Here is a 205,958-nt window from a genome sequence, read left to right as displayed (position 1 = left end):
CCACTACATAAATCACGACAAGGACGTTACCAAGCAAGTTCTGTGCAGTTTCTTGAAGAACAAATTAAAGCTATTTATTACACAAACATTCCTGGTACCTGATGTGAAGTTCATACAGTTGATCTACGTTCACACGATCCTTTTTGAAATACCTCCCGCATTCCATTCAGATAAACCATGGTATGTTTTAACAGATCTGTGTGTTCTGTGTTGGAATTCGGTGGACAAAAAGCAACGTGATAATTGGAACTGCCAGGTAGCAACTGTGTTGGAACAAATGGGTTAAAAGCAGATGACGATCTGTAGAGGAGGATTGTAAACACGAAGCTGGAAATAATCCTTACTAAACAGAGGTGAACACTCCAATGGTCCTCTGGCATGACCCCAGTTTAATGGTGCCTATGTCTTCCCTTGTATGCCTCTGCTAAGGGTTTGCTGTGGGAATTCCCCAGTTAGCAAAGGAAGGGAAATAAATTACTCTTTGGGGTTTAGCCATGGGTTTGTGGCTCTCCTGACTGCTGGCTGCCTGTGCTGACACTCACTAGAGCAGTTTAATAATAGCAAGGTAAGTATGTTTGGCAAAGATAGAGTGCTTAGAAAAATGTGTTTCAAGGCCCACTGGGTTAGATGACCCTTAAATATCTCGGGTTATTTCATGAACTGGTTGAAATAGTGACAAAACCATGAAGAGTGGCTCTGATCCCACCTGGAAGAGGCAAAAACTCACCTGTGTGGAAAGAGACAAGAGGATAGGCTAAGGAATATTAATTCATTAATTTGCCTGTAATTAAAAAATAATCTGGTGCATGTAAGTTGTTTGTGGCAATCTGTGAGACTACTACTTGTTTCCAACAGTTTGTCAAGAATTAATTCAGAGTCTGTGCTATATGTGGCTACTAAAAAAAAACTGGGTCGTGTTATCCATTTGGCTTGCATGCCAAACCTCAGAGGCAAGCCTTCTAACACATTACTGAAGCAGCCCTAGTTTCCTGGAGCACAATTGCCTATGGCCCAGAGAGTTTCCCTTTACATTTTTGCTGGCTGACCTTCATGTCTGTATAAAAAACCTCAGTTAAAATCTCCCTGAGTGCATTCAGGTATCCTCCTCAGCTGTCAACACTCTTGCTGATAGCTCTTCAGGCAAGTACTTTGTTGGATGCTTTAAAAAAACAGAAGGAATAGGAAGCAAGAGAGGATTTTCCTGAGGACAGATGAAGAAATTGGAAGTCCTAGAAACCCTGTTGCCAGGGGCAAAATTAGTGAAGAAAGCCTCATCTATCTGGGTACAGCTACTCTGTGCAGTGGTCCAAAGTCCTGTATGTATCAGAATCATAGAATAATAGCATTTGCTTAGTTGGAAGAGACCCATCACAATCATCAAGTCCAACTCCTGGCCCTGCACAGGACATGCCAAGGATCCCGTGATGTGCCTGCAAACTGTTCAAACACTTCTTGAACTCAGGTGCTTGGCGCTGTGACCACTGTCCTGGGGAGCCTGTACCAGTGCTCAACTGCTCTTTGGGTGAAAAAATTTTCCCTGATACCCAACCTAAACCTCCATGACTCAGCTCCACGCCTTTTCTTCAAATCCTGTCACTGGTCACGAGAGTGAAGTGATTGGCAGCTGCCCCTCTACTTCCACTCATAAGAACGTTGAAGACTGCAATGAGGTCTCCCCTCAGTCTCCTCCTGGTCACAAACCAAGTGACCTGAGCTGTACCTCATAAGCTTCCCCTCTGGTCTCTTCTCTACCCTCGTGGCCTCCTTTGGATAGTCTCTAGTAGCTTAATGTCTTCTTAATATTGTGGTGCCCAAAACTGCACACAATACTCAAGGTGGGGTTGCACCAGTGCACAGTAAAGCAGGACAATCACCTCCCTTGACTGGCTGGCAATGTTTTGCTTGATGCACCCCAGGACATGGCTGGCCCTCCTGGCTGCCTGGGCATATGTTGACTCAGTAGGAGCAGCTTGTACCTCAGTCTTTCCTGGTAGTCTCTAAAGCACATAATGCTGCCAATAAGATGTAAAGTAAACAGCCCCTGTGCTGCTGCCCTGCCATGTGCCCATCTCTCTCACAAGCAAAGAGGAGAAAATTTACAGGAGTGATTAAAATAAGAACCTACAAGAGTGATTAAAATAAGAACCTACTGGTTCATGTTCTGTGTTCCACAGCACTGAAAGGCAGTGAAGGTGTCAGCAGAGTGGCATCACTGATCTTTGTGGCCTAATGAAGCTATGAGTCTCCTGTCTCATGGCTTGAATGAATAGAAGTCCAGTCCATTTCACTGTGGAAAGCAGCTGCAGGACTGCTGCTGAAATGAGAAGAAATAATCTAATCCATGTTCTTTAACTTGATTGCTTTAATACCTGTTTAAGTGTCTTCCAAGCCTACAGGAAATAAAATCTTTGATTTGGTTCCTGTTCTGGTTTTGGCATAGATCAGTGAGAGTGGGCATGGCCAATACCCTAATATATTTGATACAGCCTCAAATCATTGCTGGGGGCAGAGAAAGGAACTCTCACTTCTGAGGAGAAGGGGTTCCTTCTGGTGGGGGAAAGCATGGTTGGGAAGAGCCAATGAGTATTGTTGGACTTTCTGTGCAAATAATTTCTTTGTCTTATATCTTTTGTTATTAATATTGTTGCTGTTACTATTCCTTATCTCATTCCTGTTTCTTATCTCCACCCATGATCTTTGCATTTTGTTCTTCCAATTGAAGGAAGGCAGGGGAGCAATCAGCAAAGTTTTAGTGGGAGAACTAAATTGAGAAATACCCTTCCCAAACCATGACATTATTTTTCTCACTACATTGAACAGCTATGACCCCTAAGTCCTGAGTCTGTCTTGCCTCTGCCAGATCCACTGTCCTACAAGCTAATTAAGCTTCACTTGAGACAAGGAGAGATGCATCATGGATATCATGGATCAGAAAAATGGGCTCACAGTGCATCACTAAATGTCTTTGGATCAAAATACAGCGTAATGGACTATTAAAACTACTTATTTTGTCTACGTTCTTGCCTCTGAAAAAATTTAGACTTAAGGTAGTAGAGCAGCGCTGTTACAAGGTACTCCTCCTTTCTTCTCTTAAAAAAGTATTTTTGCTTTCCTTTTATACAAATAATTTTTCTTCTGAGCTGCTCACGCCTTAAATTGCTTCTGTCATCCAAGCATGTGCACACTAACCATTGCCTTAACTAGTTGGTGAAAAGGGACTTAGAGAGTTTCTGATCCAACATCTTTGTACTAGTCAGTACAGAGTCTTTTAGATAACCTGTTCTAGCACTGCACCAACATCTTAGTGAAAAAGTTTTTCATATCACTCAACCTGAACAACCCAAGATGAAATTTATGGCCATCATAATTTCTTGTATCACCTGCCATTTGGGTTTATCACCTTTGCAGCTCACCTTTAAGTAGCTGTAGGGTGGTAGTAGATGGTCTCTCAAAGAAGCCCAGGTCTGATAATCAATTTGTAGGTCATGTGCTACCACCTTGGTAGCCCTCCACTGGACCCTCTCTTGTTCCTCCTCATATCCCTTGAACTTCAGGGGCAGGAAACAGCACACAGCAATCCAGGTGTGGCCACTCCACTGCTAAGCAGACATTAAAAACTTCTTTCAGTCTCTGGCCATGTTCTTCCTAATACAGTGTGGTGTGTGGGTTGTTTTATTCACAATCACATCTTACTGGTATCCATGGCAACTTCCAGGTCCTTCCAGCAGGACTGCTTCTCATCCACTCAGTCCTCAGTGAGGAAAGATGCATGGGGTTGCTGTGCCCTGTTTCAGAATGCTGAAAGGAAGCATTCTGAAAGATGGTCCTTCCTAAACATCATAAGGCATCTGTTAACTCAGTTCTTTCGTTTCTCAAAGTCCCTCTGGACTGAAGCTATGTTGTTCAGCATGTCTGTTGCTCATTCTGAATTTTTATCATCATAAATTTCTTAGTTCCCTTTTCCTGTAGAATGACTTACAGTTATTCTCACGAAAGATATAGTCTACCCATTGAGCTGTATGACTGTACTTAATCAGACAGACACCCAAACATCTCTGACCTTCCTGCTGAGACCCACACTGAGGGTAAAATACAAGGGCAGTTTAGAATTCTTTACTCATAGGAACAAAAAGTAAAACTGTCTGAGCCAGAAGTGGCCAAGTGTCCCAGGGACTGAAACACAAAACTAGGGGTAGCTGTTATAGATGTCAAAGCCCTGAACCTTCTTTGGCAATGAGCAGCCAGAGCTGTTTAGGGCACTAGCACTCATGCTAGGAAATGGAGGAGGTTTTTATTTGGTTTTCCATAAATATAGACATCAACTTCTGCTGGGTTGTTTGCATTAGGTTAATATTACTGTAGTGCACAGGTGTTACTATTAGCTGTGAATGTCTGCTGTCTGTCTCTAGCCCTGTAAAGAGCAGAGTGTGGTGCTGTAAATATTAGCCCAGGCATAGAAGTGTTTGCTCAGCCCTCCTCTGTGCTACCTCCCCCAGTAGTTCTCTGATAGTACTCCCAACAAATGGTCAAGACTCAGCATCCTTTGCACTTCCCAGTAACATGCTCTGGTTTTGACCGAAGAACGGTTGTAGTGGTCAAATCCTGAAAAAAAGCAACAGGAGCACCAGCATGCTGTAATCTTCGTAAGATTAACGCTATTAAAAATAAGGTACAACTAAGTAATTCAATACCTACAGCAAACAAAATACATCCTCGGTAAAACCCACTTTTCACTGGCTGTGGTAGTCATGGATGTCAGGATGAAATGTCTAGTGTATCACGGGAACTGCTACTTGCTTTAATATGGTGATATACAGTAAATTCCACGCAGAAGAATTCTCACACCAGTTCCTTGCAGTAAGCAGGAGGACTAATCTTTCCTAAAAACTCAAGAAGAGGAGGGCACCAGTGAATTAGATATTCATGTACATTGAATACTTAATGTATCTGGACAGTTATTACCCTTTCTGCTGGGGTTTTCAGGCAGATGGGGTAGGTCTCTCTATTTATGCAAACAACAGACTTACTAAAACATTTGCCCCATTTTCATATACTAATGTTTGATGTGCATGTGTTGGACTGTAACTTTTCCGCACTGGTTAATTTGATTTTAGGATGCTGCCTAAATGCCATATGGGCTCTCAGAAATGCCATCTTTAGTGTGGCTGCAGACACACAGCTCAATCAAGGCAGAGCCAGCACCAGGTAAGAAACTGAAATAAGAGCCTTCACAACAAAGCCAAAAAGAAGCCACAAGCTCAGTCATCCCATCCACAGACCAAAGAATCATTTGGGGAATCTATTCAAAAGCCAGTCTGCCTCTGTATCCTCCAAGAACAATCCCTCCAGAGTGAAGGAGACTCTCCTAAGTTGGAGACTTACTGTCCTTTACCCAAATAGGCCCCCGAGGGTGTGCAATCACAGCTCTGGTCTCAGTACTGAAGTATGCTATCAATCAATGTGAAAAACGCCAATCACTTGTTTTTTAAAATTTTAAAAGTTTAATAGTAATAAAATGGTTATAAAAATAGTAACACAATTAGAGTAATAACAATTTGGACAAATTGAATTAGGACAATATGAGTCAATAAAAACAAAGAGTTACAGACGTCCAGGTACCTTTTTCTGGGCATCACGAGCCCGAAAAAGGACCCCTGCTAACAAAGGATTAACTCTTAAGAACAATAGCCCGTTGCATATTCATACACTTCATACATGATGCATAAATTCTATTCAAACACAGGATTTTGTCTGGCCATTGTCAACTTCTTCTTTGTAATCCTAATAAACAAACCCCTTGCGCAGCCCCTTCCAAAACGCCCCTTTTGAAGCATCCCCACACCGCCCGGCCGAGGGCGCAGCGGCTTCCCGATCGCCCCGGGTACAGCGGCCGCTGGATGACTCCCGTCACTCGCCCCAACTCGCTCCAGCCCGCCGACCGCCCGGCCCCTCCGCCCGCTGCGGCCGCCACGGGCGGGCCGCGGGCCCGCGGTGGGTCGGGCCGGGGGCGGTGCTCGCTGCCCGCACCTCGACGGGGCGGGCCGGGCTCAGCAGCGCCGAGGCGGGGCCGCGCAGCATGCGAGCTGCAGCCCCGGCGCTCGGAGCCACTGACCGCCAGCATGGGGCCGGCGCTGCTCCTGGGGCTGCTTCTCTCCCGAGCCGGTAACAGCGCCCGGGGCGCGGGGCGGGCTGGGCAGGGCAGCACGACCCCGTCCCTCTCCCGGCGGGCAGACAGCGGCATCGCTCGCACGCCGGTCCCGCCGCGGGTTGCAGGGGCGACGCCGGGGTCGCGGTCGCCGGGCTGACCGCTGCTCCCCCGATGCCGGGCGGGCGCGGAGCGCGTCCAGAACGCGGCGCTCCCAAAAGCTGCGCGGCTCTCCCGGCCACCGGCTCCAGCTGCCCCGCGCGCCGGCGGCGGGGAAGAATTCGCGATTCAGAGGAAAGGCGGCTGTTGCTTTGGCCCGAAACGGGGGACCTCTGGTGTGGTTGCGGTCAAACTGGAGGGACGCTCTGGGGAGGGGACCGTCTGCCCTGGAGGCAAGGCGTCAGAAGGCGAGAGGAGATGCCGGGAGCCGATCCCTGAACGCGGCCGGATAGGCACAATGCGGAGACTCATTCGCCTGAGCTGGTCCCGGCTGCGCCGCGCTCTCGCTGGGTTCGCCCAGAGCAGTTTTTGATACCTATCCCCCATTCATTCGCCCTCTGAAATGCTTAAGGCCCCTGGTTTTCCGAGACTAGGCTCGGTTTGCGAAGACCAATCCAAGGAACTCCTGCAGAGATGCAGTTGATTGTTCTACTCTGCCTCCAAATGACAAGAGCTGAGGATTGAAATTATTCCTTTACCCAGTTCAACTCTTGTTCAGTCGTCAGGGTTGATGCGACTAGGAATAAGGAAATTAGAAACTGCTCTGATGCATTCCTAGTTTCTGTCTAGGGGTGCTTTGCACTCAGAAAAAGCTGCAACTTTTTGACTGCTAAAAGATGGGCTGCTGCGCTTATGCTGCAGTAGCCACTGGCGGCCAAAGATTGCAAAAGATTTCCCACAATTTGCCATGTCCAAATGCCAACGCTTCTTTGGTAACTAATAAAGGAAAGGTTCCCTTCTGTAATTGTCATCTCTTTAAATGGCATGGTGCAACAGGGGAAACAAGATAGACATATTTATATGACAGGACATTGAAAAGGGAGAATAAAGGTGTATTGTATTACCTATCAATTTTTTTCTAAGGTATAAATAATCATCATGTGTTAATTGGTTATTACCTTTTAACTTCTTTTTTAAACTACAGATGGGATTCCAATACACATACATCTTCAGCATGTTCTGCAACCTAGACCACAGATCTAGGAAAGAATTAGCTTTCCCATTCTTTCACATTGTTACTGGACTACTAAGACAAAATAAAAAAAAAATTAAACAGCTTGCCAAACTTCAGGGCTTATAACAATGCACAGACAGTAAATGATGTGTTTAGAGGAGGAATGTTTTAAAGTTGAGGTTTAGAGCACCTTCACCAGAACCCACTGTGCTGGATACAAAGGATTCCTGATTAGAGATTTTTCAGGGAGTTTGAAAAAATCAAGTCTCTATGTAAGAACCAGATGAATTACAAAGTACAGTAAGTTGCTGGAAGAACAAAGAAACTTGTACAAGTGGGACAGAGGTACCTAGATAATACTACTGAGCTGTAGGGAAAGTAGAAACTTTGAGAAGCAGGCTGGCATTCTATTGCTTGCAGCAAATAAAATGATGCAGCTAGCAAAAATGAGTAAGTGGAGGAACAAATTACATGGGGAAGATGGTAGTCTGGGCAATGTGAGTTGTACCAAGATTTCCTCCTAATTTATAGTGATGGCAGACTGAAATAGTATTACTGCACCTGCTGAACAAGAGAATGATAGGTAACATGATGTACCCAAAGAACACTAAAGGTAGATGTAAGGCTCAGCACAGTCACTTCCAAAAGCCAGCCAAGGAATATTGACCTGAAGGGAAGAAACATACCAGCCTATAAATTTTATTAGGAAACTGTCTTGTTTCAAGACTTCATTGTAATTGTACTATAAACATAGATTCATATACTGCAGAAATGAAGAAAGATTGCAGACTGAATTCATCTACCCACAACAACATAATCATAAAATTATAGAAAGACTTGAGCAGGAAGGAACCCTAAAGATCATCTTGGTCTACCCCCCCTGCCATGGACAGGGACGCCTTCCACTAGACCAGGTTGCCCCAAGTCTCCTCCTACCTGGCCTTGGACACTTCCAGGGATGGGGCAGCCACAGCTGCTCGGGGCAACCTGTCCCAGGCCCTTACCACCCTTTGACTAAAAAACTTCTTCTCCTAACATCTAATCTAAATCTTGTCTTTTTATTTTAAAACTGTTCCCCCTTGTCCTATCACTATCTGCCTGTATAAAAAGTTGCTATCCCTCCTCTTTTAAAAGTCCCCTTTAAGTACTGAAAGGGGATCCAGTGGAGGTCTCCCTGCAGCCTTCTTCAGGCTGAATAACACCCACTCTCTCAATCTGTCTCATAGCGGGAGGTGCTCCAGCCCTCAGAGCATCTTTGGGCCTCCTCTGGATCCATGCTAACAGGTTAATGTCCTTCCTGTGCTGAGGGCCCCAGGGCTGGATGCAGCACTGCAGGTGGGGTCCAGAATCTACTCTCTCGATCTGCTGGCCATGCTGATTTTGATGCAGCTCAGGACATATTTGCTTTTTGGGCTGCAAGTGCACATGACCAGCTCACCCCTGAGAATCCCCAAGTGCTCCTCTAGAAGGCTGCTCTCAATTCATCTCCCAGTCTGGACTTGGGTCTGGGATTGCCCTGACCCAGGTGCAGCATCTGCACTTGGACTGGTTGAACTTCATGAGGTTCTTATGGACCAAGCCTTCATCTGCATTTTTGGCAGGGATTTTAGGGACTGGGCTCTATGTACTTTAATTGACTGCATATCAGCCCTTCCATATGAAGCTACTTGCATCCTTTGTTAAGGATTCATTTTATTGTGCAAAGAATACGTATTCTTAAGTCTTCAGGCTCATTAAAATAGTTGTTTTCTATACCCTACAAATGGTTTTCTCGCTACATCTCTTAATGACCAGCATATACTTTAGTAATTGCAGCAGTACTCACAGTACATAGTGTGGTGTTACCATGTGGTTATTGCACTGTGGTTTTCGTGCCCAGATAGAAGAGCTCTTCAAAGCAGGCCTCAGCAACCCCAAGTTTTCACAGGCATTTACTAGTCCCCAAAATACAGAGCAATCCCTGATCCCTGCCAAGATGAACAAAATTATTATGGAGGCTTTTATTTAACCTTTTGTTCCCTCTTTCATTTATACTCATCCTTTTGTTTTTCTAAATAGAGACAGCTCTTGTCCCTTAAAGACTGCACATGAAAGATCCCAACAAGTTCTGTTTCTTGCAAGAAGTCCTTGTTGAAGACAGAATCCCTGCAGAACAATTACAAGATGCTTGTGTGGCATTCATTTTGACTGGGGCCCTAACACTCTTTTCTCTACTTGATCAGGAGACCTCATGGCTCTGCCCAGCAGTGACTGTGTCATGGCAGAGCAGCTATGTCTCTCTGACTCCACCTGCAATGCCACATACAGGACCCTGGAAAACTGCGCCCTGGCCAAGACTCGCCTCCTTTCACTGGATCATGATAGCAGGCTCAGATGTCTGAATGCAGAGCTTGACCTTGGGAACAGCTCTTTGCTGCACTGCAAGTGCCACCGGCGCATGAAGAGACAGGAGCACTGCTTACGCATTTTCTGGACCGTTCACTCCAGCATGACAGATGGTGAGATGAAGTAATATAAATTCACAAGGTACTAGTAAGGCTTACCCCCGCTCCCTAGGTGAAAACAACTGTCAATGTCCACTTCTCAGTGCTGTAGGTAATTGCTCTGGAACCATATCTCCTAGTAAAGGGAATTCATTACTACTCTGACGAGCAGAAAAAACTGATCTAGTATGGGACCAGCCCTTCAAATATACCAGCAAACCTGATAGCTACACTGAGATAGTTAGATTTAGTGCTGTGAAAAATACCTAAAAATGGTCCTGTCTATCCATCACTGAAAACACGTGTGATTATGACACATATTGCCATAGCATCCCTAAGTGTTCTGCTGCTTTCTTTTGTGGGATGCTTCTACTTGACCTCCCACTAGAGCCTGCCTGTGCTGCTCAGCTCCTGACACTTACTGAAGCTGAAAAATCCAAATCACTAGATAGACCCAATTCCAGCTGGACAAAATGTAATGAGGGTTTTATACAGTAATAGCTTTGCATTTCCAGAAGAACCATTCTTGGCATTTGGCTTTGAGTGAGACAGAGCATTTCTGAAATCCAGCCTGAGGAAAGAACCAGGCATAAATAAGAAGAATATCCATTTAAGAATAAGCAAACAAACAAACAAATCTGGTCATAAAGCATTTCTCCCATCTCCTACTGCATTAAATATCTTGTATCTTGCCTAGGTTATCTCAATTTGGAGACCTCTCCCTATGAGAATTCAGCAAATGAAGAACACTGGAAGACAGATTATAATAAACTGGCAGCTCTGGTATCAGGTAAGAATTGTAATGGTTACATGATATAATGCTTCCCTCTCTTATCTTTTCATGGGTTGAAGATTATTAAGAACAATTTGGGGTAATGGCCTCTTTAATCAGAGGAATGCCTGCTCTAGGTACTTGCCTAAATTTGTCACTCCTACCATGCATAAATAAAGCCACAGATGCAGGCCCATGAAATCGGTAATAACCCACAATGATCCATATTCCAAAACAAGCGCCCTACTATGAACCCTAGTATAAAAAATACTCTCTTGTAACTGGTATAATCATGGTGTCATATGGCAGGCACATAGAAGGACTGGTTTGCTTTGTTGTTTTTAATTTTTCAAATCTGACCATCAAGAGAGGAGTGCTCATGCTTCCATACCAAATCTCTTCTGGAGACTTGCTTCATTGTTTTTGTGTTTCTTGTGGCTCTATAGGCTCACAGTTAGCAGGAGATGCAACAAATCCATGTTTGAGAGCAACACACATCTGTAATCTGAGCAAGAAGTGTTTTCGTCTGCGCACAGACTATGCCTCCATCTGCACCAAGGGAGCAGCAAGTGAGGATGTGTGTGACCGGCGCAAGTGCCACAGAGGGCTAAGGAATTTCTTTGAGAAAGTTCCTGAGGATTTCACCAAAAGGATCCTGTTCTGTCCATGTCAAGATGAATTTTGTGGAGAAAGACGCCGTAAAACTATTGTTCCTGATTGTTCTTTCCAGTATAACACCAAACCGAATTGCCTCTGGCTTCTGGACTCCTGCTTAGAAGACCATATCTGCAAGTAGGTCAGGCAGCAGAGGATGTTATCCAAGAGAACAACATTGAAACTGATGGTCTCATTTTCCTTCCTACAGATCCCGACTGGCTGACTTCCAACAAAATTGTCAACCTGTAGACATATCTCCAGATGGCTGCTCTCTGCACAACCATGCTGCATGCCTGCAGGCTTACATGGGGATGATTGGTAAGTGATATCCACAGGAAGATACAGGGTAGATGCTTTCAGGCCACAAGCTTGCAGGCACTCTCTGATGCTGTGAAGGACCATTCTGGTCTCCTGCAGGAGGTAGCACTCAGTATACTGGTGAATGTGCCTTACTGATGATGGATGCTAGTGCTCTCCCTTGCCTCAGAGGTAAATGCAGTCCAAAGAGAGTTCTTCCATGGCATTTTTTTGCTGTACTTTGCCCCATCCTTGCCTGAGATTTCTGTAGGCATCTCTGCATCATCAGCTGGTTCGAAGCACTCCAAGTACCTCAGCAACAGCACACCGTGGGCTTGTTGAACTAAGTCATTGTCATTCCTAATGCTGGAGTTACATCCCATCACAGCAGTGATTAAATACAGCATTCCATCGCTGCCTGACTTTTAGATTCCTGATGGCTTGTTAGCGTTGCACTGTGTTCTCAGAGGCAGCCAGAACAAAGCACTACCAGCTGTTAGAAGGAAGGTCGTCTTTAGTTTTAACTATTTACTATCTACCAACCTACTAAAACATTTTCAGAGTAGCTCAAAAGAGGATGTAAAGAGCAGCAGTACCTCAGAAGCTGTAAATCTAGACTATACCTTCAATTTTTCCAGATGGCTCTGCTAGTTTTGAGCTACATGAACACTGCCTGAATGGCATACTACAGGTGTACAGTATTTGTTTGTCAAAAGACACCTGCCTACACAGTGTTGCCAGTTACCCAAGAAGCAAGAGTACCTTTTGCTGCCATATGTCAGCTGAGTCCACGCAAGTCCTTCACATCCTAAAACAAAAATCCTTCACAGTTTAATGCTTGCACCATTACATTGCTTTCCCCCCATCAATTTGCACTGAGCTCTGCAGGTACAGTTCTCACCAATACGTCTGCTGTGTACACATCACAGTTTAATGCTTGCACCAGCTTCAGTTCTCAATACATCTCAGAGTGCCTGTGTCAGGGGTAGCAATCTCAACACTTTCTCACAGCTCAGCAGACTTCAGGTAGGTTCATCAAGCCTGACATTGCCCGGGTAACACACTTATCACAGTGGAAGGCTTCTGCCTCCGGGGCAGCATTTCCTTCAGTATAACATGATTCATAATGCTTCTTTCATCTGGGGTTTTGGGACAGGCACACCCATGACACCCAACTATGTCAGTAACTCCAGCGTGGAGGTTTCCTTGTGGTGTACATGTGAGAACAGTGGCAACCAGAAGGAGAAGTGTGACCAGATACTCGGCATGTTTGAGAGCAACAAATGCCTTGGTAAGCATCAATCACATCACAGAGAAACAGCTCAGCAGAGAGCAATTTAAATCCTGTGGTTTCAAGATTCTGTGTTGCATTGCTCTTGTGTATAGTTCTATGTTCTGCAATGATCCATGATCTCCTCTGCAACCTGTGGGACCAGCCTGGATCTGCTCTAAGAACTGTTTCTGTATCTTCTGGCAACATTTCTGTTCACCTCGAACACCCTTGAAGCTATTTCCAAACATCATTCAAATGAAGGGCACTGCAAAAACATCACCAAGGGGAGATGAGACATGCTGTATCCATAGGTTGCTGAGTAACCACATTTGTGCACCAGGATTATGGGATCAGGATTCCCCTCCTTATCCTGTTTCTGTACTCACCCCTCATTTACTCAGTCAAGATAAGTAGCTTCTGATGCAGCCTGTTACTAGATTCAGCATAGCAGTTGCAAAAGTCCTGTTATATGCAACCCTAAATCTGTATTTCTTCTATTTCCCTAGTGTTTTAGCAACATACTTCAATGAGATTTAAATATTTTATGTTTGTAAAAGCTTTAAAAGGATATAAAAGAAAACAGCATCATTACATAAATGATTAATACTTAAACCTGCCTCCCACAGTATATAAAAGCCTTACACCCAGCACTACAGACACATCTACAATTTAATCATCTCATCTGAGATACTACAAACCTGCCCCTTACAAAATACAGAGTTGGGAAATTTGCAGAGGGGCCCCAAAAGTCTTCAAGTACAGTTCAAACTGTTTTTGCAGTCTGCTCAATGTCACAAGTAAACTCACAAACTGACAGGCCATTCAGAAAACAGAGAATATGTATTTTCTAAATCAAGACCACACAGCCTGTGAGTGCCTTTCCAAAAATAGCTTCTCTAGACTTCTGCTCACTAGACTCCAAGGTGTGCACAAGAAAAGCACAGTAAGACTCTTACTTTACTTCTGTTTGCAGAAAATACCATTTGGTCTCAAATGCACCTGAAGCAGGCAGCTCTAGAAAGACAGGAAGACTTATTTTATTCATCTTCCCTAAGCTTCCAAGGAGACAGTGCCAGCACATCTCTCTCTTCGGCAATGTCCCAGGTACGCAATGCTTTGTTGCCTTCACAAGGTAGTAAGTCAAGTAGCCTAGAGACAGTAGTTGAAAAACCTTGGATCTGGAAATATGTGACTTTGGACATCAAACCAAGGAATGCCATGTGCATGCAGAACACTGGACTACTCTGCCTTAAGTTAGTCCTTCCACAGACAAGCAAAAATAGGAGGCTGTATGTCTGGCCACAGGAGTTACAATAGTCTCACACTAGTGCTCAGAACCAGAGGTTCTGCAGCCAGAAGTTTGAGCATAAATGTGTCTAACTGGGATTCATCCCTCTTTTTTATTTCCTAGGTGGCTGAAGGGAAGACACAACGAGACAGCTCCAAACAGAGCAGTATGCCTATGGCCTCCTCTGTATTTTCTGGAGCTGTTACTTCCTGGCCTTCTCTGGCTCTGTTCCTGCCCCTGTTGCTTAGCCCACATTAATTGGGTATAAAAGGAATCTTTCCTTTCCATATTATTAATATTATTCTACATCCAGGCATGTCCCAATACAGATTTACCTTTGGGAAACAGAAGGCTTGCAGACAAGAGGAATGGCCCTAACGCAGAACGGCAGTCACTGGAAACCTCCCACATACTTGCACCCTGCTTTCCCCCTGTCAGTTTGCACTGAGCTCTGCAGGTACAGTTCTCACCATTGCTTCTGCTGTGTACACATTCCAAGTAACAGGTTAATCTTCCAGCTTAATAGGTTAAATCAAAGGTCTGATTTCTTTCAGAATTTGTGCAGAGTTTGGTTTCTGACGGTAGGGATGATCTGACAGTGTCTCCGACCGCCCCACCATCTGAAGCTCCTCCTCAGGCATACAATCATTGAATGGTTTGGGTTTGAAGGGACCTTAAAAAATCATTTGGCTTCAACCCCCATGCCACGGGCAGGGACTGCCTTCCACTAGACCAGGTTGCTGCAAACCCCATTCAACGTGGCCTTGAACACTTGAAGGGATGGGGCAAGCACAGCTTCTCTGGACAATCTATGCCAGTGCATCACCACCCTCACAGGGAATAATTTTTTCCTAATAGTCAATCTAAACATACCCTCTTTTGGTATAAAAATGTTGTTCCACATCCTGTCCCTAGAGATCCTGAAAAAAAAGTCTCAGTGCTTATCATCCCCCTGATGTATTGAAAAGGCACAACAAGATCTCCACAGGGCATTCTCTTCTCCAGGCCAAACCACATCAACTGTCTTGGCCTTTCTTCATAGGAGGGGAGTTCTAGCCCTCTTGTAATTTTCATGGCCTCATCTGAACCTGCTTGAAGAGGCCCATGTCTGTCACGTACTGGGCGCCCCAGAGTTGGAATGCTGAACTCCAGGTGGGGAGGTGGGCTGGGGTAGAGGGGAAGAATCGCCTCTCAGCCTGCTGGCCATGCTTCTTTTTATGTAGCCCAGGCTGCAGGATGGCTTTCTGGGCTGCAAGTGCATTTTACCGAATCACGTCTAGTTTTCCATCTAGCCATGTATCTAAGTCCTTTGCTGCAGGGCTACTCTCAATCCATTTCACTCCCCCACTCTGTACTGATATTGAGAGTTGCCCCAAACCAGATGTGGGACCTTGCACTTGGACTTGTTGCACTTAATGAGTTTTGTTGATATCTATTTCTCAAGCCTATGAAGGCATAGAGCATATAATCCTAAAGACTAGAAGCCTGTGCTTCAGGGTGGGTTGCAAGTAAAGCTTAATAAATATAGATGTGAAGTCCTCAGTAAACACCATCTCTGGATTACTTTCAGTTCCCTTTTCAAATCCATTCTTTTAAGTATATGAAAAATACCAGTCCAGATCAAGAACACTATACTGGAGTTTATGCTCCATTCTGTTGTTCTTTCAACATACACATAATCCATTATCGCAGCTAGCAACACACTTGGGTTTTGTTGTTTTTCAAGATGAATGCTGCTCAACTCCAGTAGATTTAGGCTTATCCAACAAAAGATGATGCCTGGCCTCAGGACAGATCATCTCTGTAACCCTTAGAGAATACATTTGGCTCTTTGAAGGCGCATTGATCACAAACTCTGGGACATATAGTTGCAAGAATCTCCTTGTATCTGTCCACATATTCAAGTTACCATTGTCACCTTCCAGCCACTCGCCCCATCTTCCTCTTCTGCCAAGTACCGTCTCATAACCTGTTTATTCTGAATATAAATGTGTGCACTGTGTAACTGCTGTTAGTTTGTACTGCGTTTGTCTGTTAAAATGTGGTGTTAAATGAATATTGATTTCTGAGCACAGGTTAACAGTCTACAATCAATTGTATGCAAGAGTTGCCTCACCAGCCAGCCAACATTTTCAAATAGCCAGAAACTCAGCTCAAAACAGCTCCTCCATGCATACATGTCAAGCCCATTGCTCATACTCAGAGAGAGGCAACAGATCTGAACAATGCTATACACATCCAAACAAGATTATAATCCTGAACAGAGGCAGGGTAGCTGAGTATTTCTTTTTATCCTGTGTTTTATCTGTTGCGAAGAAAGGACATCACTGTCAGACACCTTATTACAGAATCTTACACCGTCATGTGTATCAAAGTAATTATCCTACTGCAGTGGTAATATTTTCATTTCCAATTCCAGACTTCTGTTTATTTCCTAGGCAGGTAGAGAGAAGAAAACATGCATGCAGCAGCAGCATCATCTCCTCTGTCACACAGAGAAACAATGTATTATTTACACACAGTAGGAATGAATATGTTTTCTTAATACACAGGTGTACTAATGCTGATATTTCTCCTTACCTGCTGAAATATGGCTATTTGGAGCAAGAGACAGCACTGTTTCCACATGTTTGCCACCTTTAGTTAATAAATATAGAGTCCATGTAACCCTAATATAGTAAGTACATTAGGCGATCCTCCATATTGTGGGACTTAGAAATGTATCAAGATTCTTGACTGTAACGTAATAGCATCTGTCATCTCTAGAAGTTAATGGAGAGTGACAGGGAAGAAGAAAATCTTATTTGTTTCACTATTCCACACAACAGAGAGAATACTTGTGAGAATAACGGAGTAGATTTCTGAGTGATCTGTACCACACACACTGGTACACAATGTACTGCATTGGTCTCCCACTCATCTGTGCTGTGATCTTTCCTCTTTCCCAAATTTAGTGCTGTAAAACAGATTGATATGGAAAAAGGGATTAGCAATTTCTTGTTTATGTTTAGGGCACTAAGTTCCTACTAAGAGGATACAACTGCAGTCTTCTGTCATATCCTGGATTGTATAGGAAAATGCTTGACACTTGGACAAATCATACTCTAGACTGAAATTGAAACAAAACATGTCAGTTTGTTGGGGTTTTTTTTCCAAGTGTCATGTGTCCTTTTTTCATGCACCTTTATATACACAGCTGCCTCTTAGCTTGTTCATCAATAACTGCAAGAAAAATTCACTTCTAACTACACCTTCATTCACAGGTACTCACACTGTTGTGAGTACAAACCCATTTTCACTTAGACTTTTCTAACACCTGGTCTCCATATATCACAGGTTTTCAACTATACAGTATGTATCCATGCACAACTTAACTGCTGCTAGAATTGTCATGCCAGTATCACTATCAATTCAGTTCTGTCAGCACCATCAATGTTCCAAGACTGGCACATTTCCTAAACCCATTCAGAACAGCTTACTAATCATACTACAGGGCAATTAAGAACCCCACTTCAGCTTCTCTTGCCAAAAAGTGGAAAACAACATCCTGTGAGCACCTATGGTCTCACAAAAGATTATCCACAAAACACAAAATTAATCCAATAAAAATTCTCTATCCAGACAGTCTTAAAAATGAGCAAGCATACAGGAGGAGGGAACCTTCTAATTACTGTAATGCAGATTATTTTTTAAAGAGTAAAATAATGTGAGGTCTGACTAATAAAATTTATCTTGCAACTCTAGAAGCCTCCTGCCTTCTTTTCTATTTCATAGAAGCTACACTCCTTATCTCCACTGCTGGAGACATTATGGAACAGAAATGTTAAGAACGGAGTTAGAATCTCTTACAAAACAATCTTAACTTTTACAGATATCATTCACTGTCAGGTACTTCAGCTGTGGCTTCTAGAACTCTGACAGAGCCTTAGGTTCTTTGTAGCATTTACAAAGGGCATTCATATAGTCCTCCAGCAGTGAGCTCAGCTAACTGATAGATAAGTGATTTCTTGTGACAAGCGGGAGAACCAATTCACATTTCTTGCCCGAGGTCGTAAGCAAAATGATGCCACAGATAAACCTTGATTTTGCAAGTCCAAAAATAGTGTCCTTGCCTCATTCAAATAATTCCCATTGCCTCCAAGAAATGTCTATGTTCTAGTAAGCATCAAGTGGCTGCAGTTTTCCTTTTAGAAGGGGGAACAATATGTTATTGCAGATGACAAAAAGCTAAAGCACTTTTGGTTTCAAACAGTGATTCCTGGCTACAGGTCTCAGGCACACCTCTCAAAATCAGCTGACAATAAAAGGTAACTTTCAATTGATAGGAAAGGGCTACAGGTTCAGCATCTATAAGGAATGAAAATATCTTTTTCAGTACATCCTAAAAATCACTCCATTTGCCAAAATGATAGGCAACTTCACACAATAAACTACACAGAATAAAAAGGAGAATTGTCAAAGCAATCTTTGAGGCGTCCACATACCACGCAAAGCTTTTGGGGACAACCGTGGAGAAAGAGAAAGCCAATCAGCACTGCTGAGCTCCACAGGATAGTTCCCCACTGCTATGGAGTCACAACTCGCAGCTATTCCACAGCAGCCGCCCCCACTGAAACAGATCCTGGTAAATACAATCAGAGGCTAATCACTTCTACTCCAGGGACTTTGCGGCTGAACCTTTTTTCATTTGAGGCAGGGTCAGTTGAGCCTGAGCTTGGTTAGTCTCTAATGGAAGCTCTTCTGATAGGCGATTAGCTCTCCTCCAGGAAGCGACTTGGTGTTTGGGTTTCTTGCAAACCCCAGGGTCAGCAGAGGTCAGGGGATGCTGCACTTTCTCCAAGTGCCTCCATGAAAATGGCCACACATACTTTCCATTTACAGCTGATCACCTCCATTATCCCCAAGCTAGGAGGAGATGATCAGCAATTGTTAAGTGCTTGAATCAGACTAATAGCTCGTTGCTAATTCCGCCAGTAATGGGAATCTAAATTCCTGGTAAACAAACGGACTGCTTTTCACACACAGGGATGAATGCCAAAAGCCTAATATTAGAGCTCTGGAACTAAAGCTTTTAGAGCAATCCTGTCCACTAGAAGATGTTTAATGAGATTACATACTAAATAATTAGAAAATGAAGGCCCGCTTGGAATCAATGGGTTACTGTCTAATTAAAATGACAAAGGGGCTCTACCCTTTTTAAAACAAGTTTATACTAAAATGGTATACCTGATAAATGGCTCTGATAACTATGTCTTTACCTTTGGGCAGAACAAGCAGACATTAAGCTAGCACAAAATAATTGTGTGATTTTTGGCTCATCTTTCTTCCCATTGGTCCCACCTATTTTCTTGTAAGGTATGTGATTCAGCTGTTCCTCCCCCCATCAGATGACAAAATTTATTAAGCAACACTCCAATCACTTACCCTTATGTAGAGAAAATAATCTTTGCCTTTGCTCTACTGTATGGCCAGAATCACAGAGTTCGCATCATGAGATGCTTGAAGAGCTAAGCAGTATGGACTGGACCCTCTAGAAGCACTTTGCAAGAAGAATTGCTAGTGAGCCTGAGAGCACAAGAGAAGATTATTTATATACAGAGATAACTGTAAAAAGACTGAGAAATGTCCAACTGATAATATGGCTGAATCAGAATTGATTAGTAAATCACATGACATCCTTATCTCCAAATTAAAGAAAAAGAGGTTTGAAGGGTGGACAAATTGGTGGATAAGGAATTGGCTGGATGGATGGAACCAGAGAGTTGTGGTCAATGCCTCTATGTCCATACAAGCTGAGCAAAGTGCCATTGTACTCTCCTCCCTTGCACCTTTTCTCCCCCCACCAGTCTAGTACTTAAATGACTTTATCTTCAATATAAGTTTGCCCATTAGATACGGATATTATAGGTCACTGAGCTTCACCACAAGAAACTGGAATATCTTTAAACATCTGCACAGTTACTTGTTCTCCAGCTTTCCAAATCACCAGCTTCTTCCTCCCCCCCCACCCAAAAGAATCTTTTGATTAACTGAAGTCAATTTTGCTAAGTGCTAGTGGCTCTGAGCAGCTTGTTTTGACAACGATCCCCAGGGCTCCATTATGTTTTCAGGGCTACAAAACAGGAATTGCTCAGTCTTTCTGTAGAAATGTGAGATTAGCAGCTAATTCTTCCAGCCACAAGCTCTTTGGATCTCACACCCATCATTTCAAATCAGAGTATGTGATGTGTTATGATGGTTCTACCAGAAACCAGCTAAGATATTTCCCATCTTTTTTTCTCAATTTCAATCCATTATTGTGCAAAAATTTTAACACGCAAGGAATCCAGTTCCACCAATACACTACACAACCAATTGCTATGCTACTCCCAACTAGGAGCTGCAGAGGTATCACAACAGAAGTTCTGTTGTGCACGGAACACTTCATTTTTCATATACAAATACAAATCACAGTGTGAATGGAACTAATACAGAACTACAAATGACAGTGAAAATGTCAGTTTTCTATACATTTGGAACACAGAAAGGCTCTGAGAGAAAGACCATGACTTGGCATGAAGCAATTTACTAAAATATTTGGAGTAATATCTGAGCTGTTTTATTCATACTATGTAGGACATAGTAGTCCCTCTACAAGGGACTACTATGGCCTACATAGTATGAATAAAACTATGAAATGCTAACACTAAGAGCTCAAGGCTGGCCCGTCTTTCTTAAGCATCACTGAATTACATCTTCCACCCGGTAAATCAGACACAATGAAATGGTAACGAGACGGACAAGATGATGAGTTGATTGATTTACTAGTCTATTTTTCATTTGTTTTTGACTGATTTCGGTTAACAGATGTCACCAGGAGTCCTGCTATTACTCACAATAGCATAGTATTGCTCAGGTAGCTACCCGAGTCTGTATTTAATTCAGATTTTCAAGCATGAACTTTTCAATTCAGATTCCAGTTGCCTATGTTAAGATATTTCCAAGACTGAGTCTAACTCCCTGTTTTAATTTTTCTTTCTCAGATATCATAAGAGAGATGCTCCAGTCCCTACAACAAGAGAAAGCAAGAAAGCAGTTTCCTGCAGCACCTGCACTGGGTTTGAAGCTTCTACAAAGATAAAAATGTGAAAGAATCCTGACTTCACATAATTTTTCCTGAGACTCCCAATCTTCTCCTAAAGAAAAAATGGGCAAACACATATGTGGCAACAGCACACATAATGAACCCAAACAGCTGCTCGTGATGACCTTTCTCCAAAGTAGTGTCTTTAATTTATTAAGTGATCTAAAAAAACATGTGTTTTACTTTTTTCATATGTTGATATCAAAATTTCCCAAACTAAGAACTAATTTAATTTTGACAACAGAGATTCATAAGCAGATTGCCTATTCCAACCTAGCAATGCTTTTAGCTTGATTTAAATCCCTTACATCTCAGTTGTTTCTTAACCTAAACCATACAAAATGGCCCATTATCCTCAGGTCTTCATATCCCATCTTTATCTCAATTTACACCTTTCTTGGCAGCCTCAAATCAGCCAAAGGAGCTAGTAGTCCATGGGGAAGGAAGGTTTAGAAAAGCACCCAGTCAGTGAACCAGCTCTGGATAGGCTTCCCAGCAACACACGCCCTGGAAAAACAGGCAGAAATGGAGACAGCAGAAAGATAAACTTGTTTTACAAGGTATTTAAAAGGAAAGTCAATCCTTTAGATGGTCTATTTTGCACAGACTGACCTAATCTGGGTAAAATATAACAGAAGGACATATTTCATAAAACAAACAAGTGGACAGCTTCAAGCAGGGGGCTCTTATTCAGCCTAATGCAGATGTCAGTTAATTAGAGTAGAAGGTTATATCATTAGCAGGCAAATCAATATAAAAGGAATTAAGAGCTTGAAAAGCAAGCTTTCCTGCTTTCCAGCACAGCACCCGGGGCTGTATTTAGCTAAAATTCAATACACATTAGCAGACAATCAGTGTAGTCTTGTATGGGGATGTCTTCTTGAAATATTTTAATTGGACTCTCTAGCTTTATCAGTGCTAAACAAGATGTCAGGTTATTGTAGATGTCTTCCCAAATGGGACCGGCAGCCCACAGGCTGGAGAAGCATATTTACTTCTATTAAAACCTCACTGGTTTTCCAACATGTATTAATAGTACTATTTTCACAGCTACCTTAAGAGTGGCTGAAAAGCATCTTTACATACAGCTGCTCCATCCTGTAAAACTCAGCAGCCCCCATACTGGCAGCAGCAGATTCATCTCTTTTTGCCATTTCAGTGACAGAAATTACTCAAGAGCCCATCAGTCCTACCAGACTGACAATTTCTACTCTGTATTTAGCACCTCTGCAGAGAATACATATCTAAATTGAAATCAGCAAATGTAAAATACTCAACTGAGAACTCCTGTAGCTGGGATGAGATTTGACATGGCCATGTTACATGCTTCAGCATACACTTCTCATGACAAAAATTGAAACCACTTCTCATTCTGCAGCAACACTATCTTGGTCCCCTAACCAGGAAGTTATTTTTACTGCATTGAATTTTATCTTTAAAGGCAGCACACAGCAGCTACACTACAAATTTTCTGCACTGTAGCGTGGATGTTGCAAATTTGAAAGTCAAATCTTTCCTCTGATATGTTTTATCTAACAAGATCAGAAACAAGTACAGAAGGATAGTACTCAGCAAAAACTCTGAAGTTCATATCAATGCAATCTGTGTAGCTTTAAAATGTCACCTCACTTTCATTCTGTGTCTTGGAAAAAACATGAAGCCATGATTTCTCCCCAGTAATAAATCATCAAAGCAATCTAGTACTTTTTGTAATGGAAGAACTATACACTGTAGCTTCCATTACCTTCCAGTTTAATGAAATATTCCTTGAATAAATGTTGTGCTTACACTCTTGTGACATGCTACCAGTGCTTCTCCATTTAAATACCAGCTGGATTCAGTCCAATCTGGACACTGTCACTCACTGAAAACTCCAGACTCAGTTCTCCTTGGACCCTTCTTTGCTAGTTACTGATTTGATATGGGTGTAGAACTGAATTAATCATACAAGCTAGGTACCAACATACCTCTTGTAGCTCACTTCTTTGGAGTGGCCAAGAGGTTGAAGGAGGATAGGACACCAACATTTTTTGAAGTGAAACTACTAGAAGAATCTCAATTTATAAGCAGCAACACAGGCACCTGATTTAGGTTCCATTTTCAGCTAGGCAGAAAGCATTGATTCAGTGAGCATGAAAAGCCTCCTCTTTGCCTTTGAATACAGAATTTTCTTACCCATCTCCCTTAACAGTAAAACGGCAGTGTGAGATGATGACTTCTGACAAATATTGAGCAATTTTAAAAGGATTTGAGTATCCTTCAAATGGCTATACATTTCTAGCCCACTGAAAGGCCATGATGATGTAAGCTAACCTGCTTTCCCTTTAGTGATAACAGATGAGAATTTATGTTCAGCTGCTTTCCTTCAGCAGATAAAGGGATATCTTTCAGAGAGGATGCAGTTGTAGTAGTAGTATAAATCACTATTAACTTAATGATTTCAGTCATCTGACCAAATGACACTATGCAACCTTGGAAAAGGTGGTCTCAAGTGCCATAGAAGTCACTCCAGATCATGTCAACACAGAATGAGGATAAGCATAAATCATGTGCCACTGGGAGCAAACCTACATAAAGTGGTATTTTTCTTTCATGAACCAAAGCAGTTACCAGGAATTGCTGTAATGTTGCATTTTGATACACGATTATAGTTACGGGGATTCATCCTAACTTTTAATGGTGATAAAACCATAAAAAACTTTTATCAAAAACATCCCTACAAATTCCCTTATATTGCATCTCCATTATGGAGATGCAGTCTAGTGGGCTTTTTGGGGATTTTATATTTCCTGCTCTTAAAAGGGAGGGAAAGAGATATAATCCATACACTTGTTTACCTGGGCAGCAAGACAAAATTCACAACACACTCTCAGAAACAGTTTAAAAGCATGAATTACAGAAAATAAATACTTTAATGGCTAGAGGTAGCACTGAACATATCAGTGTGAGAGTTAAACTGGAAGTCTCTATTACCTCAATTTCTGTTGACCTGTGGAAAATTCATAGGAAAAAAGCTGTCACCAAAGCAGCTATTGGGTTTGTTGGACTTTCTAATCCATCATAACACAGCTAGCACCAGACAATTTAGATATACTAAATTATGTTTCAGAACACCATCACCCTCAAATAAATAAAATATAGTCAATTATATGCAGAACATACTTTAGAAATACTTAATGTAATTTTCCTCAGGAATGTCTAGTATGATACACTGATACACCAAGGAAATAAGTTTTGTACTTGTCTCAGATCCAGTGATGACAGAAAATATTTTTGCATCAACTTATCAACATGGTAGAGGGCTACATGCACATTACTTCATCTTCCATCCAAATCAGTACACTTATTTAACAAGCTAGGAACTTTAATCTAATTAGCACAGGTTAAAAAACCCTTGTAATCTAACTCACTATGTCCTCAAAAATTCTTCACTTGAGCCAGGCTTGCAAATCATTATGTTCCAAAAGAATTGGTAAAATTTCAGAAGTCATCACAACTATATTGAAAAGTCTATTACAATTCATTTTACCACCACAACAGTAGAAAATAACCTGCTAAAAACCATTTTAAACATCATTCTAACAACAGACCTATGAAGCAGAAAGAAAATTACTTACGTAATACATATATCAATTTATGCTGGAGGCCACCCAGCTAGGAAGCTGTGGCAGCAGCTCCCTGGCCACAGAGGGCACAGCTTTCCCAGGCCCAGTCCTGGGAAAGGAATGAGAAACAATTCTTATCTTCACTTGCTGCCCCCGTTGTTGTGAGCATGTGGAATGTGTTAGGGAGATTTGTTTACCAAAGGGTGATTCCTTGACTGGCCGCTGGTGATGGTGTTTGGATCCAAGGACCAATTGGGTCCACCTGTGTGGGACTGCCTGTAAGGGTGATGGGTTTCTCATTAAGTACAGTATAATAAAGTGATTGCTCGGCCTTGGAATCATGGAGTCAGTGCTAATTATTGCTCCTTTGGCCATGCCTGGTTACAACAGGAAGCTGCTTTGCAGGAAAGGACCGGGATGTCCTGGAGGCAGCAGGCTGCACACAAATGCAGATGGAGGAGGATGCATTAGGAAGAGCATTATCAGCAGGTTGAGGGAGGTGATCCTGACCCTCTACTCATCACTGCTGAAGCCACACCTGGGGTGCTTTGTCTAGTTTTGGTCTCCCCAGTACAGGAGAGACAGAGACCTACTGCAAAGAGTCCTACAAAGGGCCACAAAGATGATGAAACAAAAATATTTCACGAATGAAGAAAGTTTCTATAGTGGTCCAAAAAGCCTTCTAAAGTACCATGTTTTACACAAGTTTCTTCCTATCACATACTAGTTTTTTTCCCATAGGAGTAAAGGACAACACACAGCCCAAGAGTTCTTCTTCATAAACTCCTCAACTATCATTCATTTACTCACCTGCTGAACTTCTACTTACTCTGGCTATTAAAAAAACCCTCAAACATACAAAACCAAAAGCAACCAACCAAAGAAAAAAGCAAAATCAAATCAAAAGCAAACCTAGGTGACTCTCTTTACTTCATCGTCCTGCTCAGACATAAGTTAGGATTTCTGCTCTTGAGCAGTGATGATAGTCATCAACTTTCATAAGCTGTCCATAGCTGCCAAGACAAGCTATTCTTCAAGGTAAATTCTACAAAGCTATCCTGAGTACCAACGTCTTCAGAATATCCGTGAAGATGTCAGCCACACCCTTTTGACAACTATCCACCTTTGTTTTGCTTTTGTTCTCCAGTACATAGAGCTCTACTTTGCACTGGGCCTTCATTTGCCTCATAGGAACTTTTATGCAGAAAACAGAACATTCTTTTCTGGAGATTCAGTGATTTTATAGCAGGTATTTAAAGAATTACTTTTTCATTGATGCAGTATGCAGAAAATATTAAATGCTAAGGTTCAAAAGAACATCAAAGAAACACTGTGTTTTATTTCAAAAGATCAAGTTGATGAGGACATCCTTCCTATTAAATATATATCCTATCAGTAACACTCACGCTAAATGGAAACGCTACCTAGCATTCTGATTTTGTGTAGCATTGAGCAACTGTAAATCCCCTTCTACAATCAGGAGGAGCTGTGGGTACCAGGAATTTAGTTATTTTGCAAGGTCAAAACTGTATAAAACGGTACTGCCTTAAAACATAGCAACGGATTGCTGTTCACCATGAAATATCCTCCTCTTTTCTCAAATGGAGAGTAAGTATAATGAAAAGGGGGGGGGAAGTGTTTGCACATAAAGAAAGTAGCAGCTTTTTTACTTCCTTTTTTTTTTTTTTTTTTAGCAGCAGCACTATTTACTTCCCTCCTAGAGGGAGGGTAGGGAAAAAGAAATCATTGCATATCAATGACTTCTACTTACTCTAGCTTAAGCTTTCATCAATAACAAAAGGGGCAGTTTTGCCTTCCCAAATTCACTTGCCTCACTCTTGACTTCAGTGGCCACAAGAAAAAACAGCAATGGATTTGAAACCAAATTAGTTTTTCATTACTGCCTGGGTACATAGCCATTAGCACTGAAGGGAGGATGACAGGCGTGGGACCAACCTTCTCAGCACACACCGCACGCTTGTGTCAGACAGCAGTGCCAGCAGAGCCGCGGGCTGCAGGCTCTCAGCACTGCCCAGGCTGCCCAGCAATTGCAGACTCCAGCTGCACGCGTGGCAAAATGATCCCTAGTCCTTGTGTCGTATGCAGACTCCCTTCTCCTCCATGACTTCAAGGATGCACAGCGGCACACTAAATACAACCCAATCAAACAAATTCCTAGTTCCTAATGTTCAGCCTAACCATAATTTTGACAACTGGTTAAAACAAATTTCTTGGTCTCCTGAAAAGGGAGCAAGTCCATGCTCCATTAAATAGGGAACTGCAGTTTAGTAACAACATGAAGGTTCTTGAATAACAGTATCTGCATGATTCTTTAGAATCTCACTGTGATATCCAGAGGTCTTAGTGGGCAATATGCTCAGCAAATGGTGCGTGCAGGTTTTCTCAGAGTGTGTGGGCTAGATATGCACGCCCAACTGCTACTACTTCCAAGCTCATCAAAAGCTGCAATTAAACCAAATCTCCTAAAACTAGAAAATACATGGCATGAGTCAATGAATTTTTCAGATATGGAGAAGTGATTCAGACACAATAAACACTTTTGCTGCATTAGTCCACAGCTCTCAGAGGCATTTTATATCACTTCATCTCAATTAACCTCCCAAGAAAACAACTGAGATCTGAACAAGAGAGAGAGGGGGGGAAAATGACATCACTGACTTCACAATAGCCTACTCTGATGTCACAATGCTATATTAACTGAGTCATAGGCAGATTTCCTGGAATTCAGGCATCCTACCCTTTGAAACTATCCCCAGTTGGTGCAAATGTATTATTTCGTCTCAATTTAAATCGAGTATAAATGGTTTCCCTCATACTTTAGTCACAAGGTTTTCATGTTTTAACATTAATGATGTCCCAACAGACTACAAAAAGCAAAAGCGGGAGTTGTGTTAAGTATGCTAAATGGAGAATACAACCAGTAGTAGAAAATAAGTTCTAATAACATCAGGCTTCTCAGTGTAAAATTATACAGCAAACTGTAATCATGGTTGATCTTCTAAAAAGTTAAAAAACACAGTTTTACAGCATCGTAATAAAGAAGTTCAATTCTCTAACTGTCAACAGATGAAACGAACTGTATTGGCAAGCCACTTCACTTGGTAAAGACCACTTACACAGGATTTCATGGAGATTAACTGTACATTTGAAGATCTCCACTTTGAAAAAAAAAATTCCTTTTAAAGCACCTACACAACCCATTGGGATGATGGACACAATTCCCACCCTTCCATCACCGACCTTCCTTCTTTTTGTCAATATGTTTCTCTGAGGGACTAGAGCCAATCTCATCCAGGGAGCTGTGGAATAACAAGGGGCACAAGGTCCCCTCTTCCTAGAGCATCCAGTCAGTACTGCTCAGTTAATCTGTATTTCCCCAAGATGCTGTCTGTCTGTTTTCACGCACAGAGGATTTAACTAGTCTCCTGGCTCTAAATGCCAGCCTCGGGTGTCACTTCAGAGCCATCTATCAGAGGATGGAACGGCGGAGAGTCGCGAGTTCCCGTTACGGAGCCGCGGCACCGCCGGGCCCGGCCGAGCGCGCCCCGCCCCGCCCCGCCCCGCCAGCCCCGCCCCGCCCCGCCAGCCCCGCCCCGCCCCGCCAGCCCCGCCCCGCCAGCCCCGCCCCGCCCCGCCCGCCCCGCCCCGCCAGCCCCGCCCCGCCCCGCCAGCCCCGCCCCGCCCCGCCGCTCGCGAGCGCGCAGCGCCCCCTGCTGCCGCGCAGCGGAAGCGCCGGGCCCGGCTCCGGCCGCGGGAAGGCCCCGGGAGCCAAACCCGCCTCAGGGACCGAAACACGAATTGCCACGGGCAGCGCCGTGTGTCACCCGTGTCACCGCTGCCAGAAACGCTGTTCTTCCTGAGGAGCAGGCATGGGAAAAGCTTGGTCACAGCTGCCCAGGGCTCACACGCAGGAACGCGACTCAAAGGGTATTTTGCCTAGATTTCCGCAAGAAGAGAAGTAGCACTTCGTGCATTTTTTCAGCAGATTCAGTATTTTGTATTGAAATCTCACTTCAAACATATTGTCACAGTTTCCATTGGGAAAACAGCACATAATACCCAGTGAGCCCAAAACTGAAAATAAACAGACCTCAATAAAATTACTTCATAGACCTCACACACACATACAGATTTCTTTAAATATCACTCTTTGTATTCATGTGAAAACTGAACATCTTTATATTAAAACCAGCAGAGAATCACAAAATCATTTAGACTGGATAAGATCATTGAGTCCAACTAATGGACTCAAACAAGTACGAAATACAATGTTTAGGATCGTAGAGCACTAACACCTGATCCCTACATATGGAGAACATAAAAGAGATGGGAAGTACAACAAAAATGTATTATCGAAAAAAATTCTGTAGCTCTTTTCACATGTGTTCTGAGATGGGGCAAAGAGAGAGAGAATGAGGTATGAGTTAGGCTTTGTGTTGACTAGGCCCATCTGTGTAGTAACAACAAAGAAGTTTTTATTTGCATTTTGGATATATGGGCCGGCAGAGTAATAGAAGTATTTTCTGTCAAAGCTACAATTGAACTTGCAAAACATTTGACTAAAATTAAGAAAGGGAAAAACACATGTAACACTAAAATTATACTTCAAGTAATGGTCTAATTTGCTTTGTCTATTTGAAAAACCATTGAAGACTATAAATAACTCATCATTTTCCACTTTAAGGACAGGCTGGGCATTTCATATCTCTGTAAACCTTTGTAGAGGAATCTTAATTTCAACAGGTGGCTCCAGATGAAACGGTTCCAGATCAACGCAACGTTGAAATTTTCATATTAGTCATCACTACAGTGAAGGCCAGTATACTGTATAGTAGACTGTATACTGGAGTCAGTGTAAGAATTAGTGTCATTTACAAATGACACTCATCTAAAAACCAGAAATCTTTTACGGTGCGACACTCTTTTCTCCATCAGCGAACTTGCTGCCAGTTCAAACACAACCGGCCAATCAGGCGGCACGGCTCCTGCGCGCGGCCGCCACAACCGGCCAATCAGGCGGCACGGCTCCTGCGCGCGCCTGGCATTGGTCACGAGACCTCTCGCCCTCGGCCAAGCAGACGACTCCGTATAGGGGCGGGGGAGCGCAGTGCTCGAGGCTTTGATTGGCCGGGCCGGCAGGCGGGCACGCAGTGTGCGGGGCTGCGATTGGCCGAAACGGCGGACGGGCCTGTGATTGGTCAGGCTGGCTAGTGGGCACGCAGTGTGCGGGGCTGTGATTGGCCGGGCTGGCGCGATGGCGGCGGCGGCAATGGTGGCGGCGGCGGGCGGCAGCGACTTCTCGGATCTGCGGGAGATCAAGAAGCAGCTGCTGAGTGTGGCGGAGCGGAGCCGCGAGCGCGGGCTGCAGCACAGCGGGAAGTGGTGAGCGGGGCCGGGCACAGCTCGGCGTACCCCGGGCTAACGTTCTGTGCCGGGAGGGAGGATGGGACGGAGCTAGGTTTGTTTCGTCTCGACAAGAGGAGGCTCGTGGGTACCTCATAATTTTTTGCAACTCCCTGAAAGGAGTTCTCAGTGAGGTGGGAGCCAGTCTCTTCTGCTGTGCCTGCGGGGAGGGGACCAGAGGAAATGGCCCTGAGTTGAGATAGGGGAGATTCGATAAGATATTGGAAAATGTTTTTTGAATGTTCAGGTGGTCAGGCACTGAAATAGGTTTCTCAGGGAGGTGGTGGAGTCACTGGAGGTTCCTAAGAGGTGTCTGCATCTGGCGCTAGATGATGTGGTTTAGGGATTACACTGGTCGTGCTGGGCCGACGGTTGGACCTGATGATCTCACAGGTCTCCTCCAACCTCGATGATTCAATAATCCTACTGCTCTCTTTCCCTCAGGGCTGCTGAACTTGCATTCGCCCTGGATCCACTGCCACTGAGTGAGCTGCCACCTCCGCCCGTGCTCACCGAGGTATGGGCCCAGGCTGTGCTTGGGGGGAAGTGGCTGTGAGCCCTAGAAGGTCTTGCAGCTCGTGTGGGTGGGCTGTTTAATCTTAACTGTGGAGGAAAATACATGATTGCAATCTTCCAAATACCACGAGTGGGATCAGCGCTGAGCTCCGATCTTGCCATTATGCTGGGAACATCCTTTCCATAGTGTGTTCAACAGGGCCAGAGAGCTTAATGTGCTTTCCCAGATGAAGGCATTATCTGTTGCTGTGTCCTAAATGAAGCACTCTGTAAGCCAAACTTGAAATCATATGCCTGCTAGTTTATTTTTATTCCTCTTTACTGAGGTCAAAATTATTTTAATACAAATTATGTTTTGCCATTAAACTTGTGCTTGCTAAGACACAAGAGAAACAAGTTGTGTCTCAATCCCCACCTCTGTAGGAATACAGTAGAACTCAGGGGTGTGTGTCCTGGTGTGTTATAGAAGTGTAACAAGTCATAAATGCATTTCAAGGTATAATTACCAAGGAAGTGTTCTCTTGTATGTTAGCAGATTAATATTCTCTTATGTGGAATTCCTGAGTAGATTTCTTGTTTATGGTTTTTCATACCAATTGAACAGCTAAGCTTTGCCTTCTGGCAGCTTGCCACAGTTTGTTTCTGAAATCTCACCATTTATTTTAAATGTTCTTAAATAGTCTGTACTTGTTATTTGAGAACTCTAGAATCGGATCATGTGAGGGAGTGGAGGAACTTTTCTGATACTACTGGAACCATCTCTAAAGATGGACAAACTACATTTTTAGCTTTTGGAGCAATTTCACTGCTATGTTTGTAACCATGATTTTCCTAAAGTATGTCAGAGCTTCTTGGGTCTTAAAATTCTTTTGTGTCCCTGCAGGAGGATGCTCGTGATCTGGATGCCTACACGTTGGCCAAGTCTTACTTTGATCTCAAGGAATATGACAGGGCTGCCTACTTTTTACAGGGCTGCAAGAGCCAGAAAGCTTACTTCTTGTACATGTACTCCAGATACCTGGTAAGGTAGAAAAAGGGTTGCCTCCTAGCACTGAACTCCTCTGCTTTCGACCCCTCCCTGGCATATCTTATTTTTTTGCTTATTCTTTTACTTGGTTCCTAATGACCACCTTGAAGTTCAAGTTCTGTGTTGGGGTAAAGAAAGATAGAGCTGTTCTTTTCAGAGCTGTGCTGTCTGTGAAAACTCAGTTTAAACACTGCTGCAAGTGCTGCAGCAAACAAAAGAAAAACACTATTATAATATAATCTTGGATTTTCTTTCTTTTCCACAGTCAGGGGAAAAGAAAAAGGATGATGAGACAGTTGATAGTTTGGGTAAGTCTCTGGTGTCAAGAAATGCATGATGAGATAATGAAGCTTTTGCTGTTGATTCTTCTTGTAACTCATCCTGGGTCTATGGCTTTCCCCTCTATTTTTTGGATAATAGGTTCTGTAACATTATTTCTTTCTTTTTCTTTCGATTCATTGGCTTAATTACAGGTTGCAGATTTTCATCTCTTAGGGGTCCTCTTTTAAACTGGGTGACCAGACTAAGCAATTTTCTTTAAAATGGGGAACATAAACACAGGCTGGGAAGCTGTCATGTCAGTGATAATTCTGACTGTACTCTAGACTTGGCATTGCTGTGGTGAGACTCCTTATTGAAAGCTAGCTGTGTGACTTTCTCTTCATGTAGGACCTCTGGAAAAAGGACAGGTGAAAAATGAAGCTCTACGAGAATTGAGAGTTGAGCTCAGCAAGAAACACAAAGCACAGGAACTGGATGGATTTGGCCTTTATCTGTAAGTGTTGGCACGTATTTCTTAAATATTTGTGTGGATATGCAGAATTGCATGATGCTTGTCAACCTGATACTTTTTTTTGCAGGTATGGTGTTGTTCTGCGGAAACTGGACCTGGTGAAAGAAGCAATAGATGTGTTTGTTGAAGCTGCTCATGTTCTGCCTTTGCACTGGGGAGCTTGGCTGGAACTTTGCAACTTGATTACAGATAAAGAGATGGTAAAACTTTGGAGATACCAAGATGTGGTAACAAAGCTCAAGAGTTTAGCCTGATTCAGTGACCAGTGTTTCTGTTTCCACAAGATTGATGTTGCCCACTGCTTCATTCTGTGAGACACTGTCAGGCAAGGCAATCCATGACTGTAAATTATGTTGTAAAATTTTCTTTATCTTAAATAGCTTGTTGTGCTGTAGCTTGAAAATCTTATACAGGCACAGCTAATTTCTTATCATTCCCCCACAAAGTGGTTTAAGAAATTTCCAATTAATGTATTTTTGGAAGCAATTGTCACTGTCAGGAGTTATCATCTTGTCACATGAAGGAGATCCTCCCAAGAGGTGTGCCTTTTTTATTTTTTATTAATCTTATTCTAATTCCTCAGTTATTGAGCACTTCTCATAGCTTGAAAGGATATATAGAATTGCTACGTTCAAAGCTGAAAAGATAATGTACAAAGCCACATAGGAGGTGAATTGTATCAGGGAAGCTAACTTCAGATATAAAACCAAAAGAGATTATTTTTCTTTCTGTATGGATTTTGAGTCCACTTGTGGAATTCTTCAGTGAATTCTGAATGATGAAGTATTTAAAACAGTACTTAAAAAATATTTTAAAAAGTGATGGAGAAGAGTGTTACCAATTTGTGGAAAAAGGAAGTGCAGTTTTGTTACATAATTTTGAGTCTGCTTACATGGTTCATTGAAATTAGTGTTACGATATTGATGTTTAAACATAGGAAGAAAGTCTGAATTTAATAGCTTCAGCAAGAGCCAGGTAATGTCATATTTGAAGGCAGTTTCTTCCCTGATTGACCAAATGGGTTTAAGAAAGTGACTGCAGGAAGGCCTCCTACCTCAGGACCATCTACTAAGTCATTGGAGGGAAGATAATGGATTCTTTGCGACGTGTACCTTGTAGAATACTTCTGATTGTCATCTCTTTTCTTTGATTCTTGCTAGCTGAAGTTCCTGTCCTTGCCAGATACATGGATGAAAGAGTTCTTTCTTGCACACATTTATACAGAGCTGCAGCTGATAGAGGAAGCTCTACAGAAGTATCAGTCTCTCATCGATGCAGGATTTTCCAAAAGCACTTATATAATTTCTCAGATTGCAGTTGCCTACCACAATATAAGAGGTCAGTGACACTAAGTGGGAATGACCCCCTTAATGCAAACTGGGCGTTTATAGTTGTTGATGTCCCATATGCTGTTCTTTCATCAGATATTGACAAAGCTTTATCGATCTTTAATGAGCTAAGGAAACAAGATCCTTACAGGATAGAAAACATGGACACTTTCTCCAACTTACTCTATGTAAGGGTAAGCATTCTTCCTGTGGCCTGTCCATAGTGATGGTGTTTGTTGTAGGTATGTTAAACATTGGTGAAGCAACTGGTGGTGTCTGGCCTCTCTGAATACTTGCTCTCCTCTTCCCAACTCCATGGAAGAGAGGCACTGTATGCATTGCCAATTGTTTACTGCAATTTCTTTCAAAGCATAATGTGCTCTCTCATTACTTGATTCTTTTGTTCCACTAGGGCATGAAGCCTGAGTTGAGCTACCTGGCTCATAATCTCTGTGAGATAGACAAGTACCGTGTTGAGACCTGCTGTGTAATTGGTGAGAGCCAATTCTGTAACATGTTATTTTTACATCTTATTTTGCTGCATGTAGGCTGTGTGAGGGAATCTTGGAAACACTTGAGGAAGTGATAAGCTGGCAAGGCAATTAAAATCGACGCTTTTTGAATTTGGATTCAGGCAGCCTGAAAAGCAGACAAAATGACAGAGTACCCTTTTCCCTCATTTCTCTCTGAAGGCTGTTGTAATAGTACTAGGGTAGAAAGTAGACCCATGTACCTAAAAATCCCTTTATAGTCTTCAAACTCCAGTAGAAATAGTTGTGTGTCAGGAGCAGGAAATTGATTTCTTAGATCATGACGCTCCAAGGCGGTAGAATTATAAACTGATTGGTACAGCTGGAAAAGGATTGACCAGAAGACTGGTGAACAGAGTGCTGTTAGGTCTCTTGAGGTTTAAATTAGTTCTGTCTTTATTAGGACTCTTGTAAAATTTGTTAGGAGGTAGTAGATAATACACATTACATCATTTTTTCTACTTCTCTATTGGTGTTGGCTTTTTTTGTTGGTTGGTTGTGGGTTTTTAAAAATTATTTAAATATTATGCCTTTTACTTTAGGAAATTATTATAGCTTGCGTTCCCAGCATGAAAAAGCAGCACTCTATTTCCAGAGGGCCTTGAAACTGAATCCTCGTTATCTAGGAGCCTGGACACTTATGGGACATGAGTATATGGAGATGAAGAACACATCTGCAGCTATCCAAGCTTATAGGTACCGCTCATGTACTGCACAAAATTGTGTTTGCTTCTGAAGTAGTATCTTCTATTTTTTCTTAGTGTTTTTGCTGGTCTTGGTTTTGATCCTGAATTTCTGTCTAGTTCATCTCCTTTTCATTGACAGGCATGCAATAGAGGTGAACAAAAGGGACTACAGAGCGTGGTATGGCTTGGGGCAAACCTATGAAATCCTCAAAATGCCATTTTACTGTCTCTACTACTACCGACGGGCCCACCAGCTCAGGTAGAGTTGAGAATGGAGCCGTGTTTTTTGGTCTTCATTCTTACCTGGTTGATTCTGGCTAAGGAATTTACATGCAAGAACTAAGTTGGGGAAGGAATAAAACATCTATGCTTTGTGTGCAGTCCCACTGTTCTAAATCCTTTTAGTTGTGTTAGTTAACTTAACAAAAGCTTTGTCAGTTAAATGTTGAGGGTGACTGGTCAGGAGTAAGAGTGATGCTTTATGCAAAAGGATGACAGACTGCCAGGTGTAGATTATTTTTTTCCCTTGACCAACCCCCATCTTCCCCTCACCCTGAGATCAGCTGGCAGTCCATTAAACTACCTGAAGAATTGCTCTTTTACAGACCAAATGACTCTCGCATGCTGGTTGCTCTAGGAGAATGCTATGAGAAACTCAATCAGTTGGTGGAAGCTAAGAAGGTGAGAACTGATGTGTAAGACTAGGGTGTCTTGCAGAACACTGGGTGAAATTGCAGCAAAATTATATAGCTAGTGCTACCTAAACTCATTGGCAGTTACAGTTGGGGAAGTACTGCTGCAGTATAACTAGAGCAGCTGATAAATAAGAAGTGGTCTACAGATACATGCCCTTTTTGCTGACAATCCCTGTAATTTTTTGTTTCTGATTTGCATGCTGGAGTCATGAACTGGACTAATTTTTGTGGCATGCTTCACTGACTTTCCTTCCTTGACAGTGCTATTGGAGAGCTTATGCTGTGGGAGATGTGGAGAAAATGGCACTTGTGAAACTCGCCAAGTGAGTATGTACCCTCACTGAACTGTCACGGTTGTGTTGAATGCAAGTCACACTTTGATACCTAATGATAAAATACAGAATGTAAACAAGTGGAATTGCTGTTAGCTAATATTACTTTTGAAGCTGTGTAAGAATTGGTATCTTTAGGGCTGTAGTGACTGCAAATTTTGGTGTCCAGCTTTATCTTTGTTTCCATCAGGATAACTAGAGAGAATGATAGCATTATGTGGGTTGCAAATGACTTCTGAATCCTGAGGTGTTTTGAGCATGTAGTACTAGCAATTGTATTTGTTGTATTGCAACTTAAAAGCAGACCATGACGGTACATGATGTATAAAATTGTAGCTTGGTTTTATTTTTCCTTTCTAGTATATAGCTGTGACATTGAAAGAGGTCTAATGTGAATACTGTGACATCAGCACTAATTTTGTTTTGGTGGGGATAAAGCAGTATGAAGTGGGAAAAGCGAAGAGGGGGGAAAAAAGGGGGCAAATGAAAAGTGAAACTGCTGTACAAATTTGGATTGTAGCAGGGGAAGAAGGAGCACTGGAGGAAATACTGAGTAAGTAGAATGGCAAAGGTTTGTTAAAGGGTTTAAAATGCAACAGAATATACAAAGGCCACTGCTTCTAGCTGTCTAGTCACTATCTGACTGCCTGCCTCTCTGTCTGTCAGCATGAATGCAAACTGGATCATCTCCTTCCACAAGGGGTTGTACATGTTGCATGTCCTGCAAATTCTGAAGGAAAGGACCTGGCTTTAGTCCAGGTCAGGGTGAGCAGGTACATTCTTACAGACCAAGAAGGTCTTCAACAGGGCAGCCTTGTTCCAGTGACCCACTTTTTTCCTTTTGTAGGTTGCATGAACAGCTGAATGAATCTGAGCAGGCAGCTCAATGCTACATCAAATACATCCACGATATCTATTCCTGTGGGGTAAGAAGATAGCTTGGGAATAAAAGGAGAAGTAAACATGGTATACAGCTACTTAGGAAGGCACTTAAAAATGATGTTTTATACCCCACTCACTGTAGGAGGTAGTGGAGCACCTGGAGGTCAGTACTGCATTTCGTTACCTTGCCCAGTACTACTTCAAATGTAAGCTTTGGGATGAAGCCTCAGCCTGTGCTCAGAAATGCTGTGCCTTCAATGATGTGAGTACCTGCGCAGTCTTTGGTGCTTCTTTCTTAAGGGATCTATGACCTTGATATTGGCTCCCTTCAGAGTGGAAGGAGTCTTCTATGAATAAGGGCTGTCTGCCATACAAGTTGCATCCTGAATGGTGGTTGTTATCTATGCCTGAGCAGTTATGCCGAGTATGTTTGATAAAAGTCATGGAATGTGGTATAGATAGTGAAACTGAACCATACCTCATTGGAATTCACTAAGTAAAAGAATTTGAAGCTTCAAATGGCAGTCTTAAAGTTGCTAAAAATATTGGTGTTGAGGAGGTAGTGGAATGGTCACAAACTCCCACACACTGTGTAGTGGTGGTACTTTCAAAACTTTTTTCCTCATCTTCTTTGTGTAGACGGCGCAGAGAGTATAATAGTACTTGGGTTTTGTGTGCAGCTTCATATTCTGTGATGTTATGTATCTGTAAGTGGGCAGTTTGGGATTTTTAATTTCAGCCTAGCGGTAGACACTAGCCATGAGTGCAGGGTGTTTGGCTTATCCTTGACAAAGCTGCCTGGAGCTCTCTCCAACCTGAGTTCACCTTATTCAAAGTTTTCCCAATCTACTTGCTGGAATATTTAGACAGCTTCAGTGGTTGGTGGTTCTGTTCTCTGAAACACCCAAGAAACACACCAATCAAGAGTAAAAGGAGGAAAGACTAAAATGAAAAAAAGTGACTTACCTTAACATTTCTAAGGAGCAGAAGAAAAAAGAGTTGAGAATGGCTTTTATAGCTTGTAGCTTTACAGAATGACAAGCTGCTTTAAGTTACACTGCTTACATACTGAGTTTGACCCAGAAACCATCCATTCATAGTTGTACTGTTCTGTTTTCTACAAATTAATTTCAGACTAGAGAAGAAGGAAAAGCCCTGCTGCGCCAGATCTTACAGCTTCGCAACCAAGGAGAAACATCATCCACAGATGTTGCCGCTCCCTTTTTCCTTCCGGCATCATTGTCAGCCAACAACACTCCCACACGTCGTGTCTCCCCCCTCAATCTGTCTTCTGTAACTCCATGAACAATTCTGATACTTCTAACTTGTGCATTGGATGTGACATTGCAAGTGGCACATGCAACCACTTCTGTCTAGGGAAATTCCTCCTTTTGTTGTTGCCCTCCCATAAAGGGAAGGAGTTAGCGGAGTCCACAGCTGAAGAGAGATGGGCCCCAACAGGGAAAGGGGAGCCTGATGTCAAAGTGCCTGTGCTGCAATGTGAGAACCTGCTGTACTTCTCACCAAGTCATTCCAGTCAGAGGGCAGACATGTCCCACTACACAGGACTGCTAAGTGAGGCATTTGGAAGAGCTGTCTGCTTGAGTTAAAATACATTTTAAGTTTGATTCTGCCAAGTTACCTCTGGTCTTTACTGCACTTCTTTGGAGGACCTCTTAGTGGTATCACTGCTGTCTTCATCAGAAACTGTTACCTATCTGTCTATGTAATGACTTTTGCTTGTCTTGAACTACACAGCAGTAGAATAGGCACTTAGAGATAGGTCCCATGGGTATGTTAAAGGATTGGTAAATGTCAGAGGAATCCCAAGTAGCCTCAGGTGACTGCTGTCTGAGTTCTCACTGTAGATCTGATGGATAGTTTTGTCTTTCAGTAGAAAAGCAGTTGGGATAGCACAATTGAAAAATAATGAAGTTAACAGTTCTTGGGCTTTATGGTTCAGGTTCCATGTGTACTGTAGCAATGGAATCAAATGAACTATAATGGATCATTTTGTTAAGAAGGCAAAAAGATAATTATGCCTTTGTTTCAGAATTTACAGCCTATAAATTTTCAGAATTTACAGCCTATAAATTTACAGCCACACCCCTATGTCTGTGGCATGACTTTAATTGAAGGACAAAGCATTTATAAACCCTTCCCATTTAGCCATAGCTTCCTGTGTTTCATGAGACCAGTTGTACAGTTGGGCACACCAGGAAACCTGGGTCACAGCCCTGGGCTCTCTGTACAATGCATTTGCTACATTTCCATGGAACAGAGGGAACCCATGTTCTTAGTTCTGGGCATCTCTAGAAATTACTGTCCTATGTTCCATAGTATCCATTCAACAACCATTTCTATTGCAGATGGTTTTCAACAGTGAAACTGGATCTTGATGTATTTTTCCAAGAACTCTGCTAATTCCATGCAAACCTGATGATATCAGTGAGACCATTTATAAAATTGTTGTCACTAGGGTACTGGAACAAACAAGCAAATTGTGCTTGATAAACTTGGTACCGCCTCTCTGCGTGGGGATTAATGTGCTGGTGGATAAACGAAGAGTGACTCGTGTCATTTACTTGTGATTGTGCAAAGCGTTTGATACTGTGGCTTCCAGACAGTGTCCTTGTCTCTAAGCTGGAAAGACATGGATTGGATAGGTGGACCCCAGGGTGACGAAGGTCACACTCCCCACTATAGTGGCCATTGACGTGCTGTCCAAATGGAGACTAGTGATGAGGTGTGTCCCTCGGAAGTCGCAAGGCCTGGGGCGAGCTCCAGCTTGAGGCCACGGAGCCTCCGGACCCCTCGAGTCACTGTGGTCCGAGGGCGGCGGCCCTTCGCCCTCAGAGGCTGGCTTGTTGGGGCCCGGCCGCCCGGCAGTGCTGAGGGAGCCGGGCGCCGCTGGCACCCTCAGCCGGGCGGGCCGCGCTCCCCGCGGCGCTGCCTGCGCTGCCGGGGCGCAGCTGCGGCGGGGCGGGCGGGGCTGCCGCAGCCCCGGACCGGCAGCGCAGCCTCGGCCGCGGGGCGGCGGCGGCGGGGCGGGCGCGCGCCCTCAGCGCCGGCGCGCAGGAGGCGGCGGGGCCGGTGCGGGCGCTGGAGCCGCCGCGGCGGCAGGAAGATGGATGCGCCGTGCTCATGCCTCGCCGCTCGGCGTCTTTCCTTGGCGGCACGGTGAGCGGCGGCAGCGGCCGAGAGGGTCGCCCGAGGTGCCCGCGGCGGTAGAACAATGACCGGCCGGCTGCGGGCCCCGGGGCGGCGGCGCGGATGGAGGTGATGGACGGGAGGGGAGAGCGAGCGGGAGCCAGCGGTGATGGAGAGGAGATGGCGGGAGAGGTGTGGCAGGCGCAGCCCGCAGCCGCCTCAGCCTCCCGCCGGCCCTGCACCATTGTATGCCCGCCGGTCATTGTCCGCCCGAAGCGAGCGCGGCGCGCTGGGTGCGGCGGCTGGTGCAGGGTAGGGTAGGGTAGGGAAGGGAAGGGAAGGGAAGGGATGCTCCAGGGCTGGGGGCGTTCGGCGGAGCCCGGGCTGGGCCTCGGCGCCGCGGGGGAGCCCGAGAGGAGCGAGGCCAGCGCGGCCCTTCAGGCGCTCCCTGCGCTCGCTTCCACTCGCGATGCCTCTGTGCCCGCTCCAACGCTCCCACGGCGGTACGCAAGGCTTCCAGCCGAGCAGAATGTTCATAATTGCACCTGTACGTGTCCTGGGCTGTCAGGGCTGGCGTGTCTATGTGTGAGAAGGCATGCTGTCTTGCAAACACCGACCCTGCAGAGTGCATCTCTTTGTACATGCAACGCATGCCTTTTTCACAGCTACTGATGGAGGAAACCTGCCTCTTGGACTGGTGTGCAATTTATGCTTAACTTACTGGATTGCCATTCCTCAGTTTCATTTTGGCCACTTGCGACAGATCTAGAGCCTACATTTGAGTTGCCTTATGACACTGAATACTCATTTTATACTAGTTTCTGTTTTTTGCTGAGAATGCAAATAAAAAATGCTGCTCATACCTTATAGGTTGGGAACATCGAAACATATTTTTAAAAATTTTTTTGACCTCTTGCAAGAAAAAAACCCCAGAGCTGCATTTTTAAAAAACATTTGCATTCTGATGCTGTCCTGTGCCTAACCTGTAAAGTGACATGTTGGACTCCCATTCTCAACATCTCTGATTTGCTGGGTCAGATTCTTCCGTGGTGCAGGTATCATGCTTGACCTAAGCATCAAGGTAGCCTATCAGGAGAATGTTTTGTTCCTTTTCAGGCAGTAATGTGAGGTTTATTGCTTCTGCTCTGACTCAGGTTTTGTTTCTATTGATCTGGCCTACTGCTCTGCATAGAATTTCAAACTCAGGGCTGCTGTGCTGTAAATGGTACTCAACCTGGCTCAGACAGAACACTTGCTGATTTAAAAAGGTTTTCTAGGAATGGGTATGATTTTGGTGAAATCTGGGAGTGGTGAGACAGTCACTGTTGAACAGGGCACAAGACACAAGTACTCTGTAAGTACTTCTGTATCAATCAAAAGATGCCATGGGCACCTCAATGCAAGGACATCAAACTCTTGAGAGTGGATCCAGTGCAGGCATGGGGAAAAGGCTTCAGGACAAGGATTAGGAGGAGCAGCTGAGGTCACTTGTTTTGTTTAGCTTAGAGAAAAGAAGGCTGAGGGGTGACCCATCACAGTCTGTAGCTTCCTCAAGGGGGTCAGCAGATGGGGAGGTGCTGATCTCCTCTCTCTGATGACCAGCAGTAGGACACAAGGACATGGAATGAAGCTGCATCAGGGGAGGTTCAGACTGTACAGTAGGAACATCTGCTTCACTGGGAGGGTGGCTGGGTACTGGAACAGACTTTCCAGGGAAGCGGTCAGGGCACTAAACCTGTCAAAGACCATCTGAATGATGCTCTTAGTCATGTGGTTCAGTATTAAGTGGTCCTGTGAGAAGCAGGGAATTTGACTCAGTGGTTCTTATGGGTATCTTCCAATTTGAGATACTCTGTGATTCTACTCAAACTCTGTGGTTTGAGCCAGTTCCACCTTTGCTTCTACAGGAAGCAAAATCCCAAGGAGAAGCCTCAGGGAGGAAAGGCTGGAAAGTTTTTGCTGGGATTTCCATAGGAGTTACCCAGAAACTGTTGATGGATTGCTCCTTTGACTTTGTCTGTTTCCCAGAACTGTGGCAGTTTGGTGGTCTGCTGGGATTCCCTGCTTTGTCAGCAGAACTCCTAGCAGAAAGGAGTAGACTGTCAGTGTCATACTGCAACCTTTCTGACTTCCTGCTCTCTCACCGACTGTTTTGGTAGTGCCTAAGATAGAGAAATATGGCTCTCACCTTGGAGATGGTTTTGAGCCAGGTATTTCCAGTGTCCTCTCCAAGCCTAAGTTCAAGCTCTGTGATACTGCTAATGCATTGATTCTGCCTCCTTTCTGAGAACCTTGCCACTGTCACTTTTCAGTGGCTTTTGATAATCCTTCTGCTTTCAGAGGCCATTCCCAGCTAAATAATCTTCTGTGTAAGAGCTTTGGTATCCTGCACATTAAGAATTGAACATAATGTGGGTCTTCTGTATGTATGGTTGTGTATGGTTGTATTTTAAGGAGGTGATTGGCTATTTTAATTGGTAAATATATGCTGGGTTCTGGTAGACTTTTTACTTTCAAGACTTCAATGTAGCTGGAAAGATGCTGCATAAGTTCTCTGTCATTACAAAGCATAAGTGACCTCAGAGTATTCAAGTCAGGAAAATGCTGTGAAATGTAACTGTAGAATGATGCCCAGAATAATTTTCAATGTTGATCTCTAACAATTAATGTAATAGTTGATATTCTGGTTTAGAAAGTTACAAAAATAGTCCTCCAACTATAACAAAGGTGTGGGGATGGATTCCACTGCTGTAAGGCTGGTATAACTCAGATGTAGCTTGAGCAGTTGAAATCCAAGTAGTTTGTTAATTATAACCTCTGGAGTTTTCCTCTCTTCTTTTTAACCAAACTGTGAGAGCCTGAAGATGCTTTCACTACTCAGTCATGGTAATTTTTAATAGTGGTAAATATTTCGCTTTCTATTGGCTTTGTGAAGTTGTGAGGCAGCAAAATAACCTTTGCCAGATGCCTGAATTTTGAATTACTTTCCAGTGATGTTGTATCTTCTACATCCATCAGATTTCTCTTTAATCTTTGTGCATGGCAGTGCAATATTTGTACTACAAGACTGCAAACCAAATGTTCTTGGTTTAAAAGCCAAATTTTAAATATTATTTCTTAATAATCTATATTAATATATATTATTATATATTAATATTATTTGCTTGAATTTATAATTACATGCTTGCATTATGTGTTTTGAAATCAATAGCCTCCAAGCAGGTAACATCTTCAAAGCTCCTCTATGAATCTATATCCCTTCAAGGTCGGGTCTTTGTCAGATTATAGCAAATTTATCTTCCCATCTTCAGAGATGGATTCCTGCTTCCTTCTCTTTATAGATCTGTGCAAAGCATCTGTACAGTTCTCTGTCATCAGCTCTCAAAATCCAGAATCTATGAGGGTAGAAAAATGTAATTTTGGTAGTACTTCTAGTTTCTGTATCTTTAAAGTCTGTTTGAATTTCTCCTTTAAAATATGAGGGCTAGAAATCTTTGCTCCAGGAGGTAGGGCTCTAAATAGAAAATTCAACAGCATGCTAGAAGAACCATGAGAAAGCTCTGTGGTGTGGCCACACTGAACCCTGTCAGGTCAAATGAGTGTAAACACAGCTTCTTTGGAAATGACACAGCAGTGTGGATCATAGTCTGCAGTTTGGTCTCTGAAACATCCAATGAACTGGAAAGGAAAAATAAAACATGGAGTATTTTCAGGAACATGGGCTTTCAGTTCTTCTCGCTAGAAGTGGTGATGCTGTATGGTTTGCTTGCCATGCATTTGGATCTCTGTGGGTTGCTGAGAAACCATCACTCATCCTGTAAACTTTAGGATCCCTGCTTTCTCTGGAAGATCATACTTGGACATCACATTTTCCTGTGTTGACCAGTGTGCATCAGCCATGGTCACAAGAGAGGCAAAGTGAACTGATGTATGTCACCATCCACACAGTGGCATTTCACAAGAGGCACACAAGTGCAGCACACACTTTAGTACACAGCTATGCAGTGAAACCTTCTTAGTTAAATTTAACAAATACCAACAAATAAGGAATGTAAATGAAGATTAGATAGTCTACAGTTCTTTTTCTAACTTTGGATTAAATGTACTCAAATAATAAAGCAGACTGATTGCTTGAGAAAATTGACTTGACTCAGTGCTTGAGAAAATGGTTAGGCTAGAAGAGCTAGTCTAGTATGGCAGATCTTTTAGTTAAAAATGATAATACGAAGTATATCAGCATCTCAGATTATTTTATAAAAAATAGTGAATTATTTGAATTAATTGAGGGCAGCTGATGCTAAAATGCATGTTGGCTCACATTTTTATTTTGTGCATTTCTTCCATCTCTATCCAGAAGGTAATATCTTCATCCCATACTCCATTTTTCAAGCTATAAGTTTATTTTTTGAAATTGCATATTACAATACTCCTTAAAGTGCTTAAGGGAAAGACCTGTTAAACCTTACATTGCATGGATTGTAAACAAAGAGCCTAAATAACATGGAAATTAAAACTGAAAAAAAGAAAAAACAGTTGTTGAAAATCGCATTGAGGTACCAGGTGGTTTAGGTTAACAGTAATGAGTGAGCATATAAAGTTGTGAGAAATGGTAGAGTCAGGGCTTCTGGATTTTTTTTCCCCTGTATGTGCGCTGGTTTGCTAATATTCACTAAGCTGATTTTTTTAGTGGGTGCAGAAATACTTTTAATTTTTCATTTCTATAATGTAAGCAAAATACTAAGAACTCTAAATGTTACACGTGAGAGAAATGAATGAGAATCAATACTGTACTGTTTGGCAGGTATTTGGGGGTAGACTTGGTGTACAAAAATTATGAAAAGACTTATAATGATGTTAATACATAACATGCACTTAGATTTTCATGAACATGAATGTGATTTTTGTTTTATGTTCTGTAATTTGTAGGTAAGTCCTTGGTTTTTTTTTCCCCTGTATTTATTTGTACTTAATATTTAGGGTTCTGTAAGATGCTCTATTCCATCTCTGTGCATTGGTGAGGAACAAAATGAGATGCAGGCATTTTTTTGAGAATCTGCCTAATTTAATATAGCCCTTAATAATATCCCCTTTTCATGTCCCCTCTCTGACAGGAAATTGTGCTCAGTTACAATAAGTCTTAGGCAAACAAAGAGTATGTGGGGACTGTTGCACTGGAAAAAGATTGGATTATTTACATCTGAAAGAATAATTGTGCTGGTTACTGTTTGGTAGCTTATAACTTAAGGAAAGACTCCGTAATTAATTAGGAAGCGCTTTCAGGAATAAATCTGTAAGTTTTGTGTGTGTCCAGTACCTGTTTCAGAGGCACACTGGAGAGCTGACAAACATCTGTGCCCTTGCTGTGGTTCATCCCTGCCCCGGCTGTGTCCACCAAGGCTGCTTGCAGATCCATTCTGCATTATGTCACGGATTTTTGTGGGCTGCAGCGTGACCTACATGTTGCTGTTTCCTTGGAATATGCGGTGGGTGTCTGTGACCAGCATGGTAGCCTATGTTAGGTGAACGCAATGAGGATTTAAGCATTGTCCTTGAAAATTTATTTGAAATTATATACAATAGCTTAATGCTCATTCAGATCTCTCTGAAATTACTATAGAATATTTTTCTGGTTTCAGCCTTAATAAGAAACTGCACGTTCTCCTGAATGCCTTATAATTGAAATGTCTTAATTTTTTTTGTGCTTTGTCACATCATGCATCTCAGCTGGATCTAGTGACCAGCATCTCAGCTGGATCTAGTGGGTGGTGTTTCATGCTTACGCCTTTTCCAGCTGAGAAATCAGTTCATCACCTACTTATATGGGAGGAGAGTGCTGCTGCCCTGGTCATCATAATACAAATGGAAGCTGGTGCTTTCATTTATAAAGCAGCTAAATACCATCCTGTAAATTTTCAGGGGTACTTTTTAAATAGTAAAGTGTAAGGATAAATTCTACATTTAACATGAGTTTCACTTTATTCTAGTTGTTTATTTTTCAAGTTCTGTTTGTCCCATTATGAGCAGAGCTACCTAAGTCAGCATGTATGGTACTACATGGTATGTTTTAATTTGGATTGTTTTGTTGGGAAACAGGCAAAGCATGACGGGTACTTTTTTGTCAGCTGGGCTGTGACACTGGTGGAAAAGATTTCTGTTCTTTCAGACCATTCTTAAAGAGTTCACAGCCTGTAGGGATGACAAAGGAACATATCTTTCCTCATATGATAGAAGGGCAAGATTCACAACAATTTGCAAATGAGAAAAAACTATTTCTTGTAATGTTTTTATTTTTAGAGGTATTTTGAGTCTAAAAGATGTATAGAAATGACTAATTAGAAGATGTGTTTAGATTTCTGCTAGAAAGTTAATGTGAAGAGATAAACTGCTAGTTTTGATCTTGCTGAACTTCCCTGGTAATGGGAACATCCATACTCTTTTCACAGAAAATGGAAGAAAAAGGCAAGAGGGATACAGGACACATGAAATTAGAGCAATGTGTACATGAGGTTCTTTAAGACATTGAGAGCAATAGAGTGGGAGAAGAAAATACATTTTTTAAGCTATATTGAACTGCAAGTTGATAAGAAACTGCAAGAAGGTAGTAATCTAGTTGGAAGTAAGGTATTCAAACAAAGAAGACAGTTCATTTTAGAGATCATTGTATTGTTAAAAGTGAATATGGGAGGCCAGAGTACAGATTTTTTTTTAAAAATATGATGCAAAACCAATGTCTGTGTTTATCGGCTGTATCAAGACCTGAGGTAAAAATGGCAAAAACTTCCAAAATTAACCTTATTCCTTTAAGTAGAGAAATTACTTAAATATCTGACAATTTTTAGTAGTGAATGTAAGATACCTTCCTCTGGTGTCTGTAAGCCAAGACGTGATCATTCATATAGCCTTAGAAGGAAAAGGAAGGGATTTCAGGAGAAGGATCTGGGACATGGGCTTTCTCTCTGTTGTTTTCTTGTTTATATGCATTTCAATTAAATAAAACAGGGTTTTGTTGGGTTGTTAAAATCGAATCAAGGAGAGGCTGATACAATGAACTCCATGAATTGCAGTGTTTCTCTTCTAGGTGGTGCATGTTGTCTGTTGGTTGAATGTGATCCACTTGCATAAAATAATGCGCGAAGTACAAAACCACCAAAATGTTTTGTTAGGCCCCCATCTTGTAGTGAACGGAGTAGGTTGTTAGAGCTTGTCCTTGTTCTGACAATCCTGCCATTCTTAAGTAGAGCCTCCAGTCAGTATGCATTTGCATCTTATGCCGAAAAGTACTGATTCTGAAAAATGTCCACTTGCTTTTAGGATAGGGCAGGATTTTCTTCATCACTGTTAGTGTTCTCTGTGTGCATTGTGTTATGCCAACTTCTAGGAAAATAACTGTGTGAGGAAGAGACAGATGGTATTTTAGCTACAAAATACTAGAATATTGTTTTAACAAATCTGCTTAGCTTTGCTGCGGGTAACAATAATGCTTCTGTACCCTTTTTACTGTTTCCATGGAGTCATCAGCTTGGATAGGGCTTTTTTGGTTCATGTTTTAGAGCAAGGGCCAATGGTAATTTTAGCATGAGCAGCCTAGCAGCACCAGATTCATCTCGTATTCCTTGTGTAGAGCCTCATATCCAAGGGATATTGTGAGCTCAGTTCAGAAGGTATTTTAATATTCCTGAAAATTATTATGGTATTGATTAGAAATAATCTAACTAAAATACAGTGATTTTTGTGCAGTCAAAATCAGAGGGTGGTTAGGATTTGTCCTGAAGAGCTGTTTGTCAAGTCTGAGCTGAGTTTTTGGGTTGATGTTGACATGTTGAATTATGATAAAATACTAAAATAATGTAACTCATGCTTTTAATCACAGTTTTCATTTATTATGTATTTTGTTATGTGTCGTAACACACACAGAATAGTATGCAATAATTAGGGGTTGAATTTTATTCTGAAAAAATGCAAAACATAGATGAAACCTGGTAAATAAAATCCAAAGCAAAGACTTAATTTAGGATTCATTCAAATCCCACTAGGCAAATGAGACAGATTTTGGAGGCACAGGGAGTTGGGTATTCCCACTGTTGCAGTAATGGGATTTAGCTTATGTTGAAATACTATTTCCTTAGAGTATTGCCTAAGGCCAGATCAATCAACAAGCGTGAATCCAGTCTGGCTACTGGAATTTCCAGCAGGTAAGCATTTTAACTCCTCCTCTAGTTCCAAGGGATTTTCACCATTCTGAGGGAATAGAAAATGCCTCTCTCAGAATTGTTGCAGATTGTTGGCAGAGATGGTGAAGCTCAGAAGGGTCATGAGAATTTGCCAAGGATGAAAAAGCTTCTCATAATACTCTCATCATGCTTGCCACATTCTGAAGTTCTGGTTCTAGAGTGAGGATTGGGATCTAGAGCCACGGTGCTTTGATCAGCGGTTGTGATTTGGAGCATCCCCTCATGTTAGAGTTACCTAACCTGAATCACAGCTCCCTTTTACTGATGGAGAGTTGGATCAGTGGGTTTCCAGATTAGCATGTTAATTGTTGTCTTGGCAAGAGCTGAAATGCTGGCTCTGGGCTCAGAGAAAAACAAGTTTAGATTGGAGGTTTTGCTTGTTCACATAGGTAAATTCTCTTCACAGTGGAGCCACTCTTTGAGCAGAACCAAATGTCTGAGAGCAAGATGTTGGGAGGAGCACATATATGAGTTAGGGTTTCTATCTGCTCTTGCCCTCAGAAAGCAGAAAATTATAACTGATGTGTGGAAGTTTTTGTTGAGTTAAACATTCTTTCATATTTGGAGGTCTCTTCTGTTTTAACATGGGAAATGATAATTCTATTTATGTTTTGTACCCAAAGCAAATAAAATATAAAAAATTAATGTGCAACCTGACAATAAGGGAGGAAAGCTTGCCTGGAATCTAGCACTGGAGCAATAATTATTATTGCTGGGAAATTTCATCACTACCACTACTACACTGTGCTCTGTCCCATTCTTTGCAGTCTTAATGTTTCAGTGCTTTGCCCATCTCCAAACTGATATCCCACATCTCCAAACATTATTTCAGCTAGGGGCCACAAATGGGAATAATAATGCTATAAAATTAAAATGAATACAGGGATAATGATGATGTTTGTCCAGAATTTTATTTTTTACTGTTCATAACCAGATGTTAAAACCTCAATTGCTAGACTACAGTGTGATATTGTCATTTCTTGCTTCATTTGTAAATTAGGATCCTAATCTTCCAAAAGGCGTAGGCATTCATTTCTCACTCCATGGGGACAATTTCTAGTGTAAACAGGCCCTTGAATGTTACTAGATTTCTCTTTCCACAGAGACCTGGAATGCTGATTGAGGACTTCACTTGCCTATTCCTCTTGTGACAGGTAGTAGCAGTGTTGTGGAGAGTCTTTGAGTTTGGCACAGGATCTTGAACAGGATTAGGGGTTGGGAAGGGGAAGAGAATGATATTGTTGGTAGATTCTTGAGATTAAAGCATCTGGTTTGTGGTTACCTCAGACTGCAAGGATTGGAGTAAATAACCTGTCCCTTCCAATCTCGTGCTCTCAGTAGCACAATCTTTATGGTAAGTGAACACCTCTCTTCAATGCATGGCGCCCCTTTCTGAGAACAGAAAAGGGCAAGCATGGAATTCCCAAAAGTGTGGCAGGCTGGTGTTCAGAAGCATGACTGTGCTGGGATCTGCCTTGTAGGTTTTCAGGCAAAGATTGCAGTGTTTTGGATATGGGAGCTCTCTGTTGTGTTCTGTAAGCATGTGAGCTGTCCCAATGCAGCATCTGCTGACAGATAATAGTATGTCTTATTTCTTAACAGGGCTTCCAAAGCAGCTGAGTCAAGGACCTTAAGGAATGTCACGCAGTAGTTGCTGACCTAACTGACACTGAAAGGAACAGAAGAAGATGGCAATCCATATTTGAAATAAACGTGTGGACTCTCTGATAAAAAACCATGTCAAAAAAAGGACGGAGCAAGGGCGAAAAGCCTGAGGCACTGATTGTTGCCCTACAGGCTGCCAATGAGGACCTCAGGACCAAGCTAACAGACATTCAAATTGAGCTGCATCAGGAGAAATCTAAGGTGAGTGACAGTTCAGTTTTAAATAAAAGTGTTTGCTGAAGAAGGCAAACACGTGGAAAAAATAGTAGCACAGACTTCAGCAGAGGCCACACAACTCTTTCCTAAAAAAAGTGGTCTGATTGTTTACCAACTTAGAACATTTACTATGGATGTCCTATGACTTCTCTGGAAAAGACTCCATTTTACTGAGCTATGAGTTGGAGAAACCTCTGGCCCTCAAATGGAGCAGTATGTGAAAGTTGTAGGAATTTTGCTTTTTCTGAGCCCTCCAATTATCTGGTGAATTTGACTTCTGGGTTAAAAAGCTTTTACACAAATGCACACATATATATGGAGTCTTATTTCTGAAGGAAATATTAAAACTACATGTAGCATCATTGTGTGAGGCAGGACACCTGGAGAAGAGTGAGGTTTTTGTTTGAGTAAAGACAATATAATCTATGTGAATACCTCAGGAGCTGGCCTCTATTTTGTTTTAGGAGTATGGAGGATTGTCTAGGGTCTCAGTGGTGTTTTTTCTCAGTTTGACATGGATGTGTCTGAGGGGGCTTGTTTTGATAATGTTACATTGGCAGCAGATGACTTTCATTTTATCTTAATGTAGGTTGCTAAGCTCGAAAGAGAAAAGACTCAAGAAACGAAGCGCATCCGTGAAGTGGAGCAACGCAAGCAGACCGTGCAGATCACAGAGCTAAAAGCCAAACTCCATGAAGAGAAAATGAAGGAGCTGCAGGCGGTGAGGGAGAACCTCATCAAACAGCACGAGCAGGAGATGACGAGAATGGTGAAAGTCCGAGACAGTGAAATCCAGCGCCTGAAGTCGGCGCTGTGCGCGCTGCGGGATGGGAGCAGTGATAAAGTACGGACTGCGCTGACCATTGAGGCTCGTGAGGAGGCCAGGAAACAGTTTGACTCTGAGCGCCTTAAGCTTCTGCAGGAAATTACTGAACTGAAGTCCGCCAAAAAGCAGGTGGATGAGGCCCTTAACAATATGATCCAGGCTGACAAGATCAAGGCAGGCGATCTTCGGAGTGAGCATCAGTCCCACCAAGAGGCCATTTCCAAGATCAAATGGGAGAGTGAAAGGGATATTCGACGCCTGGTTAGTAATCAAAACAGTTCATGTGTTCTCTTAGGCCGCACTGACTTTGCATTTTTTGTCTCTTAGCTCTTTCTGCGTAACAGATCTCTTGCAATGCAACTCACTTTGAAAAAGTTTTACAGATTTTGCACTGTCATTTGTCAGGAATAAATAGATCACAGTGAGTCAGCAATAACACTGTTATGGCAGTTAACAGCTCAGATTAGGAGTGTGGTCTAATCCATGAGGATCTGGCTCTCTGATTTGTTAATACATGCAAGGTGCAAAGGGTTAGATAAAGAGCATTTGCATCTGCACTTGCAGCTTTTTGGTTTTTCCAGCCTGTGTTACAGTGTCCTAAACACAATAAAACATGGCAGGAGAGGAGAAATCTTGTTGGCCTTGGTGCAGCCTTCAGTAATTTCTGTGGAAAATTAACAAAAGGAAGCTCACACCAGCAAAGGTGACTTGTTTCCCTGTGTCATGGTTTAGAAACTTCCCAATTTGTGCTCCCACTTTGACTTTCCAAACCATACTGACACTTGCTCACTCCCCATTCCCTGCAGTGGGCTAGAAAGGGGAATTGGAGGCACAAAAGGTAAAGATGAGATCATGAATTGAAGTAAGAGCACTTGACTGGAAACAGCAATGAAATATGTACATGAGAGAGGAGAGTGACTTAGGTGCAAAATGGTCACCGTGGAGCCTGTGACCTGACCATAGCCATGCTACCCTCACCCAGAAGGGAGTCCTTCCCCCATCCCCAGAAAATTACATGAGATGATATAGAATAACCTCTGGCTATTGCAAAAATTAACCTTGTCCTGGCCAGAACCAGGACACACTCTCATGTGGAGAGCTGGTCCTACTTGTAATGGTAGAAAGTTGAGCTTGAAAGTTGGAATTAAAGAATTTAGAATTTAAGTAAAATAAATGGGAATTTAAACTCTCAAGAATGATACCACCACCTTCCCCCCCTCCCCAGATTCACGGTCTGCATCCTAGAGGTATATTCTTGTGTTGCCAAAATGCTCAATGAATGTGCTCCGGTGCCAAATTATGGGTATGGCTCAGACTGTGTTGTTTTACAGGCCTGGTGCAGTATGGTAGAGCAGATTTGAGGGGTGATCACTGCTCTTAAGTAAATCACACAATACAAATTGGAGAAATGTTGTTGCCTTCACATGGTAATATTGTTCTGGTGTTTCTTTCATTCAGATGGATGAGATCAAGGCTAAAGACAGGATCATATTTTCATTGGAGAAAGAACTGGAGACACAGACAGGCTATGTGCAGAAGCTGCAGCTGCAAAAGGAAGCTCTGGATGAACAGCTCTTTTTGGTGAAGGAGGCAGAGTGTAACATGAGCAGTCCCAAGAGAGAGATCCCAGGAAGGGCTGGAGATGGTTCGGAGCACTGCAGCAGCCCTGTATGCAGGTTTTACTGGTCTCTGCAAAACAGTAGTGTGGATGTGTGTTTCTTTCTGACATACCTTCTCAGGCCCTAGGAAAACATTCCCAGTCATTCATTACGGACAAGTTAATGTCCATAGAGTCTTCAGAGGGCATGCTAGTTGGACAAAACTTTGTACTGCTGGTTTTCATCAGTTGTTCTAGTCACAAATATAACACATCCTAAATAATCAGTGCCCTTTTGAAAGAATCATCGATGAACCTAACTACCTAGAACATGCATCCTCAAAACCAGATAGAATTACCAGGATGAGCAGGGAGGGGCAAACACTGGGCGTGGAGAATCTGTGAGACCCTTAGGAGATCCTCCTCTTTGTCTGTTTCCCACAGACAGCCCTTGGGTGTCATTCACAAAGCACACAAGTCACTCATTGTGTGACTAAACAGAAGATGTTTACACAACCAATGCATATTTAAAAGCATATTTTCATATATACAAATGAGAACTAAGAAAGTGAATGTAATTGATACAGAAAGGGTTGTCCTAGCTTTTTCACCTGAGGTAGTGGCTCAGCTAATAGAAGCAATCTATAGGAAAAGGGAAGGAAATTTAGAATCTTTTAGCTTTTTTATCTCTGTCATATAAATTTATCATCTGTTTGGTTGTTTTCTCTTAATTTTTTTAATGGCTTAAAATTTTCAATTAAAGTATCCCCAAACCAGACGCTTTCTCCTAAATATATATATATATATTTGCCAACATATTCAGGACTCTGAAAGTCCCTAAAGATAATTTGTTGATGATGACAGCTTAGGTTGACTGGTTTTTTTAAGGGTTCTTTTCCCAAGCATGTATTTTGAAGAGAATCAGTAGCTGTGTGACATTGTTGCCCATGCACAGGACTTGCGCAGAAACCAGAAGAGGATAGCAGAGCTGAATGCCACCATACGGAAGCTGGAAGACCGGAACACGTTGCTTGTTGATGAACGAAATGAGCTGGTATGCGAGCTTTTGCGCTGGCAGACAGAGGAGGTTGAGAGCCATGGGGAAGGGAAGGAGGGGGAGGATCCAAGGATAAAGCTGGTGATGAACATGCCTTGTCCATCCATCAGGCCCGTCACTCAGGAGGCTGAGGAGGACTTTTTATCCTAGAATAAAACAGTAATGTAACAATAAAACGTAATTGAAATTACGCGAGTAGAAAATCACATCAGAGGTTGAGGCAGCAAGGCTTGTAGGACTCTGTGTGAATGCTTCTGTTCCCTCTGAGCACACAGCATGTGCTTGGTAACTTACCTTGTACATGATGAGACTTACCTTGTAAATGAAATAATGTCTGTTAGGTCTGTAGTCCAGTATTTGACCAGGTTGAAAATAATGAAGTACTGAGTCTAGGAAGAACTGGCAACTTTGAATTGATCCCTTTATCTGATTGTCTACTCTGTGGTGATATCTGTGTGTTGAATCAGGACCCTGGCTATTTAACCTGTGTATATTCCTACTTCTCTGCTTAAGGATGAGGGTGATAAATTGAACTCCTATGGGTTTTTTTATTCCTGAGCTAGAAGTCTTAATGCACTCCTTTCATATCAGTTTAGCCAGCTTCAATGTTCTTTATGTCATAATTGCAAAATAGATGTCAAGATTGCAAATTAAATGTATATTTATGTGTCTCTCATGACAATTATTAATTGCTATTATCAATCCAGTTGAAGCGTGTCCGAGAAGCTGAGAAACAATGTAAACCTCTTCTGGAAAAGAACAAGTGCCTCACGAAGAGAAATGATGAACTTATGCAGTCTTTGCAGCGCATGGAAGATAAACTCAAAGCAGTCACTAAAGAAAATATAGAAATGGTTGGTACTGAAGAGCAAAATGAGTATTACTGGAGGATCTGTGTGTTGGTGGCCACATCTGCATAATGCATGATGTATATGAATAGAGAATATGCATTATATATAATGTGTAATACTATTGTTAAGATAGAGCCAGGTTTTGGTCTGTATTATTACAGATTTGCATACCATAACATTGTGTATTATGCATACATGGGCAGTATATTTACATGAATGTATAATCACAGTTAATTATATTTTTAAAGTTAGAATATTGAATGTCAATGATTTAAAAAAAACAAAAGAGGAAAATGTTATATCATTGAGGCATGTCCTACTGTGCTATTTTTTATCTGGAACTCAAAAAAGAAGCTGTTAAGAGTGATGTTTTCAGCCAGAATGACGTTCTTGCGTCATGTACATGTTCCTTTTAGAGCTGATGATGACAAAGTAAACTTAAGGTATGGCACTAAGCACATAGAATCTTTCCATGAAACATATGCGTGGTAGGTGGATATGGGAAAGGAAGAATGGTGGTGTTTAAATCTAGTTAGGGCTATACATTTCCTATGTCAGGGCCATATGAAGTGGGGTCAAAACAGTTGTGTTTGTATATCCTTCAGATGGGATTGCCTTGATTATCAGTCTGCTTCCAGGCCCTATATTCCAACACATGCACTGATGTGGCTTTGGCATTAATGAAAAAGGAGGTGGATGTTCTGGGTTGCCAGATGTAAGCTGGCAGACTGAGACGACTTCCCTTGCTAAAGGTGTTCATGGACCTTGCCCTGACCTGTAGTAGCCATTGTCCTGAGCAGGCTAAGTGCCCTGCAATGGGAGCAGCCTTCCTGCTGATTAGCTGGAGCTGATCAGATTCACTTTCCTGTCCCACGGAAAACAGACTCTAGTGTTACACAGTTAATCCACTTAAGGACTCTGCAATTTACCCGTGCCTGGAAGACAGATAAACTTATTGCAGGTGTCATGGATCAGAATTATTCTTCCACAGCTGTGGCAGTGCAGATCACAGTCGCTTGGAGTCTCCCACAGCAGAGAGAAAGGACTCGGGAATCTGCATGCATTAGGCATCAGTGGGCAGTACCACTGGTGCATATCTGTGGACACAGTGTATATGTGCTCAGTTAGCTCCCTGACATCTGCTCTTCACACTATGGATGCCCAAATCACAAAAGCTGTTGGTGACTAGAGCAATTCTCACAGGTTTTAGTCATCTCCTTTCCCACATATGCTCAGGAGCAGGCAGGATATTGAGCTGTGATTACAATAGATCTGTTATCACAGTTTTTGCCTTTCCTCCTGGTGTGACTGAATGCATGTCTTTAACATGAGTAAAGCAGGTCCATTGCCTCACTGTGTACGGTCCTACATTGAATGTCAGTAAGGTTGTGAGAGTAGATACTATCTGCCTACCCACTGGACAGGGCACAGGTTCAACTCTATTTGCCACACGTGGCCAAGGAAGAGCTAGGGTATGTAGAGGCTGTATTGCCACATGGTAACTAAACAGCTAAAGCTTTATTGTTCTGGTTGAAGAACTCAGCCGTGCTGTGTTATTTTATTGTTAAGAAGTGCTGATGGACATGAATTAAAAAAATTGGTGTAGCTGAAGCATATTTAAAGGTCTGTATAGCTTAAATTAAAGGTGATGTTTAGTTTTTAACTGAAAGGTGGTCTTTTAATTGCTGGATCTTATTTTATCTCTTTTATCTTTTCTTCTTACCACAGAGAGAAAAAATAACATCACATCCTCCTCTAAAGAAATTAAGATCTCTCAATGACCTGGATCAGGCTAATGAGGAACAAGAAACTGAATTTTTAAAGCTTCAGGTCATAGAACAGCAGAACATAATTGATGAGTTAACAAGGGTATGTCCAGAGCACAAGGAAATTAGGAATGATTGCTGTGTACAGTTTATTGCTGATAGTATTTTTTCTTATAACTAGAGGTCTGAGCATTAATACCTTACCTTACCTGCTTTTAACATCCTCAGATGTTTAGGTGTAGGTGTGCATGTGTGCAGTTTACTGAATTTGTAGTGGAGCATCAGCCCCTACAACTCAAACCACAACACTGTGAATTGAGCTCCAGAACGGAATGCAGACTAAGAGCTGTGGAGCTTGGGTAGGTACCTACATGTTCACAAGGCAGGACTGTGCTGAGGTGTTTTACCATTATAATAAGTCATGCTGAAAACGTTCCCTTAACAGGAGGCCGGCCCACAGTGCTGTATCATGTGCTGGAAAAGCTTGTACAGCTAGACAGTAGGTTTCCAATTCTTCTGTCATTTAATGCTGATAATTCCTTTGTCAGTGAACTTTGCATTATGATACTGAGGAGAAGGAGAAGGATTCCAAAACAGGCTGTTGTCTCTTCCGAGGTATCACTGCTAGGAATGGTGAGATCGACACTCCCATCATTTAATGCCTTTGAGACAGGGGCAGCATCTCCTCATCATGGAAGGCAGACGGCCCCTTATACAGTGCCCAAAACCATGCACCAGGCGTCCCAGTGATTTTAGAGGGCAATCCCTGAGCTCCTATTGTTTGACAGCTGCTCAAGGCAAATGCACAAAGGTGTTTTTCAGGTGGATTTTAGGTGACACACATACAGATTTGGATATGAATCCTCCCTTCTACCTGGAATCAGATTCCTGTTTGAACATATGGACAGAGTCACTGGAACTTTTATTATTTATTTCCTCCATGTATTTGGCCATCTGTCAGCTTTAAAGGAGAGAAGAGAGAGTAACTTTTTAATCTTACTTTCTAGGACAGGGAGAAACTCATTCGTCGGAGAAAGCATAAAAGGAGCTCAAAACCAATCAAGGTAAGATGAAAAATGGTTTCTTATTTACAGTATTCAAGTAGGCTGTGTAGGAAAACACACTTAAACAATCTGATTAAACAGAGCTTTGTGGATTATAACATCTGCTTTAGTGATCAGGTTTATAAATTCCTTAGTTACTTTGAGAGGGCTTTTAAAATCCACTTTGAAATTCTGTTAAGGATGTGCAGCTATTTTATTTTCAGCAAAATGGGGCTCCTGTCCCATCTGTTGTCCTTCCCATGCCTGCCCCCCCTACTCAGTAGTAATAATGGTCCTTCCATTTGGTATCTATAAGTATGGTCTCAGGCTCTGTTATACTGAGAGGTACTGGCATTATCAGAGACCTTCTCATTGTTTTTCTTGCAATCTGTTTTTCACAGCACATATGGGCTAAAGCCAAATCCTTGTGCATCTCTATTCTTCAGGTGGAAATTTCTGCCTGAGATACTGTGTCATTCTCTCCTGCTCAGTTCTACATGCCTTTGACTAACCTTTGTATCACTCTGAATTATGTTAAGTCCAAAGCTGGTATAATTTACAACAATTTTAGAGCTGAGTAGTCAGGAGTGGTTTGCATAGCTCCTTTATCAGCTAGATGTGAAGCATGACTTTGCAGCATTCATGTCCCACCTCCAAAAAGTGGAAATAGGGATTCCTTGGTTGCATTCAGTCCTCCAAGGACATCCCTTAGTATGTCACCCATGTTCTTTGAAAGTCACACAGCATTATCTACACTGGGAATTTCAGACCAGTAAATTCTAGCTGTGTCATCACATTGTTTCTGTGTGGGTTGCGAAATGGTGTACAGCAGACACAGTAATATTTTCATCAGTAAATTTTATTTCTAAACCAGAGATTATAACATTGGAGAATATGGCAACTGTTTTCACTTGATAACACAATGAGCAAAAATTATAATACATGTAAAAGCTAATTGACGTCTTCGCTACATGTTTTTTGTGTGATTCAAACTCCAGGTTTGGAAGGTTTTAACCTGTCAGCAGAGTGAAAGATGTTGCTAAGAAGTGCATCTTAATTGCTCATTGATCAGTTTGTCTTCAGAATTATCCATGAGCCGAGTATTTAAATGCTCAAATTGGTACCCTGAAACCAAGCCTTCAGGGTCAAGCATTTGTGTCTTCACAGGACAAATCTCACAGTTTTCATTTGATTTAATTCAGCTACGAAATTGGCAATAGGGAGGTGTCAGACATACAGCCAAACTGTGGAGCATGAGCAATTGTTTATAATGGGTGCCAGTTACGGTAGTCCTGGAAAGATGCAATAAAAGTTCCTTCATGTTAGTTTTGTATTAGCATAGCTTTCACTCATATGATCCAACAGCAATATCAGCAAGAGAAGCACCTGGACATTAAAAGTATCAGCAGTGTCTGTGAGAGAAGAAGGAGGGCTGCCTATTCTACCCGTGTCTCTAGCCCTTATGGTGTAACCTTTGCACACTACACGACGCTTTGCATGTTGATAGATGTCTTCTGAAGAACTTCTTGGTTTGCAAACAATTTTCCTGCCTTCCAGCAAGGGCAGAGACTTTTCCTCTGGCATGTTGCTGCTCACATTAGATTTTCGAAATAGACTGAGACAGACCCTTAGAAAAATTAGTCTGCAAACTTATTCTCCACCAGCACAAGACCTGATCTTCAATGGGTTTCCTTTGAGTTTGTGTGAAGATGGTAATTGCAGGGGTAGCCCACTGTTCACTTTTCACACCTCATCTTTTAATTAACTAGCAACTGCCCCCTCTGTTTACATGAAGGTTCAGAAATCACACTTTTCCTTCTATAGAGACATGTGGTGGATACGGTTTTTGGGTATGATGATGATTCTATGGACTCTGAAACATCCTCTGTGGCCTCATATAGAACAGACAGGACACCAGCAACCCCAGATGATGATCTGGATGAGGTAAGATCTGACTCTTTCCACAGACAAGTTACAGGTTTTCAAGAGATGACTTTGAAAACAAGCTCTCAGGCTCTCAAGAACACTTGGGATTTTATAGTGCATACTGAGTGATAAATACTTTTTGACTTTAATTTTGATTACTCATATACTAAAATGCTGAGAGTTTCTTCCACAGTATAGTCTGTAGAGTCTTTGATATGACTACCCTGCAATTTGAGGTGGTTTTTTTTCCTCTCATCTTTCAAGGAAACGTATCACATTTCTTGTAGCTTAAAGACATATCAACGAGTTATAGTGAATGGGATGACATCATACTGGCGACCTGTCACTAGTGGGGTTTTGCAGGGCTCCATCTTAAGCCCTGTGCTCTCCAATTTCATCATAAATTACTTGGACACAGGACTGGAAGGGATACTGAGCAAGTTCTGCGATGATACAAAATAGGGAGGAGCTGTTGACTCCATCGAAGGCCGGGAGGCCCTGCAGAGACACCTTGATGAATCAAGAGGGCTGGGCCATCACCAACCAGATGAAGTTCAGCAAGGGAAAGTGCCAAATTCTGCACCTGGGATGGGGTAACCCTGGATCTGCAGATGGACTGGAGAATGAGATGCTGGAAAGCAGTGCCTTGAAAGAGACCCAGGGGCTGACAGAAAGTTGAATATGAGTCAGCAGTGGCCTGGCAGCCAGGGGCCCACCCAAGTCCTGGGGGCATCAGGCCCAGCATTGCCAGTCAGTCAAGGGAGGGGATTGTCCTGTTGTTCTGCTCTGCTCTGTGGTGGTCTCACCTTGACTATTGTGTGCAGTTTTGGGTGCCGTAATATAAGAAAAATATTAAATTGCTAGAGAGTGTTCAAAGGAGAGCAACAAGGATGGTGAAGGGCTTTGGGAGGAAGCTGTATGAGGAGCAACTGAGGTCACCTGGTCTCTTCAGCCTGGAGAAGAGACTATGGGGAGACCTCATTGCAGTCTCCAGCTTCCTCATGAGGGGAGGAGGAGGGACAGACACTGATGTCTTCTCTGTGGTGACCGGTGACAGGGCCTGAGGGAATGGCGTGAAGTTGTGTCAGAGGAGGTTTAGGTTGGATATTAGAGAAAAGTTCTTCACCCAAAGCATGACTGGGCATTGGAATGACCCCAGGGAAGGGGTCACAGCACCAAGCTTGACAGAGTTCAAGAAGTGTTTAGACCACTCTCTCAGTGACTCTTGGCGATGGTGCTTTGCAGGGCCAGGAGTTGAACTCAATGATTCTCGTAGGTCCCTTCCAACTCAGCTGATACTGTGATATAAATGCTGTATAATCTCCCCATTTTTTAATTTCAGATCACAGCAAGCTCACTGTGATCCAGAACACTATTCGAATCAAGACCTGTAAAGCAGCTACTGTGCTTAACAAATCACTTTTGCATTCTTTGCTTTGACAGTGCTTTGCTCTCCATGGCTTAGACATGTCACTTCTTATTCTTCAGGGTTTAGCAGCAGAAGAGTCAGAGCTGCGGTTTCGACAGCTGACGAAGGAGTACCAGGCCCTGCAGAGAGCGTATGCACTGCTGCAGGAACAGACAGGAGGGGTCATAGATGCTGAAAGAGAAGCCAGGGTCAGTATTTGAGAGTTACAGTATTTCATTGCTGTCAGGACAAGAAACCCTCAAAGGGACATACAATGGAATGGTGCTACATACAGCATCCATAACACTGAGAAATGTCTGTTCACTCATTTACTGAGTACATTTTGAAAGAGAGTGACCATTAAGAATGGACACAATCACTCAGTTTACAGGAAGCTGTCCTCCACCTAAACCTGAAAACTGCAGTCAGGCAGGCATGCCAAAGCAGACAACTCTGCAGCCTGACACAGAATCACAAGGGTTTTCTCATAATTTGTCTAGGTGTGATGGGAGTTGGGTTTTAAAGGCAAATGAAGGCCTGTGGGTTTTCACAAAGGCGCACATTGCACCAACTTTAGGAACACCTGAATGTTTCTAACAGATAAGTGCAAACATTTAAATTTTAATATGATGCAGGCTACAGTAAAACTTCCAAGGCTAAAAATGTTGTCCCTCTAATAAAATTATAGAATCATTCAGGCTGGAAGGAACCTCAGGCAGTCTCCAGCCCAAATTCTTGCTCAAAGCAGTTAGCTGTGAGATAATACCAGTTTTTTTAGTATTTAGTTGAGTCAGCTCTTGAAGAACCCCCTGGCTGTTAAATTTGCCTCTTCCCACTACCTGTTGCCACTCTGATCTGCTAAGCACTTTTTTTGTAATTTAGGGATTGCCCCTTATGAGGATCTTGGAGCAGAGCACCCCAAATACCTGAGCTTGTGTTTTGCTGCTCCAATGCAATCCATGGTGGAGCAGGCTTGGGTGGGGAGTTGGGGCTGATCCACTGCTCTGTTCTCTTGTGTCATCTGTGTGTCAGTCTAAGGGGTGGCACAAAACTTCACCAAGTCAGAATCTTTCTAATGGTTGCTCACTCAGTGGAACTGACAGCATGAAGCTAGGCTCTGCTGGTTTTGGTTTCCTTTTTATACCAGTCACATTGCTGGCTTTGTTACTCATTAATGTGGTGCTTGACTTCAACAGGCTCAGGAGCAACTTCAAGCTGAAGTCCAGAGGTATAAAGCCAAAATAGAAGATCTGGAGAAAACTTTGGCTCAGAAAGGGCAGGTAAGTAATTCTTGTGTGTTTTTTTCCCCTATTCTGTATCTTACCCGCTCTGCTTACAAAATACCAAGCACAACTTCAGTATAAACTTCCATGAGATGTAATGTTGCCAGTCAGTAAACATGCAGATCTGGCGAGTTCAGAAGCCTTGCTACACCTTGGTAAACTTCAAATGTTGTTGTTCTGTAAAAGACAGCTTGTTCCTGTAGGATGTTAAAGCCTGAATATTGTGACTCCAATGTTCAATAAATGTGCACAGCTTATGGAATTTGACTATTCTGTAATACTACTACTTCATTCAACAGGACTCACACTGGGTGGAAGACAAGCAGCTTTTTATTAAGAGGAACCAAGAGCTTTTAGACAAGGTATGTTCCAAAGGTTTGCATGTTCACTCTGAAGGGTTATCTGGATCCTGTGAGACATCTTAAGTGTTTAGATTTTGCACAGGCTATGCTACCTCAACTACTACTCACCAAATACTTTATGGTTCTTGTAACAGTCACACAGGTGATGATTTTACATATTTCTGTTAGATAGAGAAAACGGAAGCAGAAAACAACCGTCTGCAACAGGAGCTGCAGGATGCGCGAGACCAGAACGAGCTGCTGGAGTTCCGCAACCTTGAGCTGGAGGTGATGCATGTGCTTCTTGCAGTAGAGCTGGTAGAAAATTAAATGACTGCACTTGCATGGACACCGGCTTTAATCAAGGATTTACACAAGTGTTGTAGCAATAAAACAGAGTAACAAATCAGGCCTAGCATTTTTAATTGTGAGCTGAAGTATGTCAGCTCTAGTATCCTGGAAATAGTAAGCACCATACTCAGCTGGTTCACTTTAGCCTGAGCCATGTGCCCAGTGTGCAAAGGCATGCTTAACTGATTAACATGAGTGTGCCTCTTAGCTGCCACACCTGTGGGCATGATTTTTCTAATACTTGGAGATGCCTGTCTGCCCATGTATGAGTGCTGTTCCTTTTGCGGGCACTGGACACATTCCCTGTTGAGCAGCTCTTACATGACCTGCAGTGGGTGCAAACAGTCTCTCAGGTGACACTGGACATTGGTGCAGGAGCTTTAGAAGCCTCTGCAGGACCTCAAGCTTCCTCTTCCCAGACTGCCTCTAGTTCCAGACTCTTCTTTGGAGTGCCAGCCAACCAAAATTTCACCTGCTCTCTTCCCCAGTGTAAGATGGTTTATTTTTTATTTGTTCTTTTCAGTTGCTGTCCAAGGGCAAATATATTTGCCACACAGAGACCTTCCTGGTTCTCATAACTTAATGCTGTGTCAGACTTGCCCCTTATTCATAGAACTGTCCTACAGTTTTACCTGACGGCTGTGTTTCCATATGGCAGGGAGCTGAACTGATCAAATGAATTACGTATTCGTAAACCAAAAATATGTGTGAAACTAAAGTCTAATCTTTACTTCCATGCTTGCCTGAATACCTGAAAGGAATGAGAAATAGCATCTTCAGTTTTTTTTTTCTTGTCTTTGGTCCTTTAAAACTGCAGAAATATTTGTAAATTTTAAGCAATAAAGGTCTATAAATAGCTATGTCGATCAGTTTTTTTGAACATATGGTTTTCCGCAGATGTTAGAATGTGTAGCATACCAGGATGAGGAAAATATGTAATCTGAGTCTCCCAATATCTGAAGTCAAACACCTGTTTCTAAAGGGAGTACTTACAATCATGTACAGTTGTTCAACACTTAATAAAGCAAATCACTTGAATCTTAGCTAGGTGACAGCCTTTCCACAGCCAGTTTGCAAATTGGCATAATTTATCAAATAATTTCCTGTTAAGTAGTTACATTGGATTTAGGACCCTGTCCGACTTGGCTCACTTTTTCAGACTAGGTCTACATGATTCTTTCCTTGGCTTATAGAATGAAGAGCTTGGCTTTGCAAGCCAAGCATGATAGAAACAGCAGCTATGGCATTCTCTATGTGCATCTCCTTCATTCTAATAGATTCTCTAGCATCTTTTCAATTAATTTGCAGGAAAGAGAGAGACGGTCCCCACCATTTAATCTCCAGATTCACCCATTCTCAGATGGTGTGAGTGCTCTACAGATCTACTGCATGAAGGAAGGGGTTAAGGTAGGTCAGTTGTATAAAGGAGTGCTTCTCCCTAAGGAGAAGTGGGAGGAGTGGTGGGTGCTGCCCATATAATCCATTACAAATAACTCCACTAGACTTTAGGTATTTAAAAATGGTCTAATGTAAGAGTGTGGTGACAGACACAGTTCAATTAGACTCAAAATTCTCTCCATAATGATAAAATCTGGTTCAAAGGCAATTGAAATCAATGTATGATGCATTTCCATAGGATAGAACAAAATGGCCGACTTCCATGTTGTTCATAGGATAGATGGATATTACAGCCATGATAAAAGGTGGATGCCATGCCTTTACCTTACTCTCTCTTTGCAGGATGTCAGCATCCCAGACCTTATAAAGCAGTTAGACATCCTAGGTGATAATGGGGTAAGTTGAAATGGGAGATATTTTGTCTTTACAAGCTGCATTTTGTACAGTGCGGTAAGTTTTATGTATAGTTATGACTATTTTCAAAGATACTTGTTAAATTATGCATCTGTTCTGTACGGTTTAGCAGACTGGGAAGAATGTCTAAAGACTACTAATATTTGGGACTGGGCCCTGTTCACTCAGGAAAACACATGAAGGAATTCAGCAGTCTGAGTAAACCACTCTTCATCAGGACTAGGATTCTTTCTTACAGTTTCACAAATAGGCAAGAATTATCAAATTCCCTGTGGCTTTCTAAGAGGGCTTAGCTGCTCATGTAAAAGAGATGCTGTATCTCTGGCCAACATTAGATACGTCTTAAAAAAGTTTATAAGAAATAAAAACAAAAGATCATTATTGTCCATTCATGTGCTGATGTAGATCAGCACTGTTTTTACAAAAGCTTTAATGGAAATTCAGCTTTGTAAAACTAGCATGAAGACAAACAAATGGGTCTAATTTTAGTTTACATTTCTCTTAAGGTGTAATGGAATGAATGATACAATTAATCCATATCATGTAGAAAGGCAAAACTAGTGGTCTTCTTAATATAATATGTGAACAGACTCTGAATGTTTCAATGGAAACTGAATACTCAGTACTACAGGTATCCTCTGAAAACTGTAGAGCTGGTTTGTAGGCTGGATCGTCTTTGTTCATGAAGGAAACTGCTGCCAATTTTCCTCTTTCCTGTTAATCTCTTCACAGAATTTAAGGAATGAAGAACAAGTGGCCATAATTCAGGCGTCCACGGTATTGTCCTTGGCAGAAAAGGTAAATCACATGCTTGCTTTTCTCACGTGTTATCTAAAGCCTCATCTGCACATTTTCTGCCCTGTTGTTGTCATCAATATTGTTAAACTTTCTACTGTTGGGAGTATTCCCCAAATAAAATAAACTGTGCCAGCACAGTCCTAAACACCTTGCTGAAGCAGCAAAAATAACAAACTGAGCTGGCCCAAGCTGTGCAATGGAAAAAACTACAAATACAAAAATAATATGAAACAAAACTTGCAATTGAAAACCGAATGAGAAATCATCAGAAATTTAAGCTGTAATTAGATAAAGTTTGGGATTTACAGTCCTGAGATTTCTAAAGCTTCCAAAAGATCTGTATGCCAAAATATCACTGAAAGTATGTGTCTGTATTTCTTGTTTCAAAAATTAGGAAGAAAGTGGAGAGTGATTAAAATTGCTTTCTAAGGCTCAAATGCAGCACGCAGATTTCAACATGACAGCTTACAAGGATTCTGCACAACAATGCCTCTGCTTCAAACAGAACTGCCATAAAGCCAACTAAGCTATTTTTGAGATGCTATAGACCCATTGTTGGCCTTTATGCATGGGATGGAATGGGTTCCTTGTCCATCAAAGGGTGTGTTCTTTTCCATCTTCTGGTGACCCAGCAGTGGTGATCCTTTTGCTTGCTTCCCTGCCTAGTGCTACATGCAGACATCATGGCCTCTGTCACAAACAGCCTCAAGATAAGCCCGCAGCAATAGGCTGCTAAAAACAGACTAACAAGATGCTGTACATAGCTCATTTGGCACTGCTTGTGTGCTAGAAAACACAGCAGGTTACAGGTCTCATTGTCTTCTCTCCAGTGGATCCAGCAGATTGAGGGAGCTGAAGCTGCTCTGCATCAGAAGATGATGGAACTGGAAAGTGATATGGTAAGAAAACTTTTCTTACTACACGTTTTAGGGACACTGATTGTGTCACACTTACTTGATGTGCCAAAAAATAACTAGGAAAGTGTATTGACAAATGAACTATGCACCTTTTGTCTGATTATTGGTGAATCCATAAAATTGTTCCTGGTCCAGTTCACATGCAGAATAACAGTAACAGAAAGAGTAAAAGTTTAAAAAATGCCTCTCTTTCTACGAGGATGACTGTTTATTAACAAGTACCGAGGCTTCAAAGGTTTCTCAATAATTTTCAGAGGTGCATGCATTGTTTGTCTCATAAGATTCACAGCCTAAACATCAGCTATTGTATTGCATTTTATTCAGGACCAGCATGTGAGAAATTGTTGAACTGAATCATAACACTGTTGGCTTTCATTACACACTAAGTAAAGTTAATACCTTACCCTGTTCTTATTCGAGTTAATGGCAGCAGCCTGCAAGATGAACAAACATAACTACAAGAATTAGACAGCAGTAGTGGCTTGTTTTGTTCCTGTGATATGTCTGTACTTAAGTCGGTTCAGCTTAAGGTGGACTGATAAGATAAAGCACAGCAGCTGCTCCCAAGAAATGTGAATGTATAGTTAGTTCCTCTTTAGTTCAGTCCACTTTTACACCTCTTCAAAAATAAGAGGAGGCACAAAAAGAGTAATTCCTGATGCCAGAGGAAGTATCTTTAGAAAAATCACAAAGAACACCCTAAATTTCACTACTGAAATGCCAAACAGTACCACTGAAGCCAACAGAGAGGATGGATTTAGTTCCATGTACATCAGACATATTCACTTACAAGAGCAATCTACAGCTATTTGCCCTTCCTTCTTTTCTAGCTGAGTCAGGTATTAATAACTCTGCTGAGTATCAGTCTAAAACCAATCTTCTTGTCCTGCTGAATTAGATATCTGTAAATGATTTGATAAAAATTCCTAAAGTATTTGGAGTAACTAATTTGTTTTTCTGTCCAAATGATCCTTCATTGTAGGAGCAATTTTGCAAAATAAAAGGTTATTTGGAGGAAGAATTAGACTACAGAAAGCAAGCTCTTGACCAAGCGTACATGGTATGTACAAAGGAAATTCTGCAGCACCTACTGGCCAGCTCTGCAATAGCACGCAGATTTTTCTTGAATCAGGAGGAGAGATTTTTGCTTTTTTGTTAGTATTGGATTTTTAAAAAATTGTTCTTTCCTCTTTCTTCTGAGTACTAGCATGCAATCTGCACAGCTTCAACACATTAGCTCACCTTTTCATGTCATAAAAAGGCACATCTCCTGAAGTCTGAAACTCGTGTCAGTTTAAGGCAGATATTGCTCATTAATATTGGCTTGTCCAGCTGGAGTTTTTTAGGGCAACAGGTGGAAATTTTAGAATTGGTGAAATAATTTGCACTTCAGATAGAAACATTCCGTCCAACTCTAACTCCATAAAAAAAGAGTAGAAGTGAAGGATTTCAGTGAAAGTTAATATTAGAATACTCTAAAAATAAAAGTTCCTATCCTTTTTTCAGAACATAGAACCATTTTCTGAGTTTAGTTTTTCACATTTTTGCACACTTGAGCACAGGGACTGCCTCTCATGCAGGGGTCTGAATCTGCCACCAATCCCCCAGTTTCCAATGTGCTTTAAACCATGTTTCATCTCTAATTGACTTTTGGTATTGCATCAACCAGAGGATCCAGGAGCTTGAAGCCACCTTGTACAATGCTTTGCAGCAAGAAACAGTGATAAAGTTTGGGGAACTACTCACTGAAAAACAGCAGGAAGAGCTGAGGACAGCGGTAGAAAAGCTAAGACGTCAGATGCTGAGGAAGAGCAGAGAATATGATTGCCAGATTCTTCAGGAGAGGATGGAGCTGCTCCAGCAGGCTCATCAGGTAAGAAGAGGAAACCACACACATGTGGTATCTTCTCAGCCTTTCTTTGTAAGAACACAATCTGAGCTCAAATCTAAGCAAGCTGCAGGCCATGAGGGAGCCTGGCATCCAGCTTTTTGAATTGTCTCTTACTTTGTTTTTTCTGTGCGTGCAAGCACACATGATACTAGCTTGTGCAAGATTATTCTGGCATATTTTGAGTTTTAAAATTCTAGCCTTAAGTTTTCATCCAGAATTCTGTCTGCACAGTTCTAGCTTTGTAATAAAAATGGTCATCTCTAGTTACTGGACTGGGCACGAGAGAAATGGAGTAAATGCTGCTGGCTCGTATGGCACAGGAGAGTTGTCTGTTTTTCCAGATACTACTTGTCCCTCCCAAGTGGAGATTTGTACTTTTCACTGCTGAGATAAGGTACTGCATTTTATCTTAAAAGACTGTTGTTTGCTGCTCTGCAAGCTGTGAGGTCCCAGAGCAAAATGGCAAATTGTCACAGCACATTGAATAACATGAAAGCTGCACCATGAAACAGATCTGACTCACACATTTATGGGAGTAAGAGAAGAAGCACATCCCCAGTGGTTAGGGGGAATTGGTTCACAGGAAGGCTCAGCTCTCACAGTTTTGCCTGATCCTGAGTTGGGCACTTGAGACTGGGTCCATCTTTTGATGCCAGGCCTTTGCAACATAAGAAGCTTCTTGATTTTAAACATGCCAGCTGCCCCGAGGGACACTGCCCTGAGGGACGCTGCCACAGCAGTTTTGGCTTCTCAGAATGTCTCTGAGCCAGCCTCAGTTGGAAGTGGCTGAGAGGCAAAGGAAGGAGGAGGTAGCCAAGCAACAGAACAGGGGGCTGTGGGCAGAAACTGTTGTACGAGACATTCCACCTGAACATCAAAAAGAATTTCTTCATTGTGTGAGTAACCAACCACTGATCAGATTACCCAGGGAGGATGTATAGTTTCCTTCCCTGGAGATATTACTTATCAATCATTTATACTAATTTCTAGCATTTAAGGATCCAGATACATATATGCAGGATCATATTTTGAGCAGTTGCACACATGGTAAAGCTGTGGTTTGGCGGGATGAGTGGATCGAGTCACAGTATGACACAAGATTGTCCCTGCCACAGAAATGCATTTGTTGATTTCTAGGGTTTTGGCCCTTGGAACATTAAGCTACTTAAGTGGGATAGATTTACTGAGAATTCAGTATATATGCTTTCTTTTCTGATTTCCAGAGGATCCGAGATTTAGAAGATAAAACTGACATCCAAAAGAGACAAATTAAGGATCTGGAGGAAAAGGTTGGTTCTGTTATCCTTTGAAGCGCACTGATTAACTTTGTTTTGAAAGTAGTCATCCAGTTCTCTTGAACTATATGAGCTTTTTGTTCTGCTCAGTCAGCTGCACCTGTTGGTGGTGGTCCACTGTCCTTTCTTTTCAGTTTGTGTCAGTAGATACAGACTTTAATCTTAAAACACTACATTACATTATTAAACATGTAATGGTGAGTGTTTGATATGGGTGTGTGTAAGTACTATAAACATACATGTATACATATATATAAGTTTATATTTATGTATTTATATATCCAGGCTATTTCTAGCATGGATTGCAGCCTCTGTCTTTTAACATGTTTAAAAATACCACACATGCTATTTTTGTTACCTAGCTTTATGACTTGTCAACCCCTGGGGTATCATGATGTGATAGTTACACCTCAGGCTTTCAATATGGTGCCAATTGTAATCCATCACCAAAATTATTTGGATCTGTTTTCTAAGCCTGGGGGGTGGTGTGGTACTTACAGAAGTAATGAGGGTAACAGTGTTACCCTCATTAGTAATGAGTAACAGTGTTTTCTGAATTAATAAATACTCTGAGTTGTTCTACAGAGTGCAACAATAATTCTGATGCTTACAATGCCATTGTCTTTAATTTTTACACAGTCTTATTTTTCTTCTGCAGTTTCTATTTCTGTTCTTGTTCTTCTCTCTTGCCTTTATTCTTTGGCCTTGATGTCAATGTGCCTCTTGGAAAGGTAAGACTGTTTTATTTATTTCCTCAAAACTAGCACTTCTTGCACAGACCGGAGGATCACATCCTTGTGTGTTCTTGTGGATGTTTGGAGTCAGCAAATGCAGCAGGTTGTTGTCGATTTGCAGTAGTTCACAGTAGGGGGTTGTTGTACTGCCAAGCTGCTGGTGATATTGTGCTATTCATAATTGTAAAAATAAAAGCTAACAAGGAATTTCACAGTATCAAAAAGCCAAGGGAATTGCAGGGGAAATTTAATGTTGATGTTTACAAAGGGATGCAGATGGAAAACAGTTAAAATAACCTCAACCGTAAACACACTCTGAACTAGCACTGAGGAAGGAGATCAGGATTTTGAAACAAGTAGAGCAGCAGCTCTACTTTTTAAAACAAGTGTCCCGTAGCAGGAAAAACACAAAGAAAGACAAGGAAGAATGATCAACTGCTGAGAGACAGGAAGGGAGAGATAGAGAAATGGAAGGATTTTTCTGGCTCAGGAAGTGACACTGCTAATAGGAGGTATTGGAGAGATCTAAAAAATTTGTCATAGAATGGATGGACGGACGGACAGACAGCTTGCTATTGTTCACCGTCTAATAGAATCAATTACCATGTAACAAGCTTAAAGAAACAAAAATTAATAGTTAAGGATACAGGTGGTAAAGAAGTCTTTCACGGTATGCTTAGCAGCTGAAAGTTCTGAATTCAAAAGGTAATGTGAAGATGGGGAAATAAATCAGAGAACTATAATGGTCCCATTTTTATCTGTGCCTAGCCACTTCCAGAACAAGGATGCTGGGCTAGGACAATTTTTCTTTTGATCCAGGATAACAAAACTAGAACACAGCATAGAAAACATAATGTTAAAGTCTCAAGAACATGTAATGACAGCATAATTTTCTGATTTGAGGACAGACCCATACCATTAAATTTCTCAGTCTCTCTTGGCTCTGGCTTCAGCTGTGTTAATGAATAATTCCTCTGCTCTCCACCTGATAAAATGAGATACGGTTGTGTGAAATATGTTCTGCCCTTCCACCATTTGTACCAGCTCATTTTTTGTTTCCAGATACAATTCAAGGTATTGATTATAATTAAGTGGCATGGGTCATGTTTGGTGGGTTTTCCTTTTCCCTTTAAGGAAAAGCCCCTACTTCGTGTTTTATTTCAGCTAGATCCAAGCTTTCATTTGCAGTTTTGTGCTGATGCAGAGACAACTCTCAGAATTAGTCACTTCAACTGGAATCCACTGTGTCCTTGTTTGGCCAGACCTCAAAATGAATGTTTCCATGGGCTGAAGCAGTAATATACCTGGAGGTTGGCTTGAACGGGGAGCAACCCATAGAGAGGAATTAGGAGAAATGCAGACAGATCAGTGATCACAGGTCTTGTGAACAAGAGTCAGTATCATTATCAAGTTGCTGCAGTTTCAAACATACTGCCTTGATCCAGTGATTATGAAACACAATAACTTATGACTGCATTAATTGTGTTCCTACTGCAGGATTTCTGAGAACCATGGTACAGCATAGTATAGCTGTGAGATGTTTTAGGTATCTCTGACTGGTGGAAGTTTGACTTCACAGTTTCTTGCTTATTCATAATGGAGAAAAAAATTAGAAACTCTTCTGAAGTGACCAAATTGTGGACAAAATAATTTTAAGAAGCCAAGATTTTCACAGTACACAGTAGTAGCAAATAACTTTCTATGACTATGTCTTTTGCTGTACCACAGAATCATGAGTCTAGAACAAGCAGTCAACCTAGAGGGAGATTCCAAATTTAAAAAAAATATTGGATTTAAGGTGCACCTTGGAAAATCACAGGAACTTGTAGTGACATTTGTGAGAACCTGCCTGCATGACTTTTTTCCATTTGCCTGTACTGTTGTCCTTTTTTCGTTCCTGTCACAACTGAAATAATGTCCTTGTGCAGCATATGAGAAAAACTTGGGCAATAAGAGGTTCAGAGTTTTCTATATATACAGTTTGCATCTACATTTTCCACCAGTGTGGGTATGGCATTGGTTCTCTAATGAGTATTTGCCTCTTCTAGTACAGCTACAGAATTAGTGAGCTTTTACGTCCTAGTATTACCAATACCAATCTGCTAATACCATTTGCTAATAACACTTAGGTCCTTTTGGCCTAATTTTTGAGGGCAGGTATTGGCTGGTTAGAAAAGCTAATGAGATGCTTGAGGTCAGAACTCCATATTTTTCCTAAGTTCTAGGAGGTTTGCTATTTTTCACTTGGAGTCATCCTGCCTCCATGGGCTGCTGGGTCCTGTTCAGCTCTTGCTCTTCACGGAGCTGATGCACATCTTGCTGTAATGTTCATTGAACAGGACTAAAAATCAAAACAATATAAACATTTTTTGTGCTGTCCTTAAGGCATACACGACTGTCCCAGCTGCACAATTGACCGATGTCATTGCAGGGGAACTTACATGGATCCATTAGGGATTGTGTCAAGAATTCACTTCCCTCCTCACACCCTTTCTCTCTCCACCCTCCACCCCCCATTCTGGCCCAATCTCCTTCAATGGGTTTTCCTCTTGTTTTACATAACATCTAAGGTTTAGCAGGTGTAAATCCCTTCGAGATCACTTTGTTGAGCCCAGGAATGCTGCTCTGACTACAATGCCAAGATGAGTTTCACTCATTGAAGTCACTGTTGCTCCATAATGGCTGGTCCCTGGAGCACACAGGGGTCCAGTTCCCCATAGAGAAGATGAGAAGCATCAGCAGGAGCTGAAATGTGGGTTACAGCCCCATAAAGCCTGCTAGGCAGTTGTGGCACTCCTAGGACCACTCAGGAGGTGAAGGGTTCTTTTTCCTTTCCCATCCTTCTTTTACATATTTGGCTTGATGAACATCAGGTGGGGATCAACAAGACAGATTACGGTGAGCTGAGTGACAGAGGAAAAGAGCCTTGACAGTAGTGGAGATACAGTGACTTAGAGAATCGACATTGACTGTGAAGGTGGAAAAGTCTTACGGGAGAGGTGTGTGTGGGGGATATATAAACTCAATGCTTTTCCAGAGGATCTGCACTGCTGTGAACTCCCTTGAACTGTAAAGACAGCTGCAGCAGGCCCAGCATCACAGCACGCATGATACCTGTAGAGTGTTTTACCAAGGCCAGTCACTCCACAGGTGCAAAGCATCAAGTCTTGTAGCAGTTCCTCAAAAACAAGGTAATGGTAAGCTCCTCATCCCCTGCCTTCACCCCTGCATTTTCCTCTATGGGATCCTCTCCCCTCAGTACCTGAGGGGCAATCTCCAGACAAGGCAATTTGGGAATGGTGTTGGCAAGAAGGAGAGGGATTTTAGCAAAGTCATATTCTCCAAGGCTGGAATACATGGAATTGGAGAGAATAGCTAACATTGATTTGTGTTGCCCATTCACGTTAAAAAACACCTGCCTACCCAGGTGATTTAATTCAGCAAAGGTGAGCACGGCATGGGGAGTGTGCCATCAGCATTTCTTCTTACAACTACTGAGCTGTATATTTTGTCATATGTATAATATGCTATATATATATACTACAAAACTGCTTTACTTCTACTGGATGGAAGTGAACTGTCGTAGCCTTATCATAAGGGACTTCATACAGATCCCATACAAAACAAACAAAAAGCCCAGCTCATCCTGGGGAGCCACTTGATGGTGAAAAGTCTTTGGTTTTGTTCATGCCTTGGTGCAGTTTATCCTTTGCCAGTCTTTTAACCAGGAGAGAGAAATCCACAATGTGGTCACAGACAATACCTTCTGGTTTCCTTCTCACCCAGAGTGAACACTTGACTCACTGCTGCACTGCAATAACAAAGGACAAGAATGTGCAAATGAAGGAAGCCATGTGCAGCAGATGCAGTATCCAGACCAGAAGCGCTCTCATTCCTGTTTATATGGGATTTTCCTACCTGCATTTTCTCTGTGCTTGTGAACATATGTATTCACTTATTTGTGATCACATAAGGAAGTGTGGTCTGTGTGGATTTTACACCCAGTGAATTTTACTATGTAGGCTTAAATGCTGAGATAACAAAGACAAAATATGCCCTTTTTTCCCTGGTCTCAAACCTGAGAACCAAAGTTATTTTCTATAGGTAAGGTAGGCTTTCTCAGAACATCAGCAGTTTCTGTTTGCCTCAGTGCTGCATTAGCCAAAATTCTGGGCTTGCTCTGACACCCCAAGGATATTGCCTGCTGCCATGGCTCTTGTTATGGGTGAATTGTAGGCAGCTTTGGTTCAAGAGTCATTGAAACTTATGCATACTACTCATGTGAACATGCCCATGGGGACTTTTATGCACCTCAGGGTTGAACTTCGTGGGGTTTCAATGGACAAGCTTATCAAAATACACAGATTTCTCACAAGTGCTTTTCATGCAGACAAAACCAGTTTCATACTGATAGCTACAAGAACTAGCCTTTTCAGCTTCCTGATTGATATATTGATTCTATCTTGGAAAATCTGGGATAGGTAGGTAGAGGAACTTAGAAGCTTATACCTTATCTGATACAGATGTTCTTCTTTTTTTTTTTTTTTTTTTAACTTTTAGAGTGCCCGAACCACACAGATAAGTCCTTATAAAGGCAAATGCTTCCACCCCTCGATGAAGAGAATATTGTTTACACCTATTTTCAAATGTATAAAAATGAACAACCTGTAGCCAAGACTGCAACCACCTTGTATTTTAAAGCCATCACTCAAAATTTGGTACCTGACAATTCCTGTCTAAAGCTATGATATATGCTGCATCTAATGAAATCCTGTATGTTGAAATTACAAAAGGGGAAGAAAAATAAACTGATAACCTACATCACCTAGGAAGAACTTAAAGGGAAGGGACCACTTTCAGCTGATCAAGTCAGTGTGTCTTGGGCATGGAACCAAAGTTACAATTGAAAAATCTATTCCTGCTGTGCAGGGCAATCATTTAAATGTTTCCCTGTCATCTGACAAATGGATCAAAAATGAACAGATGAGAGTAGGAGAAACTCAAGAGATGCTGACAACAAAGTGTTCAATTTGAAGTATGTGGCTTTCTCGCTGCAGGGACTCCTGCTCTCCCTCTTTGGTTTTAACCTCAGGAACAAATGACAGCTGCAATGTGGAAGGAAGAAAGGAAAAAAGCCCAGTCTGTGTTACTGCAGGGTGGGCAGGACAGAGTACCATGTTTTGTGCTTGAGATTGTTACACAGCGCCACCTGCCTTGGCCAAGGCATGGGAGAAGAGGGTGGATGGCATGAGGAGGGTTTCCAGTGGAGCTGAAGCCTTATCTCTCTTCACCATCCCTCCATGAAGAACAGCCTGTCTATTATCAGATACTTTTCATACTCTTTAAAGACTGCCATTGAGATAATAAAACCAAGACTATACTTGGTTTCACTATAGAGTAACCACTGAATTGGACCTACAGAATAGTTTCTGAGAAAGAAAAGAGATGTTGGAGGACAGGGCAGGGAGGAAAGCTAATCCCCTTATCCATGTGACATGATTCACAAAGCATCAGCTTCCAACTGTTTTGTCCCAGCTTGGAAAAAATGTTTTGGTTCAGCTTGTCAACTGACTTTGTTGGATTCCTGATCAATGATAGATAGACCAAAAATGGGGAAAAACATTGTGAACACAACCTTATTACAGATAAGAAATATTGCTAGTCTGTTTAGATTTTTCCACAGTTAAGAGTAACTAAAAGTAGTTTTCATTTGAAAGCATTACTTACCTCTGTAATCATGAAGCCTGGAACCCAGCCGTGGTGCCTCCCTGAGGTCATAGGTCCATGCACCCATCACTTTGTCAGAAATGTAGGTCCATGCACCCCTGCAGTCTTTCAGAAGAGCAGTCCCTGGGGAGCACAATGCCTGCAGCAATCACTGTGGGTCCTGTGCTGAGGGAAGGAGTGCAGCCAGCTGCACCCACCCTCCCTTCTCACTGGCGGGCTGACAGTACACTTCTCATGCCTCTGGTTTCATCTTCTGCGGAACAGAGTCCTGCCTGTTCAGACTTTGGATTCCTGTGGCCAGGCTCTATCTGCAATGGAGCCTTAATTTTAACTGGAAGAAATGGATTTCTGTACTAAAAACTAGCAAATTAAGGGCCAAAATACAGCTTGTGCATTACTTACACCTTCAAAGCAGGGATCACATGTACCAACATCTTACGCACATCAGAAGCTTTTAAAGAGCTTTCGAAGAGTTTTTCAAAGATCTTCTCCTTTGCTTGCCTGTTTACTTTTACAGACAAAGCAGATGAGGCACAAAGCAGTGAGGTTACTTGCCGGAGCAACTCAGCACATCAAAAGCAGTTCCTTAGCCATAGGAGGGAGGGAGTTTCTCTGGTGTCAATGATGCCTGCCCCTCACAGATACCTTTTTTTTTTTTTTTGGCTAGAATAGCTTTTAATCAGTAATGTCCATTTGACTAACTGCATTGCAGTTTCTCCACAAAGACTGCTAACATTCTTATTCCTTGAGTGCCAGGAGATAGTGTTAAACCTTCCATGGAAGATTAGAAGTTATTAGCAAGTGATTTTTTTCCTGCTCCTTAAAGTTAATTTAAATTATAGAATGACCACATCTTCTTGAAACACTGGCTCAGCCAAGGGGTTTACTGAGTTCTGGCACCAAGCTGTATGTTTGCTGGCTCATTTTTAAAGAAATATGCTTGTAGGTAGATACGTTACATGACTGCAGGCATATTGCGTGTTTTTTTTTTCAAATTCCTTTCCCTAGCAGAAGACTCTGTGAATAAGGTTGTGCTTTCCATGAGCTAGCAGTTCAGTCCTGAAGCTCTGGAGTTGGGCCCTGAAGAGTGGTCCCACTCCTGTGACAGCTGGAGATTACTGAGCAGCGTAACAGCAGCTTGTTAGCTAGAGGGAGCTTTCTCTCTGGTTGTTCCTTCCCACCTCACTCTTTTCTCCTCTGTTGCAGCATCAGGTAATTTGCCACCTTCAGGTGGCTTTCCTCAGTGTTAGGGCTGGCAGTTAAAGCACGGAGTTCTTGCAGAAGAATTAGCAGCTCTTGGTTTCAGTGATGGTGCAATAACTTCCACCGCTGGTTTGGTTTAAAAAAAAAACCCTAGAAACATTTATTTTAGGCAATCATACAGAAGGTTTATGGCACAGTTAGAAATTTACACTTTTACAACATACCTAACTGGTCTTGTGGCAGGCTTCATTATTTAGACTCCCTAAGTCATGTTATCTTGTTTAATTTCTCTTTTTTGTCTTATTTGCCCTCCCTTACTCCTGTGTGTATACATATGCATGCAGGTATTGCATTGCCAAGGGTTCAGGGTGGGATGGGTGCTGGTAGTCTGACTGCAGCAGACCTGGATCTGCAGACTTTTCAAAGATTGTTCTTCCCTCCAGGGAGCTGAACCACTGCTGCTTTACTCTCCTTGCAGCATAACACATGCCATGCCTAAAACACACATGCTGATGTGAGTTAATGGAACTTTCTGCTATCAGCTAGATAAAATGAGTTTCATGTCTGTGTGTATATATATATACACATGTATCTATATGTATATGTACATATATATACATATATATGCATATACTTACCGATTCCTGATTGTATATAGAAATATTGCTGTAGCTTACAAAAGTATACTTTAATCTAGGCATGGGGAACTGAATCCAGATTATTTCTCCAGGTTTAGTTTCACATCTCATGGGCAGCTAATTTTTTTATTCTTTTTTTTGATTCTTCACTCTCCTTTGACTGTTAATCCTGGGCTTTCTGCTGTTCCTGATGTTCATTGAAGCAAAGGATTGAGAATCCTCCCTCAGATTAGTCACTGTAGCCAACCTCCCCTCCCCAAAGCCAACAACAAAAATAAAATCAATGTACTGCAGCCTTTGAGGACAGCGAATACAGCCCTGGATCCCTCCCGTGCATCCCTTCGAGGCTCTTCAGGAGTGGCAGCACTCCAGGCTATCCATCCTGCCAAAGCAGAAGGTGAGCCACAGAAGGTAGTACAAATCAGCTTGACCACAACTTGACTTGCTTTTTTTTTCCCCCCAGTGACCAAGTTATGAGACTTTGAAGACTATTGTTTGAATTTAAACACTTCAGATGAGGGCCTGGTTACGTGAGACGAGTTTAGGCAATTGGGGTTGCAGTAAGGAAATGGTTCTTGCAGTGTTACCAGCATGGCTCACAGGTCCATCCTTTCTTACTGATGTGCCTGGAGGACAATGGAGAATTTTTTTTAAGGTGTTGTTAATCGTCCAACCAGCTACCATTATGTCAGTGGGAAACATCCGCTGAAACCCGAAGCTTTCAGTTCTATGGCATCCCATGAGGACTGTCCAGGCCAGGCTCTCCTGACATGAGCAGGGCTCAGAGAACACTCAGCTGCTGGTGATCCAAAGGGTTTTTTCTTCCCCTGCCCTCTCTCACATCAGCACCTCTGTGGTTTTATATATACTTTTTGTTCCAGATTTTTTTGGTGTCTATTCCAGAACAAAATTGTAAATTACTTGCAGAATGACCCTTTGATAAACATTGGACATGTACCTGTACTATATGTATTAACGTGTAGGAGAGAATCCTTATTGTATGTAAAGTTTTATGGATGGTTATTTTTTAATTTATGTATTTAATATAGGATTCAATGACCTCTGGTGTTTTAGTTTGTATAAAAAATAAAACAGCAGCATTTTTAAAAAAAAAAAGCAACCAACACTTGATGTTCACGGATATATTCAGCATATCTGGAGCTGGTTCAGAGGAATCAATCACGTTCAAGCTGAGTTACGGAGGCACTTGCTGGGGCGCGGGGCTGGGACACAGCAGGGGCTGGGGGGTACGTGGGTGGGGAGTACACCGATTAAAGAGTGAGCGAGAGCCTGGCGCGATCGCTAGGGAAAGGGCAGGCAGCGCTCCCTGCGGGGGCCAAGGGTGAATTTACTGCTGTTTGCCAGGCCTGTGCAGAAACCAAAACCTAACAGCAAGCTGCTGCCTTTCTGGAGTCCGCGGCGCACGGCCTGGGAGCTCTCGAAGGCTCTTGCCGCAGACTGAAATGCAAATCAGCCGCAGACTGAAATACAAAACAGCCGCACACTGAAATGCAAAACAGCCGCAGACTGAAATGCAAAACAGCCGCAGACTGAAATACAAAACAGCCGCACACTGAAATACAAAACCGCGGCCGCTCGCTGCCTTCCGCTGGGCCCAGGCCGAGGCGGGGCTGAGGCGGGGCCGGGGGAGGGGCCGGGGCTGAGGCGGGGCCAGGGGCGGGGCCGGGGCTGAGGCGGGGCCGGGGCTGAGGCGGGGCCGGGGGAGGGGCCGGGGCGAGGCGGGGCCGGGGGCGGGGCCGGGCGGCTCTCCGCGCGTTGCCGCCAGGGGGCAGCGCGGGGACACCGGGCCGGGCCGGAGCGAGCGCTTGGGGAAGGCTCGGTGGAAGCGCAGGGACGTGAGCGGAAGCCTTGGAAGTGACCGGGATCCCAGAGCCGTAACGGCGGTGACCGGCTGTAGGGGCGCAGCTGGCTCCCGCATCTGTTTGCAGGGGTCAGCGCCGCACCTTCGGCCCTTGACAGGCTCCGATTCTGGATTTGCCAAACAGCCCTTTGGGGAGAAAATTGTCAAGAAAATCTTAGAAAGTAAATGGGAAGAACATTTGGATGTGCAAACTTGTAGCCAGCTATTTGTACCTCTCTCATCCTTTTTGCACTCAAGAAATCTAAGCTGAAGAATATCAGATTGTTACAGAATAGCCCAGTACATTAAAGTATTCTTTACTAAAATAATCCCAAACATTATCTTTTGCAAGATCCGGTCCCCAAGAACTGCACTTCATATCTTTAAAGTGCTCTTAGAAGACTGAAACACATTAAGTGAGTCTGAAACACAGAAATTTGGATCTAGATTTAGTTATCTACTATTAGAGAGTTCAAATATTAGAGAGTTCATTTCCCTTGCACAATGATCTTTAAATAATGAACGAAGCAAAGAACTTGAGCCAAGCAGTCTTGTTTCTTTTGACTGGAAAATAAAATGGAAGGAGCATTTAATATTACAATACACTAATTTAGAATTAAAGATACACAATATAAAATAGATGTGTGCTACAGGGCCTGTGGAATGAGCTCAGCTCAGAAGGACTGTGAGGATCCTCTCTGGATAAGGCTGTGCAGCTCATTTGCCTGTACAAACATCCCTTACACCAAATGATGCGCAACACAGTAGTTGCTCAGTGCCCAGACTAGGAAGCATTCACTTTTATAAAAATCTCTAATAAAATCAGAAATGTATTTCAGGGAAACTGCTAATAATGGGAGTTGGATCAGTAGGGGTGTAGAAAAGTTCCTGCATGAGCTCCCAGACTGAACACCTGCTGGAGTACACCAGGAGTACTTTGCTGATGGAATGAAGACACAATGCAAGAAAACCTGCATCCTGTACAGATACAGCTCACAATGGTAAGCCTAGGTGTTATAACATCTGTTATGTCTGATTTTGCCATCTCCTGTATACACACAGAAGCATGGCCATCCTAGGGATCCTTTTTTTGACAATTACAAGAACTCTGCACCAGATTTTCGATCCAAAATGCTCTGGGTGTTTCTCTGGGATGGCTGCAAGGTATCTTCAGCTACAAGACAATAAAATGATGGGACAGTGCAAGGGACTTGCAAACTGTCCTGGGACAAGCCATGGGCAGGCCGGGTGTGAGTCTGTCCCTGGTACATGACAGCACATCAGCCTGCCCCAGGCAGGCTGTAGGGTGATCATATCAGGCCCAGGGTTGCAGCCATCCTTGAGGTATCGCTATTTTCTCTGGTATTTGATCATAAAATACTTTGGCCAGCAAGGGACTCAGCCCTGTCCCAGGCTGTGCTTTTGCCAGAGCAGGCACGGTGAGTGCTCATGGCTAGACTGAAGTCTGACTATGCATTGGAAGGTCTCTGGCTTGTCTCTGTAGTCCCTTTGGATGGCAACAGTTTTCCATTGTTTGGGATATCATCTAAACATAGTAAAAGCCCCAAAAACTGGCAGTGTGCCCTCTGCTTTGTGTTGAGGGGGGCTAAGTGTGCACATGACCAAAATATACATTTCAAAGCCCTGCTCCTGCATGGGTAGAGATGCATCCCATAGCTTGTGCTAAACTGACAAGAGGCCATTGTGCTACATCTGCTCCAGTGCCTGAACAGCAAGTGCCAGCCATGAACAAGCTGCTTTGCACAACAAAGAAAATCCTGTGAAAACCATTTTAGAAGCCTGAAACAGGACTGAGACTAGAGATATAATGATTTCAATGTGTAGAACAGATGGAGACTTTAGAGCACAGAGCCACTAATCCATGGATTACAGACTCCCTAATTATAGACTAACATTTACCATTTATGAGAGGCACTTCTGCCAAGGGAGGGATCTTGCAGGTCAGTGCTCAACAGCTGAATGCCATTTTAGGGATAACTAGGGAAAGCACAAAGATTGGAAAATGTCACAGTACCATTTTCTTGGTCATTTTTATCTTCAAATGCTGCATGGAGTTCTGGTCCACGGCAGATCTTGAAGCTGGAACATGCGCAGTGGGCCTGACGTGCACTCAAAGGCAGGAGCCAGCTGCATGAAACAGGCCCCTCCACACCAGGCTCCCGTGGGGATGGACTGGCAGTCACATTTCTCAATATAAAGAGGGAGCCTCCAAAAACCAGTAACAAATCTTCAGGACCTCCAAATACAATCCTGAACATTGACCATAATAATAATCCCTGTATGGTCCCATTTTACTGAGTTCTGGCCTTGGAGAAGATGAAACCACTATTCCTGCTCCTTTGTGCCTTATTTTGTCCCAGTCAGTTAAATAACAAACGATATAGTGAGATGTACAGAGCCCACAAAACTAGCACTACACTCAGTTGATACCTTTGAGTCTTGGGACACAAGAACTGAAAGCAATCAGCAACCAAGCAGGTGACCCCATTGTCACGGGCCAAACAAGGCTCATCCATTAACTAAGGTCAACAACACTTTTACTCCACATCGCTAACCCTAAGAATTCTAATCACACTGTCAGCTTATCCCTGTGTAATTTGTTGTTTCCAGACCTAGCTCCATGATAATGACTGGGAGAGAAAACAGCTTTGGCATTGATGAACCTGGAGCTGCAGCCAGCAGGGCTTTGAGTCCAGAGCCATAACTGAGACCCCGTCACCAACCCTGCTTCCTGTTGTACCTAAATTAATGATAACTCTTTGGTTTACTTCTGGCCTTATACTACAACAACCTACCTAGTAAAATGCAGAAATTAACCTAATGCTACAAATTGCCCAAATTCCCCAACTGCCTCAGACACAGGAAAACCATGCATATTTGAGCCACGTAGGGCACAATCAGAGAAACAAACCCACTCAGCAAGTGAGACAAACTCTCTCGTGTGCTGGGATATCAGCTGCTGACTCAAGTGCTTTAAATGCTCTGGTCTTGAGCAGACCATTTCCTTTAACAACAAACTGTGATAAAAATGCAGTAAGGATCATCTTCAGCGAGATCCTTCTGCTGTAATGATCAGTGACTCATTAATTCTGATTTCTTTACAATAGCCATGGTTATGTGCATTCAGAGATTTGAATGGAACTGGAACTCTTTTGTTTGTACATTCTTTGTATGTTTTCAACCATCCCAGAAGTTAAGTCATGTTAACGTGACACAAAACATACTTTATAAAACAAGATTATTATTCTGCTTTGCATGGTCCAGGGGAAACATAATGAACTTCACTTCCTGGAGACAGATAAAGGAGGTCTGAGACCTGGCAGAAGACAGCATATTTCAACAGCAGTTTCCAAGTTAATGATCTGAACTTCTGTACAGGCATGCAGAGAATACAAGTAGATAGTTTTTAGGATTAATGGAGAGACTACACTGAAAAAGAAGGTGAGAAAATGACAGATTTGGAAGTGCTTAGCACACAGGAAAATCAGTGTGTTTTCATTAGTCATCTAAAATAGGTTTTTATGAATGGAAGCCAAGGAAATTCTACATAATCATTCTGACAAGTAGCACTGGATGCAGTTATATTTTAGATCCTGAGTTTGCAAGCTGTGATACTTTTCTTAATTTAAATCCAGAGAATTATTCTAAACTACAAAATTATCATTAGTCATCAGTGTAGAATGTGTGAAACAGTTTTTCATGTGGAGAACATGTCATGGTTTAACCCCAGCCAGCAACAAAGTACCATGCAGCCGCTTGCTCGCTCCTCCACCAGCAGGATGGGGAAGAAAATCAGAAGGGTAAAAGACAGAGAACTCATGGATTGAGAAAAAGACCCTTTAGTAGGCAAAGCAAAAGCTGCACACACAAGCAAAACAAACCAAGGAATTAATTCACTGTTTCCCAATGGCAGGCACGGGTTCAGCTACCTGTGGGAGAGCAGCATCCCATCCCACACAATGGTTACTTGGGAGGACAAATGCCATAATTCTAAATGTGCCACCTTCCTCCTTCTTCCCCCATGTTAGATATGAGCATGGCATCATCTAGGATGGAATATTCCTTTGGTCATTTCAGGTCAAAAAGCAGAAAAGGCTTTGGCTCTGTGTAAGTCCTGTTCAGCAATAACAAAAATGCCTCTATACCATCAACTCTGCGTTCAGCAGAAATCCAAAACATAGCCCTGTACTAGCCACTGTGAAGAAAGTTAACTCTACCCCAGCTGAAACTGGCACAGAACCACGGTAGCTTGGAACCACAGTCATTCTCTCAGTCGGTGTGCTTTAGGACTCTCCTTGCCAGGTCCCAGAAATGCTTCCTCAGCTGCAGACCACTCACGGATGCCTGCACTGTCCCCAGCACTCCACTTTGGGTTGTTCCACAGCTGCCCTTGTTGTTGGAGCTCTGCCAGGAAAATCCGGTCCTTTCTTTATTGTTGTGGAAAGTGCTAGTGATACTCAAAGGAAAAATGTGAATGCATTAGAAACTATTACTAAGCAAGTTTCAAAGTAAAGTACGGTAAAAATTACATGGAAACGGTACACACTCCTTAACACAATTAATGCATACATATTACATGTCTATAAGACAAGGCAGAGGAGAGCAGTGGGCAGCTGTATGAGCTGTAGGTCAGACCCTCTGCAGCATTAGGAGTTCCAGAGGTGACGCTGGGAAAGCCCTCTGTGTAAACCTCTTCATCCAGAACCAACACACTCTCTCAAACCAGACTCTTGGTTTTGAATACAGATAGAAAGCATTGGTGCTGAACTTTCACTTCTGAGAATTAAGAAGAGATAACAGCAAAATCAACCAAGACTTATAGTAAAAACCTACAGAAGTTTGGGCTTCTTTGTATACAAAACAGAGAACTTGTAAAGTGGCCAGGTCCCTCAAGATCCTTCTTTAGGCCCCAGGTAAGCCAGCCAGTGGTTACAATTGCTTAACTGATAGGGGCTGTGGAAGGAATTCAAGCATTCCAGCTTGGCAGGAAAGACAAACCTCTGATTTTACATTCTCAGCACAGAAACTTCAGAAGTTACTGTGGTATCTATTACTTGAATTTTTATCAGCTAGCCTAGTCACTGAATGAAGGATTTGAATATTTTGAGGAACAGCCACTGAGTCTAAACTTGTAAGAACAAACAATGGATATGGTACCTAACACTGTTCAACCTGCACCTAACCTGCACAAATGTGTGGATTACACACAAGTTCCCACTTCTGTATCAAGGTATACATCAAAAATTATGGAAAGGTAAATCACTAACAGTGAATCAGAAGGGGCACAATGCAAAAGTAACTTGCCCTGTTCTTAGCCATGTTCTATCAAGAGAAATTTCTTGCTCCATAGCAATGGAAGAAGTACAGGGAAAGGGAAAAGGATTTTAGCTTCACAGAAGGTGAGTGGTTCATTTGGCAGTTATGGGTCTGAAATTCTTAGAATTGCATATGCTTTTTGGATGCATAAAAGCCGCATTGCAGGTAAGGCATTAGCACATCTGGGATGCAGATTGATTTCAGTCTCAGGCATTCAAAGCTTATCATAAAAGATGCAACATTTATATGCTATCATAGGGAAATGACTAACAAACTGCCTTTCACCTTCTCCCAATGCAAAATACCTTACTGTGATTAGAAAGTTCACAGCAATTGATGCTGATAACTCGCCTATGCTCAGGAAAGGACCAACATTAAAATGCTGCAATTTGACCTTGGCTTCCAGCCTCTCCATCAAGATAGCATCTGGCTCACTATCTGTTCTCTCTTTCGTCTTTATTTTTTCATATTTACTAAAATTCATAAAGCAGTGACACTCAGGCCAATGGAATTTTGTGATGCACAATTCCCTGTTAGACAGCCTGCAGTCTGATGAGTCATCTCAGCTCTTTCCACCACTGTCTGCCCAAGGTGTGGCACTCACTGTCCACTGGTTTAGAAGTAAAACGCAGCTGAGGTGAAAGAAGCAAGCCAGAAGTTAGGAAGCTAGGAAAAGCAAGGAACAAAGGTGGGTATGAGCACACAGACAAAATAATTTAATGTCTGTGCAACACAGTGATCCCATAAGGTAAGGTAAGGATTTCCCTGGGAAATAGCAAAGAAAGGTAGTCTGAAACTGGCACAACCTGCTCTTCTCAACCTTTGGGTCTGTCGCGGGCTGACACTGACCTTGATGTAGCAGGCTTTATTTGGGATTAAGTCCCCCTTTGTCATGTGATTTCTTCCAGGTGTATTTGATGCGGCTGAGATTGGATTCTGGCCTTCAGACAGAGTCTTGGGTTTCACATGAGCAGCTGAAAAAGAGTTGAAGGAACAACCAATCCCAAGACTGCTTGCAGAAGAGTGGTCTTACAAAGGAGTAGAGGGCAGGCTGTGTTTCAGTGATGGATTGTGGTATAGAAGCCTTTTTCTTCTATTCCCTGAAAAGTGGTGATTGTAAGCTTTTCTCTAGGTCATACTTAGTGAACAACATAGATGGACATTATCTATTTTTATCTATTTTAACATCTGTGTGGAAGGGATAGCCCACCAGTCCTTAATGGTAGGACAGTTTAACACTGATTTCAAAGGAGAATTTTGTTGGACAGTGAATACAGACTGAACACAATTTCTAACATAACTAGATCAGCTGGAGGTATGAAAATTAAGTGAAAAATTAAGAAGTAGTCCCAGACATGGCAAGCACAGGTTCGAGCTCCTGCATGGCATCAGACACTCCAGTTTACAGAATACGGTTTTCCTCCAAAGCAGCAGCAAACAGACTGACAGGCAAGCAGACTAGGATCTTCTGTCTCAGCTAGGTTTCTGCAGTACTTAGAGAGCCACTTTTGTGTGTTATCCAGGCTGTGCAGGGCCATGACAAGAAATGCACAAATGGCAGTTTTGTTTCCCTCACCAGCCTGGCCAAAGTATGTTTGACTGCTTGCTTCCTCACAGTCACATGGAGCCATATAAACAAACAAGCAAACATAGTACCTTTAAATCCACTGTGATTTTACTCTGCTGACATCTAATTATTCGTTATAGGCTTGTAATCACTGGCATATAATCACTAATTATCTCTAGATACACCACCCATTTTTGCATCAGTGCACTCCCCTGAAGCTACAGGTTGAAGGAGAGAGAGGTTGAAAGAAAGGACACTTTAGGTCTGCAGTGGTTGATTAGGTCAAGTGCAACACCATGGAAACCAGGAAATCTCAGCTTAATCCTCCAGCTCATTTCTGGGAGTAAAAGCAGGCACAGAGGAGAGTAGCTGGTGATGCCTAAGATAAGCTGGAATGAGAGGTAGTCACAACAACAGATATGATTGGAAGCAAGTCAGCATCTGCCATCACAACAGAGGCCAAACACACAGTGAGACCAGCCAAACCAGGCCTCACAGCTTAGGGAAGATGCTAGACAATGCCATACAAGAAGCAGGGAACAAACAGACCAGGTGGAAGGAGACTGATTTTGAGATGCAGAACATGAACTCAGAGGAAGTGGGCTGACTGCTCTTGAAGTGAATCTGGTGGCACACGTCTGTCAGAATATCCTGGGCTTCAAACTTATATGGAATGTGTGTTTCCTTATATAAATCCATCTCATCCAGGCCCTAACAGCCCACACCACACCTGGCCAGACAGCTGTTAGAGTGGCTAAAATCTCACCATTCCTGAAACTGTGATCCTGAAGGTACCTATTGACATGCAAACAACAGAACTGTCTACAAGTTTACTTGGCTGGTTCTAGAAATCTGGAGTGACATCTCTGGGTGTGTCCATCTTAATAGAAGGTGGCTGGAGCTCACCTGATGTGCAGAACCTCCAGGGTCACCACCTGTTCCTCCTTGTTGGGTCAGGTGGGCCGAGCACACTGTAGCCAGGTTGGAATATTTGGGGTTTTATACTGATGCCAGATCTGTGCTTCTGATCCTCTTCAAAACATTACTTATCTCTGGTGCCTTTTGTCCCAAACAACTTTGTAATTCACTCAGTTTGCATCTGACTGCAAGGCCTGCAGTGCCACAGGAGTCCTTTGGCACTGAGAAGACAGTAATCTTTCCTTGGAGGACTTGGTGAGGGAGAAGGAGAGTCCGGATTCCCCACAGAAAATTTTTCAGAACTCTTTTTCCACTATTACAATTTCTTAATATTTTGTCTAGCAACTCATTTTAGGAGGAAAAAAATACCCCATATGTGGAAATACTGGAATTTTCCATAGGGTTTTGCTCAGCACTAAACAAATCTGTGAGCAAAATGCATTACTGCATTTCAGAAATATTCTTGGAATAACCAAGCACAGAAGATTATAACTTCCAGCTGCTTATCAGATTTGTGGTCTCTGTTAGTATGACACATGCTGAAGTCAGGCTGTGTGTGTTGCTTGAAGTTACTCCCTCCAACAATACAATAGCATTCTGCAGTAGAAATAACCACACTATTAACCCACTCTCCCTGTGGTTTTGGCATGAAATGCTGAACAAGCTTTTGACAGATTCAAATGCTTTGGCTTTCTGACTCTGCAGTGGTTTGGCTTTGGTGAAGGATTTCAGCAAGACAACACCCTGTGCACAGCAGCTCCCCAGGGACCAACATGCAGAGCAGCCTGGAGGATCACAAAGGTCTGTCTCATCTCTAACATGCCTATGTCTGAAAGTTTAGAAACTGGAGTGTGGTGATGCAGGCATCAGCCCCAGCTGACTGAGACAGCAGGCTCATCAGTCGCCTGCCCTTCATAAACCTGCCTTTTCTGAGTGAACAAAGAAGCCCACCCATCCCTGACCTCTGCTTCTAAATCTAAGTGGGACAATCGGATTTTCTTAACTCTTCCACTGTTTCTTCTGCATTTGTATTTAGCCTGACTTTCCCTGAGACATGAAAGGCAGTGCCAGGGGCTGTCCTGACATTGCTGCAAGAATGATAATAGAACAACCCTGTTTATCTGTCAGCCTCCACAAACAGGACACACTTGTAAATCATGACTGCAGAGTATGAGAGGCAGCTCTAACTTTGCATGAAACAAGACAATTAGGACTTACTTCATCATTGCAACTTATCATGCATGTAATAAAGGGATTCACTTTTATCAAATCCTGTAGGAATCAGAAGAAATCAGTGTTAACCTGCTACTACCACTGTCCTGCTGCTTCTCCAGCTGAACCCACAGGCATCAAAGAAAGCAAGTTATGAACGCTGATGTGCATTTATCTTGCTCACAATGTTATGCAGTCATTACATCACATCCTCTTCACATGCAATCAAAGATATGCTGCCTCCAGACCGACAGGAAAATCAGTGTAAGACCATTCTGTATAGAACTGACATCAAGGAAGGAAATGTCCTCACTCAGGACACAGCTCAGGCTTGTCAGCTTTGATGAAGGAAGGGGTCAAATCCCACCTAATGTCAACAGTCTATTTCCTTCAAGTAACACAATATTCTCTGAGTCTAGTGAGCGTTGTAGTCACAACTATGGAGCCTGAGATGCTTCCTGGTGTAATGAGCAACTTCCAGTGACACAGGCGGCATTATGTGAACAACATGTCACAATCTGGGACCTGCTTCACTCTTTTAAACCAATTTCCTATTTTAAACCACTTTTAATTTTTATTACAGATAGAATGATGTTGCATAAAGCATCTGGGAGCTGGGAAAAGGCGCAGAAGTTTGCCAGCAGAGGATGTAGAGTTTTTCCAAATAAGAAACTACCCACTGCCCTGACAAATGGAAAATAAATTAGCAAAGTCATCAGAAAATACCTATTGGAGGACAAGAGTGTCTTGGCAGTGGCAGGCAAAATGACCTAATTTGACTTCCCTGTCAGTACCTTTGCTATTTGAATGATTCAGTCGGCAATTTGAATTCCTCTTCAAAAATTCAAAAGATAACAGTAAGCTTGACAGGCTCATGAAGAAAATGCTTGAGAAAGCGACAGCTGCGTTGTGCCTCTCACGGGGCACTCTGAGGCTGGGCGTTTGGAGCTGCCATTCCTGCACAGGCTCCAACCCCAGCCCAGCCCCTGCTCTGGCAGCAGCAGCGAGGACAAAGACAACCAGCACTGCGGTTTTGAGAGCTCAGAACAGGAAAATGCACACCCCAGATGGGGTGATTATGTCCCATCTTATTAACTAATCCTTTTGCAGAAAGGGATTTGCCTAAAGACCACTTCCCAGAAGGCTGCACCATTCCCCCATTCATAACCAGTGCACCTCACATTGTAACATGACTGATTTCCATTTCTCAGTGTGCCTTAGACAGTTCTTACTCAACTGCAAAGACATGAATTAGAAGCTTGCCACGACAGAATTTCCCATAAAATAAATGCTGCTCCCTAGATCAGAAGAGCAGCCAATTTCTATTCCTTCATGAGACAACCAGCGGTGCCCATCTGTCAGGCTCAGCTCAGACTCCTGAGCCAGGAGGAACAGCACTTCTGCGTTGGGCTCAGGATGGGAACCCAGCCCTTGAGCCAAGGAAACCTTTGCAGGACTGATGGCTGGCTCTGGTGAGTCGGTGGCAGCACAAAGCACGTGAGCTCACATGCCTACCATCTCCGTCCTCCCTGGGCTCAGGCACTTCCCACTGGATCCCTCCCCGATTTCTATCTTCAATCTGCTTTGTACAGAGAAGCGAGAGGAGAGCTGCTTTGCCAGCAGGGTTTGAGGTTGCACCACTCATGACTGTTTGCCTGACAAACATTTTTGTCCATGAGCATATAAACATGTGATTTAAAGAAGAGAACATTTACTTAACTACAGGAGGCAGACATTTTGGCATTGTATAATTAAAAGCTTTACATCTGATCCAAGGCATACATATACAGAAATATAAATAATGCCTTCTGCTGGGCTCAAAAGCAACTATGCAGTGAACACACACTGAAAACAAACTTCAGTTTTCATGGTATTCTTGAACTAGTAGCCTTACAACACGTAACAAGAAAGATCTTAGAAGTGAATGGCAATTTGAAAAGTATAAATCAAGAACTGTCTTTTATACAGGGAATGATTTTCATTAAAAGTCAGGTTTTAAAGCCTTCACTCCCCAGAAGAGCCCTGTACTCCTTTACTGGTGCAGATAATTTCAGTGCGGCCATCTTTGCAGCAAGGCACTAGGAAAGATAAACATTGGAATCAGGATTTAAATAAATATTGCTATTAAAGTACAATGCTGAAATTTTTGCATGTTTGCAGAATCAGACAAAGGCCAGGCCCTGTTCCAGAGAATTTTAACTCCCCATGAAGTTGCAGAGCTATATGGAGGTGTCCCAGCCAAACAAGGAGCTCACTCTAACTGCACTGTGGTTAGTGCACAAGGCACGGGGCAGCCTGCAGCGCTGCTCCTCCCGGGACAGGCTCACTCCTCATGCGCTGCTCGCTGCGTGCAGCGTGCCGGCCCAGCTCCAGATCAGCACATCCCTCTCACGGGGGCACAAGCTGTCTGAGGGGGGGCTTCATCCTCCACGCAGTGCATCCCACTTGCAGCAGGAGGATTAATTCCTTTATGCTAAGGCAGTCCCTTAGGAAGGTAAAGACCTGGTGGGCAGCCCCTTGGCGTGCTTGGCCAGTACTGGTGGTGCTGCTGCTAAGCATCCAGTCACAGCGGAGGGGCATTTGCCAGGAGAATAGGAGTAGAAAAAGCTCCGGAACAAAGGTTTTCTGGCTATTTGAAGGGATACTTCCTTCTCTAGCTGCCAGCCACTGCTGCCGCCCCTGCACCTGAGACGTGGCAGTGCTGGGCTCCTGGCACATCCTGGTGAGGCGGCAGCGGCGCTCTGGCGCGGACACGACGCTCACGGTGCTGAGCACCATGAAGCCGCAATGCTGGGGCAGCTGCATATTGAAGTTCACGCAAGAGCCCAAGAACAACCAAATGCAACACCTCTCTGGTGTTGCTTTAGAGAAAGTAAGGGCAGAAAGTAAGGTATTTCACCGTGCTGTGTAACACAGGCTTTTAAAGTAACTCTTCCAAGTTTACAGACACAGTCTGTTTATATTTACTCCACCCTCTCTTCTTCTAACCCTTTAGACCTGAATAATTATTCAGAAGTTCAAGTTACTGTAGATTATTCCACTTAGGTGGAGAAAAAAATGGATTCAGTTAATGACACTGGTACGAGTCCAGTTACAAGAGCAGACTGCTTCCCAGCATTGAAAAGGAGGGAAATGATCCCAAACCATTTCCTCCCACACAGCCTCAAGCCTCAGTCAGCCAGTGCCCCCAGACTGCCTCTCCAGGCTTAATCACAGGGTCATTTTTCTGACCCGTGATGGGTCAGGCTCCATGTGGATTTTCCTTAAGAACCACCAGTCCTTGGAGGACTGGCAGAGATAATGGCTCTGTTTTGTTTTTGCAGAAAAGGTTGAAAAAACATGACTGACAATATTTCATAACACAAAAATGCGGTGTGAGAAATCACTTGACAGTATGTCGAGCCCAGGTACCATGCACACTTGCTCTAGATAAAGGAATAAGCACTAAGCAAAACGATTTTAGTCAAAGCTCCAGTTTTGGGGCTCACGATAGATTTCACAGGTTACTACTCTTTTACAGCCATTAGCATTTGTAAGACCCAGTCTTGACTGTCCGTCTGCTCTTCGGGCCTCCAGTACTTTTGAAATGAAGTCGCAATGGAGCTCTCCAAGCAACACCTTAAGCTAGCCAAGACACGGAGCTTGTTGCGCAGTCAGTCAGGAGCAGCGAAGCCTTTGTGCAGGGGACATTGCCTCCGTCTGGCTGCAGCGTCCGCCTGTCCGCAGCGGGTCTGCAGGAACCGCGGCCCGAGCGGAGCGAGGTACGGCCCCGGGCTTGCGAGCCAACGCTGGTTTGCGGGCTGCACCGCGTACCGGCGGGGGAAAACCCGACACGCGGCCGTCGGGGCCGCTGCCGGTGCGCCCGGACACAGCCCGTCCGGCCAGCGGGCAGGCGCTCCCGCGCTCCGCCCCGTCCCCACGGCTGCAGCGTCCCGGGAGGGCGGCCGGCGGCAGCGCCCGCACAGCAACGCCCGGCCCGAGGCACACCGGAGCAGCCGCCCCCGGGTCGGGCCGAGCACCACCCACCGGGTCCAGCCGCCCCTCAGCCTCCCGTCGGGTCCGCCCCGCCCTGCGGCCCAGGCCCGCCCCAGCCCGCCCCGTCCGTCCCGTCCTGGCGGCGCGGCGGGGATGGCGGCGGACGGGCGGCGCGACGACGAGGAGCTGCCGGTGTACCTGGCGCGGCCCGGCTCGGCGGCGACGCCTCGTCCGAAGCGCGGGGGGCTCTTCTGCAACGTCGAGGGCGCCTTCGAGAGCAAGACCCTCGACTTTGGGGCGCTGCGCGTTGGGCAGCGCCGCGCCCCGCCGCCGGCCGGCCCCGACCCTCCGCCCGCCGCGGCCCCCAGCCCCGGTCAGGACGCTGGCGGCCTCCCCGCCACCGCCGGGGACGAGCGGCTCCAGGACCCGGCCCCCGCGGACGACACGGTAGGGCCGGCGGCGCGGCTGGGCCGGGCCGGCGGGCGCGGGCCCCGGGGCGGGGTCTCGGGGGCGGTGTGGGGCCGCGGGTGGCTCCGGCCGCCGCTCGCCCCTGCCGGAGCCGCTGGTGGGGCTGCGGGGGCTCCCCCGCCCCGGCCGCCCGCTGCTCCCCCGCCGCCCCGCGGCGAGGCGCCGTCGCGGCCGGCCCCGGTGCGCGGAGCTCCGCCCGCCCAGCGGGCTGTCGGCGGGCTCGCCGCCGCACCGGCACGGTCGCAGTCCCTGGCTCGGTTTGCTGCAGGAACTCTTTTGTACTTTTATGAAAGAATAGCTACTCCCGCGGCACCGAACATGGAAGAAAAACAAAAACGGTGGGGATTTTGGAGCTGCTGCTTCAAACCAGGCAGATCCTTATCTCTCATGGACACAAACTAGAAGTACCACACCAGCAGTGGGGGGCGGCACATTGATCTGGAAGTGACAGCTTTGAAGGTATCGCTAGGCACAGAGTTTCTCAGTTTACACCAAAGTGAAAGGGATAAATTAATCCATGCAGCTCCACACCATAGTCCTTCTGCTGGAGGGTGAGATGGCTTGCTGTGCTGGTTCTGGTCCTATTTGCACTAGCAGTTGGGCAAGAACATGATTAAGTTAATAGTGTTGTGTGACTATCTTGTTTGGGATTTCAGTGGTCCTGTGGCTCATTTTTGCATCAGGCAAGTAAGGCTATTCGCTGTTGTTGGTCAATAAGTTTGTTAGGAGCTGAACTTTTTAATAGCCATCTTAAGGTCACTCTTTTTCAACTGAACAGGGGCAAACCTCCTCCCACCTCCCCCCTCCCCATTTTTGAAGATGGAATAAAAAATCACCTGCATCGTAGCACAGAGAGGTGTAGTGGTTGTCTTGACATTCTGCAGAAACCTCCACTGGGTCTGGAGTGCAAACCCTGATAAACAGCAGACGCTGGCTCTGGAAGCCTAACCTCACTAGCATGAGCCTAGTGGAAGCACGGCAGTGAACTGTGGTAACTTGAGCTGTCTCGATTTTGGGGAAAAGCATCAGGCTGTCCTAAGTGTCCACTGTCTTCTATAGGAATGTCTAGCTAGGCAATGCTTAATTTGAGCTTTTTTCATTGCACTTTAATTTCTTCAGCCTCTGCTCTTTGGTTTCTTACTGGCATGGTTTCTCAATTCAGGTTCTTGAGCTTTGCTCCTTTACAGCTGTTTTACAAAGTCAGGAACAAAATTGACATTATTCCTGTCAGTATCAACCTTGTCCACGTGGTTTAAGTAGCAGCTGCAGAACTAACCACTGCATTAACAATTTTATGCTGTTGCTTATTGGAAAAGGAGCTGAAACTCCTGACAGCCTGTCTGCATGCTTTGCTGTGAGCTTTTCTTTATTAGCTGTGCCAAAAATTCAAAAAAAGCCTTGTTCCCTTTTAAGGTCTTATGTAGACCCTTATCTCTGGTGTTCTGTAGCTGAGGATTTCCTTCAGCAGCTCCTCTCTTCCTGATGATTTCTGCCTCTAGATTTCTTCCTCTCAGGCCTTCAGCTGATAAGCATCAGGAAAGTAAGGGTCAGTGAGTAAGTAACTCCTTTTATCTGTATGTCTTGCCTAAGAGGGTGGGCACCTTCATGTATGTGTTTTTGTGTGTGCCTGGCTAGAAGGAATTGTATGATTTGGTATTGTGGCTTTCAAGCTTTGAGGCGACCCAGAATAGGACAGTGCAATGGGAAATGAACTGTGCGTGCTGAGCCCCATGCCTGCACAGCCATGGGGAGTTTCCCTGTGTTGGACTCTACAGATTCAGGGCAAACAAAGGCACTTTTGTCAAGGCAAATTGAACTTTGAATAATTTCACAGATTAAGAAACAGCGAGAGAGCTCAAGTCATCTACTCTTGCCCAAGCAACTTGTTTATTAGAGAAGCTGAAAGTAAGAGACTTGCCTGTGCCCAGGACAACAGACAGATCTGTCTTCTAATTTTTGCAGTGAACAGTTTACTGGAAGTACAACAGACCAACACACCTTGTTTGTTTGTTTGTTAGTTTTCCTATAATGATATTAATCACAATTAAAGCCCCAACATTTCTACAGGAGACAACTCCAGTGAATAAATGCCTAGTGATAACATGTGGTGTCATGCAACTGGGCAGCATAATATAGACTCAGGCACATGGTCCAACCTTGCTTTGTTTTGGAAGGATATTGGAAGGATAAAAGCTCGTCTGTATATTGAAGCATACTGAAGCCATAGTGGGCATATAGCTCAAAGCAGTTGGGAGCTATGCGTTTGCTCTGTCAGTGGGACTTTGAGCTTTGCCAGGGGATGTAGGGACAGAGAGTGGCAGTCATTAGCGTGGTGGCCCAAGGGACTGCTGTGTGGTTATGGGGAGCTGCCTCTGTGGGCTGGTGGGCTTCCTGGGGAACAAGAGATGGGCACCTGAAGTGTCCTTTGCTCAAAGCAGGAGGTTAGTTTCCTTGCTACTGAGTTCCGCTGCAGCAAGAGTTTTTGCCACACAAGACTTAAGATTTGGAGGAACAACACTGTGGGGCCAGATTCAAGGCTGATCTGGGCTATTTGTTGTTTGTAATAAGAGTGATTTAACTCAGTGCAGGTTTTCAGCAGTAATAGCCAAAGTGGACTCTACCCTTCTGAAGCGTCCTGTAGTTTTCTCTGAGAGTGTCATGCCATTTGTTAGCCAGAGTGGATTACTGTGTTCACGTTACTATCATGAAGTAAAAAGAGAGTTTCTCTGAGGTCACAGACAGCAGGCTGTGAATTCCTGTGGCCAGGATGTCCATGGAAGGCGGGTGATGCCTGTGCAGGTACTGAGAGCCGCAGTCCTGGGCATCCGCGGAGGCAGCAGGGCTCTGGGGAGAGGGGAAGGAGCCTTACACCTGGTGCCTGGTGCCTGGGAAGGTCAGCCAGCAGCCTGTGGAGGCATCCTCCACATTTCTCCTCAGTGCTCAGCCATGCAGAGACCCTGCATTTTTACCCTCCTGTGCAGTCACACAGGCAGGAGCACATGGTGCTCGCCCCCTTGGTCCTACCTGCTGCACGGTGCTGCAGCTCAACTTGTCATTTCCAATGCAGCTGGCTGTGGTCCCACAAACATGGGATTGTGGCTTCACCTGGGGCAGCTCCGTTGGCTGGAGAGGAAGGGGAAAAGAAATGCAAGGGAAAGTAGTGGGCAATGAAAGCAGGCAAAAAGTTCGTCCCCTCCACAAGACTGGGAGGAGCCAGTCCTTTGCTTTTTCCTGGTGTGTGTGATATCTAGCTTGTGATACACCCTGGAAGTACAGGCAGGGCTGCCTCAAATGGAGAACAAAGCTTGGACTAACTTGATCCTCTCTTTGTTTTTCTGACACTTGTAAAATGTGCTCTGACTTCAGCATTCAGCTTTTTGGTTTCCGATGCCAGCAATTTATAGCAGGAACACCAAGCCAACAGCAGTCTGTGCCTCTTGAGGCAGCTTGGCACAACCTGCAGTTGCAGTTGTGCACTGCCTTTAGCAGTTTAAAATTCTGAATTTGTGGAAGGGATCCAAAAGCACTTCAATAGCATTAACACCTCAGTATCACCCCCATTCAGCATCAGTGTTTTGGTTTTACTTGTTCTTTTTATAAGAGAATAATTTGGAGTTACATCATGTCTGTTACTTTAACAAACAATAGGAACAAATCCAACCCACTGAACTAGTTCCTACATAACAAATGCAACAGTTAAACTTGCATTACAGTTTGTGGAGTTGAATACTAAATATTCAGGTCTTAATTGAAAAAAATCCCACTTATATGCATTTCTGTTTTTTAAGAAATCTGATGCCTGAAGCACAGCAATAAGAGTCAGTTCTTTGGCTGCTTGTGCTAGGACAGAGGTTATTGCCAGCACTTAAGCAAAACTGTTGAGTTTGTTATCCCACTCCCCTGTTTAAGAAGACAGATATTGGATTCCATGGGAGTTATGCAGCAGGGCTAGATTTCCAGAGAAATTAGGGATTCAGTTAAAGAATTCCTGCTTGCTGCAAAGAGCTTATGTTTTGCCACAAAACTTACCCTAGCATGGAAGTAGTTTGATTTTTCACAGTAGCTCGTGGCAATGGTCCTTGGTTTCCTTCTGTCCTCGCTCTCAGCTCTGGGGCTCAGGGCTTTGGCAGTGGCTGGCCCTGGTGTGTGGGCAGTGCAGGGGTGGCAGGAGCAGCCTCTGGGGTGCCTGGCCTCTGGGGCACTGAGGTGCCAGGCCAGTCTTGCTCTGCCAGGGTTTTGATATGATGGTGCGAGTGTTATTTGGGCTGATGTGGTCTTGAAAACAACATGCTCTTCTCAGGAGATGTTGTTCATTGTGGAATTTGTAAACAGAAAAGAAAATGGGTTTTGCAGCCAGGTGCAAAACAGATAGCCAGCTCCACATTGACACAGCCTGTTTTCAGCCTGGTGGAGCAGATATTTCCAGGAACGTGGTGTGCAGGAAGTGTTCTGGGGGCGCAGGACGTCCCACTTTGGTGAAAGGATGGTGTTTCTGTCCCTTGGATTCACTGCCTCTGAAGTAACTTAACCCCTGAAAACTCATCTGCTGTGAGAGCAGAGGGGACTGTTTCATGCAAAGAATATGTGTGGGAGGAGGAGATTGTATGCATGGGGCCAGGCTGGCCTGGCAATCTGCTGAACATGATGACGTTTGAGCCCAGATAGTTCCATGACTGGCGATATCCACCGAATGTTGGTCGTGCCTGTATGAGAGTCGTTGGCCATGGGCTCAGGGCTGGTGGGATCTGCTTTTTCCCTTTGCTCTAGAGTTGGGTCAGAAGCCTCCTGGTCCTCATAGAGGGGGTTGAGCCAGGCTGCTGAGCACTGCTGGGCCGCAGTCAGAGCTGCATTTGTTCTGGTGCCAAAGTCCTGGCAGCAGTGGGGGCCTTCGATTCAGTCTTCACACCACTGGTGCTCCTCACGCTGCTCTTCTCTTTTGTGGCTGCCACAAACACCTGGAGCCATGAGGAACTTTGGAGCTCTGAGCATTGCCATTTTAAGTAACTTTCAGATTGACCACGCTTCTCATAGCGGATATTTTAAAGTGTGTGAGTAGCGCCTCACACACTGCACCTGGAAGAGATCCTATGGAAAAAGTTTCTTTCTGTTTTGAATGTTTTGGGCCCAGGGCAGGGTGTTTGATTGTATTTGTGCGAGTGTCACATAGCAACCATGAGGAAAGCACATCTCTTCAAACTAGGGATCTGAAGTCACTGTGGCTGGCCAGCATCCAGGGGGCTGATGCAAGCTTGACTCTTGAAACTTCCAAGTGTTGAAGTCAGCAGCATCTGTATAGTCATTTATCTATTATTAACTAATGAACTGCTGCTTTTTCTGAGTCTAGACAAAGTTAATGTGGTACCACCAGGCATGGGGATGCTCATAAACTTTCCAGAAAATGTGTGAGTGAAGTTTTGAGAGGTTTGGTGATGGGAGCTGAGGCTGTTTCTCACCTCCCAGACCCAGCCAGTCTATTTTCAGTAGGGACCAGGACCCATTCTTGATGCATTGCAGTGTTGTGACAAGAACAGTGTGGTCTGGTACCTGATCTTCTCCTCACAGGCTTTTGGTTGCAGAGGCTGTGGCACAGCACTGCTCCCCCATTCACTGCCTGGTGCTTGCAGACACCCCTGCCCATGGATCTGCCATAGAGGGGAAGGTTTCCAGCCATCTATTGCTGACTGCAGGGGTGCAGCAGCTCACCAGGGAAACAGGAGAGCCAAGCAGCCCTTGCCATTTTGCCAGTATTTTCACAGTCCTAGTAGTAATAAGTAAGTTGTTGAGCCTCTGCTGTCTTTGACTTCAAACTGGTGAAAGGTTTTTGAGTTTAGAATAAATACAAATTCAGTAAAACTAGCCAAGAACTTCAGCAGAAGCACACAGAGTAACAGACTCGGTTGGTGGTAAAAACCTTAGGCTGGGTTAATGCAGAGGACATGGTACTGAGAGTCCACGCTGCTGTCACCCACTTGTCTCAGGGCTTTGCAGCAGTCAGAACTGGCTGCAGTGTCAGGGGTTGTGCTGTGAGATGGCTCTGCCAGTGCACACACTGGGGAGCAGGGTGCTTGTCAGGCCCCTGATGTCCTTGTTAGGTTCTAGTTCAGAAAGCAAACTGGAGGGAGGGTATGGGAGTTGGTCACCCAGGTCAGATGGCTTGTTTTTCTGCCAGGAAGTAGAATTGGATTTACAGCAATGTCCTTGCCAGGTGTGGCTGTAAAATTTTCCTAGTGGAGCTGCCTGGCAGCAGGATCTGTAGGAACATCTTGCTGATGGTGTTCAGAGCTCTGCGCAAGTGTGGAATTGCAGCTGGCCTGGAAGAGAAAGCAAGGTTCAGGGTGGCCATGGTCTTACAACCTGCTGGCAACACAGTGGATTGTGGCAAGCAGGAAAGGGTAGACAAATTTGTCCCATTGTGGTACAGCTCTTGCTGGCATGGTCCTGGCCAGCTGTGGGCCAGGTGCGGCATCATCTGTTTCAGCACATGCTGAGTACTTGCAAATAATTCCACCATTCAAACCTTCCACCAAAGTCACAGCAGAGAAAAGGGAAAAAGTCCTTGGAAGAGTCCTTGCCAGCACTTGTAGTGTTTGCATTGCATGTAGGATTCCTGGAGCCAGATGTGTGGTGTATTTTATTATTTTTTAATGTTTCCAATTCTTGTGCATGTGAAAGAAGGGTGAGGTGATGCAGGTGCATTCCAGCAGCCCAAGACAGCCTGTTCTGTTACAGACCTTGTTCATTCTACTTGCCAGTGCTACATGGAAAGTCTTGGCCAGCACGGAGCGCTGATTGTTGCCGCTCCCATGGGCCATCCCCGCAGGCTGGGTGGAGACGCAGACCGACAGCGTCAGTGCTCGATGCCGGTGCTTGTTGCTGGTGCCGGTGCGTGCTGTCAGTGCTTATTGCCAGTGCCCGGTGTTGGTGTCGGTGCCCGGTGTCATGCTCGTTTCTGATGCCCAGGGCCAGTGTCAGTGCCCGGTGTCGGTGCCCCGGGTTGGTGCTCGGTGCCCGGGGTCGGTGTCAGTGCCCGGTGTCTGTGCCCGGTGTCCGTACTCGTTGCCGGTGCCTGGTGTCCGTGCCCGGTGTCCGTGCCCGGTGTCCGTGCCCGGGGTCGGTGCCCGGTGTCTGTCCCCGGTGTCCGTGCTCGTTGCCCACTGTCCGTGCCCGGTGTCCGTGCCCGGGGTCGGTGCCCGGTGTCTGTGCCCGGTGTCCATGCCCGGGGCCGGTGTCCGGTGTCCGTGCTCGTTGCCGGTGCCCGTGCCCGGGGTCGGTGCCCGGGGTCGGTGCCCGGGGTCAGTGCCCGGTGTCTGTGCCCGGTGTCCGTGCCCGGTGTCCGTGCTCGTTGCCGGTGCCCGCTGTCTGTGCCCGGTGTCCATGCCCGGGGTCGGTGCCCGGTGTCCGTGCCCGGTGTCCGTGCCCGGTGTCCGTGCCCGGGGCCGGTGCCCGGTGTCCGTGCCCGGTGTCTGTGCCCGGTGTCCGTGCCCGGTGTCCGTGCCCGGTGTCCGTGCCCGCTGTCCGTGCCCGGTGTCCGTGCCCGGTGTCCGTGCCCGGGGCCGGTGCCCGGGGCCGGTGCCCGGTGTCCGTGCCCGGTGTCCGTGCTCGTTGCCGGTGCCCGCTGTCTGTGCCCGGTGTCCGTGCCCGGGGTCGGTGCCCGGTGTCCGTGCCCGGTGTCCGTGCCCGGGGTCGGTGCCGGCACCTGCCGGGCCGGGCGGGGCGGGGCGGGCGCGCCCTGCGCGGGCCAGGCCCGGGCGCCCCCTGGCGGCGGCGGGCGGCGCGGTGGGCGGGGCGGGCGGCGGCCGTCCCGGTGCGGCGGGTGCGGGCTCGGTCTCGCCTTTGTGAGAAGCGGCGCGGAGGCAGAACGGGCGGCGGCGGCGGCGGGTCGGGCGGGACCGGCGGTACCATGTCGTACCAGGGCAAGAAGAACATTCCGCGCATCACGGTGGGTGCGGCGGGCGGGGCAGGGCGGCCCGTGGGGCGGGGGGAAACTCGGTGCCGGCGTCCGGCGTTGCGGGTCGGAGCGGGGCGGCGGCGGCGTGCAGACAAAGAGCCGCCGCCCGCGCAGGTGTCCCGGCCCCGCTGGTGACCTGTGCTGGGCAGAACCCGCGCCCCCGCGGGAGCAGCGCGGGCTGGACCGTCGGCGGTGCCCGGTGCCCGTGCCCGGTGCCCGTTGGGTGTTCCCCCTGCGGGGCCGGCCTCCCGCAGGGCGCTCCCCGTGCTCGGTGCTCCCGCCGAGCAGCTCCTCGCTCTCGCCGTGTCAGGTGCGGCGCTGCCGCTGCGGCGCTCCGGGACCCGCCCGGGAGAGGCGGCGGCCGGCGGGCCGGCCCGGAGCTGCGGGAGCCCCGGTGCCAGCGGTGCCGTGCCGCGGCGCTCCCCGCGGCTCGCCTGCTCTGATCTCTGCCTGGCGCTCTGCTCCAGGCTCGCCCTGCGGAGGACTCGCTCCTGGAAGGCAGTCTGCTCTTTCATCTTACTGGCTTTTCGCTGGCTTCATTGTAGCTCCTGGGTTTTCTATTGAGGACAGTTCTGGCTCTCTGAAGAAAAAGGAAAAGCAAAGCTGCTCTTAAAGAAGCATTAAGATCTTGACCACTGTAAAGAGAAATTCCTTTGTCAGCCTAGATTCAGATGCTTTCACAAGCAATATTATGGCTTTACACATACTGCCTTTTCTGTATCCTTAGACCACAATGGAGACACCCCCTACTGCTGCTGCAGGTGGGATTTCTCCCATTCTCTGGGGCTTTTTCTTTATGATACGCCTAATCAATATGCAGGGCTTGTGCCTGCTCCTCTGGGACCCAATGGCAGCTCTCTCCCCTCAGTGGTAATAAAATCTTCCAAGCTGCTTGATTTATCCCTATTAAATCCTTTGCTTTTTCCTGAAGCTGAAAATGCTGCACTTCTGTCGCCTGAGCAGTGGGGAGGTTGGGCTTTCATGAAGGATGTATTGGAAAACTGGGTATTTGTACTTCCCAACAGCTATTGCTTCAACTGCCTAGTGTGTTTCTGGAGATGCAGAAACAATCCCTTCTGGTTCCTCTTGTACTCAACAGTGCTGCAGTCAGTATTTGTAGTCAGTTTCTGCCAGTGAAAAATCAGAGTTTGCCTATTGTATCTGTTTGCAGCAGTTTCTCCTTTTCCAGGACAGCCATTTTAGTGGAGAGGCCAGGAGCACGAGTGAGTGGTGCATGTGTTAGTGTGAGATAAATTTCTGTGCAAATTATTCCCAACATGAGTTGTAAAAGCCTGGTCAAAAGCTGTATGTGACAGGCCAGACTGTGGTCATTGATGGAAGGCTGGGAGGTGCAGGCACGTCTGTCAGCTGCGCCATGGAGGAAACACAGGGAGGGAGGTTAGCCAAAGCTTTGGCTTTCTCAGCCATGGCTCCATCAGCTTGGTGTGGATGTGCTGCTCCTCACTGTCTCCTGTTGCGCACCATGCATCTGAGACCACTAAGCATCCTATTACATTTTACATGTGTGCTGATTCTAGGGTGCCCAGCTCAGGAGAATAGCAATTTCAGATCTTGTGTGTCTGTTGAGAGACTTTTTATTGGTTCCTTTTCTTTGGCTGTTTGGAAGGGTGACCAAAGTATTTCCCCTCTTGCAGTATGTTTTTCTGCAGGAAGAGAGGTGGAAGACTAAAATCTTGTCCTGATTTTACAAAATACCTGTTAACAGAACTGTTGGTTGAATCAAAATTACTCAGTCGTTGTGCTTTTGTCATAAATTTCTTTCCTAGGTCAGGTGGACTGGAGATCCCATATTTTTTCCTGGTGTGAGCCATGCCCACCCCAGTTACCCTGCTGGAGCCTACAGACATCATCTCTGTGATGTCTCTGCCACCTCTGAGAACGAGGAGGTGTGTGTGGTGTTGGCCAGCATGGTGTACCAGGTACACATGGGGAAGGAGGCCTCAGTTACTGACCAGACAGGTTTTGGTGAACTGGTAGCTATCAGTATGTCATTTCCAAGCCACAAACCGTAGGGAATCACAGTGTAGCTGGCAGCTATCTCTCCCTATGACACTAGCCAGGGCTTCTTCCGTGCTGTTGTGTGGTGCATTAGTAAGGAGGAACCATAAGCTTCTGATGAAACACTTCTGCAATTAGTGTCTCTGTTTTTACAAGGGAAAAAGCAGTAAAACCATACACCTGCTTCTGTGCTTCCCTAATTATGCCCTTGTGCTTTGTAAACGAGGTGAGCACTGTTCTTGGCTGGGTTCAGCAGCCTTCTGGAAGTGCTGCCTGCCTTTCTTTCTGCAGCATCACTCTGAAGACCACCTGATACTTTGGGATCTCAAAATGACCAGATGATGCTTAAGGGCACTAGGAGCAGAGTGTGGGCATGAGGGAATGGATGATGGCTTTGAAAGCTTGATTCCAAATGCAGACAGGCAGAGAGACAGGGAGAGTTGTGCATAAACCAGCATGGAGAGGTGTTGAGGGCTGGTGGCGAATCCGGCAGGTTTTGGCAGAGCTGTGCTGGAGGGAAAGCTCCAGGCTTGGCCTCGTAGGCGTCTCTTGTGCCTGAAGGCACCGCAGCGGTGGCAGAGGAGCTGTCCCTGGCTGCTCTGGAGGCAGTGCCCGCAGGGCAGGCAGGGCTGGTGCAGCTCATGCCCACGGCTGCTTTGGGGCCCTGTGCCCAAAGGCCGTGCCGGGCACTGCTGCTCCCTCCTGGCCAGGCCCCAGCGCCCCTGCTGCACGAGGGCTTTCCCTCTGCTCACGGGCTGAGGACACAGCCTGACGCTGGCTGGCAAGAGCTGTGGTGGGTGTACAGAGGCACAGTGAGCCCTGATATGGGAACGGTGCATTTATTGTGGTCTGGGACTGCTCTGGGAGCATGCACTGAAGAAGCCTGGCTGTTAACTCAGACTCATTTCCTCATAACTGCTTCATTCTCTTCCTTTCTTCTTTCCCTGCCTCTTGTCACCTGGGTGCACTCCTGAACGGTGCCAGAGCCTGTAGGCATGTCATTTGGATTTTCCTTATTCAATTTAGTTGCATTTGTTTCCTTGCAGTCAGTGGGTGGGTGCTGGTGCAGTCCCTTCGCTGTCGGGTGGGCACGGTGGGTTCTAGCAATGCCTGATCTCCTGAATGGATGCCTTGTTTGTGCTTCAGCCACTGTGGATCTCTCAGTTTTGTGTACTGACAGTTAGCACTGAGCAGCCCTTCACATCTACCACAGAATGACCTCTTGTGAGTGTGGAGCAGGCATATTTCTTGAGCTCATATTAACACTTTATTTAGTAATTGCCAATGGGACAGTCTCCTGCACCTGTGCTGCCTCTGCCTGACTGCCTTGCCTTCCTCCAGTCTGATGTGCAGGGAAGGGCAGGCCAGCATCAGTGTTTGCTGATGTTCCCGCACTCTAGTGAGAACCAGCTCCAGGAATTCAAGAAAGCAAGTTGGAGAGGGCAAGACAAAAAAAATGGAGGGCTGTTAGTGGATTTGGGCGGGGAGATTTTTTTTGTTAGTGTGTCTGTGCTCAGGGCCCTCAGCCCCGAAGCTGAGCATCGCCCAGCGTGTGCCCCGTGGGCAGAGGCGTGGCACAGCTGTGCTCTGGCCCAAGCACCCGGGGCTGCCCAGCCACTGCACCCCGGCTGCTCTTGTGCCCCAGCTGCTCCTGAGACATGGTCCCCAGGGAGGCCCGGCCGTGGTCCCCAGGTCGCCGGTCAAGATGAGGATCTCTGCTCATGGAGTGCAGCATGTCGAAGGAGCTGTGCATGGAGGGCTGTGGCGTGCCCTCGCTTCCAGGCCCCCCTTAGCACAGTTTGGGCACTCCTCTGCCCGATGTGCCCGCTGGGCTCAGGGAAGAAGCGGGGCTGACCCCGGCTCCGCTTGTTGGAGGGGACGCTGAGGGGCAGGAGAGCCGGGAGCAGCTCGGCTGAGCTCTTTTCCTGGTGGCAGGAGAGGCTCCCTTGGGCTGTGCTGGCAGGGAGGGTGAGATCCCCTTGCCGGGGTGCCGGCCGTGTGCGGGCAGCGGGGCAGCGGGGCCGTGTGCGGGACCGCTCCCCGGCCGTGTGCGGGGCGGGTGGGGCCGTGTGCGGGGCGGGTGGGGCCGTGTGCGGGGCGGGTGGGGCCGTGTGCGGGGCAGCGGGGCCGTGTGCGGGGCGGGTGGGGCCGTGTGCGGGGCCGCTTCCCAGCCGTGTGCGGGGCAGTGCGGGGCAGCCCGGGCCGTGTGCGGGGCAGCCCGGGCCGTGTGCGGGGCAGCCCGGGCCGTGTGCGGGGCAGCCCGGGCCGTGTGCGGGGCAGCTCGGGCCGTGTGCGGGGCAGTGCGGGGCCGTGTGCGGGGCCGCTCCCCGGCCGTGTGCGCTGGGCTGGGCTGGGCTGAGCTGCGGCGAGCTGAGCAGCGCGCCGGCATTCCCGTCCTTTCCCCACCCAGTTCCTTTGTCTCCGCTGCGTGTGCATGAGATTGCTGTAAAAACGCACGCGGGGCTCTGGGCTTTGGCTGCTGCCGGGATGCAGGAGTATTCTTTGCATCCTTCTGTTGACAGAAGGATGCAAATTCCCCCTATGGTGGCGATACTTCGGAAATGGCCCCAAGGGTAGCGGGTGGAGAGCAAACCCATTTCCCTGCAGAGCAATTAACCATTGCCAGAGCGTCACAGGGTGAGGCTGGCATGTGAGCCCTGCTGAAGGCTCTGGTCGGCCTTGTCCAGGCTCAGACTGTGGAAAGGGAGTGTATTTACGTGCCAAAACCGGGGCTGTGGGCAGCGGGGGTAACAGAGAGGAGCGTAAGGTGTGGTTAAGAGCTGAAGAGTTGTTGGAGGTGTTTTAAGCAGTCGGGTACACAACATGTTCTCTGGCACAGCGGTTAGCCTGTGTCACCTGAACCCACGGCAGGCATATGTGACATCAGGTGGTTTGCCCCTCTACTGCCTGCAGCTGCTTGTGCAGCCTTGCGCAGGTGGAGGTAGGTAGAAGAGCAGGACCTCAGCCATCCCAGTTCCTCTGGACAGGGTCTGTTTCCACAGGACAGTGCCCATCCTCTCCCATCAGTGTATGCTGAGTTGTCTGGTCCAAAAGTGTGAATGCAGGAAGAGCATAAGGACAATTCTGGTTGGGGTGTTCCTCTGGCGTCTGGCTGTGCTCCTTTGGAGAAGGCTGCTGGCCATTTTGGTCAATAGAAAGGAGAACAGAATAAGTGGTAAATCATGAGGTTGGAGTGCAGTCCAGTGCCTCCTGGTTTTTGTATAGACCTGTGAAATGCCTCAGAAGCATTACCCCAAGCACAGCAGGAGAGTGGCAGATTAACAGCTGATTGCCTGTCCTGTTGGTGGTTTTTGCAAGGTGGTAACAGAGGAGAGTAACTTGTCTTCTTTAATGCAACTTATTTTACATGGTGTCATTAGAGACATGCCCTTAGTACAAACTTTCTCTAAATGCTGATCTGTGGCTCATGCTGGCTGCCAAGTAATATGCATAATGTCCCAACATAGGAAGCTTTTGACTTCTCTCTATATTAGGGAAGCATATTTGCTGTGTCCCCAGTGACTCTCCCCTGTGCTCAGTCTGCCTCGGTAGTGTTTCTGGCAGCCCTTCTCCCACTTAGAAACATCTTTAGGAGTATGACATTTTCAATCCTTGCTCTTGTAGTGTTGTTTGGAGTGCTGACACAGGTCCAGTGACCTTTCTGCAGCATCGGTGGTTGAGGTGAGCAGTGGGAGAGCACCTGTACAGCATGCTGAGAATCATAAAATCATAATATTTTAAGGGGTCGGAATGGACCTTAAAAGATCATGTAGTCCAAACCCCCTCTAGTGGGACACTTCCCACTAGATCAGGTTGCTCAAGGACTTAACCAACCCAGCTTTGAATACCACCAGCATTGGGACATCCATAACCTCCCTGGGCAAGCTGTTCCAGTGTGTAACCACCCTCTCAGTCAAAAGTGAAGCATGTGTGTTCTGACGGCTGCTGTGCTCTTCCCTTTTTCAGAGTGATCGTCTCCTTATTAAAGGAGGGCGAATAGTCAATGATGACCAGTCATTCTATGCTGACATTTATGTGGAGGATGGCCTCATAAAGTAAGTATTTGATTTCTATCATCTTCATCTCCTTTTAAACTGGCTTCAGGTTGGGTGGTTATTGGCTTTTAGTGGATGTGATATGTGCCCAACTTGCCAGGCAGTAAAGCCTGATAGCCCTCTCTATTCAGAGGCTCTACTCTCTGCAGTGTGTGTAAGCACATATGTGATTGTCTCATGTGTTCTCAGAGGAGTTCCAGTGACTGAATTGCTGTCAGGCTTGTGGGATCGTGATACTGCGTCCATTGTACAGCAAAGTTGTTTCTAATTGCACCAGGAACAAGGTTTATCTTTGACTTCTCTTTTGCCCTGTGTTAACTGTATTACCATGAATGACCCCACACAAGATGCTGTTTGTTAGTACTTACAAGGATAGTGCTGTGCTGCAAGTCATCTGCATCCTTGAGATTTCCAGGAATTGCAGGGAAACCTCTGGGTTCCCCCAGCTTCTCCGTGTCTGTCTCAGAGCTGCAGGAATAGCTCAGTTGTTTAAAGTTTGCCATTCAAACTTGGCAGAGGAATTGTGCTGGGCCAGCTCCACACTGGGTGAAGTGAAAGAACCATGATATTTATAGCCCTGAGATTTGAAAAGGCATTGCTTGCTCTATGGTAGCAGTTATTTATCCAGCCTTACCAGGGTGGTAGATGCTAAATATCCACCATCAGATAAATACTTCCAGAAGTGTGAATGCATTTTTATCTGGTGGACAAGACCATTTGTGATCGACAAGTGCTTGTACACAGGCAGGGATCAGAGCCAGCTTCTGGTGTTGCTGTGGTGCATGCTTTCTGAATATTCGTGGGCAAATCACTGAGCCTCATCTACAGCCTGGAGGCCACAGAATTTCACTGCCTTGGGAGCTAAATGCTCTTACAAGTGAATCCTGCGAAGAATACAGTAAGCAATTGAAAACCTTTAGTGATGGATTCATCTCCATAAAAGCAGTGGGAAGAGCTGCTGATTTATTGCTGTGAGGACAGTAAAGTGAGCAGTTCTGTCCACAGAATTTTTGTTACACTACGGAAAAGAAAACCTGCAAAGTGACTCAGCTTGAATGAAATACAAAAATGGAATTTGTTTCTCATTTTTACCTCCCCAGTGTGCCAAGGAAATCAGAAGTTTTCCACTAAAACCAACTTACCTTTAACCTTGATTTATCAAGGAGCACTGAGAAAGGCTTGATGAAAGTAGGATTTCTGAAGGAAGAGATTTGAAGGCTGAGTTGAACATCTGGACACATAAAGGGGTTGAGGGAGCAGGGGCTGAGAAAGGGAATGCTGAGGTTCAGGTAACTTGGCCTGCAGGAGGGCTGGATATGTCAGGTTGTGCTCAAATAGGACAGGATCCAGAGCACTGTAGTTGTGTATTAGGTTACTGGCGCATTTATTCTGGAACTCTTTAGATTTCCTGTTTTCAGAAGACATTTTGAGGTACTTGGCATTTTCGCTGCCTTAACTACAGTGAGGGCCTGCGGATAGCAGAGCTGTCCTTCAGGGTCGCAGAAGAGACAAGGTGAGAGGGGGGGACTGTGGTGAGCCCAGAGCGTGCCGCTGTGCCATGAGCCCAGCAGGCTGCAGCCAGTCTAGCTGGGCACTTGCTGAGCCATTTCCCAGCTCCCAGGAGTCCCTTCACTCTTGGGACTTTGTGCTGTGAGCAGCATTGCAAGTCCCTAATAAGCCCTGAGCTGGTCTAGCAGCTGTGGCATTACAGTGGAAATCATCTTTATCTGTAAGGAAGCTCAGACTTGATCCTTACTTAAGGTGGGCAGAAGGACGGGAGACAGGAGAGATTAGGGGTGTAGCTCACTTGGAAGCAGGGCTGGTGTTGGGTTTTGTGGGCATGCACCCTGGGTGGTGCTGACATGTGTGCTGCAGCCTGTTTCCTGAGCCTGCTGGGATGAGGCGTCCTAGGCAGGTTCTCACCAGCTCTGCAGAGATCACCATCAGACCATGCTCCCCAGCTACCCCAACCCAGCGTGTGCCCGGGCAGCAGGTGCCATCCGAGTCACCTGCAGAGCAGCTGGGCAGATGGCAGCCACCCCTGAGCTGAGCACAGCATAGGTGTGAGCAAGCCAGACAGTGCTGTGTGTTGCTGCAGAGCGCAGCGAGCCTGGGTCTGGGGGCAGCACAGAGTGGGGGGTTCCTGCTGGCAGGGAGCTGCCCTGGCAGGTCCTGGCTGAGCTGTTCAGAGGTTAAGTTGTGGCAGGTTTTCCTTTGTGAGAGTATCTTGGTGTGATCTTATCAGGCAGATCGGAGACAACCTGATTGTTCCTGGAGGGGTCAAAACCATAGAAGCCAATGGGAAGATGGTGATCCCTGGAGGAATTGATGTCCACACTCGCCTGCAGATGCCATACAAGGGAATGACCTCTGTGGATGATTTCTTCCAAGGAACAAAAGCAGCTCTGGCTGGTGGAACCACCATGATTAGTAAGTGCAGTAGGCATGGCCTGTGCATGACACCCCCCAGTATTCTTGCAAGATCACCCAGTTCTTTATTTTTCAATGTACTTTTCTCAGTCTTCTGTGTTTTCAAAGCCCATGACAGTGTGTTCATATTTTCTGTGATCTCTGTCAGTGCAGTCTAGGGAGTAAGGACTGGGATGAATCTTTTGATCCTTAGTAATGATGAAATGATAGGACAGGAGATGTGCATAGGACCCCTTAGTCTTGGAGATCCTGTGTTCTGCAGTGCTTGTCTGCAGCCACTCTTGCCTCTGGGAGCCTCAAAAAGGAGCAATGGCATAACTTCTCTGTTAAATAACAGTGGGGCAGCATGGTGCTCGGATGGCTCTGAGCAGAGGAACAGAGCAGTGTGTTGGCATCGCACACTGCTCAAAAATAAACAGTGCTAACAAAAAAGGAAAGGCAATTCTGAGGTCCTTTTCTGGAGGATGCTATGGCTGTGCACTGGTTTGAGGTCCAGGTGTTGTCCTGTGCAGTGGTTACAGTTGCATGCACTGCAGGGTTTCTTGGGATGCAGGAGCAAGGTTTGATCCCTCCAATAAAGGGCTGAGTTCCTTGTCCCCCCCCCCCCCCACCATTTTTCCTTCCTCGATGCCAAAAAAAAAAAAAAAAAGTTTTGTGAAATGGTCTGTGGCAAAGTGTGGAGATTCCATGCTGTGCAATTAAAAGTGCATTAGTGTTGCAGTGTGGCAGGAGGCTGTGTGCTAATGGGGTGGGAGTGGGGATGGGGAAAGACAAGGCTCTTCAGCTTTCAGACAGTTTCTCAGCAGATGCGTGTAAAAGCCCCTGATCCCGTGCCAGAGGCCATTACACAAAGGCTCTGTGCACTTCCCTGCCAATAAATGCATTGAGGAGCCGAGGCACGTTGTGGAGGTGAGCTGCCCTGAAGCTGCTGGGGAGGCCAGCGTGGGCGGTGGGCTGCGCGGCCGGGGTGGGAGCCCTTGGGCAGCCCTCGCCTGCTGTCCCTGCAGTTGACCACGTGGCGCCCGAGCCCGAGTGCAGCCTGGCCGAGGCGCTGGAGCGGTGGCGCGAGTGGGCGGACGGCAAGGCCTGCTGCGACTACGCCCTGCACGTGGACATCCCTCGCTGGAGCGACCGCGTCCGGCAGGAGCTGCACGCCATGGTCCAGGAGAAAGGTCTGTGTCCCGTGGCTCCCTGTCCCCGGCCAGGCAGGGCGAGAGGCAGCCGCGCTGCTGGCTGCCTGCAGGGCTCTGCACAGCTGCCAGCCGGAGCTGTGCCCGCAGGGCGGCTGTGGGGAGGGTGGCCAGAGCAGCAGCCTGACCTGCCCAGCTCACCCCTCTCTCCTCTCTGCCCTGCCCCAGGTGTTAACTCCTTCATGGTGTACATGGCCTACAAGGATTTGTACCAGATGTCCAACACTGAGGTGAGACCCCCCTGCAGCGCCATGGTTGTGTTGATTCAAGGAGCAGTGCAGGGTGAGAGCCATGGTGGGCATGGGGCAGCTCATAAGGCTGGTACCTATTGCCCCTGGCCAGTCCTTGCTGCTGCTCCCCTCTACCCTGGCTGCCTGTGCAGGGCTGCTCCGGGCTGTGCTGTGGGCTGGTTGGGCTCCTGCACTGCAGGTGGAGACACAAGTCTAGTGTGGAGATCACCAAGAACATCTGCTGGTGACTCCGTTCTTCAGAGAGCTGGTCCCTGCACAGCCAGAGCTCTGCCTGGCACGGCTACACTCGGTCCTGCTGCTGCCAGGGCCATGGGTGGAAGGGCATGAGGGGTGCCAGGGCCCTGGGCAGCCTGCTCACTAATAATTTCTTGTCTCTCTTTTAGCTGTATGAGATTTTCAGCTGCCTGGCAGAGCTGGGTGCCATAGCTCAAGTTCATGCAGAAAATGGGGATATAATTGCACAGGTAACATGCAGAAAATTGGGATATAATTGCACAGGTAACTAACTACTTCTGGTACACAAGAAGTAGAAATCTGTGTCAGGCAGATTTGATGTGGGGCATTAGTAAAATGGCTCTGAAGGTGGACATCTTGTGCAAGGTGATATCTTTGCTGTTCAGCAGCAATATCAAAGTTGGCAAGATTTTTTGTTGTGAATATCGTGTGCATAAGCGAATGTGAAATAGTGCATGAGCAATTACCTAAATGGGAGTGAGTGTCCATCAAGTAGGATATGTTTGCTGTAGCTGCCTTCAGTGAGGAGAGGCAGAGACCTTTGCCTTGCACATAACAAACCAGGAGAGGTAAAGTCCATTGAGAACTGCCTTGGCAAGGGAGATTTTCTCCCTGTAAGCAAACAGGTAGCTAATGAAGCTGGATTTACACGGCAGATGTTCTGAGGGACATGGTTGAGTGATCAAGTGGGTAGTGTGTATTGGCCTGCTGTGCTGTAATTGGTGCTGGGTGACAGAAGGTCCAAATGTTTTCAATTCTCATTGAGACGCAGAAGACATTGCTCAGTTAAGCTCTACAACTATTTGGTTTTTTCTCTCTCTTGTTCTTGGGAGTTGAAGGAGCATGAACCAAGAAGTCATTCTTTGAGCATCTTTTCAGACTACAAGAATTAGTTTTTGTTTGGACTTTTTAGAGCTGCAGTGCACAGTTGGATGGCTCCTTCACATGAGAACCGAGTGGTCTGAGGAATTGTATCGGCCAGAGCTTATCTTTATTTTAGCACCTGCCTAATCATAAAATGCCCCAAAATTACTAATTAGTAGCACTTCACAGACCTGGGAACTGGAGAAGATTGGGAGTTTTGTAGCCCTGTTTTGTTGCCATATTGTTCTTGTTTCACTGAAGTTGGTTTAACTCAGTGCCTGCCCTCCCATTGCCCCATGTTCCCTCCTTCTCTTTCAAATCCCTTGAGGGTACAGCAGCCTCTCCCCATGCTTGGTGGTCCCACAGGACATAGGGTGTTGATGGTCCTGAGGGAAGGGCTTGACACAGAAGGGATCTGCTTTTTTGTGGTCGATAGTTTCAGTCCTGTGATATCCCTCTGCTCTTTTGATGTCCTAGGAACAAGCCAGGATGCTGGAGATGGGAATAACAGGCCCTGAAGGCCATGTGCTGAGCAGACCTGAGGAGGTAAGATCAGAGGACAGCTCAGCCTTGCTTCACTGAGGAGTTTTCCCAGTCACAGAAGGGCTCAGTGTGTTCAGTGGGGCCGAGCAGGCATCAGGGCAGGGGAGAGTGTGTGTACGTCCAGGGGTATCCATTGTTACAGGCACTGCTGTCTTTTTCATCAGCAGCCCAGGAAAGTGCAAGATGCATGTTTGTGACAGACATTTCTTAGTTGTGCTTGAGTTGCCCAGCAGAGACAGAAGCCCTGGTTCTGAGTCTCACAGAGAGGAATCAATCAACCAAAATCTCTGTATGGCTGTAGCAGTCTTTGAGGCTGCTTTGGGGCATTTGTCTTATGTAGGCGACTCCACAGGTGTGAGAAGCCTAAGAAGAATCTACTGACGTGTTTTAGAATTCACTGTTCACATCTAAGTGCTGACAAATTCCAGCCTTTTCCTCCTTTATATTTGCTTAGTCTCCAAAGAGTGCTTCAGAGGCAGACGACGAAGCCATTGTTTGAAAGGAGTGGCAGGGAAAGAGAAGGGGAATTCTCTGGTTACAATTCATTGTCAGAACACTAATGAGATTACTTCTAATTTTAGCTTGTATGGATTTTTCTGTTTGGTCCATTAATATAAGTTGAGTATAATTTTAGATGGATTCCCTTCCCATAACTCCCTGCTGAGAGGTGCTTTGACTTCCCACAGCATGTGAGAGAAAAAAACAATAGGAATTTGGTACAGTAGCGAAGTTGAGCAGGGAAGCACAGGGACAGATTTGTACTTGAGGTCCTTCTGAAATAAAATCAGTTGGCTTAAATTAAAAGTGTAGGAAGTTGGCTGTGTTTGGACTACTAACAACATAAATGGCCTAGTGTAATAATAGTACTTACTCTCTTTGAAATACAAGAGTATAAAGCATTTTCCTGTACAGGAAAGAGTCTCAGTGTCAAACACAGTAGCTCAGAGTCCCTCTTATTTTTATGACTCTAACCTGTTGCCACTAGTTGGCAAGCTGAAGTGCAATTACGGGAAGCTGTAGTTGTGCCCAGATTTGAGAACTGTCCTGTTACCATAAGCAGTGCAGATCTCATCCAAAGCCAATAAAACATTGTTAGGTGTTTGATCTTGAAATGCCATTAAAGTATAAGGCAAGTGAGAACAGTGCAAGGCTGTGGATATTATGCATTCAGCCAAATTCAGATCTCATTGCCTTTGAAAATAAAGTGTCCTTCTTCCAGAACATACTCTTCCTTGGAAAATGTTAGGTGGAGCACAAATGACCACGTAAAGCCTGCAGACAGATGGCAAAGCATTAGGAGAGTGCTCTGTGGGTCTGTGGGTCTTCTCTGTCCTGGAGGGACCTCAGTGGGGGTTAAAGGCATGTTCTTCTGTCAGGGGATGGTGGTGACTTGGCAGGGCAGGATGATGCAGCTCCAGATGGTAACCTGCTCTGAGGGTGTGCAGTGATGGCTGTTTGCTCCTGTCCACGTGTTAAACCCCATCAACTACTGCAGCCCTAAGTATGGTGATAAAAAATCACTTCTCACTTAAATTTCTGTTTAAAGAGTCTTTAAGAAGAGAAAAACCTCTTTTCACTGTACAGCAAATAGATCTGCAGAAGTATGAGAGAAGTGCATGTGTGTCTGGATGCAGTGCTCTGCTTCTCTGCCCTGGGACATTTCGGCTGGCATGGTCCCAGACATTGCCCTGGGGGTGGATAATTGTGTCTTTTTAAGGCTTCTGTTTTGAACTTTCTCAAGCCAACACTTGAAGCCAAATGGAGCAAACACTTGGAGAGCTCTGGGGCTGAGCTCAGGCTGGGCACAGGCTGATGTAATGGTCCAAAGATATCCCTCCTGGTGGAAATCTACCCTCCACTAACAGCAGGACAGTGAGATGGGGCGGCTGTCAGCAGGCTGGGGCAAGCAGAAGCTGCACTGCAGGATGGCCAGGCCTCAAACACGAGCTGCCTGCCAGCGTGCAGCCCTCTGCACCCTGCCATGGTCGTGACAGGGGACGTGTGGTTAAACCTGCTGCAGCTGTAGGACGGCCTGGAGCAGGGCAATGCTGTGAAAGGGTGGACCTTGCCACTCCCTGGCTGCAGCCCGCAAGCTGGGCTGGGCAGCACTCCCTGGGCTCCTTGGGCTGCCATGAGAGCTGGAACCGGGCAGTGGAAAGAACAGCAGATGCAGCTCTGCTGGGCCCTGACAGGGCTCAGACAGTGCTCCTGTGCCAGGCATTGTGCTGCTGTAGCCTGCCTGTGGGCCAGGCCCTGGGGAGACAGAAACATCCCCCCTCAGGTCTGCCTGATGAAACTGCCCTGGGGGCGTCAGGGGTAACAGCGAGGGCACAGGGTGTCCGCAGCGATCAGAGATGTGTTGGGAGTAGCAGGGGCTCGTCCCTGCCCAGCCAGTGCTCCTCTGCAGCTGTGCGCCCTCCTCTCTTGCAGCTGGAAGCAGAAGCTGTCTTCCGGGCCATCACTATTGCCAGCCAGACCAACTGTCCTCTCTATGTGACTAAAGTGATGAGCAAAAGTGCTGCTGACCTCATCTCACAAGCCCGAAAAAAAGGTGAGTGGCAGCTGGTGCTGCGCTCAGCCTGGTGCTGCCACCAGGATGCTGAATGATGTGGTCCTCATGTCCTCGTGGTTGTTTTGCCAAGATCAGAACTCTGCTTCAAGTGCTGTCTAGTGCTTCCCCTTCTGCTAGGGAGCAGTTAGCTTCGGAGTTTGCCTGACTTGTGAAGGGCAGGGTGACACTGCAGTAGCATGGAGCCACCTCCTGTTGACAGTCAGGTAGCATCAATATGTGGGGCACAGGTAGGAGCAATGTGTTAAACACCACAGTTTGTCTGCAGCTGTGAAGGGCTCAATGAGGATGCTTGTTCAGTGCACGTGGGTTGTGCTGCTCTGGCCTCCCTTTGAAATGCTCACCCCTTGGAAGTACTTGGGTGCCCTTTCAGGATGCTGGGAGCTCCCTTTATCAGTGGTGCTGGAGCACAGAGGTGCCCCTCAAGTGCCGGCATGTGCACGGCTCTGTTCAGTGGCTCTGTGCCCCTGCCCCAGGAGGTGTGAAGGGAGATTCTGGTGCATGAAGGATTTGTGCCCTTGAGCAGGAGGACCCTATGGTGATGGCATGGGTCTGGGTATTCTCAGGACATTGCAGGCTGTTGGTAGTGCTGTGGAGCAGAGAATGCCACCGGGCTCCACCTAAACACTGTTCTTTCTGTGCCCTTCTGCAGGCATTGTGGTGTTTGGTGAGCCCATCACGGCCAGTCTGGGGACTGATGGAACACACTACTGGAGCAAGAACTGGGCAAAGGCTGCAGCATTTGTGGTCTCTCCGCCTCTGAGCCCAGACCCAACCACTCCTGACTACCTTAACTCCCTCCTGGCCAGGTGAGCGACAGCTCTGCTGGGGATACTGCTAGGAGAAAGTGCTCTCTGGGTAGGGAAGAAAGGTTAGTCCAGCCTGAACCACTTCACTGTAGGTGTGTAATGAACTTAGCAGTGAGATGGCTCTCACTCCAAGCCATGTTGGTTTGTCCTCAAGAGTGGAGGGAAGACATGTTAAGCTTAACATCACTAATGAGAAAAATACCAGTAGTCATGAACCATTTTAAAAGCCCTGAAGAAGACAGAGAAATGAGGACAAGCTAAAACAGACTTGTCAACGGAAGGATTCACCGAGCTGGAGAGGTGGGGAATGGATGCTTGGGTTGGGATGCTGCACCAGCACGGAGAGCATTACAGGTTAGACAGGCTGCTAGGAACCCCAGTCAAATACAAAGCAGATATATTCACACACCTATACAGCTGAGCAGCAGCAGAGCCTGTTGAGTGCAGGAGACCTTCAGGAGCAGCTCTTGCACGTCTGGCTGGGATGGCAGGTTGTTTTTTCATCCTGAAGGCAAGAGGGTAAAAAAAGGATTTTGTGAAAACAAAGACAAACCAAAAAAGCACTTCAGCAATTTGCAATGACCTTTCACAGTTACACTCCATTCTCTCACTGGCAAGGCCAGCGCAGTGGCTGAGGACACTGAATGTTTCTGCCCTGTCTGTGTGCCATGTGTCCATTCCCCTCCACTCTCAGGCTGTGTTTGTACATCAGTTGTGTGTATGCTGCCTGCTCTGTTAGCCAGGGGAATGGCTGGCACTGAGAGGGTTGTAAATGGAAATGTCCTTTGAGGTAATGCTGGAAACATCTCTACCAAGATGAACAAGGGTTGAGGAGTCACTAAGAGGTGTCTCCAGCAGGGCATGTTAGTATAAACCTGGGTTGTGCCAGAGTGGAGATGCTGTGTCTGGGTGTAAGAGAAGTGCCAGTGCATTTGCAGTCTGAGTATGCAGTTTACCCTGCATTTTGCATGAGGTGTTCATTTGTCAGTGAACAAGAGACCCCTCAGTGCACACTGGATGTATTGTGTAGGTGCAGGTCTTCACAAGTGGCAAGGAAATGTGAGCCCAGCTCCTGAACTGGTTTTCTACTCCTTACCTTCCACTTCCAGTGTAGCCCAGAACTCGAAGAAGACACAAGCAATTCTTGGTCCCTGCAGCTCATAGGTGTCTGTCCTGACACCTCTGCCATACCGTTTTCTGTGAGGCTGCAGCAGGAGGAGAGACTGTGAGGTTCCAGCTGGGCTGGATGGCGTGTGTGTCTCCAGCAGGAAGCATGTTGTGTCATCATTCTGGGCCTCTGTCTGTGCAGTTCATCTGGCATATGGCAGAAATGGTCAGAGGACGGTGGAGATTACCAGTGGATTAGAGCAGATTTGCAGCCTCAAGGGGAGTCACTGTCTGCCCTGCTGAGGTGCTGGAGGCCCCTTGCCTCTTGCAGGCAGTGCTGGGAGCTGGCCTGCCTTGCTCTGCTTCCTTTTGCCTGGCAGCAGTGACTTTCCAATTGCTGCCTGTCCAATGTTACCTGAGGACTCAGCAGCCACTGGATGACTTCAGGGAGCCATGGACAGCTGCTTGCCTGCCTTGTCTGTGGGCAGCTCTTCCTCTTTCCTAGGAGCAGGATGGGTCGGGGTATCCCATCCGCCCAGGTGCCCTTTGGCAGAGGGTGACGAGGCCCCAGTGAAGCGTTTCTGGGCATCCTGCAGAGCTGCTCCTGGGCAGTCCCAGCTCCCTCCATCCCACTGCAGCAGGCTTTCGTGGGCTGGGGGAGGACGGTGCTAGCCCTCACCATGCAGGAGCTGGCACGCACAGTGCAGGGCTGGCTTGTGCAACTGGGACACAGCCCTGGAGCAGAGAGGCCTCTTCCTCCCTGTTGTGGCAGAAGGGTTCTCTCAAGCAGACCTGACAAACTGCCAGAAATGGAGTCCAGTAGGAAAGGACATCTTCTGGCCTGACACAAAGACCAGCATGTTCCCTAGGACCTGAGCTGTTGACTTTTCTTTTGTACAGGATGCTGTGCATGCTGGGGTGGGTGGCCCAGCATGGCAGAGATCTCTTGCCCCCAGGGGCTGGATCAGGTGGAAGTCTTCAGGCTGAGGGACTGTGGAAGTGAGGGTGCAGAGTAAAAAAACTGAGCTGGGGGCTGCTTGTGGCCAGAGGAAATCCATATCGTGTGTCTGTTGCTGTCTGACTGCAAACGCCTGACAGTGGGTTTGTTCCACCCCTCTGCAGTGGTGACCTGCAGGTGTCAGGAAGTGCCCACTGTACCTTCAGCACTGCGCAGAAAGCCATTGGCAAGGACAACTTCACAGCAATCCCAGAGGGAACCAACGGCGTAGAGGAACGAATGTCTGTCATCTGGGACAAGGCTGTGGTGAGAGCCCAAGCAGGGGAGGGGCACAGTGGGAAGAGGTGGTTGCCATCTCCGTGCTACTGCCCCGTAGAGCTGGGCACCCAGCTTGTTCCCTCTCTGGCTTTGAGAGTCACATCAAGCTGTGGCAGGAGAGGTGGTGGTTGCAGGCTTGGGCTGAACATCCAGAAGCTGTAACTGTGCCCCCAGTTCTTGGTCTGTCTGGCACTAGCTAGTAAGGTCAGCCTCAGAAGCTTGGGCCCAGCCAGCCAGCGCCTTGTGTGGGAGTGAGGAAGGTGCTTCCCAGGGCTCTTACTCACCCTTTCCCCATAGATGGACTTAGCTCTCTTTGTGTGTGTGCAGGCCACTGGAAAGATGGATGAAAACCAGTTTGTGGCTGTGACAAGCACTAATGCTGCCAAAATCTTCAACCTGTATCCACGAAAAGGGAGAATAGCAGTGGGCTCGGACAGCGATCTGGTTATATGGGATCCTGATGCAGTAAAAATCATCACAGCAAAAACCCATCAGTCTGTAAGTCCTCTGCTCTTCTGTGTGAACGCTGGAGGGTGGCGGGTGAGTAGTTTTGTCGCCTGGCTGCTGGGAGCCTGGTGCTGTCCTGCTTGGCTCTGAGGAGGAGGGACTGAGCCCAGGCTCTGGGCAGGGCCTGTTGTGGCCAGGGATTGAATGTCCATGAGCCCGAGGCACATGGGGCTTTTTTCCCCCTGCTGGAGTATTCTTCTCCTGACCCTGGCCTATGCAGGTGGAAAGACACATTTCTCCTTACCTTCGTTCCTCTTCCAGGCACAAATTTTTTTCCTGGCATTGCCACAGTGCTTTGTTTCTGCCTTACCTCAAGCCTAGGTCCTGCTTTGTCTGCTCTGGGAGTTCTTCCTCGCGCTGAGCTTCAAACCAGCAGGTCCTGGTTCATGTTGGGGACTCTGGTGGGCTTTTACTGTGAGGGGCTAGTGAGCTACAGGAGGCCTCTGAGCATGCAAGGCTTTAGGGGTGTCTTCTGCCTGCATTGATGACTCCAGCAGTGAGATGTGGGGACTCACCCACCCTGAGTGGGCAGACTGTGCTCTTGTCCCTCCTGACCATCATCCTGGGGTTGCTGCAGGTGGCTGAATACAACATCTTTGAGGGGATGGAGCTCCGTGGGGCCCCACTGGTTGTCATATGCCAGGGGAAGATCATGCTGGAGGATGGCAACCTGCATGTGACCCAGGGGACTGGACGATTCCTGCCCAGCAGCCCTTTCCCTGACTACGTCTACAAGCGCATCAAAGCCAGGAGGAAGGTGAGGAGGTGGGGATGCCAGGAGACAGAGTTGGGTTATTGGTAGCCCAAATTGCTCTTATTAACTGGTTGGTTTTCATTTGCTGTTCTTGCTGGACCCTGTTAGCAGTGCTGCAAACTCCTGGTGTATTTTGAATATACAAAATTACTGAGGCTTGGATAGGGAGCCCTTTGGGTTAGTGATGTGCCATGGTGGAGACAGATGCTCCTTAAGGTTAGCAGTGGTAATGTCTCTCTTCATCCCGTCCTGCTGCGGCAGGGGTCTGGAGGGAAACACTGTTTAAAATGAAGAGATTGGCCAAAATCACCTTCTCCTCCCTGATATGTGCAGCATAAACCCCATCTGGGGGATAGCCTCTTGCACTGGCTCTGCACACCTTACAGGGCAGTGGGGCTGTGCCAGGCCTCAGTGCTGCAGGACTATAGCAATGTGGCATCCTTCTGCAGGGGGACTGAGGAGCTGGAAAAGTGTCATTGTCCTCTTCTCTCTGGTGACAGATGGCAGAGGTGCACGCTGTGCCCCGGGGCTTGTATGACGGACCCGTGTTTGACCTGACCACCACCCCCAAGGGGGGCACCCCTGCGGGGTCAACCAGGGGGTCCCCCACGCGTCAGACCCCGCCCGTCAGGAACCTCCATCAGTCTGGATTCAGCCTGTCAGGTGAGTACGTGCTGTGCCTGGGCTGGGAGGGGGCAGAGCCACTGGCCCTATGTCCCTGTCCCTGGCCTGGGGCAAGGGGCAGTTAGAGGTGGCCTGCACCAAGGTAAGCACATGAGTGGGTCATGGCAGGGCAAGATCCCGTGTGTCCCTTAAAGGGCATGGCTGGAGCTGCACCTTGCAGGAGCAGCCAGGCAGACTGCCTGGAGGCCACTGTGGCCGTGGAGGCCAGCGCAGCTGTTCCTGCTGTGTGGGTCTGTGCACGAAGCATCTGCAGAGACGTTAAAGCCACTGCGGCTCTGAGCTGCTGCTGGAGTTGGAGAGGGAGCAGGTTGCAGTAGATAGCCTCTGGAGGGCCTTGGCAGGACTCCAGGCTGCCTGACTGCTCAGTCTGTGAAGAAGGTGCTCTTAACTTCACTTTGCCCGTTCCCTTTGTACTCTGATCCTCTCCCAGGTACCCAGGTTGATGAGGGCATGCGCTCAGCGAGCAAGCGCATTGTCGCGCCGCCGGGAGGCCGCTCCAACATCACCTCCCTGAGCTAAATGTCCCGCCTGAGGAGGAGACAAAACCCTGTTCAAGCAAAGGAGGAAAAATGGTACATTGGTGTTGAAGAATGAAAAGAAATAAACCTGTTCTGAAGAATCAATAAGCCTCAAGCCTTATGTTTCACAAATGCTACTTGCTACCTAGCTTTAAGATGTTGCTTCATTTTGTTTTTGCATAGCCTTAAAGTTCTGTTGTTGTTACTGTTGTGGGTTTGGTTGGATTGTGTTTTGCTCTTCCTCTCTGTATGCATGCTGCTCGGACAGGTTGCTCGGTTCAATGTTATTGGTGTTGAACGTGTGTGGGACGCCGTGGTGTGGGACAGTGGGAATGGCCCACAGGGCGACCCGGCCAGGCAGGTGAGGGGCAGGGTCTGGCCGGGGCAGGATGTCGGATGGGGAGGGCAGGTGCACTGAGCTCATAGGGAGAGGTGGTCTGTCACGTTCATCTCCTTCATCTCCACCCAAAGCTCTGGCGTTTCATCATGAGGCCTGTGGGGGAGCTCGAATCATCTCTGTAACAGCTGTCACAGCACCTTGTGTAAGGAGTTTTACTACTTTGTACACTTTATTAAAAAAAACGTTGTTCCTTCAAACAGCTCATGTTGTCGGTTGGCTCTTCTCTTCCTCGGGCCCCTGCAGCTTGGCAGGGGCAGTGCCCGGCTGGGAGCTGGGCTGGGCAGCACAGGGGTTTGGGGGTGTTGGGGCTGGAGGGGCAGCAGCATGCGGTGCTCGCTGCTACACCTGTCAGGGTGTTGGTGTGGCTTCTCAGGCAGAGGTAAAGGTATTGGCAGAGCAGCACAATGCCAGTGTTTGTAACAGCAGTCCAGTTTGTCCACGCAGTCTCTGAGCCTGGCCTGGCCACCATGGGCTGTGGCTGCCTGGCAAGAGCTGTGCCTGTCCTCTGTGTGTTGACAGGGACAGCTCCACGTGGCACTGCCTGGGCATGGCTTTGGGGCCATCCTGGCCAGGCAGCCTTGGAGGCTGCTTTCTGTGGACTCCTGTCAGTGAAATGCTCCCCTTCCATCAGGCATTGTCTGTTAGAACGAAAGGCACTGTCCTTTAAAGCTTGCAAAGCATGTAAAAAAAAGTGATTTTTGTTTAAAGACTACAGAATTAAGGGCCAGTTTCGGCTATGCTAAACAAATACACTTTTCCCTCTCCTTCTTTAGTATTTGACCTTGAAATATTTTTTTTACATGTCTGCAACTCAGGCAGGGCAAGCTGTCTCTGCCGCAGTCCTTAAAGGGACCAGGCTGTAATAGTTGTGCCAGGGTGGGGAATGCTGTGCTTACAAGCATTGTCAAGTTCTTCCATCAAGTAATTTAGGCTTTTGCCTGTTGCCTGGTAGAGAATAAGCTGAGACTGTGCCTCTGTGTACAGAGGAAGAGGGGAATAGAGAGATGGTTGTAGAAACCTTTAAATTTCTACATTTTAATATTTTTAAAGATGCAATGTTCTTTCCATTTTTAAGGACTTCAGTTGTTTTGGGACTTTTCTGACCAGCGAGTGGAGAGGTATTTCTGCAGCAGCAGATTTTTCCCTAGTGAGGAGCAGAGCTGGGATTTCAGATAAATACACTTACAGTATGTGCACCTCTGCCTGCACCAGAGCAAGGCAGCGATGGCGATGTGCTATGCAGGAGACAGGGACAGCTGTCAGCACAGTCCTGCTGGTGCCAGACCTGCTGGAGGACTGGCCAGAGAGCCGAGGATCCATGGAGAACGCTGGAGGTGCTCTGGATAGCCTTTCAAGCAACAGGACTTCTCAGTGGGGCGGAGACTCCATGTCTCTCTGCCTTGGACTCATCATTCCCAGGAAGGCTATCCTCACTGTTCCTGAGGACTGACAGTTCCTGCTTAAATCAAGTGTGATTTCAGTGGTAGAGACATTCAAAATATACATTTAAATTCCCATCTGATTTTGGAAGCCAAACTCCAGCAAATTCAGTGAGCTGCAGCAGTTGTAACATGATGGTGAATGTATTTTTCAGGCTAGACTGGTAAAGCATCTGGATTCACCAGCACCTGGTTGTTACAGCTTGGTGTCCACATCTGTCTGCACATTGGCCACCGACCATGCCAGCCCTGCTGGGTACATGGAGAGAGCACTAATGGGCAGGAAACCTTTGCTGCCTCCTCGCAGCCAAGGAAGGAGCTCATCCCCAGCCTCCTGTGCCCCCTCACAGGATGTTTGCAGGAGCTGTCTGTAAGCAAAGGCCACTTTTGTCACAATGCATTGGTGAAGATCCTGCATCTGGGAGCCACCTCTTCCCACTGGGGAGCCAGCCATGAGCCCATCCATGGGAATGCCAACATCTGCAGAGCTCTGTGGCACAGCTGTGGCACCTCCCAGCACGGTGCAGCAGCTGCCTGCATGGTGACACCAAGGGCCCTGGCACCTGCCAGCCAAGCCAAAGTAGTGAAAACTGTCTTATCCGTTGTCTTGTGGTCCCGTTCCTGCCCTCAGGAAAGGCAACATGATAGGATCTGTCAGACCAGCTGTGGCCCATTGCAAGGCAGCCCCACAGCCTCTCATAAACCCTTGAGCTGAGGGAGGGGTGCCCCAGCTCTCCTCTGTGCCCTGGGCTGCTGGCACGGTCCCAGCAGCAGCAGAGGACAGTCCACGGCCTGGCATTGTGAAGGTGGATGGGTGGGTGAGCCCCAGTGCCACGAGGAGTCCCCTGCAGGGGCTGAGCTGCTCTCAGAGGTTGATGTTCTGATTGTCCTCCCTGTGTGGGCCGCCACTTTTTGTCATGGTCTCTTGGATGCTGTCATGGTGGGGTCTTACCCTTGGGATAGAAAAGGATGATTGAACTGTGAGGAAAAGCCCAGGCAGTGCCAAGACCCCATAGAGGTACAGCTGCCTTGGAGCTGCCCACTGCCTGGCCTGAGCTGCCTCTCGCTGCACAGCTCCTGCAGCCGTGGTGCCCCAAGCTCCTCCAGCCCTGGGTGCCCCAGGCTCCTCCAGCCCTGAGTGCCCCAAGCTCCTGAGCCCTGAGTGCCCCAAGCTCCTCCAGCCCTGGGTGCCCCAAACTCCTGAGCCCTGAGTGCCCCAAGCTCCTGAGCCCTGAGTGCCCCAAGCTCCTCCAGCCCTGAGTGCCCCAAGCTCCTGCAGCCCTGGGTGCCCCAAGCTCCTCCAGCCCTGAGTGCCCCAAACTCCTCCAGCCCTGAGTGCCCCAAGCTCCTCCAGCCCTGAGTGCCCCAAACTCCTCCAGCCCCGAGTGCCCCAAGCTCCTGAGCCCTGAGTGCCCCAAACTCCTGCAGCCCTGGGTGCCCCAAGCTCCTCCAGCCCTGAGTGCCCCAAGCTCCTGCAGCCCTGGGTGCCCCAAGCTCCTCCAGCCCTGGGTGCCCCAAGCTCCTCCAGCCCTGAGTGCCCCAAACTCCTCCAGCCCTGAGTGCCCCAAGCTCCTGCAGCCCTGGGTGCCCCAAGCTCCTGCAGCCCTGAGTGCCCCAAGCTCCTCCAGCCCTGGGTGCCCCAGGCTCCTCCAGCCCTGAGTGCCCCAAGCTCCTGCAGCCCTGAGTGCCCCAAGCTCCTCCAGCCCTGAGTGCCCCAAACTCCTCCAGCCCTGAGTGCCCCAAGCTCCTCCAGCCCTGGTGCCCCAAGCTCCTCCAGCACAGCCCCCCTGCCCTGTGCCGCCCCCCAAAACTGTCACAGGCTTTGGCAAGGGCCAGTGCCTCTGCTGCTGCCTCTGGATCAAAACTTACTTTTCTCTGTTGAAAACAATGAAGTCTCTCTGGAGCATTTCCAGGTGCTTCTGGAGGTGGCTGGCCTTTCATATTGGAATGGAAAAATAAAAGATTTAGGGAATAAATTCACAGTTTACACAGAAGAACATTGCAAGGGGCAGTTTCAATGACACATGGCAATATGTTTAGGCACAGAACATCTTTCGCCCTGCAGTGGGGAGAATGGCATTAAGGCTCTCCTCTTGCAGTAAAGCAGTGCATACACATTCTGCCCTTCACCACAGGGAAGATGGAGAGAGTTTTAGGAATAAAGTTGGTCACAATGGAAAAAATACTCTGTTCAGTTTACTGGGGTCTTGCTAGATGGCAGTCATTGAAAAATGAAAGGCCTACCATGCTTGTACCTGTTTGCTCTCACCTGGGATGAATTGCTTTTGCTTGTGTCTTTCTCCTTCTTAGCCAAGCGCTTTTTTTTTTTGTGAAGAGGTTTGGATTCCAGGATCATTTCTTCCAGTTCAAAGGTCGGGTCACAGTTCAGTCTGCCTTTCTGGAGTGGAGAAAGAAGTGGCCTTAAGCAATCAGAGCCTGTCTTAAGGAGTCTCTTATAACCTGGACTGCATTTGGGAGCTGAATTTTGTAAAAAAATGCACTAATTATAATTGCACATGCAGCCAAGAGCACTGGCCATACTCCTGATATACTTTATCAGTCCCTTCAGATATGGACCATATTCAAGGTGTCACAGTGGCTCCTTTTGTGCTCCTGCTTCTACTCTGCCCTTTGCCTGCTTTGGACTGGCAATGAGGATGAGGACAGTCCTGGCTGGGTTGTGCCTTTTTGAGAGTAGCACAACAGCCCAGTGGAACTGGTCTTCAAGCAACAGAGAACCATACCCACCAGAGAGAAACCCAGCAACAAGGGCAGATTTACAATTTACAAATATTCATAGTTTAGCCCAACTTCTGCTGAAAACCAGTTGGAGTAGTTGGACTACTCTTTATAAGGGTTATGTTAGTTATGTGCTGTTTTAATTCAATTTAAAAAGGCCCATAAATACAACTCTAGTTCATGTGCTATTTACTGTTAACAATGAGCTTGTTGGGGAAGCATTGCAGGAGAAAACAATTCCCATAAGATGGTGGGTGATCTCCAGGCTGCTGCTGAGTCCCTCCTGGTGCCCTGGGGTTTTGGACGTGGGGAGCAGCATTGCTCAGAGCATGGCTCAGCACGAGGGGGCTCACAGGCACCGTCCCTGCCACACAGATGCACAGCTCAGTGGGCTGTAGCACCAGTTCTGCGCCCAGAAATTCCGGGAACATTACAAACAGGGCATATCAGTGTGGGGGCACCCACACTATAGTCTCCCTCCATTACTCTTTGCTGCACACTAACGGAAGAGACAGCTCTGCCTGGGTCTCTCTTTTCTCCTTGTGACACCTGATGCTTCAGTGGAAATTTGTCAGAATGCCCCAGTGCTGGGTGTGAGGAACCCTCGCACTCAGATGGCCTTACCACAGGAATGAATTCTGGCAGTATTCTTTTCTGGAGAACAGCATCCCAGTTCACATCAGACAGGTACGGGAAGGACTGGATGTCCTTGAGCTGAGAAAAACGTTTCTCGGGGTTCAGCTCGAGCAACTGCAGCAAGAGGTAAAGGGGAGAGATGAGACCATCCCACAGGGCACCCATTCTGTGGAGCACGGCTGAGGACACGTGGTGCCAGAGACACTGCCTCGATGCTGGCATTTGGAGCAGTGCCTCTCCTGCTCTGGCTGGAGTCCCTTCACCGGGGTATGCCACAGGCTCACAAGCTCTGCCTCTGCTCACTCCCATTTTTACAAATTACTTTTATCCCCATTGTATGAGCAGGCAATGAGACAGTACAGTGGCATTAAACAATTTGTCCAATGTTAAAAAAACAAGCATTTGTTTGGAATAGGAAGTTCCACTCAGGTGTTTGTGTTCCTCTTTTAGTACTGGATCAGTAAAACATCCTCTTTTCTCACTCTACTAAAGTAATACTCTATTCCAGTGTGAAAGTGCGCCTTCACACTGTTCATTTTCATAATTTTTTAACATTGCTGTAGGGATTACTTGTGTGGAAGGAAAGGGTTGAGGTGGTCTCTGTTCAAGGATTACACATTGCATAAACTCCCGATACCTTGCCCTCCTAAAACTCAGCAGGAAAAGCAGAGGATCCAAAGGCTTTGGGGAATTTACAGGCAAGGTGACGTGCAGAGCCCTGCCCTGGCGTGCAGCCAGGCACCAGCCGTGTCCCCCGAGCCCAGCTGCCTCTGCAGAGCCCTGGGCAGCCCAGCCAGCGCTGCGGCTCCGCAGCACAAACACAGAAATGCACAGGGATGGCTGCGCCGGGACGGAGCCACAGCTGGCGTCACATTCAATGCATATGGCTGCTAAACCAGATGCAAAGGAGCGCTGGGACATTTAAATAACTGCGACACTGTATTATTTATTCACATGGGAGCCTCCATGACTTGCGGCCTGCTGTGGTCCAGGTTTTCCTGCTGGAAAACCAGCAGGAAACACACAGCCAGCATAGCAACACACAGGACATCTGCAGCAAATACTCCTGTATTACTGTTAAGCTTAATGAAATACTGGCTTCATTGAATTTTCAGCAAATGGAGATATTCTGCAATTTTCTTTCTGGAAAATACACCATGATTCTGTCCCAGCAAAGAATTGACAGTCTCTTTTTGTTAAAATGTTTGATAATCTATTCTTTAGAAATTATAAAATACATATATATATATTATTTGGAACAAAAACCAGTTGAAAGCTACATGAAGTACTACTTCATTGCCCACACTTATTTGAGATTAAAAAACTATTTACATACTTCCTTAAAATTTGCTGCCAGTGCTGCTATGCAGGGTGTAAGTGCTCAGCTTTGCTGCCACTGTTAAGCCCAAGTCTTTTTTATTGAAGCTATGGCTTCATTTCAAATGGGATTTCAGCTTCAAAATTATTCCAGTAATGATTTTGAAGCAATTTTTGTCACAGCTTTATTGAAAAAAAATTTGCAGTGGTGCATAAACCGCACGGCATCATAAGATTACAACAGTGTCAGCACTTCTTGCAAATATTTCCATTACTGGAAAAAATGTTTCTTGAGGATTAAAAAAAATGTGATTCTTGGAGTAAATTTATTGACACACGTATCAGTATCTGCTTCTAAGTGAGTTAATTCCAGCGGGCACAGCTCTGGAAGCCAAGGCTGCAGCCGCTGTCCCCGCGTCCCGCCCGGAGCAGCGCAGCTGGCTGCATGGCCCTGGTGATGTTTGTTTGTCACTGCGCGGGCTCCGCAGGTGCCTGACCCGGCCTGGCCATTGCAGGCGCTCCCCGGGCAGGGCTGTGGGCGCAGGAGCCCCGGCACCGCCGGCCCCTCACCTTCCTGAGGAGCCCCACCATGCCCGGGCTCCACGCCGCCGGGAACGCCACCGCCGCCGTCCCGAGCACGCGAGCGATGTCACCCGGGGAAGCGCTGGACCGAATGTGGTACGGCCTCTGTGGGAAACACCACAAGACAAGCGTGAATTTGTCTGCTTTTCAGACTTCTTGAGGAATCTGGTTAGAGCACAGAAGCTTCATACAGTCTCACTGTGCCAGCCTCCTGTGGGACATCTCTCCCTTGTGCCATGGCTCAGTCGAAAAAACAGAATGTCAGCAAGAACTACACTAAAAACTGGACATTTAACAGCAGGACAGGCAGGAGCAAACCCCAGAAGTCAGGGTTATCAGCCAGTGGGAATTTGCTTGGACTTTTCATTGTTTTTATCTTAAAAGGCTGTGACAAATAGTGCTGTGGTTAGACCACTCCTGATACTCCCTGTTTTTCACCCACGCTGGGGACAATGCCAGTGAAAAACAAGCTGTTGCTTGTTTGCCTTGCCCCCTTATATCAACCCGGAGGGCCTCACAGGGAACTGCTACAAAATGCTGTTCTGTATTGCAGCAGCTTCTCTGAGCTCTTAGCCATGATCAGAATAACCCTGGTGAAGATGTGATCTCTGATTCCTCTGCTGTGACAAGTCCTAAAGCCTTGAATTCAGCTTGGCCATCTCACCTCACCTCTGCTGTAAAGCGTTACCGCTCCCCAGAGCGCGTCCGAGGGCAGAGCAGGCCGTGAGCCCCACACGTACCCGGGTTCTGAGCAGCTCATAGGCAGTGACTCCCAGCGACCACCAGTCCACGGCAAAGGAGTAGCTGGTGGGTTTTGTGGAGCTGAACATTTCAGGCGCTGTGAAAACAGGGGGGGAAATTGCCTTGCTGCAATCCCAGTGGGATCGAGCAACAGAGAACCCTGAGCCCTGCCCTGCCCGTGCTGCCACAGTCCTGCACCGGGGCCGCCCGCAGCCCTCAGCCCTCTCCACATGAAACTCTCTGTGCTTCTCTGCCCCAAGCCCAGGAACAGCAAATTCCTTTTGCTGAATTTGGAGCTGCCAAATTCACAGTCAAATTCACGGGAGCTGCCTACGTTCACAGTCAATGTGCTCCAGAAGGAGCGCTTTCACTCAGCGCAGGCATGAGGTGGCCCCAGTGTCTCCTCACCCCCCTGAGAAGGAGGGCACACAATCCCCAGTGCACTGAGGCATTTCTGGGGGGGACCCCTGTCCCCAGCCCGCGTCCCCTCCCAGGGTGCTCCTCACTTCACACTCTGCGTGTTTTGATGTGGATCAGGAAGAAAAGAGTCCCAGCTCTAACCAAAGCTGTCTCCACCTGTGTCCCACCACAGCACTGCCCCCAAGCCCTCAAATGGAGATTCCAGAACAGGGAACTGCCTTCGGTTCTCACCCATGTAGGGCTTGGTGCCAGCAATGGTGGTGACAGGGCTCTCCTTGGTCAGCATGGTGGCAATATTGAAATCAGTGACGTGCACGTGTCCTGAAAGACAGAGGCCAACGTGTAACAGGCTTGGCTTTAATTTCACACAAGAAATAGCTCTGAATCAGAAACATAAAGTAAAATACTCAATAGAAAGGAGTTTCCAGGTAAAAAAATCTGGTGGTAGAACTGATAAAAAATATTTCAGCTTGCGGGCTGCTTGCAGATGTCTCTTGTTTAAAATATCCCCTTATTTTCCCTTTGGGGAACCAGAAAATACAAGAGTTCTCCAAAAAGTAATTTAACGGTGATTGTTTTGAGTCTTCCTATATTTCAGGATCAGTCTGGGAAAGAAAATGAACTCTGTGTCTGTCCAAAGCTTTCTCAGCTTTTCGAAGTTTGTTAGAAGACAAACCTTTGCTGTCATGGATGAAGAAAAAGAATACTACAAGTCACAGTCAAAAGGACACTGGAGCCAAGGGTATATCCCCAGAAAAAACACTCTGAAACCTCTGCAAGAGAGAGTTAAAAAAATCACAGTGAGCAGAGAATAGACTCAAAATTCATCCCAAATTGTAGCATCATCACAAAAGTTAGTAGGTTGTGTCTTCCTGGGCTGAATGCAGCTGCAGAGACTAACAGAGCCTTTTCCTCTTTGTTTTCCCTCTCCAGGGAGTGCTGACCTGCATTCCCACGGTGATCCCGGCTCCTCTCAGGAAGCTGTGTCACCCCAGTGTGAGCGGCACAGGGTTTGGGACAGCGGGGCACAAAGCGCCCAGCAGTGAGGACTGGCCCAAAGCAGCCCTGTGTGGGATGGGCAGTGCCGGCCCCGGGGAGGACGGGGCTCTGCAGGGTCTGTGCAGGGCAAGAGGCGCAGAAGGACGGAGCAGGGCAGGACAAGGGCCCCAGCACCTGGAGGCAAAGCCGCTTTGCTGCCAGCCCCTAAATAAATCATCAGCCCCTGCTCTGAAATTGGAGGCCATGTGCAAACGGATCGAGTCTGGCTCGGCGCTGCCAGGCAGCCCTGGTGACACAGAGCCTGTCACAGAGCCAGGCAGGGCCGCCCTGGCAGCTCAGCATCTCTGACACAGCCTCTCAAGCCATGACAAAGCAGCTGTGCCTCCTCCCTGCACCGACTCTTCAAACACCTTGCTCTAGCTGTTAATGAGGATTTCCCACAGCAATACAGTTACCTGGATTTAAAAAAAAATATGATCTAACAAAATGTTTCTCTTTACAAACTAAAAAATATGAGACAACTCTTCACTGTGAGATCTTTGCTGGGAAGAAATGTGACTGAAGAGCCATGCAAGAATATAGTCAAGAGTTTTGCCTATGAAAAACTATAGAAAATCTGATAGCAACGCTTATACCTAGCCCCCAATCCTCTTCAGAGCTCCCTCCCCATGCCAAATGCTCAAGGAAAAATTAAATACGTGACCAAGGCTTATCCATTGCACCATAATTAATTCTGTTGTGCACAAACCCTGCAGTGACACAAGCATTGCCCTTCAAATGAAGCATTTTGAGTAAGTTTTAAACAAGAACAAAGAAAATGTTAAAATCAGGTGTGCTGGGCTCCTGATCCCAAGCAGCACCAAACATATGGTCCCTGCCAGTGTCTTGTAGGGACACCATCAAGTCAGTGAGCCAAAGGAGGTGTTGGCTAAAACACCAGGGCAGCCCCAGAAACACCACAGCATCTCAGGCTGCCCGGTGCCCTGAAGGTACAGGACACTGCTGCTCAAAAAGCAAGAGACAGCGAGTGAGCACAAAGGGATGGGAGGATCCTGCGTCCAGCTGGGCTGAGCAGGAGAGCCCCGCACCAAAGGATGGCAGCAGCAAGCACCGAGAGCTCCTGCTGTACATTTCTATAAAATACAGTCCCCTGGCTGCTGCTGAATGCTGGCACGACCACGGAGCACGCGGCACTTACCGCGCTCATCCAGTAAAATGTTGTCGGGCTTGATATCCCTGAGAAACAAAGCAGAGAAGGAGAGACAGCCATTAGCCTGAGAAGCGGCAGGAAGCAGCTGCTGGCACCCCAGGACAGCAGCTCTGGGACACTGGCGGGGACACTGCACCCGCAGAGCCTGGGGCTTCCCAGGCCGGTGGTGCCCTTGGGTTCGGGTGTGACAGGGTGGCAGCCCACCGGTTCGGGTGTGACAGGGTGGCAGCCCACCAGCACCAGCAGCAGCTGCCAGGCTGCAGGGTGGGCAGCGCCCAGCCCAGGGCACCCACAGCTGATGGTGCCCTTGGATTCGGGTGTGACAGGGTGACCAATCCACCAGCACCAGCAGCAGCTGCCAGGCTGCAGGGTGGGCAGCACCCAGCTCAGGGCACCCACAGCTCAGTCAGGGAGTCTCTTTGTCGTTTTCCTCCTGTCACTTTTCAATCTATTTCAATACTGTATGAGAAAGGGTCCTCAGTACAAATTAAAGTATTTTAACATCATTGTTTTAGATACAAATGGGTTACCCACAGGTTTTATTCCTAAGTAAAAGGATCCCAAAAAATAATACCTATAGCAATGCTGTAGGGAAACACTTTAACTGAGGGCAGAAAGCATACACCTGATACTCTGATACAGCCACAGTGTCACCTGAGTGACTTGACAAGCCATTACCTGGCTTTAATGAGCTCATTACACCAGTGCCCATTGAGCACCTGGCCAGCTGGTGCCCCAGAGAAAAGGTGCCAGCCAGCAGGCAGGGAACAGGCGCAGGGACCTGTGCCAGCTGGTGCTCCCCACCCGGCACAGGAGGGCCCAGTGAAGAAATGGACACGTTTTGGATTTTATCTTTAAAAATTCAATCCTTAGGATACAGTTTGAGTTCTCCAAGCCACCTGGAACCAAAGCCCCACAATATATCTAATTGTCATCTAATAGCTTACAGTTTTCTGGCATCTTGTTACCCAGCAACTTCCAGTGGGTTATAAACACTGGTTTCCTTCCTGGTGCCATCCCTTCATACAGGTGGGTATAGGGACAGGCATCATTAGCAGAGCAGGGCAGTGTCAGGTAAGCAACTGATTTTCCCCATAAACTCAGTGGAAGAGTTTCCTTTTTATTTTCTCCAAAGTTATTACTTTTTAATTTCTATTGTGTCTGTTTCTGCTCTCCCTCAGTCTGGCATACAGCCTCGGAAATTACACCAGCACAGCAAGATCATTCTCAGGATGCAAACAAGTACCAGGTAATTCTTGCTATTGCTCATTTGTATATTTCTTTTTTGTAAGCTGGTTCTATAATTTCCTAACCTAAAAGATAATAATATTTCCCATTCTTTTACATCTAGGTGGGAAATAATTGCAGCCTGAGTTTGATGTCTCTGCACGGTTTTGTTCAGCCAAACAAAACCATTGCTTCCCTGTCTCCTGATGTTCCCAATTACAGCTGTTGCAGCGTAATTGCCTCAGACGAATCACTTTATCAATCAAATACTATCCCACTGGGTTACAGTGTTAATTAAACAACTTGCATTACAGTGTTAATTAAATAACTTGCAAATTTTACAACCTGCCATACATGTTTTGTTGTACTTGATTTACTTTAAGCACATGCAGCTGTGTGAAAATGACACTGCGACCTCAGCTGCAGTTTCCCCCACTCCTGTTCACACCGGGGCAAAGATTGGTGCAGGTAAAGCACAAAAGCAGCAGCATGACAGGGTGGGAGCTGTGCCCCCCTGCCGCGGAGCAGAGCTGCTCTGGGCTCCTGTGGTGCAGGGACAGCAAGGGCTCATTCATCCTGCCCTCGGAGCCTGCACGTGGCACTGGACACTGTGCTCAGGACAGGCTTGACCCTCACCAGCTCCTCGCCATGGGTGCCTTCCCCACTAACAACCATTTCCATTTTACGCTTTCCATGCTTAGTTCTTACACTGCACAAGAATGCCCATCTGGAGCGGCATTTCTAAATGCAGTGACCTTCTCCCTGCAACCACGGACCCTCACAACCCTCTCTGACCATCCTCTCTGACAGCTAACTCGGCCAAACTCTTGGGCCCTGAGCTTTGTGTGCCCGTGACAGCAGCAGGAGAGCCGTGTGTCTGTCCATGCACAGCCAAACCTGCTCCCAGCCAGGGACCCTCTGCCTCCTCTGCTCTTCTGCAGGTCTGCAAAGGTATGGGAAGAGCTCAGGCATCTTTTTCACTGGCCATGAGAAATTGTGGTAGCCAAAAAGAAACTCTCAGCATTTCTAAAAAGGGATTTACCTCATACAGGAAAAAGTTGTGTTTGGGCCCAGTCCTCGTATTTTGGTACAATACAGAGGGGGGCAAAGGAAACATCTTCAAGCATGAACACAGGAGTTCTGAGTGCTGACACCTACTCTCCCTGGATGAGGATGGACATTAATGAGTTACAGCTAATTAAAACCTATCAGAGACATATTGTTGCAGGATCAGTGGGCAATCAAACATGCTATTTCACAGCTATCCCAGAGGGACAAATCAGATGGTCTCTGCTGTATCTGAAATACTTTTCTGGGGGAAGCCTTGTGTTTCACATAAAAGCAAATACACATAGGAGAACTTGTTGTTTATCACTTAAGCTTCTATTTGTTGTTTCACATAAAGGAGTAACAAGCCTGCCTGTGGCCTGGCTGACCTGTGGATGATGTGCCTGCTCTGCAAGTAGTCAAGGGCCAGCACCAGCTCACAGATGAAGAGTTTCACAGTCGCCTCTTGGAACCGCACGTTTTGTTGGAGGTGGTAGCGCAGGTCCCCTCCGAGCAGCAGGTCAACCACCATGAACATATCCTCTTCATCCTGGAATGAGTACCTGGAACAGCACACACGTGCTTCAAGGATGGTAGCACTGAGAAATGACTGGTAATAAAGGAACATGTGGTACTTCTGGGAATACTCATCATTTCTTGGAATTTTTCACTCCAAATTTCACGACCTTTCCATGCTCTGTTTCCCACCATTGTCACACTTGTGACAACAATAATTCAGTCTCAGGTGCATAACAGAGTCAGAGCAGATTGTATGAACAGCTCAGGATGGGTGTTCTACCTTCTCTGAGCACCAGCAGGAGGTGACCACAGGAGCCAGGCAGAGGAGCCTCAGCTGCACCCTGGCCAGACCCAGCACTGAGGTCCCTGTGCCAGGGCAGCACCTGCCTGGGACTGTGTGCTCAGCACCACAGGGGCAGCTGGTCTCTGCTGGTCCTCTGTGAGCGATCTCCTTTGATGGGCTGTGTCTCTCTGAGAGGGGCTGACAACCAGCCGTGAGCCCTTTTCTCATGGGCTTTTCCTTACAGCATACTGCTGGATGTGCTGACCAGCACCACGAGCCAGACCAGCGCTCCACACAGAGCCTGTGGGCTGTGAGCCACCCAGAGGGCAGGAAGGACACAGGAGTGCCAAAGGCATCCTGGAGCCAGGGCTGGCATGGCAAGAACAGCAGCAGGGAAACTTGGATGGTTTGCTCTGTGCAGATCCCTACACAGACACACTGGTCAGCTTTCAGCTGCTGAGAGAGCTTTGCCTGGAGCTTTGTGTTCAAGTAGGAAAGACAAGGTTGGAGATATTATATGGGAGCTGCAGCTGCACCTTTACCATTCATACCCCAATGAGAACCACTCTAAATGGCAACAGCAGGAAAATACCAAGAGTTCACTGAACTGCACTCAGGTTACAGGAGATTTTAAAAAGGAAGAATTATGCAAAGATTTTTGATCTTCAGTGTCTTTTAGACTATTTTGTGTGTGTGTGTTTAGCATTGATAATTTCTACTTTATTCTAAAAAGAAATCAAATTTCCAATAAATGTAATTACCCACAACCCTAGAGGAATGCTGAAACTACAGGATATTGGCCACTTTATCATGCAATATGTGAACTGACACCCCTTGGAACGTTACTGGTGTCCTCATAAAATTAAGAAGAAAGAAATGTCAAGGGATAACCAGCAAAGAGCTCTGCCTGGCCATCAAACCCACGCTGCCAGAAGTTGCTGGTGATTGCAAAGAGCTCCTTTAAATACAGGTGGGCTTGTGGTGACAGCCAATACCTGCCTGGGGGACACTGCAAAAGGACAGATGAATAAACTCTCTTGTGCTGCCTGAGAGGACAAGGGTGATAACTGCTTAACTAAACAGGATTCCCCTGAAACAAGAGCCCCAGTGAGTGGAACACACCAGGTGCTCCCAGGACAGGTTTAAAGCAGATGAGGAGGGTCTGATCTCAAAAGTGTCTGCAATTGACTCAACCAGTGAGCCAAGGCACCACCTCTTACCATAAATTAACCAGGAAAGGGTGTTCCAGGCCCTGCATAATCTGCAGCTCCTTGAAAACATTTCTCACTTCATTTCGCTCCACACACTTCTGTTTGTTCATGTATTTCATGGCGTACATCTTCTTGGTGTCAGTCTTTTGCACCACACAGACCTAGGAGAGCAGTCAGGGGATAAAACAGAGATGATTTGTCAGCAAATCTGGGCAGGTAAAACCCAGTGCCACGAGTGTTTTCCAGCAGCTCTGGCAGTGCTGGCACTGCCAGGGCACAACTCCATCCGCCAATGCTGCAACACTGGCACTGCCTGGGAATTTCACCCAAATAGAAATGTCTGGGGGAAGGTAAGAGGAAGGAATTTATCATCACAACATGTTTGACAGGGAATCACAGAGAAGTCAACATTTTATTTAATGCCATTCACTAACCATCATGTTCATTCCTCCCACCTGCTACTGCTGGGAAGAGCCTCCTCCACCACAGAGCTGCAGGTCAAGCACTGGGAGCAGCACCTGATCCTCACTTTCCTGAGCAGTGTCACTCAGTTCACAGGTAATCTCGGGCTTTGTTTAAGGGGTACTGGGCTTTGCTTTGTGGCTACAGAATGGAAAAGGATTTGGGCTCTGATTCCTTTCTGATTACCAGGAATTGAAGGTCAAGGCTCACTGACAGTGCCTGGGCTTTGGTTCTGTACTCTCATGTGAGCCTCCAACTCATCTATTTCCACCCAGTTACATCTCCAGCAGCCCACATGGTGATTAATTTCCAAAACACTCACTTTTCCAAAGCTGCCCTTCCCAATAGCTCGCAAAATCTCAAAATGGTCGAAGGTAACTGCAAGAAAGAACATTTCAATATTAAATGGCTGAGCAAACATTTGGTGAAATTATGTTATTTCTACTTTTTATCCTTATGAGCTTTTGCCCTTCAGGGACAAAACTCACATGCTCAGCTCAAAATTCACCAGCTCAGATGAACTGGTTTAAGAGATGCAAAGAAAGATAATACAATTGCCATAAAGAAACAACTGCTGTATAATCATGAAACACTGTTTTGGAAACAGGGGTCATATTTCTAAACCAAGGTTTAAGGAACAATGTTTAGATAAAAAATACTGACCTAACCAGCCATAAAGAACATCCTTAGCAAAAGCAGCCAACACTGCTGAGGTCCCCAGGCTCATGTGCCAGGCAAAGCCAATGCTTTGAGGCTCAGCTCCCCTCATCCCCATTGCTCACCCCAGCACAGCCAGTGGTCTCATCTTGACTACTCTGGGAATCAGATCTCCTCGTAGCCTTGAACCTTCTGTCTGGTTATTATATTTTCATTTCACTTGCTTATTATCCACACCTGTCTGCTCAGAGGAAATGCTGAGAGAAAAATAATCCTGCCACTCTACTTCAGCTCAAGGTAAACAGAGCCCTTCAAGAAGTTCAAACAGAAATTGTGGTGCTGCAGAAAACAGTGAAATTATAGCAACAGCAATTTGGGAAAATACGCAAGAATTGTTAGGACTGGCCCTGGAGCACGTACACAACTCATGGGTCCCAAAGGAAAAGCCTCCCTGTGGCACAGCTGCAGAGATGGGACTGGTGCCCACCCCCTGCTGCCCGTGCCATGGAGCAGTGTGCTCCTTCCCACTGTACCTAGACGTTCTTAATTAATTACAATTTTAATTGAAATCAGAATGAGGACAAGATTGTGACATCTAAGGTGAGATAGCCTCTGGTTACCAATTTGCAAGATAATGGAAAATTCCCTAGGGGGCATCTCTGTTTCAGCTGGGTTTCTCTCCCCTCAGTATATTAAAACATGACTTGTTAGAGAAAAAATGCAGTACCACTTTTTAAATTTGTGCAGGGCCATGGAAACAGAACTGCACTAGTCTGCACACTGTGTCAGCATGCAGGAGTGGCCCTGAGCTCACTGACACCCAACAAGCTGACAGCAACCCACCCGACACGGTCAGGACAGGCCTTCCTGGCACTGTGTTTCTCAGGGGCAGAACCTGGTGCTGTGTGAACACTGAACCCAGAGAGACCCAGCAGAGACCAGCCAGGAAAATCCCACAGCCAGAGCACAGCACCCTGAGGAAGGCGGTCAGGAACACAACTGCTCTTTAACCCAAGCAAGCATAAGTGGTTGCTTATGAGAAATGCCAATAATGAGCATTTAGAAGCAGCAGGAACAAAATCTTCAGGAAAACTTCACAGCACAGATTTATTTTGCACTACAGAAATGGAAAAAATATAAAAACTGAAGAAAAACTGTAAGCAGTTGCATTAATAATTTGGAAACTGAATCTGGTTTTGCTGAACAGCTGCAGACTGGCAGAGGCACCACAGGGCACATTGGAACAGCATTGATGGGTTACCCAGCTCTTTGTCTGCTTTACGTTTATTACTATGTATTTGTATTTATCCACATATGCATATTGTTGCTGTACCTAGGTGAAAGCCCATATGGCAGTCAGCAAGCTGACTCATGCAACAGCAAATATATTTATGGAGCAATCTTTTAATGACTGTCTCTGTAATCTTGGCAGCACAGGGGCCCTGGCCTCCAACACTCTCCCAGCAGTAGTTTTCCAGCTCCTTTTCCAGCCAAGCCATCCTGCAGGCTTGGCCTCACAGCTGGGCAGCCCCCAGGAGCAGCCACGGGAACATCCATGGCTCCAGCCCCCTTCCCACCACGCTTCTGCCCCTGCTCCCTGTGCAGGGACCTCCAGAGCAGACCCCTCCAGCCCCAGAGCAGCAGCACCTTGTCCCTGCCTTCGAGGGGCCTGGCAGTGCCCCAGGGACCCCTCAACCAAAGCTCTGCTGGCAGTTTTGCTTTCGGGGCTGCTGGAGAGGAGGCAAAGGGACCCCAAGGCCAGAGCATGGCCCTGCAGGGCCCAGGGCACAGTGCTGCTGCTGCTGCTGCCCTGCACAGCCCCAGCTGGCCTGGGACAGCCGGCAGCGTGCAGCCCCAGCGCAGGAGCTGGCTGGCACCCTCAGCCACTCTGCAGCCCCAGACAGCAGCAGCAAAATGCTTACCATCCTCGTTCCCATCAGAGGGGGGTGCCCTGCTGGAGCTGCTCGCCCCCATGGCGCGCCCAGCCCAGGCTCAGCCCTCTCTGCTCCTCTGGGCTCTGCTCCCACACTCGAAGCCTCTGGTTCAGTTCTGCTGTGGGTCAGCCCTGCCGGACCTTGGCAGCTCCTGCTGACGCGTCCTGCAGAAGGCAGGAAGCAAAAGTTCATCATTTACAGCTTGCAAAGGTCTCACTGGAGTTCCCTGCTCTGAGGACAGGACTGACTGTCAGGGAAAAGCACATTGCAATGGAGCTCACTGGAGAAACCAGCAGCACCACAACCTTGTACCTCAGAGCAGGACTCTGCCCACTACAGGAAGGGCAGGAGCAGACCAGCAGACACAAAGATCTGGCTCCTGTTTTCTGTATCATTCAGCATGTATTTTGTAGCTTCAGGGGTGACTAATTGTAGTGAGACCAGTATCCAAAATAAATGGACATACTGACTTGGCTAGATAAAACCAAAAGGCACTTTTGACTGCTGAGGTCATGTAAAAGGGAGGGGTAAAAGCTACGGAAGAAGAAATTCACAGAATTCACCTTTTGATTTAAACAGTTACCCAAGTCTTTCATTTGGGAAAAAATCATACCATTACAGTATTTCTAACAAAAAGATTCCATGTAAAATCAAGGTATAGCTTCCACTCAGGTTCTTCAGAATTTTTTTGGATATGAACTATGAACAGATCAGCAAACCTGATTTCTGGCTTGATGCTGGCTTCAGTGACTGGATTTCCTCTCCCACTGCAATGGGACAGGTCTGTTCATTAGCAGGGAGTACAGGAGTTTTCCAATCTTTCCGGACATGTCTGTAGAGTTTACTGACACCTGAGAGAGCTTGAACACTCTGTAAGTTACAGCAGCCACTCTATTTTTTAAGCATTCACATGCAATGCACCTTTATGTGCTTGTTTTTGATAGACATCCCTGTGACATACAACTTTATACCTTGCTGCAAGTACAAAGCCTTAAAAGAACAAAATGAGGGAGTACCAGTGCAGCAAGATCTGGACCGGGTCCAGCCCAGAGCATTCTCCAGGGCATCTGTATGTTCACTGAACATTTCCTCAGAACTACACTTTGGAAACTACTAACAACTTCACTTCTTTAACAAAATTATGGTTAATTTGAGCAGAAGCAGAAAAGCATCTAAGAAAGATGTTGGAGAAAAGAGAATTACAGGGAACTGCATCTGTCATGGGATACAATTAGTTACCCCACCAGCATATGCAGCTCCTTTTCTTCAGCTAACCAAAACAAAATCTTAATTTCACATCTCAGAACTGAAACAAGATCCAGCAAGAAAACAAATGAAGCAGCAAATGCTTACAATTCCCATCAGTGCTTCTGGCAGGAACAGATCAAGCCTTCAGTCTCAAACAAACCAACAGCAGGAACCCTTTTTGAGCCCCAAAACTTACTCTTCAGAATAAAAATAGACCTTCAGATGCAACAGCCATAAATCAGGTTCCCATACCACAGGTTCCCAAGGAAACTTCCTTGCACAGCAGTTTGGAGCCAAGTTCATTTTTGAAAATACATCAATACCTACAAGCTCTGAGGAAGGGGTGCAGATATTCCTTGAAGTTAAGCTAGCCTGAGTAATAATTAGAAGGATTTGCACCTTTACAAAGTGCAGCCGGGGGATGGAAATGATAAATCTTTTACTGTTTCACGCTGCAAAGTCACAAAACCATTAAAATCATTACTTTTCCTGGGGCCAAATGTACTAGGTGTTCCACGCTAACGTCGTGCTCGGCCGGCCCCTCGCTGCCTCGGCAGCACCCGGGGCTCCTCGGTCACGGCGGATTCACCGGCGGGACGGGGCATCCCAGCCCGCAGCCCCGAGCGCACGCACCGCGCCCGGCCGAGCGCGCCTCAGCCGCCGGAGACGCACGGAAACCCCGAGCAGAACGGAGGATGCGGCGCGGGATGCGCTCCGGGGGCACCGAGGGAAGGGCCGGGGGCTCAGCCCAGGACGGGCACCGGCACCGGCACAGTCACCGCTGCGGGGCCGCCGAAACCCTGCAAGGGGACGGCTCCCTGCGAGGGCTCTCAGACCATTTCTGCCAGCGCCTCTGCGCTGCCCGCGGAGCTGGGACCGGGCGGTGACACACCCGGAGGGACATCGCCCGGGGCTTTGGTCCCAGAGGAACTGACCGTGCCCCCGAACTGCCCCGCGGCGCAGCGGTCGCTAAGAACGAGGAGCGGCGCCCTGCGTTCCTCCCTCGGTGCCCTGGGCGTCTCCCGCGGAGCTCCGGGGCTCTCTGCGGTTCCCCCGCCGCAGCCGGGGCTCGGCAGGACCCCCCGCCCGAACGCGCTGCGGGCAGCGGCGGAGCCGCCGGGCGAGCCCCGAGCGTCCCGACCTGCAGCGAGCGCCGTCCCGCCGAGCCCCGCCCGAGCCCGCGATCGGAGCCCGGCCCCGGGGGCGCCTACCTGGGCAGCGGAGCGCGGGCACGGCACAGCCTGCGGGAGGAGAGCAGGGGAGAGCAGCGGCGGCCGGGGCGGCGGAACCAGGAGGCGGCCGGGCCGGGCCGGGCCCCGGTGGCGGCGGGAGGAGCCTGCGGCACCGAGAGCGACACTCGCGTGGGGCCGCGCCGCGGACACGCCGCCAGGAGGGTGTCCTATGCCTGTCCCTGTGCCTGTCCCTGTGCCTGTGCCTGTCCCTGTGCCTGTGCCTGTCCCTGTGCCTGTCCCTGTGCCTGTCCGTGTCCCTGTGCCTGTGCCTGTGTCTGTCCCTGTGTCTGTCCCTGTGTCTGTGCCTGTCCCTGTCCCTGTGCCTGTCCCTGTGCCTGTGCCTGTCCCTGTGTCTGTCCCTGTCCCTGTGCCTGTCCCTGTGCCTGTCCCCGTCCCTGTACCTGCGTCTGTCCCGGTCCCTGCCCCTGTCCCTGTGGGTCCCTCTCCCCGTCCCCGTCCCTGCCCCTGTCCCTGTCCCTGTCCCCGTCCCTGTCCCTGTCCCGGTCCCTGTCCCGGTCCCCGCCCTGCGGCGAGGAGCGACGCTCCGTCCCTCTGGTGCCCCCGCCCCGCCGCCCCTCGCTGCGGGTTGCCCTCTCCCCGCTCCGAGCCCCGGCCTTGCCCTCTGCCGCTTTCTGGGGGTTGCGGGCTCCGGGCGCCTCCAGCCCCCGCAGCCGCCTCGCGGAGCGCGCTCTCGGTCCCTGATCGGGGCGAGGCCGGGGCCGGGGCCGGGGCGCCTCCCCTGCCCGTTCGCATTGCCCCTGGAAGGACCCCACGAGAAGAGGGACACCGCATTTATTGAGCAGGCCGAGGAAACAGCAGATGAGAGGACAGAAGGCAGATGTGCAACAGCTCCTGTGAAACAGCCAACTCTGTTCCCCACTGGGCAATGGGAAAACGCCGTTTTGCTCGCAGCAGAGGGGTTAATTTTCCATGGGAAACAGAGAGCCTCCTGTCCCAGAGCTGGGGCTTTGGTCTGCAATAAAAAGAGGGCACATTTAGGAAAAAAGAATCAGCTAAACATGTCTCCTAGTTTTCTCAAAAAATTGAGCTTTTCTACTGTGCCAGCTCAGAAAGAGGAGGCATGCCCCAAGCTGGGGAATTTTTTCATTCGTACTAGAAAAGGAAACTCAGGGGAGTGCAGTGGTCTTTCTGTCATGCACAACAGCCACCACGGCTTTCCTGGCTTGGGAAATGGGAGCGCTGTGGTGGATCTCTGGTGCCTTCTAATGGACAGGAGGCACGGCTTATCCCTCTCCTCCAAGGGGCTCCTGCCACCAACCCAGACACAACCCAGCACTTAAACCCCACCTCTGCCCCGGCCTGGGCACACCTGGCAAACCCCTGGGGTCTGCAAAGGTCAGAGGGGGCAAAGCCCCTGATGGCTGCCACTGAATTAAGAAATAAGTTTTAAAAGTTTTATTCACCTTTAAAATTTTAACTATTCAGCTAACTGTACTTTTGGTTCAACCATCAAACTAATTTTTATCAATGGCTTGCAAAAACAGAGAAGTTTTGCTATACTTATTCTATGTATTTTGTGGAACCATAAGTCTTTAAAGAAGTGAAATTATACTGAGCAGCCATAACTCAGCTGTAATCTTCCATCAAACTTTAACGTTATGGTATGCCTGTAATGTGTTAGATTTCAATACCCACTGCTGGCATCTCCTGTGATTGAAGTGGGCTTGCCTTCACACACTGCCACGGCTCCTTCTGAATAAGAATTGCCTTGCATGCTGTGCAGGTGGCTGCCAGTCCCAAAGTGTAGGGATTGATATAATCCTTAATCAAGGTTAAAACTCATTGCAGGCTGTGCAGAGGTGTGGAGCACCCGGGGCTCCCCCCCTGCAGCAGGGGCTCTCCCATGACCAGGGATTAAGTGTTTTCTGGATGGGCACATCTGTCCCTGGTGCCTTATCCCCTCCACAGCTTCCCCAGCCCCTGACTCAGCACAGATGAGTATATGCTGTGAGGTGGCTGCTTCTGGAAACAGCTTGGACATCCTTTTCACAGTGCAAACCACAGTGTTCCAGAACCTGCATTGTTAAACACAGCAATCCCAGCAAGATTTCTGTGGAGTCTGAGCTCCATTTCAGAGAACACTGAGGAATATCTTTTCCTGGCAGTAGGATGTGAAGCACTAGGATTCCTCAGCTAGAGGTCACTAGAATTTAAGGCAGGACAGGACTTCAGAATCCAAAGTGACAGGAGGCTGAGTTGTTAACAGAGACTAACAACTTTTTATTTCAGAGAAATGGAACTTATTAGTTAACACTGGTTCATTGTCACACAAGGTGTCAATAGGTGTCATGTACTTCATTAGTGAAATTCCATCCCTAAAGCGAGAACTGGTGCGCCAAGAGAAAGAACTCCAAAAATTACAGGGGTGGTCTGCACGGTCCAGACAGAAATCTCACAAATTAAGTTAGCAATAAACCTTAAAAACCACAACAACTTTCTTTAAATCACCCATCTCCAACATAGGAAAAGAGGGCTCAGTTACGCCAGGCTTTTCCCAGCCTGGTGTCTGCCACAGTGGAGTGTCTGTGCTCTGGAAGCCTAGGGGTAGCCAGGGCTGAGAAACCCTGGCTGCTGCTGCCAGCACTGCCAGCGCCAAGCAGGAATAACCCATCCCTGGCATCAGTGTGAGAGCCACAGTGGTGAGGACAGAGCAAACCCTGTCAGAGACCGATGGGCAAAAAATGTATGGGTCAGCAGTGTTTATGAGAGTGAAGGTGTGAGACAGAGCCCTGCAAACTGCCCAGGTGTGAGACTCACTGTCACTCTTATCAGTTTCTGCCCAAGCTGCAGGAAGCACCACAGAGCCTCTGAAAAATGGCCGTCTCCTCATTGCTTAGATGCAGCATTTAATCCTCACCCTCCCCCTTTCATACCCTTAAAGCTTCATCTTTTCATTGTATTTGGCTTGAATAATCCAATAAAGCTCACTCTTGACTTTGTACCTTTTGTGTACTCCAGATGATTACATTACTTTTGATACATACCTGTATTAATATACAAAAACCTAAATAAAATCAGACAGAAATCTGACAAAGACATCCAGTTAGGCTACAGCACAGTCCATATAGGTTGGATGTATCCCCTGCTGGACATTATCTCCCAAGCCCATGTTTTCCTTTTCTTTTGTAGAGAAGTAACAAGTCTGTGTCTCCATGGCACAGCCCCAGACTGAGCCCAGTGTCACACCTGCCAACTGTGAAATACCTGCATTTTCTCTTACACATTACACCTGTGTGTGAAACAGCTGAGATGAAATTTACTGGTCCCCGTGGCTCCATTTTCCTGCTTTCCTCATGCCTGGAAATTCTTTGAGGTAAAATGTGTGCTAGGATGAAAAGAAACAAGTTGGCCTTTGAGGCAGTGGATTTTTTGTGGAACAGTGAAAACTATTACAGAAAGGGAAATTCTGCTGAGCTGTCAAGAAACAAGGAGCATTGGTAGATGAAATCCTAAATTCTCTCAGAGAGTCTTAACACAGAGTGTTGCTGCAGCAGCAAACACAGTTGAAAGCACTACAACTTAATGATATGCCTTTCAATGGAAATGTCTGTAGTAATCATTTAAGTGCAGTTATCAGGCACTTGTGATTGCAGGCAGATTTTGAGGAAAGTGTTATCATGTGTTGTAAAGCAGCTCCATGCTGCTTGGGTTCATTGCCAAGCAGCTCAGAATGACACTGACCACAAATGTGAAAAAAAATTCTTGTGGTTGTAGGAGCAGCTCCTTTTTTCTGTTTCACTCCTTTAAGTGAAATGCTGGGAATGACTGGAGCATCAGTATCATTGGTATTCTGACAGAGGAGGCTGTGACAAAGACACGACTGCAGGGCTCCTGACTCCTGCGCCGTGCCAGGGATGTGGAGGGGACGGGCTCTGCTCCCCACAGCCCTGCCATGGACGGGGGAACAGAGGCTCATTCATAGGGCAGGCACGATGCTCTTGGCTCTGCAGTGCTGGCTTTGCATGCTGCATGGAACCATGACACCGGGTGAGCAGATATAGATCTCCATGCAGAGACCGCGTGTGCATGTGTGTGCTTGTGTGTGTGCGTGTGTGTGCATGTGTGTGTGTGTGTGTGCATGTGTGTGCATGTGTGTGCCTGAACATCCATTTAAAAAAGGAGAAGCTATGTACCAATGGGATTGTATCTTCTTTCTGAACGTGTTTTCCTGGCAGGATTTGGAAGCCTCATGCAGGATGTGCTCTGGTGCTTCAGTCAAGTAAAAGGAGCCGTAGATGCTGGGGTGACAGAATGTAAGTTTATTTTTCCTTTTGTTGCTGCTACCAAAAATAACTTTTCACATACATCTTGCCCAGCTGGTGTGCAGGGAGGTCGTTTGTGTGCTGTTGGGACCTGCTGGCACAGAGCTAAGCCACACTCCTTGGTTTCTGCCCTCTTTATGTACTTGTGCATCTGAAAGAGATGGGTCTCCTAAATTAGCTATTGATCCAAGAATTCATTTGAAGGCATTATAGCTTAATCATATCAATAGCCTTTGAAATAGATTTTCTTTTGGTTTTCAGCTGTTATTTAGAGTTTTTCAGGGAATTATGAGACAGCTTCTGCCACTGTAACCTTTACCAGAATCAATTCTGGAGCTGAGAGGGACTATTGGACTATATTGGATTATATTTTGTTGTGGTCGTTGAAATGTGATGACTTTTTAAAAAGCACGGTCCTGTGAGACCAAGAGAACTGAGTTGGCCCTGTGAGAGCAGAGCTCTGCCTTCTCCTGCACAGCCCTGCTGGAGCACTGTCACCTGTCACCTGTCCTGCTTCAGGGGCAGCTCTGGACGCTGCTTTTGCAGGACAGGGTTTCAGCCTGTAATCTCTAGAGATTACAGTGGGGCACAACACTCTGAAGAATATCTAAAAATTTATTAAATCTCTAGAGAAAAACACCACTGTAGTGATTAAATAAAAAAAAAATTACTCATGTTTTGTTTTGTTGTTTTGGGTTTTTAAAAATTATTTACAAGGGTTTTGAGCTTTTACTGTAGAATCTGCAGATCACTGTAACTTGTCAGGAGTACTTGTTTTCTACTTCAGGATTAATGAATGTTAGGTTGCCTCTCTTGCTCTTGATTATTTTCTTAATATAACCACTTATCAGCTGAGGTCTGTAAGCTTTTTTTTTTTACCACTAGAGATTTAGTGGATGAACCCAGAGGCACGATGGCAGGAAAGGACTCCTGCAATTTTTTCTTGGGGTAATCTGGGCTCACAGAACAGTAAAGGTTGATGAATAATACTTAAAAGCTGTATTCAGTAAAACTGGTAATGAAAAGGTGATGCCGTTGGTGCATTTTACCTCAACAGGCACAAACAGCATGGCCATGGCTGAGGAGGGAGCTCACACGAGGGTTACACTGGGATGGGCTTTGGTTCTTGTGCTGGTGTGTGTTGGTGTGTGAGTGCACACGTGTATAGGTACTAATGTGTGTACACGAATTAACTCATAAGTGTGGTATTACAGATGCCCCACCTTCATCACTAGTTTATCCATAACTTGTTGCTATTATGCTAGCCTTTGCAACGCATTTTTGACCTTCAGAACTCTTGGTAATATCCAGGCATCCTGAACTTGCACAAAGTGATTTCTTCAGTGACTAGGAAGCACACAGTTGTGCATGGTCAGGTGAGAAGAGATATTGCTATTATTAAAATGCTCTGTGTGTTTGAATGTAGCAGAGCCTACCTCCCTCAGCAGAACGAACTCTCATTCTGGCTTTCAAATGATACTTCAAATGCTGCCAACAATAATTCTGCATTAATTTTGTGGTAATTTTGTGCTCTTATCTGCACAGAAGCCACACAAACAGATCTACACAAACCACCTCATTTTGTTCTTTCCTTGTTTCTTGCTTTAACTTGGAGAATGGTGTCACAGTCTGTGGTACTTGTCCGCATGAAACCAGGGGTGTAATGGATCCTTTAACTGAAGCAACTGTGGGGATGAATGAGCTCCCTTGTGCATAGATGGGAGGCCTGAGACATCTTTCAGCTGCTCAAACACTGACTTCAGTGTTAAATGTGAAGTACATGATGTTGCTGACTACCATTGTCATATCACAGTGCTTTCAACTACATTTCAGTACTGCCAAAAGCAAACAAGTTTTTGAGATCTTGCCTTATTCTGATGTATTGATTATTAGGGGTCTCGTGTAGAAAACGGATTAGCGAGAACTTTAGAGGTGGAACCTCCTCGAGGCTGGTGCGGGGCGGTGCGGGGCGGCTCGCTCGGCTCCGGGCGTGCGGCAGTGCCAGGACTCGCGTCCGTGCGGCCGGCCCCGCTGCTCGGGGATGCGGCCCCGGGGCGATGCGGCCCCGGGGCGATGCGGCCCCGGGGCGATGCGGCCTGCGCGGCCCCGACGGCGGCTCCGGGGCCCGGGACGCTGCGGCGGAGCGGGGCCGGCCGGGCGCGGGGCTCTGCGGCTCCCGGCGGGCCGGGCGCGGGCCCGGGGGTGTGTTGGCGGGCGGGACGGGCTTACTCAGCGCTCCCGGCCGCGCCGCACCCGCTGCGCTGCGCTCGGGACCGGCCCTCCCGCCCGGCAGCCCCGCCGCTCCGCGCGGCCCGGGGCGCCGCTCTCCCGCCGGTGTCGGCGGTGCCGTGGCTCGGCCCGGCGCGGAAGATGAAATGCCTGTCGCGGTACCTCCCGTACCTGCTCCGGCCGCACGGCGCGCTCCGCTCCGCCAGCTGCCACGCGCAAGGTACGCGGGGCGGGGGGAGCGGCGGTGATGCCGCTGCACGGCCGCGGGTGCGGGGGGTTTGCAATGTGGCTTTAAATGCATCCGGATATTCCCGAGGAAACGGAACAGTCCTGCCGTGCCCTGCCCGCCTCCGGGCAGCCGAGCCCTCTCCGCAGTCAGCAGAGCGCGTTTCCCGGTCTTGGCGAAACGGCTCTGCAGCAATTCGGGAGAAGGGAAGTGTTCGCAGCAGCGTTTCAACTTTGCATTTCCATCGTAGGAATGCAAAGTAGCGGGGCTGTGCTTGCCGAGACTTCCGTGGGACTCTCGCAGCGGAGAGCCCATTCTTGCGGATTCATCCCCGTGTGACGCGGGGTGAGCGCTGTCGGACGGGTCTACGGATCATCCGCAGGCACCAAACGGCAGCGTGGCATTCACATTCCCGGCACTGCTGCTCCCCGTGGGGAAACACTGCGGTTTTCCTCATTTGCCCTAAACAAAATCAGTTAGTGATGAAAACCATCACCCTGTCACCCAGTTTTCTGCAGACCCATCAGTCTGTGAACGCGCTGAGTTGCCAACCTGACCCAAGAGGAGAATCCAGGTAAACGCTGGAGGGAAGTTTGGTTCTATTTGGGAAGTTTGGCTGAGGGTGTGGAACGGAAGGGGCAGGCAAGGAGCACTTGGCAGCAGACGATCACACTCCAGGCTAAGTCATTACAGCTACTCGGGCTGCTGTAGTTCTATCCAAGCAGACAGTACAAACTTTTTTGTTTTAAAGTTTCTCTGAAGTTATAAGCAGATCAAATTATCCAAATAGATATCTGACTCTTAACTTCTTTCTTTGAGAATTTTCCTGAAGATTTCTTTTGTTTTCACGTTGACTTTATTCAAAGGTACAGTTCGTTAAGATATCCTGAGCAAGTCACTTCTCAATTATTGTATATGAACAAGTAACTCAGTGGAAAAGGACGTCTGTGTGCTGCTTAAAGGGAGGTCCTATGACAGGACTGAGGGGGAAAAAAAGGAGTTAAAAAATGTCACACTGGTGCTACTCAATTCTTCTCCATAGCAAGCAATATAGACAGAATGAAACTTGAACAGCACTCTTAGGCCATGATTAGATGTATATGATAAACTTGGGGTAAAACTGAGGTCTGGAGAGTTTAAAGGACCCTGTTCCACCCTAACTCATTAGCAAAATCAAAAAGAGAGACCAGGTAAGATCTGCCTGCCTGAAAAGGCAGTTTAATAAATAGCTTTTAAAAACCCGGTGGGGTAAATATTCTGTATTTGGCAATGAATGTTTCTTTGAAGGCCTCTGGAGAACTGGCCCGGTGCCGAGGCTCTGCCCGGGCTGCAGCTGCGGGGACACAGGGCAGGGACTGTGCAGGGAGGGCGAGCCCGGCTGGGGACACGGAGCCCTTGTCCTCGGGCTGCAGCACCCCCCGAGAGAGGGGGCACGGCCTCCGGGGTGTCCCGGGCTGCAGGACGGGCCGTGCCCGCTGCCTGGGCCGTGCCCGCTGCCTGGGCGGTGCCCGCTGCCTGGGCCGTGCCCGCTGCCCGGGCGGTGCCCTCTGCCCGGGCGGTGCCCTCTGCCTGGGCGGTGCCCTCTGCCTGGGCGGTGCCCGCTGCCTGGGCCGTGCCCGCTGCCTGGGCGGTGCCCTCTGCCTGGGCGGTGCCCGCTGCCTGGGCGGTGCCCGCTGCCCGGGCGGTGCCCGCTGCCCGGGCGGTGCCCGCTGCCCGGGCGGTGCCCTCTGCCCGGGCGGTGCCCGCTGCCCGGGCGGTGCCCGCTGCCCGGGCCGTGCCCTCTGCCTGGGCCGTGCCCGCTGCCTGGGCCGTGCCCTCTGCCCGGGCAGTGCCCGCTGGCCGGGCCGTGCCCGCTGGCCGGGCCGTGCCTGCTGCCTGGGTGCCAGCGCGGTGCCCGGAGTGCGGCTGGCAGAGCAGCTCGGCTGGCAGAGCAGCTCTCCCGGCCCCGGGCAGCTCTCCTCCCATCCGCGGTCCAGGTCTGCCGGCAGCACTTGGAACAGAATTTACATTTGATCTTCAGAAATTACATGAGCTTCCAAATTACACCCCAAATGTCAGGAGAGCAGCGCAGGTGAATTCTGGTCCCTACTGCTTGGTAAGTCACAGCAACTCCCCTGTCATCTTTTGAGTAGCTCCTGTGTCTTTTCCTGTTTGGAAGTTATGATAATTTCCAGAATATTTGTATAGTAGTACTCTGGCCCACAAATGCTCCAAAGAGTGGAGCGATGCCTGCATTTCAGTAGCCCTGAGGTAACTCTGTTTGTTTTCTCTGAAGCTTTTTACAACTTTCTGGTTTTTCACATTTCTCAATTTGTGTCTAGGCTCTGAAGCAGCATTTTAGGAAGTTCCCGTGGAGGTGACATGAAAGCTGGGATGTTCAGTCGCTTATGTTAGAGCTGATACTAAAGCTTTGCTCAAAGGTGCCCTTAAGCTAGATGGTGAGCTTTGTAGGGGTCTTTAAGATGAAAGCTCACCCAGAGGCACCTTAAAGCTAAGCTCTTTACCTTAGGGGCACCTCTAGGCTAGGCTTTTGGCCTTTTAAATACTTTCAAGTGATGCATGTAAAAAGTAATAATTATTTCCTCATATGCTCCAGACAGCAGGTTCCTCCCTGGATAACCCCAGGAAGTGTGGTCAGGTTTCAGTGGGGTCAGTAGGGCGGGCCAATTAAGGACGTGAAGGAAGGTTCTGCCTGGGAACTGATTCAAATGTGCCCCAAAGCTCCTGGTCCTGGTGCCAGCTCAGAGCTGGGATGGAGCTGGCTGGGGCCGACAGGCTGCTCAGGCCTGGCACAGAGCAAACCTCTGTCCACAAGCACGAGAGTCCTCACACAAAACCCATCACCTGGAGTGAACCTAAAATAGTCAATTTTCTGGTTTGGAGACTTTGCCTTTGTTTTTATGATGACTATTACACTTACCACCAGGTTGTCAGTTTTGTTGTTGCTCTGTTGACCACAAGTGGGTTTATTTTCCTAGTGAGTCATTCCAACCTGAGTTAATCAGGCACCAGCGGCTGTGAGCTTCATGGAAGTCCTTATGACTCTGGAGAGAAAACCACAGAAATTGAGTTTACAGCAGACCTAATTTTACAAGATGGTGTGTGAATTAGAGGAACAGTGTGATTGCAAAAGCATGCAAATATAGTTTGGTATAATTAATAGTCTATAATTACATGAATAGAGGCCATTAGTGTAAGGCTGATGGAGAAGAACACTGAGTTAAGATTGAGCTTTCTACGATGATTACATATCCTGATTTAGCTATTTTTCAGTTTCTCATTCTGAATGCTGCATCAACCCCTGCTTTTGAGTGAACGTCAGACTGGCTTTAATTTCAGGTCTCACATTTATCAGGACACGCACCACATGCAAGAGTCCAACTGCCTGGTCAGTTCATTCCCTAATAGCAAATGAGGTTAATTCTCTGTGGCCACAAAGAACTGGATTTTGGCTAGGGGGAAAATGGCTAATTCCCTATCCCAAACACAAGGCACAGTGTCAAACTGAAGCAGAGTGGAAATTATTGCTTCTCCCAGTGAGCTTAAGGGCTTGTTTCTGCGATACCCATTCCTTCTCCTTTATGTCTGCTTGCCCGAGGGGGATCCCAGAGGGCGGCCCCGTTGCTGTGGCAGGGCCTGGCGTGAGGCAGGGGCTGTGCCACAGCAGGGGCAGGACAGATGCAGGTGATCCTTGGGCTGCTTTAACTGGAGACACGAGGAGCTGTGTCCTGGCAGGACGTGGTGGGGAGCTCCCATGCCAGAGGTGCTGCTCAGAACACGATGGGATGCCCAACCCACAGCCTCAGGTGCATTATGAACATTAATTTGTTCCCGTTCCCCTGTGACCCTCTGAGTGAGAGAGGGAGCATTGCTGAGGGCATCGTTGGGGTGTTCTCCTGGGGTGGGCAGGGGGTAAGGCCGGCCCCGCCCCGCCGGCCCCGCCCCGCCGGCCCCGCCCCGCCGGCCCCGCCCCCCTACGCTCCAGTCGGCGGCCGCGCGGGGGCGCTCTCGGTGCCCGCGGGGTCCCGGTGCCCGGGGCGGTGCCGGCGCTCGGAGGGTCCCGGTTGCTCGGGGGGTACCGGTGCCCGGGGCGGTCTCGGTGCCCGGGGCGGTGCCGGTGCTCGGGCGGTCCCGGTGCTCTCGGGATCTCTGTGCCGGGGAGCGCCGCCAGCCTCGGCGGGCGGGCGGAGTTCTCCGGGCAGGGCCGCGTCCCGGTGCACGGCTGCCGTGGGAGCTGCGGCCGCTGCGGCTCCGTCCGTTCGCCTCTCCCCGCCGGGCCTGACCCCTCCGGACCTGACATCGCTCCGGGATGCTCGGGGGGCCCCGCCGCGGCCCGCTCCGACCGGCGCTGACCCGCGAGACGAGCGCTCGACTTTGATGACACGAAATGTCGCTGAGGGATTTTTTTCTCAAAAATACTTTTAGTTGTGAGTGCTCCATCCTGGCGTTGGAAGATTTTGAAAATTATTTTTTTTTTCTCCCCCGGTCTGTGTCGGGATGCTGCTCCCCACACCTCTCCCTCTGATCCAATTCCTGAGTGACCATCGGCCTCTGCAGGCTTCCTGGGGCTCAGACTCCCTGCAATTTTCCATGTCGAACGGCTCCAACAAAAGCATAAGCTGAATTATAAGCACATTTCCAAGATATCTCTGGAGATATTTCCATTCTGTGACTGTATTTTCCTCACTACAGATGGGTTCAGCTGTAGCTTCCCAGCGTTCCCCTGTTGTCTATATTTAGTTAGTGCTTAAATCAGCACAAAGGTGCCTTCTGTCATCCCTCCCACTCGGAAGGGACCTGATGGAGGTTGCAGGGAAATGCTTCAGAGCGAGAGGGAAGAGCAGCTGGCGGGGGCTGAGCTTCAGAGCAGATCTCGGGCTGCGGCTGCCTTTAATGGAGTTATTTTAGGCACTTGTGGGGAAGGCAGGATGCTGAGTGTGGTGTGGTCAGCATGACCCACCAATAGGAAGAACCAGGGAAATTGTCTCTGTTGTCCCTGCCACGGGCAGCTTTGTCTATCGGTGGAACTGCTGGAACCATTCTCCTGCCCAGGGCCAGATCCAAGGGTGCCCATTTAGCTCAGCATCAGGGGCTGCATTTGACAGGGCCATGGGCACAGCTCAGTGTCTCTGATCAGACCCACAGATGTGTTTATCTGCTGTACTGGCTCAGTAGAGCAGATGGGAAATACCCAGCAACTGCCTGCAGCCCCTTGGGTTCTGGGTGCCATCTCTACCAAGCCCACCCAGGACTGCCACAGGTCACCACATGAAGGGTCACAAGGCCACACATGGCACTCAATGACAACATTAAAAAACCCGATAGTTTGAGATTTAACCGTTGTTTCCTCTGCAGGCAGCTTTGCAAAACAAGATCACCAAAAAGGTCTGAAATTCCTCAAATATGCTGCTGTGGTGGAGCTGTGCGGGGATGTACATGAGATGCTGTACATGAGATGCTGCTCTTACTGTGAACTCCTCGTGTTACTCCAGCCACTCCACAAACCATGTTTGATACTACAGTCTAAATAATTTTCTGACATGGATTACAAAAGAAAGCCAGGCTGTCAGAGGCTGATTTGGCTATATTTGGGAAATAAACACCCAGCTTTGTAAAGCCATATGGCGGATTTATTCGCAATCAGCAGTTCCTTTCAAATGCAAGTTCATGTCATTTAGTAATACATTTTCCAGCATACAGCTCAGCACTCTGTCCCTCTGTTTCCTCTTGCAGCGTGTGCTCTGGGAGCGGTCAGCTGACTGCAGCCACGGGCCACCTCCTGTCTCAGCAATGCACACTCAGCACTATAATTAAGCACTTACATTAGTGACTTCTTACCAGCTCCTGTGGATTTCATCAGCAGTTTTTGTCCCTGCTCGTTTCCAGTGCTGCTGGCTGCTATTTTACTTTCTGTGCAGTGTTGCACAGCAGTGCAGCTTTTGGCTTGGGTTCTTCTGAAATGGGGCTGTAAGACCCTGCATGGAAAGTGTGTCTGGGCAGCTGTCAGAGGCACTCTCCTGCACAGCCTCACCTGCCTGTCCTGGCCACTCGGGGCTGGGGGTCTCAGAGGCTCTGTGGGAACGGGGATGGGGGACATCCTCCTTGTGCTCTGTGGGAATGGGGATGGGGGACATCCTCCTTGTGCTCTGTGGGAATGGGGATGGGGGACATCCTCCTTGTGCTCTGTGGGCCGGGGCAGTCACATCCCCAGGGAGGGGCTCTGTGCTCAGAGCCGGTGCCAGAGATGCTGGCAGCAGCTCCTGGTGAGGCTCATAGGCAGGCAGGTGTGCTGGGCACCTGGCCAGGGCACAGCCAGTGCCCATCATGGCTCGGGGGTTTGTGGAGGGGTGAGAGCTCAAGTGGCTGCTCCCCGTGCTGGGGCAGCCCGAGTCCCCAGCATGGGGCCCTGGGGGACGTCAGGACAAGCCACCAGCTTGAAGATCTGGAGCTCTGCAGCTCGTGGGTGGAGAATGTCAGGAGGTGCTGGGAGGTGCTCATTTCCACGGGATGAAGGATGGCAGTGCCAATTCCTGGTGCGGGTGCAGGCCCTAGGACAGGTGCAGAGCAAGGAGCAGGGCTTGGCCCCGTGTGGGGTGAGCCCAGGGCTGTTGTGTGCTGCCAGGGGTGTTCTGCGCCTTCCCTGAAGGCAAACAGTTCCCCACAGTTCCCCGTGTTTTTCTGAGGGTTCTGTGCCCTGACTGTGCACATGCACAGCTGCACAGCAAAGGCATTGCCTGCAGAATTACACTCCCCTGCTGCTTGGGCTGCCCTGAAATCCTCTTCTCCTTTTTGTACTGGCTTTGTAATTTCTCAAGGGTAGTTGTCCTTGAGAGGAAAGATATTTCAGGTTTGCTGTGCTTGACCTCAATCCCCATGTTGTTGAAACTTAAAAGCCGTAAAATTCACACTGATGAATTTTCACGTGTGACTCTGCCAAGGCTGCGGAGAATGTTTTTGATGGAGTGTCATGCCCATATTTTTCTGACACCCATTTTTGGAGGGCAGGAGTGAGGGGAACCTTGCTGTTACATCTTTGACATTCTGTTCCCATAAATTTGGGTCTCAGGAAATGAAGCACCAGAGCACCTTTATCAAAGCCCATTGGCCAAAGATGTGTATGGTGGTGGTGGATAGGTCTAAAATAGACTCTGCAGTCAGCTGGACGAAAAGTGACTCTTCCTTGTAAGTTAAGGCAGGTTGGCGTGGAAGGGCTGAGCGAGCTGAGTGTGGGAAGTGCTGGGGTGGAGCTGGGGAGCCACGAGCTGCCAGGGGAGTGCCCATGGTTCGTGTGGGGTGCTCTGCCTTCTGCCCAGGATATCCTGTTGTGGCTCTGTGTGCTCTGCCCAGGGGCACGGGGAGCTGCTGATGTGTGTGCCCTCCTGTGAAATGCACTGTTCAGCTCTTTGTTAGAGCACCAGCACTTGCTCCAAGTCAGCAATCCAGGTAAGAGTGCTGCGAGCTGGCAGCAGCAGCTGCAGGGTGTGAGGGATGGGTGTGCAGCATTCCATGGGCTGGGTGTCCACACAACACACGCATGCATGGACAGTGCTCATGATAATGATTCAATTACTCTTCATGCACAGATGTTTCTGCCTTTAAATGTTCAGAAATCACTCACAAGCATAACAGGAATTGAATCAGTTTTGTTATTCAATTGGATTAAAGTAGCTGTATTCCCATGTTTACGAGGGCAATTGGATTTAATGTTACTTTGCATATTGTTCCACTCTCATCTTCGGGGAGTTGTTGTCTGTTTTAGGAAGTAATTTTTTTTTAAAGGACAATAAAATCTTAATGATCACATCATCACATTTCAATGTAGACTTCTATGCCTAATGTCATAGTGACCTCATTGCTGATGTTGTTATATGAACAGGAAAAAGGAAAAAGCCTCGGGAAAAAGCCTTTTTCAGGAAAAAGCCTTGGGAAAGGCCCGTGTGTGTTCCAGTGTGCTGCAGCCCATGTGCTGCTGCTTGATTCATGGCTGGGCTGGGGCTATTAGATCTCCTTCCCCCAGGCATTTTATAATCTGTTTAACATAACACAGTCGTTTGTCTTGTTTGCTGACTGCGTAACAGATGGATATGTGATTTTCATAATTACTATACGAACATTAATAAGATGTGATATCTTTTATTATGTAACAGTTTTCCAGGTTTATTTTTCCAAATGACATGATGGAGATTATATGTAGATATTAGTGACATACAAATATTAGTTTTACAGCATTTACATTCTGAGAAGTCAGGCAAACTTGTAAGGCTCCTCATGGTGTCTCTTGTTTTTCTTTTTCCCCTCCCCTAAGCTGTACTTCATGAAGATTCTTAGGTAGCACAATTGGGTTTATGTCTTGTTTATGTTTTGCTGTGTTATGTTTTCCTTAGTGTAAGGAAAGCCTAGACCACATCCTAGGCCAGCCTCTATATTTATCCTGGCAGTGCAGGTTCTTCCAGCCCGTTTCTGTCCTCGTGTGATGCTATCATCCCATTTTCCTGCTGGACATCTCCAAAAGTGGGAATCAGTGTGAGCAAGCAGGGAGGCTGTACACCACACAGAAGGGAAAGTTTCTCTCTCTGCAGCCAGGGCTGTTCCTGGGAGCTCTCCCTGCTCCGTGGTGAGGAGGAGCTGCAGACAGGAGGGCAGTTTTCCTGGGGGCACTGGGAGCCTGCAGACAGGAGGGCAGTTTTCCTGGGGGCACTGGGAGCCTGCAGACAGGAGGGCAGTTTTCCTGGGGGCACTGGGAGCCTGCAGACAGGAGGGCAGTTTTCCTGGGGGCACTGGGAGCCTGCAGACAGGAGGGCAGTTTTCCTGGAGGCACTGGGAGCCTGGAGGTTTTCCTGGGGGCACTGGGGGGCTGGCAGTGCCAGGCAGGGCTCCCAAAGCCACACCTGGCCCTGGCAGTGGCACTTCACAAAGGAGGTATATTTTTGTTTTGTGATGAAGCAGCCCCTTCTGCTACCTGGGAGGGGACCAGCAGGTGCCAGGGGTGGGGACCCTGGCCAGGCCCAGTGCCACCTTTGCCAAGCTGCTGGTTTTTGCTGGAGACACCCGGAGGACCCCAGGAACGATGGGTCAGGCTGGCGTGCTGAATTTCAGGTGATCCCAGAGAATGAATGCTGACCTGGGGTGGGGCGCAGGGCAGGGCTGGGCAGGGCAGAGCTGGAGCTGAAAGGCTGGAGCTGCTCCCTGTTTGTGGCTCTGAGTCACGGAGGAGTAGTGCAAATAACTGGATTTAGGACCATGTGCACATCAGAAATGTTGAACAGGATCAGTATAACACTCCCCGGCCCTCTGTCAATGCAGGAGCTTGAACACAAACTCAGTTTAGACTGACACGTTCCCTTCTTGGGCCCTCTGTTGTTTTGGATCTGCTGTAATGCATTAATGTGGAAACAGTAGGTGAGCTGATCACTCCTGACAGGCTCTCTTGGTTCCCCAGTTCTCAGCGTTGCAGCAGCAGCTGTATTTTGCTGTATCCCATTTTGCACTTTCCACCAGGCTGATTTTGGGTCACCATCCATCCTTCTGACAGTTGTGGAACTTCAGCTAATCCCTGTGCAGGTCAGGAGTGCTGCTCTGCCAGACATACAGTTTCCTTTCCTTTGGGGAGTTTACTCTGACTGATTTGCCTTTTTGCTTTCCATTTTGTAAGGCTGGCCAGGCTATGTCTGTGTGCTCCACTCTGCTGCTGATGGGTGACATCTGAGGACAAGCACAATGATTTTTATGAGATAGTAATCCCAGCATCAGATTCCCAATGCTCTGAAACTTACTGTGTTTGTGCTGCAAGACATGTGCAGCCCTATTTTAATTTATAGCGTGATTTCATTACTTTTTGATGTGGGACATACTCAATTAACTGAAGGCTGTGAAGTAATTGCAGTTTAGGAAATACAATTCACAGTGACCTGGATGTGTTTCATTGGTGAACATTCTTCCAAGTAAAATCCACCTTTGAGGCCATATGAAATTTTGCATATTAGTTTTGCTAATTTAAGAGAATAAATACTAAATATTCATTCTTGCAAATAATATCCCAGGATATGTGGGGAAGCATCTGAGTGTCCAATGTAAATACATTACATGATAAAGTTTGCTTTTTCAGCCCTCAGACTGATTCCTGTTTCTCTTTTGTTAGTTCTGATCATCAGCTGATGGATTAACAGTTTGCAAATTGTTGTTTGTTTAATAGTTTTAAAGGTTACAGGTTTTTAGTTTGTTTGTTTGTTTTATTACTGTGGTGTGTGATTGTAATCTGTGCTCTGTGGAGCTGGTTTTTGCCTTTGCCCTGGTGCCTGATGTGTTTGAGGCACAGGGTGGGGAAGGCAGTGCCACTGCCCTGATGCCCAGGGGAGGGTCTGGCTGGGCTGTGAGGGGCTGGGGCAGGGGGTCCCACAGACCCAACTTGTGCCCTGTGCCCAGGGCTGAGAGACCCGCACCCATGCCCAGGGCTGAGAGACCCGCACCCATGCCCAGGGCTCCCACAGACCCAACTCGTGCCCCGTGCCCAGGGCTGAGAGACCCGCACTGGTGCCCAAGGCTCCCACAGACCCGCACCCATGCCCAGGGCTCCCACAGACCTGCACCCATGCCCAGGGCTCCCACAGACCTGCACCCATGCCCAGGGCTCCCACAGACCCGCACCCATGCCCAGGGCTCCCACAGACCCGCACTCATGCCCAGGGCTCCCACAGACCCGCACTGGTGCCCAGGGCTCCCACAGACCCGCACTGGTGCCCAGGGCTCCCACAGACCCTCACCCATGCCCAGGGCTCCCACAGACCCGCACCCATGCCCAGGGCTGAGAGACCCGCACTGGTGCCCAGGGCTCCCACAGACCCGCACCCATGCCCAGGGCTCCCACAGACCCGCACCCATGCCCAGGGCTCCCACAGACCCAACTCGTGCCCAGGGCTCCCACAGACCCGCACTGGTGCCCTGAAATGAGTTTCACTGCAGACACCCCGTCAGTGCCTGTCAGTTTTGGCCTTCCACTGTCACCCGCGGTCGGGTTTGTCACTCCAGGTAAAACCCAAACCCAGAGGAGCAGACAGAACACAGACTTGGACAAGCCTTGACTGCAGCATGGCTCAGAGTAGCTGTTTCCAAGAAAAAACTTCTTCCTCAGCATAGACTGTGCTGCACTGGCTCAGATGCTCCAGTGCTGAAGCATGTGGCCTTAATCTTCAGAAGTGGCAAATCCTATTTACTGTGTAAGTATTTAAGCTAATTATATCTCTGATGTGAGGAACATGTGACAAACTGTTCACACTGTATCCTTTAAAAGACATTGATGTCTCAGACCCTCATGAAATATTCTGTTCCTCATTCCATTCTCGGCATGTGGTATGTGCTCTGCAGTGTAATTAGCAATAGTATAACTTACTAATAATATAGAGGTAATAAGTATGTTATGGCTGGATCATCTGTAGAATAGAATAAGAAATAATTCATAGCAAGTTTTTCCTGCAAGCACCATGTTTATGTTGCTGTTGCACAGGTGCATTATATTGTTGCTGTGCAGCTGTTGCATTATAGGAGAAATCTGAGGAACAGGAACACGTCTGGGCTTTTCTAAATCCTGGCATCAAATGCTTAGTAGGGAAAGACTGAACGTGAAGAAAGCTGCTAAAATGTGGCAGAAGCTGGTTGGTCTAATGCAGGCAGGAGGGAGAGCCTTGGGGAGCAGCTGCTCCCAGGCCAGGCTGCTGTGTGGCAGAGCTCGTTACTGGCACGCTGTTAATCACGTACAGCCTGCACCAGCACCTGTAACTGCACGGCAGGGTCAAGGCCAAGCAGATCAATTTATCATTTGACCTTTGGGAAGCACAAGTCTTCACCTGCTTTGCATTCAATGAACTGATTCTTCCCTTTCTGCCCTGAGGCCCCGACTCTTGTTCCCCGCCATATGGGAAGGGGAGGGCTGCAGCTTGTCCTCTGCATGCAACCTGGCTTCCCAATTTTCTTGATCTTGGTTTAATCTGGTAAATTATTTGCCTTCCTCAAGTAATGCTAATTAAGGTTCATATGACTGGGACTTCATCACAGATGTGGGTTATGGCTTCCCCAGCTTGCTTATGTGACTTACAGGAGAAAATGTGAAAAACAAATTGGCTTAGTCAGTGAAATCCCAGTCAGGTCCTGCTGCAGGAGCACGAAGGTAGGGCTCCAGAGGAGCTATCCCTCAGTTCAACAATAGAAATAAATCTTACTGGTTTAAAAGAAATTTTGTTATCTATATTTAATGGTTAAAGGATGAGGGTATTATTCAAAGAGTAATTAGGAAAATAGGTTGAGTGCTCATGGATGGGAGAGTAAAATAAATGCTGTGAAGGAAGTTCTGTACTGAGCATAAAATTGGTAGTTTGATTCAATTATTCTTCACACACTGTTTAGATCCCACAGAAAGCTGAGCATGGAACTCTTCAGGCTCTCTAATTGAAGCAAAAATCACTGGAGTGGAAAGTGTCCTGGCTCTTGAGGAGATGTCAAAGTACAGAACATGGCAGACACCTGGGGGTTTGGGAAACTGTGACAGCTACAAGCCGACCTTTGGCAAATTTAATCTGCAAATGGATTCCTGCTTAGGACAGCTAATGCTTTTAGTTATTGTAAAGGCTTGTTCCTGGATTTTAAAAAGCTGAGAATAAATGGATTTCATGATGCAGCTCCTATGCGTGTTGCATAACAAACAGGTAACTTCTGGATCTGTTTAAATGATACACTGTACTGAAAAACTTTGCAGAACTTATGAATACATAAATAGAGTTCATGCACAATGGGGGAATAATTTTTGCTACTTAAAAAAGGAGAAGGGACTTGGCACTTGTTAAAATGAAAATACACTGAAGATGGTGCCTACTGAGAAGGAAGGGAAGGAGGTCACTGGTTGTGTTTATGATGTTCACGGGCATTGCAGGGGCTTGTTACTCAGCTGGGCATTGCCTTTGCCATCTGAGGTCTGCTGGGAGGAGGTAATATGCTAACCATTGCTTATTCAAAGTCTGTCTTTATTTTTCTTGTCTGAAGCTGCTCTTGCCTCTTGCAGGACAGCTGCAGGTGAGTGTGGCTTGCAGACGGTTCCTGGGGACAGTGCTGTGGTCCAGTTTTAACCTTTCCTCTCCATCTCTCTCTTCCTGGGCAGGTCCCTGTCCTCCCCTCGGCACACAGGGCTCCAGGTGCCACTCACCTGCCCAGAGCTTTGGTCAGCATTTCTGTGCTGTGCTGCAAGCCATGGCCAGGTCCTGTGCCTTCCCACAGGGAGTGAATTCACACTGACCTGTGGCTCCCACCCACTGCAGCCAAGAGCAGCCTCAGCCTCAAATACAAGGTGTTTGCTTGACTTAAACGTGTGCCTGGTGATTACAGCAAGTAAATCACATTGCAGTATAATTCAGTGGAGGCTTGGGCATGGGGACTTCAGGCTTATGCCTGTCTGATGAATGCTTGTGGCTTGTCACATTAGTAATCCCTGTATTAATGAGTGGCCTGTGACATGATGTGGTTGAATGACAAATCCTGAACTTATATATGCATATGAGTAAGTGCCAGAGTTCTCCAAGGTGCAGTTTTACAATGTCTTGTATCAGCCTCTGTGTGACAGAAAACATGTGGGGAGGCAGGCAGCTGTGGGCCTGGGAATTCACCTTTCCTCATAAGGCCACAATGGCTAGAACAAGATTTCCCTCTCTTGCCTCTTGTCTGAGAGTATTCACACACTCCTCTGAGGGACGTGAGGTGCCTGTGTGGCACAGGGGTGCTGGGTGTGCAGCTGTGGATGTGCTGGGTGTGCAGCACAGGTGTGCTGGGTGTGTGGCACAGGTGTGGAACATGCTGTCCAAAAGATGAACATGCTGTCCAAAAGATGTACATACTGGACCTACTGGAGTCCTTGAGCCCTGTTGCTCAGAGGTGCTCTCTCCTGTGCTTCCCCTAGAATAAGCAGCCCCCAAGCAGGCAGTGAATCTCATCAGAATAATAATAAATCTTGCACCTTCCCAATGAGATTTTAATTATGATACTACAGTTGGGAGAGGAAATCAAGCTGCAGTGCACCACTGTATTCACAATGTTATCCACCATCTTTCTCCGTTCCCTCTGCATCCTCCTGTTGCAGTAACAATTGCACTCCCCACTGAGGTGGCCCTGGACTGCCAAGCAGCTCCTGTGCCGAGCCCTGCAGTTCCCCCACGGTGTGGGGGTCTCCAGGGGTCCTGGCTGGGTGGGCACAGTGGGAAGGTGCCATGGGCCTGTGCCCACGTGTGCCAGCTCGTGCTGCACCCGGCTAGTGCCAGCACCAGTGATATTCCTGTGCACAGTGAACCAGGTGTGCTAAGGTGGGTCTGACAGCAGTGTGGAGCAGTGGGGTGCTGTGGGGTGCTGTGGGTTGCTGTGGGGTGCAGGCCCCAGGCTGTGTCTCTGTGTCTGTGCCCGTTTCCCTTCAGCAGCTGTCTGAGTGTGACAGTGGGGGCCAGGAGGGACACTGTGGGTTGGGTAAGAGTGGGGAGTAGTGGCTGTCCTCTCACTGCTGCCCAGAGTGTGCACTGCTCCTGGCTGGGGATTTCTTGTGCCCTGATGCTGCGGTTGGATGTTACTTCCAAATTCAGGTGCTGGAGTTGAGGGAACTTTTCCCCTGAGAGTTTCCTCCCTGTGTCTGTCAGGGGCTCAGCCAGTGCCAAGGCTTCTTCGTGGACCCTGCCAAGACACACAAACCTTGCAGTGGGCCATTGTTTCCCTTTGGTGAGCACCAGATGATGAGCCCAGAGTACAGCCTGTGCTTTCACAGATGTGCCCTGAACAGGAAAGCCCTCCCTTCCCCCATAGCCCTTGGGTTCATTATCTTCTCTGGATGCCACCAGAGTCATAAATGGTCATAAATCACTGACCATTCCTATCCCTTCCAAAGTCAAGGCAGGGTGAGCCTGGACCAGCTGCCCGTGGGCACTGCTGGCATGGCCACCTGCATGGTCCTTACTGCGTCCCCTGTGCCGGGACTCCCATGGTTCGAATGCTCTGGCTCTGCCAAAAAAGGCTCTGCTGCCAGCCCTGGGCTGGGATCTCGTGTTTGGGCAGGCGGGTCAGGGAGCGGCAGTCCTTCTGCCTGAAGGCTGCAGGAGCTTCCCCATGGACGGGGGTGTCCAGCAGGGCCAGTGAGGCCCCGGGCAGGAAGGAGCAATCCCCGGGGCAGGTGCGTCACCAGGTGAGACAGCATCGCGGCAGCAGCGTCCCGGGCAGGAGCATCCCCAGGCAGGAGGGCGCGTCCCAGGGCAGGAGCCTCTCCCGTGGCGGGAGCATCCCCGGGCAGGACCGTCTCCGAGCAGGAGCAGCTTCGGGGCTGGGGCCGCGGCGCGCTCCGCCCGCCCGCGCGGTGCCGGTCGGTGCCGTATGGGAGGAGCCACCGGGCACCGCCGCCCCTGCGCCCCCCCCGCCGCATTTGGCGGCCGCCGCCGCGGAGCAGGGCGCGGGGGGGGATGATGGATCCGCGGCTGCGGCTGCTGACGCCCCGCGCCCGCCTGCCCGCCGTCAATGGAGGAGGACGCTGAGACCCGCAAGATCAGCAGCAGTTTCCTGCGAGACCACAGCTATGCCACGGAAGGTGAGCCCGGCCCGCAGCCCCCGGCCCGCCCGCAGCAGGTGAGGCCGCCCCGCAGCGGCCCCGGCCCCCGCCCGCCCCGCTCCGCGCCCTCCCCGCGGCTGTCCCGGCACCGGCCCGGGCTGCCCGGCCCCGCGGCGGCGGCGGCCCCGGGGCTCGCTGCGGGCGCGGCGGGGCCGCTGCGGTGACTCAGCAGCGCCGGTGCCCTGGGTGGGCTCCCGGGGCCGGCCGGTGCCCGGCGGAGCGGGGCCGCCGAGCCCGGGCCCCGAGAGCCGCCGCAGCAGCGCTCGGGACGCAGCCGCCCCCAGCCCCGCCGGGCCCCTCCGGAGCTCCCGCTGCTCCTGATCCGGGAGAAGGGGGGGTCCCGAGCCCCCACAGCCCTTCCCCGCCGGAGCGCACCCGCGGGGCCGGGGCGATGCGGGGCTCGCCGGAGCCGGAGCGATGCGGGCGGCGGCCGCGGCTCGGGATGCGCTTCCCCAGCCCCTGAGGGCGTTCGCGGTGCTGCAGGTGGCTGAAGCCGCTGTGGGGTGCGGAATACGGCAAACGCTGGTGCAGATCTCGTCAATGGAGCAGTGGTTTGGGGTTATTTTCAGTACAAGCTGCTCCAGGAAGGTGTAGTGAAGTGCATCCCGACTGGTGCGTTGCAGATGCAAGGAGATGCCAAGGCTGTTGCACATGGATAATGTCACAGCCCTGGTGAGGCTCATGGTGCATTTGAAAGTGGTTTCCCATAATAGCTCAAGAGCAGAGAAGATGGTGTGGCCATGTTCGGTTCAGGCAGCAGAACATGAGCTCAGCCTGCACATGCTGCTGCAGCCACCACAAAGGCAGCTCCGGCAGCGAGGGGTGAAGGAGGGCTGGAGATGGAGCTGCTCTTGCCTCTGCTGTCTTCCCTGGTAGCTGAAGAGCTGTCAACTTCGCATTAGCTCTGCCATAACCTCCCTTTGCTCCCTGGCTTCAGGAGGAAAGTGGAGCTGATGTAAAGCAAAACTGCACCCCCACCCTTTCTGGCAGCCCTGACACCTTCAATGAGGCTTCAAAAACCAGACTCCATACCAGAGCCTGAGCAGGCTTATTTGTAGCTTAATTAGTAGCCAAAGAGGCTTTCACTTAGGGTGTCATCCTCATGAGACTTAGAGGAAGCCAGACTTTGGGAATTTTGTCACATGGCTAAAGGAGAGTTTATCTCGTGGAAAATCTTTGGCTTGATATAGTAATGGAAAGCTTTGAATACCTGATGAGCCAAAGAAATGTTTTTTGTGTTGCTTGTGTGTAGCTGGAATGCAAGTGCTCAGTGTGACAGCCCCCAGGTGCTGGGGAGGGCTTGTGCTGGGCATCCCTGGGGCCGGCAGGATGGGGCTGTGGGGCCGGCAGGATGGGGCTGTGGGGCCGGCAGGACGCGCTGTGGGGCACAGCAGGCCGTGCTGTGGGGCGGAGTGGGCAGGACGGGCTGTGGGGCCGGCAGGCCGTGCTGTGGGGCGGAGTGGGCAGGACGGGCTGTGGGGCCGGCAGGCCGTGCTGTGGGGCGGAGTGGGCAGGACGGGCTGTGGGGCCAGCAGGATGGGCTGTGGGGCGGAGTGGGCAGAGCTGCCCCGGGGCCCACTGCCGGGCCTGCGGAGGCCGCGCCACGCTGACGCTCCTGCTGACAGGGTGGCGTGGGCCGCTGCTTCCAGGAGGGTGCTGTGGCCACGATGGGACCTCCGGGTTGTCTGGCTCACATCGCCATGTGCTGTGCTCTCTGAAGGATGATTTTGCTGTTGCTGCATTCTGAAAGGCAGCTGCAACAGCCAGCAAATGTGAAATGAAGCTACAGCTACCTTGTTGTGACCTGCTGGGAGCTCGGGTTTCCCGGTGGAGATGAGCCCGCAGTGATTTCTGCCGGTGATTTCTGGGGGTTTTCAGTGGTAAGATCCAGGCTGTCTGCAATCGGTGGCCGTATGCTGGCATTTTCAGAAGGACCTTGTGCTAGGGAACCACGGCAATCCTCTCGGTAGAAATGAAACACAGAGGCATTTGTGCAGCAGAGGACAGAGCCAGCCGGTGAGATCCCTGCTGCGGCGGCAGGGCAGGGGCAAGTGCAGGAGGGGATTTAATGGCTGTCTGCCAGCTGGGAGTTTTTCTTCCCTTCGTGCTGAATAGAACTCCTGACTCCATGCAGTGGTTCTGCTAGAGGGAGGCTGACTGCACATTGAAATGGTAGATTCTGCTAAGATAAAAAATTTTGATAATTGAGTTTTATTTTTTCCTGCATGTGAAAGCAGTATATGCCTCTAACGCTCTGGTATCTGGTTTAAGAAGAAGAAAATCCTTCCAAATGCTGTGCAGCAAGTGCAGACTTGCTTTGGAAATGAAGGTGTCTCTGGTGTGTCAGCTGAGGGAAATAGCCGGTTATGTAATTTGCTTTAGTGAAGTGTCGTTGTCACTTAAATAGGTCTGGTATTTTCATGCAAATGTGGGGTGAGGATGGTATTTCACAAGCGCACATTTGAATGCCTTGTTCTTGTGCAGCTCAGAGCGTTGCTGAGCAGAAGCGGGGCCCTTGTACCGATGGACTCGGGTTCCAGGGCGGTGCTGAGTGCAGCCCCGTCCCCGCTGTGCCACACGGTCTGCCGGGCACAGGCAGCCGCGCCAGCGGGCTCCAGGGCAGCGCCAGCTCCGACCCCAGAGCGCTGCTGCACACCGGCAGATCTCATGGGGAAAATGTCCAGAAAATATGCTTGATTTGTTCTTGTTTTGCGTAAATCTATCTTCATTGGCAATTCTGCTGAGTGCCCAGCCAAAAGTAGGACAAATTGAGACATTTGAATACAAACAACCATGGGAGCAGCTTCCACTTGTAGACGTGCTCGTAGGAGATGTGTCCTTACGGGTCCTGGTGGGGAGGTGGCCCGGCCGGTGGTTGCGCTGTGGGAGGAGGATCCTCGGGAGCGCTCGTGTCCCCGGCCCGCGGTGCGGGGCCCGTCCCCGGGGGGTGTCCGTGTTTCCCAATGGCTCTGCCAAGGAACCTTCTCCCCTGCAGGCCCGGGCTGACCCTGCTGGAGCTGCGTGGCCCTGCTGGCAGGACAGTCACCACGCCTTGCAGCCAGCCCTGGCTGCCCCCTGCACCCTTCCCTGGGCCTGGCTAATGCCCCTGCAGGTGTGTCATCTCCTGAGGGGGTGTTTCCCAAACCGAGTGGGTTTTGCTGTTTCAAAATCTATCACTAAGCCTTTATTTCCTTTTCCTGCTTTAATCTTGTTACTCCCTCTGTAAGAATCTGTCAGCATCTCAGTCATTCCCATCCTGCCCTGCCATGGTGCTGCAGGAAGGGGCCCTGATGCCAGGGAAGTTTGCCTCGAGCTCTCTGTGGTACAGTGATTGATTTTTTAAAAATCTGCAGGTAGTCTCCAGGAAAGCACCAAGTGAAGCATCTCCCAGTGCTGGTTTAGGGCAAGAGCTGTTGGGTATTTCTGTTGCTGCAAACGATGAAAGTTGTTGTTTGGAGCTCATCTGGGTTGAGATTTAGGTAATCTGGGAACCTCTGTGAAGTTGTTTTATCACATGAGTACTTCGGTTACGAAACACAGTCACATCCTTTGTGCTTTTTGTTTATACACGTGTACTGTATTTAGACATCCCTTCCAGTTCCCGAGCCTGGGCTCCCCCCGGTGGGAAGGACCCACAGACATGTGGGTCCATCCCTTATTCTGTCTCATACGGGATCTCTGCAGAAGCACAGCATAACTCAACTGTTTGCAGTGCTCTACGTCAAAGCCGATTTGGGGATGCTTTAATCTATAGATTAATGAGAGAATAGATGTGCCTAGGGACTCTGTAATCTAGAGATTAGTGAGAGGACTGGGAGCAGGCAATGATGTGGCTGACCCACTGCAGATGGACTGTGAGGAGGGTGCCTGGTCACTGGTGATGCCTTGCATCTGCCTCTGTCCCCTCAGTTCTGTGCGAGAACCAAGCTGCTGCCTCTCCAGGGCTGGGGAAAGCTGGGGCACTTCCAGGAGACACCAACAGCATCCAAAGGGGTCTGGCCTCACAGCCTGGGGTTACCCTGGTCCCTGTTGCTGTGGGGTCTGCAGCTGCAGCAAGTCTGAACCCAGCCCTGGTCAGGCCCTCACGCCCAGCACCCCGAGCTATGCTGTGGGTGCTTGCAGATGATCCTTGGGGTGCCAGCCAGGACTGCCCCATCAACAGGTTTTGAAATGGAATTGAGGGCCTTGGTGGAGTGGTCAAGATTTACTAAATGTAGAGAGACCACCTGTGTTTGATGAGCCCCCTGGGCTGAACATTGCGGAGGGCAGGAGAATGCTAGTGGAAACGTTGCTGGTTGCTGTTTGTGTATCACCTGCTGTCTGTTGGAGCCAGGATGCTGGGTGGGATGTGCTCCTCATCTGAGCCAGCAGTCGCTCCTGTGGCTGCTGGTGGGAGCAGGAGCCTGCAGGGCTGTGCCAAAGCCCTGACGCCTCCTCCCAAAAGAGCTGGTGAGATCTGGTGCCTGGAAGGAAGGTCGGTAGGTGGAAGGGCCTAATGCTGTGGCAGGCAAGGTGATCATCATCTTCCCTAACTCTGGAAGCTGGAGCAGAGGTGTACCCCTGCCAGCAGGCTTAGACCCATAGAATCATAGAATCATTAAGGCTGAAAAAGATCTCCGAGATTATTGAGTCCAGACTTGCTTGTTAGTGACTGGCTGGGGCAATAAGTGCTGGTGGAAAGAATCCTTTGGGAATACGCGTGCCAGGGGCTGGGTGGCCGGGAAGCGCTGCTGCCGGAGCCGGTGCCTCTCCGGGCGCGGTGAGCGAGAGGCGCGTGTGGCGGTGAAGCGGGGCGAGCCCGCGGAGCCGCGCCCGGCCGGGCCGGACCCTGATCAGGCGGCTCACAAACCGCGGCTGCTGCTCGCTGCGGCTCCCGGGGCGGCGCACGGCGCCCCAGCTGCGGGCACGGCTGGCCCGGGGCGCGGGCAGCGCCGGGGGCAGTACCGGGCACGTACCGGGGGGCAGTACCGGGCACGTACCGCGCCTCCGGGCAGTGCCGGTGGGCACTCCGGGCTCCGGGCACGGCGGGGAGTGCCCAGGCACGTCCCGGGGCTCCGCGCACCGGTGCTGATGCTGCACAGCCGCTCTGCCTGGCGCTGACCAAAAGCTCAGCATCCCTGTGCAGAGCTGCCCTGGGCAGCGGCACCTGAGCTCTTTGCAGCCCTCCCCAGTCCCCATCACCTGGGGAGCAGGCCATTGCCCTGTGGAGGGGCACTTGAGGCACAGCAAACCTGGAACTGGTCTGGCCTGACCCCAGCGCTCTGGGAAAGGCTGAGATGCCACCGTGGCCACCTGCCCCAGCAGCGGGGCACTGGAGGCCAGATGTGCACATTGGTGTGTTGTGGTGTGATGTTTGTGAGCTGTTGGGAATGCTGCCCCCAGGTCGCCTCCCTGCCATCCTCCCAGAACAGCTGTGACTGAGCTGTTGGAGGCAATGAGGGCAGCACAGGTTGTTGTTTTTCCCTGGTGCATTATGCACCTGATTTCTAGAGGGGGAAGGGTTGCCCTGTCTGGCCCAGGGCGTCCCAGGATGGGGCAGGTGGCTGTGTGGTTTGTCTGGAGTTTCTGTTGTTTTGGTTTTCAGCTTTTATCTGCTGAAGCCTCCAGAGCGCAGCCCCCACTGAGCAGCTCAGCTCAGTGTCTCAGGTTCAGCTCACAGAGGGTGCTGTGGCCCTCGGAGGTGCTTTGGGAGGGAGGTGAGGTGCCAGGCGGGTCAGGAGCTCTGTGCTGTGGCACCCAGGCAGCTGCAGGGCCCCGAGGGCTCGGGGAGAGCAGAGTCGGCTCCTGAATGCCCAGAAGGATCCTGCTCCCCGGCAGTGCTGCCTGTCTGCATTGCACACAACTGTTGTGCAGCCTGTTTGTTTAACTCAAAGCCTGTTTCCTCACTTCCTCGGGTGCCACGAGTCAGCTGTTGGACCATCTCTTCTAATGTCATGCTAAGGAAGGGCCTGGGAATGGAAATGTAACCGGAACATAAACCAGAAACCAAAGCAGCCGATTAATCCCTCATTTTGATCTGCTCTGTCCTGCATTTCAGCTGATTCCCTGGTGTGGTCATAAAACACAACCATTATCTCAGCTTCCCCAATGTGCAAACAAATTGCTGTGATTTTCCTATGCTTGGATCAGTCCATATCCATATTCTCTGAACAACAATAAAACATTAATGGAGATAAAGACTGTTATCTCCCTCATGTCTATTTTGTCGTTAGAATAACAACTTTAAATGTTAAGAGTGCTGAGATTTATAATGCCAAGCCTGCTCAGCAAAAATAAATCATGTTTCATAGAGCACATTACCATTTATTGCTGCTGTATTATCTGAAGCCAAGAGTGGGTGTTAACCCTGTGATAACGTCCTCAAAGGGGATTTTAAATTATTTTGTAGTTTAATTTAAAAATTCTGTTGAGTGCCTGGTTTGATCTGCAACTCATTTTAGTGCAAGGGGTATCAAAGCTGAACCTCTCCAAATGCTGATAACGAGCTTGCTGAGATGTGCAACAGTGGGGGAACCCCTGGACCCCAAAATGGCTCCTGGTTCATCTGTGGCCCCAGCGAACCCAGCCCAGAACAGCCACACAAGCAGGGCTCCCTAAACATGCTCACTTTCAAGGTGCTGTAGGCTTTGGAAGACCAATGGGTTTTTAAAGTTTCATCTTGGTGTTTTCGTTCTTGATATCTGGGTCCTCATCAGCTGATAGCAAGCTCATGGCAAGAGATGTGTGTCAGTTGTGATTTGATCTGTGACCTGAGCTGGTGTGGCTCCAGTCAGCGCCCTTGGGCTCCTGCCCTGCTCTCACCCTGCCCTGGTGCCCTGACTGCTGTTGGGGATGGGAAAATGCTGTGCCCAGCAGTGCCCAGTGATGGCCAGCAATGCTGTGCCCCAGCAGTGCCCAGTGATGGCCAGCAATGCTGTGCCCAGCAGTGCCCAGTGATGGTCAGCAGTGCTGTGCCCAGCGGTGCCCGGTGATGGTCAGCAGTGCTGTGTGCCAACAATGCCCAGTGATGGTCAGCAGTGCTGTGTGCCCACAATGCCCAGTGATGGTCAGCAATGCTGTGTGCCAGCAATGCCCAGTGATGGTCAGCAGTGCTGTGCCCAGCAGTGCCCGGTGATGGTCAGCACTGGTGGAGGTTGCTCCAGCCACAAGCTGTCCGTGGAAACATGCATCTCTGTGGGATCTGGGGAATGGAACAGAGAGAACTAGAGAGGCTGTTTTGGAGAGCCCTCCCTCACAATCCCTAAATAAACTTGGCCTTCGTTTCAGCAGGCTGACAGATTCTTAATTATAATAACAGCGTGAGCAGTGTTGCTTTGTAACTGGTTCCCCATTGAACGTTTCTGGCTAGCAGGAACGGTGTGCCAGATGTCTGCCTGCGATTGCCTCTGCTTGGGAAGATCTGTTCGGGCAACGCTCTCAGCTGGAGGATTCGACTCACACAGGGATCCAGGGGCAGGCTGCTTGTTTGCCTGATTTCTTGGCAGAAGCCAGAGTCCCACCAGAGTCTCCACAAGCATCTCTGCAGCAGTTTCCTTCTACAGAACTGCTCTATTTGAAGGCCCCAGAGCAAACAGGGCCCTGCGCCTCCCAGCAGTGACAAACTGTTCGGTTTTGGCTAAGTTTTGGTGATGGTGTTTCTCCACCCTGGCCTCGGGTGAGGGCTCTGGTCTGCGGGTTCGTGCAGCCACCAGAGCCAGCATGATTTCCATCTGCAGGTCGTGGCTGGAGTGCAGTGGGACCCTGCCTGCCCCTGGTGATGCCTGTGAGTGCCAGGAGCTCTGCTGGCTTTGCTCAGCAGTGCTGTGAGCCGCGCTGCTGCTGTGTTCTGTGTGGAGAGCAGCCAGGGGATGGGCAGGGGGCTGGAGCTGCAGTCGCTGTGGGGAGCCTCCGGACTCCTGCTAGCAAGTGTGTTAGGTGATGGAGCAGCCCCGGAGCTGCTGGGCTGTCACGCTGCTGGCATCCTGCAGGTATGAGGGAGCCCTCTGCCCCTGCAGAGCTCAGGTCTGGCGCTCCTGCAGCAGATCCTGGCTATGGGTCCTGTTTCACACTGGCATTTGGCAACTTGATGCAATGTTTTTCATTAGGAGCCCTGCAATGTGCAGCAGCGAGGTGTTACTGATGGAGCAGCTCCAGCTACAACAGGGTATTCAGCTTTTTGATGGAAGTGATCAGGCAGAAAAACGTTGGGCATAAAAACAAAGCCAGCGGTCAGTACCCGTGGCACGAAATGGTTGAATTCACCCAAGATTGTGAGGATGATGCTGTGCAGAGATTGCCTTGCAGCTGGGGCTCTTCTTGGTGACAGTGAGGCCAGATCCATGTCTCCCATGGATCTTTGGATGGTCAGAGTTCCTCACCATTGCCATCAGTGGCAGCATTTCTGCTGGCAGGCTGGTTTGGAGGTCAGCCTGAGTCAAAGAATTCATCAGGGTGTAGTGTAGAAGGGAGAGGAGCAGCTCTTGGTTCTCATCCAACACACCTCCAGCAGCAGCTCTCAAAGCACTTCATAAACAGCATCTTACAGATGCCAGGCTGGGCATGGGCCTTGCTTTGAAGTTGGAGCTGAAGTCTGCTGTGTTTCCTTGTTTGCATGGGGCTCTGGGGAGGACACTGAAGTCTTGTCATATTTGGACATTTGATCGAATGTAAGGACTTTCTAATTAGGATGTTTATGAGTTAATCACATGTGACACTTCATTTGTTCCCTGCTGCAAACGTGAGATGTGTGTGAGGATGTGGGGAAGTGGATCATCCTTTTTTTGGCTTTGTGTCACCCTAATGCATTATCTCCATCTGCTTGTCTCCTCCCTCCTTGTGTCCCTCAGCTGGAAGTGTGTACCAGTGGCTATTAATAGCTGAATCCTGCAACAGTCTGTTCCTGCAGATGGGACTCTCAGCCTCTGAAGCCTAAAACGCATTACAAATAAAGCAATACGCTGTGTGGTCCTTAATACAATTAGCCCTGCTCTAAGTTGGGCTCTCAGGGCCAAATGCTGCTGCCAGTTTCCATGTGAAGCTGCCTGGGCGTGTCACGGGCTGTAGATCCCACCCCAGAGGTTCCCTTGCCCTGGCTGATGTTGGACACACTGCTAAATGCAGGTCCAAATGTGCTCACGTCTGGTGTGTTGGCCTTGGCCAGGGACCCAAGCAGCCTGGGCAACCAGAGGGGCTTTGGAGTACTGTTCTTAAAGGCGTTGTTTCTTTAATTAGCAGGGTCTGCTTTCTCTTGAGAAGGAAGCTGTGAGGCTGTTTTCAGATGCATTGACTGCACCTTGCCTGTTCTGGAGGGCCTCGTCTCAGCAGGAACGCTCATGTTCCTGTGTGTGCAGGAGGTGTCTGTCCCTGCCAGGCTGGGTGCCTTGCCCTGGCTCAGCATTTGCTGGGGACAGGAAAAACACCTTGCCCATTTGTCCAGTGTGTTTAAGCACCTTGCCCCCTTGTTCAGTGTGTTTAAGCAGTTTGCCCCCTTGTTCAGTGTTGTTTAAGCAGTTTGCCCCCTTGTTCAGTGTGTTCAAGCAGTTTGCCCCCTTGTTCAGGGTGTTCAAGCACCTTGCCCCGTTGTTCAGGGTGTGTATGGGCAGTGGCTTGGCCCGGGCAGTGCCCACAGCAGTGAGTGAGGGGCAGTGCCACCCCTCCTCTCCAAACAGGGCACTGCAGCACCAGCTCTGCTTTGCAGGGCATGTCCCACAGGGGTGCAGCAGCCAGGCTGAGCAGCAATGTGTGTGCTTTTCACTTCCCTGGCTGGGAGTGCCTTTCCTGGCTCCAGGGAGGAGCCGTGCCCTGGTTGGAGGTACTGGGGTACAGCAGAATCCCAGACTCGGGAGCTACCTTGTTCCTGATCTCCTGAGAGCGGCTGCTTCCCAAAACCTCTTTCTTTCCCTGCCATCTGTTTCTGACAATGTGCAAAGTTATTGATGAGGTGATGAAATAGAGGACAGGGTTTGCCAGAAAAGGGTTTTTTCCTCTGCGTATGCAGTCTCAGGCCTTCAAATGAAAGCCCCCCCTGGAAAAGCTGTGTGTCAGGCTCAGGCAGCAGCTGCTGGGCAGTGGGTCCAGCTGGGCCCTTCTTGGTGCCCACGCAGGGCTGGCAGGGCTGTGGGTGGAAACTGGCAGTGGAGAAACGCTCATGGTGTCACCCTGGGGAGCTCAGTGTGGGCTCCCACATCACTGCCTCCCATGGGAGCCTGCTCACAGGCACCTGGGCTGCCTTGCTGGGTTTTTGTTAGCCCTTGGCAGTGCTGTTTGGAGGCTGCAGAGCTGCTTTAGGTGTATTTAATTACAGTTTTTTTCTTGATTAGTGAATAGCTGCAGTTATTAACATGCAGTGGAAAGGGTTACAGGAGATGGCAAATATTCAAGGCATTCTTTTGTCCTGTCCTCCAAAAGACAGAGAAAACAGTTACATTTATCAGCAAGTGCTGTTTTCTGACTGGCAGAGTTTGCAAGCAGTTTTCTGTGCTTCTTTTACTTTTCAAAAGCCATTGATTTTTGCAGTGTTGCAATTAGAAAACAAGGCTATAAACTGATGTATTCCTGCATTTTAAAATGGACTTTCAGTCTCCTGCTGTTGTTCCATTGGTTTCCCAGCCCCGCTGAATGTTGCTTAAGTCAGCATGTTGTAATTGGCCTGTGGAGATCCAGGTCTGGCTGGTGTCACTTAAAACCCAAATGGCTTTGCAATAATGTCGGTGTTTCTGGACTTGCTGCTCAGGAGCAAAGGTGCCCACTCCTGCACAGCTTGCGCTGCATCTCTATTGACTGGGAGCACTTGGCTAATCGCTTCCTGTAATTAAATTCTTCACTAAGAATAAAGTTAATCTTCTCAGAGCGTATAAAACCCGACCCGCAGCCTGAGCAGGCAGAAATGCTGCTGTTTATAGGCACCTTTATCCGAGTGTAAAGGGCCCATTCCCAAAGCAGAAGCAATTGGGATAATTAGATATTCCTTGTCCTGAGTCAGGGATTTATAATAATGAACTGGAAGTGATATGGTAGTTTTCTGCTTGGGGTTCCATAGACTCTTGAGTTGGGAGGGACCATTTTGCCCATTCCTCATGGCTCTGGTAAGACACCACTGAGCCCTGGATATGTGATGGGGTCACCAGTTCTCCTTGTCAGGGTGCTGGGGCTGGCTGGGGCTTTGCTGGGTTTTAAAGTTTCTTAGATTTGCATTTCCTCTGTTTGGTGATGCTCAATAAGTTTGGCAGAGAGAAATGGATGAGACTTTCCCCAACTTTTTTTCTCTTTGTTTACATAAACACATTAATAAACTAATTGCCCAAATCCTTGCTGGCTGGCAAAGCATTAAGCTTGCTATAGGCCGCTGACTTAAACCATATGGTTTGGTCCCAAGGCTTCTTTGGGTTTTTAGAAGAGGTTTAAAAAGGGCCTGTTTGCACCATCTTGAAACATTAACATTCCAAGCACAAATAGTTTTGCATAATTTATTACTCTCGCAGTAGCTTTGCTCATACTCCCAAGTTCAACTTCAAAGTACTGCATCCTCACTCCTCATTACTTATGTACAGCAAAACAAAACAACATAAAGGGCCAACCAGGCATTGCTGTGGTTCATTGGATGGAGAAACTCAGACTTCTTCTGTGGCTGTATCATTTCTTGTTCCATTATTAAGAGCCAAATTCAGAAGGAAGGTGACATTTCCAGCATCCTTTCCTGGAACACAGGAGTGCTGCTGGAGAGAAAGTGTGTGGTACCCAGGGGATGCCAGGCACTTGCCATCAGCTGCTCAATTTGGACAATTACAGTACATTTGTCAGTTCCACTTCTGTTCAGAGTGAAATCCACTCGCCAGTTCTCACACTCTGTTTCAGTGCACCAGTATTTCATCAACAAACAGTGTCATCGGTGCCCAATAGCACAGGGCTGATATCAATTCTCCTAGTTTATTTTGTGATACCCGTTATCTTTGCAGCAAATATTGTATCTGAAATCAGAAATGTGGGTGAAACATGCAGCCATGCCCCCGTGAGGAGAGAGAACTCGAAAGCAGAACCTGCCCTGCTTCACTGTGAAAGCTGGTGTGGCATTTGGGTTCCCCTGCCCTCCTCTGGGGTTCTCTGCCAACATCTGGGGTCCCCTGCCATCATCTGGGGTTCCTGCCCCTCAGCTCTGCCCCAGCTGATGGGCTGGCATGCAGAGGCTCTCATGGTCTGCATTCCTCCCATCATTGTGCAGATATGGGTACCAGGAAGATATCAGCCACTGCATTAGATGGGGGCTGAATAAATCAGAGTGCACGGATCATTGAGCCTCTTTGTTGCAAAACAAATGGCCTGTGGTCAGTTAATCATATAAAGAAACATCTCCCAGACCTCATGGCATTATTCATAAGTACTAAATCCTCTTGCAGTTTCATAAAAAGAATCTCTGTTAAAATATGGGGAAATTAGAATCTGGAACAGTGTTTAGAGATGTGGCTGCCACACAGTGTGGGAAAATGGAGCAAGAGATTTTTTTTTCTTGCAGAGGTCTCGTCTCTCCCTGATCTGAACCATCCCTTTGCCTTCAGCTCACAGGTCTCCTTGTGCAGGACACCTGTGCTTGCCGTGTCTGCCCACCTTGCCAGGTGCTGTGGGAGCCCTGCAGGGGACAGCATGTGCCCTGGGTGCTGGCCAGGGTGTCCTTGTCCCTGGCTGGTGGCTGTGGAGCCTTCAGTCCCCAGTGTGCCCTCCTTGTCCCTGGTGTGCAGCCTTCAGTGCCCCGTGTCCCAGGCTATGGGTGGGATGCCCGTGGGCTCTCTGCCCTGTGGCCTGAGCGAGGGCTGCAGCAGCCTGGGCCCGTGTGCTCTGGTTTGTCTTGGCACTGTCCCTTCCCTGTGATGTGCCCATCCTGGTACTGGTAATTCCCCTTTGTTTCCTGCCCTCCCCTCTCCCTGCTGGAAGGGGAATGGGTGTGCTGGAAGGTTCCCTGTTCCGATGGTAACTCCCAGAGTCTGTCCACCCTGTGCTTCAGTGCCGCCCCCACTGCTCTGTGGGGAGTGCCAGACAAGGGGGAGCAGTGGAAGGTCACAGATTCACTGTGTTGTGTTTATCCAGATTTACCTAATTCTGTGTTAAATGGCCTTGAGGCAGCTCCCAGCCACGTGGAGCTGGGCTCTCTGGGCCGTGTCCAAAGGGGCAGCCACCTTCCCATAGCACCTCTCTGCCTGGCCTGTGGTCCCTGAATATCGCTTTCTTCTGCTGAAGGTGTGGAATCCATGTCCGTTGGTTTTCCATCACGATTTAAAACAAACCCCCTAACTGTGGTGTCCCAATTTACAGTTGGTGTTTCAAGAAAGTGGCTCTTATGTGCTGCCAGCCCTCAGCACGTTCACTTGTTAAATTATGCACATGCTAATGAAGTGTGAAAATCAGCCAAATAACAACTCTCTGTAATCGCTTAATGTCCCCAGAGCATTGTGGCTTTTTTTATTATTATTATTTTATGATTTGTGACCCATTCTGGATAATGTTTCTGCAAGGCGTTCTTCCAACAACTGGGGTTAATTAGTATTTTCACTTTTCCCCCTTCCGAATGAAGCCCAAACTTGCTCACAGCCCAGAGTGCAGCTTGTTTTCTGTTTTGAATTAAGTAATGCCTAGATTTCTCTCAGAATGGGAAGCAGCTTTCCAGCAGAACTGTTAAAATCCACACCCTTACCCCCAGCACACCCCTGGGCACAGGGGCAGGGAGTGCATCCTGCTGAGTGTCCCGCAGCTGCTCGTGCTGTGATGCTGTTGTGCAGAAGTGTGCTGCTCCTTGTGCCCTGGCAACGCTCCCATCCCTGGGTGAGGCCTGCCCTGTGACGTGCAGCGGCAAGGGCATTGGCAGTGGCAAGGGCATTGGCAGTGGATGTGGCATTGGCAGTGGCAAGGGCATTGGCAGGGGCAGTGGCAGGGGCAGTGGCGGTGGCATTGGCAGTGGCGGTGGCAAGGGCATTGGCAGGGGCAGTGGCGGTGGCATTGGCAGTGGCGGTGGCAAGGGCATTGGCAGTGGCTGTGGCAGCGGCAGTGGCATTGGCAGGGGCAGTGGCGGTGGCAAGGGCATTGGCAGTGGCAAGGGCATTGGCAGTGGCTGTGGCAGGGGCAGTGGCAAGGGCATTGGCAGGGGCAGTGGCGGTGGCATTGGCAGTGGCGGTGGCAAGGGCATTGGCAGTGGCTGTGGCAGCGGCAGTGGCGGTGGCATTGGCAGTGGCAAGGGCATTGGCGGTGGCAGGGGCAGTGAGCGGTGGAGACCACGCAGCCGTGGCTGATCTGGCTGTACCTGTGTGGGGAGGGTGTTGCAGGGGCAGCATGTCACTTGTGGAGCTGCTGCTCCACCTGCCTGGCGTAGCTGGTGTCAAATGCAGCGTGGGGATGCTGCTGTGCCACCCGAGAGGGATGTGACCCTGGTACTGTGCCATGGTGCTGACCCCTCTTGTAGCAGAGGTTGTCCCGAACCCCTCAGTGCTCCAGGACACCTGCAGGCTTGCAGAGCCTGGCTGGGCTGGCAGTGACATTGAGAGTGCCCGGAGGTTGGTGTGTGCTGGGTGGGGAGCTCTGAGCTGAAGCTGCGTGTGACTGAGGCAGCTGAGATCAAACAGTGTGATTCGCTCCTGCTGAACCCCAGCAGGCAGGAGCAGAGAGAGGGAAGCCCAGTGCTTGTCTTTGGGTAAGTGTTGGGCAGACCACGGATGGTGTATAGAAGCAGTGTCAGGTACCTAATGTCAGGTAACACCCCGTAACCTGCCTTCGCACTGACAAGGAGGAGGAAAAGAGATGAAGTACCCAGCTCTCACCTCATTTTTAGAAGGTGAGGGCTGTAAGACAACATACTGTTTATCACTGCAGCTTTTCAGTGGAAGTTGCTGGATGTTGTGTAGTTGTGTCTATTGGCTGTTGACCATCTGATGGGAAGAGGGTTTTCACTGGGTCTAGTGACTGTCCATGCTTCTGTTTGGAAGCCTCTGACATCCCAGAATTTATTCCCTGTAACAAACAAGGGTTTTGTTTCCACTAAAGATAGCTGTATATATGAAGTTTGTTATTTTCCAAGCAGAAATGTTTGTTATTTACACTTGCAGTTTATAAACAAGTTTTTCACTCTCTGTAACTTACCAGCAGCAGCCAGGAATGCTGCCTTGCCCACAGAGACCCTGGGCCTTCCCCAGGGACTTGAGGCTTTTGGGTGCCTTCTGCACCCCAAGTGCAAAACTTGTGAAGTTCAAAGACAGGCTCATTTATAGCTGCAATCTGCTCCTTCAGGCTGCTGCACAAATCACTTTTAAGCAATTCATTTCAGCGGCTCAGGACATCATTTAATGAACCCAACTAAATTGAAAGAAAGAAAGAAAGTTTAATTAAAATACTGCAAGGAAAATGTCTTGAGACAAGCTCTTCCAGGAGCAGATTGAAAATGATGGCACAGACATCTGTCTTCCATGGGAAGAAATGTTAAAGTCGGCAGAAAATTTGGTTTGTGATGGGTTTCAGAGGGAGCAGTGTGTTGTGGTGTGGCCCATGCAGGGCTCTGGGTTCCCCTGAGCTCTTGCAGAGCCTCGTGGAGGGTTTGTGCCCCAGCAAGGAGGGCTGGCAGTGGCTGGCAGGGGCCTTGGGCCACACGTGGAGGCAGCACCTGGCAGTGCCCACCTGCCACGGGCACCTTTGGCACTCTGGGAAGGGGCACATCCCAGAGGGAGGGCACTGAGTGGCACCAGGAGGGCAATGGGGAGTGCCAACAGGCCATGCCACCTCCCAGAGAGGGTCTGTGGGCTCTGGGATTGGCTGGACACAGGCAGGGGAAATGCTGCTGGGAGCACTGGTGTCAGTGTGAAATATCCTGTCTGCCCGGGATGTTGTTTGAAATGTCCTGTCTGCCCAGGCGTGGGCACTGAGGGAGGGTGGCACAGCCCAGGGCTCTGGGTGGCACTGCCTGCCCCAGCCCCATTGTGCTGCCATCTTAGGATGGCCCCAGATGCTGGATTGAGCCATTTTGGGCTGATTAAATTCAAATCTGTGCAGCAAATGCCAGGGACTGCCTGCATGGTGTTGGTGTGTTTGCTTTCCTGTAGAACTGGAATTGGAGCGTTAAGAACATTTTTCAAATGCCACCAGTGTGCCGGGCGTGGCTGCTGTGGGTGCTCCCTGCAGAGAGGTGCCTCATGGCAAAGGGCCAGTTTCCCATGCAGAAGGTGTCCATATTCCATCAGCCGCACTCTCTTTTGCCCTCCCCATTGCCCTTCACGTGCCAGACCCCTTGTGTCTGACCCAGCTGTGTTCCTGCGCTGGTGCTGCCCCAGGCTGGCCCACCTAGGCAGCTCATTCAGCCCCCCGTGCCCATCCCTGCATCCCCAGTGTGCCATGTGCTTTGTGATCCTCTCTCTCTGGCACCAGCGCCAGGCTCCTGTCAGAAGCTCCTGTGGCAGAAGTGCATGTGGTGCCTCCCATGTTCAGCCAAGGGCTTGTTCCAGGGGCACCAAACTGGAATAATGTGACAGAGAATGACATCAGAGCAAGATGGTAACAAAACTGGGCTGTACGCTGAAAATAGCTGCTCTACACGAGAGCAGAGATTGCTGCTTCTGAATTTTACTCGCTTAGCTGACATTTGTGTACTTCTAATTAAAATTTTTCAACAGTCAATAGTTTTTGCTGATCAGCTAACAGATGGCTGCAGCAAGATGACCAGAAAGACAGACTGCATGGCACATGAAGAGTGTTGGAAAGCATCCATCCCATGTCTGCATCCGAGCCCTCGTCTGTGAGAGCAGTCTGATGCAGGGCGTGCCCTGAGAGCCCCTGGGTCTGCAGGGCAGCCCCCAGGACACAGGGCTGTGCTGAGGGTCACACCTGTGCTGCAGGGCTCAGCACAGGTTAGCTTGTGGGAAAAGCAGCTTTTGTGCTCCTGCTGCAGACAAAGATCCTGTAAATAGTAAGAGCTCCGTATTGTTACCATCTGTATCTTCCTCTGTCAAATGTTCAGGTTTTCAGCAACCAGTGATGTCCCTGGAAATCACAGGTTTTCAGAAGCTATTTTGGAACCAGGCCACTTTTTGCGTTGCTTATGCCTTTATGCCCAAGCACGAGAAGTGCCCAGACAGTTCTATGGCAGAAATCATCGGAGTTTTTAAAGACTTTAATGTGGAAAGGGTGGAGGACTTGATCAATGCTCAGCTGGTTTTTACAAAGTCTCATTATTTTAAGGGTGTATTTTGCAGATGGGCTCGGATTTTCCATCACTATTCCTAAGCCCAAATCAGCCATTTTGAGGAGGTTGTGTCTGCTGTGCAGCTAAGCCTCTTGGCACAGGGATGGCAGCTGGATCCTGCCGTGAGCCGAGGGACAGAGCAGTGGGATGGGCTGCCTGGAACGCTCTGGCAGGGGGTGTGGGGGCAGCCCAGCACAGGGCAGGCTGCTGCCAGCCTGGGTCACTGCCCAGTGCTGTCCCTGACCCCGGCCTGGCACACTGGGGAGTCACCGAGGGCTGCCCTGGTGTGCCTGAGTGTGTCTGCATGATGAATAATGTAGAAAAGAATAGTAAACAGAGAAAAAAATAATTCAGGAAACGGCAGGTTTCAGTAACTGCCCAGCTCTCAGTCAGTCTGCTTTTAAGCCCCTAAGGTTAGCTCTGTTGATTAGAGCATGGTGCAAATATTGCCAATTGTGAGTCCAATCTCTGTATGGGACAGTGATGTGAGTGATGGACTCAATGATCCTTGCAGAGCCCTTCCAACTCAGAACATTCTGCGATTCCTTAGAAGAAGTTGCTGTGCTCTGCAGACTATGGCTTGTGGTTATCTCGGTGTACAAACAGCGGGTTTCTGTCCTGCCACAGCCGGGGCTGTAGCTGAGGGAGCCCCTGAGACCCTCTCCCACCCACGCAGAGCTGGGCTGGGCTGGGTGGGGCTGCCTGCTGGGGCACCTTGGCTCTCAGCAGGGTGTTCTGGGCACCCAGAGCAGCTGTTGGTTTTCCTGACAAGGCCAGGGTTATTTGCACTGGCAGAGAGATCTTTGGGTCCCGGGCTAATTGTCTTGATTTACGTGCGGTTCTGCCACCACAGGTGTGATGTGTAACAGCTTAATAAGGTGTTCATAGCCTGACAAATTAAAAATTGCCATTAATCCAAGAGCTAATGAGTTGTGCATCTTGGTGCAGATGGAAGAGTTTTGTGTTGTGTGCATAGCCAGGACCCAGCAGCACGGGTGGGCAGGGATGGGTGCTGGGTGGGCCAGGGCAGCTCGGCTTCTCTGCCTCCCTCTGCTCACCTGCTCAGGTGGGCTCAGTTGTGGCTGTGCCTGAAATCTGCCCTGCCCTTCCCTTCCCTTTCTGTTTTATTGTTCTACTCCTGTGCATGACCCAGCCCCTGCATGGTCTCTGCTGGTGCACTGGGCTCGGGAGCTGCGCCTGCCCCACTCCTTTCATGTCCTGGCCCTGGGCACCTGCGGCTGTGAGAGCCTCTGTGCTGAGCCCTTCCCTGATGTTGTTTCCTCCTGAACTCTCCTTTCCAGCAGTTCCAGTAAATTACACCTGGCCAGGATGGTGGGGTGGTGTAAATTCACACTCTTGCACGCTGGCATTCTGGAATGGGTGCTTTGGTTTGCTGGGGGATGCTGAGTGACACAGGGGCTGCTGCCAGATGGGAGTTTCTTTTGTCTAGGCTGGGTAGCATGAAATTCCTCTTTGCTGTAACAAGGGCAGAGAAATTTGGAATGTGCCAGTATTTTTAGCTGTTCAGTCTAGGAGTGTTATTCCATTTTGGGGAAGAGGAGCAGCAGCATGTCGTTGTGGTGAGGAGCTGCACAGCAGAGCTCCAAGGTGCTGGAGTCCTGTGAGCCTGACCCAGCCTGGTCCCTGCAGGAATGGGCAGAGGGACGGGCAGGGGGACGGGCACGGGGATGGGCAGAGGGACGGGCAGAGGGATGGGCAGGGGGATGGGCAGAGGGACGGGACAGGCACAGGGACGGGCACGGGTCTGGGCACGGGGATGGGCACAGGAATGGGCAGAGGGACGGGCAGGGGGATGGGCACAGGGACGGGCACAGGAATGGGCAGAGGGACGGGCACAGGGACAGGCAGAGGGACGGGCACGGGAATGGGCAGAGGGACGGGCACAGGGATGGGCACAGGGATGGGCAGAGGGACAGGCACAGGGACGGGACAGGCACAGGGACGGGACAGGCACAGGGACGGGCAGAGGGACGGGCACGAGGACGGGCACGGGGATGGGCAGAGGGACGGGCACAGGGATGGGCAGAGGGACGGGCAGAGGGACGGGCCTGGGAGCTCCTCAGGCACGGTGCTCTTCCACTAAACCCACCCCTCCCTCCCCACAGCCCTGCCTGACGGGGATGGAAGGGGTTAGGCAGGTGCCGTGCCATGCCGTGCCATGCTGTGCCATGCCATGGCTTGCTGTGCTTCACTCGGTGGTGTCAGCAAGCTGTGGTGTTTCAGGGCACTTTGCTGATGCTCCAGACCCTTACTGGGCTTAATGCAGTGGGATTGATTTCTGTTTCCCAGGCTATGATTCACCTCGGCAGGGGATAATCAATGCCAATCAATCACATGTGATTTTGCATGCCATTAGATTGCAGTTTAACCTCTGCTGTCCCCTGCCCTCCCACCTCACCCCCAGTTTGGGGCAGGACTGATGGCCCAGGCTGCCCACACCACCTGCACGTTGTGCCCAGCCCTGCTCTGGTGGCACCTGGATGTCTGTTCCTCGTCCCCCTCAGACCCACAGCCTGTCACTGAGGGTCAGACCTGGGAGTCCTCCTTGAGAGGCTGAGGATTGGGCTGCGTTAGTCAGTTGTAATTTTAATGTTTGTGTCCTCAAACCCCTTTCTGAGCTCAGGGCCCATCTCCTGCGTGGTGGGATGCACTAAGACCTCCACTGGGGATCTATGGGTGGATTTGTGCTCTGGCTCTCCCATTACCAGACATTTCCTCCACAAGGCTCCTAATTTTTCATTGCCTCTTTGCTTTTCTTCACTCTGAGTGGTTTCAGATGGAGGTTTTGTCCTCAGTTATGGGACCCGTTGTTGTCCCACTTGCTCTGTCCCTGGTGGGCAGGCAGAGTCAGGAGTGGCCATTGAGCCATTGGTTTGCTCCCAGTCAGGGCCCCCTCCCCATCCCCCTGGCAGAGCCCCCACTCCCCCGAGGGCTCCCATGGGGGATGAGGGAGGAGGCTGTGGTGAGTTATTGCCCCACACTTATCAGTATTAAACTCCATTTGGCAACTCATAGCCTGGGATTTGAATGACCTAAATCCTTCCTTTGGCAGCCTGGTTTGCTGTTATTTATGGTGCTTCCCAATTTATTATCATCTGCAGTTGGAGGCTTTGTGTGTGGTGCTGTGCACGCAGTGATTTACACACACAGTGAAGAGAGCAGAGCTGCAGAGCCCAGAGCCCAAAGCCCTCCTGTCCCCTGTCCCCAGCCCTGGGGGCAGAGCTGAGCAGGCAGGGGAGGCAGCCCAGGGGGTTTGTCCCTGCCATGCCCAGGGGTTTGAGCCTCGGGGTTTGTGCCCAGGGCTGTCCCTGCCATGCCCAGGGGGTTTGAGCCCCGGGGTTTGAGCCCAGGAGTGTCCCTGCCATGCCCAGGGGTTTGTGCCCAGGAGTTTGTGCCCAGGGCTGTCTCTGCCATGCCCAGGCGGTTTGAGCCCCGGGGTTTGTGCCCAGGGCTGTCCCTGCCAGCCCAGAGTGGCCGCGCTGCTGTGGGCAGGGGCACCGCCCCGTGTCCATCGGGTGATGGGCGCTCCTGGCACAGGTGCTGGGACAGGTGTGCTGTCTGTGTGTCCCGTGGCCTCCCCGCAGGACAGGCGGGACCAGGGCCGTCGTGCCCGGAGCTGTGCTGCAGCCGGAGCAGGTGGGATGTGCCAGGAGCGGGGCGATGTGCCGGGGATGCTCTGCGAGGAGGGCAGCGCTTCGGATGGCACCCAGCCCCTACAGAGGGGCAGAAGGAGAGGGGTGCAGTGTGGGCAGCTCCCTGCTGCAGACCAGGCTGCTCAGGGAGCCAGGGCTCGGCGCCGACCGCAGCTTCCCCGGTTTATCTTCTTTCTTTTCAATAACAGATTCATTCCCCGTTGCTGGCTGAGAGCATGCCTTCCTCCACGCTGCGAGAGGGGGAGGGGGGTGTTGTAAATTTGCCATTTTTCTGATAAAACTGTATCGCTACGGCGGAAATCAAATCCCATCTTGGATATTTTTAGCATGAGAGCACGAAGGCTCAGCGATGCCGAGGGAAGGGAGGATGGGAGGGGAGGGAGGACGGCGGGCTGGGTCTCCATGGAAACTGTTTGCTTTAAATTCCCGCATTGGGGCACTGAGTGGGTAGGAGGTGATGAAGGAAATGAAAAAGCAAAAAAGAGGCAAGGTTTTTTCCTTTCTGTTGTCACAAAACTGCTGAAGGAACCTTAGGAGAAATGGGCATCAATTATTGATCACCTCAACAGGAATGCGTGTGCGTTCTCACTGGTGACCACCCTGCCTGTCCCTCGAGGGCAGCGGGTGCGGTGCCAGCACCGTGGCACGCCCCAGTCTGCGCAGGGCACCTCTGGGGAGGAGCTGCTGCCCTGCTGAGCTGGCACCTCCCCAGCTGCCCCGGGATGCCCGGCTGTGCCAGGCTGCGCTGCCCAGCACGGCGGGGAGAGGCGGTGCCCAGGCCGTGGGGAATGATGCTTCTGTCAGCTGGGCTGGGTTCGGGCGTGCCTTGGACACTTCTGCTCACAGGCGGGTTTTTGACTATTTAGGGTGTTTTTAACCTGTGCAAGGTGTAGCTAGCCAGGCTCTGTTGGTGTCCTTGTCTCAAGTGCTGGCCATGGGCGTGAGCAAGGAGCAGCTCGGGGGATCTGTGGCGTGGAAGCCCTTTCCCTGAGGGGCAGTGTGAGTGGGGCTGGGCCGGGGGGCACAAGGGGGTCCGTGGGGCCTGGCCCTGCTGTCAGAGCACAGCCCTGCCCACGGGCTGGGGCGTTAGATCATGTCTGGGAAACGCCTCGCTGCAGCACACAAAGTTATTTTTAATTCATTGAAAAGGGAATGACCTAAAACCGGCAGCTGGTAATGGAGAGGATTAAATAGAGCAAAACAGGTACTTTTTCAATTGAGTAATTTTAGAAGGAAGCAGCACGTCTCATGATGAAGTGAACGTTGGCACTGCCCAGCCACAGGCACTGAGTGCCCCGGCTGCTGCTGGAGCAGCTGCTGCCAGCCTGTTCCCAGAGCCATCCCCTGACACCTGGGGACACCTGGGGACGCTTGGGGACACCAGCCCAGCCCGTGGCTCCACAGCGACACTCCCCAGGGTGGGGTCACCTCCTGCAGCACTGAAACCCCTGTGAGAGCCAGGGCTGAGCTGGGGCTGCTGGGCACACTTGTGCCAGGCACAGAGGTCCCTTGCCCAGCTGGGATGCTGTCTGGGGCACAGAGGTGCTGTCTGGGGCACAGAGGTGCTATCTGGGGCACACAGGTGCTGTCTGGGGCACACAGGTGCTGTCTGGGGCACACAGGTGCTGTCTGGGCACAGAGGTGCTATCTGGGGCACAGAGGTGTTGTTATGGGGCACAGAGGTGCTGTTCTGGGGCACACAGGTGCTGTCTGGGGCACACAGGTGCTGTCTGGGGCACAGAGGTGCTGTCTGGGGCACAGAGGTGTTGTTATGGGGCACACAGATGTTGTTGTGGGGCACAGAGGTGTTGTTATGGGGCATACAGGTGCTGTTCTGGGGGAGCCCACGGGTGTGAGGGGCTCTCTGGGGCCCTGCCTGGGTGATGCTGCAGCAGGTGTGTGGGTTTGATGGGTGTTGTCTGGGCTGGCATCCTGGAAAACAAACCCTCAGTGGTGCTTGAGCTGCACCAGGAGCTTAGGCACTTGCTGCATTTTGTCTTTTCTCATTTGCTGAGGTAGCATTCTAGTCTGTATCTGGGATGGAACTCCTGGGCAGGGAAGGGACACAGCTCAGGTTGTGTTTCTGCTGCACACACCAGAGCTAACAGGCAGGAGGAACCAGAGCAGTGTCAGAGGGCTCTGAGTGCTGGTGGGCACAGCCCGGGCAGTGCCATGGGCTGAGGGCACAGCCAGTGTTTGCAGTGATGACCAGCACCCAGCCCTGCCCTGAGCCCTGGGCTGCACTCCTGGGCTGCACCTGCCAGGGCTGCTCTGCAGCAGCGAGGAGGGCAGGAGTGCCCATGCAGCCCTGAGCTGGCAGCTGTCGTGGCCAAGAACTGTTCCCTGCAGATCCAGCCTGCCCCAGAGCTGTTCCCTGCAGATCCACCCTGCCCCAGTGCTGTTCCCTGCAGATCCAGCCTGCCCCAGAGCTGTTCCCTGCAGGATCCAGCCTGCCCCAGAGCTGTTCCCTGCAGGATCCAGCCTGCCCCAGAGCTGTTCCCTGCAGGATCCAGCCTGCCCCAGAGCTGTTCCCTGCAGGATCCACCCTGCCCCAGAGCTGTTCCCTGCAGGATCCACCCTGCCCCAGAGCTGTTCCCTGCAGATCCACCCTGCCCCAGTGCTGTTCCCTGCAGATCCAGCCTGCCCCAGAGCTGTTCCCTGCAGATCCACCCTGCCCCAGAGCTGTTCCCTGCAGATCCACCCTGCCCCAGTGCTGTTCCCTGCAGGATCCAGCCTGCCCCAGAGCTGTTCCCTGCAGATCCACCCTCCCCCAGAGCTGTTCCCTGCAGGATCCACCCTGCCCCAGAGCTGTTCCCTGCAGATCCAGCCTGCGCCAGAGCTGTTCCCTGCAGGATCCAGCCTGCCCCAGAGCTGTTCCCTGCAGGATCCAGCCTGCCCCAGAGCTGTTCCCTGCAGGATCCAGCCTGCCCCAGAGCTGTTCCCTGCAGATCCACCCTGCCCCAGTGCTGTTCCCTGCAGATCCAGCCTGCCCCAGAGCTGTTCCCTGCAGATCCACCCTCCCCCAGAGCTGTTCCCTGCAGATCCACCCTGCCCCAGAGCTGTTCCCTGCAGATCCAGCCTGCGCCAGAGCTGTTCCCTGCAGGATCCAGCCTGCCCCAGAGCTGTTCCCTGCAGGATCCAGCCTGCCCCAGAGCTGTTCCCTGCAGGATCCAGCCTGCCTCAGAGCTGTTCCCTGCAGGATCCAGCCTGCCTCAGAGCTGTTCCCTGCAGGATCCAGCCTGCCCCAGAGCTGTTCCCTGCAGGATCCAGCCTGCCCCAGAGCTGTTCCCTGCAGGATCCAGCCTGCCCCAGAGCTGTTCCCTGCAGGATCCAGCCTGCCTCAGTGCTGAGGCTCCAGTGCTGCAGCCGTGCTCCCAGTCCCAGCCTCGTGCTGCTGGAGCCTGGCTCCCAGGCACTGGGTGAGCACCAGTTGGGCACTAATTGCTGCGGAATTAACCTCTGACATTCTTCTAAAAATAGGCCAAATAAATCCAATCATTAGCAGCTCTGCCTGCGCTGCCTCGAGGGTAAACGCTGCGGATTAAAGCAGTTACAGGTCTGTGTGTGTCCCCTGGCCTCTGCCACCGAGCCCCGACTCTGAGATGGCTCCTGGTTTGTGGGGAAGGGCAGTGGTGTGAGCGCAGCGGCTTCTCAGCCGATGGAGGGCTGAAAGGCAGCACCTTAATTCACCTTGGTGGGTGATGGTGGGTTCAGCAATGTGCGGGGGAAAGCAGCGATGGAGATGTGGCCACCTGAGCTGTTCTGCCTGAGGGGCTCAGGGACAGAGGACAAAGGGGTCCGTGTTTGTGCACTCCCTCTGCTGTGTGGGTGACGGCAAAGCAGCGCCCAGGCTGGGGTGGCACAGGGCCGGGGCACCGAGCTCTGCCAGGGGCTGGGGTGGCACAGGGCCGGGGCACCGAGCTCTGCCAGGGGCTGGGGTGGGATGGGCACCGAGGTCTGCCAGGGGCTGGGGTGGCACAGGGCCGGGGCACCAAGGTCTGCCAGGGGCTGGGGTGAGATGGGCACCATTGGCACCACTGGTACCGAGCCCTCCCCAGGTCACAGCAGTTGATTGTGTCACCCCAAATGGGGTGGGCAGCTCCCCAAGGCATGAAGGGAGTCTGCCGTGCCATGCCGTGCCATGCCGTGCCATGCCGTGCCATGCCGTGCTGCCCAGCCCTGTGTCCTGCTGCCGACAGCAGTCCTCAGGCTGCATTTAGCACAGGCACAGCACCTGGAAATCCCTCTGGAACCGGGGCTGGGGCACAGGCCAGGGCAGGGGGACATGACAGCATAATGCCAAGCCTGTTTAGTGTTGAAGATGGTAGAAAAACAGGGATTTATGGAGGTGCCACAGGGTACCAACGAGGCACGTCACTGTGCAGGGCATGGTGCTCCCTGGATGCCTTTGGAAGTCAGGCTGCAGTGACTGAAATTGTCTTTGTCTTCTCTTTGCCAGCTGACATCATCTCCACAGTCGAGTTCAACCACACTGGGGAGCTGCTGGCCACGGGGGACAAGGGCGGCCGCGTTGTGATATTCCAGCGTGAGCAGGAGGTGAGTGCCACTCATGCACAGTGCCCACTTGATCCTTCAGTGCAGCGTCCTGCTGCTCCCTGATCCGCCCGTGTCACTCCCGAGCTCGGGGCTCTCCTGGCATTCTACAAACTGAGGAGCAGCTATTGACATCAGCAGGGCCAGATTCCCTCCTGCCAAACACCTCCCAGAGATCCCACTGCCTGCATTCTCCTGCTCCAGGTGTAACAGGGCTCAGGCAGCACACCTGAGTGTGTGGCCAGTGCCCACCTGGGAGATGGCACCACGCCAAGAACCCCTCACACCACCAAAACTCTGGAAAGTGTAGATGGATGCAACATTGGTTTCCCTTCCAAAACCTTGCTCAGGAGGTGCTAGCAAATGCTTTGTTGGAAGCTGGAGGTTGTGCCTGCTGGGGAAGCGTGTTTGGCCCTCAGCATGGCCCTGCACTGGCGGGCACCCTGCCAGCCTGGCTGGGGCAGCTGTGCCAGCTCCTGCACCTGGGATGGCCCCACCATTTCCAGAGCTGTCCCTGTGAGCTTCTCTGCTCTGAGACATGGAACCTGTCCTCAGCTGTGCTGGAAGGAATGCATCAGACCTGGGCATGAGACAGGTCATTGTCCGATGGTGGTTTTACATTTTTCTCAAAGTTAAGGCTTTACAATAATTTCTACATACACTGAAGAGAGCTCAGTGGTTAACCATCACATGTGCAGACACCTCATCAGCCTTTCCAGCACTAGTTCATTTCTCCTTTTACTCTCATTTCATGATTCTAATGCTTTTCCTGAACTTTGGGCCTCCAGCATCATTCTGAATGTATCCACCCAGCTCCTGTTGAAGGGGACATGTGGGGCTTCACCCACCCACCCACCCACCCAAACCAAGGCTGCCCATCCTAGTGCTTGTGGCTGCTGCCAGCAGCTCTTCTGTGCTGTGTTCAGCACCTGGCAGGAGCTGGCACTCGGTCCCAGCCGTTCACTGGGGACAGACAGTGGGGTGGGATCCATCCCTGGTACATTCCCTCTGCATTCCTTCTCTGTTTCCACTCCGTTCCCTCTCCATTTCCTCTCCATCCCCACTGTGTTCCCATTCCATCCCCTCTCCATTGCCACTCCATCCTTGCTCTGTTTCTGTTTCATTCCCTCTCATTCCCTCTCCATTTCCCCTCCATCCCTGCTCCCTTCCCTCCGAGCACACCTGGAGCCCAGGTGCCAGCCTGGCTGTGCCCAGGCACTCAGCCCTGCCCTCGCTGCCCCCAGCCCGGAGCCGCTGCCCACCCTTCCTCCTCCTGTGTCCCTGCAGAGCAAGAACCAGCCCCACCGCAGGGGAGAGTACAATGTCTACAGCACCTTCCAGAGCCACGAGCCCGAGTTCGATTACCTGAAGAGCCTGGAGATCGAGGAGAAGATCAACAAGATCCGATGGCTGCCGCAGCAGAACGCGGCCTATTTCCTGCTCTCCACCAACGGTACGTGCCCGTGCTGAGGGCCTGGGCTCCCTCTGCCCGCTGTGCCCTCTCCGTGCTGTGCCCTCGGGGAAACAGCTGCCGAAACCTCTCCCTGCAGGGCAGCACAGGCGTCCTGGGGAATGGCTCGGGCAGAGCTCAATCCCTGTGCACCGGGTGAATTTCACACAGCCCCCCCTTTGAGGGCTTCTGCCCTGACAACAACTTGTGGCTTTTAGTCTCAGGATCATGGGAATTTTATTTATTGTTTTTTTAAAACAAACTGCAAGTGTTTAGTTTCAATTTGCAGTCATGTTGGGCTCAGCTGTTCCATGTTATGTTCTGATAAATATCATGAGGATCTAGGAATATTACTTGGGATGAATGGAACCTCAAGATGGATGTGACTTAATTACTTCAGGGGAAAGGGAGTGGTCTAATTATATTCCATAACCAACTTACTTTGTGTTATAGAATTGACTCTATTGATCATTGTAATAAAATTCAAAGACTTATTAAACTCATTTGGGGGAGAATCATTGAAATGAAGATTAATTATACAGCATAATGTTCTGTTAATTGAGTTTTTAAATAGTTCTTTGATTAACAGGGATATTACACCTTCCATTTGGGTTGTGTTCCATATGCAGGCAGGTTATCAAAACATTAGTTTGGAAATACTCCTGTTTTATTCTGTTTCTTTTTGTTCTTACTGTTACACTAACATTTTATAGTGAACCCCCCTGCCAAAATAGAGCATGTTAATAAAAACAAAATTAATTGGCACTGCTTTGGAGTTGCTGTGTAAGAGAGAAAATGAAGATGGATGATGGGGTTTTGCATGAAACCTGGTGGAAGTGATGATAAACTATGGATGGAGTCCCTGCCAGGAGGGAGCGAAGAAAACACCATTATTCAGAATAACCCCAGGTGTTCCTGGTGTTCTTTCTGCAGGGGCTCTGTGGCACAGGGGGCAGGATGCTGGGAGGAGACAGGGAGCTGCTGGGGTGGGAGCTGATGGGCTGGGAGCTGATGGGGTGGGAGCTGCCCTCAGTCCTGTGAGTGCTGCATGGGGAAGGTCAGTGTGACCCTGGATGGGCCACAGCCACCCTGGCACTGTGGGTGAGCTACAGCCACCCTGGCACTGTGGATGGGCCACAGCCACCCTGGCACTGTGTGTGAGCCACAGCCACCCTGGCACTGTGTGTGAGCCACAGCCACTCTGGCACTGTGGGTGAGCCACAGCCACCCTGGCACTGTGGATGGGCCACAGCCACCCTGGCACTGTGGGTGAGCCACAGCCACCCTGGCACTGTGGGTGAGCCACAGCCACCCTGGCACTGTGGGTGAGCCACAGCCACTCTGGCACTGTGTGTGAGCCACAGCCACCCTGGCACTGTGGGTGAGCCACAGCCACTCTGGCACTGTGGGTGAGCCACAGCCACCCTGGCACTGTGGGTGAGCCACAGCCACCCTGGCACTGTGGGTGAGCCACAGCCACCCTGGCACTGTGTGTGAGCCACAGCCACCCTGGCACTGTGGGTGAGCCACAGCCACCCTGGCACTGTGTGTGAGCCACAGCCACCCTGGCACTGTGTGTGAGCCACAGCCACTCTGGCACTGTGGGTGAGCCACAGCCACTCTGGCACTGTGTGTGAGCCACAGCCACTCTGGCACTGTGGGTGAGCCACAGCCACCCTGGCACTGTGTGTGAGCCACAGCCACCCTGGCAGTGTGGGTGAGCCACAGCCACCCTGGCACTGTGGGTGAGCCACAGCCACCCTGGCAGTGTGGGTGAGCCACAGCCACCCTGGCACTGTGTGTGAGCCACAGCCACCCTGGCACTGTGGGTGAGCCACAGACACCCTGGCACAGCTCAGGGGCACATCCAGGGCTGGGGTGCCCTGCACGGCTTTGTTCCTGCTCAGGGCTCTGCGCCAGCAGCCCGCTGTGGGCACAGGTGCCTCCATCACCATTTCCAGCAGTGGCACTGGGGGCACAGGAGGTTTTCCCCGCCTTGGTGCATCCATCAGTGGGTGGCTCAGGGAGCAGCCGCCTTGATGCTGTCCCCTCTCCTCCCCAGATAAGACAGTGAAGCTATGGAAGGTCAGCGAGCGGGACAAGAGGCCGGAGGGCTACAACCTCAAGGACGAGGATGGCCGACTGCGAGACCCCTCCATGATCACCGTGCTGCGGGTGAGTGTGGGGACCGGGGCGGCTGAGGATGTGGGGCCTTGGAGGAAAATTGCTGCTGGTGTCAGCTGTGTGCCCTGGGACCTGCCGTGCCGTGTCCCCTGTGTGCCATGTCCCCTGTGTGCCCTGGGACCTGTGTGCCCTGGGACCTGCCGTGCCGTGTCCCCTGTGTGCCGTGTCCCCTGTGTGCCCTGGGACCTGCCGTGCCCCGTGCCATGCTCGGGTGGTGTCCAGGGCCCTCCTGGTACCCGGTGCTGTGGCCGGTGCCCGGGCAGGGCAGTGGGCGAGGGAGCTCCAGGGGTGTCTGGGCTGTGCTGGGGCTGGGCAGAGGGGCTGCCAGTGCTGTGCGTGTCCCCTGTCTGGTGCCCCGGTGCCCCAGTGTGCTGTGCTGTGCTGTGCTGTGCTGTGCTGTGCTGTGCTGTGCTGTGCCGTGCTGTGCTGTGCTGTGCCGTGCTGTGCTGCCCCACGGGCCGGGCCCATCCCAGTGAGGAGCCAGGGCAGAAGCTCTCCCAGCTTGGAGCATTCCCAAATGTGGCTGCTGCTGCAGGAGCACAAGTGCTTCCTCCAAATGAGTTTTCCTCCTGGTCATGACCTTAATCAGACCGGACCAGCTTGTAATTTATTAACACCCTGTCAGAATTTGCATTTTGAGTACTTGTGGGTTTTATATTTATACATATGAAATTATTACTATGATTGTGCTTACCTCACTTTATTGGTCCCAGTTCCATTGTGCATGAAGCCACTGAGAACCCTGGGCAGGCAGTTAATTCTTGTCTCTGTACAGGGTTGCTCCTGGGGACTGGCAGCATTTTTCTTTGCAGAACAAGGGAGCATTCATTTCATGTAGATGTGTATCTGCTGTTCTGTCTCAGGCAGCATTTCCAGCCTAACCTGGTGGTACCTGGCAGCCCGTTGGAGGGGTTTGCTGGGTGCCTGGCTGTCAGAGCAGGGGCTGTCAGCCCTTGGCAGGCTGGGAGGTAGGATCTGAGAGGCAGCAGTGTGAAGGCTGTTATCCCAGGTGGTGCTTCCTTCTCTCCCCTGTAGAAAGTCACGCTGAAACGTCAGAGAACCCAACAGGGTTGTAGTCCGCTCACTGCCCTGAAAGCTTCAGCCTCTGTTTTACTGTCAGCCCTGCACTCCTGGCAGCAGCCCAGCGCTGTGTGGCTGGAGGAGCTGCTCCCTGGGGTCTGCCACTGCTCTGGGGCCAGGCACCCCGTTCCTGCCCAGGGAGTTCTGCCCTGGTGAGTGGCTGGCAGAGGCACGGGGAGGGCAAACACGTCTCAGGTGCTCGGTGTGATGCTTATTGGTACCTGCTGTGCAGCGCCTCTGGTCCCTGAGCACAGAGGATTGAGGAGTCTTCCACCAGCCCTATTTTATCTAATGTTTTGATGATTTTACTTAGACAGATATTTACAATAGCTGTAATCGTTTTGCTGCAGCTTGGTGTAAATCTGACGTGTAATTGTCCTGTGATGGGTATGCTTTAAATTAAAGCCACACCCATCCATGGTTTAATTTTCAACCACAGATAAGTGAAAAAAGGGTTTTAATGCACTTTGCTGCCATAATTTCTCATCCATTTGGTTAAATGGTTTAAATGCATTTGATGAGCATCATCCTCTGAGGAATTTCTAACCCACACAGTGCAAAAGGAATATTTAACTCTGCTCAGGCTGTGTAGTGAGGAGTTTACAGTCATCAGAAGAGCTCTGGTGATTTGAATCACCCCCAGTCTAATAGCTGCAGCCTCTGACCTTGTGTGGCTGCCTTGGTGTGCTCCGAGCAGCACTCTCTGTACCTGAGCCTTGGGACGTGCTGCCAGGTAATTAATTAGCAAGTGATATCCAGGGCTCAAAGCTTTCCAGAGGGGATGTGCTGGCTGTGGTAGCTCCCAGCACGGGGCACTCTGGGGTGACAGGGGCAGGTGCAGGGTGCCGTGGGTGCCGTGGGTGCTGTGGGTGCTGTGCTGTGGGTGCTGTGCCGTGGGTGCCGTGGGTGCCGTGGGTGCTGTGGGTGCCGTGGGTGCCGTGGGTGCCGTGGGTGCCGTGGGCGCTGTGGGTGCCGTGGGTGCTGTGCTGTGGGTGCCGTGGGTGCCGTGGGTGCCGTGGGTGCTATGGGTGCCGTGGGTGCAGTGGGTGCCGTGGGTGCCGTGGGTGCTGTGCTGTGGGTGCTGTGGGTGCTGTGGGTGCTATGGGTGCTGTGGGTGCTGTGCCGTGGGTGCTATGGGTGCTGTGCTGTGGGTGCTGTGGGTGCTGTGGGTGCTATGGGTGCTATGGGTGCTGTGGGTGCCGTGGGTGCCGTGGGTGCCGTGGGTGCTATGGGTGCCGTGGGTGCAGTGGGTGCCGTGGGTGCCGTGGGTGCTGTGCTGTGGGTGCTGTGGGTGCTGTGGGTGCTATGGGTGCTGTGGGTGCTGTGCCGTGGGTGCTATGGGTGCTGTGCTGTGGGTGCTGTGGGTGCTGTGGGTGCTATGGGTGCTATGGGTGCTGTGGGTGCCGTGGGTGCCGTGGGTGCCATGGGTGCTATGGGTGCTGTGGGTGCTGTGCCGTGGGTGCTATGGGTGCTGTGGGTGCCCTGCCCAGGCCATTCTGTGCCTGTTTCTCCCTGTTTGTGGCTGTCCCTGAGCCCTCTCTGGGAGCTGCCACTTCACTCTCTCAGCTCCAGCCAATTCCGTGATGAATGCCGGTTTGTGTCTCCGTTTTGTGGGGGCACTCAGGTTTCCAGGGGGGCTGTGCTGTGCCCCTCTGCACCTGATTCCCCCGACGCAGCCCCAGCGTGGCTGGGGTGGGAGATGCCTTGGAGGGGTTGGCTGTGCTGCTGCTGCCTGTCTGCCTCAGCAAAGGGATCTGCCTGCTCTCCTTGTGCACGTTCTGCACAGCGTTTCAGGGACAAGGCAGGGCCCAGGGATGGGAGCAGCAGCTCCATCAGCTGTGTGGAGGAGCAGTGAGCAGCAGCTTTGTCCTCCGGCAGGAGGGTCCCTTCTGCATGTCACAGGGCAGGTCACACGGGACACAATTCTGTTGTCACTTCACTCTGTGAATCCTGCCATGAAAACAGAGTTTGGTGCTCATTTTGTCAGCAAAATGCTAAGCTTGAGGTGGCATTGGGCAGTCACAGAATGTAACTTATGCAGGTAGGAAATGAATTCTGGGGGTGTGCCTGGAGGAGCTGGACTGCTGGGGCAGGTGGAAACCTCACTGGATTTATCCCTGAGCACTTCCCTGCTCCCTGGTTTGCCAGGGCCCGGATTACAGCTTCCTTCTCGGAGACTCCAGGCTGGGGTCAATCCGAGCTTCAGCTTGGCTAATCCCCCGGAGCAAATCCTGTGGAGCTCGCTGAGCTGGGCTGGAGGGGAGCAGGGGCTGTGCTGGCACTGCTGCTGGCCTGGCACTGGCACTGCTGCTGGGCTGGCACTGGTGCTGGCCTGGCCTGGCGCTGGCACTGCTGCTCTGCTGGCCTGGCACTGCTGCTGGGCTGGCACTGCTGCTGGCACTGGCATTGCTGCTGGCCTGGCCTGGCATTGCTGCTGGCCTGGCACTGCTGCTGGGCTGGCACTGGCACTGCTGCTGTGCTGGCCTGGCACTGCTGCTGTGCTGGCACTGCTGCTGTGCTGGCATTGCTGCTGTGCTGGCACTGCTGCTCTGCTGGCCTGGCACTGCTGCTGGCCTGGCCTGGCACTGCTGCCAGGCTGGCACTGCTGCTGTGCTGGCACTGGTGCTGGGCTGGCACTGGCACTACTGCTGTGCTGGCACTGCTGCTGGGCTGGCACTGGTGCTGGCCTGGCCTGGCACTGCTGCTGGCCTGGCACTGGCACTGATGCTGTGCTGGTGAGGAGCAGGGGCTTGCCTGGCCTGGCACTGCTGCTGGGCTGGCCCTGGCACTGCCCCTGCTCAGCTTTCACCAGAGAGGGATGTGGGTTCTGCTGTAAGTGCACAGGTGTGCTTGGAGGGAGTGGCAGGCATGGGGTACCTGCTAAAAGCAGGAATCAAAATTAAGACTTAAGTTGTTTTAAATGAAAAGTGACTGGCATTGCCCCCCTTCCTGAAAGCAGAAAGTAATTGAATTTATTAGTGTTTTATTTTCTTTGGTGCAGTATTTCTGCGTACTTGATGCACTTTGTTGCATTTAACAATGGGTGTGTGTGACACCAGAGCCTGTCCTGAGGTGGGCTCTGGAGCTGGAGGGGGTGCACAAGGAGGTCTCTGCTGTGCAGGGTTGTTGTGGCAGCGCTGATTGGTCTGGGTGGGGTAGGCAGAAGCTCACTTGGCCTGTGCCTGCTTCAAACAGCACAAGAACCACTTCCAGCTGGTGTCACACTGCCCCATTTGTTGTGTTTCCACTGTGGCTGAGGCCTGGCTGGGCAGCTGCTCCCCTTGGCTGCAGGATCCCTGTGCTGCTGCTGGGGAACAGCTCACTGCCTGCTCCCAGCAAATTCCTGCCTCAAAGTTACAGTGCTTTCAGGGTTAAATCCTCATTGCTGATCCCTTAAGCAGGAGTTTGCAGCATGTGGGCACTCTGGCTTCCATATTTCTGTGCAGATTCTTGCCACTGTAGCAGATAAAATCCATGCTTTAGCAAACCACTCACGTATAACCAGGTTTGTCCCTCTTGTGGGGTTTTACCTGGTGACAGGCCAGATCCCAGACAGAAAAAAGTGTCCCCAGGACTTGGCTCTGAAGTAATGTGTGGAGCATGTTCTTGGCTTAAGCGTTTGTTGTAGCTCTCTGGTTGAGAGTGGCTGCAAGGTAGGAACGAGCAGGGAATTGTGCTGGGGCACCGGGAGCTGCAGGTGCCAGCCTGGGTGTCAGCCCGGCCTGGGGACAGGAGCTGGCCTGGGGTCTGGCTGCAGGCTGTGCTGGCCACAGAGTCCTCTCACCGAGCAGAACCCACTGCCCAAGCCCTCGCTGGCCTTGTTTGCATGGCCAGGGCAGTCAGGGAACCCTTTCCCTTTGCACAGCCCCCGTGCTGCACCGGTGCACTGACAGCCAGTCCCTGTGATCCCTGTGATCCCCGTGGTCCCCGTGATCCCGGTGGTCCCCGTGATCCCCGTGATCCCCGTGGTCCCCGTGATCCCCGTGGTCCCTGTGATCCCCGTGATCCCCGTGGTCCCCGTGATCCCCATGATCCCCGTGGTCCCTGTGATCCCCGTGATCCCTGTGGTCCCCGTGATCCCCATGGTCCCCGTGGTCCCTGTGATCCCCGTGGTCCCCGTGGTCCCCGTGGTCCCCGTGATCCCCGTGGTCCCTGTGATCCCCGTGATCCCCGTGGTCCCCGTGATCCCCGTGATCCCCGTGATCCCTGTGATCCCCGTGATCCCGGTGGTCCCTGTGATCTCTGTGATCCCCGTGATCCCCGTGATCCCGGTGGTCCCTGTGATCCCCGTGGTCCCCGTGGTCCCTGTGGTCCCTGTGATCCCCATGATCCCCGTGGTCCCTGTGGTCCCTGTGATCCCCGTGATCCCCGTGGTCCCTGTGGTCCCTGTGGTCCCCGTGGTCCCCGTGATCCCCGTGGTCCCCGTGATCCCCGTGGTCCCTGTGGTCCCTGTGGTCCCCGTGATCCCCATGATCCCTGTGGTCCCCGTGATCCCCGTGATCCCGGTGGTCCCTGTGATCCCCGTGGTCCCCGTGGTCCCCGTGGTCCCCGTGGTCCCCGTGGTCCCCATGATCCCTGTGGTCCCTGTGATCCCCGTGGTCCCCGTGGTCCCCGTGGTCCCCATGATCCCTGTGGTCCCCGTGATCCCCATGATCCCCGTGGTCCCGGTGCTCCCCGTGGTCCCTGTCCCCGTCCCAGCTGTCTGAGCAGGATCTGGCAGTGCACACGATGCCTCATTGCCCGTGTCAGGTGCAATTAGCTGCAGGCTCGTCACGGGCTCAGCTCTGGGCTGGCAGCACCAGCGCTCTGTGTCACTCGAGCTGGCTGTCACTCCCCTGCCCCCCTCTGCAGCCAAGGGAATCTCTTCAGGCAGCACTCACACAGCACAAGGAATGGAGCAGCCGGTGAATCACCTCGCTGGTGAGCAGGAGCATGGGCTGGCACATTCCTGGTGTGCTGAGTTGCCTCCAGAGCCCTGTATCCAAAGTTATCACTGACCCCACTCCTCACACACACGGTCCCCTCTGCATCCCCCCTCCCCAATGGGTTATGTTGATCTATCTAAAGGCAAACACCCACAGCTCTGTTCCTGGTCCTTCCCTCTGTCCCTTCTCATCTCTTACCTCCATCACTTCACTGTGAGACAAATGCAAAAATGTTTAAAGAAAAAAATGTGCTGGCCTGCCTCTATCAAGCAAGGTATTTCTGTCAGAAATGCTCCAGGAATTTCAGATCCTGGCTAACAGTGACAAAATGAGGCAGAAGAGGTTCTTTGGTTGTTTTTTTGTTTCAGAGCTGGAACATTTGCTGCAGCAAGATCAGAGCCTGGTTTACTGGGCTCTCACTGCTTCACTATGCTCTAACCATCCTGGAAAGTATCTCAACATCAGATGGCTTTTGGGTCTGCTTGTCCTTCTGTCCTATCCCACACGTGAGAAGGCATTAGGTTTCCCTGGAGGAGCCCGTTGGGAGTGAGAGGAGGAAGCCCTGGCAGCTCAGAGGGCCCCGCGGGGCCGCCCCCGTGCCAGGGGCTGCTGGAGCCCGTCCCTGTCCCCGGCTGCTGACGCTCTCTGCTCGCCCCGCAGGTGCCCGTGCTGCGGCCCATGGACCTGATGGTGGAGGCCACTCCCCGCAGGGTGTTTGCCAACGCGCACACCTACCACATCAACTCCATCTCCGTCAACAGCGACTACGAGACATACATGTCAGCGGATGACCTGAGGATAAACCTGTGGAACTTTGAAATCACAAATCAAAGTTTTAGTATCCTTTGCTGTGTGTGGCTCTGGCGACAGCCCTGGGGCCCAGTGAGGAGCAGCCCCAGGGGAAGCAGCAGGGCTGTGCCCATGCCTCTGGGATGGGGACAGAGTGGGCAGTGCGGCAGCTCCTCCACTGCTGCTGTCCCCCGATGTGTGGGTGGCACATTTCTGAATTGCCTGCAGGGATGGTGGTGCAGGCAGAGGGGGGTGGTCTGCAGGTGATGGAGGAGACAGATGCCTTGGGGAGGATGGAAGCAGTGATGGTGCCTTGGGGAGGATGGAAGCAGTGATGTTGTGGTCCTGTTGCACCCTGCAGCGGGTGACAGGCTCCCAGTCACTGCTCTACAAATGAGGTTGTGGCAGTCATGCTTGTAACAGCCACACTGGAAATAATAAACAGGGCACGAATCATTGATGGTATTTATATGGTGTTTCCTGCTGAGAAATCCCTGGGGCATGATTTAGGCAGATGGAGAGGATTTTGGCAGTCACAGGCACGTGGCTATGGGAGCTCTGAGCAGCTGCAGGAGAGTAGGGCTGTGGTGCCTGCTTATTTGCAAGGATGAGGGTGAGCAGTACTGAACCTGTGACAAACCTCGGGGAGTTATCATGGCCCAAGAGACTTACACAGGGGGTTTCTGTTGGTTGTTGTGCCCCGGGCTTTGCTGCCATTGCTGTTTTCAGTATGGTTACTCACCATGGCGGAATGTTGCACTAAAAGACATTTACTGAGGCCTGGCGTGGGCGGGCAGATCAGGTCCCGTGTGCCACAGAGGGTCTCCAGGCTGTGGTACCAGGGCTGGGGCTCCCAGCTGGATCTCGGCCTTGCCCTGCTGGGGTGGCTGGTCCCGCTCTGTGCTGCAGCTTTGCCCTGCGATGGAGGTGCCTGCCCAGAGCACACGCTTGGCACGGCTGAGGGGAGGCCCCGGTGCCCAGGGACACCAGCACGGTCCGGGCTCGTGGGCTCCTTGACTGGCCCTGCCAGACATTGTGGACATCAAACCGGCCAACATGGAGGAGCTGACGGAGGTGATCACGGCGGCCGAGTTCCACCCGCACCACTGCAACACCTTCGTGTACAGCAGCAGCAAGGGCACCATCCGCCTGTGCGACATGCGCACCGCGGCGCTCTGCGACCGCCACGCCAAGTGTGAGTGAGCGCCACGGGCCTCGGGCTGCAATGGGGCAGGAGAGGGGCGGGAGAGGGGCAGGAGAGGGGCAGGAGAGGGACTGCAGAGCCCCCCGGGCTGCGCTCTGCCCCGGCGCCCCATTGCCTTCCCCCTGGTGTCCCCATGGCCGCTCACCCTGCCCTCAGGGCCGCCCCGGGCTCACCTGCTCCCCGGGGACAGCGAGCTGGGGAGGAGCTGCTGCGGGCAGGGCAGCACCTCTCGGTGCCAGAGAAAGTAGGTTTGTTGTGTAAGAGGGAATTAGTGCTCAGAAATCCTTTCCATGAGCTCAGCAGCCCAGATCTGCTTTGCAGCAGGAGCAAAGCCACACAAAAGCCTTCAGCCCAAAGCAAAAAGAGCTGGCCCGAGCCCCAGGCCTGCCCGGCCACTGGCTTTGGGTCACAGACACACTCAGGGACTGGGCAGCACCAGCTGCGGGCTGGGCTCCCCATCCTGTGTGTGGCATCCCCTCTGTGTGTGCTGGGAGCCCAGTCCTGGCCCTGCCTGTGTGCTAGGACCCCCATCCCCATCCTGGCATCCCCTCTGTGTCTGTGTGTGCTGGGAGCCCGGCCCTGGCCCTGCCCGTGTGCCAGGAGCCCGGTGCCAGCACAGCCCCTGCTGCTGCCAGTGCGGGCACCGAGCAGGGATGCACTGCACGTCCCCCAGCAGAGCTGTGGCCATGGCCCTGTGCCCATTCCCAGAGCCCTCACAGGGGGACCAGGGCATCATGACTGACCTGCTGTGAGCAAGAGACATGTCCTGGGTTCAGCTGCTTTCTGCCTGCCTGAGCTCTTTGCTTTTTCTTGTTGCTACCACTTTTTATATGGAAAAAGCCTCCAGGTTTCTGCTGGTGGCGAAAGGCTGTAGCTCTGCGTCCTGCTGTGGGCAGTGCCTTTTCTGCATTGTAGAGATCATTATATGGGCACTTCAGACATTCTTCCCACTGTAGTGGAGCTCCAGGGCTTGGTGGGGGGGTGATAAACCTAAGCACGTGTGGGTGCTGGGTACAGCATCATGCAAGGACTCTCCCAGAAGCTTCCTGTGGTACCAGGACAGGGTGGCAGCTCCCTGATGAGGGCCTGAGATGAGGGACCTCCCGCCTCAGCTAATGCTGGGGCTTGTTCTTTCCTCCTGCACAGTTTTTGAAGAGCCCGAGGACCCAAGTAACCGGTCATTTTTTTCTGAGATCATCTCCTCAATCTCTGATGTGAAATTCAGCCACAGTGGAAGGTACATCATGACCCGGGACTACCTCACTGTCAAGGTGTGGGACCTGAACATGGAGAACCGGCCCATCGAGACCTACCAGGTGAGCGTGGCACAGCCAGGTGCATGCAGCAGTGGGGCACCCAGAGCTCCCTCCTGAGCCACGCTCTGGGCCAGTGGCAGGAGGGGCGGGTATGCCCCTGCTGTGTGGGAGCTTTATGCCTGTAGATGGTGGAAAGCAGGGTGGTTAAATGTGGGCTCAGGTGGCCTGGTGAGTTGTCACCGTGTCCCCGGGCTGAGGGTGGGTGAGGAGAGAAAGCTCAGGTGCTGGCAGAGCCATGTGGGAGGCCTGGTGCAGAGCAGTAGCCCTGTCACTGCCTGGGGGTGCCCAAGCTGTGTGCAGAGTGTGGCTGGAGGTGCTTGGGAAGAAGGGTGGCTGTGGGAGGGCACAGGATGCCGGGCAGTGCCCAACGCTGCCAGCTGGGCTGTGGTGAGTATGGGGCACCCTCTGTGAGCCAGGCTGAGTGTGCCAGCCCTGGGCTGCGTGGCCACTGTGGGGGCTCATCCTGTCCCTCCCACCTGCAGGTCCACGACTACCTGCGGAGCAAGCTGTGCTCGCTCTACGAGAACGACTGCATCTTCGACAAGTTTGAGTGCGTCTGGAACGGCTCTGACAGGTGAGCACGTGCTGGGATGCCTGCCTGCAGCCCCGGCATGCTGGCTCTGGTTTGGCCCCTTGGCAGCCCCTTCCCTTTGGCTGGGTGCGGGGTCTGGGCAGGTGCAGCAGGAGCCACCTACACCTGCAGCCTGTACGCAGGTGGGGATGTCTGAGGGTCCCACTCTCTCCTGGACAGATCAGTCCCACCTCTCTGTCACCCACTGCTGGAGGAAGGTGGTGAGGGCTTTAGCTTCAGATTGCCAGAATCTGGGGATAATGAGCATCTGGGTGTGACTTACACCCAGCTAGGTGGCAGGAAGTGTGTGAGCCCCTGGCAGGGCTGTCATGGTTTTTGTCTGAGCCATCAGAGTGAGCTGACAAAGCACAACTGGGCCCGAGACAAATTCCAATGCTTACCCAGATCTCATTATGCCTCTGAATGTTCAGTCTTGCTCTGGTCACCAGCAGTTTGCCTCTGAAAAGGTGTGAAAATCACCTGTCCTTCCCCATTGCAGTGTCATCATGACCGGCTCCTACAACAACTTCTTCCGCATGTTCGACCGCAACACCAAGCGCGACGTGACGCTGGAGGCGTCGCGGGAGAACAGCAAACCCCGTGCCATCCTCAAGCCCCGCAAGGTCTGCGTGGGTGGGAAGCGCAGGAAAGATGAGATCAGTGTGGACAGTCTGGACTTTAGCAAAAAGATCCTGCACACAGCTTGGCACCCCTCCGAGAACATCATCGCTGTGGCAGCCACGAACAACCTGTACATATTCCAGGACAAGGTTAACTAGGAGGACCAGGTCTTCTTTAGGAGTCTCGCATACTGATACCAGTAAACACAACGTTTCAACTGTTCCTTTTCTTTTTCTTTCTGTCTTTCTTTCTTTCCTTCTCTCTTTGTTTTTCCTTTCCCTCCTGTTCTTTGTTCAGTTCCTGCTCTGCAGATCGCAGTTGTGCAGAGGAGCGCTGGGGCACTCCGGCCCAGGGGCCACTGGGGGCACCCCCAGACACCAGATTTACACAGGGAGAGCTGAGACTTCTTACAGGGCAGAGTGAGGATGCCAGGCCTGGCTGTCCCCGTCCCCAGGCACGTCCCCATGCAGTGCTGGGGTGGCAGCCACCGATGGCTGAGGAGGTGATGGGGAGGGGGCTGTCAGCTGGGAAGGGATTGATGGGGTAACACACCAGGGGCTCTGGCCAGCTCTGGTGGCAGTGGTCCCACTCCAATTGCTTTCAACCTGATCCCAGAAATATTCCACCTGTTGTGTGGAAGATTGGAATGTTGCCTCCCTTTGCCATTTTCCACATTTGTCTTTTTATTACAATTATTTTGTTTTACTAACAGAGACAGCAAAACCAAACGTAAAATGGAAAAGTTCAGTTTTGCAAAGGACAAGCTTAAGGGGCAGGGGGGATGTGCTGCACCTCCAGCTGTGTCTGCTCCAGCCAGGTTGCCCCCCCAGCCCCAGAACCCTCCTGAGGATTTGGCTTTGTAGATACTGTGGTGCCTTCTTTGGTATATGAAATACCTTTATAAATGATGCTTCCGACCTGCATTGATCGCAAACCAAACCAACCCTGGGCTCTGCTGCAGTTCTGGGCTTTGCTTTGGTCATTTTTCTCATTCTGTTGTGAGCTCTTGCATGTTGTGACTGTCTCTCTCTCTTTCTCTCTCTCTCTCTTTTTTAATTAATTTATTTATTTATTCAATTTTTTTAAGATAAAGTATAAGTTGCTAATTTATGACCTAAAAAAAATCCAACTGTATATTGCTGTTAGCCCCTGACTGTGTCAGAGAGAGGCTGTCTGCAGTCCTACATTATAATAACAATGATAATAATAATAAAACCGGTAACTCTTTCTCTTTGCATGGCGAGGCTGCCTATTTCTACTCTACAGATTGGTCAGGTCCCTCTTTACTTGAGCAACTGTTCAATAAAAAATGATTGACTGGATTTTCTGTAAATCTGAAAACTCCTGCAGCAAGAAGCAAATGAAGTCAATTACAAAATTCGACACCGTCACTTTGGCAGTGGCTCCCCAAGGGTGACCCCGTTGCCATCCTCCTGAGGGGACACCTGGCACCCCCAGCACCCAAGGCCTTCAGGGATCGGACACGAGTCACCAAGGCCAGGTGTGCCCTGGGACAGCCTCTCTGCGGGCACCGCGAGGATCACGGCACGCCCCGACCAGGGAAAGGGACTGCTGCACACCCACAGAGCTCACGGACTGCACGGAAAACCAGGAGCTGCTTGGAGACAGGGCCCCCAGACGCCACTTTCAGAGGAGCCATTCCAAGGGAAGAACAAAGTGCACTGGCTTATGAATTTATTCCAAGGGATGGCTTTCAGCAGTAACTTTTTTTTAAATGAAATGGTAAAATAAAATAGCAAGTAAATGCACCATTTTATAAGAAAATGCTCCTTTTTGGTTGTGTAAGGAAAGCCTGCGCTGCAGTGTCAGAAGTAAAGTTGTCCCAAACGTGTCTGTGTGCAGTCCATGCTGTTGTGCCTCTCGCGCGGCGGGACGCGGCTCCGCGGGTGCCCAGGGCTGGGCTGAGGGGTGAGCAGGGAACCCCCAAACCCCAGAGCTGGGCTGAGGGGTGAGCAGGGAACCCCCAACCCCAGGGCTGCACTGAGAGGGGTGGGTGAGCAGGGGACCCCCCAAACCCCAGGGCTGTGCTGAGGGGTGAGCAGGGGACCCCCAAACCCCAGGGCTGTGCTGAGGGGTGAGCAGGGGATCCCCAAACCCAAAGGCTGTGCTGAGGGGTGAGCAGGGGACCCCCAAACCCCAGGGCTGTGCTGAGGGGTGAGCAGGGGACCCCCAAACCCCAGGGCTGTGCTGAGGGGTGAGCAGGGGAGGACCCCCAGACCCCTGAGGATTCCGGGTCCCCCTGAAGGATGCAGGACAGGGGGGCACTGTGCAATGTGGGAGTGGGAGAACTTTCAGGTGCCCCACTGCACAGGAACGCCGGTACTGGGTACAGCCCCTCCCCAGCCCCTGCCCTAATTCTGGGCTGCTCCTGGTGATGAATTCAAACAGCAGCCCTTAATTAGCAGCTGCAGGGCACGGACTGTGCAGTCAGGGAGATGTTCCTCAGACGCTCATGTACCTTCACATTAGCTGCAGGACCTTAATCAACTGAAGCAGGAGGAACCCAGCCCTGGCTCTGCTCCCTCGTCTACAGCACATTCTGGGTTGCTGGATCTGGCTGCTCCACAAGGCAGAACTCAGTTTAGCTTTTTTCAAAAGCGGAGTTTCTTTCTCTTTCTTAAGCTTGCTTGGATTTAAGCTCTGCCCTGCTGTGAGTGCTTGGCCACAGAGGGCAGGGCCAGCCAGGGGACCTCCTGGGCTGCCACAGGAATGGTGCTAGGGAAGATGTCAGCATCCCTTAAATCCAACCTTCTCTCTGGATGAGGATTCCATGGGCTGTCACCTCTGGGGAAACGGGGACTCTGCCTAAGGGGCTGCCAGGGGGGACCAGCTCCATGGGCCACCAGCAGCACCCCCAGCCAGGAGCCCTGCACAT

At 48.9% G+C, this 205,958-nt stretch overlaps 6 protein-coding genes and 3 long non-coding RNA genes across 17 annotated transcripts; 6 read left to right on the top strand and 3 right to left on the bottom strand.

Annotated features, from left to right (window-relative positions):
• The first annotated feature begins 6,050 nt into the window (after positions 1-6,050).
• On the top strand, positions 6,051-16,094 carry GFRA3 (GDNF family receptor alpha 3). The gene is made up of 8 exons (XM_063169141.1): positions 6,051-6,162; positions 9,542-9,817; positions 10,500-10,592; positions 11,021-11,366; positions 11,440-11,549; positions 12,685-12,819; positions 13,775-13,905; positions 14,213-16,094. The coding sequence occupies exons 1-8, from the start codon at positions 6,120-6,122 to the stop codon at positions 14,345-14,347; spliced, it is 1,269 nt and encodes a 422-aa protein (XP_063025211.1). The 5' UTR covers positions 6,051-6,119; the 3' UTR covers positions 14,348-16,094.
• A 13,992-nt stretch (positions 16,095-30,086) lies between these two features.
• Positions 30,087-38,671, top strand: CDC23 (cell division cycle 23). Of its 2 annotated transcripts, none has more exons than XM_063169140.1 (16): positions 30,087-30,220; positions 30,686-30,758; positions 31,641-31,778; positions 32,050-32,092; positions 32,454-32,559; positions 32,645-32,777; positions 33,738-33,915; positions 34,002-34,099; positions 34,318-34,399; positions 35,062-35,131; positions 35,261-35,380; positions 35,727-35,802; positions 36,078-36,139; positions 36,996-37,074; positions 37,173-37,292; positions 38,165-38,671. In XM_063169140.1, exons 1-16 carry the CDS (start codon positions 30,093-30,095, stop codon positions 38,333-38,335), a joined length of 1,677 nt encoding a protein of 558 aa, XP_063025210.1. In that variant the 5' UTR covers positions 30,087-30,092; the 3' UTR covers positions 38,336-38,671. The 2 variants fall into 2 exon arrangements, with proteins under 2 accessions (XP_063025210.1, XP_063025208.1); XM_063169138.1 differs by having other exon boundaries at positions 34,978-35,131.
• A 1,438-nt stretch (positions 38,672-40,109) lies between these two features.
• On the top strand, positions 40,110-78,882 carry JAKMIP2 (janus kinase and microtubule interacting protein 2). 5 transcript variants are annotated; one of them, XM_063169135.1, is made up of 23 exons: positions 40,120-40,210; positions 49,515-49,565; positions 50,014-50,277; positions 50,882-51,379; positions 52,577-52,786; positions 53,671-53,769; positions 54,480-54,626; positions 56,352-56,492; positions 57,397-57,453; positions 59,257-59,376; positions 60,847-60,975; positions 61,963-62,046; positions 62,349-62,411; positions 62,580-62,678; positions 64,050-64,148; positions 64,482-64,535; positions 65,286-65,351; positions 66,182-66,250; positions 67,251-67,328; positions 67,938-68,141; positions 69,383-69,448; positions 70,113-70,185; positions 74,749-78,882. In XM_063169135.1, the coding sequence occupies exons 3-22, from the start codon at positions 50,149-50,151 to the stop codon at positions 70,161-70,163; spliced, it is 2,463 nt and encodes an 820-aa protein (XP_063025205.1). In that variant the 5' UTR covers positions 40,120-40,210; positions 49,515-49,565; positions 50,014-50,148; the 3' UTR covers positions 70,164-70,185; positions 74,749-78,882. The 5 variants fall into 5 exon arrangements, 4 of the variants coding, with proteins under 4 accessions (XP_063025207.1, XP_063025204.1, XP_063025206.1 ...); XR_010029510.1 differs by lacking the exon at positions 49,515-49,565 and having other exon boundaries at positions 40,110-40,210; positions 70,113-73,379; XM_063169137.1 differs by lacking the exon at positions 49,515-49,565 and having other exon boundaries at positions 40,110-40,210; positions 67,980-68,141.
• Positions 78,883-82,859: 3,977 nt separating this feature from the next.
• Positions 82,860-86,121, bottom strand: LOC134424942 (uncharacterized). The gene is made up of 2 exons (XR_010029509.1): positions 85,804-86,121; positions 82,860-84,094 (listed from the first exon to the last, which is right to left on the bottom strand). It is a non-coding gene; the product is annotated as an uncharacterized LOC134424942 (long non-coding RNA).
• Positions 86,122-92,779: 6,658 nt separating this feature from the next.
• DPYSL3 (dihydropyrimidinase like 3) lies at positions 92,780-121,451 on the top strand. Of its 2 annotated transcripts, none has more exons than XM_063169131.1 (14): positions 92,780-93,073; positions 107,028-107,116; positions 109,362-109,546; positions 110,554-110,718; positions 110,905-110,966; positions 111,371-111,451; positions 112,563-112,631; positions 115,059-115,179; positions 115,850-116,006; positions 118,236-118,377; positions 118,717-118,887; positions 119,474-119,653; positions 120,151-120,313; positions 120,765-121,451. In XM_063169131.1, the coding sequence occupies exons 1-14, from the start codon at positions 92,780-92,782 to the stop codon at positions 120,851-120,853; spliced, it is 1,968 nt and encodes a 655-aa protein (XP_063025201.1). In that variant the 3' UTR covers positions 120,854-121,451. The 2 variants fall into 2 exon arrangements, with proteins under 2 accessions (XP_063025201.1, XP_063025202.1); XM_063169132.1 differs by lacking the exon at positions 92,780-93,073 and adding an exon at positions 100,932-101,033.
• On the bottom strand, positions 94,999-100,233 carry LOC134424941 (uncharacterized). The gene is made up of 3 exons (XR_010029508.1): positions 97,124-100,233; positions 96,119-96,217; positions 94,999-95,938 (listed from the first exon to the last, which is right to left on the bottom strand). It is a non-coding gene; the product is annotated as an uncharacterized LOC134424941 (long non-coding RNA).
• An 820-nt stretch (positions 121,452-122,271) lies between the features above and the next one.
• Positions 122,272-140,186, bottom strand: STK32A (serine/threonine kinase 32A). The gene is made up of 13 exons (XM_063169133.1): positions 139,395-140,186; positions 138,664-138,839; positions 136,407-136,462; positions 135,632-135,783; positions 133,999-134,172; positions 131,324-131,361; positions 129,358-129,447; positions 128,706-128,803; positions 127,954-128,070; positions 126,055-126,180; positions 124,961-125,089; positions 124,561-124,625; positions 122,272-123,644 (listed from the first exon to the last, which is right to left on the bottom strand). The coding sequence occupies exons 2-13, from the start codon at positions 138,713-138,715 to the stop codon at positions 123,557-123,559; spliced, it is 1,185 nt and encodes a 394-aa protein (XP_063025203.1). The 5' UTR covers positions 138,716-138,839; positions 139,395-140,186; the 3' UTR covers positions 122,272-123,556.
• A 4,845-nt stretch (positions 140,187-145,031) lies between these two features.
• Positions 145,032-204,914, top strand: PPP2R2B (protein phosphatase 2 regulatory subunit Bbeta). Of its 3 annotated transcripts, XM_063169127.1 has the most exons (10): positions 145,032-145,163; positions 145,352-145,429; positions 188,828-188,925; positions 190,210-190,375; positions 192,435-192,547; positions 199,222-199,399; positions 200,381-200,545; positions 201,701-201,870; positions 202,353-202,444; positions 202,941-204,914. In XM_063169127.1, exons 1-10 carry the CDS (start codon positions 145,109-145,111, stop codon positions 203,218-203,220), a joined length of 1,395 nt encoding a protein of 464 aa, XP_063025197.1. In that variant the 5' UTR covers positions 145,032-145,108; the 3' UTR covers positions 203,221-204,914. The 3 variants fall into 3 exon arrangements, with proteins under 3 accessions (XP_063025197.1, XP_063025198.1, XP_063025200.1); XM_063169128.1 differs by lacking the exons at positions 145,032-145,163; positions 145,352-145,429 and adding an exon at positions 147,808-147,887; XM_063169130.1 differs by lacking the exons at positions 145,032-145,163; positions 145,352-145,429 and adding an exon at positions 163,324-163,488.
• Positions 148,036-160,542, top strand: LOC134424938 (uncharacterized). Its single transcript, XR_010029507.1, has 3 exons — positions 148,036-148,467; positions 158,919-159,106; positions 160,290-160,542. It is a non-coding gene; the product is annotated as an uncharacterized LOC134424938 (long non-coding RNA).
• Positions 204,915-205,958: the final 1,044 nt, after the last annotated feature.

Source organism: Melospiza melodia, chromosome 14 (genome assembly GCF_035770615.1).
Source record: "Melospiza melodia melodia isolate bMelMel2 chromosome 14, bMelMel2.pri, whole genome shotgun sequence".
NCBI classification, from domain to species: Eukaryota; Metazoa; Chordata; class Aves; order Passeriformes; family Passerellidae; genus Melospiza; species Melospiza melodia.
Note: the sequence above shows the minus strand (reverse complement) of the source record. Positions and strands in the feature narration are given on the sequence as shown.

Excerpts from the sequence above, each read along its gene's own strand:
- CDC23 (XM_063169138.1), top strand. The coding sequence starts at position 30,093 with ATGGCGGCGGCGGCAATGGTGGCGGCGGCGGGCGGCAGCGACTTCTCG. Across the intron at positions 32,778-33,737 it reads TGATTACAGATAAAGAGATG|CTGAAGTTCCTGTCCTTGCC; the intron begins GTAAAACTTTGG and ends GATTCTTGCTAG. Across the intron at positions 35,803-36,077 it reads AGTTGGTGGAAGCTAAGAAG|TGCTATTGGAGAGCTTATGC; the intron begins GTGAGAACTGAT and ends CTTCCTTGACAG.
- GFRA3 (XM_063169141.1), top strand. The coding sequence starts at position 6,120 with ATGGGGCCGGCGCTGCTCCTGGGGCTGCTTCTCTCCCGAGCCG. Across the intron at positions 10,593-11,020 it reads ACTGGCAGCTCTGGTATCAG|GCTCACAGTTAGCAGGAGAT; the intron begins GTAAGAATTGTA and ends GTGGCTCTATAG. Across the intron at positions 11,367-11,439 it reads TTAGAAGACCATATCTGCAA|ATCCCGACTGGCTGACTTCC; the intron begins GTAGGTCAGGCA and ends TCCTTCCTACAG.
- JAKMIP2 (XM_063169134.1), top strand. The coding sequence starts at position 50,149 with ATGTCAAAAAAAGGACGGAGCAAGGGCGAAAAGCCTGAGGCACTGATT. Across the intron at positions 54,627-56,351 it reads CTAAAGAAAATATAGAAATG|AGAGAAAAAATAACATCACA; the intron begins GTTGGTACTGAA and ends TTCTTACCACAG. Across the intron at positions 57,454-59,256 it reads GGAGCTCAAAACCAATCAAG|AGACATGTGGTGGATACGGT; the intron begins GTAAGATGAAAA and ends TTCCTTCTATAG.
- PPP2R2B (XM_063169127.1), top strand. The coding sequence starts at position 145,109 with ATGCTCTTGGCTCTGCAGTGCTGGCTTTGCATGCTGCATGGAACCATG. Across the intron at positions 145,430-188,827 it reads AGATGCTGGGGTGACAGAAT|CTGACATCATCTCCACAGTC; the intron begins GTAAGTTTATTT and ends TCTCTTTGCCAG. Across the intron at positions 202,445-202,940 it reads GTCTGGAACGGCTCTGACAG|TGTCATCATGACCGGCTCCT; the intron begins GTGAGCACGTGC and ends TCCCCATTGCAG.
- STK32A (XM_063169133.1), bottom strand. The coding sequence starts at position 138,715 with ATGGGGGCGAGCAGCTCCAGCAGGGCACCCCCCTCTGATGGGAACGAG. Across the intron at positions 135,784-136,406 it reads GGAAGGGCAGCTTTGGAAAA|GTCTGTGTGGTGCAAAAGAC; the intron begins GTGAGTGTTTTG and ends CTGCTCTCCTAG. Across the intron at positions 134,173-135,631 it reads CCTTTCCTGGTTAATTTATG|GTACTCATTCCAGGATGAAG; the intron begins GTAAGAGGTGGT and ends GTGCTGTTCCAG.
- DPYSL3 (XM_063169131.1), top strand. The coding sequence starts at position 92,780 with ATGGCGGCGGACGGGCGGCGCGACGACGAGGAGCTGCCGGTGTACCTG. Across the intron at positions 93,074-107,027 it reads CGGCCCCCGCGGACGACACG|AGTGATCGTCTCCTTATTAA; the intron begins GTAGGGCCGGCG and ends TCCCTTTTTCAG. Across the intron at positions 107,117-109,361 it reads GTGGAGGATGGCCTCATAAA|GCAGATCGGAGACAACCTGA; the intron begins GTAAGTATTTGA and ends TGATCTTATCAG.